The sequence below is a fragment of the Oreochromis niloticus genome, linkage group LG18, assembly GCF_001858045.2.
Source record: "Oreochromis niloticus isolate F11D_XX linkage group LG18, O_niloticus_UMD_NMBU, whole genome shotgun sequence".
Taxonomy (NCBI): domain Eukaryota; kingdom Metazoa; phylum Chordata; class Actinopteri; order Cichliformes; family Cichlidae; genus Oreochromis; species Oreochromis niloticus.
In genome coordinates this window covers 9,836,091-10,089,960 of record NC_031982.2, presented here as the reverse complement: position 1 = coordinate 10,089,960, position 253,870 = coordinate 9,836,091, and the positions used below count along the sequence as shown (strand labels likewise).

Here is a 253,870-nt window from a genome sequence, read left to right as displayed (position 1 = left end):
ATCTATTTTAGACCGTGTTGTGGTTACACGCCTGCTATGCTATGCAGCTCGCCGCAGATGAGGCTGGAAATCAGGGCTACGGGGTGAGAGGTATGAGGCTTTTTTCTCTTTCTTTCCCAGTGGCACAGACAGAGAGAACTTACTTTCCATCTGTCTCGATCATATAGATTTATAGGATTAGGCCAAATGCTGTTTTAGTCCTCGGCAGAGGCTCAAGCCTTTCATGTGAAACATTGGATTAGATAGTCAGGGGAGCCCTTTGTTTCTGTGTGTCGTCTCCAAGCTTCCAATGGCTCCTGTCTCTGGCATCTTATTGTCGTGGCTGGGCCTGCTTCTGTATGCGCGGCACGCCTTCGAACTTTATTACATTTCGATAACTTTATATATGTGTGTGTCTTTATCCTCCCGAGCCATAGCACCTCTGCTCTATTGAGACCTCAGCGGGCAGACCATAGCTCAGCAGGGGGCCTTCACTCCAATTTGCTATCGTTTGTCACCATTTGTTCATCCTGACAAACAAAACGTTGGCCCTCTGTCCCCTCCCGTTTGGCCCTGGCACACATGGGATCAGCTGCTCCCGTCTTCTCATGACTCCATTGTAGCGGCATCCCTTTTGTATCCCGCCGAGTAATTCCCGCTCGGCGACGCTAGCTAGCTGGGCGCGCACATGCGCTGGAAATAGTTCCCCGCGTCTAATTACCTCATTTCGTCTGGCATTAATATTGTAGCATGTTGCCGCTGCATTATTGATGGTGTGTTTGTCTCGGTGTATGAGACGTTAATTAAAAGATAAACTGGAAGCCGTGCCTGTGTGACAGTTTCTTTATCCCAGAGGCAGCAGAATTTCACCCCGTCTATTCTTCTTCTTCTTTTTTTTGATCCGTTCAGCTTCTGTCTCGCAGCCTTAACTTCATTGTATACTTACATGTCTCTATTACAGGCCATTAGACTTCAAGGTAGCGGTATAATGCACTTTAAGGCCAGTCTAATGATGAATTCCTGCTGGAAACGTGAATGCAGTTGAGATGTTCGAGGCAGATATGGGCTTCGGGCCTATCAGGCTCGGCTAATGCTGATTTCCGAGCGTCGTATCACTTTCTAGCATCTCCGCTGAGGTGAAGCAGACTAACTAAAACATGTTAAATTGCTCCCCGGCTCCATAAAAACACAGGAAGGTCAGGCAGTTAAAGAGCTTTCTGTGGCTTCCTGGGAGAGTTAAGCCTCTCTTTGGATTGCTGGCAAATGGACAAGCAATAAACTTTAGGTGACTTCACGGTGTTAACAGCGAGGACCGACTCCAGTCTCGGGGATTTGGTTTCACTTTCCCCTCCCTTTCTCAATCCCTCCCTCCCTCCTCCTCCTTTCTGCTCTCTGATGTTCTGTGCCACCAGGTTTTAGCTGCGAGCTGTGAGATGAACCGACAGATGACCGTACCATTAGGCTGGAGTGGCTGGCTGGTTCTTCGGGCAATGAGGCCACAGCGACAAATAAGTTGGCAGAGATTTAGACAAGAGGCTCCTTGGCACAGAAGCCCAGGCTGCTTCCTTTCTGGCCCCCAAACGAGGGACGAAGAACAGATGTCGGCTTTAAAGCCACCGAGTTTCTCTCGAGCTGCAAATTTTGTCTTGTTTGAAGTGAACCCCGAGGCACGTCTCATTTTCAGCCGTCGCACCAAATCATATGCATACCTTTATTCACATCTTGAAGACCCTCATTACGTGAAATGAAGAGTGTCAGATATGGAAGAAGCTATTAAGGAAGAGCAGCGAGCCCAGTGGTCTGTTGTAATTGGAGACACTCGCGCTGAGATGAGCTTTATATTACCAACGGCAGAGTAAACACACTGACCTTGCTGTTTTCATGTTTGTGGGCCCTGAGAACGTTTTTTTCTTCTTCTTCTTTTTTTTTTAGCTCTGCTTATGATTCATAGAAAAGGAATGGTGAGGCATAAATTCAGTCTCAGAAAAGAGTGCAGATATGTTGGCCTTTGCCCACAAACCCGATCAGTAAAAGGATGCATGTGCAGAAACCTCAGGAAGCTCTGAGATTATTAAAAATATGTTCTAATTGTCATTAAATCCCCTCCAAAATAGGAAAACCAACGGAGAATTGTGCCTCCTTGCAAGTACTGTATGCGTAGCAGTAGCCTGATATTACTTATTCCTCTGTGTCATAACTTAATTGTTGTTCAAAAACTATTAAAACACACCAGTGAGCCACGCTGTTGCACTGGGACGCGTTTTCCTTCATTATAACCGCCACGAACCCTTTGTTTATTTTAAGTTGGTCCCACATATGCGGCTGTAAATACTCACTAGGGCATTAAATCTAAAGGAAGGAATCTCTGAATGTGTGTGTGTGTGAGATCTGATTTACTTCAGCCTTGGCAGGTATATTGCTGGAGGCCACACTAAGTGCAGTGTCAAGTTTTAAGTCATTTGGGTGGGCTGTTCTCAAATTTAGGCTAAAAGTTGGGTTTTGAGTATACCCAAAGTATCTTTACATGATCTGGCTTCACTTTCCCTGACATCCGCCATCAGATGAAGCCGTCGCACGAAGGTGGTTATCAACTCAACAAGCTAATCCAGGGTTTATCAGTCTAGCTGCAGCACGTTCACATGAAAAGGGTTGGCACTGGCAGCATGTGACCAATCGCAAACATGGATAAGTGTGCTGGCAGCAGAGCGGCTGATTTTACTAAAGGAGATAATATGAGGAAAATATGAAGAGCTTAAACACATGATACATACTGACAAAGTGACAGGGAAAGCACTGTGCAGTGCTAGTGTTCAAAGAGCTATATGCATGTGTTTGTGCTTTGGTCAGTAACACTGGACCAGACCTACTACACTAATAAAGTTTTTTTGAAACCAGGAAGGAAAGCCAGCAAAAACGAGGACTGTGCATGTAAGTATCTGAGGATCAATGCTCTTTCATCACAACATTTGAAATGTGCATTTGACAGAGCTTTCTTGTCATTTCTTTAAGTCGTCTTCAGGAATAGTTCTCCAGGCTTCTTGAAGGACATTCGAAGCTCTTCTTTGGATGTTTCTGCCTTTTGTTCTGTTCTCTGTCAACATGATCCCACACTGCTTCAGTAAGGTTGAGCTCCGGTTCTGTGGAGGACAAGGCATGATTGATACGCACTGGCAGTGTGTTTGGGGTCATCTTCATGCTGAAAAATGAAGCCACTGTGGATCATATGCTTTCCACATGGTTCTGTATATTAGATCAGATTCAGACTGTATGTTTCTGTGTTTGTAATTAGATCAATAACAAATCCAACATCTAACACCACCATAAAAATGAGTAAAAAAGCAGCCAATTTGCAAAGAAAAACTCTGAAAGAACAATTTTTGCAAAATTAGAAGAAAGTCTGGGTCTTTGGAAATATTATATAAAGAATAGAGGAACAGCTCAAGATTTTTGCACAGTACAATATATTAAAGCTTAGAAAAAAAAACTGCAGTGAAATTATTTGTGTCAAAGAATTGATATTTCTTCTTGATAAATTGGAAATAGAAAACTCTAGATCCTGTTGCTATCCGTGCACAGACACAGGAATCTTCCAGGACTGGTGATGTTATTTTCTGGACAGCTGATTGATCTCTAATCTGGAACACAACCTGCTGCCAAGAAGGTTAAACCTGGAGCTTAAGTTACCATGGCGATGTACCCTGGTAACAGGTGAACACTGAAAACCCAGGGTTAACCCCAAAGGTACCCAGATAAGTCGTGGTTTTTTAAATAAATCTTTAAAAAAAACAATGTAACTCTTTTCTCTCTTCAGTCTCAAAGGAGGTCGACTGCTGTGGTGACGAGAGGCTGAGGTGAACGACTTCAGTCCCTCATTCCTGTCGCCTCTGCTTCTCGTGGGAGCTGCAAACCTGCAATTAGTTGTTCCACAGAGCCACTGCACTAATATAAGTTAATCCACAGGTGAAAAGTTACTCATTAAAAGCGGCCTCTTCAAGTAAAACCCTGTAAAGTTCAGCACTCAGCCGCTTTAGCAAATTTCTGACCGTCCCTTAGCTTGTATTGTAGCACAGTGGCAGCTACGTGTCTGCAGGCGCGCTAGGGGCACTGTTAGGTTGTAATTAGACGGTGCTTTGAGCTAAATGCTAAAAACAGTAAGAAGAACGCTAACATGCTGCAGGTATTATGTTTTCCAGATTCACCAGCTTAGTTTAGTGTGCTACCGTGTTAGCATTTGTTAATTAATGCTAAGCACAAACCGCTGAGGGTGAACGCTATTACATTTGCAGGTCATTAACTAAAGGACATGTTGGACTAAAGTAATGAGTATCAGCTGCCTCGTCCTTGAATCATTTCAACACAACGGTGTTAGGGCACAATACAACATTCATCAGGGGATATGTTCTAGTAATATAACTATTTGTTAAACTTAAGATCCTTTCAAGCATCTAGGCCCTCGAGATGATTATTTATCACTGCAAAATCAATTATTTCATTTAAATCTTCCACTTTGATCACTAGATTATTAGTTTAAGTGACTGCAGTGAAATCTCCCCGCAAAATTTATTTTAATTGGAAGCAACACACTGATAGTTTTGTGCCCTCTCAGCTGATTTATGCTGAGGATAATTTTATTGGTGTTCATACTCTCCCAAGGGTATTTCCCCCTCCTTCACAGGGAGGTCATGGGTCACGCTCAGTATTTTGACTCAACTTGTAAAAAGAAAAATGTTCCGTGTCTTTTCTGATCACCTTTCCTTGACTTGAGGTCAGTAAAAAATCTGAATGTTTAAGAACTTCGAGGAAGACAGCCAAGGCACTCAGAGGATCCAACTGCACTTTAACGAGGATTAATTATGCAGCAGCAGATGTAGTTAAGAGCGGTTTTCTAAAGCGCTTCACACAAGGCTTTATAACAAGCACATTTTAGTGTGTGAAAAATGGAAGCGTGGAAAAAGCAATTGAAATTTACATTAGCTGCATCCCTTGTGGGTCATGCTGATCATTTCCACTCACAGGTCACTTCACTCCTCACAGATTTCGGTCCACATTGATAGCATCACACAGTTGCTGCAGATTTGTCGGCTGGAGAAACATGAAGTGAATCTCCTGTTTCGTCACATCCCAAAGCTGCTCCATTGGACTGATATCTGGTGACTGTGAAGACCATCTGACTACAGTGAACCCATTGTCATGTTCAAGAAAGCAGTTTGAGATGATTAAAGCTGTTTGACATGCTGGAAGTACTCAGTGTACCCATAAGTGTGCCCATAAGTGGGTACACTGTGGTCACAAACACAAACTGCGGACAGCAACAATGCTCAGGTATGTCAAGAAGATATCCTTCACACTATTACACCACCAGCAGCTTGAACTGTTGATCCCATGCTTTCATGTTGTTTAGACCAAAGTTTGAACCTGCCATCCAAATCTGAAAGTGTAAGAAATCAAGTCGCATCAAACCAGGCAACATTTTTCCAATCTTTAATGACCAGTTGTGAATTATAGCCTCAGATTCCTGTTCTTAGCTAACAAGAGTAGCATCTGGTGTGGTCTTCTGCTGCTGTAGCCCATCTGCTTCAAGGTTTGTTGTGGTGGACATAGAGAGATGCTCTTCTGCATAGCTTAGTTGCAGCGACTAGTTATTTGAGTTACTGGTGCCGTCCTGTTAGCTCAAAAAAGTCTTTCCATTCTGCTCCGACATTAACATTACATTCACGGGTATCTGATCCTTTTCTGGACTATTCTCTCTAAACCCTGGAGATAGTTGTGTGTTCAAAATCAGTTAAATCCCTTTTCTTCCTCTAAAGATTTGATTTCAAGATTGAGATTTGTGAAATTTGAACTTCAGCAGGTCATCTTGACCATGTCTACATGCCTAAATGTATTGAGGTGCTGCCGTGATTAAGGATTTGTGGACTGTCAAAAGTGACTTTAACGCCAACTGTTCTGACAGTCCTGTTTATTGCATTCCCTGGTCAGGTTAGCCAATCTCTGCACATTAGAATGAACATAATCAACATGGTCAACATTTTTATTGGGTGTTATTTCCAAATATTATAGATTCGAACCCCCGATCCCTGTGGGGTTTGCTAAATTATATTTATCTAGAACTCCTCTCTGTCTCTAAATTTTGGAGAATTTTGTGTAGGATTAAAAGTGTCTAATGTGGACCGTCTATTTCAACTTTCTGGACTGCTGTTTTGCCTATGACTGGCAGTCCCAAGTGGACATCTGCCCAAGTACCTGGTCAGGTACTTGGGCAGGACATTTAACAGTTTCCAGAAACTCTGCCCTTGGTGTCAAAATTTTAGAAATTTGACCATAAGTGACATTTATGGTGTTGTCACCCCCATCGAGGGTTACCTTTCCCGCTTTTGGTGATATTCCTCCCTCGAACATTTGCAATTACCCTCCTTTGGCGTGAAAACTGGTGGTGTGGTCAAGTGGGTGCTATAAGAAACAAAAGCTCAGGACAGAACAGTTATCAGGTCTCTTTTTAATGGACCACTCTGCTGCGATAATACCCAAATGTTATTTTCCTCGTGAAATGGCACAAATTATATCAGAAACAATTCCTGGAAATCTGGCTTGGTGCTCATGTTGTTAAAACCAACATTTGCTATGTGTGGGTTTTTTTAGGTAACTTGCGAGTAATGTGAATAATAAGAGAAAATTTGTCTGTGTCTGTGTTAAAGGGTCCTTTTTTTAAGATGAGTGCAATCAGCGACTGTCAAATAAAACACTTCAAAGCTGAATTAACTGAGGTGTTTCGGCCTCCGTTTCATAACCATCCAGCATTTTCTAATCAAATCGCTTTCATCAAGAGCTCATCTAGTTGTTGCAAACTATGTTAATGTGTTAAAACGAGCAAAAGGATCCACCGATGTGGTTGCAATCAGCACAGACTTTCATTACTGTATGTTGGAGAATAATGGGAAGGCGCAGCAGAGGAAAAACAAGCCAGCAACAGAAGAAAAAAAAATCTCCCTTCTAATTAAATCAAGCGTACTCTTCACTTCACTAAACTTCTAGATCTTGTTTTGATCCCGTGGTGGCCGCTGGTAACCTGCACAGGATGTCTGAAAAATAAAGTCCCCGAATTAGATTAAACTCTGCTTCTCGCAGTTTTCATCAGCGTCCTTAAATGGAAATCACTCGAGCGAAAGCTTCAGTTTCATGCAGACAGAAGGTCCACTACTTTGAGCACTCAGACTGGCAACTGCGGCAATGAGATGCAGACTTCAAAAAAAAAAAAAACTTAGCCAGCAAATCTCATAAAGGCTGAAAAAGAAGTTAATTAATAGTGTTTTCACCTTTTTGTGCAAGGAAGGAAATGCTAGACTGATCCTCATTCTCTTCTAGAAAATATAGAGCGTCACATTATGAAAAGTCATTAAAAGGAGAACATTAAAATGTTATTTAGAGCATTTAATCAAAGTTCTGTCCTCTAATAAGCAGCACATCTGCCTATGAGGAGTGTTGCTATAATTAAGCATCTAAAGCCTGGTTTTATTTAAAACACTAACTAATTATTTATCCATCTGTTACAGGCAATTAGTGAGAAGAAGTTTCCAGGTTGTAGAAAACATCCGTCTGTGGCAGGTGTTCATCATGTATCTCTGATAACAGTCAGAAATGCTGCTAATTCTTTAACATGTGTTTCTCATGCGTTTCTATCTTCGTGTTCAGTCTGAGGATATAGAAGTCAGTCATTCATCAAGTCTCCAATCATCTAAGCTGTCAAACAGTTCTAGCGCTCAAAGTGACGAACCCGGCGTTCAAGGCTGGATTATACGTGGGAAATGTAGTTCACGTTATTTTACACCCAGACAAACGATCACAGGGAGTAAATGAACACAAATGAGATTCTGATTTACTTTATTTTGTCAAACCTTTTTATTTTTAATGTTTAGCTGTACGTCATTTGACTACCAGACTGTCTATTCTTTACACTTTTGTGTCAGTACTTCAGTCGTCTTCTTCCACATCCTGTTGTGTTTCTTTGCTGCTCTGCAGGTTGTGCTCATGTGTCTCATATTTACAGAAAAAATACCTGCATTTCAGCGTAACTCCTACAGACTGCTAATACCTTTATTAAATTAAAATGTTTTGTTCCTACTGACCTTCATCAGGCATAACGGGAATATCTGTGTATTCCCACACATCCACCGGAAAACCTTCAATCATCCAATTAGAGGATACTGCCTAATAAACCCAATAAACATCATGTGTGGATGTGATGTGATTAGTCGGGTGATGATATTAGCAGAAACATCAATGTGAGTAATTGTGAGTGACATTTATACAAGTTTAAAAATCTTCTTCATAACTACAAAAACCATCATCGCAAAAATCAACACCTGACAATGGATCAGGTCATCACATGTAGGCATGAGGCAGAAATAAAAATGTTAGTTATAACATCTTATAGATAGTATGAAATGATCAATAGAACGAACATGATGCCAGGTATTATTCACAAATTAGTACAACTGCTACGGTACAGTCGATTACATCAACTACTCAAGAATTAGTGCCGAATATCGAGACCAGTGCAAACATTTGTAGGAACAAAGTCAGGTGATACGTTGGGACAGGGCTGGACTGGTGATCTGGCATTTGCCTGTTGGACCGATGCACTTTTAGGACCATTGATCAATTGAAGGGCCACTATGTGCTGGCCTTATATGCACTGATAGTAGTGCATTTGTTCATTATCATTACTGACACTGGATTGGCCAATCAAATCTCTTAACGAGCTGGCCCCTCCCCCTTTAATGGAACAGAGTGGAAGAAGTGGTTGATAAATATAAACAAACAAAAGCAAAAAAGGTGGAGCTGAAAAGCAAAGAGAGAAAAAGAAACTAAAAATAGATGCAGCAAAATGTTTCAAATGAACCTACATGATAGCTGTTGGGGCTGCAGCTGCTGCGCCGTCAACAGTACTACCAGAAACAGGCCCTCGCAGTCACAGGAGGCTGCTGTTGTTACAGTTAGCTGCAAGGAAGAGATGGGGGTAAGATAATAGATGGAGTGATATCATAAGGAAGAGAGGGGATTTAGGTAAAATGGATGGCTACTTTGACCATGAGCCACTGCTAATAGCTAAAATGTAGCTTTAATGCTGCAGTGCAACTGTCCAGTGTCCATGGGAACATAATTTTGGCACATATTTAACCTCATACATTTGTAAACGAATAAGGAGAAGTGCAATCCTGAGTCATCTTAAACACTACAGTATGTTTTACTCTAAAATTGATGATTTAGAAAGACAGATGTAGCCACTATGATGTTACCTATTGGTTTTAAACTTCACATTTTGACCACCAACGTGATGCTTTTTAGAGCTAGAAGTTTTTAGTCATGACTCATCAGCCAACGCTCTCCTGCATGGTTAGCGATATACGTCCATGAACTGCATGGGTGCAATGCACAGACACACACATCGGCTAATTAGTGCTAAGACTGATAAAATATTAGAATTTTACTCCCCAAAACTGAAGCACAACCCAACGAGCTACAACATTAGTCACACAGTGAGGAGATCTATTTTAATGGATGTGGTGGAGCACACTAGTCGATTCCCGCTGCCTGTGTTCTGTCGGTCAATGCAGCCACGCCCACTAAATCAATAATCCAGGTGGAGGAAGAAAGAAAATCACCACACTCATAGTTGTTATAAAGGGGAAACTATCCATGGAGATCAACGCTGTAAAGATGCTTTTAATGGTTAAAAGTTGGACATTTTAACATGGGAGTCTATTGGGAGTGACTCTTTTTTAGGAACCAGCCTCAAGCATTGGGTTTATTTTTCAGCTCTTGTCTCTTGGTCTGGATAAAAGCATCAGCCCACTGAATCTAATATGAAAAGCTTAATGTCCAACCAGATGATGTAGATACAAGTGGCAGATTACAGCGTACTGTTACTTGCAGTGACCTCCAAGTCTCGAGATAACATTGTGATCAGTGGCTCCAGCTTGTTCTGTGATTAGTAAATTGACATCGTTCCCCCCACTGACCCTGTTGCAAAGACTACAAAGCTTTGTGTTGTTACTGAGAGAAATATTGCTGACTGAAAGCTGCTTCTGAGCCCTCACAGGTCCTTGAGCTCTCTGTATAGAGCGAAAGCCTGTCTGAAGTTCACTCTTGTTTTACCTTCAGTTTCTCTCACCTTTTTTGGCACGCCAACAATGGATTTCTGTTTTTTTTTTCCAGGCAGTGTTTCCACAGGTACCCCAGTTGTTATGCCGTCCACCGTTTCAGCTACCTGGGGAAAGATAAATGGCTGCTGGGCAAAACAGAAGCGCTTTCCTCTTCCTGTTCGGGTTGCGCAATAAAGCCTTCATTTTCTCAGGAGACTTCAGTGCCCGTTAGAAAGACAAGTGAATAGTTAAAAGGAGGCTTATAGATGGTGTTATTAATTTATAGCCACTACACCATCGATTGACATTTACTGCATAAAGTTGAAGTTAAAATAGAAATCTTGCCTATTTCCTACTCAGCATTTACCATTTATCAAGATGAATATAACGACGCATTTTAAAAAGAAATTTACTCACCGTGTGACTACAGAGCTCGAAATGTTGACAATTTCTCAAAGTCTTCACATATGAAAAGCATCTTTACCTCCTCCAACACATGTCTGCATCCACAGGCTGTCTGGCTTGTGTTGTCTCAGTTACTGTTTCTCCTTGTGATTGTTTATACCAAAACCAGCAGGAAAGTCTCCTCTTCTCCTGGCCTCCTAAAATCTGATTACAGAGTCTGTATTCCTGCCAATACTTTGATGACAAGAAGACAAGAAAACTCACAAGAAAACATGGTTTTATAGACTCTTATGGGAGGGAAAAATAGACAGCGTCTGCTTTTGCAGCATTGTTGAGAGAAACTTGTAAGCTATCAACAGTTAGCATCAAGATGTCCTCCAGACTGGCCATCGCTGATATATTTCATTCAGTAAACTGAAAGAATAAACAGCAGGCGCTGCTACCGGGCTGAATATCTGCCAGTGTAAAAATCAATACCATAAATATTTCATTTTAAAGATGTGAATTAGTTTAATTGGGTTCACTGAGACAGATTTAACAGGTTTCTGGGATATTACTAATTGGACTTTCCTTTTATAACAAAAAATACATCATTAACTGTGAGCATGTCTTGCATTATGCTTTTGAACTTGTTATGCCATTCCAGAGGACTGATTAGATTAGTTAGTTGACCTATACATGCACACAGCTGCACGATGATTTTTAAAGAGATGGCTCTTTTAAGAGTATGCCGTCTGTGCAAAAGTCTCGAGCCACTCCTCATTCCTCTATGTTTTGCTAAAAGAATGTGAAAGAGGTGCAATATATCTGTGCAAACATACATTAGATAAAGAAAAACAGAGTTTGTGCCATTCCAGCAAGCTTGAGAGTCAATATTTGGTATCATTACCTTTATACTTCAACACAGCCTGAACTCTCTCAGGCAGCTTTCTTGTCATTTCTTAAAGTAGTCTTCAGGAATAGTCCTCCAGGCTTCTTCAAGGACATTCAAAGCTCTTCTTTGGATGTTGGCTGCTTTTTGTTCTGTTCTCTCTCAGGATGATCTCACACTGCTTCAGTAATGTTGAGATTCGGGCTCTGGGGAAGCCAATCTATGACTATGTCTTGATGCATGCTCACTCATCCAGATGAACAGAATCAACCTTTTGGAATCTATGACTATGGTTTTCTCTCCAGGTATGCCTTTACTGCATTGGCAGTGTGTTTGAATGACGAGATGGTGGATCAAAATCTGATGGTACTTTTCTGTGTTCACAATTCCATCAGTTTCTCCAACAGCACTGGCTGAAATGCAGACCAAACCAGAAGCTCCTCAGTGTTTTACACATGGCTGTAGACCAAGGATGGGGGAACTCCAGGCCTGAAGGGCCGGTGTCCTGCAGGTTTTAGATGTGTCCTTGATCTAACACAAATCATTTAAATGGGTAAATTTTGTCCTCAACAGGTCTTGAAGTTCTCCAGAGGCCTGGTAATGAACTATTCATTTCATTCAGGTGTGCTGACCCACGATGATATCTAAAACCTGCAGGACAACGGCCCTTGAGGCCTGGAGTTCCCCTCCCCTGCTTTAGACGCTGTTGTACCTCTTTCTTGACCTTCATCATACATATTGACAATGCAGTCCACTGTTTCTGTAATTTGGCACACCTCAGCGTTTTTTCTTTGCTTTCCTTCTTAAAGAACATCTTCTTAACAGCCACTATGACTTTCAGAGACTTTTCATGAGCTCTAGATGTTTTTATTAGGACACACTGCACACCATGCAGAGGTGTATGAGTTTTCATCTCTTTAGGAATCACCTTGTTGGTGCGAAAATGCCATTTTATACCCGTCAAACTGTGTTGTCTTTGGCATTTCTCATAGATTCAACGAAACAAAAGGGAACAAATGATGTCTTTTTACAACAGGCTGCTACGAAAGCACCTAAAGATACCATTTAAAACTGGTTCTTTGCCAAGTGTGTACATAAAACTGGTTCAAACTTTTAGTTAGGTGCCTTTTTATGCTTGGATGAGTGATAGGTCAGCGTTAAATGGGTTAAAAAATATTAAAACATTCTTCTTAACATGGGCAGGTAGAAGGAGTGCACTGAAAATGAGTGAAAAAGCAGCCAATGTCCAAATAATAACATTGAAAGACCTTCAGGCATCCTGGAGAACTACTGCTCAAGACAAGAAAGTCTGGCTCCTTGGCAGGAAAATATAGAGAAATGAATGGTGGCTCAAAACGTCTTGAACAGGTCGTATTGTTGGTATTTTGTTCCTGGTCCAAAGTGTATGCTGTAATAATATATTTGCTTCTTGGTTTGTGCCTCTAAAGGGACACATAAGGCTATGTAGTGCATGATCACAACAAACAGAAGACTGAAAAATACCAAGCAGCTGTGACACAAATGCAAAGATCATCATGATTAGTCTGTGTGAACATGACGACCTCTGCCAGCCTAAAACGTATAGCCCACTGTCAAGTGAAAACAAACATGCACTACATGCTACAGCGAAGCAGGAGCTGATTTAAATAATTTCCAGGGATTTGTGTAAAAACATGAATCCTCCCCCTGTGGATTCCAAAAAAAAAGAAGGACAAATTTATTGTATTTTACTCTTTCCACTTTGCCTTCTGGCTGTATAGTTTATTTTTTTAAGGGGGGGAAATTTACATTTTCATTAGCATAGTGAAAAGCTCATTTACATGTTTTAGTGAAGTCGGCTTTTGAGTTTGTTGTGCTCGTTCATTTATCCGCAGCGCCCGAGTCAGTCTGGCTGAGATTCGGGAATCGCATTTACAGTCGGACACTCCTTCACGGAGGAAAAAAAATTGTGCAAATGATGCAGCAAAACAATCTCTGCGCGTGTTATGAAATGCTCAATGCAATACCGCGCTTTATTGCAATATAAAGGGCTAAACATTTGGGATTAAATCATCCACTAGAGTGGTAGTAAAAAATGAAGTCTTTCTTTCTTTCTTTTTTTTTTTAGTGCTTCGTCAAGACTCGCAGGACAAGGTGTTGTTTAGCAAAGAACAAATCCTGAAGTCCCTCTTCTTCATGCTTTTCTCTCGACTTTTCATTATCCTTACAAATCTCCCAGTGTGCTAACAAGCCGCTACGCTCAGTGAGTGAACAGACGGAGCTCAGGGGGGGAGAAGAGGATCAGAGAGACTTGGAGCTCTTGGGTTGGTGTGTGCTTAGAGATTCACATCTTTTTTTTTTTCCTTCCCCCCCCCTCACACATACAGCTGGGGCTCAATTAGTGTCCATTTTTGCTAATTAAGTACACTCCGTCTGAATCAGTGGTGCAAAAACGTTGTTTGTCAAATCATAGGCTGTATCCGGCTTGCTGCCCCTGAGGCAGGCTGGAGGCCCTTATACTGTACATTGCTCTTTCTCTTCTTCTTGTTTTTTCTTTTTTATCTGTCTTCATGTGTTCAGAGAAGAAGAGAGGAAATGAAGAATTCCCCGCGGTTTTCCAGAGCTGGTACATGCACACATATATATGTACCAGCCTTGTTGACACAAACTCAAACTTAGCAAAGAGTGTAAACTTAAAAGGAAAAAAAAATAGGTGAAAGGAAAAAGCGTTGATATTTAATTTGTCTCTTTACCTGATCCCGTTTAAACTAGAAGCCGAACATCCGTTTCCGCGTGACGTTCGTTACCGTGGCAGCGTGCTAAAGCCCAGCTAAAGGCATGGCAGCGGAGTTATGTGCATATTTTCCTAACAATGAGAGGCAGAGTAAGCTCTGCACAGCAGATAAATCCTAAAGGACTTGAAGAAGAGACCCACAGTCACAGGCATTTACAGTGTGAAAATACCCTCACTAGTGTCTGAAGTTAACACTTTGTAGTATGATATGTGTTAAATTGCTCTCACAGAGAGAACTGGGTCCAAGACTGTCAATCTCTACACACCATCTGCGTATGGTATTAATTTCCCAGACAAGACGACGGTCCTTCCGCGGAAGGGTCAGACTCCTCCAAAATGATCTGTCAACCCCTTCATCCCCTGTCGCACTCTTATCAATGCTGCACACTTTCCCTCTCCACTGTTGCCATGGCTACGGTTTTGGCAGGGATGAGTGGTATCAAAAGCGCGCCGGAGTTTAGTGAAGACTCCTCTCCGCACTTACCTCTGTTATGCAGCTCTAATCCCATCCTTTTGATCTCCTTTTGATGGAGACATTAAACCTGGAGGAATTCAGGATATACCTAACAAAACCTCACGCTACTGTTGTGACCGGACGAGAAGCCAATTCTCTGCGGACAGATGCTCCGGTCCGGCTGGTCTGCTCTCTTCAAGCTAACAGATACCAACCACCTCATTATCTGCAGTCCACAGATAGGGAACCTCTAGCAGTCAGAAGCCCGGCTTTCTTCTGCTCCGCTCTTTGAAGCTAGAGCAAAAAAAAAGGAAAAAACCCAAAACAATGAACTCCACAATTTCAGCCTGACGAACCCCGTGAAAAGGAAGCTCTCTTTTGTGTCAAATAATTTCTTTAAAATACTTTGCAGGCTATGAAAAGGAAAAAAATATATCCAGATGGAAAAAGGGCTTAAGAGTTTGAAGCCACGCTAGCAGCTTGACGAGGCTGTGGGGCTCTTTGAGTTAAAGGCTCGCTTGCTAATTGCTGCGCACTAACACTAAAGTTTAGTTGAGATTGACTGGAAAGTCATTTTTGCAGGTACTTTATCATCAGCCAGAGTATGATAACATTTAAAGCTTGTCTATATATTCACTGACTGAACAATGAATATCTATTAGCTACATAATACTAAGAGTCTGCACATAAAGGAACAATTACATGGACGCAGTCACAAAGGCCTGCAAAGGATTTTGTCAGGGTCCAGGCAGGCTGTGGTGGGCTGTGGGTTTTTTTCTAGTTTCTATGCTGCAGATGGATCCAACTCCACTCATCCACCCAGCCAGCCACCTCACTCTGGTAAGCACCTCTCTCTGGATTATAACCTGCCTGCTCATTCCAAGGTACCACCGGATAACAGCCTGCCCTCTGACCACCCCTCTCTCGAGTACCTTTCCCTGGACTGCAAGTAAGAGATCCACTCAATCCACACCTATCTCCCATCTCCACAGACCCTCCCCGACCACCATCCTAGATTTAATTCCTGCTCTGTTCCCTCTACCTTGATTTCTAAAGTTTCTGCTTTTGTAAATTAAACCTCCAACCTTGCTCACCACTGTCATTGTCTGCTTCTCGGGTCAATTGGCGACATCCACGCACGAGAAAGAAGAGCCGCTTTGTTTCTTGTATTTGGCCCACACAAACAAACAACAACAACAAAAAAAGCTGAAGTGAGGAAAGTGAGAAAGTGGTGTGTTCGCCCACTCCTGGTTCCCACCTGAAGATGTGACCTCGCGGAGGAGTCTGCACAGCCGCAAAAAACTGGAAGCCAAGCAACTGTCCACGCAGATCTTTGCACTCGCCATCTGATGATGAACTGCGAATATGTGTGGCTGCAGCTCAGGAGGCAAAGCGGGAAGGTTGGTAGTTCGATCCCTGGTTGCTCCAGTCTGCATGCCAAATATCCTCGGGCAAGATACTAACCACAAGTTGCTCTCTGGTGCATCCATCAGAGTATAAAGGTGTGTGAAGATGGATAAAAAGTGCTTATATATCTGGGTGAATGAGGGAAGTTGTACTATAGTAGTCGAGTAGAAAAGCGCTATAAGAATCAGTCAGTTTACTATTTAATGCTATTATTAGCATCCATGCTAACATGTGCAAAATGATTGTGTTTACATTTTGGACTCAGAGCAGGGTGGGAAATTAATTTTACCAAGGACGCCACATGAGAAACTAGAACTAGTTTGAACCAGAACTGCACCAATAAGCTGAACTCAATTCTCCTCAATATTAATTTAATCTCTTTATAAACTGCTACCGGTAACAGAAGATAGCACAGCCAGGCACTAATTGTGCCCCGTTTGGAAAATTAATGACCCATCCTTGATTTAGATGATGTGTTAATGTGCTAGTTAACTCTACAACAGAGAGCTGAGAGATAACTTCATCATGTATTTGTTCAAACACTGTTGCCTCATATTAAATAGATTAAATAGGTTTTCTGCGCAGAGCACATTCTCCCCAAGTCTGAGTCTCAAGCCAGTGACGTCTGCTTTCAGACAGCTAAGAGTAGTCATTATGCCCATCTTTTATATACAGTGTATGCTCTCATGACAATGGAGGCAGAAATGGCACGGCAAAGAAGCAGCAACTTTGAGTTCAGTGTCATTCTCCTCCATTTCAGTATGTGAAAGAGGCCGGGGATTGAACCGGGAATTAATCATAGCTCACCTTTAGGGCATTTTCACACCTATAGTCCATTTCCTCTGGTCCAAGCATCTCCACAAATGAACTGCACCAGGGGGGAAAACAAACCAGAGTTTGATTTAAACAGATTAAATGGGACTGGTGTGAAAACACCCTTAGAGGAACATGAATATCTGCATCAAACAGAGCTGAAACTCATCCATTTTCCCACTATAAGATCATTTGTTTCTCGCCCCCCCTAAAACATAGATGGACAGTTAAAGCTATTAGCAAAGAAAGCCTATTTCATAAGCACAAAAACACAAAACTTGTGCACAATAGCAGCATGTGAAGATGAGTTATTTTGAGATGAGACCAAATCCCACCTAGACTGATCTGTAGGCAGAAAGTTTCTGTGAAGCGAGAACTCCAACCAGCCTGCACTAAGGGTACAGTGGCGGATGAAGGTGGGAACAACAAAGTCTGGTGCTGTTTTTCTTACAGCGGTTTAGGTGAACTTGTATTTATAGATGGAAGCATAAACTCTGAAGTGTTTAAGGATAGCAGCCACATGCTGAAAGAATATTTTCCCCTCCGAGAGAAATTCAAGCCTTAGCTGTGGGATTTAGGCCAGAAACGAGATCTGAACCACAAGGAGCACCTATGTGCCGCCATGGATGTTTGTGGATGCTGCAGTGTGGGTGAGCTGAGGCTTTGTTGACTGAAACGGCTTGATCCCCCGTCCACATGTTTAGTGTTTATATATTTCAGTCCGAACCAAAGTGGCTGACCAAAGGCGGGCATTGCATATTTCTTAAAACCGCGCCACTTGCAATGCTAACGAGGAGTGGAATTTAACACGCGACACCTATGACGAGGGGTGGGCGGATCGATCCAAGTATCGATAGTATCGATGCATCGTTAGTATTAGTATCGGGTTCAGTACGCTGTTCCTGTTCATCAGAAAGGAGACACGTCTGCACCAACTCCTCTACTCTTATGCTAGAGGGCTGATCGATACCAACACTGGTACTAATATCGGATTGTTACTAGGGCGATAGGATCGATACTTTGTTTCTATCCTCCAAATTTCAGCATACAGCCCACTGAACCCTTAAATAAATTATTTTTTGGAAATGAAACAATATATTTCAAGCATGCATAATGAAAAATGTCTGAACCCTTTTGTGTTGACTGTCACGTCTATTTTAATTTATAGCCTACAGCACTTTCAAATCACAGAAGTTGACCCAAAATTCTTTACAGACAGGCACGTTTTTGCCCTCCAGGTCTCTAATAAGCCCCATGTTTCAAAATACATGAAAAGCTGAAAGGTGTGTTTTGTCGTATTAAGTAATTATTGTGGAAATTGCAAAGTCATCTCATAAATCATGACACACCGCTCTCCCCTACATAAGCTGCCTTTTAGTTGAAAGTATCTGCAAAACTGGACGCATATTTACTTGGTATCAGATCAATTCACCGCTGACTAAAACTGAGCGCGGTCCAGCGTCGACATAAACCCTCCAGGTCTCTACATCTGTCCCCAGGAGTGACGAGAAGATGTGTATGACTACATCCCACAAATATTTCCTCACGCTCGCTCCTTTCCTTCATCCCGCACCCCTTAGCCCTTTGTGAGAAACATCAATATCTCTGACAGATGGTAGAAGCACAGCAAGAGTGAGGGAGGGAAAAAATAACATCTTCATACAGTCTGACTATTTGTGCCGTGCGCGCATCCTCATCTTGTTTAATTTAAAGCCAAAGAATTTCCATTTCTGTTTGTATAAATGCTAAATGAAGGCCTGCTTCCTCGGTATCCCCCGCTGACTGATGTGAACCGTGGCGGCACATGAGAGCCAGCTCCATCTTAACAAATTCACTTTCCCCCTGTCACGTTAGCTCTAACGACTGACAATTAATGCTGAGGGAAGAGCATGATGCAAGGCGACACGCGTGCGCGGCAGATCGTTAGATTTTGAACGCGTCATCATGCGCTGACATGTTTTGTGTGGCTACTTGTCAGCGGCTGGTATAAAAAGTTGACTCTGACTTGTTGTTGTGAATATGCTGGAGTTTATATGGGCTGCATGATGAATAGCTGGTGTCAGGTGTTACCATGGGGATGATTACTTGAAAGCAGCCAAGGCAGTATAAGCATTTGGGATTTCTAGCCAACCCATCAACTGCTTGGCAGGCCATTTATTTCGAATATACAGGTAGTTTCAGGCGATAAGAATCAGCCTCTCTGTGTGCATGTGTGTGTGTGTTTGTGTCTCTTTGTGATATAGGCAAAAAAAAAAAAGAAGAAGAAAGAAATGGCACTGAATTTCAAACAGCCTCTTGCCATTTAATTACAAACCCGCAGTGACACCCATCACTGTCAGCATCGGCACCGCTGACCCCGGTAACGGGACGAGACAGTGTGACGTACTGGCTCGTCGCCGCTCTCTGCGCGGATTGCGAGGAAGTGTTTTTGCTCCTTGTCTCTCCTCATCTTTGTAGCGAACTGTAAAGCCGTCCACATGTAGGGGGAAGAGTCCCCGGAGCCAGTCGGCCTCTCGGCCTTCTCACTCTCGGCCTTGTTGCTAACACGCCCCACAGGCCACAACAAAAGGGGCTCTGAAAACAAGCTCTCAAAACTTTGACTGGCAGCCTGGTGATGCGATCCGCCCTGATGCTCCGCGCAGACACTTTGCAGATTCACTGAGATAGGAGTTAAGCTCGGGAACCACCGATCCCTTTTGGTCTTATTTTCTTTTCTTTGCCAATTTGGGACATCTGCTCTGAGACCACAGCACTGCACACCCCCTCTACGTTTACTCAAAAGCCTAAAGTCGGTCTCTTCCTGCTCTTCTCTATCCATAGCCCCTCTCCTCCCCTGGTGGGGGATTTGTGATTCAAACTGGGTTGAGGGACCTAAACCCCTCTATCTCATCGGCAAACATACAAATGCATAATCTGCTCTTTCTTTCCATCCATTCACATGCATGCTAATGATCTCTGCTGGCCTCTCTTTTCACACAGAGCTCACTGCTTCAGGGCTTTGAAACACACACGCCCTGGCAGTCAGATGTGGTCTTTCACATGCTGCATCAGGCTTGGTTTTGTTTGTGTTTTTGTTTTCTTTATGCTGGACAATGGAGATTTGTTACAGTGTTCCCTGTGATGTTTCATCTCATGGCAACGTGACAGCGCAGCCACGGCCTCTCAGTCAAACACACAACTGAGCTGTTAAATGTTAGATCCTTATCCATCACAGATAGCAGCTAACAATTTAGGATATACAGTTATTTGTTTTTGTGCTTAGATGGAGAAGCTTGACATCGTATGTAAGCCTGTGAGGGAGCTGGTATTCAGTTAGCCTAGCGCTGCATAAAAACCAAGCAGCAACGCCTGGAGCTAAAAAATTAAGTCCCAGAATTTTGCTGCACTTCCTCGAGTTCTTCTAAAAGTGAGTCCAATTTACAAGTTAGCAGCATTAAAAAACATGTTTACAACCCAGTACAAAAAACGGAGGGTTAAAATTGTCAACATGCTGCGTTCCTTTTGAAGTGGGAAGTCGGAAATCTTGAGTTCCAGGTCAGATTTTCTTTTAGCTAGAATGCTCTCTCAGGCTGGGACTTGGGAAGCCACACGACTTTGCTGTTCAGTTCAATTCATTTCATATAGCGCCAATTCACAACAGTCAGACAGGCTTTATATTGTAAGGTAAAGACCCTACAGTTATACAGAGAAAACCCCAGATACTACCCCTTATCAGAAAGCACTTGGCAACAGTGGGAAGGAAAAACTCCCTTTAAACAGGAAGGAACCAATCCAAGAGAGCTGCAATAATACTGGCCAGGGAGTGTTGTTAAGCGAACACAACAGTTATTGTGTTGCATTGTCAGTGGATGAATCACTTTAGCCTGCTAGTTTGTGGACTCTAAAACCAAGTGGGTTATATTACAGTGGCAATGTCCATGTTTTATATAAAGTATATCAAAAAGTCATAAAACATCTACTGATTATATTTTTATTCATGTAATGTAACAGGAACCTTTAGTTTTACGGTTAAACGCAGTTAAAGTTGGGTTATTTTTAGGTTTTAGAAACCATATGTCACCTGTAATTTAACATTTATTTTGAAAGCCTTTAAAAAATGAGAAAGCACGGTTCTGTCTTTTGCTCTCCAATTTCTAGTATGCCCGGCAGCTTCAACATCCTTTGCCCAGTATGTCCACTATCCCTCCTCTGCACGTGCACACATAATGGTAACCTTCCGGGCTTATGAAGAAATAAGTAACATAATAGGAACCTTATTTCTTTATCTTGCCAGATGGAAAAGATACTTGACTTCAACATGTATCTGCACTTAAAACAGCATGCACTCATTTTTTACTGTGCATGCAGAATATTGTGTGGCAATTGAAGTATCTAGTTTTCCTGCCAAGCTAGGGTGAATAAAGCATCACACGTAACAGACACAATCAACTTTCTGCTGGAGAGTGAATAAGCGTGAGTCTGAAAATGTTTAATACAGCGCAGCTTTAAACTGCAGCGATTTATCCCCAATCCCTCCTCATCCTTTACATTTCCTCCCCTCCTAAGTCTTCCCTCGCTCCCTTCCTCCTCCTGACCTCGTTCGCCAGCTCTGATTCCCTTCAAACTGTGGCGGCTGTGGCCCAGAGATCAGCAGCCCTGGCAGCAACAGTAGTGGAACAGGGGTGGTGATTGTGGAGGTGGCGAGAGAATGGGAGGGGGGGTTAGCAGCTCGCAGGCACTTTTCTAATGCACATGCATCCCGTCCTTCAAACCCAACAGGGTACTGACACCCGTTAATCAATGGCTGGGGCTTCAGAGGCCATTTAATGGCTCACACTGCAGAGACAGAGCCAGAGACTGGCTCAGGTGGGGAAGCCTTTCTGTGCACAAAATGCACTGTCATGCTAATCACCCGTCCCTGCAACACTGAGGGCTTTTATAGGGAAAGTGCTGGGAGGTAAAGGCGAAATTGGAAAGCATTATTTACTATCCCAGATGTGCATATGTGTGTACGTGTGAGAGTTTCTGTGTAGCTCTTTTTTAATTAAATGTGAACAAATCATTTGAGGGGAAAATTGAATATTTCTGTAATGAGATATTCTGCAGCTCCCCATATATTTTTCATTAGGTGCGAGGCTGCAGCTCAGATTACAGTTGCATTTAGCGCCAGCTGCTTTGCAGAAATGTTCAGATATAATGGGCTACTTGAAGACCAGGGTGAGGGATTATCTTTAACAAGATTACAATAATCTGGTTACAAGAAATGTTAAACGTAATCCATTAATTTGGATTAAAAGAAGACGAATGTCACATAACTTTATAGCTTTATAATGAGTTTCAGATTTCAGTGTTAAATTGTGGGCAGATTGGGAAATTCTGTTCGTTTTCTAAAGGTTCTTAATGATGAATTAGTGTCTATCAGTACGAAAAAATTTCATGCCTAGTAATACTGTTGAAATACGGAATGTGTTGCCGAGGCATTTCTTCATTTTAATCATAAAATATAACTGCAGCTATCAAACAGACCTATAAGGATTTTTCTTATTTTCTGTCATACACAGTCAAGTGAAAAAGAAAGTTCTTCACAAGACTCTATGAAGTGAAAAACTAACTACACCCCGACTGCTTTCATAGGAATTAAGATGGTAAGTAGCAGCCAGGTGCTACTGTGAACACCTCAATAAAAGCAAAAGTTGTGTGGTCTGGAGCATTCAGGTTTGTTAGCATAAGGCCACGATCTTTGCCGGAGCAGACATCCCAGCAAATTCCCAGCAAAACTCGGCGGAAATGGAAAAAACTCAGAGCTACATCTCAGACTTTACAGGCCTCAGTTAGCATGTTAAATGTTAAAGTTCGTGACAGTACAATTAGAAAAACGCTGAATTTGTACAGCTTGTTTGAAAAGGCTGCCAGGAAAAAGCCTCTTGTTTCTAAAAGAACATGGCAGCAGAGCTTAAGTTTGCAAAGTCACATCTGAACCCCCCCCCACAAGACTTCTGAAAGAATGTCTTTCAGACAGAGAAGACCAAAGTGGAGGTCTTTGTCCTGAACGTATAGCACCGTATTTAGAGAAAGCCAAACACATCATATCAGCACAATGGTCTCATACCAACTGTCATGCACAGTGGGGGAGGAGTGATGGAGTTTGTCTTGCAGCCACAGGACATGAGCACCTTGCAGCAATTGCATGCACTCCTCTGTGCTGTTGTTTTGCAGACACATGGCTGCTAACCACATGAGACTAACTCCTGTCACACAGGCCTTGTGACCAGTCCATGACTATCTGGCAAACACATGTTGCTGGGAAAAAAATATGTATTCTCCAGCTGGGTGGTAAAATCTGTCCTAGGTTTAGTTGCTAGCATACTGCTGTGGTCATAGTTTGAATGGTAGTGGCAGTCTTATCTACAAACATCCGGCTGCTCTTCGAGGTGCAGTGAAGCTGTGGAGACCATTTGCCTTCAACACATTTTTAAAACACATTAAAGGCAAACCTCCTCAATTTCTGGTCTGTGTTGGGGGTTTTTCAAGCTTTGCTACTGCTCGCCTTGTAGTTAGCAAGCATTTGCAGACAATCATGACAAATTACAGGGATATTACAGGCAGCCATGGCAAACTGCTAGCAACCAAGTCAACCAGGAGGTTTTTAGTGCAGCACCTTTTTTGCAACCAATTTCACCCACCGACAGTCAGAAACCTCAAGACATCACCGCCAGGAAGTCGGGAAATACATATTTTTCCCTAGCAACCAGTCCTTGTCCACGTCTAGTATGGGTGACGACTCTTGAGCAACGAGCGCATGACGTAACGTGAGAAACTTCAATACCAAAGTATGTGAGGCCATCTGCTCGACAGATAAAGCTTGACTGCAAGTGGGTCATGCATCAGGACAATAGTCCCAAGCACAGCAGCAAATCTGCGACAGCCCAGTCAAACTCCAGACTTTAACCTGTCTGAAATGCTGTGGTGGGAGAGAACAGTGCATGAATAAATGCAAATTCCAAAGATGTCTGACACTAAGAAAGTAATACAAAAAAAACTTCTTTTATTTGCTTGTTCTTAGGTTTTCACAGGACTGCTTAGAAAACTGCTGCTGTGAAAACTTTCCTTTACACATGGCTGCTATAATCTTAGAATAGTGGATGCTCATATTAAAAATGTCCAAATCTTGACATAATGATCTTAGCATGTGTACAAGTAATCCCTGTGAATGAAAGCTCTAATTGCACCATCCCAGACATTTTTTTCTACTTTTGGATCTGTATGATGTCAGTAAGAGCACATATCCCTTATATGGTCATATCAGAAGCCCCGCCCACCTCCAGTTCTGTTTTGTTTACTAGGAGCAGTCAATCAGAGGCAAGTCTGAAAGTCACCAATGCTCAGTGTGAGATAAGAGATATGAGATTTTGCTCTGTAAATCATGTAAAGCTCTTCATAATAGACCCCCTTGAATTTTTTATTGCAGATGGTTGCACATTAATAATATGGACATGGATTAGTCAAATCTACCACTGTGCGATATATATATATGTACATACAAACAGGATATAGCTAATCCGTTTAACTATATAATTTGAAAAAATCAAATCAAAGCCAGTTTTAGTATAATATATATATATATATATATATGTAACTTTTGGGGAGATGAAAAGTTCTTTTTTTTCTTGACTGTCATATATAATTAATGCAGCACATCCCGTGCTTCGTGTCAGTCTTACGGCAACTATCTTATCCTCTTGCACCCATTCCTTCATTTCGCTCCCTTCACACCCTTGACACTCTGCTGTACAGTATCAATTAAAATAGAGCCGTTTTACATCCAAATGGCTGCTGAAAAGACTTTGATTTCCGTTTGTGCTTGCGGTGCAGAGATGCAGAAATTCCTCCGTGCAGAGAGTGTGAAGAAACAGCCAGCAACAACTCGTTAAAAAGCCCGAGATTTGGTCTTCTTTTTTTGTCCTTTGTGTGTGTGTGTGTCTCTCCTCACAGTTTTGGCTTAGTGCTGCATGCGCTTCACCATAAAGAGGGTAGTTTTCCATTGATGAGCCGGCGCAGGCGGCTTCACCACCACCAGCAGCAGCAGCAGCAGCAGCAGCAGCAAGCAACGGCAAATCACTGCTCTGTTAAAAGGCCCTGATGCGTAGCAAACTCTCCTGCCAAGCCGCCTCGCTCCAAATCTGCCTGCTTGCAGACCCCCTGTAATTGGAGGCATTAAACTTGCTTTGGACAGGATGGCAAATGAGTGCTTTGAGCTTGGAAGAGAACTGACTGCTGCATTCAGAAGGGCTACAGCAGTAGATGCAGCTAAATCTGACAAATCGCTGCCAATCCAGCAGATCTGAGCGTGAGCGACGCGGGTGTGTTTATAGTGAGCCTGTGTGTTTGTGTGTGTGTTTTTTTTTTCATGTCTTCTGTGGGTCCTGTCTTGGCTGGTGTTCCTGTGTGATTATATACATCCAGTATAACGGCCGGGCTGGTGTTAATCTTTCAGTAATCGTTGGGATCGCTGCGTCGCCGCAGCGATTTGATGTTGAACCGCAGACGGTCGGGGTTAGTGATGAGCAGCGAGCAGCCTGCGAAATAAAAACCTGCCTGTCATCCTGCCACCGCTTCCTCGGCTCCCCCCTCCCCTCCACGGAGCACGCTCATTAAAATCTCTGTGAGGAAGCGTTTCAGCTGATGGTACAACAAATCCAGATATTTTCCTTTAGGTTTGCTGCCGTCCTGCGTCGTCTATCAGGGCCCCGCAGCAGCTCTGCTGTGATTGGAAGGGATGTGAAGGCTGGTTTATAGTGAGCAGCAGGCTGAAGCGGCCTGCAAAACTGGAAACGCTTCAAAGGTTTTAATGACAAACAGGATGCAAATTCTCACTTTTGACACCGTGTCAGATCTCAGATGTAGCGGTGAAAACCAAGACAGCGTGATTAAAAGCTAGGCCCCCTCAAATGCAGCTTCCCCCCCGACAGACTTCCTCCTCTGCAGGCCCGTGTGCAGAACACTGCTCCCCAAGGTCGGGCGTTTCTATTTCTTTGTTTTCCTTTTTTGATGTATCTATAACCCCCCCCCCCCCCCCCCACAAAGCATCTATCTACCTTATCTACCTGAGAATCTGACACACTTGATAAATGCCACGGGGCTGTGTGTTGACTGCTGTGTGCACATCCTGTGGGAGCTGCAGAGATGATTAGAGAACATGTGGAGAACACGGCAGCAGTCTTCCCTTTGGTGGCTGATCATACAGCAGCAGCCCGAGCTGTGAGTCAGAGATGGTTAAGTATGAACCCCCCGACAGTCGAGCTTCCTCTCAGTCAATAAAAACAGTAGGTGACAGCTTCACTCAACCGCGGCAGTACGCAGGGACCCGGTTTGTGTCCTGGCAGACAGATTAAAGCCAAATAACGCTGACATTTGGTGTGAAGCCAGATTAACTTTGCCTCCTTGAAGCCTCTCCAGCAGCAACAGAGACTGCAAAATCCCCAGAATAGTCCTGTGGTCTCGCTAATTGGCGAGCTGTGCGGACGGGGCTTTGATTAATCTTAAATCTTAATGAGTCCATCCAAAGCCGCTGTGATATTCCGACCGAGGAGGTAAAACACGCTCGCTTCTCGCCTAGTTTCATCCCACGGCTGGATGAGAGGAGGCCGGGAACTTCGGCCTAGTGAACCCACGGAGAAATCAAAGAGAATACCAGAGATCCATTTAATAATTTATTTGCATATGATTATCGTAAAAATACTGAAAGAGAAATGCTTATTTTTGTTCTAGTTTTTCTGGCAAATTTTTTTCTTCTTTACAATCTAATACACCTTTACTTGCACAGGAAAAAAAAAAAAAGAGTCTGCCCTAACAGACACATTTTCTTTCAGCGTGACATATAGTTTCAGATATTTAATGACCATTTAACTGTAATTTTCCTCTATTTGTCTGCTCCTCAACATTAAACAAACAAGCATATAAACGAGGGTCATAGAGAGGCCAAAGTCAGGTCAGATAGTTGTAAATGCCGAGCAGGTTGGTCTAATACAAATATAATGTTATATACAGGCAGTCGTTTTAATAGGAAACTGCGCTGAGAGTCGGCGTGCTGGAGAAAACACGTGAGGAGAGATGAACCAGCGAGCGGTCGATTTTACATCCGTGTTTGTAGGTCTGGTCGCTATTAAGGTCACCAAGCTATCATCTGGATAACGACCTTTTAGATTCACACTGACCTGCAACACCGGACCAGATTTTAATGTACAACACAGCATTACCACAGGCGCTTTTAATTTGAGGAAAAAAAACCAAAACCCAACAACAACCCAAAAAAATTAAAAGACCGTTGAACATGTCTGCTCAGAGGGTTTAAAGGTAATGTACTCTGTGTGAGCAGAACTACTGATTCCTAATTCACCCATTCATGTCTGTCTGCTTTGTTTATGTCGGAAAACAAGTGATTAAAAAAAAAAAAAAAAAAAAAAAAAAAAAAGGTAAGTCCAGGTAGGAATCACCTCTTCGCCAGATAATAAGTTAGCATTCAAAACAATGCGTCCGTGAGTCAAACAAGATTAAGAAAAAACGTGGACGTTAAAGCCCATCCAGCAAGATGCCGACAAAGCAACAGTTAAGGAGGACCGTTATTCATCCTTTTCTCGTGAAGACGTTCCCACTTTGGCATGCACATGACGTGTCCCGCACAGTGTCAGCTACGTCTCCCCTCGGACTGAGAGAGAGACGCTGTGAAGACTCGGATGCTTTGTACAGGTTTTGTAACGTCTCCCGTTACACACGGAAGACGGTTTTTAAGAGGAAGCGGATGAAAAGTGTGTCGTTTTTTTTTTTTTTCTTGTTTCCAGAAAAAAATAAGAATAATAAAATTTGCAAAATGAAAGAACATATTTGGTTGGGTTGTTTTCTTTTAAAAAGAAAAGGAATCACTGATTGGAGAGATGGTCCACAGCTGTCTTTGAGTTAGTTTTAAGCAAACGATTGCTTTATCTTGGCACTGTTGCATCATCTGCGTGAAATTGCCCGCCCTGTCCTCAGTCGGAGGGTGAAGAGAAGGAAAAGACTGATTCCCCAACCAGCAGAAAACACATGCAGACATGCAAACACAACCTGAGAGGGAGCAATAAGAAGTCTGGCTTTAGGTCAATAGTCACAAATCCACAAGTGTCAAGTAATGAACACACACACTGGAATGGAGAGTTCTCTTTAAACAGACACTGAGTCTCCAGTGGGAAAGAAATCTCCAGAATGGTCCTCTTACGCTGTGTCGCCGGAGCTTCCATCCGTTTCATACTTCTTCTTCTTTCTTTCTTTTTTTTAAATTTATTTTACATCAGCTCTTCGTCTCAAGAGTTTTTAGGTAGTTTTTAGCTAGTCCTTCCGGCTCACACCCTGATCGGGAGAGTTTGGCTCATCTGTTGCCGAATGATTTCCTGACTGTTGTCCGGACTCTTCCTGTTGTGTCCCGGCAGCGTTCCTCCCAGCCGCAGCAGGTCCCTGCCAACACAAAGCCACACAGGTCAGCGCCAAGTTCACGGCCACTTTAAACAAAAGGTGCAACTCATTATCGCGCCGCTAAGTGCTCTCGCTGAAGGTGGATAAAGGCCTAATCCATCTTGGTGTCAAGCGTAGCTAAATTCTGCAGAGTCTATACACTTAAATCTCCTGGTTATGGACAATGAAAAAATACAGCGCCAGGAGAATGAGCTCAAAATTGCTGATCCGGAGATTCATCTGCTATAAACAACATCCAACTCAAATGCCAAGCCTGAATCTATTCATCGCATTTCCAGTTTTAATAAAAGTTCAACACATTTCTCGGCTATCTTGGAAAAAGCCCCGCGAGCCTCCGAGTGTCCTTTGTTCCTCGGCCAGTGTCCTTGTTTTTAAGGCCCTCGTGGCACAAGATACTCCACAGATAGCGCCGCATCTCATATCCTCTCTCTCCCTCCGTTATCTGCCCCGACATCACTGAGCAGCCAATGGCAGGTGAGCAGCAGCGAGCGTTCCGACGCCTAGCGCGCGCACGCGCAAACACGGGAGACGCTCTCTAAATCATGCTCTGACAACATGATCCGTTCTCTCCCCTCCTCTTCCTCTTCCTCCTGCTCCTTCTCCATCTATCTCTAGCTGCTGCATACAGATGAGGCCATAAATTAATCATTGGCATGTCATCGGCACACAACAACAGCACAACATGCATACACACACACACACACACCCATTGCCTTCCTATTTGCTCATCACAGCATTGGGTGCACCCTCCCCTGATGCATTAAAAAGCTCATTAGCAACCTAATTAAACACATTCCTCTCTTTTAGCTTCTCCTCAATCTCCCTTATTACTCACACTTCATCACCTCCTGCTTTTCCACATCAGCAGCTCTGGCTGCTGTCTGTCCTATCACCTACATTCCAGCATCCAGCCAAGTATAGGGGGAATTAAACTGAGGTCAGCCATTACATTTCCACACACAATTAGCTTCGCCGAGTCCAAATCCTGGCATAAGAATCGCCCTTGGGGCTCAGTGTTAGAGTGAAACTGTGAGCCAAGGAGCTGGCATCAGACCCGGATCCTCTGCGTACAATTTCTGCCTCATGTGACTCTGAAACAGGGTGCCATCGCCGACGTCAGAGGCAGGGTCTCGAGGACGTGTGCTCGTCTCGTGACGCATCGGTTAAGATGTAGGGATCTGGTATGTCTTAAAAGAAGTACTAATCATTAAAATTCAACGGTGAAAACAAGCTCGAAATCGAGGACGGGCGCCTACGAATAAGCGAATTTTTACACGTCCACGGGAAATGTCAGGGAAAAGGAGCAGTCCGCTGTCTGCTCGCAAAGGCCTTCAGCTCAAAGAGGCATCCTCCCAAGTCCTCCAAAAGCATAAAACAAAACCGAAGCCAACAAGCATGAACCCTGTTGTGCCTTTCCTTAGGCCAGCCATAATTTTCTTTACTGTGACATCTCATTCCCACAACCCAGAGGCGAGGCGCTGCTCGTCCCTGCACCAGTCTTCATCCTGCACTTCACAGCCGTCATATGCAATACAGAGGACAATTTCGCAAAAGGTGAAAGAGAAGGAATTGCATCACTGCTTCCTTGTGTTTGCACTATTTCTGCTCTTATTGTAGAAAAACCTCAAAAGCATTTTATGCCTCGGTTATACATCAGGTGCCAAGTCTGCCACAACACAGCTGGTATTATTTCTAATTAGACTCCATGCTTCTGCATTTACTGTAAACTCTGGCTGCTGCTGCTGTGACCCGGGAATCCTCAAAACGGACACGAGCTGAATTACAAATTTGCAGACCCAAACACTCGTTTAGAACTTCCTGTGCATGGAAACCCACTGATATTTTATTTATTTTTTCTGCAGCAGCTATCAAGAAAAGTAAATTCAGCGAGTTTCTCTGAAGAGTTGCTAAATCTCGCGGCAAACTTGCCAAGGTGGTGACAGTGAAGCGCTTTGCTCTTTCCATAAAGGACTGAGACGCAACACTTTTCTAAAAGCAACACTCTCCATCCACTTTGCAACTTCTCTTCATCTACTTTAACATTAACTTCAACTTCAACATTGATCTTTAGCTAGAAAAAGAGAAAACTCCGTCTCAAAGTGCTTGCTGGGTGGTGGGAAAGTGTCTGAAACCCACAGCTTTCCAGCAAGGTAATCAAAGTCTGTGATTATAACAGATCTATGAATCTCTGGTTGGAAGAGAAAATTTAACCGAACTTACTTGTCTTCCTCTAACTGACAGAAACACCATACTGAAATCAGCCCGACTCTGACACGTCACACGGACATCTACTTTAAATTTATCCTGCATGTACAGTTAGATTTGAAGAGCAAACTTTCAGATTTAATTCAAGGGTTTTTACTAAATATTTGAATGAACGGTTCAGGAATTGCAGCCATTTTTATACATAGCCCCACATTTTTAATTGGACGTTTGACTGGCAATCAGTTTTAATAGGCGGGTGAGACCGATTCCCTCCTTGTTATTTCATGGTAAATGAAGAAAACATAATAAACAAAGTTCATTAAGTGTGTGGAGAAGAGGGAAGAGAGGGAAGCCATCAGTTCACTGAAAAACAATCTGGTACTTTCTTAAAAAGAAAAGAAGAGACTGGTCAGCTCAGCAAGACCAAAAGTGAACTAAAGTGGATGATCGCAGAGTTATTTACATGGTTAACAGAAACATCTTCAAAACATCTAAACAAATCAAAAACTAGCTATTTCAATCACTATAGAGGATTTACAAAGTGCAAACCACTGGTTACACTCAAGAAACAAGAAGGCCAGATTACACTTTGTAAGGGAAAAATCTAAAACAACCTGCACAGTTCTGAAAAAAAAAAATCAAACAAAGATGAATCGACTGTTTGCCTTACTATATTCCACTGCAACAAATCACGGACCTAACTGTAGACTCACCCTGAGTAGGTGCTGGTCACCACCTTGAGGCTTGCGGCGTTGCGAAGCAGCTTGTCCAAAGTGCTGACGATTCGGGAGAATTTGGGCCTCAGGTTTCTCTCCTTCATCCAGCACTCCAACATCAGCTGGTGCAGCACCATGGGACAGTCCATGGGTGGGGGCAGCCGGTAGTCCTGCTCTACTGCTGTCATCACCTGAAGGCAAAGGACGTCACTCTTGACAACAAGCTTGTCCACGCAGGGAGTGTTTCACTTGTTGTGCATCACTTTGAAGCTGACTGATGAATGGTAATCCTTATTTATTTACAATATCCAGTATGCTGCACTCTCATTGGTAGTCGCTTCAATCACTCAGCTCTAAGTTGAGAAAAGTTTATACTGGAATTGTGTGTTTCCTGTGTGAACGCACCACGGACTTGAATAATTTTAACCTTGCACATAACTTAATGGTCACTAAGATTTGTATCTGCAATGTAATTTTTTTTGAGTCTCCACTAAATACTGAATGAAGCTAAAAGCAATAATATAGTGTAGTTGATATCAGCACTGACAAGGGTTTTATTACAAGTGTAAGATGGTGTAAAAAACTAAGGTGTAAACATTTTTCACCCTCAGTGCTTGCCAAGCTGTCTCCACAGTAGGAGAAATGTGACCATCAACCAGTTTTCAGCCAGTGGGAGGGTACACCAACATCGCTAAAGCTAGCTAGCTAGTTAGCTAGCTAGCGTTGGTTTGTTTTTGTCAGATATTAATATTATACTTGTGGCATGATTTAATGTTTGTGGATGCTGAAGTATCTTGATGAAGTCTTTGATGTAAAAAGGGCTCGGAGGCTTGACGAGTTGTAAAGTTCTGCAAAATGAAGCAGCTAATGTTGATAATGGTCATTAGCTGCAATCGCCATTTTCAACGAGCGCATTACTACTAGCCGTCTTCGGATTTGAAACAACGCTACCCTGTTCACGTACTATGCAAAAAGTACTTTGTACTATGCAGAAGTGTACTACAAGAGATAACTGAAAGAATACACCATAATAATGTTTAAAATGTTTAGGCTGTTAGCATTTTAAGAGGAGAATGTCATTTGTTTTGCAAGTTTTTGATTATTTGCTAAAGAAATCTGAAACTTCAGCTGTTACTCTTCATCCTTTGTATATTTGCAAGAAATTTCATGGAAACCCATCTTAGAGTTTTCAAAAATGATTGCATTAGGGGATAAAGTTGAGGTGTCTCTGAAATCATTAAATTTCAGCCTTTGAAGACAAAGAACACCGATATATTTGGACACATTTTATGGCAAGCTTTCTGATAATTGTAAACCTGTCTCACTCTGAGCAGAGAAGTCCATAATCATTTCTGCTACAAACACATTCAAATGAAGATTACATTTGAAATTTGCTATGCTAAATAAATATCAACCCAGAAGACTGTGCATAAGGATTTAGGCAAATTTCATGTGGCGCCTCTACAGAGTGTTACCATTTGGCTCTGAATCATTCGTATTATGCTCATTCTGTTTGGCCTTTGTTGTTGTGGTGTGAGAATAATCGGCAGTTCCTGTATTATCTTCTGCATTAGACAGTTCCTCAGCTCGTGCTGTCACACATTCCAATCTTTCTTTCAGCGTCTTTACAAAACTATAAAAACAATATTCTCAAATTTGTCACTTCAGAACTGGCGTGATTGATGGGAGAAACAATAAACTGGAGGAAGAACACGTCGGCTCGCGGATGCGAGTTCGCCTAGCAACTGCATTTGCCTCCGTAAGCTGCGTATGGGTTTTAACTCCCTACAACAATAAAAAAATGCCATTTGGGAACAATAAAACATTTCTGCAGCGCTTCTCGTCTCCCGCCGCTTGTCCTTTGATTTTTATGTCGTGCTTCTAGTCTGCGAGTACTTCTGTTTATATCTCGTATTTGTTGACTCTGTTGCTTATTGAGCGATGACTGTGGCACAAAGGCTATTGGGAACAATAGTGGGCTTCTACTTTGATGCTTTCATTACTGCATGTGGGTTCTGTTGTGAAAGTTATACATACATTACTGCCATTTTTCATTTCTGATCCTTTTTTTTCTCCTTCGCTTTATTGGTATCAGCGTTATAAGTCGCTTTTTTGAAGCTCAGTACAGAGCAGATATTCCTCAGAGAGTGAAGTGGAGGTGTACACACTGCTTCAGTACTTTGTTCAGGGAGGAGGAACCAAGAGATTTATTTTTTCTTTCCTGCGAGCTCACTGCTGCAGTTACAATGTCTGTGCAGTGCAGATAGCCTACAGGTACCAACGCACGTAAAGAAGAAGGAGAGAAAAAGCCGATCCTGAGTATGCCTTTGTGAGTGTGAGGAGGGAGGCTTTGCGGTATGGATTTGTAGGGGGGTGGGCAGGCCAGGGCCGTAAATAAGGTGGTAAAAACTAGAACATAGGCACGCAGCTGCAACCAGCATCTGCAGTGAGGAGATAAAGACAGCAGAACAGGCCCGAGTCCAACATGTCACGCTGGAAATCAAAGCCACAGCAGCCCGGAGAAACTCTCAGCCGGCCCTAAACTTAGACATGAAACTCCTTCCATGAGCTTTCAGGCTATAGATATACGTTTACTCGTGAGACTCTTGTGCTGACTTACATCCTGGTTGCTCATGTCCCAGTATGGCCGCTCTCCATAGGAGACCACCTCCCACATGACGATGCCGTAGCTCCATACGTCACTGGCAGAGGTGAACTTCCTGAAGGCAATGGCCTCTGGTGCTGTCCACCGAATGGGAATCTTACCACCCTGCACACACAGACAGAGGGGGATGGTATCAGCACTCTGAAAGATACTCCAATCCTATAAGCAGCAGCACACAAATGAAAAAAAAAAGCAAATGCAAATTTCACAGATGGTCTCGCGCGCCAACGTAAATATTGGCACATGTGAACAGTCGCACATGCATTTATGTGTACATGTGAAACAAGTGAGGGGGATCGAATTAAGACGCCCAATTAAACAAGCACAGTGTACACAGACGCACAGCGGCACACACATTCACGCGTGTTTCACCAACCAGAGAGCTTGTGTAAGTGGGGTCAGCGGAGGTGTCGTCCAGAAAGCGCGACAGGCCAAAGTCGGAGACCTTGCAGACCAAGTTGCTGTTGACCAGGATATTTCGGGCGGCGAGGTCTCGGTGAACATAGTTCATGTCTGACAGGTACTTCATGCCTGCAGCGATGCCGCGCAGCATCCCGACCAGCTGTGTCATTGTGAAGCGCCCGTCGTTCAGCTGCAAGCAAGAAAAAAAAAAACCCACACATACACACAGTCAGAGATAGAGCGGGAGAAGCGGGGAGGGTGCAGCAGAGGAGGCGGTTAATGAACAGGGAGTGGAAAATGAGAAAGAGAAAAGATGTGTTGAAACATATGATAGGGGCGAGTACGGGAGATAAGAAGAGAACCAGAGGCAGGAGATCAGTCACCGAGGCCACGTAAACATGACATCTGTCATAGTGCTTCATGGCTCCTGCTGACAGTCACTGACAGCTGACCTTTTCATGCATCCTGTCCAATTAGCTGATTAATTAGAGTCTTTACTGTCGTACTAAAGCTGGTATGGCTCGCCATTGACTCAACAAAACAATATAATAATGGGAGCCAAAACACTGCAATCAAAACCAGACCACTGCAGGTATTTTCCCCTCATTCACTGACTGACAAACTAGTAGCAGTTAAAGGCTGAACATGGCTTTGTTTTTTCTTCTTCCTGTTGACATGAGAATAAAATCAGCCTGTCAACAAAATCACTATGTCATGTCGCTCAAAGATCATTTGTAAAAATGGCAAAGTCCTCGAGAAGCAGAAATTTGCCCTCTCGTGCAACATCTGAGAAGCATGAAAGTAATCTTAGACGAGGGCTTTCAGGGTTTAATTTACAATTCTCCGCATTTGTGACGCGTGTCACATACTCGAGATCGCAATAAATCAGCGCTCCCGACTCGCGAAGGCGCGTGTACCCTGATGTGTGGGAGCTGAACTAAAACTAATCAATTAAACAGTTAAAAAATGATCTGAAATTTCTGCAAAATTGAACGAAGCTACGGTGGAAGGTTTTCTCTCATGACCTGAATATCTAATCCGAGCGAAGGGAGGCAGAGGGGTGGGGAAAATAAGAAATTTTTTTTCCGACATAATCAATTCCTTCTTTGGCTCCGCGATGAGAAAGCAAAGAACACAGGACGTGCCATCGCAAACCCATAAACATCCTGCCTTGTAGTCTGCACACTCCAATGAAGTCTGACAGGCAAACAAGCCGGGATGGATGGATGTGTAAACAGCCGTGATTCATAGCAGGCCTTCAAAGCCACGGTGGCCATGAGTGCATGCGTGTTATTTCTGTGTTTCTATAAAGCTTTCTACATGTGCATATGTCCACATGTCCGGGGGGAGTCTGAAGCTCTACTGTGGGTGACACGCTTGGACAGTTTGTGCATGTGTGCGTGCACGTGTGTGTGTGTGCATTAACTCAATAGTTTCCTTGTTAGAGCAGGACTCTGAGTTCCTCTGAGTCACAGGCAGTGTGACACTGGCGGGAGAGCGGGGGTGAGGAGAGCACAGAGCAGGCACTTTTTCTGTTATCTGTAGGACAGCTGGCTGAGAGGAGTGGGTGAGAAGGAGGGAAAAAAAAAAAAGCTCCAGCTACACTATCAGATGTGGAGCTGCAAATAATGAGTGTTGGCGTTATCAGTTAATTATTTATAAATTGAAAATTAACTTGAAAATTGTGAAAGTGTCCAAGATGCTTAGAAAGGAGACGGCGAGTTGACTTGATGATTGGCGGACTGATTTTGACAGTTTGTGGACAAACGAATAAAAATGACGAAATACAATAAAGACATACATCCTAAAACCCCCAAATTTTATACAGAAAATCATCTGAAATCGTCCGCAGTAAAGACCTAGATGATTACTTGATAACTAAGATTAGAACCAACAAATGTTATTTTAACTGAGCAACTGAGAGAAAGAAAAGAAATCAGAGCCTTTGATTATGAAAAACAGAACGTAAAGAACAGGTTTAGAAGATATTTGCCACTATTTTCAGGTTCATGTACATAAAAAGTGGTGCTGCACAAAGTAAATGTAAAATATTTTACAGATTTGCCTAAATTATTGACTCATTAATGTGCACATCAGTTTAATGTTGCAGCTGGACAGGATTTTAATCACCGATACCTGCTGAATGCTTTATATATAATAACACAGCATCATATATTAGTAGATTTACAATCTAAAATCAGCATATTAACACGTATTACAGTACACACTGTAATATTTACATGTATAATATAGTGCAGTACAAAGAGGAACCATTGTAATACATAAAAACTTGAAAATGATAAGTACTTGGGTAAATATACTCGATTACATTGCACCACTGGTCCTATCAGTGTCATCAGTCTGATCTATGGTGTTGGGTAATGCAAGCTTAACGGCACTCTAGTCTGATAGCATTCGTGTGGTGTCACAATCATATCCGAGTGTGGTTAGCACCACCTGATGCCCCCCTCCCGATATCGAAATATAAACCAGCTAGCCGCCGCTCGCTAATTTTTGGCACTGCCGAGGTTAGCTGAGCTCAGTAATCCACACTTACAGAACCGTTAAAATGTCACCAAACATATTAAGTTCAGATGAATAAATCGGTCTCTGGTTGGGGAAAAGCGTGGAAATCAACTAGAGCCAACCGTTCACTACCAACACGACGGTAAAGTTGCCCCTCATGTCAGCGGTTTCTGTAAAGCTAATTATTCAGACAACATTTCTAAATATTATTAATTAGTTATAATATATAACACAGCGACTAAACGTAAGACAGGAACAAAAAAAAAGGCAAACAGATTTTGAGTGATTAAATTTCAGAAACTACAACTGATGAATATTTATCATTTATTCCTTCTCGACAAATAATTATCAAAACTGATTAATTCCCCGCTGATCGAGAAAAGGAAGTGAGGGCTCTCGTGTGGAGCTGCAGCTATTATTCTTATTGCTGATAAATCAGCTGGTTTTCAGGTAATTAATGAATCCTTGTAAACTCCGACAGATCTTTCACAGAGTCAGAGAGGACCACGTCAAACTGCTTCTTTTTAAAACAAATATATTAGCACTCTAAAATCCAAAAGGGTTTTAATTGAGAAAGATTAAAAAAAGAGATCAAATTGTGCTTGACAATTAACATCCTGTTGAGTGATGTGATCAAGTTGAGTATTACACCTCAGTTTCTTCTAACGCCAAACTGACAGCTGTCATAAGAGCTAAAACTGAAAAAAGTGACATTTTTGATTATTTTATTTGCTTGATATTCAAAATATTAACATGTACATAAGTATTAAAAGTACTGCATTGATAATTGATAATTGATAAGTATTGAGAAGTTTGAAATTCTTCCTAGATCTGGCCACTTGACCAGTCCGAGCGATTGGGGTAGAAAGACCATTCCTGCAGCACTCCACCAATCAGGCCTGTTTGGTAGAGTGGTGAGACTGAAGGTTACTCGAAGGGCTTTAAGACCATGAAAAACAAAATACTCTGGTCTGATGAATCAAACATCGAACCCCTGGCCTGAATGCCAAGCATCATGTCTGGAGGAAACTAAGCATCACCTGGCCAGTACCATCCCTACAGTGAAGCATGGTGGCGGCAGCGTCATGCTGGAGGGATGTTTTTCAGAAGCAGGAAGTGGCAAACTAGCAGGATCAAGTGTAAGATGAATGCAGTGATGTGCATCCTTAATGATAACCTGCTCCAAAGTGCTCTGGATCTCAGACAAAGAGATCCAGAGCAAAGGCTCATGTTCCAACACGACAACAACCCTGAGCACACAGCCCAGAGTGGCCTCGAGCGGCTTCAACAAAGCTGCTCAAGGCACAGAGCGGCTTTTTTTTCATTTTGTCATTCTGAGGCATTGTGTGACGAATTCTCTTCAAGAGAGGAACAACATTCACGAAAAAAATCACACCGGGCATCAAACCCACCGAAACCAGCTCGACAAGCTGGTCAGTGTCGCCGCTCCTCAATATCATTAACAACATCCCCCGAAAACTGCTATTAATACCAGCATCAGAGCATTTATTCATCACAAGCATTAAGAATCATCATTTAGTCAAAAAGCTGCAGTAAAGTAGTCTTCTTCACAGTACAGCCACGCAAGAAAACACATTTTATTGGATGTAAATGACATGTAATAGTCCCCACGCAGCTGGAAATGTACCTTGTGACACCTCATTTCTCATCCTGCCTTTGTTCAGCGTTTTGTGTAGGTGGTCTGAACCGAAAACTCTGATCACTAATGTATTCTGCGGTGGTACAAAGACTCTCTAATACACTGAAGCAAACCTATCCAAAGGTCTGCGTGTGTGACAGTTTTCCACCAGGAGTTTGTGCACGGGAAAAGCCTGTCAGCATCACTCAGTCACGTCAAGCAGAGACACTATGCTTGTCTCCAGGCGTTATATTGCGCATTTAATCTCTATCACTCAGCAAGTAAAGAGCCTCGGGGTGTTTTACAGAGAGTAAAACATTCTGATAACCCAGAGGTATCGTGAATGACTGTCTGTGTGTGTGTGTGTGTGTGTGTGTGTGTGTGTGTGTGTGTTCCTCTCAGCTTTGATGCAAACAGAAAGCAATCTTTCTTCTGTCAGAGGTGTTGGGCGGCGCACGCCTCCCGCCAAGCTTACCCTGAGGAAGGAATCGAGCGCGCCGTTCTCCATGAATTCGGTGATGATGAGGACGGGGCAGCTTCGCGTCAGGACGCCCTCCAGACGGATCACGTTGGGGTGGTCGAACTGACCCATGATGGAGGCCTCGGCGAGGAAGTCCCGCCTCTGGCGCTCGGTGTAGCCGGCTTTCAGCGTCTTGATCGCCACCACCATCTCCCTGCGCCCGGCCTGCTTGAGACGCCCGCGGCACACCTCGCCAAATTCACCTAGAGCGAGGAGAACGAGGTGGCGAGAGGAGGGGGTGGGGGGTGATGGAGGTGGGCAGGGGTTGAGTGAGCAGAGGAATGAAGGGGGAGGAGGGGTGGCGGGAAAGAGAGCGTCAGGGAGAGTGCGGGGAGAGGAAGCGTTACTGGTCGGACTCGGGGGTGAGTTGAGGGTCGACTTCGACTGCGGGAGAGAATTAGAAAAGAGAAGAGGAAAAGACGGGGGTCGCTAGGGGGGTCAGGGGTCGAAGATGTTGGGGAGAGAGGGAGTGACTGGTATAGATCGAGTGTGCAACCTGGGAGGGGTGCAGGGAGACAGAGGGTGGGCGAGATACTTGAGGGTTTTGCATTTGGTGCCTGAGTACGAATGTTTACAAGGGAAGGAAAGACAGAGAAGACAGGAAGGTTGAACGAGCGGGAGCAGACTGTCATCTGAGGTGAAGTTAGGACACAACATGCTGCTGGAAAGACAAGAAAGAAAGAAATAAAGGAAGGAGGGGGGGAGAGCTACAGAGAAGTCCTTCCCACCCACAGCTCTCATGTGCACTCTGAATCCTAACCTTGCTCTCCCACAGAGGACTCTCTAACAGAGCAGAGCCCGGCCTTGATGGCATACTCTTGCTCAAATAAATGTTTAATAAAGGTAAATTATTCTGTCCACTTGGACGAAAAACAGCAGGGTTCTTCACCTGCGCCGATGACTTCTTCTATTTTTACACAGGAGATGTCTATTTCTTTGGCAAACTCGTGGACTGCGTCATTGGGGTCCTCGTAGGTGAAAGGGTCGATGTACACTTTGACCCCCGGAGAAACTAAAAAATAGAGAAAAATGGAAAAAAATCAGCATCTTTAATGTCTTTCATATGAGTTCATCTATTAAAAGCAAAGCTTTGAATACGGCAACGGTTGAATAATATGAGTGAAATCAATGCTGCAGTATAAATAAGACATGTTCCTAGCTATGCTGTATTTGATCCATGGATAGCAAAGCCAGACGATTAATCCACACTGATTTATCTCAACAACTTTGTGGTGAACTGCTATGAGATTCAGCAGAGACATTTATGTAATGAAAAGGATAAATCTTAATCCTAAAGATCGGTCCGACTTTTCATCTGATGCACGAGTGGACATTTTTTACAGACATTTAATAAGTGAATCAAAATATGGCTACGGTGAAAAGATTTCTAACGTACAAAAACAGAACATAAGATATAAAACACAGAAAAATCCACTTAATTCCTACATGATGTTGGACATCTGTGAGTTAATCCCAGGATCAGGTCAAAATTTAAGGCCTAATTGTGTAATTTCCTTGTCGACACATACAAGGTTTTAATAATCACACCACATCTTATCTTCGAGACCTTATAGTGCCATCCTGAGAGCACTTCTCTCTCAGACTGAAGGTTTGCTTGTGGTTCCTACGGCATTTAAAAGAAGATTGGGAGGCAGAGCCACCACCACCGCATCGGCATTTAATAATTAGCTAATATTCATCTCTGGCTCTCTTCCACAGCGTGTTTTTTATCCTGTTTTCCTTCACTCATCCCCAACTGGTCACGGCAGATGTATGCTGGACGTTTTCTTCCTTTAAAAAGGGAGTTTTTCCTTCCCACAGTTGCCAAGTGCCGGCTCATAGGGCATCATATGATTTGGGGGGTCTTTACTTTCTAATATAAAGCACCTTGAGGGCGACTGCTGTTGTGATTTGGTAAAATTGAATCACTGAGTTTAGTTTATAATAGCTGCAAGTGACACTATTGTGCTCAGACAGAGACTCGCAGCACAGCAGTAGATTCTTAGTCCTGTTCTCCTACTGAGAGCTCTTCGATTAAGATCTGTGTAGTGAGGCTGATGTTTTGCATTAGAATCTATCAAACCTATCAAAACAAAAATATAGTTAACTAACAATTCATTTTGCTTTATTTTTGGCCTTTAATTGACAGCATCCAGTCCACAGGCAGACAGAAAAGTGGAGAGAGCTTGAATCACATTGGGGAGCTTGCAATTCATGCCATGTGTGTCTCAGGGGGAACCAAACAAATGACTTTCCGCAGACTGAAATTTCATCAAGCAAAGACCTCGGAAAAATGTTGCATTAACAAATATTTTACATTTCAGTGTGTGGGCAGCCCCTCCTCGTCCAGTGTGGAATTAATTCCCCGCTGCGCACGTATCTACTTCAACTCAGATGATCCGTGTGCTCGGACCTCCTCTGAGACAACAGGGAAATGTTTTCCTGCCTCAAACAGGTGATTGGATAATTGATTGAATCAGTGGGCTAACTGTGCTGGCATGAGCAAAAGTAGCACAGAGGAGACGGTTTCCAAGCTCAGCACATAAACTTACTGTATTGCTGCAGTTTCTCAGTGTACTCCAGCTCTGACCCGCTGCGCTGCTTCCTGTAAACAAGAAGCACATGAGAAAAGTCACATTGACATAATCAGCCCTGGCCAGCTTTCCAGGTACAGTGAATCAAGCTAACGTCTAACTCCGCTATCAGATAATCACAGGCTGAGGAGGAAACTCCTGGCAGCACATCTGCTTTTTCTTTTCTTTTCTTCCCCTCTTTCGGAGCTGATTTGTGGAGCTAAGGTAGCAGCTAACAGTTTACACCCTCTGAGAGCATGTTAAAATTTAATGAGCGTCTTTGTTCAAAGTCTAACAGACAAAGTGAAAACATGTAGCTCAGCTTGTCGGTAATGAAAATCAAACACTTACTTAAGGCAGACAACAGCGATAACCACCAAGGCAACAATGACCACCAGACCTGCGGACGCCGAGCCGATGATGAGAGGCAGCTGGTCCTGCACGGACTTCTGAGGGTCACCTGGGCCACGGAGACACACAAATGAATGCATAACAGCAGAGAGATTAAAAGGTGGCTCGCGCTGCATGCATAATGGCTACCAATTAAGGCAGCCATAAAAACTATCAAGTCTGAACCCTCATTAAGAGAACCGTTGCAGCAGATCATCAGGAACAGGCGGTAAAGTGGGAGAGAACGAGTCCGTACTGTGGAGGCTGGTGCTGAAGTCCATGGGGTTGCTGTAGCGTCCATACCCAGCAACGGTGCGTGCTCTGACCTGCACCACGTAGGGCGTGGCAGCCCGCAGCCCCTCCACCTTGGCTGAGCTGTGCTGGGAAGTTACGGTGTGTGACATTGCCTGGCCCTGAAGGAAAAATATAAATATTAAATATTAGAGCAGCAGGGTTATGTGTGTCCATCTTTCTATCCTCGCTTAGCTTCACAAACTAATATCATACTTTTAAAAATGGCATATCATAATCTTCTTCTTAAGGATTAAAGGATGAATTCATTATTCATGGATGTGCCAGTCCTTCTTTTTATTTTAACAGACTAACAAGTTTTGCTCTTGCTGCTTTCTTTAGTCTATTACAGGCGTGGCAAACATGTGGCACGGGGGCCAGAATTGGCCCGGCGAAGCCTCCGATCCGGTCCGCTGGGGAATGTGAAGGAGGACATACGAATTGTGGACTTTTGACTCATACATTTCATGGCTTGTAAAATGAGTTTGACATCCCTGGTCTGACCAGCTGGTTTTTTACTGCTAATAAATGAGCCATTGATAGCTGAAGATTGGCAATTTTCTTCTAGCTTTAGTGTCATAGACCCTTTTACAGTTTGTAAACAGTGATGACGTAGGCAGTAAAAGAGTCTGTAGTTCTTTTTAGTATATAACATTATCCTGGAAGTGTCACTTGTGACCACAGTACTTGGTGTTTAACAAAAATTGCTGTTATGTTTTAAATTCAGACGATAAGAGTTCTTTAAAACAAATGCAGCTGAAGATGAACTCATAAAGAAAGAATCAAACCTGTGCTGATATGCAGTGTAGCAGGAGTACGTCTTAAAATTTTAAAATGACTTAGCATTTTTCTCCCCTGGCTCCTTTATCTGGAAGTCAGCAGATTTTATTTTTTTTATTGGGCTTTGTCGGTGAGACGACTGAAATAAGGTCTGCAGTTAATGCAAGCTTTAGTGATAGTCTTGTAGTTTTGTACTACAGTTTTTGTACTACAACATAGAAAAATCCGAGTTAATACCCCTCTTGTGTATTCTGAAAATGTAACCAACCCAAGCCAACACAGAGGAGCCAAAAACTACAGCTTCTTTAATGGCCGTTTGAGGCTTGCTGTAAAAGTGAATCAATCCCCATAGACGCCCATGTTAAAATGTCCAACTTTACAGCATTAAAAACACATGTTTACAGCCTGGCATAAAAAAAAAACAGTTTGGGCCTCTGTGGATAGTTTCCCTCTTCGTTATAACTGTATCCACCTGAATACTGGAGTTGCACTAATACAGTTTATAGATGCAGCTGCTGACCAAGCTTGTTAGTGTTTGCACTGTTAGCACTGTTAGCACTATATCATCTAAATATTGAGGTTTTGGAGACACATGACCTCTAACAACGTAACTTTAACCTGACTGTCATTTGGACAATGCAGGGTCAAGTGAACAAGGCCCAGTCACGCAGGCCTACAGGCTGGTCAATGACAAACACTTGTGTATGACTGGGTGGAAAAAGCCTCCTTGTGATTTCTTTGGTCACTACTATGTTGCTGCAGTCGTAGTTAAAAATTAAAGCGACAGACGTGTACAAACACTGTCCAACTTCTCTCTGAGCTGTAGTGAGACTGTGAAAAGAGCAACACAACACATAACAGCAAATTGCAGGCTGCACTGATGAAGCACAACTTTTACCTAAAAAGTGAAATAAATTTTGTGATTTGCATCGTGCTTTTTCTCGTTTTACTGCTGCTGTTAATGATTAAAGCAATTGCTAGAAGATTTTTTGTGAAGAATCTCCTTTTCAATCAATTTCAACCTCCAGGACAGGGGCGCCACCAAGGGGGTTTCAGGGGGGGCACTGGTCATCCCCCCACAATTCTCCTGTCTGTCCAGAAAGGCTGCTGGCAGATTTTTCCATATATTTTTTTGGTTTTTGTATCACATCCAGGGTTTGGGTGTGACGCATTGGAAAGTAATACTTTAAGCTTGATTTAGACTTCTGTGGGAAATCTTCATCCTATCTTAAAAGACTGGAAGTCCCTCTTAACACTTACACTGCACCTTCCACGTAACTTGTGTCCCACGAAATGTAACTACATGCCAGGTGAAAGCTGCTCAGAAAGACTTGAACGGCGGAGATTTCCGGTCTTATGTTTCAGTAAGAAATCTACGTCAGTTATGGTTCAGAGAAGAGGAAACTATCGATTTACAGCTTTTGAGGAATGAACATATGGACATTACTTTTATTGTTTATTGCATGAAGTGACAACATCGTGATGGTGAAATGCAAACTGTAACCCAGACAGCAACAAACGCTAACATGACATCGACTCCTTGGAAGCGTGTGCATAGAGAGTAAGCTAACACAAAGCTAGCCAAGAACCCATAATGATGTTAAAGCTGAGTGAGTGCTGATCCCAGTCCAGCAGCCAGTCCCTGAACTTCAACAGGTAACAAAGGCGGTGATGAGCAGTCAGGTTTCCAGCACTGTAGCCTTCATTTCTCCTTATAGAGAGTTCTAAAGTAGAACAATTGTGGAGATCCCTTAAAAGTCTCTTAGGGTTAGAGTTCAACTTTGCTTTGTGTTGTTAGTTTTTGTTCATGCATAAAAACTAAAAGAAAATTAATGTCTCTTCATTAGGATGGGGATTTGTGTTGCTGTGTGGAGGTGTAGCCTCAGGTTTTTATGTGGTAATTATGTGATAATGCATTTTAGGTTATTACATGGATTAATGTGGTAGATTTAAGTAGTGTAACAAATTACTTTCTCCAATAAGTAATTAGATAGCACAAAGCATTACTTTTAAGAAATGTAATGAGTCATGAGTAATACACTACTACCCCAACAACGGAATACATGTACCGGGATAAAGTATTTAAAATACAAAATATGAGTAACTGTATTCCGTTACAGTTACCGTTTAAAAAGGTGGTATTCAGGATACAGTTACTTTGTTGAAATTAATGGATTACACTGTGGTCTTTTCTTGTTTCATATATTAGCCTATGCCCTCTCTATTTTTGGTAATTCCACACCGGTGGAAACCCAACAAAACACGCATTAAGAGGCTCTAATGCCTGTGTCTCAACCTTACTGTTACTCATTTTATAAGATTTAAACATTTTGGTATTGGTATCACGAGTAACCTTCAGTAATAGTAATAAATCACACAGGAATAGTACATTCACGTAGTTGTAAAAAGCTTGATAATATATTAAGTACTCCAAAGTATTCAGAATACATTAGTCTCATTGAGAAACGTAACGAAATACGTTACAAAATACATTTTGGGGCATGTATTCTGTAATCTGTAGTGGAATACATTTTAAAAGTAACTTTCCCAACACTGAATACTGGTCACGTTGAATATGGTGGATAATTTTGGACAAAAAGCCAGCATGACAGCAGCTAACACACTTGCTGAAGCTTCAAAATATGGAGCACAAGACAAACAAGTAACATCACGGTGCTGCGCCCATCACATGTCTGAGAGTAAACATCTACCAACAAGTGAGACTCAAGATGTTTTAACACAGGAGATTAGGGGTAGTATGTTTATAACATTAGCTAATTCAATTTTTGCTTCAAAAATAATAAAAGTTGTGTTCATTTACAGAGATGATCTTGCTGAACAAAAAATAACAGGCAGCACACATCTTTAATTCATTGTTTGAAATTTTCCAGTTTAACCAAAAAAACCTGTGGGAAATGGCTACTGTGGCTAATGGTGCTACTATTAGCAAACTAGCTATTGTTAGCAAACGCCACGGATGAAGTTCACAGCTCTAACTGAGCTTCTGTTACAATGCAGTTTAGTATTTACTCTAACTGAAGGGTGAAGGCAGTGTTCAGCATTAGCACAGAAAAAAATAAAAGCTGCACTTTAGAAATGACACTTTTAAATCACCGATTTAGTTTATTGACGCACAGCAGCTGACTAAGTAATATGCTAACTATGGCTAACACTCCTAGCACTTACTGGATCCTTTTTTCAACTAAAGATTTATTCCTATGCATATAAAAGTTCTGAAGCTCAATCATTTCTACATTCAGAGCCGTCCAGAAAAATATTGGACCTGCCTCAACTTTTCCCACAATTGAATGTGAAGTCATCCAGCAAAGCTAATCAAATACATGCAAATTACTTTGTGTACATGAATGGAGTAATTCTAACATTTGCATGACAATTGCAGAGATGGAGGTTTAAACGACAGAGAGATGATGCTGCTGTGAAATATTCATGAAATTCTCCCTGTCAGGCTTAGAAACGCTCCGTGGTGTTTTTGCCTGTAAAGCTTTAAAAATAATGGGCCTGGTACCAAAAGCTGGACTTAGCAGAGCCATTGCAGAGCTTTATTCTTTTAATATAGGGGTGGCTGTATACTCGGATGTTTAGCCATCCGAGTTTATAAAAAGGCCCTAGGGAATTTGATCAATGCAAGCGATGCAGCATCTCCACGACCAGTTGCTGAGTTTGCATAAACGCTTATAATATAAACATCCACCTCCATCGCAGTATTACACCAGTGTCCAAAATATAATCTTGGTCAGAGTAAATAAGACACCCACTATGACCTACATAAGGCAGCAGCTATAAAGGCAGAGCTTACCCTCTCGTGGTATTTAATCTCATAGTCCAGGATGACTCCATTGGGTTTCTCCGGGGGCAGCCACGACAGGCTGAGCGTGTCTGAGGTGGAGCGCATTAGATGGACAGTTGGCACTGCTGAAGGTGCTGTGGGTGGACATCAGAGAGAACAGTATATTATTACACTGGTACTGGAAAGTGTGCTCATATCCAAGTTGGCGGGTCCTCACAGTAAGTTGCCAAGATTTTTCCTCTTCTGAAGTCACAAACCATCCAAGTAAGATAATTATTATTCAAAATTCTTCAACCTGAACGGTTAAAGAACAGAGGGACGCGATTCACCTTCACCGCTCTGCAGTTTATTGATTTGTGAGGCCTGAAGAAGACTCAACTGACAGCCATTGTCCTGGGCCCATAAACTGCAGTAAGGTGGATTAAGTGCAGGTTAACTGGGAAAGTAATTACAGTGTGTGAAAAGCGCTCAGCAGTTTGGTTGATGATGACACTGCAAATATTAAGTGCAGATGCTGAAAGGTGACATTGGCAGTGATGTAACGTAAGACGCCTGGTTGACAGTGGGCTGAATGCTGACGCTGGAGATATAGTGTACATTTTACATTTCATCTGCCTTTTCCTGTAACACCCTCTGAGCTCCTGCTCAGTCTGTCCATCTGTCGCTTTCAATGAGCTTGTTCAGCAATGTTTACTCTTGGTGTTAGCACCGCTCTGTATGCTAAAAGCTCATTAAGACACTCATAGACATTGACTGAACGTGGGATTCACTAACCAGCCTGTTTCATCGTGATGCTAAGTGGTATTGATTGAAGCTACTCTATGAATGAACTTGTGGAAACATCCAGTGTCACTGACAGATGTTCTACTAACCGGCTTGGTTGGTGGTGATGTTGACTATGGAGTATCTGGGTGGGGTGGCGTTTTTCCCGGAAACCCCGTTGACAGCTTGCACCTCGAAGCTGTAGCGGGTGTGAGCCTGCAGGTTCCTCACCACCACCTTCCTCTGCCTCAGCCCCAGCCGGCGTGGAGCAATGTCCACGTTGTCGTCGCAGCGCGTGCACGGGCTCCGGTCTCGGAGGCATTTCTTGCACACGACATTATAGACGAGGTCACTCCGCCCACCCGTGTCCTCGGGCTCCTCCCACTCCAAGGACAGAGAGGTCTCATTCACGCTGGATATGACGTTGCGAGGTGCCGAGGGGATCGCTGCACAAACACAGACGTGCACGTAGGTGTTAAAACAGGTGGGCAGGCAGAGAATAAAAACACACAGTGAGGCTTTAGTCATGCTCCCTATGCAATGCTGGCATTATCCTCCCCAGTGGTGTAAAAATCCTTTAATATCTCAGGAAGAAGTTGTGCTGTTAAGTGTACTGAAACAGACAACATGTAAAGAGAACAGGATGGAGAAAAGGGTGCGATTCATAATTAAATCAACACAAGCAGAAAACCAGCAGCCCTGTAGCACATTCCTATGCATAACCACTCTCGGTGCTTATGGAACTTAGCTAATCTACTCTTGATAGAAATTCATGTTCTCGTGCCAGTATGACCCAAGGCCACCGCAATTCAATAAGCAGTGCTACGTTTTTGATTCAAGAGCCTTTGAAACCTGGATAAAGTATGATAAACGTGGAGGGAGGCAACACAGATTGGTTCAACAGACGTGCTTTTCATCCTGTTACAGGGAGAGAAGAGAAGCGCTCTGCCTCTAAGCTTCCAGCAGGCAGAAAGTCTAACCTGTCTCACAGCAGAAAGAGAGCGAAGAGGGGGGCTCTCTCTCAAGCTATCAGCTCTGAAACCGCCTGTCCATGGACTTCAGCTCCTCAGCCGGCTCGCCCTGAGCTGGGTTTCACTCACCCTGTCCTTTCTAATTAGGCAGGCACAGTTCAGAGTGGAGGCTCTTTTAATTGGACACCCATCTAAAACACACGCTGAGTCCAAGCTGCCGGCCATTGACTGGCTGAGCCTCTCTTGTGCAACTCACACAGCTTCCAACACAAAGCGCAGGCTGCCTGGCACAAGCCCTGACAGACCGCAGGGACAGAACTGTCAGGCCTGTGTGTTTGTGTGTGTTTGCATGTTTAGTCGAAGGCGGTGTTTGTGTCCCTGCCCGCCTGCCTGCACACACTGGTCAGTGTCAGAGTCCACAGTGTTCCTGTGACGAGGATCTGGGGGAGACAGCTGCGGGCCGTGTGTGTCACTTAACGTAGCGAAAGGCCCCTGGGGCCTGACTTTACACGGTCAAGGCAGCGCATGTCGCTCTCCATTAGCACGACCGGGGTTGCGGCTCCTCTCCGAGGCCCTTCCATGCAGAACGGGCACCGACACCGCGGTCAGCACCAGACCGGATTAGTTACCACCAAACTACTGTTAAATTTGAAATGCTGACAGACGCGTGTTTGCCATTTTAAAGTCAAACTGAATTTTGAGCATTGTGTATTCGGCTTCACGGCCTAGAAAGAGAAAATGTGTGACATTTGAGAGCCCTGACGATTTTACTGATGCGTTACCAAATGGAGCTTTTTATCGACCTGTACATTGTTGACACATTCTTTTTTCATAATTTCAGCACATAACATAATGTTGCTTTACTATTCTACTACATTGCTACCAAGCTAGGCCCACCTGCTGCTACTTTCCACTCAGAAAGTGAGTTGGTCCTGGTATTATTTCAATTTTATTGAGGGAGAACTGAATAAAGATCGTCCCCACTAACTTGAATACATATTGCTTGCGTGGTGCATAAAGAAGAGCCCCAAAAGTAACCCAGCTTCCAGCTCTGCTTCCATTTGTGTTTCCCCCAATGGCTCCGCCCTTGTGTTCCCACTCCAACTATGAAGACTTTGTGGTCACATGACTGCTAACCATGTGATGTTAAATCGTCTGCCATTTAAGACATATGAAAAACCCAGTCTAACATTCCTATTAAACCAGCAACCATCTTGGCGAATGGTTGCTGGAAGGCACTGTGAAACTGATAAAGTCTCAGTCACACGGGATTAGAGACCGTTCAATGACCCCCTGAACCACTGATCACTAGGAAAAATGTCTTCCTCAAGCAGCTGGCGAAAACCTCTAGGCGAATGCTTTGGTCACTAGCAGACTGCTGCAGTCACCTGTAGTTTGAATGGAGGACGCCAACTTGTCTCCTATTCCCAAAGCAGCATTTAAAACAGTGACAAATGCAACGTGAAACAGAAGCTGTTTACCTTCAAAGTAAAAGCTGCACCTTTTAAAAGGCCTCGGCTGCAACGCTGAGCACAACTTTTACTTTGATGATGATGATGAACGTTCTCCTGTTTCTGGTTAGCACTGAACTTTTCAATGCCTTTCATGTAAACTACGGATGGCCGCAGCGAGCTGCTGTCGACTGACTTAAGCAAGCATAAGGAGGTTTTTGGTGCAGCGTCAATGTTTGCAACTTGCGATTTTACTCATTGACTGCCAGCAGCATCCAGGAACCACTTCACTATCGGTCAGTAAATATAAGTTTTTCTTTTCCTGACTGGTGGTTGTAACTCCTGCGTCACGAGAAATCTGAACACACTGCAGTTCAGCAACATTAAAAATCCCCTTTCCATGCCAGTGGAAGATTTAAAAAACAAAGAATATGTTTCTCAGATTTTTAAAAATCTTGTCACAAAGCAGGGTGTTGCGCTGTAACCAGGTCTCTTGATGCAATTATGTTTGAAACCCAGCACTGGGATTTGCCTTGAAGGCAGTAGAAGCCCTAGCACTGGGTGATGGAGGCAGTTCGGTTAAGGAAAAATGCAACCCGACAGGTTGCCAAGTGTTTGCTGAAGCCTGCCGGCTGCTGCTAAGTGAAACCAGTGCTGAAGCCAGACGTGGTTTGTATGGGAGACCCCGAGTTGTCTGCAAACAACCTGCAACTTGATCAGGTTTGGCTGCAGGAAACTGGAAACAGAAACCTTCAACTTCAAAATAAAAAATAATTTTGAAATTTGCACTTTTAAGGCAAAACCTTTAACTGGCTTCACCATTTCTCTTTCTGCTGTGGTATTAACCACCAACTAAAACCAAACACAATCACGTGATTTGAGAAAAAAACATGTTAACATAGTCCAGTATTACAATCATGACAAATCGACACTGAAGTGTGCAGACAAGCTGTGCAGTTTCGTGTGCCGTTCTGCTAAAACAGAACCCAAAAATGTAATCATTTCAAGCAGCATCAATCTAAAAAGTGACAAAGTGTGCAGAAGCACACAGCAGCGAAAACGGCAGAATCCTAGCATCTGCCCCCAAGCTGGTTTTAAGCCTATTTACATACATTGCTCCAATGAAGTGACACTTTCATCAGAGTGAAAAATTTACACCCCACAGGGAGCACTAGTGTATTGGGCACAATCACTACTTCTCTTTTCTTTTTGGTATGAACAGATTAAAATGAAGCCCCTACAAACAAGTCAAAACAAACACCAAAGATATGCAGCGCGCATATTCCAAATTCAGACTATTTTTCCAGTCTGTGCAGCGGAGAGTGACTTACTGGTGCAGGCAGAGTCAGGGGGGTCGCTGTCAGCGCGGTAGAAGCCATTCTGGCACGGACAGATACTGGCTCCTCGTGCACTGGTGCGACTGTTGGCTGGGCAGGGAGCGCAAGATCCCTCTCCGAATTTGGATTTGAAGGTCCCGGGGATGCACGCTGGATGAGTGGGCGAGAAAAATGAAAAGGACAATAAGAACAAAAGCAAGTATATATATATATATATATATGTAAATAAATAAATAAAAAAAGGAACAAAAAATTAAAAAAAACATGCTGGGCTGTCACTTATCTACAAGACCAGCGGCTGTCACATCTGTCACAGAACAAAGTACCTGTGAAGCAGCAGCAAAGCTCAATATTTATGGAGGAAGCGCTGATACGTACGTGAGAAATGACGAACACTTAAGCACGAGGGCTTATCTATACATTTGCATCTGCTCTTTCATTTTCACTCTCTCGGCTAGGTGACATTAATCTCCCTAAAAAGAGAGTCGGGATGACAGCAAAGTTTCATGTTGAAGAGGAGGAAAAAGGGAGGATAAAGATGAAGACCGACTGCTGACAGGAGATTGCTGTTGTCAGACAAACAGGGATGGAGAATGCTTCTGAGAAAAGGGATACACCCTAAACCCATCAATCAGTGTCTGCTCAGTCCTCGGTTCTCCGAATCCGCGCCGCTGAATACAAACAAGGCCTCCACGCGCGTGCGGAACGGCTCCGTAATAAGCCAATAAATCAATCCGAATGATCAGAGCAGACGCGAATTAGCCGAGCGGAGTTATTAGGAAAGTATACAAAAAGTACGGTTATCTCAGACGATGTGTCCAAAGCGATTCGTTTGAATTCCAGAGCGTCACGCTGAAGGTTGCGTGATATCAAGTCTTAAGGATAAAACCAGCATAAGCCGAGACTAAAGAAGGATTCAGATAAAGGGGATTAGCAGCAAAAGGTCCGGATATATCAGCCGCCGGAGGCCCCCTTGTTTTACTGTTTGCCACATTCCTAACCGGTGCTGTAAAAGTGGCGGTCTCTGGCAAACATCTGTCGTGTCAGCATGAGGGCTCCGACAGGAGGGAGAGTCTGTGATTAACTAGTTGGGTTAAGTGGTCTCTCGTTTTGAACAAGTTCCACCCTAATTCCCCAACAATGACACTTTTAGGAAAAATCAGCGCAGCTAATGACACCGCAACGGCGCTGTGCAATAAAAAGCCAAAGACGAGACGAAAATGTGTGTTTTTTTTAAACGTTCACAATCCGAAGAGACCTTAAGGCTCTACAGTCTGTGATCTGATTTATTCTTTCTCGTGTTAAGGGCTGCATTGTCATCTTCTTGTATTTGTTTGTTTTCCCCCACTCCTTTTCGAGAGGGTGCTGAATCACCCGGCGCTCTTTTCTCCAATCCATTAACCTCTTTGGAGGGCACCATGATTTTCCAGTTTTTGATACACTTAATGTTTCCCTCTCCCTGCTCTTATTGTGCCTCATCCCCCTCTTCTTTTCTCTTCTTCCCCTCCTCCTCCTCCTCCTCCTCTCCATCTCATCCTGTGTTTGGCTGTGAGCGAGAGGCAAGACTGAGGTAAGAAATGAAATGTCTGAGTGATTAATGTTAGCGTGGCAGTGTTGGCTCACGTTGGTCTGAATGGTGTTAATGAGTGTGGCCGCCTGTAGATTAACTAACAGGAGGCCGCGGAGGAAATTACACTTCCTCATCACAACCGCTGGCTGAAGCCCTGGAGAGCTTTTTATCAGGCGCTGGCGGCAAGCTTTTAACCTTGAGCAGCCAAATGGCAACGAATGAGCTCTCAGCGAATGTTAGACACCATTTCTCACGCCCAGGTGAGAGGAAGCCTTGCTTGTCTGTCTTTGACTTCCCTGCAGCCTCCCTCCCTTTTCATTTTCCGTCCCGTTTTCCTTTTTTTGGGCACATTCAACCCTTTTTACTGTACATCGTGCTATCTCCCTTTTCTCTGTTAATATCTCTCTTCTCCGGATTCCGTCTCTCCGCCTCTATTATGCGCATTTTCCTTGCCTTTCTGTTTCTGTGCCTTCCCGCTATCTTTCTCTCCCTCCTGTCCTGCCCGCACAATATTTGTATGCGGCTCCTCTCTACAACAGCTCATTAATTCATACTCTCCTCCACCCTCCTTCACCCACCCCCTCTTTCAGGAGCCACACAATAAATGCAGGGAAGAGGGCACAGACTGAGGTGACTTGCGCCGAGCATATAAAGGAGCTTTGGTTAAATAAAAGTCGAAATGTCTGTTAAATACACGTACCCTGGCACTGAGTGCTGTCTGCGGAAGGTTCAAAGCCGGCGTTGCAGGTGCACGAGCCCACGGGAACCATCCACTCGCCATCCCCGTTGCAGTACAGCTTCAGCGGGACGGACAGCTCCATGGCGTTGTTCACGCAGGCCCCCGGGGCAATCACCAAGGACGTGGCTTCTGCCCCCGTAGCGGTCTCGGGGAAGACGGCAAAGTTGGCAATGGTGGTGGAGCACTTCTTGAAGAAAACCCTGACTGAGATTAGAGACATGCAGGCTCCCAGGTCCTGGAAGGCCAGGTAGAAGCCTGCCTTGGAGAGGGGGCCAAAGCTGCGCACTTTGGTGTTGATCCTTCCCGCTTCCAGCAGAGAGAAACTCTCATCTGGGGCAATAGTATCCACCTTCACGTAGGGGTTCTCCCTCCACAGAGGGCTGGTGTCTGTGGCCATGTCTCCATCCGACTCATAGTAAAACAGATTAAAGGTCTCTTTGCAGGAGCCTGGGATGTTGGGGATGCTTGCACAATCGCGGACGGAGAACTTGAGCTCCACGTAGACGCGAAGCACGCCCTTGCGGGGTATATAGTCCGTCCTCAGCCAGTTGTTCTGGCTGGGCTGTTTGACATTGCACACCTGGTAGGTTCTGATTGGGCTCATGGAGTCATCGTATCCGCTGACCTCCTCCCACTGTGGAGACAACACGGAGACACTGCGATGATGGGAGGTAATGACTGTAAATACTGTGCAGAAAAGAGCGGAACGGCTTTAAGAATTAAATGAGGAGAGAAAAATCCCCGTGATTATCTAATGCTTTCTCTCAACGCAAAAACAGTTCCATTTCTCGCTCGGCACCAACCGAGCTGCGGCACAAGCTCAATTTTTAATACGCTGATAATTAATATTAAATAGTGTTAAATGCAGTGCATCCTAATGCAAACTGTTCACCCATAGAGAATGTTGGAAACAGCTAAGTGATGTCTGGCATAAACATGATTGCAGGAATATCCAACACACATTCCCACAACGTGCGTGTGCGCGTACATGTGGCCTGTGCAGAATAATTTGCAGCTAAAAAGCTTCTAATTGCATGAATCATTCAGAAAATTCTAATTATTATGGACTTAAAATAGAAAACATTTTCCCATTAAAACAAATTTCACACATTATGGCTGTTTGACGAGTTCTGATACCGATCGCGTGTCGCAGCTCAGATCATCAGCAGCATATGGGGCTCTGTCAAAGCCCAACTTCAGTAGCTATTAAACAAGGTGCAGACACACCTATAGAAGGCAGCGCTCGCATCGATGTCTGGTGCGCTGCAATCGAAACAGCCCCGAAGGAAGACTTGGTTTCTGTAACAAACCCCCCCACCACCACCTCTCCTCCATATATGTATAATGCAAACAGTGAGTTATTTATTAAAATGGCCATCTAAATGCAATGCTTTCAGTGTGATTGCACTATGGCAGCACTCTGGAGCATTTCAGGTTACACGGACTCTTATATATGTTCTCTTATGCCTGCACAAACAACACAGGAGCACATATTTGCATCTGCTTCGGTTTGCGTCCCTGTGAGTCTGATGTCTTGCTGTAGAAACAGTGATTTAGGGGCCCGGTGTGACACGGGCACCATCTATGGCTTTATGTGTTGTTAACAGTTGCGTCTCTATATGGTAACTAACATTAGCAGCTATGATAAATGTATCGGTGGGTCAATAAATTTAGTCCATTAGGAAATAACCTTGTGAGAAGTCAATTGTTTTGATTCCCCCCCACCGCCGCCGCCGCCCCACCCTCTAATTCCACGTCGGACTGAATGCTTCGTTTCCATAACAAATGAGCGTTCCAGAAATTGATTATTTCAACCGGAGGAAAATAATGCATAACTCATCTCACGTCTCTGAGCTCCCCGCGTGCAATTTATCCCCAAACGATGAGCCCAAGAGTCAGCATTAGGCGTCGTAAATCACCGGCAACCCCGCTGATGCACTACCTGACAAATATGATAATTGCCGGGCCTCCTTGAACGTATGGGCTTGTCAGGCGTGAGGAGAGGGGCTGCCTCGCCAGTCGTGACATATGACTTCATGGATGCTGGGACATTTCAGAGCCGGCCCTTGTTTGGTGGGGTGTGGGGGGGTGGAAGAAGAAGAAGGGAGCCGGGGCTGCCGGAGATCGTTTCCATGGAAACCCACCATTTCCATTGACTGACTTTGCGCTCATGTAGCGAAGACAAATTACACTGGCCGAGTGTGGGGGAGGTCTGTCAGGCTGTTAGCCCTGGGGTCAAATTCATGTTGTTTTATTTTCTCACAATTCCTATAGGGGGTATCAGCTGAAAACCTTAATTTCTGTCTGTAATGCGCTCTTGGGCCCACATTATAAAAGACACAGACACATGCTTTCAGTTATCAGGCTACTCTATCCTAGAGAGACATTCAAGGTAAAGTCTAGCTAATAGTCCTTAAACGTGGCGGGGATTTGACTCCTGTTTGTGTGCGCTTGCTCATTAGTATGTTTAAAGTGAAATATGCACAAAAAGCACAAAAAAAGATATTCCTTTGCTGAGCTTTTCACGTGGTCTGAAAACTGAAAATCTTTGATATCCTCCACACAATGTCTCACAGTGTGCTTCTCATTTGCTTTATAGAATCCAAGAAAGCAAACATACACTGCAAAAACAAAGCCATAAAGCAGCAGGAGGTGTGCTGTTCAAGGCAGACTGGGCTCTATTAACAAGCAAATGGAACAAATGCTGTTAAAGAGCGAGGAGAAAAAAACAAAAAAACAACTAAGCTAAACACATGCGCAAACTCACCCCACTCTCTGGGAATGTGGTCCAAGCCAGCTCTGTGGTAGCCCACCGACTGTCCATAAGGGTTTCTGCAAATTAAGAGTAGGAGTAAGGTTCACAAACTGGGAATTCAATGGTGTGAGGAAGGATAAAAAAACAAAAAGTGTTGCAACACTTTAAAGACCACACACACACACAGTTCCCTGTTCTCCAGAAACGGATGCAGGTAAAAAAGACACACACACCCCCCCTCGCTCCATAACCTCCACCCACATGCGTTCAATCTTTTGAAAGCTCTGACAATCGTGGCATATCTGTGCTGCTGCCTAATTAAGGCTTTCTCTGCGTTTGGCACCCGCAAATGCACTTCTTTCAAATATTCACTTGTGGACTAAAAGAACAAAGCCTCTTCAGGGTTTTCTTCAGAGGGGAAATATCCCAGGGGAATTGAAGAGGGGTCACATGAGCAGGAATATATTGTTCTCTGAGGCAAAAACACAAAAAACTGTGACCTCTCTCAGGTGAGCAGATGCTTACGTCACCTGGCTGTTTACAACTTTGCGAAGAGGTGAGAGCCGAGCCGACAATCTTTTGGGGGGGGGGGAGGAGAAGTTGAGAATAAACAGCAGGATCAGTGAGCTCTGTCGTCTGGCTGTCAGTCACACGTTTACCTGAGTGGGGGTGATCTGCTGAGTTCATCTGATACCTCACTCACTTTTACAGCTGTGTGGCCGTGCAGGCTCCCATTGTTCCTCTGCTGCTAATTACTGAAACAATTACACTTTTCTTCGCGGAGACTCAATGACACGACTCCCGCTGTGCACCATTTGCTCACAAGTTGTTGATAACAGCGCCGGAGAAGGGTGTGAGAGGCTAAAACAAATAGCGTGTCCTGTGTGGAGCAACAGTAGCACTTGGTGGCTTTGTTCCGGTGGAGCCCGCTGAAGACAGTGGTTACACCACAGTGTGTCCTTGGCTTTTGAGTGTCACTAACAAAAATAAGTTGCATTTGGGTGACTAAATCGGTCGTCCATCTGTGGCTGCTGATATGAGCCGCTGATATGAGCGATGTGCGTTCTTCAGACAAAACCACAGCGGCCTTTCTTCTTCCTTTTTTTTCAGAGCATGGGAGATAATGGACATAGATCTATACATGCAGCGGGATGGATTACTTTTCAGTGGTGGTCAATAGTGTGCCAGAGGAGATGCAAGATTACACTAGTTTTTATTCTAACTGCAGAATGAAAGACAAACAGTGATTGGTGGATATAGAAAATTTTACCTTCTAAGGTATCTCTTCTAAGAAAACAAAGAGACAATAAATGAGACGCAAAAAGGTTCTCCAAAATAAATACAGAAATAAATAAATACAGAAAACAAACAGAGAAAAATAACTTAAATTACCGTACAGGACTAATAGAAGGCTCCACAGCAGGGGGACACTTGCCCCCCCTTGCCCCCCTGTAGATCTGCCCCTGCACTGATCTGTCTTTCATGTAGTTACGTTCACATCGAGGTTAAAAAGAAGCAAACAGACGTCTCGATGTGGCGTTTCTATGTTGGGTTACGTTGGATGTGTGTGTAAATGATAACAGCCGCTTGATGTGCAGCGATAAACTGAGAGTTAAATCCTGTAAGGCTTCACTAATAAAATGCTTGAGACTGCAAAAAGTCAGTGAAGATGAAGCACGCAAGCTTAACATTAAGCTTGAAACCGGGGTGGGTGTGCTGCGTCTCAGTTTGATCTAAAGCATGATTCATGATGATTCAATGCAACCATGCATCACGATTTCCTGTAGGTCACCCATGTGATCTGATCCAGCCACTAAGAGTTTATGTAATGAGTTTATGCTCCCTGATTGATCAGTCGCCATCTGTGATCCTCGGGACACGTAGCAGGACATTAGACACTTATGGGAGCAGCTTTCCCTTTCTGACTGGGATCCAGCTAATCTAGCCGTGTACATGTAAGACGTAACTGTGCATTAGCCGTCGCTAAACGATGGTTAATTAGGCATTCACTAATCACATAAACTCATAATGACTTGATAATTTTGAAATAATGGAGAGCAAGAGGAGTCGTGCGTCGTGCATTAGCTGAAGAATAACTAAAAGTGTTTTCCTTTACACCTCCTTTTTAATTTTATATTCTGTTACAGTGGTAGATGCTCACATTAAGCACGGCCAAAGTTCAGTGATGTGAGCATATGTGCAGGAAATCCCTCTGAGCTATATGAACCAATCACTTTCAGATAGCTTTTTTTGGTTCTTGGCTCTGTGTGATGTCAGCAAGAAGGAATATCCCTAATATGGTTAGCACTGAAGCCCCACCCCCTTGTTATTAAACCTTCTGTATACCAGAGGCAGCCAATCAGAGGCATGCTGGCTTAAAGGGAAAGGAGCTTAAGCTTTACGTTCAGAGAAAATGAGCTGCACCGAGACCCAGAAAGAGGAAAATGAGGATTGTTTTAGAGCTAGGAGGTACTCCAACCGAGTCCAAGAATAAAGAACACGGTGCGGGAAATTAGCATAATAGGCCACATTTAAGTGTGGGATTTGTGCTTAAGCAGAATTTCTTTAATGTAGAGTACATTCAGAAATGAAAAGTAGGCTGCTAAGTTGGAATAAGCATATGAATGGTGCTGCAATAAAGAAAAAATCATTTAATTTAAGGAGGAATAAGTGGCTGCTTCCATTTTGTGTGTGTGTGTGTTGACAATAGAAATCCCATTTACCTGGGCATGATAATTAATAGGTAACATTTGCGCAGAGGGCAAATGCATTCTCAGTTTTCTGAGCTTTACGTGCGAAAGGGCATGAGCGACAGCGGTTAATAACTTCACTTGTCGAGCCCGAATGCACGTTCATGTACAAGGTTGTTTTACTGATTAGCACGACTCGAGCCAGAGAGAGGAGGGACTAATCAGTGAAATCAGCGCCTGTTGTCTTTGCTTGGCTACACTCGGGCCCTCGGCGGCGCACAGCCAAGTGAGCACTGGACGGCTCGCTGCTGATCCGTGGATCCAGGCCCGTCTCCGGAGTGTCTGATCCACCCCCACACCTCCCCTTCCCTCTATCCCCTGTGCCCAGAGGCAACAGGAGACAGATCCGCTCAGCCTCAGCTAACCACAGGCTCGAGCTCATGCCTGTTTAAAACAGGCTTCACCTCACACGGCGCAACAAGCAGGGGCAGCAGGGTGACCAGCTCATATCTGTAAAAGCCCCCTCTGTGAAGGCAAGGACTGCACCCAGCTGATGTGAGACACAGAGGGGGGGTTAAGAGGGGAGTGGGTGGACCTTTGACCTCCATGTGGAGCAGGAGGAAGACAGCATGTCTACCGAGATCTTAAAGACGTGGACTCCTGTGCAGTCTGGGCTCACGTGCTGCTCGAAAACACTAAAACTGCAGCGTGAACACGGTTTTCGTTCCTCACCAGAGTGTGTCAACGTCCTCCTCCTCCTCATCATCATCAAGCCACTGACTCCCAGAGACCGGCTGAAAAAGATCCCATTTGTTCCACACCTCTTCCCCCTCCTCACCCCCACCCCTTCTCCTGTTAAATTTACAATGCCTCTGAGATCCCCTAACTGCTATAACTCAAATCCAGAAATCTCTTCCCCCCTCCACCGTTACCACCACCTCTCCCATAAAACTACAGCAGCAGTGGAGTCGTTCTGCCCCCAGGGGTAAGAAAAACAATGCTCTGCAGTGGGAACTTTAGAGCATCACCACCCTTTCTTTCTCCCTTTTTTTTTATTTTTTATAATCGCCAAAATGCCACACAGCTCTGCGCTCTGGGAGCTCACACACGCTGATGTTTTATTCACTTTGTATGAGCGGCCGCATCATGAAAGAGACCCCCCCTCCTCCCTCCCTCCCTTGTACTACACAAGACACCCTCTGCCGACAAGCAAACACATGAAATATTAACAGCCCAAAACATCATCATCATCATCGTCCTCGTCAGTCGTGAAGATCTGTAAATGCTGCAGGTGTTAATAATAATAACTTCACTCACAGTGCACGTCTCTCTCTCTCTCTCTCTCTCTCACTCTCTCTCTACAGGCTCACAGCTGAGTGCGACGCTCAGTTTGACGCCTGATGATGAGCACCTTTTTTTGTGCCGCTGACCTAATTCAAACACACGCAGCTGCTTTTACAGGTCAACAAATAACGATTCCTGTTGACATTCGGGTGTGTAGGAAGCAGGGAAGGAAAAACAAATGTGAATGAGGCTCTCTTTTAATATGAAAATCAGCCCCCCCCCGTCCTCGCTTCGAGCGTTTTGCACCGCAGCCTTGCAGGGCTGCGTTTGTAAAACGCTTTCTGAGCGCTCATCCATCTCGTTTACGAGCTTTTTTAAAAAGAGTACAGTAAACGCCGACTGTAAATGAGAGCATTAGAACGTAAAAACGTCACAGCTGGCCGAGGCTTTTACTGCAATCTGCTGGCGCGAACCGGAGATAAGTCATCCTGATCACTTTGGCAATTAAAGCGCACACTTTCAAGTTGCCAAGGTGGATCCAACAACAACAAGAGACCCCACTGTTCAAGGCACATGTAATGCCGCCCACATCATCACCACCACGACTTCTCATTTAAACCCGAGTGATGATCTGCCCTTCATGTTTACCCTCAGAGGACAAACATTAGTTAACCCCCGTGCTTTGAGTAACACTTAGTGGTCGGGCTGAGGGGGGAAAGCGGGGCTGATCACCTCGGCCTCAGAGCCCACTGGGACTCGGGGAGTGCTGCTGCCGCTGCATTGATTTACTTGCTGACACCAGAATTGATGAGGGATCAGGGGCTGGCCACGGTCCAGGAGAGGCAGATTGGACGGGGAGGGGAGAGAGGGAGGCGAGGCAGAACAGAGAAATGTAGCTACAGCTCAGAGAGAGGAGCCCACGGGCGAGGGAGCAAGGGAGGTGGGCGATGGTGGGCTTCTCCCCCCGGGGGATGTGGGGAGAGAGCTGGAGAGGCTCCGGGGTGGGCTCGCAGCGCACTTGTTAAGCCGCTGACCTTTAACTCACACTTGTCATCTTAAAACGTTTCACATGTGCGTCCCAGCGGCGTGGTCCGGGGGCCAGAGATTGATCCACCCCGGGACTTGTTAAAGCACCCCCGCTTAGCAGGACCCAGCCACCATGTCTACACCTCTCGCACGCATCACACGAGGAGCCCTTTCTTTTTCTCCTCCGTGGAGTCCGTCTCTAACCTCTGTGGAGTTGTGGGGGGGAAGAAAGGTGGGGCAGGTGGGCATCCTCACCGGGCTCGTGGGTGTGACAACAAGGACAATAGCAACAGGGCAGTCCTTCAGCCGCAATGGAAACACAGGGGAGTCATCACACACACACACACACACACACACACACACGGACTGGGGCGTTCTGATGCATGTGTGCATGAATTGCAGGCTGACGCTCAGCCCAGCAGCCCGCCTTATATTTACAGCCGTAATTACGGAACACACGAATGCCGTGTTGCATGTAATCTCTCCGGTGTAGACAGCGTGCATCACTGATGTGGTGTTCAAACTAACCTCAGCGTGATTCACACTGTCATGAAAAGGAGGCACAGTGTGTGTAATTGTGTATCCCTCTGCCTGACAATGACATGGTTCGCTGTCAGTTTATAGCGCCTACAAACAGCCCATTGTTCATCCGCGGGGAGCAAAAAAGTAGTGATGAAAAATATCAAACGACCTACCTTCTACAGCCAGGACCACAGGGACAACGAGGCTGCACACCCACAGCAAGTAATCCATTGTCATAAACCAGGCTTTTGCAACATGAATGTGTAGACCTGGAGTCCTCGGGTGGATGGATGGATGGAGACTCAACCACGGAGCACCGCAGCCGAGCTTTTTGTTCCCCTCCACATTCTCATGTCTTCAGTTGTGATGAGGGCTCTCGCCGCCCCATTCAACCCAAATCCTCAAAAAGAACAAGCGGTAGCCGAGCGCGTCTGTATGTTTGCATTCACCCAGCTCCCCAGATCCTCCCCGGAGTGTAGTTGTGGATGCGGTGCTTACAGGAGCGATACGCTGCGCCCTTTTCTCAGTCTCATTCTCTTTATCTTTCTCTGACTTTACCGACACGGAGCCTCGGTCCGGGGCGCATCTCTGTGCTGCTGCCCCCCGCGGGAGAAGAGGGTGGAAGCCCGGAGTGTGAAGCGCTCTCCGCCCGCAGAGGAATCTGTGAAGTCCGCTCTGACCAACTCCGTGCGGCTGTTGCTCCTCTGTGAGGGATGTGCGTCGGAATGGCAACACTGGGGCACACACACACACACACACACACACACACACACACACACACAGAGGGGGGCTGGGAGCTCGAGGCGGCGTCAAGGCAGACGCCGTGAACCCCCAGCTTCCTGTAGGCACTTTCAAAACAAAAGCATGTTATTAAAGACAACTGGATAGATAGAAACAGCGATAGATCGATCAAAAGATCGATAGGGAAAGGGAAAGGGAAATTGCTGTGTTACTGCAGCAGGATAAAGAATAAAAATAGTACACTCTACAATAAACAACAAATAAATAGCACAAAATAAATTATTATTATTATTGTTGTTGTTATTGTTATTATTATTATTTTTATTATCAAAGAAGCAGTAAAAGTGGTGATGTGGTGTGTTATTACCAATAAAAATTCATGAATTTGTAGTTTATTTTATATCATGTAGTTAGTTACCATTTTGAAGTCCACAACCTGTGTTCACAAAACTTTATTTATTTATTTATTTATTTATTTAAGCCACTTTTATTCCTCCATGGTCTAGTACTTATTACAGTTCCCTTATATATCACCGGTCACCAGTTCAATACTAAAAGGAGGAACGAACCCTACCTCAGTGGACACAGTACTCCCAGTAAAGCCTGGGTAAGTGGGAGGGGTTGTATCTAATATAAAATGTATGTTAAATTAAATATGCTGATCCGTTTTCTGTTGACATCCTTTTTGTAAATAAGGGAGCAGCTTTTTTTTTTTGTTAAAGATTATTTTTACTCCTGGTATGAACATTAATAAGTGACATCAGCTAAATTAACCACTGCACAGGCTAGATCAGCGTTAGCTCCTGCTTTACTGACGTTTTACCTATGGGGCCTTTTATTTTGAAGTCAAAACATCCACACTTCCGTTTTTCACCTGGACGTTTTCGTGTGGTTTAACGCAGCTGGCGGGTTGGAAGGAGGCAGGAGGTGGGAGGAGATGGAGGAGGAGGAGGAAGCTGCTTTGCCAGCAGCCACTGGCCCAAAGTGTTTGTCCGCGCTGGCAGCAGGTAATACCGGCCCGGACTCCCCGCTCATTGCCGTTAAGTGGCGATCAATTGTGGCATTAAGTGGACTGTGGTCGTACTGGTTGGAGGACGTCAATATGAGCTTTGATAACAATGGATAGAGAGCGCCTCTCGTGGGTTATTGAGCGGTCTTTGAGGCTGATACACTGCAATAATAACCAGAAGTGATTTGAGCTGCAAGAGACAGTTTTACTTGGTCTCATCAGCCCAGTTCATCTTTACTTAATGCATCAATTGATCAATCTCACAATAAAAGTGGGGCTGTGCAGCAGAGTTACTGAGGCCTCTTGGGAAATACTGCTGGGACGTATAATTGTTTCCCTGTGAGGCTTTCAGAAAGACGATACAGTTTACCGCTCATCAAAGTGTCATCTCCAGAGCAAAGTGGTGTCTTGACAAACTGCCTGCCCTCATTAGTTCATGCCATACTTTGACCTTTTGCAGTCTCTGTCTTGCAGTCTCTCCTTTTAGGTCCTTTCCCACCAGACCCACCCGGCCTTTTGTTTCTTGACGGGCTCCAGCAGGGAGAGTGTGTGTGTGTCTGTGTGCTGGCTCGCAGAAGCTCTCAGCTTAGGGACAAGGCTCCCCTTCACGATGCCAATTCATCCGTCTGTGCGCCTCAGCTCCCTCTGCTTCATCCCTCCGCCTCCACCCACCCACCCCTGCTGTACCCCACACAGGAACACACCCACACACACAAAGCATCCCCCCCCAATAAGTCCCTCTGTGCCACACACTTAAGACTCCCCCATCCCAAATCTTCACCCACCACTTCCAATCCGCCCTCAGCTCCCTTAAACTTTCTTTGTCCCTCAGGCTTTGTGTACTAATTAACTACAGTTCAGTTCCCAGCAGGCTCGGGTCAGCTTCCACTACAGAAACCAGTGACGGACAGCCTTTTTTAACCAGTTATATTCAAACTAAGAAAACGACAATGACGATGACAAAGGACACTGTCGCTGCCGGCAGCATCACTGGAGTCATGATGAGAGGAGGATATAAATAATGAAATGTGGCAGTGCAGAATTTAACTGCTGCTGCTTCTCTTTTTAATTTCTCTTCTTGTTCTTGACATCCTTCATCGGCTGCAGATTGCTTGTTGTTTGTTTGTGGTGTGTATGTGTGTGTGTGTTTTCTAAGAGGCTCCCAAGAGACTGAGAGAGTTTTGGACGAACATTTACAAATCTGCTTTTGAATTCAGCTTTGCTACAGTCCTTGAATTCTCCACGGTATCTTAAAGTACACAGCGCGGGGAGGAATTTCAACCCATTAACGGGCAGGAAAAATCCAATATAATCACGGCGCTCATTCTTCCTCTTATTTTGAAATATCCTGACAAGCCCGCATAAGACTGATGGCGATTGCAGAGTGTGCCAAACCCATTTTGCTTTTAATCTGCAGCGGTTCTAGTTGTATGTCTTTGACTTGCAAAAAAAGAAGGCTCGTGAAGTCATGCCAAGTTCATCCGCGTGATACCTTCAGGTGTTGTTTCAGAGCAACCTCTCGCCCTCCCTCCCCGCTCTGACATGATGAACTGGCAGGCAAAGTCTTTAGAGTCGCTGGCTGGATTTGGATTGTGCGTGCTTCACTTGTTGCCGCGACAGGTGGAGTAAAGAATTGCCGCTCTGGAGAGGATTCCTATCCCCCCGCAGATGAGAAATCAGCTCTCAGACTCAGGGGAGAAAATATATATTTTACAGAGCATGGAGTGAAGACATGAAGAGCCGAGGATGGAGGAGGAGGAGGAGGAGGAGGGGATGGAAACGAGCTCTGTGGGACAGCAGTGTTAAGTTGACAAGAAGGGATGACAGAACATCTCCACAAAGCCAGACTGTCTCCTGTGAACTACTCGTGAATTATGGAGTCTGTCCAGCTCGGCTCACTCTGTGTGTGTGTGTGTATAACAAAACAGGCATGTGCACACAGAGCTTCATGTGCACTCAGGGATTTATGTCAGACACATGTAGCTGTTTGTTTTTTTTACTTTGGCTTCCAAATAAAATTTACATGAATGCGGCAAATTCTTGAGATGTCTTGCACGCTTATCTTCCAGCTTTTTTGTGTGTTTTTTTCTTCTATCATGAGAATAAAAAAATGCAAATGATAAAAACGACTCAGATTTATATTCATACTTACGATGCATAATTAATAGCATCAAACAGTGGGGAGCAAATGGTTTATGTAAGTTAACCTCGGGGATCCTTCCAATACATTCTTTTCGATCCATAACAGAACAGATGCTCAAGGAATGCAAACGCGCGAATGCGAGGGAAAAGAAGAACATTACCCAGCAAGGAGCAATTGTTTTCTTCTTCTGCTGCTTCTGCAGGGATGGCTTCTTTTTGATCCCAAAATGAATCTGAATTTAAAGTCTGACTTCAAGACAACTGCTGGAACTTCACTGGTAACACACACACACACAGGCAGAGAAGCTGCACAGAATAAAAGAAGGAGCTCTGAAAGCTGAGTTATGTGTAAGCCACTTTCTCGAAATTTAGAAGTTTTGATGCCAGCATGCTAATGAATCTTCAGATGATGCCGCCCATCCTTCTTCTTGCCAGTCAGCTTTAAATAAATGAAGATGTGAGCTGGTGCATTAAAAAAAAAAAAATCACCAAAATGCAGGAAATGATGTGTCCGGTGCTTAAATTTGCCCCCTGGATCCAAATGCTCAAACCACAACCTACGCCCACGGTATCGCCATCATTAGGCTGTAGCTGAAGGACGCTTTAATCTAGTCTCATACTCTTGATCTGAAGAGTTTGTAGAGATGTAAAGAACTGTAATCAAACATCATTTTTTCCCTCTAGATTCTTTTTCTAATCACTTGATGGAAACTAATGATGAAGATTGTGTGTAATCTTCGGAAGGCCCAGTAAAGTGACCATGTGCAGAGACTGTTTTACAACTAGGAAAGAATAAACCTCAGCTGAGCATTAAAGTGTAGTTAAGCTTGTAGCAAATCATTAAATCTGGCCTGTGTCATAAGAGCGGGCCCAGTTATCACGAGTGGACATTTTAGCCAGTTTGTCCCTGTTGTGCTAATATTGTCATACAAATATAGCTAACAATAATATGCTCGCACTGCATCGGCAGTGTGTTTGGGATTAGCCTTTGTCAGATGGTATTGTATGGTGGAACAAAATCGGACTTTTCTCTGTTTATAATTTCAACAATTTTGACAAGATCTCCAACACCACTGGCTGAAATGGAGCCCCAACCATGAGTGCGGTTCCACCGTGCTATAGACACTCACTGTTGTACCTCTCTTCTGGCTTCCTCCGTACATACTCAAAATGATTTGAATCATATATTTTAAATTTGGATTTATCACTCCATCAAACCTGTTTCCACTGATTTTCACTCCTGTTCTTGTGTAATTTGGCATACATCAGCCTTTTCCCTCTGCTTCCCTTCCTTAAGAACGGCTTGTTGGCAGCCACCTTTCCACCGAGACAATTTCCAAACAGTAGATGGATCAAGTGGGGGAGCAGATCCATCTCTCAGGTTCTGTAACACATCTTTGCTGGAATTTTCCCTGTTTCTTAAGGACTTTCAGAGACCGTTCACCATAGATACTTTTGTAGGGCTTAAACTTCTTCTTTTGTCTTTGGCCTGTACTGTTTCCTCAAAATTTTAAGAACACTGCACATCATGCTGAGATATGCCAAGTTTTAGACTAATACCTGCCTGGAAATCACCCTGTTGGTGTAAAAATAAACGTTTTATTCCTGTCAAACTGTGTTATCTTTGGCATTTTTTGCAGTTTGCTGTTATGTGTAGGCAAAACACTGATCCATCCCTTGAGGTAGATGCCTTTTTATGCTTGAATGAGTCATAGGTCAGTTTTAAGTGGCTTACCAAGTAAGGTACAAATAAGGTAAAAGGACAAGACTTCACATTTACAAGAAAGTGTGGCCCTTATATATGAAGAAAAGCCCGGTAGCTCAAGACTGTTACATACTGTAACTATATATAACTGTAGCTTTCTGAGAGTAAAACCTAAAAGACAAGCATGGTTTTACAGCTGTTAGCATTAGCTTCATCTTAGCTTAATAGAAAGTCACAGCACCCAGCAATAAATAGACTAAAAATAATAATAATAAAATATATATATATATATTAGCATTTGTCCTAAGCTAACTAAAGGTTGTAGTTTTGCATGGTAAGTAATACTAGAAATTGTTTTTTGTTAGTTTTTTTTTTTTTAAACTTAGCTAAGCTAACAGGCTAATGGCTATAGCATCATATTTACTTTACAGGCATGAGAGTGGTCGCCATTTTTCCTCATCCCATTCTTGACAAGAGAGTCTAATGTTATGTCTTTAAACACAATTTCTATTTCATTTCTCAACTGGGCGTCTGCGCGTCCCAGCGGAAACATTAGCAGAACTGTTGCAAAGACGCTGAGTAAACACACAAATGTCACTTTTTTTTCTTCCCAGGACCGAAAAACCTGTAGATAATCTATTTTCTTCAAGGCTGCTGATGTGAGAAAAAACAGAAAATAATCTGTCAACAAACGTTGGGAGACGACACTGACAGATAATGAGGGGGAAAACAATCAGGAAAAGACGTCGCCCGAAGAGATCGCACATAATTCTGCATATATTTGAATATCTGTCATTGTCTGTCTGAGCTTGTTTGCTAACAAGACCAAAATAAAGAGCTCAGAGGCCTCAAGAGCACCGCTGAAACAAGACATGAAACAGAGCAGGAGGGGCATTTTGCTTCATTGATTGGAGAAGTAATGATACATGATTATGTTCAGACAGAGATCTGGCTGTTAGCTGGCGCTTAAGGGCACGAGCACTGCTGGGCTTTTCACAAACTGCTGTCAGCGTGTGGTTGTGTGCACCGCTGATTGATTATGAATCGGTGTTCTGTTTGGGGAGCTTGACGTGTTTGTCTCACCAAAACAGCTCCTGAATCAACTCTCGGAGCTGTCACTGCTCCGGGTTAGGGCACGGGGCTCTGCCAAACGCCCGCCGCACTCCCTCCGTCTCCCGAACTTCCCGAGATAATGAGTGGAAATCTGTCAGTTATTTTATAGGATGCTCAAAATGACTACAACTTCAGCGGGAGATTTCAGGATCGCAGGTAATCTAAGCCGCCGAAATTGTGAAATAATGAGCGCTCACGCGGCGAGTGAGGCAATACACAGCAAAAACTAATTAAGAACAATTTCATTTTAGTGGGCACAGACAGTTTTTCAGCAGAAGTCTTTTTCCTTCAGAATTATTCACAGGAGGCGTTATTGATGATTCGCCACATTCGGCAATTTTCCCACCATTCTCCTCCTCCATTATTCATCCACCTCTACTTTTTAATCTCCTGTGAGCTGACTCAGAACTCCACTTCCATTTGCAGACTGTTCCTCCTCTATGCTCATGTCTGTAGCATTGATTAAATGGACCCCAGTGGGCTGGGGGATTACATTGGGGTCTATTTGAAATGGCATTTCCACAGTGTTTTTCCATTACTGAGCATACTATTGGAATTTAGATAAACTGGGTCTTGGTAGGCTATGTTGATTTCTGAGTTTATTCGTCTGGTTCACATGGGGTCCATTTGCTGCAATTTAACAATTACTGGCTTTGGCGTGCTTGCTAATTTTCTGTGTTCACATCCCTCAGCAGCCTAGAGCGCAGCCAACCGGGCTCCCACAGGAAGGCAGAGGAGAGGACGGGGGGAATAGCGGAGGCAGAAAATGAATACAGACAATTGTTTTTCATCAGCTGAGATGGAGCAGGGACACGATCAAACAGGACTGAGACAAATTAGATAACAGAGGAAGGAGACTGAAAGACAGCCGTGCCTGCTGTTCCCATCACTGCTCTGTCTTGTGAACGTATTTGTGGTTTTAACCATGAGCTGGCTCCTAATGGTGTTTTTTTTTGTATTTTGCCCCCTCTGCCCTCCCCATAGCTTCAGCTGGAGAAGCAGGTTTCACTATTTGCAGCCACATCTGTTTAGAGTGGCGGTTCCCCGCGTGAGTTCGTGGCCTTTAAATCTCCATTTTTGTGTTTACTCACTAAATGCAAATGCGTTAAGGAGAGCCCTTTCATCGCGGAATTAACTTTCCGGTCATACTACAACCCTGAGTCGACAGAAGTTAAGAAATGTGACATTCTGAGGCTTTTTCTCCATCTATTATTAACACCGGTGTTCTGGATCTAGGAAACCTCGGGGCGTTTGGCCTCTTTGTCATATATGATTTTCCCTGACAAGTGTCCAGGTAAGCGCTGTCTGCCACACTCTCCTGCAAGCTCCTCCGCCCCCATAGGTGGAGTAATTGGTGTCAGACAGTTTTGCTTCTTACACTTCTCATTTGGAGGAAGAAAAAAAAAAGAAAACCTGCCTGATGCGCTGCTGTGTTCCAGCTTGGCTTGGCAGTCATTCCAGCTAAAGGGCCACACTTTAACAGAGCATTTCATCACCCGGCGCGGACTGCAAACTGATTTCAGTCAGGCGGCAGCATCCTCCTCTTCAGGTTCTGCTCAAGCATGAAAATCACCTACGAGCTGAGCAGCTTGCTGCTGCAGGAAACCAGTGCAAAACCTCCAGTGCTCTTTGCTATAAACTCTGGACACCTGACGAACAGGTCGACTCCCAAAATGCTCCAGAAATTTCCAGTATCATCAGTCCCATGGGTTTGTTTTGGTCACTGTGAGAGCACTGATGAATTTGTCCGGTAAAATAAATAAAATATCACAACGACTGATATTCAAAATCCTTGACAGACAATATGAAAGGTGTTGCTCATACCAATTAACGTACGGAGAAGGCTCAACTCAATCATTATTACTGTGCGTTTCTAAATCATCCATTTTTACTGCACCGTTTAGCTGTATTTAGGGAAGCTGCTCATTACCTGCTGGCCGCACATCCAGACATAGATGCTAGCTGGTGAGCAGCGGAGTATTTAGCAGGTAATGAGTCTGATATTTCCCTTAGGAGTTGGGCGAGATCAAGAACACAGCAGAAAGCTAAATATTGCACACAAACAAGATTTCAAATGAACTGGAGAAGCATCTTGTGATGGGACCACAGCACCTGCAGTGCCGGAGATTTCTCAGTCTCCAGTGTTATGTGATTGTGGGCCACATAGTAAAAGATAAATGATACCTCATATTGGAAGTTAAAAAGGAGACTATCCAAATTAAAAAGAATGCAGCAGTGGGCCCCTTAATGGGGTGCTGGGTTGAGTGAGTAACTAAACCCAGCACCCAATGGGCACCCAAGCCCATTTACTGTGGTTTCCTCTTGTTCTGCCTCAATAAAGGCTAAAAAGCTCTTAATAAGAAGTAAATAGCCTCCTTAGCTTGGTTTTTCCTGGCACCCTTACTCAGTACTAATGGATCAAGCCATGCCCATCCTCCAACCTGACCTTCACTTTGATCTTACCTAAGCACCTGCACACTTTTATTATCGGCACAGGTCTACAAACAGCAGGGAGCAGTGAACCTGAAAGTGTAACTGCCTCCTCATCTTCTGTGACTGTGTGTAAACTCACGCTGAAAACCGTCTCCTGATGAACGATCTCACAGTAACACAGCGAGAACCGTTCAACAGCAGGATGTGTTTTGTTTACTTGAGACTTTTTCCAGGACTGTGCTCAGTATTTAAATCACAGGGCAGTCAGCTCAGTCGCCTCCGTGTTACCTGAAGAAACAGCAACCGAAAGCGACTTAACAAGCATTTAGTTACACACACACACTGAAGTGCAGAATATTTCATATATATAAGAACAAAAAGTAAATAAAATAAAAGTACTGATTAGATGTAACACATTAATGAAGCATTGCTGGTTAACCTTGTAGGTGCAGTATTCTGTCTTTCTACATTTGCAAAAACTGTGTCGGTCACATTTATGTTTGAGGAATTTTCTCTTTTTTACGTTAGAACATGGAGACGTCTCACAGAGTCTGCAGCTAACTGAGCATTTTAGGTTCTTTTAGTGACTGGTTTTGGTTTTCTGGCATGTTTTCCTGCATGTTTCAGTGTCCTGATGCAAACTACTGCATGATGACGTTCCAGCTCCAAGACAGACACAGTTGGCAACTAGCTCAGGAAAAAGCCAGCTGACACCAGGAGTCGGTTGCAGAACCAAAACAGAGACAAAAGGTGACTGAATATAGCTTTACATTGCAGGGATGACTGCAGGGATTTACTGTAACTGCAGGAGTGTGAAAAGCAGCTGTTTGCTAACACGTTGCTGCTAAAAGCCTACCACTTAAAAAAATCTATTTTTTCCTGTTTTTGAAAATTAAATTGAAACATATCCCTCTGAGATTGACTAAACAGGAAGCATAGAAGACTATAATTGATGCTCAAGTAGCATTAAATTGTAGAGGATACGTCTTTACAGCACTGTTTTTATTCATTTCCTGATCTAATACCAGATGTTGTTCATGTCTTTCATCATTTCAGACCGTAAAACTAAACTTTTTGTTGACTGAATAGTCTTTTTCCGCCTTTTCCCTTAAACTTCTACATAGTTTGTTCCCACATAATACTCCAACTTCCTCTTCTAACGGTTGAAGCTGTCCATCAGACACTGCTATCCCCTGTAGACCCACATAGCATGACCTCATGAGCCTCAGCTCGGAGCAAAAAAAAGCAAAAAAAAAAGCAGAAAAGTCAATTTTGGGTCGAAGGCTCTGAGAAACCTTTTCATAATGAGGTCAGGGTGATGCTGCGTGCCCTGTGAGTGTGTGAGTGTGTGAGTCAAACCGAGCGCCCGGAGTCAAGTTTAGCTCGTGTTTGAGCCATATAGCTGAGACCCTCGGGGGGCTGCATGCTGCTCCAACTGTCAGGCAGTAACAGTGAAAAAACTCCCCCCACAAAAAACAGCCTTACTTAAAGGTAGTGGTGATGACGATGAGCACTTGTGACCGTCTCCTCCCTTCAACCCCTCCACTCCTTCTCACCCGTGCCTGGTGGTGTCACGGAGCGAGGGGGAGGGAGGAAAACCTCACTGTTACACAGACTGAGGTTTGAATACATGAAAAATATTACATCATGATGCAACCTGCTGTATGCTTCAGTAGGTATCTGCCTTATGCGTTCAGGGTGGGACCATTCACACAGAACGTGAGTGCCTCCTAGTGCCCGAGAGTTGAAGTGCAATTACAGAAAAAAACCCCCCTTTTATTCTGAGCAGGTCTTTCAGAGCTAAGCCTTTTCACAGTGGAAAAATTGCCATGAAATAACAACTTTGGATACTAAGCCCCACTTGATTTTTTTGAGTATTGTCACACTGTGACTTTCCAAGGTTCCAGTTTAGTTTGTTTTTTCATCAGCAATCACAGAGATACGATTTTACACATGCAACGAACATAAACGATCAGCAGCACAGGCCTGCAGCTATTATAAAGGATCCTGAATTTATTGGGTTTTCTGTTCTGCTTTGGAAATGGAGACATTTATACCAACAGAAAGAGGCGTGAGCTTTCTACAAGTGCACAAACACGGCACTGGGCTGGCATTTTACATGATGAAGATATGAATCGCATAAAATAAGCAGAATTTTCCACTAGAATGACGTGAAAGCAGAGGATGTATAGAGTCACGATAAAAAAATAAAAGTTGAACTTAACCTCAAGGGAAACAGTGCAGTGGGGTCGAGGTGCTGACCGGGACCTGCAGGATTGTTGTATTATGTCTTGGCCAGGGATTATAGATGTCACTCTTCACCATGTTTCCCGTCCTTTCTCTACATTTCTGCTGTCCAGCAAAGAAAGCAGTGCTGCCAGAGTACTTACTGACTAACAGCATTTTTTCTAAACATCTCCACAAAATTATTTATACAATGCAATAATGGAATTGGAGGCCACCTGTGCAGATGCTTCGATTTTGCATTTGTTCCACATTTACTGCAAAATCTTTTAATTGCAAAGGACGAGTTTCAGAGAAATGTTGGCGATAGATCAACATGCAGAAAAAGAGGCGACACTTGTATTTGTTTAATGAGGAAGAAAGCATCCTTTGTTTCAAGATCCTTCACAATAATAGCGTGTCAGTTCTGGAAAATACTTCATGAAGATATACAGATTCAGTGACTCTCAGTATTCCTTTGCATGTAATCACAAAACTTTGATATCCAGTGGCTATACGCTTGCCTTTCCCCTGCTTTTTCTTTCTTTCTGATGTTGTAAGATCTAATTAAACACCAGACCAGGTGACACCAGTTGAAAATGATCCATTTGGCTAAATCTGGCACATTTAGACTAATGTAATTATCCCTAAAAATGACACAAATCAAACACTAAATATCAGCTTAATTTGAGTGTCTGGAAAATGTGCATGAATTTATGGAGATATTAGTATTTGTTTGCCTCCTTATTTGCTTTAATGACAGCTCCACTCGAGCTGCAGGGACTCTGCAAGTTTATTCAACCCTCATTACCCACATTATCTCATTGGACAATGTTTCAAAGAGTCTGCTCGTCTCCCTCTTCCTTAAAGTGCCCCCAGAAATGTTCAGTCAGGCTGAGGTCGCGTGACTCTGGAGGAAAATCTCAGGCAGTCTCCACTCCTGGGTCCTCTTTGGTCCTCGAGTAGTTCTTGCAAATATTTACTTTACTCATTATCCTGCTCCAGTATTAATCTCTCTATAAAGACTCAAACCAGAGGGTGGAGGCTGTCTCTGAAAGATGGAGTAGCCAACCCCACCCCAGGAAACACATTTCACTGTGGTTCTGATACATACTCAAAAAGCTCCAGCGTTAAATGAAGCTTTAGAAACCTTCACTCTCGCCATGATTTGACTATGTGAAAGCCCCTCACCCCAATCCCACATATTTGAATTAGTTTGACTGTTTTTCATTGCTGTTTGTTTCTCTCTGTCTGGAAGCGCAGCCATATTTATAAGAAGTCCTAAATGGAATCTGCATGTTCTCCTCCTGCTTGCAAGGATCTTCTCCCACCTGTGGTGACACTCTTGCAAACATATTTCTCAAGAGTTTCACTTTACTTTAATAAATAAAGCTTCAAAAACAAGCCGTAAAGTTATATGATGGCTGGATTTGAAGACTGCTGAACCCTGATCTGAGAAGTTTGCGGAAGAATGACGAGCTTATTCTAAAAACAGGATTTTGACAATATGATGAAGCAAAGTGTAGATTAACCCTGTAGTTACCCGAGCTGTAGCATTTTACCATATTAGCCAGAGTTCTGTCTTATCCAATTTTCTCCTGTTGGCAACGGGAAATGCGTTTGGCCGTTCCCCACACTGTGATTATTTGTAATGATGTCAGCACGTAGTTTATCATGCTGGTGTTTATCCCGAGCTTTTATGATGCTGCTCTAGCACAGATGGGAGCGGGCAGGCCCACACCAGCAAGATAAACGGCCCGGTCGTCTCTCTCTCTCATAAGTGATCCTGGACAGACCTTTGAAGAATTCCTTTACAGTCCTTAGAGTGTTTGACAATGCTGCCAGTGATATCGCTGGCACCATTGCTATGTACTATAAACTGTATATAAACTGCAGTTGAGCCTAAAAAAAGCCTACACCCAAGTTTGGGGAGGCAATAGTGCTGCAGCTGTCCTTCCCATTAAGTCAGCAGCAATGACAGAAAGTCTAACAACCTCTGCAGAAGAGGGGATAAACATAATTATGGATTACACCGTTCTGAGCTGTTGACGCAGACAGATATCTGAACCGCACCACCAGTCTTGCCCCACCGAGTCATTTATCTCCAGCATTTATCCTGAGCGATGCCGGGGTTACGTGAGGTCAGCCTGGAATCGGCCTGTTCACTGTCACGCTGTGTTTTCTTCCTCCGACGCGTTCTTCGCTGGTTTCTCTCAGCTTAATGAGCCAGCAGCGAATTTATTTAACTGTCAGACGAGCAGCCCCATCAGCTTGAAAGCGGACGCATTATTTATAATATGCCTGTTATTGTTGTTGTTGGGCTGACGTGCAGCATTCGCGTTGTTGCTGTTTTTCAGAGCGCCGGACAACACTGTTGTTTTCTGCCTCACGATTGGCGGGCGGCCTTATTTATGAAACACTTACACAACTACAAAGTGCTTCTCGTCATGTAAGCAGATGTGAGCTGTTCTTCGAGAGAAGTGAAAAAGAAAACCAGTAAAACCAGTACCCAGAGATTCTCATGAAGAGGAAAGCTTTCCTTCCTTCCCTGGAACTTCCTTCCTAGTCTTATGTACCAGTCTATAAATAATGCTTTTGGGTCAACCGGGTAATGTTTGCTATGAAACATGTAGCGTTGAGTGATTGTGCAGAATTCCCAATCTGAGTTCATGCAAGATGTTCACTTTACCCCCTCGCAGGGAGTGTTGGCCTGTTAAAAACAGCCGAGCGATATCGTCTGTAGCTCTGGAGAAGCTTTCCAAAGTTTGAAAAAATAGAGCCATAATAATGCGCTCGTGGTGCCGTTTCACTCGAGCGTTTGACATTTTAATAGAAAGCCTGCATTTAATACTGGATGCGTTTGAAACAAGTTCAGGAGGCAAGGGACTCTAATTAAAGATGCTATCAACGTGCATTAGGGGGAAATGTATGATGTTACACCACACTAATTCTGACTAATTCTCTCTCCCGTGAATCCTCCAGCTTTATTGAATCAGCTGTAATAACTCACTGTAGGTGAGGCGCAATGAATTGTGGTTGTTGCTTATGACTCGCTGTTGCACGTTGTTGTTATTGGTTAGAAAAATCCTCTACCGCTGCCCTGAGCCCCCCACGCACTGTACGTCCAACCTCTGACTAACAGGGACTTTAGTGATCTCTGAAATCATAAACTGCTGCACATCATAATTACTCAAACCAATAAACCATTTTTCAGCTTCTTCTGATGATGCATTTACAAACCTTTATGCATCCCTCAGCTCTCAGATATTAACTTGCTTTTAATGGGCTTTTTTTTTAGCTTAACACAACAACACAGATGAGAACACAATTGTTCGGCCTCCTGATGCTTATATTCAGGCTCCAGTACTTTATCACAGTTTTCAACAAGTTTTCACACACGTCTCCTGACTTCATTCTTCTTGGAATATCTCTTCTTTGAGTCTTCTCCAAATATGTTGGACTTTAGCTTGAGCTTTGTGCAAGCCTGTCAGTATTGCTCACTTTGGTCTTGTGGAGGTGGTTCTTCACCAGGAGGGACGTATGTTTCGTGTCATTGTCGTTTTGGAAGACAAAGCAAAGACCCAGACCAAGTTTATCATTTAGTATGGCTTGAGGTTTTCTTTCACACATCTTCCCTTCTTCTTTATTCCCTCCACCTTGACGAAAATCCCACATCCAGACACACTGAAGAATCCCCACGGCATAAAACTCCCACCTCCGTGTTTCACTGTGGGTTGTACGCCTCTCCGTTCTTTACTCAAACGTAAGCAGCATCTCTGTAGCCAAAAAGCTCCGGTCTTATCTCATCTGTTCAAAGCACATGAGTATGCATACTCATTCTCCAGGTTGTGCAACTTTGAGCCAGACTGAAGCATACTTCAATCTGGCTTGAAGGTGCCTCTTCTCCAGAAGTGGGTCCTAGTAATTGTCTTTTCTTGGTTCGTCTTGGCTAAGTCATGCACTTGTGTCTTGGCAGTTGTTCTGGGGTCTTCAGACACATCTCTCACCAGTTTTCTTTACAGAGGCGTTTCAATCTTTCACTTCCTACCTCTGCCAGGCTCGTTCTGTACTGTTTGGCTCTCTGAATTTCTTGATGGTACTTCTCACTCCAGTTCTTGACACTTGGAAACGCAGTGATAACTTTGAATATCCATTTCCTGCTTTATGAACATTGACAATTCTTTTTCTCAACTTTAAACTGATTTCTTTTGCATTTGTCGTGATGTTTTCTCAACTGAAGCTCAAATCCTCACCAAAGGTTTTATCCTGTGTGTAAATTAGAAGATAAACCGCAGTTTTAAATTGACTTTGCAAGCATTACAAAGCAAAAGCACAGCACTGGTTTGTGCTATGGCTCAATAAAAAGGATGGTTTTTCAGGGGGCTAATAATACTGACCCTGGTCATTTTGAAAGTTTAAAAATCTCTTCTTCTGTTAAAAAACTCTTTTTCAAAAATGTAGACAAAAACTCTGAATTTCCTTCTCATCTTTACCTTCAACGTGTAAATGAATTGTTTAATGGTGATCGTGAATTCACATAGCAACAAAGAAAAGCATAAAATCCTAAAACTAAAAAGTAGGAACCAGACCCCTGTGCGTCTTATCGGGTCTTACAAGAAAAAAAAGACATGATTAAGCCCTTTGCTATCAGTACACTGGCATTCACAATCAGTTGTGTATGAACAACCATTTAAATCAGTGCAAAACAGCCCAAAGCCCTGAGAATAGTCACAAACCTGTTTTTTGTGTGCACACTATTCTCCGTGGTCTGCTCAGCAGCTGCGCCTCTGAGGAGCCACTTCTCTCTGTGTGAAACAGGGCACGCTCCAGCCGCCTCTCCAACCGTGTCTCCATCAGTGGACGCTGCGATGAAGGTGTGCTGCTGGGACTGTGCAAACTCACAGCTGGGATTTAAGAGACAGAGAGCATTGCCGCTGTTTTCTTTAATGCATCGGCTCATTGAACAGTCCACACACACGTACTTAAACACGCACACAGTTGCAGATGCACGGCAAAGATGCAATTAGAGAACACCCAGAGTGCTCTTAACTGTCGAATTTGTTTAAAAGGAGCTGCATTTACTGTGCTATATAGCTAAATATGGAAAAGGACATTTTTTAACAAGAAAATGAACCCTTTGACTTGATGTGCGTTTCCAAGGTAGCAATTTCAGTGCAACTGCAGCTCTGTCATAACTGCATTAAAATGAACGTGCACAAGAAGAGCTCACTTAGTTTATTTTTTTGTACAGAGTTCACAGTTGTTATGACTCCAATTCAGGTTAAACCACCATGTCAGTTGCGAGGCTCTACACTGTTTCGCTTTGTTTCTCTTTCCTCTCTCCACTGGCACAGCCTTGGAAAAGCTGCATAAGGTTGAAATAAATGCTCTTGACAAAAATCCTCTTGATATCCATTTAAATTCGGTGCTGCGAACAAAACTGCGGTGACACGGAGGAAATGTCACACTGCGCGCTGCCATCAGCCACCGTGGGCTCCTCCACGACCCTGTCACCTCACATACGAGGGTTTGCCTTGACGTTCCTCGCAGTAGCAACTGCACCGTGTACACCGTTATGTACGACACTTCACGCTGCTGTTGTACAGCAGAGGTACGCAAACGGCGGCAGAATCACAAATCGGGTTTGTTCCAGCACGTTTGCTGTTCTTCAGGTACACGGTGCAGGTTCCTGTCAGCGTGACAGCTGGGGAAACTACATGGCAGAATGTAATGAGAGCAGGAAAACCTACTACAGGCTGTGAGGGTTTTCTGTTGTTCTTGTTTTTTTGAAGCAACACTGCCTGTGATGTCGATTAGAACTTAAGGCTGGACCTGAGATGCAGAAGGTAGAGAGAGAAAATGAGAAAAGTGTCATATATCCAGTTCTCTGCCTCTCCTGAATAAACCCCCACGAGGTAATCCCTTCTGCTCAGCTTTACCAAATATAAGAAGGGTGCAGTGAGACTGAAGATACAGCCTTCTGTGAGTTCAGCTAAGGTATAAACATTGATTTATTTTACATGGCTGCTTCATTAAAATGAATACGTGGCATACACGTACTGCACAAAGGTTCAGTGAGCAGTGGGGACTGATACAAGGACACGATACAATATTATTTCATACAATGATGATGTGATACAATGCAATGGGATCTGATGGTGCTGTGGCAATGCCTCGTGATACAATATTACATTTTACAATGAGTGCGTACTCAGCTACATCATATCAATAAAAAATTGAGTTGAAGATTGCAACTTAACATTGGGCAGCATGATCCAGTATAATCCATGCATTCAGAAGCCTTCAGCTTGGCTGTATTTTTGGTTTGGATGTTTCTCATTTTGCTCTTGCTCCATAGATTCTCTGTGGAGTTCACATCAGGTGAGTTGGCTGACCAATTAAGCACAGTAATAACATGGGTCAGTAAACCATATGGTTGCCATCTTGGCACTGTGGGACCTCTAAAGTCCTGCTGGAAAAGGAAATCTGCATCTCCATGAAGCCTGTGAGCAGATGGAAGTATCAAGTGCTCTAAAATCTGGTCTGTTGCTGTGTCGACTGGACTTTTTTGCCACCAGCCTCAGTCCACTCTTTGTGAAGCTCTCCCGAGTTCTTGTTTCAACTTTTGTTGACAGTCTTCTCAAAACTGCAGTCGTCCCTGTTGCTTGTGCACCTTTCCTACACCGTTTTTCGCTTACAGTCAAATTTCCATTAATGTGCTTCGACACTTCCCATCCTTGTCAAGAGTTTTGATGATCATCATCTGGACAAACTGTCAAGTCATCAGTCTTATGATTGTGATTGCAGGTACTGAACTAGATGAAGAGATAGATTTGTATCGCTTGAAGTGTAATTTACTTAAACTCAAAATTAAATCTCCTAATGATGCATTGTAATGCATTCCTGATTTTAATGAGCTATAATCATCCAAATTAAAACAAAAAAGACTTTTAGCTGCACTAATACACGATCCATACAACAGGGTTATAATGTTTAACAAGTTGATATAAGAAGGTACAAATACATTTTTAAAAACCCTGAAGCATGATTTTAGTTTAGTCTACATTTTCTTGCAGAGGGTAAAAGTTCACACTCATAATAGGGAATATGGGATGGATCAGCCAGGATGTTCTCTGCTCCCCTGAGCCCAGACTGCTGGTATATAATGTAGATCTAAAGGATTGGTATTCCGGCTTCTCTATGACCTTGACGGTGGTCTGGACGTGATGGGCAAGACTAGATTTTAACTGCGCTGAGAGGTTATGATACCAGGCATGTTTCACATACCTGATTAGGCTCTCCCACTCTGACACATGCAAGCATTTCTGTTCAATCACATACACTGTGAGGATCCTCAAGAAAAGTTAGACCTCTACTTTAGCCCGAGGCACATACTGCCAGCATGGGCTTCCAAGGCAAACATGGCATCACTATGGGCACTAACACACTTGCTGCTCTTTTTTTCACATTCACAATGAGGTGGTTATCGTTACAACAGTTTATAATAGAAGGGGGATGTAGAACTGGCCGTGCTATCACATGAGGGATAGTAGTGTCATCAGAGAATTTAAAAATATTTATTCAGGTATCTTCACATGCTAATTTCTATAAACCACTAGAGCTGAAACTGTGATGCGCTAGGACAGTGTATATAAGATCTGCTATCAGAAGAGGTAGAGTTTAAAAATAAAAAAGACTGAAAATGATTGTGTTTAATCAAAAGCAGCAGGTAAGGCTGAACCAAAATCAACAGAAAGCAGGCCCATATAGAGTTTGTGTCTTCCACCAGCTTAAGACTCAGATGGCTAATGTTGTTAACAGCCTCATCAGTGCCTTCCTGTGTCTGCAAGCACATTGGAAATCCTCTAACAATAGAATTATAACAGCTTTAAATACAAAAAACATGTATTTTTCCAAGCATTTTCCTACAACCGTCACTTTCTGGGAACTTGTGTAATTAAATATTATTTATTTATTCGTTTACTTTTCAGAGGCCCCTGCCTGTTGGAAAATATTGTAGCACTGGAGTCAACTCATTAGCAAAGCTGAGTTGATTTGAACTTAGCCAATCTGATCTTAGCTGATGTACCAAAGATTATTCCTTAAATATACTGCTGAGCATTTAACATTGACAATGATAAGATGCACCCATAACACAGCTAGCACATTCACTTTACCCGCAAAAGGTCCAAAAGGGGACAAAAACCCAGCCTGACAGGGTCACAAGCTAACGTACTTCCATGCTAGTCCCAAGACTGGATAAATGGAAGAGTTGTGTTAGGAAAGGCATGTGGTGTAAAAACATGTGACAAAACAAATATGCAGGTCCCTCTGCTGTGGCCACCTCTTGGGAAATAAGGCAGCAGTCAAAAGTAGCTCAGCATTAACACTAAAGAGCACACAGCTAACGCCTGAAGCCTCTTAGCGATGTTAGCGAGACGGTCAATTTGTTTCATCGTCTTGTTTTTTTAACCATCTTCCCACTTCTCACCTTTGGCAGTGTAAACGATGACGTAGCCACCATGATGGCACCCATTGGCTTGTAAGGTTCCTCTGGGTATTTTTACCGTCAGCACCTTGGCAACATAAGAGGTCCACTCTCAGCAGACGGCGTTGGGCTGTTTAGCTACGCTACATTAGCACTCTGCTTCAGGCCGATAGTAAACATAAAGTGAGAGTAGTTAGACAGCTGGTGAATTTATGTGAGAGATGTAAGGGAGTTTATCTCATTTTATTCTACTCTTCCCTGCCTGTCTTTTTAAACTTTGAATCTCCATAATATAATAATAATGATTTTAAAAAACCCAGAAAGCTATAAATGTTTTTAATTTTGTGTTTACCGCAGCTGCGTCTGTCACTGCCTACACTCTGCTTAAATAGTCCTTATAATGCTTTACTTCTGTGTCTCTTCTATGCTTGTGTTTTTCTCTTGTAAGAAAGACAACAATTCACCTTTTGCACCTTTTTGCAGCTGTCTGTGGGCGGTGGTGCCGCAACACGAGCTAATTGAGCGCCGCACGCTTTTCTCAGTGCTGAAACATTTGAACTCGACCTGCTCCCTGTCTAATTTTGAGTTCTTCTTAACATTCATACCTGACAAAATGCTTGGATAAGTAAGTTTCTGTTTATGCATATACGGGATATGAAAGGTAAGCAAACTGTTTCACTTCTGCACCCTAGCAAAAGATTGGAGTGTTTACAGTTTTGTGTTTACACCTCTACTCCACTTAATTTCAAAGGCAAGTCTTGTTGGCAACTTTTTAATCCTTTATTTATATGACTGTACTAGTTTGTTCACAAGATGTATTCAGAGTTTATAGAGCTTAAGATTGCAGGTCATAGAGAATTAAAGCTGAGGTGCTTCATTGATTGATTACACATCATTTCAAAATTCTCTCTCTCTTTTTTTGTATTTATGACTTTTATCCTTAATTCCAGTTTTTGGATGTGCAATTTGGGGATTTGGGTTGCTTGTTAGACAAAGTATCACTGCAATGGTTTCACTTTGTTATCTAAGACCATTTTCTGAATTTTTACAATCCAAGCAATCAGTTAATTGAGAATAGATTAGTCTGTAATGAAAATTATCATTAGCTGCAGCGTGATCTGCAACAGATGGGCTCTATTATCATCAGTAACAAAAACAAAATGCTGGTTTTATTTTAAAGTGTGAGTTAAAAAAATGATATGAGTACTTTTAATTTTTATATTTAGACTTTTAATGTATTTTTAATGTTTTTTCAGTGCATCTTTTGTACTTTTGCCCATGTAAATATCTGAAAACGTTACCTTACAGTTATACATTTTCAAATGGCTTCAAAAAACAGCACTTCAACGTATAGAGGTGCAGTAAAGATCATTTCAGAAGTGTATCCATGCAAACCAATCTGATTATCGATCGATATAACCAACCTGTCCCTATCAGAAGGAACTTTTGATCCAAAGGAGCGTGATCGGGTCCGAATGTCCTGTTTGGCATGTTTACATGAAGCATTTTCAGTCCTGTCTGACTTTTAATCTGGTTACTTGCTCTAAAATGACACTTAGACTGATCAACATTTTCAAAATGGACAAAGTGGAGTCATATAGAATAAATGATGTCTGAGGCAGTAAACTCATTAGAAAGGGGTTGGCTGAAGGCCATTGTCCCATAAGTAATTCCTATTGGAATGAAAGTGTTTGCATCCCTGGGCCTTTAAAAAAAAATGTAAATTTAAGGCACTTCTTAGCTTTACTTTTCAGACCCAAAAGTTACATCTGCCTTTTAAACTGTCTATAGTCCTCATGAGGAACTACCCACATGTAGTCTTGAGATCAAAATAAAAGCACTATTTAGGTATTCACAGAGCAACGGAGGCTAGTAATACTGATCTCTGAATATCAAAAACAAAGAAAAATCACTCCTCCTTGGACTGTCCAGAAAAACAGGGACAAGCTGAAAGACCAAATCTGTATGCACCGACAGGGACTATATAACAGAAAAATAGGATTTTCAGTTTCGGTGGAACCATCCTTTACCACATCAGCTTTCATTATGACTTTCACTCTTGTGGTCACAGTTTAGTCCACTCTCATTTAAAACATTTTGTTGCCGGCCCCCTGTCACAGGATCCAAATTAACACTTTGCTAAAAGGAGGCACCAACAGGGACATATCAGTTCCCTGCTGTGAAAGTGTTGGACTCCAGTATCAGGATTAAAAGCAATGATTGAATTAGTCACCATCGCAGAGGGAGGCAGGGTTACAAGGAGGAGTGGAGGGGGGGGCAAGCCACAGTCATAGGATCGTGTGCAACTGGCAAAATTTTCTGCTCTCTGACAGAAGCGTCGCTGATGATTTATCACTCAGAAATCTCTGTCTCCGTCCTCGCTAGTCTGTAAATGTATTGTGTAGGATGTTTCTCAGTGAGCTGCTGCATTAGCTAGACAATCCTCACGTACGGAATAGTTTCTCTTCTCTGCACAAATGCAAAAATAGTCTTAAATCCTGGATTTCTGGCTAATGAGGCTTTTGGTTTGCAGTAATAAAAGCACTCATCTCAGCCTTTAGAACTGGAGCACTTCACTTCCCGATACACTTGATGACTCACATATCCTCAGCCTAATGCAGGAAGACAAAACACTAAAAAAAACACAAGCCACTTAAAATCAAGGACCCACGTTAAAATACATCTACCCTGTTTTTCATACTAGACTAGCAACGAGTGATGAAATAAGGTGTAACGAGACTGTGCTGATTAAGCAGTGCTCGGACTAAGCTCGAGGTCTGATGTTAAAAACGTGCCGTACTTCATGTTAATAGTACATTACAGACCACTGTACTTATCACTGGTCTAGCAGAAAGAGATGCGGGGTTGGTGATTTTATCCCTCGTTACGACTTGCTAATTGCTTAGTTCAGAGAGGACACGTTCACGCTGAAAGCAGCACGGCAAGAAAAAATTCACAGCTCTCATTTCCTGGAACAGAGCCAGTGAGAGGGGGGTACCACAAAAGTGGGTGGTTGAGGCTGCTGCAATACAATGCAATATCATCCAACAAGTTCTTTGTACTACTACTGTTTATCTTGCGATTAACTGTACATGACGAAAGAAGCGGAGTGGTTCGCCTTTAAAGGTTTTTCTTCTGTAATTGATTATGTAACTGGTTGCTTACAAGACCGCTGTGTTGCTATATAACAACAGTGTTTTTCGTCTGAATCTCTAAGGAGAAAACGTCTCACTGGCAATTTGCTTAGGGTTCCTCATTGTCGTTTCATTCCTGTCTTAATTAGGAGGTCATATATATCAGAGCTTTGTTTTTGTGTATACATTTTAAGGCAAAGCTAACAGCAGAGATAATAGAAGAAACTTCAAGGAAAAATCTCATAACAGTAAAACCTCACTTGTCATCCACGATTTTCTTACCTGCTGACAATCAAGCTTTTACTTCTTGGTTAAGATCATCGTGCACTCAGCGTGTGCATCACTCTTGGTTGGGCTGTTGTGTTGCCTTAGAAACATTCAAAGCTGCATTGGTGCAAATGGTGATAGTGGAGTCGAGCAGTGTTTGCACTTTACCATTGCATTCTTGCCTTTCTGTACAACAATCCAGGAGAAAGTAAGGTGTTATACTACTCGTTACATTACTTTTGCATTTCTCTGTAAACTGACGTGAAACACACGGTCTCATAATTACCATTCACCCTATCCTAATGAGGACACGTATGATCTTTGTCTTAGTATTTAGGTATGAACACAAAGCCGACAACACAAAGCAAAGATGAAAACCAGCACAAAGAGACTATAACGTTGCTGTCACAGTGATTCTACTTTAGAAATATGAACAGGTAGAAACAGAGGATGCAGTCTGACTGCTCATCCATTTGTTACCTGTTGAAATTCAGGTTCTGGCTGTTTGGCTGGGGTCTGCATTCAATCAGCTTTATCATCACTCTGGGCTCTTCGCCTGCTTAGCATTAGCATGCTGTCTGTGCAGATGCTTGCAAAGAGCAAGACGTTGTTGTAGTTGTAGGCGTTTCTGTCATTTCTTTCCTATCTCCTGCTTACTTGGCTGATTGTTATGCAAGCATGAAAAGATTGGATTAATTTCTTCAGTCAGCTGTTGACATTTTTTTTATTAGTAGCTTTGATTTGAAAGCAGTAATGTTTCTCAGGACTGGACAGGAGACTGATTAGAGGGTAGCAAGTTTTAATCTGGTCCTGTGTGTCTTGCTTCTTCACTTTCTATAAAAATCATTGTGTGTCACTGCATGATAAATAGTTACACCCAATATTGCTATTGACACTAGTAGGCCTATTTCAAGCTAAATGCTAACAGCTGCATAGCACTAAAGTGCTAATATTAACCAGATATGTCTTTGATTCACCCTGGCATGTGGTTAATATGTTGGATCGACACCACCACAAACAAGAGTAACCCACAGATGGGTTGTTTGTGACACTGACCCCTGGTGACAGCAAACAGTTGCAACATGTCTGTTTTAGAAGCACAAGAGAAGCATTTCGGAGTCCTAATGGGCTGAACATTGGCAGTGTGTTGGTAGACCGTGGGGTGCTGCAGACTGCTCATCTTCCTGCAGAGAGCGCCTGTTGCCAGATGGAGGCAGTGCCAAAGGTATGTGGTACAACTGGAAGGTGGGCCATTCTTGCTTGTGTTTTAGGTGGTCCACCACCCAGAGTGAAATGATAAATTACAAAAAGCTGAGACAATAAAATGTGTCCAGTGCAGCGCCTGTCTGTGATTTTCTCCTGTTTCTCATGTTCCTGGTGAACTCCACTGTTGATCCATTCCTTGTTCCAGTCCACTCATCAACCAATCATCATTTGACCAATGCACAGTCAAGCTATGTGGGTTTTTGGACGACTGCATGGGAACACATTTGCATAGACAAATACCTATGCAAATGGACACAACTGTGGGAACATGAAACAAGTGTAAGGGAACAGCTAAAAGGAGCATCTTATAGCAAAAACTAACATTCTGGACCAGTTTTAAATCTTAATACACTGATGGGAAAAAAGATTAGAGATTAGCAAAGTAGTTATGATTCATCCTGTGAGGGACATGAACATCAACAGCAAAGCGGTCATGCCAACACGCACGTCACAATTATCGATCACAGAGGTACATCCAAGACATTCACATTTGCCTTCTGCAGACTGTAGGTTCTTTAACATTTGTTTTGGGGTTTTTTTTTCAAATTGCAAAAAGTATTTGAGAAAAATCTGTTGCACAAATCAAAACAAAAGCTTTTTTGTCTTTTCTGATGGAAAAACTCTTATTTCACATTTTTACAGCCTTTTTTTCTTGTTTCCAGATGTGCACCTCGCCAGTTGCTGCCGATTCTACTAATGAAAAAGAGTGTTTGTTTTATCTTTGATTTGAAATGAGTGGAAATGGGAGCACATCCACACACACACATAAATACCACACATACCTGTACTCAGCTCGCAGGCTTTAGGGTCAAAGCAATCTCACCTTTAATTTTCTCACCGGTGCAATATCTGTGAAAGCAATATAATGCAGGATCACAAGGCAGGTAGTGTCTGTGCAGGCTAGGTTCATGAAAGTGTGTATCACGGTGTCGAGAGTAAGATGAGAAGAAAAGATGAAAACAAGTTGAATTGGAGGAGAAAGATAAAGCATGTAGTGATGGAGGACGCGAGAAGATACTCCAGGGATAAAGAGAGATGGAGAGAGAGCGAGCGAGCGAGAAGGAGACAGAGAGAGAGAGAGAGAGAGAGAGCAAGAGGTGGGCTGAACACCAGCCATCAAATACGGGAAGCCGAGCCAGTTGTGACGCACTAAGGCACCAAGGCGGTCAAGATAAAGTGTCAGAAAAAAGTCCAGGATGCAGAGAAACATGACAATCACCCATCTTCCCTCATTTCTTCAGCTCTTGCGAATCCCGTAGATAAGAAGAGTATAAAGACCACAAACTGCAGGTGAGTGTTTGTCCTTTTTGTTTGTACCTCATTTGAAGTTATCTTAACAACTCCGCTGCCTGTTACAATGATATACAAATCCCCCTGGGGGAATCCAAACACAGCCTAAACACATCTAAACAGCCTCCCTGGCGTCTGTATTCTGCTGAACATAAATTTCTAACAGGGCAATATTGTGACAGCGCTGTTAATCGTAAAATCAATTTTTGTCGAGAGGACCAGAGAGGATATTAAACATATTAAAGACAATTAGAAAGCATGTGCTGAACATTCTTATCAGGGATTCAGTGAACTGATTGGGCTGTTGCTAGTTGCTATAGATGAAAGTCAACAACAGTCTTTTCTTTATGTAGAGATACAAAACACATAGGATGCAAACATCCAATCAAAGTTATATTAATATTAAAAAGTCACTGAGCTTACTTCTTTCTTTTGTACTTGAACCTAAGCTTCTTTCTTCTTTTTAAAATCAGAGGCTTAAAATTTTATCATGTCAAGGTTGGACATTGCAGTAGCAAAGGGCAAGAATAAACGTAGGCATACGTTTATTCTCCAGCAACAGCTGCCTGGGCTGAAGCCAACCTGTAATGCCATGAGACTACTTTGGGGGGATTGTTTTTAAATTAGATGTCTTAATAATACTGAGGTCTAAAATTACATGTGATTATGCGTGCGTGAGCGACAGGCAGCTATCATCTAGCTGTCTGCTTGGTGTCACCTCAGTTAATTGAAGTCACTGACAGATAATAGTGTTCACAGTGCAGTTAAGTCTACTGTCGAAGAGATAGTCAAAGAAAGTCTGCACTCCAACTTCAGCGAGGGAATTTCTGCTATTATTCTATTTACATTTGTTACTAATGTGCCACACTACGAATGCAGCTAATATTAGCTGATGACATGTAGTTCTTGGCCAAAACTGCAGCGCACTGACTGATGCATGGTATCATGGGGGCTACGTCTTATATATAAAGCGAATTGCCAAGCTTCAAACAGCAGGATCTTATAGTTCTCAAGATACAAAAGGAGTAGCATCTTCAGTATCATCATCCCTGCCTCATAGATGAATGTATTATTTAACTTCAGCAACCGTTAATTATGAACTGTTTACATTTTTTAATTCAGATTTTTTAAAAATCACAACACTAGTTGATCCCATCAGATGTTAAATATCAAACTTCCTACTTTCTACTTTTACAGATTCCTGACTGGCTCCATAGTGTAGCGGATAATGCACTCACCTAACATATAAAAGATCCTTGGAGAACAGAAGGAGTTACAAATCTCTAGGAGGGTTGTGTCAGGAAGGGCATCTGGTGTAACAATATGTCAAATCAAATATGCAGATCCATCTGCTGTGTCGAACCACGTTGTGAATAAGGGTGCAGCTTAAAGAGCCTTCACCCTTTTCTGACGCATGAGTTGTTCTTTAGTGTTTAAGGAGTCCTTTAAAATTCACACTGTCTCCTTTTTCCTTTTCCATCAGGTTTATATTAGTTGAGGAACCTGCTGTCCAGTCACCACGATGCCGTTACCTAACTGCACCTTCAACTCACTTGCAGCCATTTTAACTGGTGACAGAGAACTTGGTGACTTAGGATGCCCCGATTCTGCTGTGGTGTGTGGAATGAATATCTCCTGGGTGTTGGCGAATGCCACTCAAGAAGATCTGGAAGAAATGCTTTGCTTGACTGAGGACAAGTACCTGTCCAAAATTCTGGGGGAATCAAAATCCCCCATGTTTCTCCCTGTCTGTGTCACTTACCTCACCATCTTCATCGTGGGTGTCCTGGGCAATTCCCTGACCTGTGCGGTCATTTTACGCTACAGAGTGATGCAAACGCCAACCAATTACTACTTGCTGAGCCTGGCTGCGTCCGACCTGCTGGTGCTGCTTCTGGGGATGCCGTTAGAGATCTACGAGATGTGGCAGAACTACCCCTTCCTGCTCGGAGAAGGGGGATGCTATTTCAAAACCTTCCTATTTGAAACTGTCTGCTTTGCTTCCATCCTCAATGTCACTGCGCTCAGCGTGGAGCGCTACGTGGCGGTGGTGCACCCCCTCAAAGTCAAGCATTTGACCACACGTGCTCACGTTAAGAGGGTCATCCTCATGTTGTGGGGGCTGTCGATGCTGTGCGCTCTGCCAAACACCAGTCTGCATGGGATCGAAGTGCTGCCGCCACACTTTGGTCGACAGTTTCCCCGATCTGCTATCTGCCGTACGTACAGAATTTATATTTTAGTTTTACTTAATACAGTCTGCAGATATGCTAGAAGCTCTCTGCGGATAAACAGATGGTAATGTAAGCGTGTTCACCTGCTGATGTAAAGCAGGTATAAGGGTTACTCTTTACCACTCAGTACAGTAAGATGTCAAAAACCAATGGTTTTCATTCATAAACCAAAGTGTTGGGCTTGGTAATGGTGCTAGATAAAAAGCTAACCTTCCTGAGCTGCACATAGATAACTACATGTCATCTGTAACAGTAATTATTTCATTTAATCACTGTTGAAACACTTTACTCAAGTCCTGAACAATATCAGTAAATCTTGTCTGGGATCACTACTGTCTAAAGTTCGTCCCAATACACTGAATACAGTACATGATACTACACTTTGGTAGCAGCAGTATTAACCTGGCTTGCCAGATTATGAGACCACAAATCCCTAGGGGGTTGCGTCAGGAAGGGTATCTGGCATATAACTGCTAAATCAAATATTGAGAGCAACCTGCTGTTATGACCCTTTATGACTAAGAGAGAAGCTGAAAGTAGCTTTAATATTGCAAGAGGAAAAATCATTGGCAATCCACGTTATAGCTCTTGTAATATTTCAGGCTGGAACAAAGTAGTGGTTTTTCTAACAGACCATTACCGGACATTTTCATGGTTATAGTTTGGGTAAAAAGCAACAACAACAAAAAAACAAAACAAAACCCAGAAACCTGACTGCATACTGGAAATAATTTATCTGAATTTAAGGAGCAGGACCACACCTCCATACATCTGACCTCCTGAGCACTACAAGCTGTTCATTCTTGTTTTCATGTCCCATCCTTCCTCCCTTTTTCAATTAATTCACTTCTCATTAAAACATGGGGATCTGCCTGACCCAGGAGCCGCCGTCAGTCCCCTCTAAGGCCCTTCCCAAAACACACCTTCAATTAATGCTTAAGCCATCTGCTATTATCTTCTAGAAACACTGTCAAACCTAAATGAGGATGTGGTCCCAGGTAGTGAATTAACAGTTAAAAGTAATGGTATACCTGGAAATGTGATCTATAAACATTTTCAATAATGAGCTCTAGATAATATTCTGGGAATCAAGCTGAAGCATTGTATGAAGTTGCCGTTTTGAATATACAACAGACAAATAAGAGAGAGTTTGCTTTAAACGTCTTCTTTCTACTTGAAATACTCGGTTTGGCCTAGAGCAAAAAGAAGGAAGGACACCCTATTCAGACATGTCCACAAGCAGACATTACGTTATGCTAATAGAGTTTTACAGACTGCTAATCATATGACATTAACTTGTTGGGCATTTTGGATGTGATAGCCATAGTGACAATTGAGTACTCCCCCCATTAGTTGCTGGAGGTTGCTGGGAAAATGACTGCTAAAACCCATCACTAGGGGAAAATACATCTTCTTCGAACAGTTGACAAAACCCTCCTTACGATTGTTTCAGTCGCTTTCATATTGCTGTGATCACCCATAGTTTCCATGGAAGTGATGCACTGGTCAGCTACTCTCTGAGGTGTAGTTAATCTGCAAAAAAGATGGCACAAACTGAAAATGAAGACCATTTGCCTTCAAAGAAAAATTATGCTTTTCAAAGCACATTGACTGCAGTGCTGAGGCACAACCTTTAATCTAAAGGTGAACCTACTCCATTTCTGGTTTGCGTCTCACTTTTTCAGGTTTTGCTACAGCTTGAGTAGCAGTTAGCAAGCATTTGCAAAGAAACATGGAAAAACTACAGGCAACAGTTACAATCTGCTAAAAATCGAAGCAATCTCTCTGAGGTTTTTGATGCAGCACCGTCTTTGTCTGGATTTCACCCAGCCAGAGCAAGCAACCTCCAGGAAACACTTCCAACTAGTCGGGAAACAAATATTTTTCCCTAGCAACCAGTACTGTGTGCATGATGTCACATGAGAAACCTCAAAGAAAGCTGGCAGGTTAAAGTCTGTGTTAGACATTTTCATTTGCACTGCTCAGATTTATTCTGTTTCTCTTGCTATCCTATCTTATACATCCTCAGATCTGGTCAAACCCATCTGGATGTACAACTTAATCATCCTGATCTCCACGCTGGTCTTCTTCCTGCTCCCCATGCTGATCATTAGCGTTCTCTACCTGCTCATTGGCTTGAGGCTGCGCAGGGAGAGGGTGATGACCACGGTGGATACTAACTGTGGCTTCGGTTCTGAAAGTATCTCCAGCTCCCACAAGCAGAGGCTGAGCAAACGAAATGTGCAAGTAACCAAAATGCTATGTAGGTCTTATTTTACTATATTTTTAATCTACATTAAATTGGCAACAACCCTAACCCTACAAAAATCAAGACCCCATAGTCAAAGTTTCTGAAATGTTTCTGTTTGACTATTTTAAGATTATTTACAATATTTTGTTTAACTAGTCATCTGCCATTAGAGACTTTACTGGTGTCCCAAAACAAAATTTATGCGCCCAATGAATCATATTCATTGTTTCATCTGCTCTAGGTGTGCTGGTGGTTGTCTTTGGCCTGTGTTGGGCTCCCTTTCACATCGATCGCTTGATGTGGAGCTACATCAACATATCATACGAGCAGCACCGCAGGATCTTCGAGCATGTCCACGTCATCTCTGGAGTCCTCTTCTACCTGAGCTCCGCCGTCAACCCCATCCTCTACAACCTCATGTCCACCAGGTTCAGAGAAATGTTTAGCCACATTACCTGCCACTCTAACAGCTGGCGAGGACACTCAAGGAGCTTCCAGATGACCCAACGCAGCACTCTACGTGAAAAAACACCCCAAAGTAGCAAAACGACTTCTGGAGCCTTTTGAGCCTTTAGGAGACAAAGGAAGTAAAGGAAAAACTGAATAAACAAATGGGAAAAAAGAGAGTTCTGCACCAAGCACCTCTAACATTATGGAAAACGATGTTCCTGCATTCATATAGATCTCGAACACAACCAGAATCTGTGTCTTAGCAGCTGATCTGACTCACAATAAACACAATTCACAGGTTATTGCCCACAAAACTACAAATATTACACTAAAATCTGACAAATACTGTAGGGGGAGCAGCAGGTCTTGTGAACTGTGGATGGACAGAAACAGACGGTCCTTCAGCCGAATGAGCTAAAAAATGGTTCCTGAGGCTCCTCACCTTAAGAGAAAACAAGCGTATTTCCATCCTGCATGCATTTACTGTGTAATCATTTTTATCAAGTCCCAGAGTGTAAAAACAACAATAACTCAAATTACATTCAGAGTGAAGACCAACAAGGCCACACACTGAGGTTACTGCACTGCCACATAGATGATGCAGCAGCATTTTTACGCACGGGCAACGCATCACATCAACTGCATCAAAAGTAAACGTTTTCTATTGGAAATGGAGGTGAATGTATTTATTACATACATACTGTGTAATGCAATGAATAATATTTCCAGGCTTGCCTATTTGCTGCTCTACAGCCTATTAACACATTCCTAGCAGCAGTAACACTGAATACATTTGTCTGTGAATGAAAGCCAACGAAGTGTACATGAAACGGTTTGATATTTATAATCATGACACACATGCCTCACAAGTCTTTAAATTACATTCTGAAAATACTAAAGAATCATTGATATTATATAGCAGTTGCCACAGAGGTTCCACACATATTGATACGTATATTATGGACTTGTATACAATGTACATTACTAGTAACTCTACATATTGCTTAAGTCTCCACTGCAGCATTTGACGTATGGTTATTGCTCAGTTTAAAATATCCCATTCATTTTCTGCTTTGCTGGTATAAGCGGTGCTATTGTTTATGTATTGCTTTAATTACTTTTTGATGCACAATGTGTACATATGACATGTTTATAATATCTTTTTATTTTTTCTTAGTGTGCACCATTAAAACAGACCTGATTTTGAATATCAGTGCTGCTTGTAAGATGTGTCAGCGGGCCCACTCAGAAAGAAAAGATCACACCGAGTCTTGTCTTCTTTGGATTCCTGCAGTGCAGCCAGCCCCGGAAGGCAAAGGTCTTCTGTGTATACATCGCAGTAAAAGTGTCGGGGCAAACAATTCAAGTAACAAGGCGTGTTGAGAGCCACGAGAACCTTCCGCCAGGATGTCTCATCTCAACTTTAGGTGACGCACAGCGCGGGGGAAAAAACTCATTTGTATACATGGAGAAGATGATTATGAGGGGTAGAAGCTAGGAGGAAAGATGATGTCACCGGGTCAATAATATGGAACAAAGAATTAATGAATGATTAGATGAAGCAGGATGTGAAAGCAGACAAAGATGAGCCATCTGTTCAATACTGACAAATCACTTTGGAATGAAACAGCGTTATCAGTGTGCCACACCAGCACAGATGAAGGGCCCTCTACCCACAGCTTCCATCAACATAACAAAATGCACTGTTTACGCACTGCCTATGCAAATTGGCCCATTAAAAAAAGGGTGCATCACAGCGTCGCCCGAATAATGACAGACACTCAAGACCGGGGTTATGATTGACTCCTGTGGGACTTTAATGTGACACTTCGAGGCAGGCAACATCATTTACCTTTGAAAGATTTTTTTAAATTAAGACATTAAAGGACAGATCAGAGAAATTAGAAATTTAATGTGTTTCATTTTCACTCACAGAAATATGGAATCGTCCTCATGATGAAAGTCACGAAGCCCAAGAATTGGAAACAATAGAAAGTTCATGCGATGCTCAGTGGGAGTTCTGGGAAGGAAGACTGGTGAGGGACACTAATCATCCGATCAAACTCAACAGACATGGAACTTTGAAAAGGTAATTTATATCCATCATCCTGACATGACAAGAGCTGACTCCCAAAATAACAAACGGTAGTGAGTTACGAGTTTGAGTTTAGAAATCTAATTGGCTCTGCAACAACAGTAAACTTAAAGGCCACTTCTATTAAAGTAGAAGATGAGGAGAGATGGAAACTTAAAAGCTACAGTGCTACTCGGTGCTCTTTTAATAGCAAAGTGATAATTGGAAATGTACTAGGACAGGAGATAATGTCAAGGCGCAGAGCAGTATCAGAGACAAGAAGGATATGGAAGTGGAGATATGATTTCCTGCCAAGAGGATGATGTGAAGTGCTTCATAATGAGATGAGGTTAAGTATATTGTGAGAATGGGGACTGACACAGATGGGCTGTCTCAAACTCAAAGGTCTCTCTTACATTAATAACAGTTGAGAAAAAGACGTTACTCCAAGTGTCATTGACCTGATGTGTTGAGGAGAGGCCAGAGCACAATGAAGCGACACCTTAGTACGCCAGCGCCTGGGTCAGCTCAAGGAGGATTTTGATTTACTAAGCAGTAGAATGAAGCAAGATAGCTGTCAGGTTTAAGGTACTTAATCCACTTGCAAAGACTTTCCAGCAGGCTTCTGTCAGTCGAACAACCGTGACTGACTGAGCCATTTGCAAACACTGCATCTGTCCAACTGACCAACAGTATTCACCCATCACTGTGTATTAATACTTGTAATCATGCTAGGATCTCTTGGGATAGCAGAATCCATGCTGAGGTGTCCATGTGGGCTGTCTGTTAATCTTGTTATCAGGCTAAAAGGGCTTTTCAGCATACCCGTTCGCCTTTTTTTGAGGCGATCATGTGAAAACGCTACTGAAGGACACTAGAGCAGCACTAGCACAAAAAATGTGTGTGGTTAAAATTTTTGATTTATGATTCTGTGATAGTCAGCAGCATATTTATATATCAAATATCAGCAGTGATAATCCTGCCAGAAGTTTAGACAAGGTCAGTCAGTCAGGAGATAATTAGATACCAATGAAATTGTTTAGATCAATCAAGCCATTTACTCTAGGAAAATAACTCCTGTCTCTACAGCTGTTAATGTGACTCACAGCCCTACTCGCTGTAATATAACCATCTTACCAAGAACTCATTTACTCTTAATAAGCACACTATCACCAGCCACTTCATTAGGTACACTTTGCTAGTATCTGATTGGACACCCTTTTACCTTCGGAACTTCCATAATTGTTTGCGCCATGGATTCAATAAGATACGGGAAACATTCCTCGAGATTTTGCTTCATGTCCACATGACAGCATCACACATTTGCTGCAGATTTGTCAGCTGTATATCCATGATGGAAACCTCCTGTTTCACCACATCCCCGGTTAAAACTGCTGACGCCAACAACTGTACCTCTTTTAAATCACCATTCTTTTCCAATCTGATGTTCAGCAGGTCATCTTAACCATGTCTACATACCTAAATGTGTTGAGTTACTGCCATGTGATTGGCTGATTAGATGTTTGCGCTACAAGCAAGCAGCAGAATAGGCATGCCTTATAAGGTTTAGCAGTGAGAGTATATCATTTATGACTTTAACTTCTAAGCGCTTAGAGAAAGAAACAATTAAATGAGTAGAAAAAAAAGTCTACTTCTCTGAGCTCATTTTAATTAAATGAGGAAAAAAAGGTGAAGTATCTCTCTCCCCTGAAATGAACCGAGCACAACAAAAGAGGCCATCGCAAGGACGAGCTTTCATATGCCAATTTGCGTCTTGGTGTTAAGCACGTCATTACCTATACGGGTGTTTTTATCCACTACTGAGGAGTGCAGTTAATTAGGCTGGATAGAATGGGTTTTGGTTCTGTTTAATTACATCTGAGCTCAATAAAAGCACATTTAGGGCCGTGATGAAACCCAGTGGCTGCAAACATGAGAATATTAATACTGTACACACTTTTCATTCAGATTCACTTTGGATCATGTGAGGTTCTCTAGTCTAGAGTATTATTTTTCCATCTGTTTGCTGACAGTTTATGCTAGATGTGTTTACAAAAAAAAAAAAAACACATATGCGCCGGTTTGATTAGATTATGGGGAAAGCCTCTCATCAAACATAGCTGTAGGCAGCAATACTTAAAACCTTGGCTAAATGGTGAAAGAGTTGAATTCAAATTAAATTATGTCTCAGTCACTGTGGGTGGGAGTATGCTTTTGAGTAAAGAGTAGTTCAGTCTGTTAAAGAAACACGCTTTATTTCAAGTTTAAAGAAATGACAGTGAGAGAGTTGGAAATGATACAAGTGGACAGGAAATGACTTCAAACTTGTAATAAAAACCGAACGACAGTAGTAATGTGATTGTTTTTATGGTGCTTCTATATTAGCAAAGCCCAAAGTGCTTTCTCTAAAAGCTCACTTTAAAATGCCACAAACAGCCTACAGTTTTATTATGCATGAACACGTCTGAATATTTAGTAAAAGTGTTGACGCCAGCAAGAATAGAGCGAATGTTTTGAACAAAACAAGCTGTGAAGAACAGAAGAAAAAAAAGAAAGGTTGTAACAAAAAAATTAATGTCCCTGAGGCCAAGTTGTAGGAGATGCACGCTGTGGAGCGCTTTTAACACATCCTTCCAAACACATCGTGCTTCAAAGGCTTTTAGGACAGTACTTTCTCTCAAACTGAGCCACGTTAAACTTCCGAAGGCAGCCTTTGTAGTTCATGTAGCGGATCTTCCCGAATACGGCTCTCTCCGCCCAGCCCTGATCGTGGATGCCGCAAATAGACCACATACAACCTACGAGACCAAAACGCAGCAGTGTGTGTGAGAGTGTGGGAGAAAACAAATGCGTATTTGATCAAATAAGTCAAAATAAATCTGTTCTTACCGACAAAGCCGTTAGGGTCTTGACCATCCAGCTCGTAGCGATCGTTTAGGTACAGAGCGATGGAGAGCGCCTCCTCTGGGGAAGAAGTCCACTCCAGGATCTTTTTGGCCCAGTACATCCTCAAGAAACCATGCATCTTCCCCTCTGTAACCATCTGGTACTAATGGGAGTGATGCAGGATAAGAAAAAGCACAACATGACCGAATGTGTTCAAACATTTCATTTTAGACTGAATGTTGTACCTGAGCTGCGTTCCACAGCTTGTCATGAGTCTTTGCTTTCTCCAGCTGCTCACGCGTGTAGAGATACGGCCTCTCGTCTTTGGCATGATCTTTTAAGGTCTTCTGAGCCCATTCATACGCACCTATGAGACGCAGACACAAATATATATAAACAAAACAACTTATGAAGCTGAATAACTTCCATTCAATCCACTAAATTAGCTTGCAATTCATCCGACTAACGTCACAGCAGTCGACAGGATGCGATTTTAATGAGATCTCCACTGACCCTCCACGCTGTCGTATTTCTTGTTGTAGAAACAGAAGTTGTCAGTCAGCTCTCGACGCACCACCAGCTCTTCGATGAAGGCCGGTATGGACTGACTTGCATTCTTCCCGTTGCGCTGGACCTGCCAAGCCACACGCTGGGCCGAAATCTGGCCTAAAAGGACCAGGAAGACAAAAAGGCAGATATGGAGAGGAGAGGCAATTAAAATGTCTTTCCTGGTTCAGAGAATGTGCGGGAATCTTTCAGAGCTAAACTGTTCTGTGATGTGGTGCCACGGTTGCTCTCTTTGAACTTGTAAAGATGTTCAGTGTCTGCGGAGCCGTAAAGGAAAGGCATTAATATTCAAAACACAGGCGTGCTAATGCCTTCTGGATGTCCGAGATAACCGGACCAATAAAAGTTGTGAGTATAACTGCTGTCTTAAGCAATGAACTCAAGGGGGAGGTCACATGGGAAGTGTGTAGGACACTTTTATCATTTAGGGACATAATTTAGGGGAATTTAAACCATCTATAAAAGCAACACTCTGAACTCACCCACATTATCAAAAGTCTCAAGGAGATCTACAAAGAAGGCAGTCAAGGTTTTCTTGAAGAGGATTACAGCGCGATGAACACAATGAACAGAACACCAAGATGCTATTAAGAATTCTTCTCCAGATGTACTGTACAAAAGTCTTAAGCCACCTCTCATGTATTCATATTTTGATTCCAAGTAGCCAGATTTTCTTGTTATTTTTAAGGTGGTCCTGTGCAAAAGTTCTCTAAGTTTCCTGAAGTTCTTTCAAAGTTTTTCTTTTCCTTTTCTTTTACTCATTTTTAGTCCTGAGTAGGGCTGGGTATCGTCACTGATTTCTAGAATCGATTGGATTCCGATTCACAAGGTCCCGAATCGATTCGATTCGATTTGTTTCGAATCGGGGAAATTTTGCCTCAGACAGTCAGAAATATTATAATTCTGATCACGCATCAGTACATTTCCATATTTTTTTTGTCTATAAAAAGAAAGCTGACAGTTGCGAGACTTTATCAAAGGTGTAAGCATCACAGCAGATGCCTTTGTGTCAAAGTGACTGAGGATAAAACACAGAAAAACATGAAGGAGATTTTCCTGGCCTGGGATTTTATAGCAGATGACCTTAAAAAGATTCTGCAGTAGATCAAAATCGAAAGAAAACCATTAATCAGCACATGAACATTAGCTGATGCTGCTGAAGTGATGCAGAGCAAAGTTACAGAGGTTTTATTAGAGACGCAGCCAAGCGTTGTGCAATTTTGCATAATTTTAAAAAGTTTACATTTGTCCAGTAGCCTATCGAACGGCAGAAATGAGGCTTTCTTGTCGGAAGTAAGTAAAAGGAAAAATACAGCGGCCGACAGCGCTGTAAACAATGGTAGACTTGTGCGTAATAAGCAAGCAAATAATGCAGAAAACAGAGATTTTTAGACGCGAAACTGTTCTTGAAGTGCACTGAGAAAGACAACGAGCTCTGCAGGAAGTGTGATTTTATCGTGGTGGAAGCAAAACAGGAAAACTAAGAGGAATTCATGACGATGTTTATGTGAAGCGAAATGCGGAGTGTAGTTCGGATCTTCTTTTGCTGCTGGTTCAGTCAATATTGTTTGGAGAGAGATAAAACCTGCAGCTTCAGAATCTAGCGCAAAACAGACGGAAACACAAAGCGCGGACCCGCCGACACATCAGAATCAGAGAGCTGTCGGCTTTCAGCCCCGACCGTGTCCGTGCCGTCGGGTGAGAAAGGCGACAGCTCACTGATTCTGATCCGTCGGCGGGTCCGCGCTTTGTGTTTACATCTTAGTGCAGAATCCGTGTACCTGCTCTCATTTACTGTTTTAGCTGTTTGGTGGTTGTTGAAATTTTGTGAGGTTTAACCTGAGATTCTGGCGTTTCGGGCAAAATAAATTTATATTTAAAAATTGATTCAGGATTTTAATGAACTGATATCACGTTATGCAGGCTAGAATCGATTTTAATTGATAAATCGATAATCAAAACCCACCCCTAGTCCTGCTTTGTTATGCCACTTAACACTGACTGTGACTCACCCAAGCATAAAAAAGCCTCCTAACTCAAGGGATGAACCAGTGTTTTGTCTGCACATAACAGACAACTTAGTAAGGAACCAACTTTAAATTGTATCTTTAGGCACTTTGCTACTAGCAGCCTGTCAGAAAACACATTTGTTCCCATTTATTTTGTTAAATCTACAAAAAAATGCCAATACTGACATTGTTTGACAGGCATAAAAAAAATAGTATCTTTGCACCAGCAACATGATTCCTAAAGAGCTTTTAGTTTCAAACTAGTCATATCTTGTGCAGTGTGTCCTTAAGACATTTTGAGGAAACTGGACAAGTGCAGGACAAAAGCAGAATTAGCAGGACTAATAAACTATCTAGAGCATATGAATAATATTAGAGAGTCATGTCCTTAAGAAAGCTTCTCACAGAATACTGACCAAAGCGGAGCCAGGGGGAAAGCTGGCTCAGGGCGGGAGCGTTCGGGTCGTTGCGTTGGCTACCAAACAGTTTAAGTCGTACATCAATGAAGGACTCCAGCATGTCCATCCCTGGTTTGGTGCCCGGCTTGGCCCATTCTGGCTCTTTTACAGTTCTGTCAACATCCAGGGAGGCGAGGGTTTTGTCCCAGTCTACTCCCTGTGAGGTAAAGAAGCAAGAAAGGAGAAAGGCTCAGTAGAGGTCACAGCTGAGAGTGATGAGTTAAAATATACACTGTGGTGCTACAGAGATCTGACAACTTCAAAAGCAAAGGAGAAAGTTTTTTTTTTTTTTTTTTTTAAATCCAGCTCAAAATATCAAGTGTGGGGGGGTCAAACCGTGTGTAGCATATCAATCTCAACCCTGGAGCAAAAGCACCCCTGCAGCTTTAATAACCAGTACAAGGGGAAAAGAGAGTTTTAACTTTTGGACAGTTAAAAAAAAAAAAATCCAGTTTATACTGAGTCATCAATAAATAATGTGTGGAAGTGAGGATAGAGTTGAAGGGTAAAAGTATGTGCTTTCTGGCAGCAGCTCGACTTCCAGGCTCCCCGTCGATGAGCCTCCCTGACAGCTTACTTGCCTCGCAATTGATTTTAGAACAACAACCCAAAAGCAATGAATAATTTCATGACCTCCAGAAGATAAATTGTAATTGTTTCTCAACTGATCCAAGAGTCTTTGAACTCACTATAAATTATAAATACGCCTCTTTTATTCTCAGTACATTCAACATTTATTCACTTCACTGTTTCTCGAGCACTTACTTTGGCGGTTCTCGTAGCAGTGTGGGGGTGTGCGTCTACCAGGGGAAAATCAGTGAGGAACTCTGATAACAGATTGGTAATTTTTCCTCTGATCGTCCGAGCGGAGTACTCGAGTTTAGGTGAAGCTACCCAGCAGGGAACAATATTGTGGGCATCAACCTATAAAAGGAGAATAGAGTGTTCAAGAAATAATGATAGGAAAAACAAAGTCAATACGCATGAAATGAGAATGAGGTCTGCGGCATCAGTTTTCATACCTATTACTTTGGAATCAGGGGAACAAATAAAGAGAGAAAACAGCCTGGGGACAGGCAATAACCAGAATACAGAGCATCCTATCAGCACACACCTCCTGCAAATTGGATCTCAGAAAGTGAGGGGTTTTTTCATACCTGTATGAAGGGAATGTCTTTGGGAAGTTTCTTTTTGACGTCCTCCAACCACTGCAGCGGCTCTCTGATAGGAGAGAAGTCAGTCACCACGGCCCCAAAGCTGCGGTTGGACACAAAGCCGGGGAGAACTTTCCCCGGAGCGCCGTGCAGCAAGTGGAACTGGATGTTTAACTGTTCACATTCCTGTTATATGGACAGAAGAGCAAGAGTGAGGCTGGGCTGTTAGTTCAGGTTCACTGATGATGTCCCACCACGTAATACCTGCAACTACAGCTAGACTCAAACAAGAGTGATTCCTCTGGTCGGGTGTAGTACTGCACAACTAATGTATGAAATATTTCTCATAGTTTCAATCACAACGTCCCTTTTATTAAGCTCTGTTTATAATGCAATGCATTTTAAATTAAACATGTAAAACAAAAAGCACTCAGAGAGCTCACCCTCTGTGCAGTATTTACTTTAAAGGAATAGTATTATATTTACTATATGTTCATTTTGAAGTTTGTACCTTTGCAACTTCTTCCAGCCCCTTCAGCATGAAGCTGTAATGTCTCAGAGTAGACAGCTCTGATTTGGGCACTACCAAACAGAAACAGACATGCAGAGGGAGGTTCTCCTTCACGGCAAGCCGCTGGGCATGGATCAGTGCCCAGTTATCTAAACACACAAAAGGAATGTGCACATACGTCATGAGAAGAGACAGTGAGAAAATGCAAACCAAACAGAGGCTGCGCCATTGCTGCACTGATGGCTCTGCTTTGATGGGTTACCTTGTACTCTCTGATCTCTTAACATCCAGTAGAGGACACCCTCTGAGCCCTGCTTTATCTTTTCATTATCAGACAGAAAACGCAGGCGCTTTTTGTTGAACTTCATGTCTTTCTTCTCTGATCTCTGCTGCTGCACAAGACTCTGCAGCCAGCCCCCAACTTTCTCCTTCTTCTCCTCCTTGACGGGAGCCAGCTTCTGCTGCTTGGCACGGTGCTCCTCGCCAGCAGCTGCAGAAGATGCCTTGCGTTTCGTGCCTGACATGGTGAGCTGGCAGCTGAAGAAACAGGTCAGGAAGAAGAGTGCGGGGCTGCTGGGCCTCTGGTGGTGGTGAGGGAGAAGCTTTAAGAAGCGCCCTGGTGCAGAGAAAGGTGATGTGCTGCAGGAAATCGTATAGAAACAGCGAAACTCAAAATTCAGAGTTTTTGCAGGCGTGAGCAAAACAGTTACAGACTGGAAAACTTCATATGAACAAAGCGACAATGCAAACAACAAGAACTGAGTCAACGGGGAAGCTCAATTAAACGTGTTTATAGCGATTCCTACTACTGACACATACCTCCTCCAAACACAGTGCAGCATACAGGGTGGGAAGCTTCAAATGATGCAGGCTCCGCTCGAGTGGACAACAAAACGTGAAATTAAACGAATAAACAACAGACTGAGTAGCCGTCGTGACAGCAGCAGCCAGGCGTCTGAAACCCGTGGCGTTTTCCCTTACACAACCACTTACATGAGCGCGCTGGTTCGGGTTTTGTAACGCTGTGTTTTCATTGAATTGAAATACACTTCCCACAGTGCATGTCTGTGACCTCTTCACGGGGCATGCGCGGCAGAGGCGGTTCGTGTCTGTTCTAGCGTATACAGGAAAGGAGCGGATAGCTAGCTCGGCTGCTAACTATATTTCTGTGTCCACTTGGGTTGTTCACTGTGGTTTGAAGTATGAACATGGGGGATTTCAAAGCAGACCGAGGGAAAAGGACACCTATTCCGGATAAAGTCGACATGTCCTTGGGTAAGGCCCTCACACAGCTATGAGCAACGTTACTAAAATAGACTACAAGCTAATAATATTAGCACCTAACTACTGGGAGGTCGCCAGTAGCTAGCTAGGCTAGATAGGCAGCACTTGTCAGAGGGCTCGCTGTTGTTGATCACTGCTCGTGTGATGATTTTAACAGATGACATTATTCGGCTGAACAAAAAAGAGCAACAATTAAGAAGGAGACAGGCCAATGTGAGCCGCCGACCAGTGAAGAAGAAAGGCCGCTTAATCCAAGGAAAGGGAGTTTCACAGAGGACTGCAGGACCAGCCCAGAGAGGTGTGTTCGCTTACGTTTTCTCAGTTATTATTAGCTTCATAGGTATGCTTCTCTTTTTCACCCCAGTTGAAACAAGTGTGTTTATCTAATGTCGCTATTCCAATACTTACCAGGAGGTGGCATTCCCCGAGGAGGAGGTCCCAAATTGAGAAACAGAAAGGTCCCACCGATAGTGGCTCGGAGACGGGGTCAGGGGGTCATCACAGGACTGGCAGCCAGGAGACCAGCGGCTCTGCTGAAGCGAGCCGGCACACTCAACAGATCAGCATTCAACCAGGTACTGGAGGACTGCACTGAAGGAGACATGAACTATAGTCCATAATACTGCCCTGCCATCTTAACTGGCAAGCACAGACCGTGTTGTGGTTTTATTAAAGTGTGGGAATCACTCCAGCTTTTGAAGCCTTATTAGGGGGCAAAACACTGAGAAACCAGACCTTAAACACAGACAGCTTTAATGGAGCCATGTTGGAAAATGACGCTACACCTTCATAAAGCAATGTTGGAATACTTCATCAACTTAGGTTCTGCTAGAATTAGTTGTAAATCATATTCAAAGTACTTCTAAACTGGACAAAAATATATAAATCTCTTAAAATTTGGTTCCATTTATTATGTTTTCCTAAAGTCAGTCTAGCTTGCTGAATGTACCAGTAGGTCCACTTTAGAGAAGTGATGTGCCTCACTTTCATCACAACCAGAGGTAGCTATTTTTCCTCATCTTGTCGCCTGGCAACAGACATCAGCATCTCTGGCGTGTTGTCCAGGAACTGCAAACTTTCTTCGTTAGCTGCGTCCCCTGTGGTTGTTTGACCTGTTTAGATGCTGTTCCAGTGTTTCTCAAGGGGGATATCGTGCTCAGGAGGTAGCACACTTTGAAAGTTCGGGAATGTTTTAGTTCATTTTAGTTATTTCACATAATCGCTGCAGCGATTGGTAGAAATCATTTTGCCTGTTTTAAGGTATACAAAAGTCAGGGAAGTTCCTGCGTTAGCATCGCTTTACAATATGCACACATGCTTGCAAGTCATCCTAAGTAGCTTTAAAGTTCTGCTAAGAACTACTACTTTCTGCCACAACATCCATGAAATCAGGATGCTGTGTGGTCCCCAGTGTGGGGCAAAAACCTAAATTTGAAGGAAACTACCTACTTTTCACAAAGTGTCCCCATGTGTGAGACCAGACACTTTGCGTTGGAGCTCTGGGAGTGCAGACATGGATCAAGGATATAATTTGGTTCCCGATAATGAAAGTATGGAAGGTTTAGGTTAACAATCTTTCTGTCAAACAGAAAGTTTACAGAGTGTGTATAGTAAGATCAAATGGACAAAGAAATTTTCTTTTTGAGTCACAATTAATCACCAAAATGCTGGTGTATTTAAAAATAAAAAATAAAAATCCAAATCTGATCTCTTTCATAGTGAAATTCAACAAATATACACCTCATTTGACATACACAGACTAAGTATTTGCACCCTTCCTGATTTCTTTTTTTGTCCCATGTTTGTTACACTTAAATTAGATAATCAAACAGATTTTAATATTAGACAGAGATAACCTGAGTGAATAGAAAATGCAGCTTGGAAATGATGATTATTTGTTATTTGTTAAAAAAAAAAAAAACTGGCTCGTTTGTGGAAAAAGTAATTGGCCCTTAAACCTAATAACTGGTTGTGCCACCACTGGGAGGAAAATCTATAATCAAATGTTTGTGATCACTAGTAATGAGTCTTTCACATCGCTGTAGATCTTTGCAGGTTTTTAAGTTTTTTTTCAATTCAACCACGTTGGAGGGTCTTTGAGCTGGAACAGCCCATTTAAGGTCGTGCCAAAACTTCTCAGTCTGATTTCAGTCCAGATTTGAGGATGCCAGTACACTGAGAACGATTTTTCGAGCCATTCAGAGGTGGAATGTTCTGGTATCTTTATGATCACTGTCCTGCTGCAGAACCTAAGTCAGGGGTAGGAAACTCCAGGCCTCGAGGGCCAGTGTCCTGCAGGTTTTAGATATGGCCTTGATCTAACACAGCTGATTTAAATGGCTAAATTACCTCCTCAACATGTCTTGAAGTTGTCCAGAGGCCTGGTAATGAACTAATCATTTGATTCGGGTATGTTGACCCAGGGTGAGATCTAAAACCTGCAGGATACCGGCATTTGAGGCCTGGAGTTGCCCACCCCTGACCTAATTGAAAGCAGAATTCATGGTTCCATCAGTTACATTAAGCCATCCATGCACTAAAGTAGCAAAGCAGTCGAGACCGTCACACTACCACCACCATGTTTGACTGTTAGTATGATGTTCTTAATGAAACAATGTGTTAGTTTTTTAGACTAAAACCTTCCACATGATATTTTGATCCCTACAAGTCCATTACTTTTTCACACAAGGGCAGGAAGGTTTGGATAGCTTTTTCCCTTAATAAAAACCTATTTTCAGGATAGTATCGTCTTCTGAAGTGAAAAAGCAGTCCCATATTTTAGCGAACTTTTTTCACCTGATGGTACACAGAATCGCTAACTAACAACTAGTGTCTTGCTGTAAATAATTCCTCCTTTGAGTAAGTCTGCTGTACTATAAAGTTCATGCCGTTCACGTCTCTTTCCAGAAAACAAGACAGAAAACAAGGCCCTTCTTTCAGCGCACTGAAGCCCAGTACAGGAAGCCAGAGGTACAGAGGCGGCTGTACAGGCAGCCAGATCAACAGAGAGGCCCAAACGCCCCATCAGTCAGGAGGCCTTTTCAACTGCGGCGAAGGTGAGAATGTTTGCTTTTTATCACTCATTATGTTAAGTTTGATTTCAGCTCTAGAGGAGGAGAGACCAACGTGATTCAGCTTTGATTCACCTACATAGTTTACACAGCTAGATTTTAAAATTTTATTTGTGCTCTGTTAATGCAGACCACTGCCGCCTGTCCAGCAGACTCAGAGGGAAGCACGACAGGCCACGTTTCTTTTTCGCAGGGGACTCAAGGTACCTGAGAGGTTACATAGTGTGTTTGTTGTCTAAATCAAACCAGCAGTGAAGCTGGTCTTCGTGGCCATGTGGACTCTTCTCATTGTGCTTGTGCTTCATGTGTTTTAACAGGTACAAGCCCAAGTGCAGAAGCCAAATCCCCGCACACCTCCAGTCAGAACACGCCAGTGAGTATACTTCTAACGACTTGCGTTGTATGTTCATATGTGAGGAAGAGGAACTCGCACTGAGGATGTGAATCATTTGGAAGGGAAAGGGCACCATTGTTGTACGTTTTTGGGGTCTGTGTCTGTTTGTGTAACATGAGGCACCTTTTCCATTTGTCCAACAGGTGGCGCACATCGACAGCCAGCAGTGGAATCCTGACTGTTTCAATAGACAACCCCACAGCCAGGACACAGCCTGAGTAAGTACTCGGCAGGATCTCTGCAGTACACACTGATTTTAGACCTCGCTGTGAATGAAATGAGGGTTTTCGCTTGCTGTGGAAGAACTTCAGACGATCCAAAACGCTGCAGCAAGAGTACTAATGGGGAATAGCTTCGCTCTAATGGCTCCCGGTTTAATCCATGGCTGAGTTTAAAATCCTTCCCTTCAGGCTTGAATAGAGAATAGGAGGCAGAGCCTTCAGCTATCACCTCTGCTCTGGAACCAGATCCCAATTTGGATTTTGGTTAGGCTTGCCTTTATGGTAAAGCCTTTAGGGCTGGATCAGGTGCCTCTGGGTGACTTTCCATGATGCACTGAGCATTTCTCCTCCGCTCCACCTCTTTTCACTTCCTACATGTGTCAATGCCATTATTAAAAGTCATTAAATGTCACCCACTCTCCTGTAGTATCTAGTTTACCCTATTTGTTTGTGTCTTTCCCCTTGCTGAAGATGTCTTCCTGTCGACAGAAAGTAGTTCTTCCTTTTGTCTGACTGTCTTTGTGTCTTGTACTTAGGCCCCCAACAGCTTGGACCCTCCATCCCCCTGCTGCCAGTGTTGCCCCCGTGAAGATGGAGACGGTGGAGAAGAAGATACCAAAAGGAGTGCCTCTGCAGTTTGACATCAACAGTGTTGGGAAACCGGTGAGAGTGTGCTTGAGTGTCATTTAATCCACAGATGTAGGACAGTTTTCATTCCAGCTGTAGAGTGTTGTAACATCGGACCTTTCTCCTGACAGCAAACGTCAATGACTCTGAACGAGCGATTCCGCATCCTAAAAGACCGACGCGCTGCCACAGCTCAGAGCAGTAAAGGCAGCAGATTCGTCACCGTTGGTTAGCTGACCAGAAGGAAGACACGGGTGATACTCGGGCACTCCTCTGTCCTGCTCAGACTCACACGGCGAACCCCGCCTCTCTGATGGAGGGGACAGTGCAGACCCCAATGCCTCACTCTGCTAATTGGAGGGAAGGCAATAAACCACAGGACAAACCAGTATGATGTGCACAACTGTGAGGACTTGAGTGTGCAAGCGTTTATGAAAGAGTTTGTTTTAAAATAAGCCCCCAATCATTGTTCATATCATTGTCCTCAGCTGTTTGTATTGTGGACGTCCTGTACTGGAAATGATTGAGGGGCCCCCCCCCACCCCACCCACCCCACCCATTTGGTCTTGGGACTGTTGACACTAATCAAAGTTGGCTTCAGAGTATTTCTTTTCAGAATGGACCTCTATGCATTTGCTAGAATGGCACGTATGTTCTCTTCACCTTTTTTGACATTTTTGAGAGTTGTTTTGTAATGTTTCTTTAAATAAATGGGTTTCTCTTTAAAGACTATTACAGCTTCTGATTGGTGGGTAGCACACGGCGCAGCACTCAATCACTCTCCTCCTTTGTCAAGTAGCCCTTACACAGCCTGGAGGTGTGTTTGGGGTCATTGTCCTGTTGAAAAATAAATGATGGTCCAACTAAATGCAAACTGGATGAGATGGCATGTCACTGCAGGAAGCTGTGGTAGGTCCTTGTGTGAGCCAGTTTCATCGTAGCGCTTGATGGTTTTTGCGACTGCACTTGGGGACACATTTAAAAGATTAGTATTTCCGTCTTTGTATGAATAAACAAACTTTGAACAAAAAGGTGAGACACGTTTGGAATCTGAATATTGCTTTTATTTAAATACATTAAAATTTTGCAATGTAACAAAACTATTGGCATATGAAATTCAAACACCATTTAAACGAACAAAACATGGCTCACTTCATTTTTCTGTGACTAGTGTCGGTAACACTAGGTTATTTTACTCCGCTCGCTGTTGCGCATCATTACCCTCCCCCCTCCCATCCCACCCTCTCCCACGTCCCCATTTACACTGTTCACAGACTATCTTACAATAAGAGTGCTGAATAAAAATGAGGTAAGAAAGTGGTTTGAAGATTACAGATCATGCAGAACATGCTGAACAGCAACAAAAATATTCTGTGAAGGAGGAAGTAACAAATGAGAACCAAAAAAAAAAAAAAAAAGGTGTGTGTGCATTTCAAAATAAATTTACACAGCTTTGCATCTTTGGTTACAAAGTACGCGATTTCACTACTGCCCCCCTGCCAACGTGCCCGTGCCCCACCCACCTACCCCACTTCAGGAAAACCAATGGAGAACTGAAATGTGAGTGAGTGAGTGAGGGGACGTGGCAATACTCATTCACCTTTGCCTATCAAATTTTCACCGGAGGCCTAAAGATTCGATATCGGTGGGTAAAAGTCCATCAGGCTATACAAAAATATACACTTAAACTGGATCTGGACTCGAGCTACGAATTGGCAGTTGCAGCCTTAAAAATCTGGGTTAGTGTTAAACATTTGTCAGAATTTCTCTGTTTGCCGGCATTTAACAAATATATAAAGCTGTTGTCTGGGACGTGTGGCCAATCTGTTCAAACACTGGGGAAAAAAGGAAAAAAAAAAGCAAGAGAGGAAACAAGTCGTTGGGCTCCTGTTAAATAGGTTTTGTTGTTTAAATTGTTCATTTATGAAAAATAGCAGCCCTGTAATAAATAAAAATACTTAACAGTAGAACTCAAAAGAGTGACGCAAGAGTTAGACTTAGTAACGGCAGCGGCGTGGCGCTCCGAGGAAGGAGGAGGAGGAGGAAAAAAAAGACAACCAAAAAAAACAAACCACTCTCCCAGTTTTTACTTTACAACATGAAACGGCAAGGCTAAAAATACCCCTCCCCTTCAATTATCTCATTTAAAAAAATAATCGCTCTCTTTTTGACAATCACTCCCCGTCTGTCCGGCAAACCCCTCGCTTTCCACAACAACAACAACTACTGGTTTCGGGTCAGGTCACAGGTTGGTTTGGCTCGGGCCCGGTCCAAGAAAAGACATCCTCTCTACAAGCCCAGCTGTTAACCAATCTGGGAATACAGCCAAAATGGGAAAAAATGAACATTAAAAAAAACCCTAAACAAAACAAAAAACCCTCAACCTTCCCCGACTCTACTCTGAACACTTTGTCTCAGTCCGTCTGTTGCGCTCTTGATGATTGCATTAACACTGGAAAGGCCCACAGTACAGATGCATACACGCACACATTCTAACACCAATTCACAGTCTTGCTTCCTCGCTCTGACACACACACACACTCACACTCGCACAGAAGCACTGTACTCTTTGTGGTCAAGCTGGTGGCTAAGAAGTTCTTTTTTTATTTCACATACACTAATTGTAATAAGTTGTAGAGAAGATGCTGTTCTGTTTTTCTTTTGTTGGTTTTTGATGCGCTTTCAAGCAGAGGTGACGTTGGGTTGCAGTTGTTGGCTGGGATCGAGCTGCGGCTGAGTCTGGAACTGCTGGGGTTGGGGGTGGTGCTGAAGCTGGGGGTGCGACTGCGACTGAGGCTGAACTTGAAGCGGCGGCTGGGCTTGCTGCTGAGGCTGGCTGAGTCCTGGCTGGGAAGCCGCGGCGCCCGAGCTGCTGGTCGACTGGGTGGACAGCTGAGACAGCTGCTCGCTGTTGGCCAGAGATTTCAGCACGGCGTTCTCCCTCTCCAACACAGAGTTCCTCTCGTACAGCTCCTTGATCTGCTCCTTTAAGACCTCCACCTCTTCGCGCACTGCATACATCAGATGGCTTTTCACCAGGTCCTGAAGGAGAGCAGAGGGAAACATGAAGTGGGAACTAACCACTGTCTTATTAAATGTATACACTCTCTACATTTAACTCATTCCTATGTTTTTAATTAAAAAAAAGAAGCATATATGATTAGTGGTAAAATGAATACTCACCATAGCCTGTTCAATTTTATTATCAATGGCAACAACATTGGTTCCAGAGGCACTGCAAAAAAAGAAAAAAGTACAGTTACGCAAACAATCGCATCATGATTACCTTCTATATTTGACTTATTCCTGCTTTCATTTGTGTTCCCAAACAGATCGGAAACACGGAAAATACTGAATTCTATTGAAATGGACAAAAATCCTAATCCAAGTTGCAACTTGAAATAAATCAGAACCCCAAATAAAAAGCGAAACCAGATGACAAATTGGTGCTCGATCAGTCAAACAAGGCGCCTCAGGTATCTAGGTCAGATCACACAAAAGCACCAGTCACCACTCTCACATCTACACCTGGCCACCAACAGGAGAAATGAGACGAGACCGGGCCCCGGCAACGCAACAGGCTCAAGTTTGTTCGAATGATGCATCTGTTTGTTTAACAGCCATGATGACTGGACCGTGCGGATCAATCTCCAAAGGCAGCTGTCAGCTAACCCCACCGCTGGAAACAAACATTCATGCACTCACATTCACTGATGTCATATCAATGTATGGCTATGATTAAGCGCTCTTTGGGCTGACTCTTGTAAATCCATCACAATACACACGGGGAGGAGCAGCGGCGCTCTTACGTGCGGCGTGTGCGGTAGGAGGGCATCGGATCGCAGCTCGCGAGCCGGGTCGGGTCCCCAGCGCAGCCCGGTGGTTTGTAGGAAAACGTGCACGGCATGGCGCTGCTGGAGCTCCACCGGTAGCGTCGCACAGAAGGTCATCGGTGCCTACCGGAGGCGGTTTAGTTGGGCAACTGTGACCGCATTTAGAATAACGAAACACGAGCCGATGGGAGGAGAAGTGCGAGGAGCTGAAGGAGGTGGGGACACATGTCTGAAATTATTTCTGGCTCTGATGGCTTCATAGCGACTGATAAGCGCAGCGACTTTACTCGGCAGGGCTACGGGGTGCAAGTCAAAGGGCCGAGGAGGAACGTGCTTCAAAATATAACTTTGATCCACTGCAAGCTACACTTGCTGATCAAACCAATTATCCCCCACTGCTACATCCAAATGTTACAGAGGCCGCTATAAGCAGGCATATGCTGTGTCTGCAGAATATGTGCAACAGCTGCACAATAACCCAGTTTTCCTCTGGGATCACCTCCCCCCATCCACGTTTGTTCCATTAACTTTTTTTAATATCTTCCATCTAGCTCATGGGAGTAAACATATATACTGGTTTAATGAGAACATTCGAAATATCGCTGAAATATTTAACTGTGGATTGATTTACAGACATTACTATCACTGAAGCTATCCCGGTGATCAGTGATAAGAATAAGTAACCAAATAAGGAATTTAAAATGTGTTGTAAAGGATGCTTTAAACATCATTAACAGAATATAAAAGAAATAAAGTTTCTAATAATGAAGAAAGCTTTGTGTCATGTCAGAGGCATAAACAGGTCTGGCTGGGAGCACAGAAACCTTTGTTTGTGGGAGGGAACCAATCAAAGTTGGCCTCATCCTTAAGAGGAGCTGAAATTGGTGAAGCTAAAAAATGCAAACCTGCTCTAGTAGAGTCAAACAATATAAATACAGAAACTGGAAATTAGCACTTTAAGAAATCAGTAAGATGGTATTACATACTTTCTCCACCAGGGGGACATAATAAGCTGCACAACTAACTCTGTACATACTTTGGTGAAAAATCTTATTATAGCAGTACTTTAATTTTTAATTATCACTTAGTCTTAATAATATTCCTGATCTCATAAAAAACAAAAGGATCAGTTCAGCTGTAATAAGACGCAGATTTACACCTGCAACAAAAAGATATGGAAAATCATTGCAACCATGCGGTACCAAGGTGCCTTCAAATACATGTAGACTCCTACTGTTGTTCTGTTCCTCTACATGTAACTAGTGTGGGTGTGAGAGGCCGGCAGAAAGACTCGGATGATCTTTATCAGCAGGCTGTACTGGGGAAGGAATGTTCCCCATACTTCTGCTGCTGGGAAACACCGTCACTCACACCTCTGTCCTCCACTCCTACCTCTGGTCACTGCCAGATATGATAATGTCAAACACGACTTCCAAGCCAGCATGTCACACAATGATGGAAAAAAAAAAAAAAAAATGCAGTTGTTATGAACAAGATGCACATGGTGCCATCATGGCTAGAGAGGCAGTCAGCACTCGCCCATTAACGTCTCTTTATGTCGTTCCCTCAGACATTATGTGACCCCCACCACGAGTGCTTATACAACCAAAACACTTTAAAAAAGGAAAAGAACATCAGCTTCACCCAGTACCAAACATGTCTTTAATTTAGACTGGGTGTCGCGCTCAGGACCTCCTATAGCTTTCCTCCCTAACAGGAGTTTTCAATAGGCCTGTGCCTAGAGGAATCTCTCAGTCTATAAAATACTGAGCCTTAATGGACTCGCTGGGTTACACCCTTGTTGCTTCACCAGTGGTTTTCAGATAGTACAGCAAACAAAAACATGCTCTGCTAATAACAGGATCACACTCTGCAGCAGCACATGTATAAATACAGGCTTGTTTGAATCTGTTCGAGCCCAAAGTTTGCTTATACCCACGCATGAAGACGCATGAAGTTCTACTTTTGAGAAAGACAAACGGCAGGATTTGAATTGGACCAGCCAAAGACAATAAAATAAGAAAAGCCGATATAATCTCTTAAAAGAAAAGCAAGGCAAGTTGATAAAACTGAGGCCTTATCATAAGGTTTCATCAAGATGTTAAAAACTGTAAATGTGACGGGGATGAGACAGGAAAACGATGACAGATGTTCACAGCTAAGGCCAGATGCTTTGTGGATTATAGAGGATACAGTAAATTTCCATATTTTCTGGATAAATCTACAGTTAAGGTGGAAAACCTGGGTCCAACCCTCATGTGACAACTCACATGGCAGAACAATTTTTAATGGAGGGAGCCATATTGTGCAAATTCTATCAAAACTGCTGCAGATTAACTTCCAGCCTGGTTTCAGCTCTACTGTCATCCAAGGTTAAATGTGATACTCCTCTGAAGTGCCTTTAAATGACCTCATTGGAATTAAAGCAGGGGGGTATGAAGCATTTTCTCCTGGGGTTTCCTCCAGCTGGTTTCAGAGAGCTGGGTTGAGACTATTGTAATCAAATCAGAGAATGAAACAGGCTGGGAAAACTAAAAAACCCCATGTGCACTGTCAGGGAAAACATGTGACAAGCCAGCAAACTGTAACTATGGAGACTGGAAAACATCAATAATACAATCAACCTTTATTAAGAGTCTGTCAGAACAAGCGGGTAAATATGATTCTATTAAGTCATGACGGTTTGGGCAGCTCCTCTCGACTATGACTGGAAATATAGACTGAAACAGGCGTGTAAAAAAAACAAAACAAAAAAAAAAAAACAAGTCAAAACCATATTAGGAGACCATCTGGTATTCCAAGTAAAACTTCCAAGAACAACTGGCACTGAGGGAGGGCGGGGAGGGGATTTTTGGTTTTTGGGAACCGCACCATCAGGAGTGTTTTGGAGCACTGGTTCGAGCTCTGCCCTGACACACATGATCTTGTCTCTAGTGCTCCTGTGAAAGCCAAGAACTAGATTGAGCGCCTGACTTTGAACCAAATCACGTTAAATGCTCGGCGGAGCCGCCTCCTCCGTTTCGACAGCGTTACAAAGCGAGCACTGTATGACCGCTGATGTATGTGGGGTGAAATCCCGGAGGCCTAAAGGCTGGGCTCAGATGTAACGGCTTGCTAACGAGGGTCTGAACCTATTCTGCTGCTGATTATACAACCGATCGCTCCTGTAAACTTCACCTTCTACACCAACAAGACTGAAGTTTATAAGCTCCAGGCAGAAGTTTGCCGTTTCCCTTACAGTGCTAGCTGTAAAATAGGAATGCCAATAAAAAGTCCATTAGAGCTAGAGAGGTTTACACTAGCACCAGGGCAAGTGGAGCGGCGGGCATGCATAAGTCATCTGCACATCAAATAGTTGTCATTCCTTCTCTCTGGAAGAACTGCTGCCATATTTAAGACTAGTAAGTTTCCTCCAGCAACACTAGCAAGAAAAAAAATAAGTTTAGAGCTTAGGAGGTGAAGGCGAGGCTGATCGTGTGCCCAAGGACAACAGGTGCACAAGCCAATCCCGTGTCACTCGTACTGCATAGATGCCCCCAATTTAAAGGGAAATCTGTGTTTTCTCTCTAAGCAGCTTGGTACTGCAACCACACAAATATTTACCAACAAGGATATACAGAGCATATCCTTCTCACACACACAGAAGTGCATATATACTACTTTCATTTTTAATCACAGACCTGTGAGCTTCCACAGTTACATTAGACAGCTGTGTCTGTAGGAAGGCAGTCCGCCACAGAGAACAAAATGAGGAAGTGCTATAATTATAACCAAACAGCAACCCTCAAAACTCAAGCATGGCTTTGGTGTAATTATGAAGCAGCAGTATATATTTATTACCCAAGAAAGCTGATGGGCTTTATTTGGGTTGGTGGTTAACAACATTTTTAAATGTGTGAATTGATATGGGCAGCATGCAAAAATAAATAAATACATACATATTGGGTCATGAATGGATAATGATACCAGGAAGTATAAATATTCTGAACCAGTTCTGATATTTAAAAAAAATTGACAGCTGACGAGATGTTTTCCTTTTCTAAATATCAGGTTTTTGTTGTTACACATTCCTCTCTTTATCTGTAAATGTCGTTCTATTTGCTGATATCTCAACTCAACAAGGCTGATATTGTCAAATGTATCAATCAGTGTGTTTACCCTAATATCTGTACAATACACCACAGGTCTGACAGGAATCAATACTTGCCGTGCCTTTATGCTCTTCCAAAACAGATTCTTCTGGAAATATAAAAATATATTAAAGAAAAAAGTAAACAAAATGAAAAACCTGGCAGCAGACAGAGGGAGGCAACCCTACATGGATTCTTCTGTCGGGAACATGTGCCAGGTGACCCGTGGAGAAGATCAAATGGGTGAATTTCCTATACATCTGATGTAGATCTACTTTGGGGCGGTTTTTCAGGTTAAACTGGCATCAACACAGGAAGCATTTTCACCATCGCCCTTACGACTGGTCAATAGCGGACATAAAAGGCTCTGGTTGGCTGGGCAACCCTCTACCACCCCCTCATATGTCAATCGCGGTCATTGGTAGTCACGTCAATCACTTGCCAAGAAGTTAAGAAGTTTACTCTGAACCCTCCTAATTCATGTTGCTGACTGTCTTTAGCCTGAGTGTTTCATATGTAAATGGCCCTTTAAAATACAAAGCAGAGTTATGGTAGGGTTACATATGTTAGGGAAGCATAGATGAGGCACAGCTCTCTGTAAACAAACATGAAACAACTGGTTTCACTTCTATACAAAAAGAAATGCAGGAATGATGCTATGATATAGCAGATATTGCAGACCATGTGGTCTTATTCCAATGGATGGGTGTCATCCGGAACATCATTTCCAACACACTGATGAAAAAAAAGACCTTCAGGATATTCATTTTTCACTCTCTCTGACTTCATCTGGTCGCCTCACACATCATCTTAAACCAACCCGTATAAAAGAGACGGATCATGTGTCAAACTGCAAAGGCCATCGCCCAAATATACCAAACAAAACTTTGGTTATCTTTGCATCCAAGGAAACAAAAGCAGTCCTTGATGGGACAATGTATCCACAACAACGGCGCTCCAAAAGACAAAAAAAAAAAGAAAAAAAAAGAATGCATGGGGCTAAACATTTGTGCCATCTTACACTGCTGCTGCCTTCAGCCAAGGGTAGAAATCACGTGCACGCCACACAGCATTAGAATCCGGATAACACCACCACAACGTTGATCTCTCTTTTCAAATTTAAATCAAAGCAGCTAAGGCGCCAAAAGGGCTGACATTACTGTATATGCACGTGCATGAAAGTGTGTGTGCGTGCGTGTGAGAGTGAACGAGTAGTTCCTCAGCGGCTGGTTGTGTGTCAGCTTTATATTTCTCTAAAACAGTTTCATTTCCTGTCACTGAGATATGGTTTCATGTGCTTCTCTTTTCATTTTTGTAAATGGCATCAGAAAAATGTTCGCCCCTCTCATTGTCTCGCTACGCCATCTACTTACCTCGCTGTCATTTAGGAAATGAATCATTTCATGATGAATTTAAAATGCAACCGTGAATAAAAACCATTTGGCAGGAAAGAGTGCAGAAAGAGCGCACTAGAAACCCGCCTTTACTCAGGTTCATATTTAAATCCAGTGTTGCAGAGAGCATGCACACACTCTTCAGCCCTGTTTTAGCCACTTTAAAGCCGAAACAACAAGTTTAAAGTATTTTTCCTGGATTGTTTTAATATTTTGAGGCACTTTCCAAGAAATAAAAAATTACCTTCGCTGAACAGGGAGTTATATGTGAGCCACCAGACCAGTTTACTGCTTTACACGGAACTGTATGCATATTTAAACCATCAACAAATCCCCAGCTTAAAAGTCCTATTGGTCTGCAGAACTGCTCTGATCGAGTGGTTTCATGTTCTTTGTTGTCACGTCACAACAATTTAAACTGAATGACATTTAGAAGTGTCAAGCGCTGTTAGAGTTATTTGATGTTTGAGAGCACAATATTGCTCTTTAGCATTACAGAAGAAGGCTACAGTGTGGACATCTCCATTCCTGTGATCAACAAGTGTTTACACCACCAGACTATCCTGGAGTTTACACTACGAAACAGTCAGCTGTTGGACTAATAGTGGCCGACTGGAAAATTTCAACGTTCCCCATGAACGTTATTGGTCAATACATTTATAATCAAACAATTCATCGGTGTAGCACTGAAAACACTGGTCAGATAGTTAAACAATTAAAAAAAAAAAAATCAAATAGTTCTTGTTTATAATCTGATTAACTGATCGCTTGCCTGCCCTCTTGGACTCTGTTCCATCATTAGTGGTGGCCAAACCTACGAAAATAACACCCAGGCAGTAAACAAAACCAAATTTTTAAGTGACACACACACAATATATGACATGTTAAAAAGAGACTGCGTTGATTTGCTAGTGAGAAGCAGTGGGGAAAAATAAATAACAGAGAGCGAAGAGATGCCGGTTGAGAAATCTACTGGCTAATCCTGCGCTTGCTGCCAGGCTTTGTTTCCAAACTCAATCCATGCACGTGGAAAAAGCAAAGCTCGCTGCTACTGAACACTGCACACACAATGTTACACTCTTGCAGGCCTGCCCGGACCAATCCAGTACTGTACCTATCAATGTGCGCCTTTGAGTCTCTTAATCTGCTGCCAGACTGGAAGGCCTGGTAGAAAGCCTTGGAGGGATTCCTGTGTCAACCGCATTCAGGGAAGAGAGAAGAGACAGAGTGAAGAGCTGCGACAGTGAAAACAGACTCAAGTTTGACTCCTACAAATGCTTTCTCACACATCTTCAAAACTCTTTAACAGTAAACATGACTAGAGTTAAAGCTCTTAGTCTTAATGTGCAGAAGATTCAAAGAGAGTAAAGCAAAGGTCTGAGGTCTTCAATTAAACACAGGAAGTTATGTTCAAAGGTGGGGACAGCTTCAAAAACATTAAGGACCTCCCTCGAGCTTTAACCCTCAATATGCTGATCACTCAGTCGTACCCTCTGGTTTCACCCTCTGGCTTGGATATTTGAACGTCACTGCAGAACTGTGCATGTGCAGACGAGGGATGATAAGAATATTTCATATATTTTAAACTCAAATGACTCGTGCAACTACTTCTGGTTCAAAAATATATATGCTTTTCCTTGATGATATATAACAAATTTTTGGAATAATTAGGAAAATTTGCATTTTTAAATAGCCTTTTTTAAATCGGGGCTTCATTTACACAAGCAGAACATCCATCCATCCATCCGCTTCCGCTTATCCTTTTCAGGGTCGCGGGGGGTGCTGGAGCCAATGCCAGCTGTCATAGGGCGAGAGGCGGGGTACACCCAGGACAGGTCGCCAGTCTGTCACAGGGCTGCAAGCAGAACAGACATCTCTATTTCTCAAAAAAACCCTAAATTAACAAAATAAAACCGATTTTTGAGTAACAAGATAACAGACCACATTAAGCAGACTATTCTTGCTTACATAATCATGTCCTGGAGACGATTCTGAGCCAATAAAAACCTGACAATGCAGTTTCTATTGCCAGAATGCACTCAAATGTTTTCTGCCAACCAACACTGACAAACAAAAACAGAAGAAACACATGACTACTTACTACGCTGCAGATCAGAAATTAAGGAAGTGCAAAATGCTAAAACGTTAATTTAAATAAATATCAGTTAGTTGCTTTTCTCACATTATCTTTGAACATTTATCCAGTGCAAAATTAACGTGACACAATCTGCAGCTGACACTGATAAATGTCCTTGCAGTTGCTAACAGGCCATTATCTTTCCAAATGGAGGATATTGACAGACACCAAACATTTGGCCAATTTATCTGTAGCAATGCAGCCATATGAGAGTAGTTGTGACGGGAATGGTGAGCATCTTCCAAGGAAGACCTTTAAAAATGTTTTTAAGAACCTTTAAAAAAATTTTTTTATAGACACAAACACACAAGCACAACTGCTTTACTGGCGGGCTGATGTTACTGGTATCTGCATTTACAATGGCCAATAAATGAACATTTAAAAAGCAAAAAAGAGATGCGAGAAACACCCTTCAAGCATGTCAGGCGTATTGATACTGCACAGACAGCCCACCAGGGGGCACTCTACAAACTTCCTCATGGCGAGACATGTTTGAAATGCCACAAAAACAACAATAACTGAGCAGAGGTAGGCAAAGTGTCAGACAACCTGTGAACGGTTCATGTGTCTTTAAATAAATAAATAAATAAATAATCGGCCCATATGACAGAATATTGATTTTTTTTTTTTTTTTTTTTTTTTTTAAAACATGATCAAATATTGGTATTGCTCTTTTTCCTAATCATTTCCTGGTTAATTTGAGTCAAATACAATCACATTACTCAATTTCACTTTACCCCCCATATTCCTGGTGACTAGCTACAAGTACACCGTGTTCTAACAACACATGCATGAGGGGAAGGCAAAGGAAATCCCCCCCAATCCCAACACACAGACACACAGATATACTTCATTTACTCTCAGTCTGTGCATTTTAAGACTGCTTCTTTCCCACATTCACACAAACACAAATGCGCACTGACATGCACGTGCACACACACACGCACAGTAAAGTGTAGATTTACAGCATGTGTGTGGATATTATAGCAGCCAAGGCTCTTTCCTAGAAATTTCTGGCACAAACTGCCTTTGTCACATTACCTCATGACTTAACACTCTCACTAGCTCTGGCTCTGCTTAATATTACTTTGTGGCCTGCAAATCTCTGTACACACACACAGAGACACACACACACACCCACACGTGTGCCAGGCACGCCTCCACAGAAAAACCTCAGTTTTTCAGGGCTAAAGCTCTGTACAAGTCCTGTATCGACTGAAATCAACAAGGTCAGATGACTTGGAATTGGGTTGCCTCTTCGTGAATGAGGTAAGAACCAGAAGAGTCATCATTCTCTGTTTTCAAGTAGCAAACACTCGACTCTCAAAGGCTGTCTTTGTAAGCCTAAAATGCAACATGTCAATATCCCTTTATGAAAGCTGCTCTTTGTAAACCAGACAGTCACCGTGTTCAGCAGTTGAGAACATGCGGCCTCCTCCACAAACCCCAAAATCTAGAGTGTGAGGGGGGGGGCAGAAGGAGGGAACACATAACCCAACAGATGTGGACACACAATGAAAATCCCCCCCTTTTTTTAAACCACTCTCTGAGATCCAATAAGCTTACCTGATGGGAAAAAAAAGAAGGTTGCACATGCTCAGGCTTTGCTCGAGACGACCCTAAAGCTAATGTATGACCAGGCAGCAGAAAATAATCTGAAAATAACTCCTGGATGCATTTTTGCTGGTTGATGTCACACATTAAGCTGGGGCATGACACGTGGATTTTTTTATGCTCCCCCCTTGTTTCTGCAAACCAGTGGTTTGCAGGTTTAGGTCACGGTGTTGAACCTCTTAATAACCTTGCAAAGTAACTGAGCATGTGAAAAACCCACAACAGCCTTAAGTGATGAAGCAAAGGGGGAGCGGGGTAGGAAGCTTGAGTTGGAGAGCGAGAGCAAGCTGAAGTGCAGGAGGAGAAAATATCAAAGAGCAAAAGTGTGAGAGGGAAACACGTAGACTACGAAAGGTGTCAAAGTAGATATTTTCCTCTCCAGTCAAGGTGTTGCAGAGGCAGCATGGTTCACTCAAGGTCCCTGTCCCCCTCACAGCAGAAGCACCGAAACTTCAGACCGGGGCCAAATGAGCTACAGATTTTTACAAAGGTGGGGAGAAGTTTGTTCTTCTGTTTGCAGTGCGAATCATCCCCTTTCTACTCTCCATCACAACATGGCTGATTGGATGGATTTAGAGTGTTTGAGTTTATAAAAAGGGGGCGGAGGATCACTACCAAACTGGTAGTGTTGGTAGTAAGTAGACAGGTAGAGTAATCTGGTGGCAAGTTGTGCACAAAGAAGAGGGAGAGGCTATAAGGGGCTGTTGAAAGCTCTCATTGTTGGTGCACATGAGGAATCAGGTTTTCAGCAAAATCCATATATCTGCCACACAGCACAAGTAGGTCAAAACTATTTAGATTTCAGTGGCCTCGTGGGAGTTTCTTTCAGCAGGTTTTAGGTTGTAGTCGAGGGAGATGGAGAGCAAGAAGGACCCAGAGCAACTGCACGATTACAGCAGAGCCACCAGAGGAGACTGGAAACCTGGATTTTAGCGTTCAAACAAATTTTTAACCTCATGTTTAGCATAGTAAAACTAGGTAGTTGCATTTTTTTGATCTTGGCCTATAGTTCCCCAAAATGTTGCTCCTTTTAGGGCACTCCCCAAAAGTAATTGAACACTTTTAAATCTGCTTTTATCAAGCTACTTTTAGAGATGCGAGGAAATGGAACAGTAAATAATAAAACAACTTTTAGTTCCAGAGTCTAGTTCCTAGTATTGCATGGAGCCTTCCGAGCATCTAAACATATCCCACATGAGTAGATCTTAAAGTGGTTTGTACAGTTCATGTATCCAGTTTCTGAAACACTCATTCAGCTTGGGTTTGAGAGGCGGGGTACACCCTGGACAGGTTGCCAATCGCAGAGAGAGACAAGCTTACACTCACTTTAGAATCACCAATTAACCCAACAAGTATGTCTCTGGACTGTGGAAGGAAACCAGAGCACCCAGAGGAAGCCTGTGCAGGCACAGGAAAACATGAAAACTATATAGTTATGTAGTGGAAAATAACTGACAGCAGCAGTAAATAGATATTGTGTGTAGATTAAAAGACTTGGGCTAAAGAAGCTGGTATTTAATTGACCAAAGAACAAAACTGCTTAAAGACTTTTTTATTTATTCTGTGACTTGTTAATGTTTTGCTTTCCAGAAGCAAGATAAAAAGAACACTGCTAAGCTTATCTATAACACAGTACAGCACATCCCCAGTTAAACACTGGACCAGCTTGGTGAAGCTGTTCTGCTTGTCATAACAGTGAAGAGCCTCAATTGGGATGAAAATTAAAAACTGATTCCAAAACATACAACCCCTCCAGTCTTATCAGTTCTTTTTAATCAGTGCATGCGTGCTTTTCTAATGGCTGCACACATAAAAGTGACATTTTGCATGCCTGAGTCACATGCTAGCCTTCTTTCTACACTGATGAGACTAACATAAGAAGACAGTTGCATTGTTTCAGATAACGCCACTGGTCTCAAAGAAAAAAAAAAAAAAAAACACAAAACAAAACCTGACAACATGGATTCTGAGCCTCTACACCTGGGGTGGAGGGGTGGATGACTGCAGCAAAGCCTACAGACATACTGACTAGTAGTGCCGGTCAAACTAGAACAATACACCCTTCTTTTTTAAAAATAACTCAAAGGCTGAGATTAGGCTGGGGTCATAGAGGGAGAACAACTTGACTAGTGCACACAGAAACACATACCTAAAGTTGAGGCAAGTATTACATTGCTGTTAAATGCAAGTACAGACAGTTGTAGATCTACTGCTTGCTGCTGTACAGCTCTAACAGTATTAAAGCCAAAAGGCAGATTAAAAACTTTCATTCCAATCAAAGCTAAAGATGTCTGATTTTTGTTTTGTTTTTTTAAGTGTTGACTTGTACCTCAGTGAGGCACTGTGGATAAAATGTACCCACCAAATGTCATATGATATGACCAGGGAGCCCCAGTGCGGAAGCAGGGAGTCAGCTAAGGAATATTAAATGAATAGAAGGTGGAGAGCAGTGTGAGCGACTGTGACTAAAAACAGGATACAGCAGTTAGAGGAGAGGTCAGCGAAGGGAGGGAAAGACCCTGTGGTACATGCCGTCTGTGTCACACTCACTCTCACACACAGAGCTACCACTTCCACTATGACTAAAAATGAATAAGCAGTTCTTATCCACGTCCTCCACCCCCAGCATGGATACTTGTGCACACATACGCAAGCGCTCATGGAGTCCAGCCATCCCCTTAAAGACACACCTCTTATCCACCCACACGAGCACAGTCTCTCAATTCACTGTGGCAGTAACTATATCGCAGACCTGGACTCCCCTCCTCTCTCCTACCTCCTAAAGAGTCTGATCTTACATAAGCTCCCGTTATGTGAGGACAATAAACCATACCTCCCCAGCATGAGGCTCAATTACATACAGACTTCAGTTGCAATACATTTATGATGAGTTTGCAAAATAGCAGCCATCCCCCCCTCTGTGAGTACGGCAAAGACATTATGGCAATCCAGAAATGTTGTTTTATGCCTTCGGTTGTTGAAGCCATCTGGGAAACATTAAGCTGAGAAAACCATATTCTAAAAATGAGAACAGCATCTTCAGTCTCTAGTATATATAGCCATTGTTTTATTTTAATTACTTGTGAGCAAAACTAAATGGGGGAAGGAAGCTATGGACAAATGTAAGAGTCTTTCCAGTTTATGCTCTAAAAAGTCTATAACCCTTTAAAAGATGCAATAAATACTATGTAATGCATGTTTTATTGGGAGGTGTTATTTAGACTTGATATTAACACTCAGCAAAAGAAAGAAAACTGCCATTACTAATAAAACCATTAAATGAACTGCATGCATAAAAATCATACATACAAAAGACCCTGAACTTTTGTATACATGTTACACGTATCTAGTACAAACAAATATATTAAGATAGCTTAGGCCCCAATCAAACCTAGCAACGATCAGTGGCAACTATTGGTCAGGAAAAATGTGTAGTCCCTGATTATAGTCACAGTGAAACTGACAGCTAAGCTTCAGTCATGCTGACCTAGAGGTCAATCAGTGCCCCCTGGTAACCACCTGTACCTAAACAAATGTGTGTATTCCATGACCAGTTGGTGAATAGTTGCTGTCAATCGCCAGTGAGACATTAGTCATAAAGAAGTATACATTACTATATCTGTGAAGGTTCTCAGTCATCCAGGTCATCGTAGTCTAAGGAGCTTGGAAAGAAAAGTGTCTGGACTTCTTTGAGTTGCTTGAAGACGTTTCACCTCTCATCCGAGAAGCTTCTTCAGTTCTAAGGGTCAATGGTGGAGAGTCCCAGATTTAAACCCAGTGACCTGGCCAGGTTTCACAACAAGCTCACCCGAAACCCTGGCTGATTGGGACCCACACCCACTTTCACACCTTGGCTCATGTGATTAGGTAGAGGATCATCAGAGGGTCCTTTGTCCCTCTTTGGGGGGGAAACTCCCACTGGGTTTAAATCTGGGACTCTCCACCATTGACCCTTAGAACTGAAGAAGCTTCTCGGATGAGAGGTGAAACGTCTTCAAGCAACTCAAAGAAGTCCAGACGCTTTTCTTTCCAAGCTCCTTAGACTATACACTACTATACTGAAAACCACCTTGTGATTGTCCTCGTCTTGGTTTACTCTGCTCTCCTCTTTCCCCTAGCCCTCAACTGGTCGGGCTGGATGGCTTCCCCTGCCTGAGCCTGGTTTCGGTGGAGGTTTCTTCCTGTTAAAAGGGAAATTTTCCTTCCCACTGTCGCCAAGTGTTAACAGGGGGTCGTCTGATTGTTGGGTTTTTGTAATATTGTAGGATCTTACAAAATAAAGCGCACTGCGGCAGCGGTTGTTGTGAGCTGGCACTGTAAAGGGACAGTTACAGCCTGCCTCTGGTTGAAATTAATGACTTATTCCATAGTGGACTTATCATTTCTGAGCTACCATTAGCTAGCGCTGCTCACTGTTAATGCTGGGAGAGGAAGAGAAAGCACTGAGGCTAGGCACTAGGGAGTGAGTTTTGTGCAAAAATCTGTCCAAAAAACCTCATACAGCAGGCACTCCACAGGGTGAGTCAACCAAGAGAGTCGGGAAAGGTCTCACTTTTTTCAAACTTATGCTGCAGTCTGTTTATTTGGCAATAAAAAGCCTAATTTGTGTCTACAGAAAACAAGAGAAAGTTTAATGAGCATGCATTTTCTCGTTGTGTGACACATGAGTACAGAGAGAAACAAACAGTGCAGCAGAAATGTAGAAATTAAGAATGGAAACTTTTTTTTTTAAGCTAGGGGAGGGAGGTGTGTCAGGCATAGCTAAAATGCCTACTAAAGAGAGGCGCAGCAGGTTTCAGTAGGCAGCTTCTTCTTCCTCCTCTTCTGTGCTTAACTCAGTTGCTGCAGTAAAGGAATGTCATTCAACACTTCATCTGTACGTGAGCAACTGTCATGCCTCTTCTGTCAGTCAATCAGAGGGGCAGACAGCATGCTGACCACACCGACAGAGAGCAGTACACTAGCCGGTGTTTTGAATGACTTACAGACGGAGTGTGAACGCTTACTACGGGACGAAATGTATGTTTGCTCCTGTCCAAAGGCTCTAAACAGAACAGAGTAATTTAGCCTAAACTTGCATTGCAAAAGAAAGGGGTCATTGGATGACAACGCACACTTGGTTGATACGCCCCTTCGTGAGGTCTCTTATCGGCAAAACAGGGGCACAGTGGAAAGACTACTGCTCAGTGTCTGATAATGCTTGGCTGTCGTAAGAGACCCCCGCTCTTATCACCCTGGGAGCTCCGTCTTCTCACAAGCAAACTATAGGTGCTCCAAAAATCCAGTGCCTGAAGAGAGTGACATTATCACAAACATTAATAATCTTTGAAATGTCACCTGATATTAAAAAAGTGTACTCAAAATAACTGGCCTGTGGTCATTACAACTAAACAGATCAAGTGAAGAGCTGAATATAAACCTGCGAAGCTCATCTCCGTCTCAGGGTGCGAAAGACTTTCAGGATGGACACATACTGCAGAGATACTGCGTGAGATTGATAAAACAAAGCTTAAGTTGTATGATTTGGCTTGTTGATTGGACGTGTTCATATGAGTCAAAAGCTGTCATGTATGTCTCATAGTGGCAGCTAAAGTGTGTGGAAGCCTTTTTGAGTCCAATTGCAATAATCTGCATTAAGAAAAAAGTTATTCTCGATGTCATGAGTGATATCTGTGCAAATGTATTTAGGTTATTGTGTGACATAGACTCATCAGTATCTAGTAAGATAATCTCCAATGTCCATTTAGAAATAACATCCATAAATCATTTTATGAGTTATGAGTGCCAGTGCCAAAATGTAAACAAATAAAGGATTTTTTTTAAAAATAAACAAATAAAAGCCAGTCACAGAAATGACAGAAGTCATCACAGCACTTTAAACTTCCTTGAAGTGCACATTACAAACTGACACTTCAACATACAGCTCGAGAGGAAGAAAGAAAGTAGTGCCAGTGCTCTGCAGGCTGTGTATCCTGTCTGGTCTACATTCTGGTACATCTCTAAGACTGTAAATGGAAACCACTGAGAGATTTCAGGCTTTGAATCATTTCCGCTCATGTGTGCCATCTACTACTGAGAAAAAGATCATTTCTGGAAGGGATGCAAACTTCACGTACTCCAATTTTTTAGTTCACAAATTAAATCATGCGCAATTGCGATATCTTTTGTAGATGTCATTTGCTTACAAAGAGACTCCTTATGTGACACCATATGAGTAGAACACAGTACATCACATATTTAACAGTGTAAATGCCCAAAACTTCTCTAAACATTTTTAGTGAGCAGTACCTGGCAGGGCTAATTGTAGCAATGCCCTCCCCCAAAAAATACATTTCATTATGTTTGTATCAGAACGTATTTTCTAAAACAGGACCTCACTTAATAAAATATGCTGCACATGTGCAGTGCAGCCACAGTTAGCCTGAGGCTAACCGAACACTGAGCTAACCTTACACATAGTAGCAACCAGCAAAACATCTTTGAGGTTTGCAGCCAAGGCCATCACCTCACACACTGTCCTAGAGGGTGATAGCTGGAGTAAAAGCTGGAGACCCACACGTACGTACACACACACACACACACACACACACACACACACAAGGAGTCACAGAGTCACTGTGATACAGGAGCCATGTGTATTTAACAAGTTTGACAAGTTGTTGCTTGTGCTGGGGAAGTGTGCTACACTCCACTGACTGCTTTAGGCCCCAATATTAAAACAACAAACATTATATTTCCTTCCTGTGCGCCACTACTCTCTTCCTCGTCACACTCCCCTTCCTCAATACCTCCCTGAAACTATGGGGAAAACCCTGTCCGTATTAATAAGCACACAGTGCTGCTGTTTGTTACGGCTTCTCATCTTTCTACAAATGGCTAAACGTGTGACAAACTTCTCCCCTGCTGTGGACTAAATTAAGCATGTTTAGACCTTGCATGGTCATTGTGATTTTTTGAGCTGTGTGCATTATGGGTAGTTTTGCAGAGGATCAGCAGTGATGATGTGAAGCTTAACAGAGATAGGGATATTAATATAAAGACTTGGAAATATATTACCTGTCCTCCTCCCCGTCGACAGGTATGTGGATTGCAAATATGCTGTTGACAGTCGGAGTGGTGAGCTGCAGGCTCTCAGGCATGAAGGGCTTCGCTGGTTCCTTCACAGAGACAATTGGAGACTGTATGTTGATGATTCCGTCTGACTTCCTCCCACCACCAACTTCCACCTGACCAAATGCAGTAACTGGGAGGCCCTGTGGCCCCAAAGCCCCTGCAATGTTGCTGTGGGCTATCTGACCTGGAGGCAAACTCGGGGTGGTCACATTTGGCTTTGCTGCACTGGAGGCACTGGGCACAGCAGTGGGCACAGTGGAGGGCACACTGGAACTCACTGCAATGGCAGGCACGTTTTGTACACCAGAGGATGGAGGGTGGCCGTGGGGTTGAGGCTGTCCAGCGGTGGCATAAAGATTCACAGTCTGCTGCTTCAGAGTGGATCCACCAACCAATACGGGGCCTCCAGCAGCTCCCATCCCTACAGTCTGCTGCTGCAAGACAGTTGGAGCTGGCTGTCCAGCAGGTAGAAGTACTCCTCCTCCTGCTGCTCCAGTAACATCTCCAACCTGACTTGGCACAGATGCCCCACCAGAGGCTGTAGGCATCACCGAAGTGGGTCCTTGTCCCTGGCTGGACACTGGGTGGGGCTGGCCTGAGGCAAGCCCAGGTGGCAGGGGTACAGAGTGGTGCTGCTGATAGTACTCTGCCTGGTTCTGCATCAGTCCAGGTGATTGGCCGGCCAGGTGCTGGCCCACAGGAAGCTGTTGTTGCTGCTGCTGCTGAGGAGGGTAAGGACTTGGTTGGGCAGAGGGAGGCATGATGGGGGACTTCTGTATGAGGACACCGGATTGAGGTGGGCCATTTTGCTCGACAGGCAGCAGGTTCTGGGGAACAAGAGGCTGCAGACCTGCCACTGCTGGAGCCGGAACAGCCGTAGGCCTGGAGAAAGAACTGTGCGTGACCGACCCACTCACACCTTGTTGGCGGGCGCTGTAGTTTTGATGGTGGATTTGCTGCTGCGGTGGCTGCGCCTCCACCGAGTGTACACGACTAGAAGAGAGAGAAGAGTCCGCTATGGAGCCCAAGCCATGACTCGAGTGCGTTGCTGAGGTTGCGGCAGATCCTCCTGTAAGCCCGAGCCCACTGTCTCTGTCTGCAGCAGGGTCCAGTGTTGTGTTGGTATGTCTCATGCTATCCACAGTCCGACCAACAACAGAGCTCTCAGAGTCCTTTTCATAAAACTCTGTGCACGTCCACCGGCCTCGCCGAAACGGTTCTCCAGTACCATGATCAAGTTTAATGACCCTGAACCGCGAGGAGCAACTCACCGTGGAGGTGGCAGGAGGTGGAGCTGAACTGGGCACTGCAGCAGGTTGGGATGTGTTCACTGACGCACTCGCTGGCCCAGCGGTGGCTGCAGAAGCAGGCTGCTGCTGCACTGGCCCAGCCTGAGTGATAAGGGGTAAACCAGCCCCAGCGCCAATCCCCGGTGCTTGCTGACCACCTTGACTCGAGCCAGACACTCCCACTTTTCTGAACTCCCCAGAGGGATTGCTTGACAGCGCTGACAGCTGACTGGCATGAGGTACGCTTGATGGTGGCATCACTCCGACCGCCTCTGGCTCCACAACATTATTCAGAGCTTCTTCGGATGAACTTATGTCACACGCAGGCTCATAATCAGCCCGTGGCATGTCGTAGATTTCCGACGACACGTCCTCAGTCCGTGACTCGTCTGGATCGTCCAGACTCTCCGTGTCGTCGGCGGCACCTACAGCCGCCACCTGGGCCTGAGTCACACTTGTGATCTGAAAGCAGCTCTTTTTCTTGGCCGGCATTTTCGACATATTGACAGCCTGAATCCAAGTCCCGTATGGCTATGTTTATCCTCAGTCAAAAAGGGGTCGCTGGCTGCAGCTTTTAAAAGCTTAGAGCATAATAAGCAGCAGACCTGGAGCTATTTTTTTTAGCCTACCTAACTGTAATCAAGATGTATCTGCGCCATCCTCTTCCTCTCTCGGACTCCTGTTGCGTTTCAAGAGCTCATAACGCAATGCCACACTTCGTGTCGTCTTGTCCAGCAGCAGGGCTTCAGACACGGTTACCAGCAGTCCGTGCGGTGACCGATCCGCGGCTTTCGGCCCGCTAATGTCCCGGTTGTCAAGTTGTCGAACGGCCGTTGTCGCAGAGTGGGCTGCCCAGCTGCAGGGGCTACTTTAAGCTGAGGAGGGCCCGTAGCCCTCCACTCACTGAGCTAGCTAACAATTCAAGCCAACTGGCTGCTGCACACTCCCCCTACGTCGGAACAAGTATGTGAGACATCCTCCCGAAAGCGGCGCTGCGTAGCCTCTCGTTTCACCAGCTCAAAGTCATTCGTTGTCGACACTCGCTTCGCCGCTGACTACGGTCGAGGGAGAAAGGGGCTCTTAAATATGACGCGTTAATAAAAAAACAAATGATATTCTAAACAGCGTCTACAGTTGCCTCCCTCACTCAGTCACTCTTGACAAGATGGCTATGTTGTGTGCGACCGCGCTGCATCGTGGGTAGGTAGTGAGCGCAAAAGACGTTTACGTACCAGGCTTTTGAGAATTCATCCTAATGGTGCCTTCACGGGCCTTCGACAAAAACAAATACGTTCACAACTGCACGCACAGAAAGAGTAAAAAGAAATGTTTTTAGACAGTTGTTTTTAGACTACTCATTAGAGTAGCACTACCCCGAAATTGTTGTCGGGTCTAATGACTATTTAACTTTTTACATTCTATTTGTCACTATTCAGACAACCAATCTATTACTTTGGACTGTGTAAAGCTGTGAAACGTAATTCAGCTCATATTTTCCTCATTATCAGTCTAGCTGATTATGCGATTAGTCAGATTTATATAAATCACAATAGATGGATGTCTTGAAAAAACATTCCCAAACACTCTTTCTTGTTTGCTACCGCCTGCCCCTCAGAGCAAAATACTCTTTTCTTATCACTGTAAAATTTTGGGGGTTTTTTTGTTACATCTTGCCTTAATTAGCTGTTACTGGGCTATTATATCAGTCAGCATGAGGTATAATATGCCTTATTTGATGATCAGCTGCAATAAAAAAATAAATCCACCCAGTATTCTGTTTAATTGTGTTATGGAGTAATACGACAAAATATGCATACTTGTAACATATATGAGCAAATTAAAAAAATATTGAAACTATCTAATTAAGAATTAACCAGAATGCTTCCTGTTTCAATTTTACAGGAACTTTACAGGATATCTCTCAATATCAGTATCAGCACCGAAAGGAAAAAGAAGTGCTCTGAAACCAGCAAAACATGTTTTTTCTCACTGACCACGAGGCTTCCCAAATCATAGAGAACACTGCCCCCGGTGGCCAAGAATGACTTTTGAATTCAAAGAGGTCCTTACCTTTCCTTTTTTGGTGATTTTGGGCGAACCTTGAACCCTTCACCGTTTCATTTAGCTTACATCAAGTAATTGGTTGTTTTACGTCCGCTATAATAATAGCAGTGGTGTAATAAAAACTGCAGTTTCAAACAGTGTACCTGTCTGTGATTAAAACTGCTTAACTGGGTCCTAAATAGAAAAGCATAAGATTAATAGGTTTATGGAACGCCAGGACTGCCATAATGAATTAATTAAATACACCATTAAATAATTAATTAAATGTGGCAATAATTAATTAAAATCGGAAATAATTATTACATAAATATTTACAACACGTGTAATTAATTAATTATTGACACATTTAATTAATTATTGACATATTTAATTAATGAATGACACATTTAATTAATTATTTATTTATTTCACATTTTAATTAATTATTGCCACATTTAATTAATTATTTAATGGTGTATTTAATTAATTCATTATGGCAGTCCTGGCGTTCCATATAGGTTTAGCTTGCACTGTAAGTTATATACCAAGTGGAACGATCACTTTTACAATGCGCTCTAGAATAATCACATTTATTTGTTCTGTTGATCTTGTTTAAAAACATACTTATTTAGACGCAGTGAAAAGGATGTAAGGTTAAATACTTTTTAGTTTGACATTCATGCTGCTGGTGGGATGACAGAGGATACATTTTGTGATCCCCTGTATTTGCATCAAGTGCCATCATCCCGTAAATGTGTTATTTAGCTAATCATGAAATAGCTGGGTCACTGTATAGAGAACATTAGACAGGAAAGATCAGATTTAAAATGGTTATTAGCATCGAGACTAAGTCAAAGGCAGTATGAGCATCATCTAATGTTTAAGTAGTCAGGAATGATGACTTTTGTTTTTAAAGAAAAAGCATATTTTAAATGCAGCAGAAATTGCCTTTTTTAGTCTGAGACAAACAAAGCTATGCTTCTAATAGTGTAAGTAAAAACAGTACTAATCTCATAATCCTGAACCTTTTTAAAGCGAGTGCAATGATTTGTCCAACTGAGACAGCATATCTGATCAAATAGATGTGGTAATGTATATATGTGAGCAAATGGCGTTCCACTGTAACTCCCAAACATAATTCTAATTTTCCATATATTTGTGTTAGCTAGAGTCTGAGCACATTTTTTTTTAATATTAATTACATAAAAGAATCTAAAATCATGTCATGAAAAGTTCCAAGCTGATAAGATAAGCAGTCTTGGGCTTCTGAGTTTGTCTCCAGGACCTCAAGCAGAACACAGATAATAAATATACGGGTTGCTTATCTCAGATAATCAGATTTCTTAGGGGAGACTGGTTTATATCTCTTAGTAGTCATCACTTGCTAGTATCAGGTTGGACTTCCTTTTTGCCTCCAGATCTGCCTTAATTCTTCATCCCTTGGATTCAATGGGGTGTTTAAAACATTCCTGAGAGATTTTGGCCCATATTGACATGATAACATCACACAGTTACTGCAGATTTGTTGGCTGCACGTTCATGAGCACATCCCAAAGGTGCTTGATTTGACTAAGATCTGGTGATGTGGAGGGTATTTGAGTACAGTGAACTTAGTATGTTCAAGAAAGCAATTTGAGATGATCTTTCTTGGAAGCAACCATCAGAAGATGAATGCACTGTAGTCAAAAAACACATTCAACAACAATCCCGAGGTAGGCTGTGGTGTTTAAACGATGCACAGTTGGTACTAAGGGACCCAAAGTGTGCCTAGAAAACATCCCCCTCACATTACACCACCACTACTAGTCTGAATGATTGATATGATGCAGGATGAAGCCATGCTTTCTTGTTTTGTTTTGTTTTTTTTAACCCTACATCAGACTGTTGGAGCAGAAACTGAGACTCATCAGACCAGGAAACATTTTCCAGTATCTTGTTGTCCAGTTTTGGGGAACCTGTGTGAACTGGAGCCTCAGTTTCCTGTTCTTAGCTGACAGAAGTGGCACCCTTTGGCTGCTGCTGTAGCCCATCTGCTTCAAGGTCAAAGTGTTGTGTGTTCAGAATATAATGAATTATGAATAATGAACATAATGAATGGCTTTTTTGGGTTATTATTCCCTTCCTATCACCTCAAATCAATCTAGCCATTATCCTCCGACCTTTGACATCATCAAGGCATTTTCACCCACAGGGCTCCCTAACCCTAACCTTTTTTTTTCTGAAATACATTGACAAACAACCATGCCAAGTCACTTAAATCACCTTTCTTCATCGTTCTGATGCTCGGTTTGAACTTCAGCATGTCGTCTGGACCATATTTACAATGCATTGAGTTGCTGCTATGTGTTTGGCTGATTAGATACTTGCAATAACTTGCAGATGAACAGGTGTACCTAACAAAGTGGCCGGTGAATGCAGATTTTAAGTAACAATATTATGAAGGATCGTTAGATGAGAAAATAATTGCGAAATCCATCAGACACGTGCATCTCAGTGCGTGTTGTTTTTGTGTGTGCACTGCGGGTAAAAGCCCACATGGTGTCTGGTCTGACGCTCTTTGTCATGTCATCCCTACAACATGAAAACACTTGAAGTTAATGAAAGAATGAGTAAATCTCCATCCCGGCATTCCCTCAGATTTGACTGTTGGCTGAGCTGATAAGTCCCTCTTTATTCCGCCGCCTGCTGCCATAAAAGCGCCAGGGAGCTCATTGTGCGGAGTGATCTGATACGGACTACACCCAGCCGCTGCCTCACTGCCCTGGCTTTCTTTGCTGCCCCAGCCTTCGCGTTGCTCAACGTCGAAGTGTGGGTTCGATTGGAGACTCTAAATTAGTCTGCGGGCTTTTTTTCATTCTGTCTTGCCTCTTATTTGGCGACAACACTAAAAAATAGGTTTAGTTTTTTAAATTAAATATATTTATATCATCAGTTTCTTGAAAATGTCTTGGCAAAGCTACGTGGAAAACCTGATGGCCGATGGCAGCTGTCAGGATAGCGCCATTGTTGGTTATATGGACGCCAAATATGTTTGGGCAGCACATGCCGGTGGTACATTCAACAATATCACGGTAAGATGTCAAAATGAGCTCGTTTGGGGGTGTGAGAGTGTGGTTTCGTTTGGCAGTAATGTTATCTGTCACGCAGACGCTCACCAGCCTGAGGAGCGCAGAAACCGTTACCTCGCAGGATCTAAGCGACTAACGAGCTAACGGTGCCGAGCTAGCTTATGGGCTAGCTAGCTAGCTCATCAGTGGCCTGTGTCGGCTTTTTCTAGCTAAGGAAACGTTGGGATTAGACCTCATGTGGCTCAGAGAAGGCTTCTCGTATAACGGCTTTCACACACAAATAGATAATTATGGCGTGCTCTCTTGTAATAATCAAAATAAAGGGGTGAGGGAACCCGGGTAAAACAACACTTAGCTAATTTCAGACCAGTGAGTAGACGGTGTCTGATTGAAGGGAGCGTGCATGCTTTTGTGTGCACGCTTGCTTTGATTAGCTAACTTTAAGCTGCTGCTTTACCAGCTCCCTGTGCTTTTAAAAGCTAATGTGTGGTGTTTGGTTCAGCCTGCGGTAAACCCGCAGTGTTATCAGTGCGAGCAAGAAACGAGTGCAATTATAAATGCTCGTCTTTTAATAGGGAATGAGCGTTTTCAATTCATTCATTGGGATTGCTTGAGCAGTAGACCGGTGCATAGACGCCGCTTTACTTCCGCTAGTCCCTGCAGGCAGAGGATCCCGATCATATTATCGCCTGGTTTGGGGACAGGGCGTGTTAGGCTCCAGAGAACGGGTTTTAACGCGGTCCTTTCCCTTGATGCTAGTCTGTAATTCCTAATGCTGCTGTTTTATCACTCGTGACCGGTGCCAGGATGCTACTATGAATAATCTACCTTTTGTTTTTCTCTGTACCTTTCTAAAATATTAGATAAGTTAGGCCTCTATCATTTTGTCTGACACCCAGAACAGAATTGGAAGATGTCTTTACAAATAAAATCACCGAATTCTCATTTAAAAAAACATTATAAAGCAGTGTTTACAAGGATGGAAATGAATTCCCAAAAGTCAAGACATGTGCAATTCATAAAAAAAAAAAGCCCTCAATTATTATTGTGCAGAATTCATGTGTGCATATAAGTCATGTATTAAAGTTGATCTACCTAATAATACTGCGTTATTTGGAATGGGATTATGCTTGCCATGTTACTGGAACCACATTTGTACATCTTGGGGACTAATTGTGACTAATATCGCCTCAATCCTGTTTGTGTGTCTCTTTCTTTCTTTGTTGTTTGCCTCTCTCTCCTCAGTCTCAGGAAATAGACGTCCTTATCGGTAAAGACAGGGAGACCTTTTATACCAGCGGTCTCACTCTGGGCTCAAAGAAGTGTTCAGTCCTCAGAGACAGCCTCCAGGATGAGGGCGACTGGACAATGGACATCAGGACAAAGAGCCAAGGAGGAGAACCTACATACAATATCTCTGTGGGAAGAGCCGGCAAAGGTAAAGGCGTATTATGGGTTAGTTTTCTGCAGCTATCAGAAAGCATACTTAGGCTAAGACACTACTGTTTCCCATAAACACATAGGTATGAGCAATGTCTTAAATTAGATTTGTCAGGCTCATTTTCTTGTGGTATGACATCACTTCCTTATCTCATAGTTATGGTTGTAATCCACACCTGAGCCAGAATAAGATCTACAGGATGCACAAAGTTATATTTTTCCCAATATTTCATTAATAGTTTATATTCTTAATTAGTCATTTGTTCTATAAAGGTCAGGACTACTGAAAAAGTTTAACATTAGTGAAGAAACAAGTTGTGGGTTGGCAGAAAATTGTGTTATTCATTAAAATGATCATTAAAATCTTTTGTAGGCCTCAAACACATCATGGTTTTAGAATCTTTGACTCAAGTTACAGTTACTCTAGTGTTTGCATTTATTACAACATTAATACAGCTATATAAGCCACAATAGCCCCGCTTCTTTCTGTTTGCCTTTCTGTTTGCCTTTGTGGTCCTTGGTTTTTGGTATTGTTCAGTGTTTCTCACCAAAGTTGTTGTCATCTGACGCCTTTGATTTTTTTTTTTTTTGTGTGTGTGTGTGTGTGTGTGTGTGTGTGTGTGTGTGTGTGTGTGTGAGAGATCTAATTGCACACATCCAAACAATTTAAATATTTTTTTAAATCAGTTCTCACTTGAAAACGATTTCATTAAAAATGACTATAACCTGCTGCTAAGGTGAGAAACACTGATTGCAATATAAACCAGATTCTGTTTTCATTTACTTTTTAGTCCTCAGCTATAAAAGGGTTTTTTCTTTTTTTTCTCCTTTCCCTAAGCACGAGCTATTTCCACCTGTTATTCTACTGCTCTGCATGTTGTTCCTCACTCGAGGAGTCAAAGAAATAATGCACACATTTGATTCAATAGCACATGCATGGAGGGACTACAGTCTTAACTGTATGGAAGGTACAGTGCACTTTGATTAGTGTCTTTCTTTTCTGGTAGTATCTTTCTTTAGCAGAAAGAGCCAGGACCCTCAAAAAAGGAACGATTCTGTCCTAAATCTCCCGGGCGATTACTGATGAGTTACATCTGGTTTGTTGGTAAAAGCAGAGGTCAGCAGAAGCTGAGAAAATGGGTCTAATCAAGTGCACTGGTCTTCCTGCAGTTTGTCAGTGCAAAACACACACCAATATTCAAAAGTGCACTGAAGACGAGGGCTGTGCAGGAAACTGCTCACGCATCCGTTAACTGGTTTGTCTTTAACAGAACTAGAACTATGGGTTAATGAATTTGGCAGATTTGAATCAATGGTTCAGTGACACAGGACATGTGTAGAGGCTGTATTGTGTCAAGTGGCAACATGAATGATGCTAATAATAAAACTTGGCGCTGTGAGCTTCACAGTTGAATATCCTTAGATGTCACATTTCTATCAGTGTTTCCCACAGACTTGTGTTCCACTTGTGGCGGGAGATAAGTGTGTGTGTAAAAGTGGGAGGAGCTGTCTTAAATAATAAATTACAAGCCTTGGGTCTGCACTTTGACCCAAGGGTGTTTTTTTTTTTTTTTTTTAAGTCTTTATTGACCCAAGTCAGCTGTATCTTTAGTTCAACTGCAGTATGAGAGACTATGACTCCATAGTTTTTAGACTGTAGCTGGTAGCCCTTATTATTCCCTGCAGCCTCAGTGAGCTCGGTGTAGCGCCGCATAAACCAGTTCTCCACCTGCTGCAGGTTCTGGCAGGTGTGAACCTCCAGCTCACAGTGGATCTTCAAAAGCACATCCACTGAGCAGCAGGTGAAAGCTGCAGTAGAGAAAACGTGTGAAGGGAAATGGTCAGTGCTTGCTGGTTATCAGCGACTGACCTTTCAAAATAAGAATGGAGAAATCTTTCTAGTATTAACTTGATCAGAGATGATGTCAGACTCAACGAAGAAAATAAAATTGAACAAAAACATTTATCAGGTACATTTAGATAGCTGTTAATATACCTGAGCGGCCCGCCCAAGTAGAACCTGTGTGTGGGAAAACACTCTTGCTGCTTTTCTCTTACCTCTTTTTCTTAACTGTCTCTTTTCTATCTCTTCTCTTTTCCAGTTTTGGTTCTTGTAATGGGCAAAGAAGGGGTCCATGGAGGCGGATTGAATAAGAAGGCTTACTCAATGGCAAAATACTTGAGGGATTCAGGGTTTTAATGATTTCAAGCTCACTTAGCTAAAATTTGAGGGACAAAAAGAAGAGAAAAGAAATATTGCTGTTAAGATTTCTCCTGAAAGCAGTCAAATGTCTTGGAAACTTTTAATAGCAATGAAGAGTGGTAAGATGCTGTGTCACCTTTGTTCCCCCCTCCCCCATCCATCCTGTAGGGGGAGGGAGACTCTTCAATTCTGTTCATTTCTCTTTTTTTCCTTGTGTGCTCCAGTATTGGTTATAGTCATGGGAAAGGAGGCGGTCCATGGTGGAAATCTTAACAAGAAAGCACATGCAATGGCTGAGTACCTGAGGAAGTCTGGATATTAAGCAACCTCTCCACCCGTTCGTCACCTTAGCAGCTCACTACCACTCACCGTATTGTGTTGACACTACTTCCAGGATTAGGTGGCATACAGTGTTACTTCCTATCCAGTCTACTTTTCTACACAACCTTTTGTTTGCTTAACCCTCCCAACACCACACTCTTTATTTTATTTTATTTTATTTTTTAATGATCCCCACTTTAACATTGTACTTCTGATGTTTCTGACACTACAGTAATGGCATGTTCATTGAAATGTTAACCACAAGTGTGCATCAAATATGATCGCAAAGTGTAATAAAAGTGTTCAACAAATTTGGACTCGCCTTGTATAACATTCACTGCATCAAGTGGCTAGTATTTGAACAGGAAGTACACATGTGATGGTGGCGAAGGTGCATAATTTTTTTTTTTTTTTTTTCCCCTTCTTTTGAGCATTACTAAAAGATGCTGGGTTATTATTTTTTTTTTTTTTTTTTTTTTTTAAATCAGCATGTTGGCATTTTAAAGTTGCATGCATACTCTCTAACACTCTGATCCCAGCCCTGCTCCCTCCTCTGTCCTAGCGCAGTATTCCAGCCAAAACCATCTTCTCATCTGCCTCCATTAAAGAAATGACAAACTTCCTCAAAAGTCCTATATGTGTGTACCGATTCGCCGCACAACTTCTTCAACCCTCCATCACATGCTTTTCTTTGCTGTTGTACCTGAATGTGGTCTTAAAAGTTAACGATGTGGTGTTGGGCTGTTGTGTAAGGTCAGCCATTACTGAGGTCGTCGTCTCACTTCACTATATTTCGGGAGTCTCGGCAGACATTCCACCTCTGTGACAGCTGAGACGTCTGTCTGTCATCTCCTGCTATCTGTAAATTTTGCTGTAAAATCACTACATGCATACACACCCCTCTCCCCCACAAGTCCCCCTCCCTTTGGACCAATTGTCAATATAAAAGGGTTATCAGAATTCCTTCAGCTTGTTCTGATGGATGATTGTTGGCATCACCTGTTGACTGTAAATCATTAAGACGACTACTTGAGATGACTGTAAAACATGTAACTGCTTCTTTAGACTTCAACACTACTTAAACTTCTCATCACTAATTGATTTGTCGCTAACTTCTTGTTCATTAACCGATGAAACTGAAATGTCATTGTACTACAGTATGAATGCATTTTGACTGTAAACTGAGGCTGCTGGGCTCCAGCGCCTTGGGATTATTTGCCTTGTGCTTTAGTCATCAAAGGTGTATTCACAAATTGTCATAGTACGGTACGTAGAAGTATATTTAAAAGAAAAAAAAAAGATGCTGTGTACACTAAACATATTGAAAATGGTGTTGGTTGGAATAAGAACATTTGTAAGTTGTCTTGTGAAATTTTTTTTTTTTCTGAGAATAACTGTGTATTCTGTGCCATAAAAAAAAAAAAAAAAAATCAATATCTGATGATCTGTTGCTACTACAAGTTGGATTTTTAAACTGCTGCCCCAGCAAGAAGTAACTTTTAATGGCACTTTTCCTAAGGGATATTTTGGCATCGGTAATCTCCAGACTTTGTGGAATATGTACAGAATTAAACGACAGGAAAAAAAAAAAGTTTGGAATATTTTGTCCCTTTTTCTTTGAGTGGGAAGTTTCCTTCTGCCACAAAATCTGCTGTTTCAAATGCCATGCATCGATGAGACGTCTTGTTTACAGACAGATCAAATAAACATTATTCCAACCAGAGGGAAAGCCAGTATGTCCAGTCTGTTGCCTCATCACTTTATTTTTTTTTTGTAATGGAGTAAATCAGGAGTTTTAGTGATTATAGCTGTAAGTGGGTCAGTTTGAATTTATTGTGCTAATGATACACTGAATTAGCAACAGTACATACTTGGATTGGGGAAACACTGACCTAGATCTTGTGATCAAACAGGAGAACTCTACTGCTACACTTAATGTGTGAATTATCACATTCCACTCTTTACTAGGAGAATGCACTCAAGTCTTGCCAAATCCCAGAAATAAACTTACTGAAGTGTTTAATGACAGAAAACTGAAGGAATTGCAACTGCATATTTAATAAACTGCAGGCTGCCATGAAAGGGAAATCGCTTTGATCTGCTCGGTCTGCTTTGGTATTTTCAGTAGTTAAAGACAAACTTTTAAGGTTAAAACAATAAAATAAAGAGAAAGAGTTGATCTAAATGGGATTCGGGTGATAATAATCTGTCTTACTTTCAGATCAGTTCTTAATCACACCAAAGGAAAAAAAACATGTTAGGAAGGATAAACTGGCCTACACAGCTCCATTAAATACTCTGAGACAAATTCAGTCATGTCTTTACTCATTTTCTCACTTGGAAAAAAAATTGTCTCACAGCGTCATGTTTGGTATGTTTGTTCTCAATCATCAGAACTAGCTGCATGTTCTTATGGCTACACTAGAGAAACACAATCGATTTTATATGTGCACCATATTGGGGGTACAGTACCTCAGAGTGGGACTCAAATTTGGAAACTTAGGACGAGCACTAGATTTCAGTAAAATTTGTGGTTCTGAACAGTGTTTGACTGCTTAGCATTGAGTTTAGAACAGCTGCTGCTTGCTAATGCCCACCAAACCAATACAGCGCCCAGAAGACGTTGTCCACACCATGTGCATTTAGCACTCTGACTAGAATAAAGTAGACATGGACAGTAACATAATCTGTATGTGATTTATTATTGCAGTGGAGTTTTTCTTCAAATGTTAGAGAATACAGGCTCAGACAAAGCTTCAAACATGTTTTAAATAAAATGAAGCAACTAAAAGTCTGAAAACTGACTGTTAAACAAGCTGTAGAAGAATGATATTACCATAAAATATAATGACACTTAAAAACCATCACTAAAGACTACTTTTCAGTCTTTTAGTATTCTGTAGTGCACAGTGGCAAAGCCAGATAATTTTAATAAGGGTGGCCAGGCTGATACCATGACTTACAGTGGGATGGTATAAAACATGCCTTTTTTTAAAGCGAATAACTCGTCTAGTACCGCTGTGAGGTTTAAGTACTCCACTGATTTTAAAAATGAAGTAAAGTTATTCTACTTATTGATAAACTTTATTTGGAAGTCAAAATCTGTATGGGATCATTCAGCCAAAGGAAAACTGACCAGCACACAGTTTCTGTTAGAAAAATGGCAGTAGGATAACTGGTTGTAAATCTTGTTTTTTTTCTGTGCTCTTGTCACAGCTGCAGACTGACCTCCCGGTCTTAACGGCACCATTGGCACCAGCTGCTGTGGTTAGGTGTTTGATTAGTCAAAATTAAGCCCAGGTTTAGCACTACATGGTAAGAGGACTGATCAGTTTTTGTGGTACAGTCCTGGGGCAGTGCTTTTCCCTCTGTTCCAATGGGGTGTAGAGAGAGCAGGGGCGTTAATGGTTCACTCTATTTTGGGCTCTTTTTGTTTTCTGCTTCACTTTGTCACTGTGCAACACTGACGAGGCTTAAGGCCCTGGATGAACTAGGTGGAAACTCAACGGTCAGTCAAAGTCGGGGTAAAGAAGGTCGTCAGGATCATGGAGCACTTTTATTTGTTCAAAAGCTGCTGCGAGGTCCTAAATCCAAAAGTACCAAGACCACAAACAACACCAGGGACATTGAAACAGATTACCAGGCAGATGTGGGTACGTAAAATTGAACCATGGCTTTTAAAAGTAATAAACTTCAACATTTGGTCTCTTATGCTTGTGAAGGATTTTGTGTTCGTAGTGTTTTAGGGCCTCTAGTAAACGACTGCATACCTTTTAAAACTTCAAACCCTATTTTTGAAAGCCTGGGGGGAAGCTAAACAACCAGATGGACAATATGGTGGTCTCGACCTGGAAGCAATGGAACGACTCCTTAAGATGGAACCAAAGGTTGAATGTACGCTGGACTCCATGACGCTTCAGGTTCATGATGCTGCTTCTACCCCTGGATCTCTGCTTTTTGTGGACAGGGGTAAGTAGTTATGTTAAGGTCTGCGTGGTAGTTCCATCTAACTATTTTTACACCCTCCTCCTGCTGAACGTCTCCCCCAGGAAGCCACTTGTCCCCTTTGCCCCTGTCCAAGTTACCTTCGAGCTGCGGTTACACCATCAGCTCAACACAACGAGATCTGGTCTTAGTCGCTCCCTATGATGGTTGCTTCGTCACTCTCCAGGTGAGTCATTTTGATCTGAAGGCACTGCACATTTTAACCATGTGCTCACGAATAATAGTTTCCTTGTTGCTTTCAGGAGGATAATTATGTTCTCCCACTGCTTTGGTGGGGCATACCAGTGAGAATGTCGTGCCCTTTCATGAGCTCGCTGTCACTGAATCCGCCGATGGTCACCTGCAATACTGCGGGCATGCTTGTAAAAATGGAGTGGACCCTGCCCGTCTCCAATATTAAAGTTAAGTGTGAGTTTTGGTCTCCATCATGTCTCTGTTTATGTTTTTAAACCAGCACTAAAGACATGACATGTTGGCTACACTGGGCTACAAGTACCTTTTCCGGACCCTGTATCACTATGACAACCACTTTGTGTTGTCATGTAATTTAGATTTCCTTAAAGTTAACTGATGGTCCAAACTCCAGTGTTTTTTGTCCAAACTTTTTTTTATAAATGTTGCAATAATTATCTGGTAGCATCAGTGCAAAGCTCAGCGTTTTGTATGGCTGTATTCAGTGTAGCAAGCTATAATATCAGCTGCTTTAAGGAGTAGAGTTGTGCAATGATGGCTTAGTTTGGCATCTAATCTTTAATTGGAGGGGACAAAAGATGACTTTCAAAGTAGGAAACCTAAGGTGAGTTTCTGCCTGCAATTTATTTTGCAGTGAACGATAACTGGGAGCCACTAACGGTGGCCTCAAACAGATGTGGCTTCAGCACAGTCGAACATCCTGAAGGTGTGGTCATCTCTGCTCATTATGCACCCTGCCTAGAGAAAAAGGTATGTTGTGCACGTTTGTTTTGATTTTTCTCCCTTTCTTAGGAAGAAAGACAACTTATATTTCTGTTCAGGATGGATTGTACACTCTGGAAGTAGCTGGAGATGGAGAGGCAACAATTTCCTGTCCATCACAGTTACCAGCTCAGTCTGAATTCACAGAAAACCTAGAAAAGGACCCTGAATGGCAAAATGAAACACCGAGCATAGGTGTGTATACACCCGCTTTTCCTCATGATCCCGATCAAGCGGTTCTTCCTCAGAACTCAAATATGCTGAATCAGCGGCCAGAGGATACGGATCGTCCTTTCCACCCGACCTTCTTTTACTCTGCAAGTCCAGTCAATACACCTGCTGCACCCACAGTGAATCCTAGACATGCTTCATCTCCAGTTGTCCAGACTGATGCAGGAAGAAGATGGCAACATTTCTCCCCTTTTTATTCTCAGCCACCTGCACCGTCACTAATAACTAAACCACCAGCAGGTTATTTTGACAAACATTTGCTTCCCAGCCCAATTAACCCACAGCCTAGTCTCCTTCAGGAACCTTATGCAAGCCAGCCTGAGAGCCAAGACAAGAAACCCCCATATTCATTTTCTTTTTACTCACAGCCTTCAGCATCTGAAGGTCATCCACCATATCACAAATTACCTGAACAACCAGAGGAAGCAGAACCTGAAACACAGAACCAACTTTCCCACCTCTATCACTTCTACCCCCAACCAAAGCCCGACGTACAGCCTGCTACAAACCCCTCCACTGTTCCTCAGCCACCACAGCCTGAAGCCCCTCAGCGCCAGGTACACCAACAAATGTTCTTTTGCCCTGAAAATCAGCTGGCCAGAAATCCAAATGCTGCTTTGGCATCAGCAGCTGAAAGACTTTTGGGACAAGTGCACAAACTTTGTCAGCCATCTGAGACACCAGCTGGAACAAACGATGAAAATCCAGTCCAAAGCACACCACCTCTTCTCAGACATCCACAGGGCCAGATGCATCACCTACTTAACCAGTTCTACTACCCACAGCAGCTCCAGCTGCTACAGCCTGTAACATTACCCTCTGCTACCTATATGCAGCAACAGGTTGCTGCTAAACCCAGTGACCAAACATATCCTGAATCTGCAATTTCACTAACTATCAATAGTGATACAGCCCCGCAAGACCCTCAGCTCAGCTCTGAATATATGGAGCCTGTGTACTTTCCTGTGTGCTCCTCCGGCTTGTCTAACTGCTGTCCACAAATTACTTTTTATCAGCATCTCCATATTACTCCAGCTAGAGTTGGCAGTAATGATGTGCCTCACTTGTTTCCAGATCTTTCATTTCCACCTACAACTGCATATTTTGAGTTTGGCGTGGGTTCTGCAAGACTTTCTCAAAAGTCGACTGAAGCAGCAGCAGCAGCAACAACACAGTCCGCCTCATCTTACACCTCTGTGCCCCTCTCACTGCACCCCTTTCCAGCTCAAAATGTGGAGCAATTATATTTACAGCCACCAGATGGCAACCCTACTACACCGCGAGGAAATCATCCAAGTTGGACTGCAAATCATGAACCACTGAACCTCCTGAACCCCACATCGACTTCACTGGATGCCCACTGGCCGTATCTACATAGCCAACCCTCAGATCACTACAATGATCCCTATAAACCTCTGCCTTCAGGTTATGACCCAGCAGGGCGATATCAGCTGAATAACATTAAGTCCCCAGTGCAGGTAAACAGTCAACTATTGACTGGGAACTTGAACCGTCCAACGTTGCCTAATTTTATGTCTAACAACCAAAATTCACAGCAGCAACACAATAAATCACCTGGAGAGGAATTTGATCATTTTATGGTTCCTTTTGATAGGCTTCAGCATGCTCCTGTATCCACTTATAACAACGCTGTGGTCCCAAACAACTCAAAACCATTCATAAGTGACTCAAACTCCAAACGTGAGCAGACTCTAAATTTCTATTCTGGGAATTATGTGCTGCTACAGCGTGAACCACCAGGCAGGGAGCCCAACAGTTTCATGGATTCCTCCGAGCTTTACAGAGATCCGACTGTTGATTTAAATTTTAGGACCCAAAGTCTTGCAAAAGAGCAGAATGGTAAACATCAGACTCCTCTGAATTTAAAGCCCCTGCAGGGAAATGAACAACTCTCCAAGTGGCTTGAGGAAGGTATTCCCACTCCCTCGCCTGGTAATGCTAACCATGATGATGGTGATGATTATGATAATGAAAATGAGGATGATGACGACGTTAACAATTCCGGTTTGCCATTCCTGTCTCCTACTACGGATGGCCCTCCGCTTATATTTCCCCTCTACAAACCGCCTTTAGGTGCAGCACAGTTAAAGCTAAAATCCCACGAATCCTTTAAAGACTTCTCGACTCCTTTAGGCTCCAACAACAGGTTTCCACCCCATAATGCTCGAAAGACGTTTCAAGGACGGGGCTGAGAAGCTGATCACTAAGCCGGTGGTACTGTGTAGCTGAGGCAGGTGTTGAACTCCTTAGCCTTGTTGTTTGGACTCGTACGAATGTCTCTTGAACTCCTTCAGATGAAGCATTGAAATTGGGAGTGTGAAAGCAGCAATTTCTAGCAATGTGAATAAATAGTGCAACTACCCAAAACGTGTGCTTTGAACTTTTTTCTGGAGTGTGTGTGTGTGGGGCAGAAGGGCATAGAATTCATATCTGCTGTGACGCGAGTTGTGAAGGACGACCTCTGTTTGGCTGCTTTTGTTATCAGTTTACCCAGTGGGGCCATAATATCCGCTTCTTGCACTTGGAAGGTACACAGCCTTTTATGAACTTGTTTGTCCAGCTTGTTTGTGCTTTAGCATGATATGCATTGATCCGTTCTTGTAAATGCAATAAATGGAATTTGCCCATTCATAAACAGTAGCTCAGGGGCGGGCGGACGAGTGCTTGCATGGTGAACTTAAAAATCAAGTGTTCCACTGCTTTCATTCATTTTAGCACAAAGTGTTTACACAATATATTTTACTGACAATGTCATATTGCCTGTGTGATGAAATCTTTAAAAAGCCTGTGTGTGTGGTTTGTTTGTTTTTGTTTTTTTCTTCTTCCATGACTGTATGAGAAGTGTCAGTGGGTTCACAGCAGGATTGTATGAAGCAGCAATGTAAGCGTCTGCTATTGTTCAGAAAGACTTTGCAGGAATGACTGAATGCATCATGGTACATATAAGTGTGCTCACTAGGCCTGTAAATATACTGACATAGTCGATTGTTTTGATTAATAAACAGATTTACTGAAGATTTAATGATCAGCATTACATTCAGTTTTACACAGATGCTTGTCTGATTTGACAGTTTCAAAGAAATTATTCCTACTGCTACTATACTGGACATGGCTGATGTGTCAAAGGTGCTCTGCTACAATTGAAACCAAGCATAGAGTCTGTGGGACTTGAACACTTAGAAGAATCTGACTCTTCCTGGGCACACTGGCACGAGAGAAACTGGTCCTGTTTGAGCAGCAGGAGCATCAACCATGATGGCAGCAGATACATCTCTCTTCCTGAAGAAAAGAGGTGGCTCCTTACTCTGTAAAGATTCTCCAGCTGTATCATAATCTGCAGCAAGAGCTGGATCTGCAGCTGGAAAAGCAGCAGCAGGGACGACAGGTACAACTTCAGCTGACTCTGCAGATAACAGGATGTTTTGATGGGGGTTGTGGAGAGCCGTCAGTTTGTGGTGGCTGTGGCCGTGCTTGTGTGACAGGCCGTGTGTGTGCACATGAACCGCTGGTGGTAGGAGGGGGTCTGCAGCTGCAGTGCTGTTGGCATCTACAATGGGAATCTAAAAAAATTACATAGAAAACATTAAGAACTGTTTTTTTTTTTAATGTAAATGTTACATGTTGAATGTTGTTTTGTTTTTATGTATCAGAATGTGTTAAAAGTTAAATGCAGTATTTTACCAGAGTGGAGAACATCTTGCAGTCCACGCTGTGTTGGGCGATTGTACCTTTGGCTGTACAAATCCCACGAGTCTGGAGAGAGAGGCACAGCTCTCAGTTTTGTTCATTTTCAACATCTGGTGACCTGACTGAACATTTCTCCATCTCAGATCAGCTCAACAGGCCTGAAAACAAACTGAGTGCTTTTACTACTGTGTACTCACAGCCATGGCATCGTTCAGGGGCACGCAGGGATCCTCGGTGCAGTTTCCCTCAACAACCACATATTCTGTTATGAAGATGGGCCCACCAGACACAATCTGAAAGTATTAAACAGCACTGATGAACTGACAGCTGCAGGTTAAAGCATGCAGCTGTGTTACATCTAGTAAAAAGTATTCTGACTGTCTCACCTGTGATGACAACCTTCCAACCTCGAGAAGAACGTGTGTTGTGTCCACTGTCATGTTGTTGAAGGATGTCAGAGAGGCTTGGACAAAGTCCAGCGCATCGGTGTGATTGAGGGGAAGGAGGGTGGGACAGCCCAAACACAAATCCTCTGTGGATACTACAAGTCGAGCAGGAAAGTCACATGCAGGTTATTGACACATGCAGTATGTATGCACACTGCTGTTGTGCGTTCTTTGTAATCATTTAGGTGAGAGCGCCATCTCTGATCTTTACCCTCTGATTTGCACTTGAATGCAATGACCTTCAGAACACCGCTGACATTCTTCAGCACCACATCGCAGTCTCCTTCTACCGCCTGGATGAGGACGAAGAATCAAAGTAGGTTGATCAGAACTAATATCGACTGAATTACAGGCGTCGAAGCATGAGAGCTTCTGTGTCTCACCGTCTGTACTTTGGGCCTGACTGTGCAGTTGGCAAGAGGCGTCGGGTCCAACACGTGACAGTCTGTCTCCAGCAGGTCAACTTCCATGTCGTATTCATCTCCGTCTGGCTGAAAAAGCAAAAATATATACAAATAAATGCACAATTGTTAGGTTACTTTTTAAAAATGTTGTGCATAAGATGGTGATTGACTAAATTCTGCTGTATATATTATTCCAGATGCAGGTGAACATATAATAACTTCTACTAGCAAAAATAGAGCACATGGCTGCTTTTGGTCTCCACCTGCTGACTTACCTTCGTGTAGACCTTGATGTCATTGATCTGGTTCAGTACATACTTGTAGCCATGATGGTGCTGGCCGTTGAGGTAATCCTGCGCCACCAGAGCAGCCTCCTCCGCCTCGGGGGAGTCACACAGAGGCCTTCGCACGATGGGTTGAGCCCATGTCCCCACCAGCAGTCCCAGCACCACAGTGAAGCTCAGGAGATTCATTTCTGTGTTTCTGCGTGAAATGTAAAAGTAGCACAGTTGAGTAGATACTGGCAAAGACGAGAGGCAGACCACTGCTTATATATCCTGTACTTTAAACATAAAAACAGAGCCAAGGTAAACACCATGCTCATCCTTCCTGACTCTTGCGTCACACGGCGCTTCTGTTTTTTTAAATCATGGCCTTTAATGATCTGAATGCTACTGAAGTCTTCAGTGGTCACGTGTAAGATTGAGGACGAACTCATAAAAGCAAAGTGGACCTCCCGTCTCCAAAATTAAAGTCAAATTTAATTTCCCTCGTCTCCCCATTTAAAAAAAAAGAAAAAAAGTCCTGTTTCATGTTTAAAACCAGCACTTAAAACATAAACATTACCTGGACTCTGCTGCAACTCCTTGTTCAAACTCTGTATGACTGTCACAAAGACTGAGTTATGTTAGGCTCTTATGTTGTGCATGTTAGCTTACATCTTACTCCCATTAAAGGACTCGTGTCCCTCCTTTTTTTATGTCACAACATGTACAGTAAAAGTCTTAAGGCCAGCCTCAGCGGTGTCGCAGGAAGACATCTGCAGGACAGAAGCAAACCTTCTGTTCATTTTCTGTTACAGGATTCATGAGGGAAGTTTTTCTCATGATCGGACACACGTTTGTTTCAGTTTTGTGTCACTTGTCTGTCTACTCCGTCCCTATTCATCATTTAAAGCTAATTAATTTACTCGTTTAATTCATGTAGACTTAAACAATGGCCTGAGCCACAATTTGTTACTAACATTTAAATGTTGCAGTGATTAAAATGAGTTGTTCTCTGTTAACAGTAGTGCTCAGTATAAACAATAAAGAAAAAGTGAATATATTCAGTTATTACAATATAATAAGAAAATACGCACTAAGGATATATTAATTACATGACACAGTCTAACGAGCTGTTATATCATTAGCTGTGGAAACTGAGGAGCAGCGCATGTGTTTTCAGTATGAAAGCTTACTTTGGCATCTAAATGATTTTTGATTAGGAAAAGGGTGACTCTAAGAATCTATTAAATCCTATTAAGTGGAAAGTTACTGTTTAATAGGTTGAAGTTTACAGTGAGCGGTAGCTGGGAGACATGAACTCTGGCCTCAAACAGATGTGTTTTCAGCACAGTCGGACATCCTGAAGGTGTGGTCATCTCTGCTCATTATTCAACCTGTCTATAAAAAAAAAATAAGGTGTGCATATCTGTTTGATTCTCTGCCTTTAAGAGGAAAAACACATATTTCTGTTCAGGATGGGTTGTACACTCTGGAAATAGAGGGCAAAGAGTAACACTGAGCAAAGGTGAGTATAAACCCACTTTTTCACTCGATCCTCATCAAGCTTCCAAACCTTTCAAGGTGGCTGCCTCACAACATCCAGGTTTTCCATATAAATTAAAGGAAACTAAATGAGGGTCCAGAGGATACTGACCAACATCACAACCTTACTGTTTGGACTCTTGTGAATGCCTCATTAAGGGCTCAGTAACCAAAGCTGTGCTTTGAATTTTTTTAAGCTGAGAATTTGAGTTCTGTGTGGGATGTTTATGGGTTCAAAACAACTGTCTAAAACATCTGGAAAGTGGGTGTAAGAGCAGCTGGGTATAAAAATCATCTTATCTCTTCCCGTGTGGGTAACCAAGGACAACTTTTTTTATTTGGCTGCTTCTCTTATCAGTTTAGCCCGTGGGGGCATCATATCCACTTTTTAGACTCAGAGGGTTCACAGCGTTTTTGAGGCTGTCTACCTAATTTGTCCTTTACCATGAACCGCAGCTTCCTGAACATTGATCCATTCTTGTAAATACACTAATAGACTTTGCCCATATTCACCAGCATTGACCTGTATGTTTGTGTGTGTGTGGGTGTGTGTGTGGGCAACTTGAAGAACTCAGGTCGATGGGATAAAATATCTTATCAACATTTTCATATTGAAATCTTTAAATAGCCTCTAATGATTCTGAAGTGTGAACTCTTTCATACTTGGATGTATGAGAATCCTGGTGTTTTCATTCATTTCTGAAATGTCGAGTTGTGTTGAGCATGGATGTGCAGAGGAAAAGCTGCTGTTGTTCATGGCTGTATCAGAAATGTCAGCCGGTTCACAGGAGGGTCGTTGGCATGAGTCAACACAACAGGCAAACAGCACTGTGGACTTTTGAAACCGTTCTAGAGGACTTTGCAAGAATGACGGCAACGACTACAGTACAAATGATCAGTGTGTCCTCATTAACCCTGTAAATTCACTTAAGATTTATTCAACATCTTTACATACAATTTGACAGAGAAGCTTGTCCGATTTGACAGTTTAAAACAATGAATTATTTCTCATTGGTTGGTGTATTGTTACATCTACTGGATATGGCTAATGTATCAAAGGTGCTCTGCTACAAGTGAAAGCAAGTATAGAGTCTGTGAGACTTGGACACTTAGAAGAATCTGACTCTTCCTGGGCACACTGGCACGAGAGAAACTGGTCCTGTTTGAGCAGCAGGAGCATTAACCATGATGGCAGCAGATACATCTCTCTTCCTGAAGTTAGGAGGTAGCTCCTTACTCTGTAAAGATTCTCCAGCTGAATCATAATCTGCAGCGAGCGCAGGATCTATAGCGAGAGCAGGATCTGCAGCGAGAGCAGGATCTGCAGCGAGAGCAGGATCTGCAGCTGGAGCAGGATCTGCAGCTGGAGCAGCAGCAGCAGGGACGACAGGTACAACTTCATCTGACTCTGCTGACTCTGCAGATAACAGGACGTTTTGATGGGGGTTGTGGAGCGCTGTCAGTTTGTGGTGGCTGTGGCCGTGCTTGTGTGACAGGCCGTGTGTGTGCACATGAACCGCTGGTGGTAGGAGGGGGTCTGCAGCTGCAGTGCTGTTGGCATCTACAATGGGAATCTAAAAAAATGACATCAGTGAGAGAAAAACAGTTCTTAATGTTTTCTATGTGAACGTTAGATCGTGAATGTTGTTTTATTTTTATGAATCAGAATATAGTAGAAGTTAAATGCAGTATTTTACCAGAGTGGAGAACATCTTGCAGTCCACGCTGTGTTGGGCGATTGTACCTTTGGCTGTACAAATCCCACGAGTCTGGAGAGAGAGGCACAGCTCTCAGTTTTGTTCATTTTCAACATCTGGTGACCTGACTGAACATTTCTCCATCTCAGATCAGCTCAACAGGCCTGAAAACAAACAGTGCTTTTACTACTGTGTACTCACAGCCATGGCATCGTTCAGGGGCACGCAGGGATCCTCGGTGCAGTTTCCCTCAACAACCACATATTCTGTTATGAAGATGGGCCCACCAGACACAATCTGAAAGTATTAAACAGCACTGATGAACTGACAGCTGCAGGTTAAAGCATGCAGCTGTGTTACATCTGTTGAAAAGTATCCTGACTGTCTCACCTGTGATGACAACCTTCCAACCTCAAGAAGAACGTGTGTTGTGTCCACTGTCATGTTGTTGAAGGATGTCAGAGAGGCTTGGACAAAGTCCAGCGCATCGGTGTGATTGAGGGGAAGGAGGGTGGGACAGCCCAAACACAAATCCTCTGTGGATACTACAAGTCGAGCAGGAAAGTCGCATGCAGGTTATTGACACATGCAGTATGTATGCACACTGCTGTGGTTTGTTCTTTGTAATCATTTATGTGAGAGCACCATCTCTGATCTTTACCCTCTGATTTGCACTTGAATGCAATGACCTTCAGAACACCGCTGACATTCTTCAGCACCACATCGCAGTCTCCTTCTACCGCCTGGATGAGGACGAAGAATCAAAGTAGGTTGATCAGAACTAATATCGACTGAATTACAGGCGTCGAAGCATGAGAGCTTCTGTGTCTCACCGTCTGTACTTTGGGCCTGACTGTGCAGTTGGCAAGAGGCGTCGGGTCCAACACGTGACAGTCTGTCTCCAGCAGGTCAACTTCCATGTCGTATTCATCTCCGTCTGGCTGAAAAAGCAAAAATATATACAAATCAATGCACAATTATTAGGTTACTTTTTAAAAATGTTGTGCATAAGATGGTGATTGACTAAAGTCTGCTGTATATATTATTCCAGATGCAGGTGAACATATAATAACTTCTACTAGCAAAAATAGAGCACATGGCTGCTTTTGATTGAGTCTGAAAATGTCCTAAAAAGTTAGAAAGAAAGGGGCACCATAAACAAAACTGTCTCTAACATGATGCAGTATTGACTGCTACACTTTATCCTTCTTCTCTTCCCAGTAAACATTACTCTTGTCTACTGTGTTCATAAATTTCTGTATGTAACTAAACAACATCTCTGCCTGCTGACTTACCTTCGTGTAGACCTTGATGTCGTCGATCTGGTTCAGTACATACTTGTAGCCATGATGGTGCTGACCGTTGAGGTAATCCTGCGCCACCAGAGCAGCCTCCTCCGCCTCGGGGGAGTCGCACAGAGGCCTTCGCACGATGGGTTGAGCCCATGTCCCCACCAGCAGTCCCAGCACCACAGTAAAGCTCAGGAGATTCATTTCTGTGTGAAATGCAACAAAAATAAGGTACCACAGATGAGCAGACACTGGTAAAGATGAGAGGCAGAGCTGGTGCAGGTCGCTGCTTATATATCCTGTACTTTAAACATGAAAGCAGAGCCAAGTTAAACACCATGTTCATCCCTCCTGACTCTTGCGTCACATGGTGCTGCTTTTTTTTTTTTTTTAAAGGATAACTGCCAAAGCAAATGGAAACTCACAAAGTCTAGCGTGGGACGAGCAGCCTTTAGCTGAAATCAGTTTTAGCGTCACACTCCTGCAACACATACTGATACCTGTCTCTATGTCTGCAGTGAATATATATCAAATATTACATGTAAGAAGTTCCTCGGGTTCACTCGTATTGTATAACCAGCTGTCTCCCTCAACAGAGGTCACGCTGGTCAACTACAGAGCTGGGCCCCACTGTCAGCAGGGATCCGGGGACTTGCTCAATGATACTTAAAAAAACCAGAAAAAAAACAGGATGTTTGCCAGATTGGGGAGGGGGGGTCACAGGGACCATCTGCTCAGTGCAGCAGTGTCACTCGAGGTCAGCAGCAGGCCACAAACAGAGATACTGATGAGAGGATTTCAAATGTTTTCTCAAATGAGCAATAAAGTGCAGACTGAGGACCGCCGCAGTGTTTTTCCATTGACCCTAGAATACTTCACAAAGCTTTGAGGTTTAATAACTTTAGTAAAAACACACGGTCACTTCCATTCAACATTAAATCACAGATACACATACACACAGATTCCATACACCACTACACACTCACTACAATTACAGGACTCTGCACACTGTCACTTCAACAAATACTACTTAAATGCTCATTGCACAACGTTTGTACAACCTGTAAATACTCTTGCACAAACTTGTAAATACTCACTTGTCTTAAATGTAAATACCAACTCGTCTTAAATTCTCTAATATTTAATACTTTTTTCTCTCCTTTTCTCCTTTTCATTGTTATTATTATTATTATTATTACCACTGCTAATTTCTGTTATTTTCTTCTCAATATGACTGCACACTCTCTATATGCTCATGTAAAGCTGAGGAGCACAAGCCAAAGAATTTCATTATGTATAAATGTGGCTACAATGTTTTTCTGTACATGGCAATAAAACTTGAAACTTGAACTTGAGATATGTTACAGTACTGTGCAAAAGTCTTGAGCCACTGCCATTTCTTTAGATTTAGCTTTGTATTTTAGGCACTTTGTTAGTAGCAACCACAAGAACAACCTCCCAAGTTTGTTTGGCTTCTCCTGAAAGTAGTTTAGATTTTTCCCAACTACTTTTGAAATTGAAATCTTGTGGCATAGATTTCATTTTTAAAAGACTAATGTTTTTGTTTGGCTTATCATTTTCATGTTTATTTTTGTGGATTCTGGAATTGTTTAATAGTCGATGACTCCAGAAGGTTGGAAGGCAAACAAGACATTTTTTATTCTGATGTTTCCGTAACTTTGTATTTATTAATGAGACATGATTTCTTTGATTAGCGCTAAGGTCAGCGTTTTAATGATATTGCAAGATCAACTTTAAAGACAAAAGGAAACAGAAATGGATGATGGATGAAAAAAAAGAGGTAAGAGTGTTGAGAGTAATGGAAACTAGAAAGAAGAACTTGTTGTAGTCTTATTTTGCAAAGTAAAGGGGTGTATAAGTTGAAGTTAAAGATACGGTATATTTAACCAGGTTATCAAGATTTGTTGTAACACTTGTTTCTATAAAATAAAATCCCTGACTCACAGAGAGGGCCTGCAGGGGGCGCTAATACACCTTAACGTAATTAAATTGACGTCGTGTTTTGATTGGTCAGGATGAGAGTGACACATGACTACATGTGACTGTTAACGGTCAACGGATTGGATAAAGCCGAAGTCTAACAACCAATCACAGCAAGACGTCGCTCACGTTGCGTCCATCTGCGTGATCCAATCTTGCATCGGCTAACCTGAATGCTAAGTAAGCTAAAGAGTTTTAGCTCTGAACGCCGTGTTCTGAATACAAAACGCTCTGATTTATGTGAACGCACACACAGACAGGATGTGTCCGCTGAGAGCTTTCTCCGCTTCGAGGTTTCATTGAGCCAAACGAGGGGGAAACTGCGAGGCTACGTGAGTGTGTGGCTAGCTGCTCGTTTGTTGCAGCCAATTGTTGGGTGTCTTTAAACATCGCCGGCTTTTTTTTTTTAGCAAGGGTCTGTGATTGGGAACACGTGTCTGGAAGAAAGCAATTCAAGGTGGGCAAAACAGCGAGCTGTACCCGCTCTGACAGCCTGGAGGTAACAAAATAATATTGCTTGTAAAAATAAAAATGTGTGTCTTTCTATGTGGGGACATGTGCTACACACGCGCACACCTGCAGGCAGGTCTGTAACTCACCCTCAGACCTCTGACAACTTCTGAAAAAGGCCTTGTTCTCAGTATAAAGAGCTGATGTAACTGCAAAAGCAACAACTGTGATGGAAGACCTATTCAGATCATTTGCCTTGGTAAAAGCAGCAGTGCGACAAAGTCCTGCATCCAGGCCCTTAGTTTAAGGATATCAACATTATCCATTTAACAGTACATACAGTATAATACATCTGTAAGTAATTAGTCCATAAGCATGATTATACCTGAGAAGTTTCATTTACCAGCGTTTACCCACTGATCGGTTCACCGTAGAATCAAATCTATTTATGAAATCCTTTCTCATCAAAGTGAGGCTCATGTGTAATCAAACTTTTGTTCTGTATTGCAGCAGATGGTCAGTCTGTGAAACCAAAGCCAGGACAGGGACCCCTAAGTAAGCTGTGAGGATCCTGTCAAATTGTGAATTTTTTAGACCTCATGATACTTCACCTTTCCATTTCAAGGTGAAATTGTCTCATCTAGCAGCAGCTGAATCATGGCCCGGAAACCATGTAGCTCCATGTATTGGTTTGTTGCTAAATGCTGCTACATTTGAGCCGTCTCACTCACACTTGGCTCTCCGGAAGGCATTCTTCACTCTCTGCCAAATGCACCGAGCACAGAGCCAGCGGAGCAAAGCGAAATACTTGAAGAGGAGGAAGGGATCCATTTCTTTAATCAATGGGGTCTCTCACATGTCCAGGCGAGCCAAGAGGCGCTTGTACTGTAAACTACAGCTTTGGATGTGGAGGAAGTGGAGAGAGAAGTGCCACTTTGGGATATTTAGAGCTAAAAAACGCTTTGGCTCTGGCTCGGGCCCCGGCCTCAGTTTAAAGACACAAAAAAATAAAAGGAAAGCGTACCACGCGCTAAATGCAACAAAAACATCAGTCCTTGTGTCAGCTCTTGGATGTGATACTGGAGGTTCAGAGGATCCCCTTAAAAGACAGGACCAGGATATGAACACAGATGCTGCTGCAGGTACTGATGGTGAAACCATAACAGGAGAAACTTTGGTACACATTAGTGAAATTAAAGAGCCTTTAAGACACTGTCACAGAATCCAATCTTCATTGAAAGCAGACAGTAACGCATATGAAGACGTCACACAGAGCAGGGTACCAGGAACAACTCCTGCACAAAGACTCGAGGTTGGCAGCCCATCAGGACAGACTGCTGGTACTCTAGGCCAGGACCAGAGTACAGTCACAGATACTGATGAGACAATCAGTTTTAAAAAGACAGTATCCCCTCACACTGATGTCAGCCTGAACGCACTGACGAAGGAAATCCACGGTATGTGCATCATTAACTTTTGGTGTGCCTTTCTTCTCTGGGCCGTTTGTGAAGACAGTGTTTCTGTGTTTCTCCAGAGTTTCTTGATGACTTCTACATGAAATATGGAAGCTTAATCCCATTACGTAAGATCGACGTCTTGAGGCATCTCAAGGGGAAGTTTTACACTGGTTTAAGTGACAGGTAAATCAGAATTCTGTCGTCGTGGAAAAGAATAAGTGGGAGATTTCTGAGCTTTGCCTGTTTGTGTCTGTTCAGGAAAAACACAGTCCTCTCTGAGGTTACCAGATACCGAGCTGCGATCCTCCAGAAGCCCGTCCCGTCTTTTCAGGTGGTCTACAAGAAACACACGTTGACTCTGGACGATTTGTTGACGCTGGCAGATCAGAACTGGCTCAACGACCAGGTTAGCATCATCTATAACACCAAACACGCCATGCTTTACTGGATTCACTGGAGTGTGAATGTTTAAGATCCATGTAACGGGTGTATGTAAGCATTTGTTGTTTCTGTTGAAGGTTATGAACATGTACGGGGAACTGATCATGGAGTCTTCCCATCACAAGGTAATTAAATGAAGCTCTAAAAATGCTGGAATTCTTCTTTTATTGGAACGCTAAGGGAGAAAAGATTTTACCTACCAGAGTTATTCATTAAAGGGACTATAAGGCTGTATGTATTTCTATATTATTTAATGAGGTCAGTTTATTTACTCCAGACTGTTTAAAATGCTTTTTGCCCCTCCGCTGTAAAAGGCTGACAGTACTGTTGTCACCCTGCCGGGCAGGCGAGGAGGAGGAGGAGAGCTGGAGAGGGCATCAAGCCAGTTTCAGGAACAGTTTCTGCTCCTCTGTACAAGGAGGAGCAGGAGCCCCACAAAATGACTTCCAGCTGCTCTCCTTGAGGGTGGCATGAGAACCTAATGTCTTTTAGTTGGAGCTCACAGATGATCTTCGTGCAGCTCGACTGGCATTTGGTGCAACAGATCACCAGAACGGGCAAGTCGACCACTGGTGCCCTTCTCTTTTCACACATGGGAGCAGATTCACTGAACATGTGTAGCAGACCTGAGTCTGAAGATACCATCCAAACGTTATACTCTCTGCAGTCGGTCAGTGATGCTCTGGTGACGAATAGCCTCTGAGCGTCAAACATGGCTCAGCTTGTTAGCCAGTGCTGCGTTGAGTGCTGTTAGATATGGAGATGACATCCACAGACCTACTGTTAGACCTTATGCTGGTGCAGTGGGCCCCAGGTTCCTTCCTAGTAGCCCATGTAGTGCTGGGGACTACCCCTAGGGAGTACTGGTACCCCAATATGAGACAATACTGTAGATATCGTTCCAATATTTATCCTATTACTTGAAAGCGATGTTTGATCCTAGAACTTTTAAATCTACGTATTTTAAATTGTTATAAACTGATGATGGCTATTTGTCTTCACTTTTAGGTCCATTTTCTTAACAGCTTCTTCCACCGGCAGCTGATGACCAAAGGATACGATGGTGTTAAGCGATGGACGAAGCAGGTGAGCTCTTAGATGGAAATCATGTGAGACCCTGTTGTTGTTAGTCATGCAGCTTTCTATTGTCATGTTTCTCCCAGAACCAAAAAGAACTAACATAACTTTTGTTTCTATGCAATGAAAAGTATGAAAAAAGTCTCTCTAAAGAACTAAAGAGTGGGTGGGATGGGTGGCTGTGATCTCGTGTGTCTCGTCCAGGTGGATTTGTTTTCTAAGAGCCTTCTTTTGGTGCCTATCCATCTGGAGGTCCACTGGTGTTTGGTGACTGCCGACATCGTCCAAAAGAAAATCTGCCTTTACGACTCTCAAGGGAACGGGCTCCAGAAAGTTGGAAGGGTAATTACAAACTTTACATACATGCAGTTACTTTGACAAAATACTTTTTTCTTTCTTTCTAAACGGTTTCCTCTCAACAGAACATCCTGAAATACTTGATGACAGAAGCAAAAGAAAAGAAGCAAACTGCTTTTGAAAGTGGTTGGACGGTGGCGTTCGATGAGGTACGTTGTCCTGGTTTAAACTGTTACCTGTTTGAACGCTCGCACTCACTGACACGTTGTGCTGTCTCCCCCTGCTGCTCCTCGCAGAAAGTCCCGCAGCAGACCAACGAGAACGACTGCGGAGTTTTTGTTCTGGAGGTATGTGCGACTTTACTCGCCTGCGTGATCGTTTCAGGTTTGTTTCCGTTGCTTGCTCACTACATGATATCGCTCTTTTACAGTATTCTAGATGCCTTGCTCTGACAAGGCCCCTCCACTTCTCACAAAAAGACATACCAAAGATACGAAAGAGGATCTACAAAGAGCTCTGCGACTGTAAGCTCCATGAACAGGACTGATGAGTCATTAAGTCGTGGGATGGATGTGTTATGGTCATTTTGGTATGAAATAACATAACAAGCAACTTAAAGAAGTCCAGACGCTTTTCTTTCCAAGCTCCTTGGACTACGATGACCTGGATGACTGAGAACCTTCACAGACAACATCGTGTAGGGTGTGATTGTGGTAGCATCTCCACAGCGGCCTTACATTATGTATATAATGTGAAAATACGATCCCTGCTGCGAAATATAATTCACTCGTCAGGTTACATTTTGATCCATTTTTGTAACTACTGCATATGATCAGTATTTAAGCAGGCATGTCTTTGAGAGGAGAAGAAGACTGGACTTACCTGGAGCCTTACGGAGTCGGATGATCTGATATCGTCGTGTTGATGTTGTTCCCAGATCATCATGAAAATGTTGTTCCAGGATCAACATTGCAAGTGACCAATCAGAATGTTGTGACGTTATTCTTTTGTGCGCCAAGCCATTCGTGCATTTATGAAATTCAAATGTTGCAAGGACAATATCAATTCTGCTTACCGTTTATTAAAGGGTTAGGGTTAGGGTCAGGGTCCGTTGATTGGCAGACAGAGGCGGTTTCTCGCAGCTTAAGTACAGTTTTTTGTTTTACAGCGGTTTTTCCCGAAGTCGCAAAACTATGACGTCACAGCATTCTGATTGGTCACTTGCAATGTTGATCCTGGAACAACATTTAGTATGATGATCTGGGAACAACCCCAACACGACGATATCAGATCGTGCTACGGAGTCTGTCCTGTGTATGTTTGGGTGCTACTACGTTTCTGTTTGAATGTCTGTGCATCTTATTGGCACCATTGTTAGCATCAGATTTGAGCTGTTATCACCATATGACTGAAGTGAAGTAGTGTTTTCTTGAATGTCCCTGTTTCAGATGAGCAGTATGTATACAAAGGATTTAAATAAAAACAGTCATTTTCCAAACATTTCACATTTATTTCATATTTGTTTCTCCTAAAAGGGACCTTTAATGCTCATTTCCATCTACATATTTTTATCCTTGGACTCTCAGAGTAGGTTTGCGTGATTCATATTTCAGTATGATCCTTTTTTAATCATATCTTGGGCCTTTTGCAGCCCCTCAGTTCAGTCCCCTGTTAACAGCTTTTGTGCCTGATGGCCATATTAGGTATATCACATCACACGGCGCCAAAAGTAGAAAAAAAATGCATAAGAGTGAGTGTTTAACTCACGTTTGCATTTGCTGACCTCAACAGTTCAGTCTCTATCCATGTTTAACATGAACATCCACAATTGTAGATGCTATGTTTGAGAAATGAAGGAAAAGCATAATGGGTTCCCTTTCAAGATCAGATACTGTATGCACTGCATGCAGGACAACTTCTTTTATATTACGTTACATAAATATTTTTAAATACATCTTAGTTATAAATATTGTAATTTCAGTTTTATCCACTTGATTATAACTATGTGAGGAAGTCCCCGAACAGTTGGAAAACCCCACTGAGAGAAAAGCTGTCGCACAGATTTAAGGCACACAAAGAGCTCTCTAAAGTGTGGTTTTCAGTATGAGAACCAGAGTCATACAGTCAGAAAACATGATGGAGTACGTATTGTTCAATATCACATAACCAAATAAATCTGTTCACAACAGACACATCTCTATTGCTGACCCTGTCAGTGCACTACATGAAGAATACATAACGTATATTAACAGCCACTGTTCCTCATTAGCAGCTCTTTGTAAAGCTGAGATTTAAAAAAACAAACAAATATTGTCTTCATAAAAAATTTAAACATTTAAAAGTCTCATGTTTACGAGTGCACACTGAAACCAACAGCTGTGTATCTGCAACACGGATCACTTAAATACTGCAAGTATTATGTAGATTAATGTATTTACACCTGGTTTATCAACCTAAATCACAAGAGGCCACAAAGGAGAGCAGTTTCCCCTTACCAATGAGACTATGTAAGTAGATATATTTGCTCATAATGTCCGTGGACATGTATGTTCCCACAGGAAGAGATAAAACTGACCCTCCACATCGAGCTAGGTCTGATTATATTCATCATAAAGAGGGTCTAATCGTTGATCTGGAACCCCCACTCAATTTCTGGCTCATCGTCGAGACGAATCACGAGGTAGGACACGAGCTGGAAGAGGTTCTGCCACAGGCCCAGGAAGAGGTACAAGTAGAAGTCGCTGACGTCTATTTGGCAGTGTATCCCCGAGTAATTCATGTCGCACACGCACTCAAAACTGTTCACGTAGTTGACACAGAAACCTCCGTTCATACACGGGTCAGAGGCACATTCATCTACGTCCTTCTCACACCTGAAAGGAAAATAATAATAATAAAAAAGAATAGGAAAGAAATGCTGTGAAACTTAAACCTGCAGTGACTGCTTTTTTTGTTTTTAGCCACTTGGGGGCAGTAGCTGCACTGACATGGACTTTTAAAATCACTGGTGGTTGGTTAGTTGTGTGCAAATGAACTATCATTATGCATGTCATACCATTGTCCCGTGAAGCCAGGCAGGCAGTAACAAGCGTCTTCAGCCTCGGCACAGTTTCCTCCATTAAAGCAGCTGTAGTTCCACCTCGTACCCGTGCATGTAGACACAGGCAACTGGGGAAGTCTGGGCAAACATCAGAAGAGAGAAAGTAAACACTGTTTAATTCAGAAATGGCTGATTTGTTGTTTACTTGGTTAAGTGAAGTGTGTTGAATTTGATGTAAAAGCACTTACGGATTGGTCTCGATGTACCATGGGATTTCAGGGAGTTTCTCGCTGTAATAGAGAAGTTTGCAAATCAGCACAACTGGTGACATTGCTATCTCTGGTGACAATGAAATCAACTCTTGAGGAACTCACTCGCAGTACTGGCCGGTCATATTTTGAGGGCATAGACAGGAATACGTCTGGAAGCCTTTGAGGCACGTGGCGCCGTGGCTGCAATTGCTTTTTTCACACATATCGACTTCTACCTCACATTGCTCGCCACTGTACCCCTGCTCACACACACACTTATAGCCTCCAGGCAGGCTGACACAGTTGCCGTAGAGACAGGGCCCGGAGATGCAAGGGTCTGTCGAGTCTTGACACAGGTGGCCCGTCCACTCGGATGAACACGTGCACTGATGCAGGTCAAACAGGTCCTCACACACACCCTCGTTCCTGCAAGGGTTAGGTGTGCAAACACTGGCTCCCCAGCAGCCATACAGCAGAGGAGCATTGCTGTTTATCCTCAAAAACTGCTCCTCCTGAGGTCTGGGCAGGTTCAGCTCTGTATCGGGGTGGAAAGGGAGAAGAAGCCCCCCAATCTCGACAGGACCCAGACAGCCAGACAGATCCACCCCAGCGTCCAGGCTTAGACCACCCAGGAAGATGTCCACTTCCTTGCTGAGAAACTCCAGGTCACCCACAGCTGTTTTGGACACGCTTATGGCCTCCTTTCCTCCATCCACGATCATGATCCAACTAGAGGTCGAAGCCTGGGTTTCCAAGCTGAGCTTCACAGTGTGCCACTTTCCATCACTGAACTGAGTCTGGCTTTGAATAGACACGTTGTCCTTGTCACCCCCAACCTGGAGATCCATGACCACATGAGAGTTCAGTAGAGAGACCGTCAGGTAGTTTGAGTCCTTGTGTGCATGCAGTAATGTGGCAGCAAGCCGTCTTGAGCGGAAACTGAGGGAGACACTGGTCAGGCTGCGCTTAATCTTTCCATTGCTCCGATACTGTGGAATGCTGCTTCCAAGCCGAAACGTTACATTAGACAAGCCTGTAGCAGAGACACGGAAGAGCAGTTTACTACTCAGGGATCTTGTTGCAGTCTCACAGCATCACACCCATACAGACTCCTGAACATTAAAGACTCTTTTCAGGTCTTGAAGAGTAACCTAACACCACATTGCTTTTAGTCCTCCCTGTGGCTGAAAGTTTGACACAACCCATAAATAAGCTCTACTTTCTGGGGCGTGGGCCATATTATAGAGCAAATTAATCTGTCCTCATTGCGTCCTTTTTTTCCTTTTCTTTCTTTCTTTCTTTCTTTCTTTCTTTTTTTTTTTTTTTTTTTTTTTTTTTACATATGTACATGATAGATGTTGTATTACTCGATTGTCCCTTTTCCTTTTCAGTTATCCAATATAAATGTGAGAAGAACTGTTCTCCCTTACAAATGCCCCAAAAAAAAAAAAAAAAAAAAAAAAAAGTCATCCAAATTTGTGAGCTTTTGATGATGTAATAAAGTCTAATTTAATTTTCTTTCTTTCAAAATCACTGTTCAAACTTCTCTCTAAAGCAGTGTCTCATACCCTGTAAAGTACCTGGAAGTTAATCAAGGCTAATCCACTCCATAATATGCCCTGAAAACTACAGTCTACTTACAGTGTGATTTATCTCCTTTCCTGTAAAATACCCAGAATTGTGGCACTATGTAAAGTTACTTACTAATTACTTAAAAATTACTTACATTACTTATATTATTATTATTATTATTCTAGTATTCCTACCTTTCTGAATGTGTAGGTTAGTATAATTACATTGTAATATCAAATAAAAAAAACTGAAATTCCATTAAATTACAGGGGAATTACATGCTAAGTTGCGCGCTGTATTATAAAGCGTTAATAACTGCATACAGCTCATGTTTAATAAAAAACAGTCTGGTCTGCTTTTACCTTTTGCAAAGTGCACACTGTGAGCTGGAAGTTTGCAGTGTAGTCACAAGGTTAGAGTTTAATTCAGCTAATCTCTTTTTTCAGGACTCTGTAAGTTCAACCACACTTGACTGACAGCAGCCTGGCAGCATAGCAATTACAAACATACCAACTCTGCCTCAGTGGAAACTGATTTGTACTGGTGTACAGAAGGAGATGATTCCACTTTATTCTGACCTAATAACTTCAATGAAAACACAATTCCAAAAACCTCCAGTGTGAAATAACCCAACTACCATTTGTTTTTATTTAAACAGCACATTAGCTCAAAAACTGTTTAAAAAGCTACTGTTGTTTCCTCTCCTCTGTTAACATGTGACTGCTCCAGGAAGACATGTCATCATAAACTGCCACAGCCATGTGGCAGCAGAGTTAATCTGACCAGGGATTACCACGCCTTAGAGGAATCCCATGCAGGATCCCTGCCTCTACTATGTTCCCTGCTGTAATCAACAGTGCTGTAATTAAAACTGTGTGTGCACCATATAGTCCCCTGAAGGGACGTGCAGTGCTGATGATGTCTTCAGTGGATGAAAATGAAGGTCAGTTATATGCTATATGAGGGGCTTGCACATTACTTGTAAAGTCTTCCAAATGCTTGTATGTTGAATTCTTAAAGAGTCTTTATTCCTCCCTGATGATGTAATTTCAGGACAGGCATTATGCATGACTGGAACCTGTTATCAGGATACTTACATTCAAAACCCTGAGAGAGGGGCTGACACGTTGCAGCAGCTGGGCAGGGAGACAGCTCGCACCATTTCACCTCCTCACAGCGCCGCCCTGCAGTGTTGGGGGGGCAGTTGCAAATGAAATCATCCCACATGGAGTAACACACTCCCCCGTTAAGACAGGGGTTCACCTAATGCAGAGAAGACAGTATCAATTAATTAAAAAGCACTCTGTCAGTGTCAGTGCAGACACCAGGGTCGCAATGTATAGCAGGTCATGCACAACAGTGTTATCGACATGGCTGCACTGCCATAACTCACAGCACATGCGTTATCGCTGCTGCATCCTTCTGCAACGCTGATGAGTTGTTCCAGGTTGTACGATTCTACCGGAGTTGATATCTGATAAAACTGCAGTCTTTTGTTGTTAATCCTCAGATCCTGGATGCATCCCTTGAAGTACCCGCCAAAAGAAGCCGAGGCCCTTGAGTCTGGTAGCCCCCCGACATAAACCATATCCCCAGGATGGACCTGGATGAGCCTGATGGGCATGGAACCCTGGCTTTGGGCTGACTGGAACAAGGTGGCTACCACTCCTTCCAGTTTCAGAGTCACCAGGTGGAAATGGCCATCATTGATCACAGCCCGACCGACCAGGGTCTCAAAGTTGTTGACCTGAACTTTGATCATACCCGCTTCCAGCCACAGGCGGAGGTACTGACTTGTGCTGTTAGTCATGATAAGGAGGAGACCACTGGACTGTCTGGTGCGGATGAACATGGATATGATCACAGTATCACCTGGGTCATCATCTAATGAGAACACAGCATAGCTCTCAAGGTCTTTGTTTCCAAACCTGGCTGTGATGTACTCTGTATAAGCACGAGAAAGAGAGAAATTCATAAAAGTTTGACAAAAATAAACCCTGGCAAAATAAATGAATAAATGAATAATGAGTACGTTGTTACACCTTCTCACAGGGAGTGAATGACATTAAAATGAAGATAGCTTTGCTTGAAGGGGAAAAAGCAAATCAAACAGCTGCTTCTCTCTAAAGTTAAAACAAAGCTGTCAATTAATAAATTATTTACTTAACAGGAGCAGTAAAGTCTTACACATACAATCCCAGTAAAAACAGTTTAAGTGCGCAGCATCTCCAGTCTTTATGTAAGTAATAAAAAGATAGATCGTCTTAACTAACATGAAATAGTCTCTAATCTAATTTTTAAGCAAAATAAAGCCATGATTATTGCACAGTTGTCAGTGTTATGGGAACTAAACGAGTTATTGTTTCAGTAAAAGGTTTTTACAATGAAGAAGGCTCACAGGTCATTTAAAGGAGGAGCTCCTCAGTTTGGCAACCAAAGAAGACGCGTCAGTGTGGCACAAGTCCATAAGACTCCCTGATCTGGCAAACTGAAGGCATTCCCGGTCAATTACTGAATACCACGTTTTTTAAATCCTCGATGCAGGTGTATGTTCTAAAAGCATGGGTGTTTGACTTGACAGTCTGCTATATCTACCAGCTCTGTAAGCTCCTTTAACGTCTGCCGACTAATTTTATCCTGCAGGGTGCTTCTCTTCACAGCTCACCATTGACACTTGAGCAGCAAGACGACTCAGCCTGAACTTGAACTTGAACCAGTGCACCTATATTTAAAGGGTATCTCCAATAATTTGTCATCGTCAGCTAAATTAAATGTTATTCATGATTCAGAAATTTTACCTAACAGAGATCAGGTTAGTGCTAATGGATGTGGGTCAATGGAAATCGCACCACATCTATTAAACCAAAAGTTGCACAAGGCCAAAAAAGGCTTTTGCTCACAAAACCTACATATTTTTAAAAGTTATAACCTCAGACTGAAACAGCCATTTGTTAAAGATGACCTCCATTGCTGTGTTTCATTGTGGGAAAGAAAATTTGTTTTTTGAGGTTCTGTACGTAAAGAAATAAAAAGACTATGTAGGGAGGAGGCTGGGATGGAGAGACGGGTCAACAAAACACTGGATGCAGAGCTTTTTAATGCCATGACTTTATGCAGTATTTAATGTTGCAGGTAAGGAAAAAAAAGTTTATTTGAGAATCTAATTTAAAAATTTACACAGCTTGCAATGATGTTAATGTATATGTAAGTCTTACCCTCTGCACAGTTGTTTCCCTCATATGGCCTGTGGCACTCACAAAGGTAGCCCCTCCAGCCTTGGCTAACACAGCGGCCTCGGTTCTGACACGGGCTGTCGTCACACTTGTCTTTGTCGCTGCACCCCACAGTGATGTTCGCCTGGATGCGTGAACCTTCTGGCGCTATAACCGGCAATAACAGCCGTGAGTCCACAAACACATCTCTGAAGCAGCCCAGAAAAGCAGGAGGGTAGTCTGCTTCATCCACTGCCCTGCCCAGCGTCCAGTTCCCACTGGTTGCTCCAATGAAGAGGCTGTGACGAACTGCTCCTGGCTCAGGGAGAGAGGAGGCCTGTTCAAGCAGCTGGACTTCAGCATTGGACTCTCTGGTGCAGCTTCCTTCAGTGCATAGCAACCTGATGAGACTGACCACGCCACCCAGGGATGCTTCCACTGTGTGCCACTTGCTGTCGGACAAATACCCTGGCAGCTCTTGAACCAACGTGCTGGAGCCTTGGCCTCTCAGGCTGAGGAGGCAGAGATGCCCATGCATCAGCTCGATGCTGAAGAGCAGATCGTCCACCCTGCGTTGTAAGAGGGTGCCAACCGGTTGATCCGTCCTGAAGCTGAAGGTGACGTTAAGAGGAGCTTCTTGGTCTAGCAGCAGCGTCTCTATGTACATATAGCCTCTGGACTCAAATGAGAAAACAGTGGGAGTCTGGCATTTAGGGCCCGTGAAGCCAGCAGGGCAGATGCATGTGTAACTGTGGTGATCGTTCACAAATAAGGGAGAACACACTCCTCCATTCTCACACTGGTTCTCATTACAGCCTGTAAGTGCAACTGTGCAATTCTGTCCACCATACAGCTGCCCGCTTTGGCTCTGAGAGGAGCAAAGGCATCTGAATCCTCCATTGTGGCTCTCACATACACCACCGTTTTGGCATGGCTGCTGTTCACATCCACTGTTAACCTCACTGGAGACGGTGTCTAGAGAGCAGATTACAGTTCATTATAAGTTTTTATACATGTATTTGTGTAAACAGAGAGGCACGTAAGGCATCTACACGAATGAATTAATTTTAAACATACAAAACAAATCAGCGGTACAAAATTATCTGTTTTACAGTACACTTCACTTCAGCCAGTATTTCCAAATATGCCAATGATGAGGTGAGAATGAGAGCAGAAAAACACACTATTGACTCTTCTACAGATAATATTGACCTGTGACAACAACACACAAGTTATATTTACCTGCACAAAGCAACCACAGCATCCACAAATACACGCTGAATCTCAACATTGTTCCTTACAATCCTACAAACTGTTCAATATATGGCAGGTTTGTTATTTTGGATCAAACACAGGTGAAAATACTGGCATGTGCACCTCCATCTTCACTGCCTGTCCTCACTGTTTGTGTGCATTCACTGAAATGCATGGATTGCTGCACGCCAGATAGGAGGGATTAAGCTAATGCACTTAGCTTATCTTACACGTTAAACGTGTTGGGGAAGGGAGGGGTGCATCCAAGAGGCTAATCTGAACAACTTCAAGCATGTTCCCTGGACAGAACTCTGATGTCCTCTTATGTAAGGGATGGCGATGCCAGAGGTGCCAGAGTTTTGGCACAACTGAAATTCAGTTGAGAATTAAGTTTATGTAGAGGTAAACACTCCTTCCATTCACTTATACGCACATTTACTGAAACATGGACACAAACGCAAATGGATGTGTGCACGTGCACACACATATGCACTGCAGGTTGAGTGCAGTTTGGCTGCAGTGGGCTGGATCAAGGCTCCAGTCTTTGAACGAGGCAAACTGAGGCCAGTGTTTCTAATCTGGGAAGCATCTTTGTCATTAAAATGCCTCTGACGTAACCACAATTCATTTAACTCTAAGAGCATTCACTTTGGTCTCTGGCACAACTAATGGGCTTGATGCTCTGTGAGTGTTGCTTATTTTACCATTGGTCTGGCTCAGGCTGATAAACCTAGGACTCCACCCTATGATGAGGGTTTTGAACCCTGAAACTCATTCATTCATGCTGACAATGTTACTAATATACACTGTATTGCCATGCATTCACTTTAGTGAATTCAGACATTCAGTGCTAACAATGTACTTCAAATTTAAATATACAGTACAACCAAATTGCCCTGCAGGAGGTGGGTGACTCTGTAAATTCTTCCATCTGGAGGGACCACAGCCTAATTGTGGATTCACATCCAGGGCCTTCTTGTTGTGGGTCAACAGTGCCGACCATCACACCACCATTCCTCCAATATTACTTTATATTATATTATTGTTGCAATTGGCTGGAAATTTTACATTTTTTTTAAAAAACAAAATACTGCATTTATATGTTGTCAACATTTTTTTTAAATAATCTTAAATATTAGCTGTCAGATAAATGTAGTTGGAAGGGGGGGTGGAAAGAACGCCAGTATGCCATTAGCGGTTGGACTACATTACCCATGATGCCGTCGTGTTATGAGCTCACGATGATAATCGACAAAAAACACCCCAGCCTTTGTTTATTTCGTGTTTGACTTTAATGTATTACATAGAAAATGAAGTAACACGGGCATTAGCTGTCGTATTTGTTGAGGTTTATTTCACTGCTGCTTGTGTTTACGCGGATAAAAATGGACCGTTAGAGAACAAAAGCTGAAGCAGCCAATGAGCAAACGGCTTGTTTCGGTGTCTGGTGGGGCGTTACGGATATCCAGGAAATTATTATTCCTTCGTTTATTTCTCACCTTTCTTATTCCAGCTGGGGGCACGCGGTACCTTGTAAACGTGTCCCGCAACTCTGAGGTAAGACGTTTGGTTAAAATACGAGTGGGTATTTAATGTTAGTTTGCAGGGTAACATCAGAGGTCGTTTGTCAACACTCTCCTCGGAGGGGGGCCCGCCCGTCACTCCGATAACACAATGTTAGGGGTCCTTGAGGTGGGGAGCGAATATGTAAATGCCCCTGCCCTGGCAGTTAACAATTTAGATTAGCAACAGAGTTACTAAGTTAGCTGAATTTCACATTTAAGACCACTGAGGCCTATATTGTGTTGAATGCATTGTTTATAACCAATGGCAGTTTTGTGTTTCGCATTAGCAGGAGAAATCCCTTAGCATCTTTTTATGTATAGTTATGCATAGGTATGATAAATGTTGACTACAGTCTCCTTTTACAGTCAGCTTTGCTGCACTGTGTTGCACTTACATACCAAACCATTTGTGCAACCTCTTGACTAACATGCTCCTGTGAAATCTGAATAAAAACCCAGTAGTCAGCAGCTATACATGTTCAGTCCCAGCTCCGATGACATTCCTCTTCTCTCCAGGAGGGATTCCTCGTAGACCTGCAGACACATTAATGACGAAAAAGCCTAGCACTATGCTCCGTCCCAGACGTGGCAGGCAGGTCAGTGCCAGTGGTGACGGTGTACCTCCATCCATCACCCCAGCAAACTCTGAAACCTTACAGGAGTCAGCCCCACAAATGAGACACCTGATCATGTCACAGCACAGTAACAACCTCCTCAATTTCTTGAATGAGGACCGGAGCCGGCAGAAGTTCTGCGATGTGTTTGTGTCTGTAGGTGGGAAGACCTACAGTGCCCACAAGGTGGTTTTGGCCCATGGGAGCAGCTATTTCCATGCTGAACTGTCCAAGAATCCTTCAGCTAAAACTCATGTGACTCTGGAGCATGTGGAGGACTCTGTTTTCCAGCACCTGCTCAGCTTTTTGTACACCGCTGAGTGTGTTGTTGCAGAGACGGCGCTCCCAGCTCTAACTGAAGCGGCCCGATTTCTGGACATGATGGATATATTAAAGCTGTTATGTAAAGACGGTGAAGTACAGCCTGTAAGTGTAATACAGAGCCAGGGTGAGACAAGAGCTTCTCGTAAAGTGGAAACTACCTCCAACAACTCATCAGGAGCTGATACAGAGATCCACAGTCCAGCTGATGTTCAAGGAAACCTGTTCAGTCATGATAACTCCAATCAGGGTCACTTGGCTGAGAGTGTACACACTGATGTACATCAGGAGGCCTCAAATGAGGAAGAAAAGACGACAGGTCAGGGAAATGCTACCACACGGAGATCAGCTCGTAGGAGGAGAACACCTACTAAGTATAAAAGAGATGATGGTGAGTACTGTAGCAGTGCTCCCAAGGAAAAACAAAGCACTGCATCATCAAGGCAGCACAACAAAAACAGACTGGAAGGAAAAGGGGAAGTGAATGTGACAGCCAAGCTGGATGTGAATAAGGCATCTAAACCAGTTCAGGGTGACGATGTAATGGATGTGGACGAGGAGGAGGAAGAGAGAGGAGATGCAAATGCCGACATTATTGCTGAGAAGGCAGCTGATGAGGTTTGTGAGGCAGAGAGGAGTGCAGATCTGCATAATTCAGATCTACAGAGGACAGAGCAGCAGGCTGCTGAAGGGGTGGAGATGCGTGTTGGAGCAGCAGCAGGAAGCTCTAACCAGAGTCCAGTGTATCCTGAAGGTCTGGCTCCAGTCATCATCCAGAACTCCAGCAAGAAGATCCTCAAGTGCCCCAAATGTGACAAGACGTTTGACCGTGCAGGTGGGAACCACGGAATAAGATCTAGATCATTCGTATTATTCTTATCTTACAGGGTTAAGAGATAATTATTTTTTGTGATGTCATTCAGTGTTTGGTCTGCACACACATAAAATAGCTATAAATGCTCATCATAAATTACCACAGCCTAAGATATTGAGGGTCATTCCATATAAGATCAATCAAAATTGATTTCGTAAAAATTTTAGTTTATTTGTCAGTGCTATGCAACCCTAAAAGTTAATAGAGTTGGGTTGTAGTTTGCACTTTTTAAATTTTATTGCAACATTTCACACCTCATAATTTCATGGGTAAAAAAATATATACACCAATAACAAAGTTAACCTGTTAGATAGTAAAACAAGTTATGTCAGGTCTTCTTTTTATCTACATTTTGATACGAGTCTCATCTCCTGGCCATGGTTCCTTCTGTTTCAAAATATTTATAATACAGTAAGTTTGTAATGTTCAGCAAATGTTTAATATGAGATTCTGTTTAACCAACGAAAGCAGGATTTGTGATAAAACAACTAGTGTGGAAGACTATTCAACTGATTTAACCCCTTACTGATTTCCTATTTTTTTTGTATGTTTGTCACACTTAAATGTTTCAGATCATTAAACAAATGTAAATATTAGACAAAGATAACACAAGTAAACACAAGAGTTTCTAAATGAAGGTGCTTATTATTAAGGGAAAAAAATCCAAACTTACATGGCTATCGTTTGCAAATGGAGTTTTTGTGGCCTCTAAACTGTCTTTAGAGAGTGCCTCTAAAAGGCATTGCTGTGTTTGTGTTGTAAGTGTAAAGGTTTTTTTTTCTTATAGAGGTATGTCTGTAGTGTGTGTTTATCTTATGACCCAGATGTGTTCCTAATACAGTATAGTATTTTATACACGTATTCTGCAATTTCCAGGGAAATATGAGAGCCACACTCGAGTGCACACAGGCGAGAAACCTTTCCAGTGTGACATCTGTCTGCAGCGTTACTCCACCAAGTCTAACCTGACCGTACACAAGAAGAAGCACGCCAGCGACGTCCCCTTCCAGAAAAAGGAGCACAAATGTCCCTTCTGCAACAAACTCCATGCCAGCAAGAAAACCCTGGCCAAGCACGTCAGGAGGTGAGAGATGGCCATTTTACTTTGGTATTGTAATAAATTCACATAATGTTCATGGGATGATTGATGCCAGAGTAAATGTGCAAGTATAGTATGTTTGGACCACTCCCAGTCACTCTGGTTGCAAATCATCACCAGCTCAAGATGTCAGCATATATGCGTGTGAGGTATTTGGGCTTCGCTTTGTACAAAAAAGAGAAGCTATAACACTGCATCCATGTACATACAGTGTATATGGTGTGCACTGCAGTGAATGATAATTCATATACAGCAATAGTTAAAAATAAAACCAGGAAGATCAGCCGCGTGGTGAAGAGTCTGTGACTAGCAGTCTATCATTTTACATGTTTAATTTCCGTGTTATTGGATTTAATATACAATTAAAATGATTGATGCAGTGTCACCAACACTGTAGTGCTGATATTTGTAAAACTCTGGCTCTACTTAAATTCTAGTTAAGATATTATAGTTAAGTCATGTGCAGCACTAACATCACACAACACCAACATCAGCTGAGCTGCTGCTGTGCTGTTGCTCTGTGTAATGAAGTATCTTCTCTTTCCTGTCAGGTTTCATCCAGACCACATCCAAGAGTTTCTTACCAAAAGGAAGAGGAAGAGTGAAGGCTGGAAATGTGCTGTGAGGACTGGTTTCAGTTTTGAAGAAATATTTATGTTATTGACAGTGATGTTAGCAAATGTATTTCTCCTGATGAGCCCACATCCATTTTTTATAATATATTTCCAAGACTCAATCAATCAATTATTATCAAATTAAATACTTTTTAAAAACTTTATCTTTTTATCTGATAGTCTGTGGAATCAACAATAATATCAATTCAATTCAATTCAATTCAATCCAATTTGTTTGATACAGCACCCAATCACAACAACAGTTGCCTCAAGGTGCTTTATATTGTATGGTAGACCTACAATAATACATACAGAAAAAAAAACAACAACAACCATATGACCCCCCTATGAGCAAGCACTTTGGCGGAGCAGAGAGGTCTGTTAACACATAGTGAGTGAGAAAGGTGGCTGTAGAAGAAATACTCAGTGCATCATGGGAATCCCCCAGCATCCTACGCCTCTTGCAGCATAACTAAGGGGAGGATTCAGGGTTACCTGGTCCAGCCCTAACTATATGCTTTAGCAAAAAGGAATGTTTTAAGCCTAATCTTGAAAGTAGAGATAGTGTCTGTCTCCTAAATCCAAATTGGAAGCTGGTTCCACAGAAGAGGGGCCTGAAAACTGAAGGCTCTCCCTCCCATTATCAAATGAGTTAATTTTTCATGCTGCAGTCTGCAGCTGATGTGGTAAGATACTGATCAGACCAGAACGCACTACCACTGTGGTCCCACTTGCAAACTCTTTGAACATGTTTTCCTTTCTCGTCTCTGTCATGCATTCATGCATGCAAATGTCAATAAAGTTACAGTACTTATTTTCAGGCCTTCTGCTAGGCCTACAGAGGAGGAGCGAGGATCAACAAAGATGATTTTTAAAAAAAATTCATACATTTCTTTTATGTGGCAGGTCATTTCAAATGCAGCTTTTCAGACAGCTCAACAGGTGTCACCAAACACAAATGTCTGTGCTGTTTGCCACACAGTCTCTCTTGTTTGCTGCTCCAACAGTTGTTGTGTTTGAAGAGAAAAAAGTTAGTGTGTGATCATTTTACTCTGAGAAATAGAGAAAGATGTAAGAAAGAGAGGACAGGGAGGTGACAGATTATTTTCAAAGACAACGACTGTTCAGCAAGTAACATTTGTTAAAATGGAAATTTACATGTTACACAACTTATTGTGAAACGTCTTTTACAACAGATTGAATGATAATAATTATTGCTCAGAGTTTTTACAGGATGGCAGCTGTAGGCTAAACTGGATAGTTTGCGGTCCTGTGTAAAGTTATAGTAATGGATTAAGCTTACGATGATCTGCAGCATTGTTTTCCTGTGTCAATATTTAAAGAAACTCTTTATACTAGTATATCTGTGGAATAACCAGTGTTTACACAATGACTTTTATATGGGCTGTAATGATGAATTAATCCTACCTGTAACCTTTGAACTTTCTGTGTCAGATCTGTTTCAAGACCTTCACTCGCAAACCTCATCTGGAGGAGCACATGATCCTGCACAGCCAAGACCGGCCTTTTAAATGCTCCTTCTGTGATGAATACTTCAAATCCAGGTTTGCCAGGCTGAAACACCAAGAGAAGTTCCACTTAGGTGAGAAATATTTTTTTTCACTTATATATTTAGACGTATTTTTGAATCTCAGGTAAGTATTTAAATAGAGAATATTCAGGAGATAAAGTCTAGTTTTTGTTTTTCATGTTTTCAGACTATATTAAATCCAAACCTTTAACGTTTTTCTCCAGGTGCTTCAGCTTCGTCTCATAGTCCAAAGACATGCAGACGGGTTAGTTTAGGTTAAGTTAGTGATTCTAAATTGACTGTATTTGTTCATGTGAGTGTGAATGGTTATCCGAATGTGCCAGGGTGTCCTTTTGTAACCGTATTGAAGTAGCAATTGATGTAATCGATTTCATCCTGCCTCGTTTTCAGGTCCTTTTCCCTGTGAGATCTGTGGTCGTCAGTTTAATGACACCGGCAACAGGAAGAGGCACATCGAGTGCACACATGGAGGCAAAAGAAAGTGGACCTGCTTGGTTTGTGGGAAATCAGTAAGAGAAAGGTACACCTGTCGGTGCCCTGTTACATTTCCCACATGGCCCATTTTTATGTGGGAGTGCACTATGTTAGACAGCAATGATTATTTATTTAAAAAAATAGTCATAGATGATCATATTTGAGTTTTCACATCACAGGACAACCCTAAAGGAGCACTTGAGGATCCACAGTGGAGAGAAACCTCACCTCTGTAGTATTTGTGGCCAAAGTTTCCGTCATGGCAGCTCCTACAGGTGGGTCCCGTGAGATTTGGAGACGCCGTTTGCTGTTGATGATCACAAAATTTTCAAACTTTCTACTATGAACATAAGTTCGTAGTAGACTTGTCTTTAATGAGAAAACTGTTTATTGGACAGGCTTCACCTCCGAGTCCACCATGATGACAAGCGGTATGAGTGTGATGTTTGTGGGAAAACCTTCATACGCCACGATCACCTGACCAAACATCAGAAAATACACTCTGGTGAGCATGGAAGGGACAGCAGTGCTATTCTCTAGTTTTACTTGTTACATGGTACAGTGTAAAACACTTAAAAACAGTATCTTAACTGTCCCCATTTCTATTACAGGTGAGAAAGCACACCAGTGTGAGGAGTGTGGCAAGTGCTTCAGACGCCATGATCACCTGACAGTCCACTACAGAAGTGTTCATCTGGGAGAGAAAGTCTGGCAGAAGTATGTTATACAAACCACGAGCTTGTTCTCTAGTGCAGTGGTGTTGTTGTTGTCACCTGCTTCTCTCTGCATCTCCTTTCCAGATTAGCCTGGAGGTTTGGTAAATGTTCCCTTTGTGTGTGTGTTAATGATGGATTTCTTTCCTCTCAGGTATAAAACTGCTGTGCATCAGTGTGAGGTCTGCAAGAAAGAATTTAAAGGAAAGTCAAGTCTAGAAATGCACTTCAGGACTCACTCAGGTAAGGAAGCAAATGAATTAGTGGAAAGTCTACATTTGCTTGAGAATACTTCCTGTATGAGAACAGAAAAGAAGTGAATCTTTAATGAGTGTTTTTAGGCTTGTTTTATTCTTTTTATAAACTCTGAATCCTTTAAACACGAGCAGCTTCAACTGGAGATTATATTCTGTTTTGGATGCAGACAGATATCTGGATGAGTAGTCATTCTTGTTATACTTCTTTGAATCTCATTTTAAGCCCTGTGGATGTGTCTGTAGGCTCCACGCTCACCGTCTCATGATGAAACTTAAGTCACTTTGACACAAACAGATCTGAGCAGACTCCTGGATGCAGAAACTATAACAAGACCACTAACTGTTGCTGACAGCTGTACAATTATTAAGTTTCATTTTATGAGCTGTGTCGAGTAGACAACATTTAGAAGAACCATGAAATAAAGACTTTGGGTTTGGAGAAGTGATAACAAAAGACACCTCTACAAACAGTCTGGGGGTCTTGAAAGCCTGACAGTCAGTGTTCTGATGCAGGGTTCATCAGGACAGAAGATGAGTTTTATTAAAATTAAAGGTGCCGTAGACGTGAATGTCTGTCTTTCTGTGTTATGCGTAACAGGTGAGAAGCCGCACAGATGTCCCGAGTGCCATCAGACATTTCGGATCAAGAAGACTTTGACGAAGCACATGGTGATTCACTCAGACGTCCGCCCTTTTAACTGTCCCCACTGCAGCGCCACTTTTAAAAGAAAAGACAAGCTCAAGTACCACGTCGACCACGTGCACAGCACGCGCTTTGCCGAGCAGCCCCTCAGCGCGATCGGTGAAGAAAAAATAGTGTCGGTTACTTTTGAGGAAAGCTCAAAGACGTACCATGCCGAGCCCAAGTCGAGCCACCAAACCAGCCCCGCTCCTACAAATGTGTGCGTTCCCGTCACTTTAGTTCCCGTCCAGATGGCCGGAGGAGCGCAGGGTGACTTGACCGTTCACAGGCCTCCACCTCACTCCTCACAGACTCACACAGTCATTAGCTTGCAGACTCAAGGACAGCAGCAAAACTCTGGCTACCAGGCTACAGATATGGCCTTCTTAGAGAAGTACACCCTCACACCTCAACCGGGCAACATCGTCCACCCCGTGAGGTCGGATCAGATGCTGGACCACCGAGAGCAGTCCTATCTGGGAACGCTGCTCGGACTCGATCCATCTTCCTCAGTGCAGAACTTGCCCACCTCTGATCACGCCCACTGACGCTCCTTGGCAAAAAAATGGAACTTAAAGGCACAGCGCAACAAACTTGGCACAGAAATCATGTAGGGAGAACCAAAGATGTAGTCACCTCTGCAGTGTGTTTGCGTTTCAACATGGAAGTGACTCGCAGACTCACGTACCATCTAAACTTAGGACAAAAAAAATAAATCCAGATTTAGATGGATTTGTGTGACATGTTTAAGAAAAAAACCTGTAAATTTAATTTAAACTTAAAAAAGACATTGTGGTAATAATGAAACATTTTTAAACATTACTTTAGCAATTCCGAGTCTAGGCAGGAATTTTTGCTGTTACTGAAGTGTTTACCGTTTCATATCAGAGTTTTATTAGCACGGTCACTGTCATTTTTAACGGACGAATAAAAATGAATGATGAGATTTTTGATAGACAAATCATGTAATTATTTTTAGTACAAACAGTTTGCTGGTTCTAACTTGTAAGAATTAACGCTGGTTTACCAAATACATAATAAACCTCTAATAAAAATAATGATTGCTGGTGGTTGGAGGAATTCTAAACTGTGACTGCAGTGTACATGTGTGCAATTTGTCAAAAACAAGCACAATGATTTTTTTTTAACTTGATGTAGTTTTATGATTTAGAGTACTGTAGGGGAAAGGGAGAGCTTTCAGCCACTTGTGAGCTTGAACAGCTGTAGGTGTGAATAACCTTTGTTGTTTAGCTTTAGTTGCACATCTGGTTTCAAGATGAGATGTTTCATGAACAAATTACGAGCTTGTCAAATAAAATAAAACAATTGTACAATAAATAACATATATTGACTCTTTATTTGAGAGCAATAATTAGGCATACACTGCATTTCTTTTACAGATGAAGCTTCACCAACAGACAAGTCTTTTTAAAGAGAAGTTTTCAGTTAACATCTCTTTGGAAATCACCTGGTTGGTGCAAATATACCCCTCCCCTGACCTCCTTCAGTTCCTCAGATGTCTGTAAACATCTGGGACCTGAGGAGACCAGCAGCTGGAACCTCTGGGAGATTTGTCTGATATAGGATTCTAGCTGTGTTGGGTCTTTGTCCTGTTTTTTGTTTTGTCTCAAATATTTCCAGTCAGTTAAACTGCAGGCAAATTCAGCACCCAGACTCCTGCACTACAAAGTCATGCTGTAAAGATGGTGCAGTAGATGGAAAGCATGATGTTGCAGTTTAGTGTTGTCCTGTTGAAATATGCAAGGCCTTCCCAGAAAAAGACTTAATCTGGGCGGGAGCATAAACCGCACTAAAAACTTGTACATATGCATGTTTTTGTGTTTTCAGTGCTGTACAGTCATGTGAAAAAAGACTCTTCACAGCACTATGTGGTTCTGTGAGAAACCAAGTACATCTATCAAAGCAGAGGTTTTGGCTATTTGCAGGTCTAAAGCATTCAGGTGTGTGTTAACATGAAGGCAACAGCGTGGTTTTTATAACATTACCGTAGGTGAATGTTGAAAAAGATTCACTATATGAGTGTAATGAAATGTGCAAAAATCTTAATAAAACACTTGTTTTGATATTTGGGAAATAATTGTGTTTTTAAACAGTAAAGAAATGAAAAGAAAAAAAGGATTACTTCTTTTAATTTCTTTACACTTTAAAAACAGGATTATTTTAATGTTGTAATGTGTTGTTTCCTATAACTTTGGTCACAATTTGAGAACTGATTGATTTTAAATCGGTGCTCTTCAGATACAAACACTAAAAACAAGAACAATAAAGAGCAGCAGGAGTTTTGATGGTAAAATCTGAGACTTTATTCAGTTCAGCTGTTTTTGTTTCATATATGAGCACACAAACCATTTTCTCTCACACTCTCAAAGATGAAAATGATGATGAGATCACATGTCAGGTGTCTCCTTTAAAAGCTCCAAGGTGGTGAGCAAATCCACAGCTACAGCTGTGCTTTGCACCTCTGGTTAGAAGAAAATATGTTTTATGAATAAATTACAAGTGTAAAAAAATCAAGTTGTGATTCTTCATTTGAAACATTGTTAAATGACAGATCAGATCTTTTTTCTTTTTTTCTTTTTTTTTTTTTTTTACTAAATACTCCCCTGTGTTTACACGAGGCACAAAGTAAACAACATATATATCAGCCTCATTAAAGGTGATCACACATTAAACTCTCTTTAAAGCCTTTCTGCATATGTTAAAACCTTAAAGATGAATTATAGATTTGATCAACTGGTCTCTAAATGCAATTCACACTCTCCTCTCAATGAGAAACCTGGGCTCGGGTGAGCCCGAGTGTCCTGGAGGGACGTTCCCAGCCGGATACATGATGGACGGGTGGAGGAACTGGAGGGTCGTGTGCCTCGCGGGACTGTCGATCGAGGACATTGAAGACATCTACCTTTTCGGAACCATGATAATGGGGTTCTTGCTGATCGGAGCTGGCTTGGCCATGGCTTATCGGAAATTGAAGAAGGCGGAAACGGCTGATCAAAACCCCACAAGGCTGCCCGCTGTGATTGAAACCGTGGCACAAGTTGTGACTTCTCAGAATGTGCTCATCAAACGCAGCACGGATAAGATCTTGGAGAAGCTCAAGGCTGTCGTGAGCACTTAGAGTATGCTCTTTGAGCACAAAATTGATAACATCTTGGAGAAGCTCACGGCTCTCCAACTTGAGATTGAGAGACCAGTGACAGACATTTAGATCGACTTTAAAATTGACATGCAGTTGTTCGCACTAAAGGAAACCACCATCATTTCATGCGTCTACCATATCGATGCCAGCTGTGGCCTCGCAGCTGGAGCTGAACATCAAAAAATACTCTCCCTGATAACAGACTCTGTTTAGACTCTTCGTCCCCATCCCACGTCCTTCATCCTGGATTCCAAAGGCCTTCAAACGCTTATCTCCAAGGCCGAGGTCAGACGGGCCCAGCGCATGCTGCAGGACCGGATGCGCTGTCTACACTGGCTTACTCTCACTCGTTACCCACCCCTGTTGCTTGTCATGTGCTTTTGTGCTGAGGTGTTTTTTTCTGTTCTCAAACTGTTCTCCCCTCAGGAGCTCAGTGTGGGTGGAGCTTTTTCCTCCTCCTCTTACCTCATGTTGAGTATTTTCGTTATTTTTCTTATCAGCCTATCTGTCTGACTTGTCTCCCCAATGGGATGTTGTGTAAGTATGTTTGGTCGGAGGGTTCCTTTGTGAGTGTGCATGCGCCAACCAGCACGCTGCCTGCTGTAACCCCTAATTTCCTTCGGGATTAATAAAGTATTTCTGATTCTGATTCTGATTAAAGAAATACATATTAATAGGGTCTATAAGATCTATTGTGATTCCACTAGAAATTGCCAAGTGGAAATGCCAAGGATAACTTCAGGTTTAAAAGCCGATGGGGAAAAATGTGTTAGTCATTTTAATAATTTCCACATCACAGGCATTAGTGCAGGGAAAGGGAAGCTGTCAGGGCTGCAGCGTATACTACAAGGTGTGACAGGTGCCTGTGCAGTACTTCTGGTGTCAACTAATGAAGGTAGAAATAACGAATCAGTATGCGTCTGATGTTTGTGGGAAAACCTTCATATGCCACGATCACCTGATCAGACATCAGAAAATGCACTCTGGTGAGCATGGAAGGGACAGCAGTGCTATTCTCTAGTTTAACTTGTTACTTTTGTGGCTTTGCCTCCACACAGAGTCACATGATACAGTGTAAAACTTAAAATCAGTATTTATTTTCCTATTACAGGTGAGAAAGCACACCAGTGTGAGGAGTGCTTTGACAGTCCACTACAGAAGTGATCATCTGGGAGAGAAAGTCTGGCAGAAGTATGTTATACAAACCACGGGCTTGTTCTCTAGTGCAGTGGTGTTGTTGTTGTCACCAGCTTCTCTCTGCATCTCTTTCCAGATCAGCTTGTAACTTTGGCAAGTGTTGTTTTCTTTTGTTGTCTGCATTAATAAAGACTGCAGAAAGTTGCTGTGCGTCAGTGTGAGGTCTGCATGAAAGAATTTAAAGTCAAGTCAAGTCTAGAAATGCACTTCAGGACTCACTCAGGTAAGGAAGCAAAGGAAATAGTGTAAAGTGTCAAACTGTCAGATATGTGTGGGCTCGTCTGGTTGTGCACGATGGGGAAGTAAACACATGGCATCGTTATGAAGCTTATGAATAAGCTGAATAAGGAAAATGTATTAATGAGTGATCTATCTGCTTCTGTGGGTGTTAGGCTGCTTTTTTGAAATTTGTTGGTTGCACATATCTGGAAAGTATTCATAGTATTTCACATGATGGCCGTAGTGATAGATGTAGCGATACCGAAAAACAGCAGCATCAGGAAGAAGGAACATGAGAAGCTGGAGAAGTACCAAGGGCTCAGAGAAGAGCTTGAGAAGATGTGGAGGGTGAAGGTAACAGTTGTCCCAGTGGTAATCGGAGCACTAGGTGTGGTGGCTCCAGCAGACCCCAGGAACAACATCCGAGATCTTTGTCAAGAAGAGCGCAGTCCTAGGAACAGTTTAGATACTGCGCAGGGCCCTTAAGCTCCCAGGTGTCTGGTAGAAGACCCGAGCTTGAAGGATAGACCGCCCGCAGGGCGAGAGGTGAATTTTTTTATTTATATGCATGTATATATATATATATGTATATATATATATATGTGTGTGTGTGTGTGTGTACAATAAAATGTGTACACTCAAAAAAATGAAATTGGGTGGTTGTTACATGTACAAGATTCAAACTCGTACTTTGAACTAAATAATTTCATGTTTCTATGGTGAATGTAATTAAATCATGTAGCATCTGCTTGAAATTCAGCAACTTAATTTGTTCTTGTTGAGATGACATGATGCAATCTAGTAAGAGTGGTTAGTTGCCTGGACTCATGAAATTCACAAGATCACATTAGATGTCAAACTGCAGCAAAATTGCTGAAGTTTTAAGAGGCAGACAACTAACCCACACCACGTGTATGCTCTCGCTATTTATTGTGGTTTAACCTGTCAAGGACAAAAACGTATAGAGAATTCTACATAAGGCCTTGTAATCATAGCTTTCCTAGTTTTGTTAAGCCTGGATTGACAGCAGTTAGTGCTGTTGCCTCACAGCAAGAAGGGCCTGCGTTCAAATCCACAATCTGGCTGGTTTGCAGTGTGTAATTAGAGTTAGGTTAATCGGTGATTCTAATTTACCCATGAATGTAAGTGCAAATGGTTGTTTGTCTCTATGAAATCATCAACCCCCATATTGGTTCATTAAGCAAGAATAGCAGTAATTGCCTTGATTAACAAAGTAGTTGTTCAAACAACAAGATTTCATTGTGTTTTCCTAAAGTTTTTAACTTGTGTAGAATGAATTAAAACAAATTTCACTTTACATACTTAAATAAATCACTTCAAGTCCTTGCAAGTATACTACGTTGATCCAACGTAATCTGATTACATTAAACCACCAAAGCCAAATGTGTTGGTTTGACATGGTCAAAAATGGGTTATTGTACTTGGTTAAATCATGCGGAAAAAGGTGCCATGATTAAATTGTGTTCATCCAACAAAAGATTTTTTTGAGTGTAAGAACCTTATTAAAGCATTCAGAAAGTGTTTTGGTAATTGGGAAATTATTCAGTTTTTAAACAGTAAAGAAATAAAAACAAAGTTATTATTTTCACGAGGCTTTTCCCATAACTTTGGTTGGAACTGTTTGACAATTCGATATTTTAAATAATGTTCACATTTGGAAAAAGTGATAAAGTTTTTCTCAAACTTTTTGCCATGATCAATAAATCAAAACTGCAAAGACAAACAAACAAACAAACAAACAAACAAACAAACAAACAAACAAACAAACAAACAAACAAAAAGAAATGTGTGAGTTTGTAGGTGTGTGACTGTCTGGAGGCTCCAGAAAAGAAACCACATGTGAGAACTTTCAGCAACTTGTCACCCTGAACAGGACAGCTAGGTTTAAATCAGTGCTCTTCAGATACTAAACAATGAAACACACAAAGCAGGAGCAGTTTTGATGGTAAAATCTGAGACTTTATTCAGTTTGGTGGTGTTTGTGTCTCAAATAAGAGCACACAAACCATTTTCTCTTAAATGTTTGAAGATGAAAATGAGAAGCTAACACAGGATGTGACGATGCGATCAAATATCAGGTGTCTCCTTTAAAAGCTCCAAAGTGGTGAGCAAATCCTCAGCTACAGGTTTAGTCACAGTCGAATAGACTTGCCTGGTTAGAAGAACAGATGCTTTATGAATAAATTACAAATATAATACATTTTTTAAAATGTAAAAACCAGAGGAAAAAAATAAAGTGTGAAAACTAAGTATAAAAATCAAGTTGTGATTCTTCATTTGAAACACCTTCAAATGACAGATGAGAGCAATAAGGATACACAGCATTTCTTTTAAAGAGGAACACTCACCACTGCATGCTCCACCCTGTTACAACCTGTAAACAGTGATGCAGAAGCTCAGTGTGAAAACTTCACTTACTTAACATTTGCAGATGAGACGTGTTCAGCTTCCTACATGTCCACAAGCTGCTGCCAGTTTTTATCAGGTTTAATATTTTGTTGAATCGACTTTACTGGGATACTGTTTAAATCACTGCATGAGTCAGAAGTTTCTATAGAAGTGGATGTTTGTTTACTGAATAATCACCTGTGTTTACACGAGTCACAAAGTAAACAACATATATATCCGCCTCATTGAAAGTGATCACACAGTAAACTCTGTTTAAAGCGTTCTGCATGTTTTAAAGAAATACATATTCATCGGGTCTATAAGATCTATTGTGATTCCACTAGAAATTGCCAAGTGGAAATGCCAAGAATAACTTCAGGTTTAAATCATCACAGGCATTAGTGCAGGGAAAGGGAAGCTGTCAGGGCTGCAGCAAACACTACAAGGTGTGACAGGTGCCTGTGCAGTACTTCTGGTGACAACTAATGAAGGTAGAAACAACGAATCAGTGAATCAGCAGAGTTGTTTTTTCTGTGTGTGTCTAAAGGAGTTTAAAGTTGTAAAAGCCTGGTTGGATTTAACGACACTGAGAGACATTAAGTGCTCAGATCTTTTAAATGTAGTTGTTATTAAAATGATTCATGTTCAGTTGTTTTATTTATTAAAACGTTTTCTTTCTTATAAGTAATATAAATGTGTTAACATGTAGGCAACACAGTGCTGAAAACCCTTTTCTGACTGACACGTTCAAACATAAAGAGTTTACAGTAATACTTACATTCAGTTGCCTCCATTCTTCCATTGATGCACCGAATGTTAGAATAATGTTTCAATGACCAGCTGTGTGGTTTCACACACTCCACTCTCTTTTCCTCACCATTTTCTATGTACACAGTTCCCACAGATATGTATTCAGGATGGTCATCGGTGTTGACAGCACAGACATTAGCTGGACAAAAGAAACAACCATAAAATTAAACATTCTCATTCATTCATGCACTGATACAAGCGTCATGTGATAATTTCTTTTTAAACTTACTGTTGATTATTGCCAATTCATGAAAGTAAATACATAAATGCAGATCTTAGTAAACTGTCAGCTTACTACATGTTGGCCCTGCTGTCCAGTTTCCTTGTATACAAACAGATTTTTTGTTGTGTGCTCCCTCTGCAGTGTATCCGTCTTCACACTCATACTGCACTTCTGAACCTGCAGCAAACACCTCCTGGTATCCATGAATGATGACTGCATGGGGGATTTTAGGAGGTGCACTGCATGCACTCATACTTCCTGTAAAAATAAAAAGTCATGAATAGAAGCAGAAAAAAAAGTGTTGAACAGCTAACTGGAGTCAAACATGTAGCAGACTTACTCTCACAGACTGGTGCAGAGGACCATTTTCCATTTCCACAGGTAGTGGTGGTGATCTGGTTTTGGTGCTCAAATCCTCCATCACATGTTATCCTTAGTCTACTTCCATCCTCATACCAGCCGTTTGAGTTTTCAGGGTACTTTCCATTGGGAATAGTTGGTGGAAGGCAGCTGCTTTCATCTGAGGAAGAACAGACCAGAGTCACCATCAGCACTTTGAGATTTTACAGAGTAACTTTTACATTCATAATTAAAACTTTCTGATTGCCAACAGCAACATGCCGCATTAAACGTTGTGAATAGTTATTTCAAGGAATTACTGGAAGAGAGTTTTTTTAATTTACTTGGGTGAGACTGAAATTCCTGATTTGTAGTTCTTTAAAACTACTATAAATAAATTTTTTTACACTTGGCACAAAAACATTAAATTAAACGTCACGATTCTGCAATTATATTTTATTGCTTTTTATATTTATTTACTGAAATAATCAGATTCCATTGTTCTTTTTCTCAGATGAGTCTATTTATTAGCGAATCTAAACTAATTACATCATTTTTTAAAAACATAATTTATACTGACGCTTTTAAAGCTAATTCACCATTCCCAGTACTGACCTACATTAAATTCCACATTATATGTTGTGAATAGTTTATTCAAGGAATTACTGGAAGAGAGTTTTTTCATTTTTCTTTTAAATCGGAGGAAAACCAGACCAAAGTCACCATCAATAGTTTAACAATATTAACTGTTAGGGTTCAGGGTTAGGGTAAGTGTTCATAAAAGTCACGATCAATGATGAATTTCCATCTTAACCATGAAGAGAAGCAACACGTATTTTCTTGGAAGAAATGTAATTTTCTTTTATTTATGGCAGAAAGATTCTTGATAAGCTAAGACCTCTGTGGTATTTAACTTTAAAACTCCATAAACAGCAATGTGTCCCTGCATGAACAGTTAATTCAAGTCCCAAACTCTGATTTGTATGTCCTGTACCTCATAATATTGTGTTTTATTTAGTTTATAACTTTTTTAGAGTTAAAATTAAAGCTTCACCATCCTGACATAAGATTGAACATTGTCTTTATTTGCTGATCAGTCTATTTTTTAGCTCATTTCTTATTTTTTGAGACAACTGATTACATAATTTTTTAATTATATATATATGTATATATATATATATATAGATAGATAGATAGATAGATAGATAGATAGATAGATATATTTAAGCTATTAAGCATATTCACCATTCCCAGTATAGACATATATATGTAACACTTACCTATACATTGTGGTTCATGAGACCATTTCCCACGTTCACAGGTACTGGTTGCCCACCAATCCTCCACTACAGGTTTATATCCATTATCACAGGAATAAGTGATCGTGGTTCTGTCAAAGTAAGTCTCTTGTTCGGGGATAAAATAACCATGAACCAGTCTGGGAGCATCACAGCGCTGTGCTGAAATACAATAAAAACAAACAAACAAACAAACCCCATAAAAATGCACATTAGATAAATAACCAACAACTTCAAATAAATACATAAATAAATGTCCTCACCGAGAAGCACTCCAGGAAAGAAAACCAGGACAAATCCAAGAGACCTGAGACACATTTTGCAGGAACAAATTCACAAAGCAGAGCAGAGTAGAACCTTGTTCTTCTGAACCAGTTAATAATTAGTCATCAAAGCTGAAAAGTTGGGAAACAGTAAACATTACACTGAGTAATTCTGGCTGTTGTTAAACACAATTCACAAATAGACACTGCGTGCACATTTTATAAATGTAAATAGTGGAAATTAGAGTCCTTAAATGTGCACACACACACATTTTGTACAGCTGTTGTTTCATTTACTGTGAACTTTAAATTTCTCTCACTTTGAAACATAGTGAACGTCAAGAAAACACCGCTCAGTTGCAACTGCTTGTATTTATTTCTTTCCTCCTGCATTTGTCAGATAATGTTTTGTACAAAAATCTATGAGGTTATTTACAGTCCAGGTTTCCAACTGACTTCCCGGACAGCCGTAATCAGAGTTCAACATTGTGAAACCTCAAACAGCAGTCACGTCAAAGCACAGACGTTCAGCAAAGACTGAATCCTAAAGCCAGAAACAAAACAAGCAAAAAGGATGTTGACTGTGTTGACTGTGTTCAATAATATTGTTATCATGATATTTGTTTTGCTGTGAAAGATTCAGTTCTTATTGAGCCTTGCATGCTCTCTATATTTTCTTTTGAGGAACATGTGTTGGGTAGATTGAGGTAAAATTAAGTGAAAGGACAGATGTTTAAAAAACAAAAATAGCAATGGATGAATTACATATGAGTTTTAGTTTCCTACTATTCTCACTCTATTAACAGCTGGCTGAGAGCTGGGAGCTTTCTCTGGATAAATCTGACATCTCAGGGGAATCACAGGACAGCAGTTTATATAAACTGTTAGATCCTGACACATCGCTATGCTGATGAATACAGGCTTTGTTACTGTACAGTGTCTTAAAACTTGTGCATCGCTTTTACTATTTGCTTGTTCTCGGCATGCTGTGCAAGGCTGCAGGTGTTTATTAAATTCAGTATTACATATTAAAAGAATCCAACATTAATCTTACACATGTGAAGTGTGTTTGAGTCTAATCCAGGGATGTCAGACTCATTTTACATTGTGTGGCACTATAGCCTAAAGTGGGCTTGACCAGTGAAACTGTCCATCAGTGAAAAGAAGTTTAGTTAAAAATCAAATCACTGAGACATCGTAAGAAAGATAAAGACAGACTATTGGAACAGTACAACTTTTTTTCCACACAATAAAAAAATGCTGCTATAATAAAAGAAATAAGTATTTCAGTGATACTCTTTGAGCACAAATTGGAATAAATAAATGTGTAAAATGACCAAAGAAAATTGGCTGATTAAATTAGCTCATTGCCCAGATTGTGCAGTAATTATAAAACAAGAATGTTTCTGTTATTCAAAGAAAATTTTCTATTTTCTTATTTTTCCTTTTTTTATTTATCACTTAATTACTTTGAGGGACTATGAATAGCCACAGATCTTTATCAGCTGGTAATGTCAGCAACCTGCTCTCCTCTGCCGCTTACAGGTCTGCTTACTTAAGATACCTGCAGCATAATCTGGAATAAACTGGAGCGAATGACCATAGTTTAAGAAGTAGTTTTTATTTAATGAAATAAATGCCTCAAGTGGAAATAGAACAACATTTTTAGACTATTGCTTCTACGTTTATGATGTTATAATCTTTAAACGTTAATTGTCTGTTTTTCTTTTTTTAATACCTTGAGCTGCAAGAAGATGGGGAGAACAGCAGGTTCCACAGAAAGCCGTACCTACCGCACACTCCAACTCACAATGAACGATGCCATGAAACACCCAACTGCTGATTCAGTCATAACTAAAGCAAGAAAACTGATACATGCTGTAAGAAAATCATCAGTGGCAAATGAAGAGATGATCAAAAGGTGTTGCAAAACTCTGTTCCGGGATTGTACCACTCATTGGAACAGTACTTTTGACATGTTGTGACGACTGCTAGAAACCAGAGCTGAACTAAACCAACTGCTTGAGCAGCTGGTGATGGACACACACACAAGTGATTGGGCCCTCGAAGGAGACTTCTGGAGAAACGTCTTTTTAACAGATGAGACCAAAGTGGAGGTTTGGCCATAATGCACAGCAGTACCTTCAGCAAAAATCAAACACAGCACAAACACCTCAAGCCAACTGTCAAGCAAGCTGGTTCAAGGGTGGTGATTTGGGCTTGTTCTGCAGCCACAAGAGAGAGGCACCTTGCAGTCGACGAACTCCTCTGTATGCCAAAGTTTTCTAGAGTCAAATGTGAGGCCGTCTGTCTGACAGCTAAAGCTTCTCCTAAGTTAGACCATGCAACAGGATAATGACCCCAAGCACAGCAGCAAATATACAGCATGGAAGTCCAGACCTCAACCTGACTGAAATGCTGTGTCTCAAGGATTGCTTTCAAATGTCAATGAATTGAAGCAGCTGAAGTTATTGCTGCTAACTGCTGGTTCTGTAAACTACTCAATCATTGAATGACTGCGACACTGAACTAAAACAAATGCCTGGATCCTAAATTGTGGATATCCTATTGTGGTGATCTAAAATGTAACACTAAATGTGATTCAGAGTTTTTTTCTTTTGTATATGTTATTTTACATCCAGTGGTTAATATATGCTAAAGATGCAAAACTAAATCAAAATGTGGGCTATTGATTCTAAAAACAGAAATCGCAACAAAGTTCAGCATTTACTACAACCACAATTAAATCACCTGAGGAGCTTTACTGATGAAATTATAACAGTTGAATCTATGTGCAGTGAGATTTACTGATCAATGATCACAGGGGAGATTCATGCCATAAAGAAGACTGTCATGAAACGTAGGTGGCATCTGATCTACAGTAACCGCTTAAGCTAAGCTGTCTATACAGCACGGCTCTCTGATTTTTCTTTATATTTTTGTTTTGTTTGTCTTCTTGTTTTATTTAATTGCTTCTGGGATTTGGATCTAACAAGTAAAGTATGCATATTATGCACACATACAAACACACATGCAGCAATCACCCATTTCTTGTATTTATACTTAAGACAATTTATTCTTGAATGAAGACATCGATCAGTCACATGTAAAATATAGCCAATTGTGTTTATTGTTCCACCCCATCTCTCTAACCTGTCTGTTCAAAAGTGAACACAGGTTAGGGAGATGATGGAGGAAATGGTGGGGGGTGTAAAGAAAAAGGTAAAAGAAAGGTAGAAGAGGAAAAAAGAGGTAAAAAAAAGTGATAGAAAGGAGGAAATAGAGAAGAGAAAACCCCAACAATCCCCTCTGAGCAAGCACTGGGCGACAGTGGATAGGAAAAACTCCCTTTAAAAGGAAGAAACCTATGACAGAACCAGGCTCTAGAGGGAGCAGTCAACTGTCGGGACTGGTTGGGGGGTGAGGGTGAAAAAAGAGAGAGAGAGGGAGATAGGGGAGGGAGATGGGGAAGGTGTCAGGAGTTAAAGGGACGGAGATGGGAGAGAACAGAGGAGAGGTGAAAATTAAGATGGAACAGAGGTGGAGGAAGACGTGGTTTTTCCTTCAGCTCCATTCATTTACATATTTGTCCTAAAATTGATGCCAGTGGGCTTATAAGCGGTTGGTGTTAAAAAAGCCCCAAATATAAGTATATAAATATGAATTTTAGGACACAATGTTGAGACCAAATTAGGTGAAAAGCCGAAGCAGCCAGTTCCGCTTCTTCTTCTTCTTCTTAATTTGCGGTATCTCTGGCAGGGTCTTAACTTCGGTTTCGAGTTCAGCCACCTTGGCAGTAAACATTTTCTGTTTGTCTCGTAGCCTTTGCAAAGATTCCTGGACGCACAATGCAGTCGAGTCCTCTTTTTCTATCTTTTCTTGTTGTTCGGTGTCTTCTTCTTTCAGAGGCTCCTGCAGAGACATTGCAGTCGATGGCAGCAAGTCCTTTTTCTCTGTCTTCTCCTGTCCTCCAGTGTCATTTTCTTTCAGAGGCTCAGATCTTTGCATTTCATTTGCATCGGCAGAATTTTGTTCATTTTGCTCCTTTGTGACTTTGAGGTAGGAAGCTCTGGCTTCTTTCAGCTCTTGGTCAAGAGACTCTACCTTCAAATCATGAAGGGCCTTGTTGGAGAGCAGCTGGGATTTCAGGTCACTGATTTCTGTCTTGAGTGACTCCTTCTCCTGGCTATGTTTAATGGCCTGCTCTTTCAGTTGATTTTGAGCTGCCATGAGCTGTTTCTGGAGCATCTCTATCTGCTCTCGTTGATTCCTACATTGGACCTCAAATTCAGCCTCCTTAGAGGACTTCAGGCCTACAGAGTCGGTGTGTGAAGCCTCTGCGGTTGGAGTGGCAGACTCCACACACTGCTCTGTGGTAGGGTGGCTGATTTGTTCCTGCAGGGATAGCATCACCTCATCCAGTCTGACAATTGCTTGATTGTCATTTGTGAGAGCCTCTCTTTCACTCTTGTTATCGGGCTTATTTCTAGAAGCCTCCTCCAGCTGCTCTATGAGGTCTTTAACTGTTTCCTCATGATTTCTTTTGTTGTTGTACATTTGTGCATAAAGTTTGGTCAGCTGAAACTGGTGATAAGAGGCCCTCTTGTTAGCAGCAACCATGTGCCAATAAAGGTCGTTCTGATGGTTTTGGGAGGCTTGAAGTTGCTGTCTGAGAGCAGCAATCTCGTGCCATGGATTAAACTGGACTGCGCCCTGATGGGGTCTAAATCTGGGATTGGACTGATGTTGCCAAGTCCCTCCATTAGGCCCAGGGTTTTGTCCACTGGGGTTATGCACATTTCCCTGTGTCTCCATAGTCATGTCCTCCTTTACTTCTGAGATAGTGAGGGATTCAGGATTTTCCCTTTCAGAAGTTGCCCGAGTGTTTTCTTGCATTTCTGCAATTCTCGGGTTTGTTCCATCAGCTGCGTTGTTTTGAGCTTCTAGAAGAGCCCGAGCATATGCCCGAGTAATCGGTCTTCTTGGCTCTTCAGCCACTCTTTGCTGTTGTTGCTTTTTTGTTTTCTTTGTTTTCATGACCGTTTCTGTTTGAGCTTGTGCCACGGGAGATTTTTCAGTATTTGGTCCTCCGGGTTTTTCAAGCTCATTTTTTGGTCTTTGCAGGATTGTTATTTTTGGAGTGATGACCGTTTCTGTTTGAGCTTGTGCCACGGGAGATTTTTCAGTATTTGGTCTTCCGGGTTTTTCAAGCTCATTTTTTGGTCTTTGCAGGATTGTTATTTTCGGTGCAATGACCATTTCTGTTTGAGCTTGTGCCACGGGAGATTTTTCAGTATTTGGTCTTCCAGGTTTTTCAAGCTCATTTTTTGGTCTTTGCAGGATTGTTATTTTCGGTGCAATGACCGTTTCTGTTTGAGCTTGTGCCACGGGAGATTTTTCAGTATTTGGTCTTCCGGGTTTTTCAAGCTCATTTTTTGGTCTTTGCAGGATTGTTATTTTTGGAGTGATGACTGTTTCTGTTTGAGCTTGTGCCACGGGAGATTTTTCAGTATTTGGTCCTCCGGGTTTTTCAAGCTCATTTTTTGGTCTTTGCAGGATTGTTATTTTTGGAGTGATGACCGTTTCTGTTTGAGCTTGTGCCACGGGAGATTTTCAGTATTTGGTCTTCCGGGTTTTTCAAGCTCATTTTTTGGTCTTTGCAGGATTGTTATTTTCGGTGCAATGACCATTTCTGTTTGAGCTTGTGCCACGGGAGATTTTTCAGTATTTGGTCTTCCAGGTTTTTCAAGCTCATTTTTTGGTCTTTGCAGGATTGTTATTTTCGGTGCAATGACCGTTTCTGTTTGAGCTTGTGCCACGGGAGATTTTTCAGTATTTGGTCTTCCGGGTTTTTCAAGCTCATTTTTGGTCTTTGCAGGATTGTTATTTTTGGAGTGATGACTGTTTCTGTTTGAGCTTGTGCCACGGGAGATTTTTCAGTATTTGGTCTTCCGGGTTTTTCAAGCTCATTTTTTGGTCTTTGCAGGATTGTTATTTTTGGAGTAATGACCGTTTCTGTTTGAGCTTGTGCCACGGGAGATTTTTCAGTATTTGGTCTTCCAGGTTTTTCAAGCCCATTTTTTGGTCTTTGCAGGATTGTTATTTTCGGTGCAATGACCGTTTCTGTTTGAGCTTGTGCCACGGGAGATTTTTCAGTATTTGGTCTTCCGGGTTTTTCAAGCTCATTTTTTGGTCTTTGCAAGATTGTTATTTTTGGAGTGATGACCATTTTCGTTTGTGCTTCTGCCATTGTCGATGGTTGAGCGTTTGCGTCTGCGTTTCTGTGCGTCTGCCTTATCTTTGTTTTAACAACCAGGTTGTTGTGTGTTTCTGCCATCCGAGATCCACTACAGTTGGTTGAATGTCTCCCCTATTTAAGGGTTTTGCCAGTAGAATGTTCTCTGACATCACAGGCTGTTCCTTTGAAGTGCTGCTCCTTTGAAGTACCATGATTGGAGCAATTCAAAATAAAATGCCTACAAACCTACTGTAAAGGAAAGGCTTTTATTTTGTAGCATATACTGATTTAACACTATAAAAGCTACTCTACAGAAATTGCAGTAAAAAATAAAACAAAAGCAAAATATAAGTTCAATAAATGGTTGTTAAAAACCCTAACCAAAGTAGAAGACGACTGTTCAGTGGAAAAGTACTCAACATTCTAGAGATTCTCATGCATAATAATTTCTTTTATAATTTAAACTAGGGCAAGTAGAAAACTTTGATATTTAGGGAAAGATGTTTATGAACGCTATCCAATGAGAGTTACTGAATGACTGTAGGCAGTGAGATCTTGGTGGTTGCCAAGGTGACAGAATGTCATCTATGTTTTGTTTTAAATTCAGTTTCAATGCTGAATCTAAGAAACAACAGGCTGTAGAGGGAGACTTTAATAGAGGTTTACTAACTTTTACTATCATATCTATTGTGGAAAAACCTGTATATATTTAGCATAATATATTCTAAGTATACAAACTAAAATTCACAGGAGAGCTTATGAGACCACAAACACTGTTGAGATCCAGTTCAGAGACACAGGTTTTGCGGAGGTGAAGCCTAGAGGACAGCTGGCAGCTACAGATTTGCTCATCTGCTTTTTTCCTCACAATTTCAACATTATGACTAAACTAATGCAGGTATGAGAATCAGGCATAGGCTGTGTTCTGAAAGGTGTCTTTGAAAAACTGTAATACATGTATATGTATTACATTTTTAAAATTAGAATAAAAAATTTATTGGCATAAACCTGAGTTGTCATATACATCTGTGAGTTTATGTGCACAACAGTATGCACATGTGGTCTGTGCATGTACACACATGAAGAATCTGACATTGCAGCATCTATGAAAGTGTTCATTGTGTAGAGCTCACAACCCAAACCTCTACTAGAAAACTGTTAAAAAAAATACTAGTTTCAATATTTAAACAGTCATTTGTAGATGTTCTAAGTATGTACAAAGAAAAAACAGATCCACTCTTTTAGCAGACAAAGCAATACAAAGACGTCTCTGATGATGAAACATTGAATTCAGACCTCAGCCAGCCATCGACACTTTATGGATTCAGTGTACACATCATGTATTGACTGCATTCAAAGTTCAAAACATTTATGGACAGTTTGGTGTTTAAAGAACAATCAGCACTAAAACTGTGCAAAGAAAAGAAACATGTTTTGTTGTTGCTCTGCAGGTTCTGGTTGAAGAGTTTCAGAAAGGTCGTGCTGTCAGTTGGGTTCTCTGAATACTCTGCACACTTCCTGATTAAAATACAAATAAAAAAAATAATTTTCAAACTGCTGTGTAAATGTTATCCACAATTTAATATACTTCTTTGAAATGTATATATTTGAAAAGTAAATCAAAGAATTACACTTACATAAAAAATGTCAGCTGTGGGACAACCTAAACATAATCAGACAAAAGCAACAAAGGGGGCATATCAGTTAGAAGCTCAGATCCAGTAAACTCTATTAGTGAGGACGGATTTACTGCATTCAAAGATAAACCTACAGAGGAAAATCCTCTCTGTTCTTAAAGAGCCAGACTGCTTTTATTCTTCATGTTTTACTTTTATTCCATATTAACATTTGCTGGCAAAACTGCTTGCAATCATAGACAATGGCTCCCACTCCCTCCATAACACACTGGACAATCTGAAGAACAGTTTCAGGAATAGATTTCTTCAACTTCACTGTCTGAGGGGAACGTTACAGGAGGTCGTTCCTTCCTGCTGCTATCAGACTCTGTAATTCATCCACTTGGGTCAGATCCACACATGCAGAACAGGATTAAACACACCTAACTGCACTCTGTTACTTTGGTACACCACGGCATATATTTGCACACATATTTTATATTTATATATATATATATTTATGGTTGTATTTATACCTATATCTCAATATTTATCTCAATATTTATCTGTTAATGTCTCTGACATGACATGAGTTTGGCTGTTGGAAGTTGGAACGAGTCTATAGGCAAACATCAGCTGCAGCCTTTAACAAACAGCAATGTTAGGTTTCTATTTCAATATGTTCCTGTGTGGGAAATGTTTATTTATTTGTTTTCTTTCACTATTCTTCTTGAAATGATGTGTTAATTAGATCCTGGAGAATGAAGTTTCATGTATGTTAGCTGTTACAGGAAAAAAGAAACTGAAAGAGAAACAAGTTAAAATATAAAGAGATCGTTTATATACTTACATGTACTCAGAAATATTCTTCTATTAGTGCACCGAACATTGATATAATAGTCTTTTGTTGTACAAGGAAAAGGCTTCGTCTCTCCTTCCCGCATGTATTCAGATGATGATTTCACAAGAACATGACGAGCATATCTAGCAGGATCCACCACACAGAACGCTTCTTTAATAAACTTTTGGAGAGAAAATAATTTTTTGATACCTTCACAGGTGGGTAGTTTGGATCAGTGAGCATCACTGTAACACCTCACAGCCTCTGGACCAGCTAGTTTGTAATACCGATTGCTCTGGTATTTCAAATACATTGGACCTTCTTCCACAATTACAGCATTTTTAATGTATGGGCGGGCTCCACACGACTGAACTAAAATAAGAGAAAGTGACTGTAACAAAATGATGATTGTGTACTCAGCTGTTTAGTTTTCCAAATCTTTGAATTCCTGTACAGCTTACCCAACCAGTCAACATCAATGATTTTTGCAGTGATCAACAACTCATTCATTCATTCATTCATTAACGCTGGCTTCTAATTCCAATCCAGCTGCCTGTTGTCATTCAAAAAACTAAATTAAATATATATAAACTGAATTTGATGTATATGCTGATTAAGTGGAAAAGGTTGTGAGCAACTTACTATTCATCAGCATGGGTCTACTGTCTCTGTTATTTGAGTCAGAGGTGCTAGAAGATGCTGCAGGATACAGAGCAGATAACGTACATATACAGACAACACATCAGTCAGCTTCACTTTATAAACTTCTTTGACTTATAAATCAGTCCTGCTGCCAGCTGTACCTCCCTGATATGTCATCGCAGCGAATCATCCTGCCCCCAGTATCCTCTTCTGTCACAACAACCCTCTGCAGCTCCTCTTGCACCACATCCATGAGCTGAGGTCTTTCTCTTTTCTTCCTGCTTGGCAGCTCCATCTTCAACATCCTCTGTCCAATATCTTCACTATCCCTCCTCTGCACATGTCCAAACCATCTCAGCCTTGCATCTTTGACTTTATGTCCTAACTGAACAACCTGAGCTGATGGACTCATTTCTAATCTTCTTCCTGGTCACTCCTGATGAAAATCCACTCTGATGCCACTTCCACTTCCTGTCTTTTTATCAGTGCCACCATCTTTAAACCATACATCAGAGCTGGTTTCACAGTTCACCTCAGACAGTCATCTCCACTCACTCCACCATGCATGCACTCTTCTTCTTGTCTTGTGCACCGTCTGTTACTTTGGTTGACCCAAGGTATCTCTACTACTACTTCTACTGCTTGCATCTTCACTTTTCCACCTGCGCTATCAGTTCCTTTCTTGGCACTGTATCGTCTGCTTTCTCTGGATCCACAAAGACACAGTGTAACTCCTTCTGACCTTTTCTATACTTTTCTATCAACACTTTCAAAGTAAACAATCTTTCTTGGCATGAAGCCGTGCTGCTGTTCACTGACAGCCACCTCTCTTTTTAACCTAGCTTCACTCTTTCCCACAGCTTCGTGGTTTGGCTCATCAGCTTTATACCTCTATACTTTCTGCACATCACCCTTGTCACTGAAAATTAGTACCAATACACTGTTTCTGATTTTACAGAGTCTCATTTCTTCCCTGAACTCTGCACATCATTCTTCATTCTGAAGCTTCCCCCATTCAGTTCTTGCGTCTTTCTTCACTCTCTTGCTCTTCTTGATTTCCAGAGTTATTTTAGATTTTCAGACTGCACCTGCAAATTCCACCTGTGTGCACCTTCATCCACTTTTATGTCACCCTGTGTTCCTCCGTCTTCCTCAAATGTGTTCACCACAGCCATTTCCATCTTTGTCTCAAAATCTACTACCATCTGTCCTTCAGTATTGTTCTCTTTAACAACATAGCTATCAGCACCTCCTCATCCCACCTTTGTTTCCTATACTCCTCCTTCCAAAGGACACTTTCTACCACTTCATTCCTCTGACATCAAATTTGTGAAAATATGCACCGATGACCCTGTCTGACACTCTCTTCACCTCCACAACACTATACACATGCGCTTGCTTTAAGGTTATCCCTATTCTGTTTCTCTCCCAGGCTACTGCATGGTTTGAGTCCACCCCCAATTTTCATTTGTATTTCTTTTGTGGCTCACTAAATGATGTTGTTCTATAACCAACGATTTGCAAGTCTTGTTTGTCAGTCAAAATAAAGAAAGATGTGTGAATGAGTGTTTTCAAAACATTGCTATAAGGTATATCTATATTTTATAAAGAGAATAAATACATGGTTTTGCTGAACGTCTGTGCTTTGACGTGACTGCTGTTTGAGGTTTCACAATGTTGAACTCTGATTACGGCTGTCCGGGAAGTCAGTTGGAAACCTGGACTGTAAATAACCTCATAGATTTTTGTACAAAACATTATCTGACAAATGCAGGAGGAAAGAAATAATTACAAGCAGTTGCAACTGAGCGGTGTTTTCTTGACGTTCACTATGTTTCAAAGTGAGAGAAATTTAAAGTTCACAGTAAATGAAACAACAGCTGTACATGTCAAGAGATTTATTCTAAAGACACTTCTTCAGCTAAGAGTCTAAGAGGAGAAACACACACAGACGCTGCAGCATTTACATGTATACAAGGGCGATCACAGAACGCTCACACCAGAGTGGGGGCCCTGCGATGCACGCTCTGCTCTTGCACTTGTCTTTATTTATACACAAGAAAAATGAATACATTTGACGTGAGCATGTGCGTATGTGATTGTGTGTGTGTGAGTGTGTGTGTGTGTGTGTGTGTGTGTGTGTGTGTGTGTTCGAGGTCAGAACTGCTTGTTTGTCTTCTTACTATCGCTGTGAGAAGACTCAGATACAAATATCAGAACATGTTTTATAAAGAACAATAAGTCCTGAACAATGAAAAGAACAACCAGCTCTAAGCAAGGAAATGATCATCATGCAGCATTCTATCACAAGCAAACTTATATCATTAAAAGCTTATACTGACTAAAAAATACAATACCCTAAAAAAATACAATTTTCTATTGACAGTACAAAATGTGTGTGTGTGCACATTTAAGGACTCTAATTTCCACTATTTACATTTATAAAATGTGCACGCAGTGTCTATTTGTGAATTGTGTTTAACAACAGCCAGAATCACTCAGTGTAAGGTTTACTGTTTCTCAACTTTTCAGCTTTGATGACTAATTATTAACTGGTTCAGAAGAACAAGGTTCTACTCGGTGAGGAGATTTATTTATGTATTTATTTGAAGTTGTTGGTTACATATCTAATGTGCATTTTTATGGGGTTTGGTTGTTTCTTTGTTTTTATTGTATTTCGGAACAGCGGTGTGATGCTCCCAGACTGGTTCATGGTTATTTTGTCCCCAAACAAGAGATTTACTTTGACAGAACCACGATCACTTATTCCTGTGATAACGGATATAAACCTGTAGTAGAGGGTTGGTGGGCAACCAGTACCTGTGAACGTGGGAAATGTTCGCAGGTACTTGAAGATGTCGCATGAACCACAATGCATAGGTAAGTGTTACATATATATGTATACAGTGGGAATGGGGAATGTGCTTAAAAGCTTAAATATATATGTGTGTGTATATATATATACATATATACACACACACACACACACACACACACACACACACACACACACACACACACAGGGAGTGCAGAATTATTAGGCAAGTTGTATTTTTGAGGAATAATTTTATTATTGAACAACAACCATGTTCTCAATGAACCCAAAAAACTCATTAATATCAAAGCTGAATGTTTTTGGAAGTAGTTTTTAGTTTGTTTTTAGTTTGAGCTATTTTAGGGGGATATCTGTGTGTGCAGGTGACTATTACTGTGCATAATTATTAGGCAACTTAACAAAAAAACAAATATATACCCATTTCAATTATTTATTTTTACCAGTGAAACCAATATAACATCTCCACATTCACAAATATACATTTCTGACATTCAAAAACAAAACAAAAACAAATCAGCGACCAATATAGCCACCTTTCTTTGCAAGGACACTCAAAAGCCTGCCATCCATGGATTCTGTCAGTGTTTTGATCTGTTCACCATCAACATTGCGTGCAGCAGCAACCACAGCCTCCCAGACACTGTTCAGAGAGGTGTACTGTTTTCCCTCCTTGTAAATCTCACATTTGATGATGGACCACAGGTTCTCAATGGGGTTCAGATCAGGTGAACAAGGAGGCCGTGTCATTAGTTTTTCTTCTTTTATACCCTTTCTTGCCAGCCACGCTGTGGAGTACTTGGACGCGTGTGATGGAGCATTGTCCTGCATGAAAATCATGTTTTTCTTGAAGGATGCAGACTTCTTCCTGTACCACTGCTTGAAGAAGGTGTCTTCCAGAAACTGGCAGTAGGACTGGGAGTTGAGCTTGACTTCATCCTCAACCCGAAAAGGCCCCACAAGCTCATCTTTGATGATACCAGCCCAAACCAGTACTCCACCTCCACCTTGCTGGCGTCTGAGTCGGACTGGAGCTCTCTGCCCTTTACCAATCCAGCCACGGGCCCATCCATCTGGCCCATCAAGACTCACTCTCATTTCATCAGTCCATAAAACCTTAGAAAAATCAGTCTTGAGATATTTCTTGGCCCAGTCTTGACGTTTCAGCTTGTGTGTCTTGTTCAGTGGTGGTCGTCTTTCAGCCTTTCTTACCTTGGCCATGTCTCTGAGTATTGCACACCTTGTGCTTTTGGGCACTCCAGTGATGTTGCAGCTCTGAAATATGGCCAAACTGGTGGCAAGTGGCATCTTGGCAGCTGCACGCTTGACTTTTCTCAGTTCATGGGCAGTTATTTTGCGCCTTGGTTTTTCCACACGCTTCTTGCGACCCTGTTGACTATTTTGAATGAAACGCTTGATTGTTCGATGATCACGCTTCAGAAGCTTTGCAATTTTAAGACTGCTGCATCCCTCTGCAAGATATCTCACTATTTTTGACTTTTCTGAGCCTGTCAAGTCCTTCTTTTGACCCATTTTGCCAAAGGAAAGGAAGTTGCCTAATAATTATGCACACCTGATATAGGGTGTTGCTGTCATTAGACCACACCCCTTCTCATTACAGAGATGCACATCACCTAATATGCTTAATTGGTAGTAGGCTTTCGAGCCTATACAGCTTGGAGTAAGACAACATGCATGAAGAGGATGATGTGGACAAAATACTCATTTGCCTAATAATTCTGCACTCCCTGTAGTTTGTTTTTTTTTAAAGTTCACAGGAGAGAACCTGTGCTAAAAGATTGAAGAAAACTATACAAATTCTCTTTGAATTTAAGCGTACGTTCTTTGTGTTTATTTATACTTTACTTCATTATACTGCATACATTTTAGTTTATTTAGTTTATTTATCATTTTAGTTACAAGATTAAATATAAAGTTGAAGAAAATGTAATTGTGGCCAGGCTATTGATCAAGTAATTGCGATTAATCGTGATTAATTACAGAAAATTGTGGGATTAATTAAGTTTTTTTTAATCTATTGACAGCAATAGTTTATTTATACAACATATGTCTAAGAAATATGGACCAGAGCCAGAGTTACTCAGCGCAATGTTTACTGTGTCCTGACTTCTTAGTTCTTTGGGGGAAATGCCCAACAATTATTAACTCGTCCAGCAGAACACGGCTCTTTACTCTGCCTTCAGATCGTGCTTTCATTCCTGCAAAATGTGTCTCAGGACTCTTGGATTTGTCCTCGTTTTGTTTCCTGGATTGTTTCAAGGTAAGAAGATTCAATTCTGTTACACATAGAAACAATTTTAGTTTGTAAATGTGAGACTAATGTGGGATTTAAAATTTTTTTTTATTGTGTTTCAGCACAGGGTTGTGATCGTCCCAGACTGGTTCATGGTAACTTTCTCCCCAGACAAGAGACTTACTCTGACAGAACCAAGATCACTTATTCCTGTGATAACGGATATAAACCTGTAGTGGAGGGTTGGTGGGCAACCAGTACCTGTGAACATGGGAAATGGTCGCATGAACCACAATGTATAGGTAGGTCAGTACTGGGAATGGTGAATGAGCTTTAAAAGCTTCAGTATAAATTATGTTTTTAAAAAATGATGTAATTAGTTTAGATTCGCTAATAAATAGACTCATCTGAGAAAAAGAACAATGGAATCTAATTATTTCCGTAAATAAATATAAAAAGCAATAAAATCTAATTGCAGAATCGTGAAGTTTAATTTAACGTTTTTGTGCCAAGTGTAAAAAAAATTGAAATAACTATTCACAACGTTTAATGCGGCATGTTGCTGTTCACAATCAGAAAGTTTTAATTATGAATGTAAAAGTTACTCTGTAAAATCTCAAAGTGCTGATGGTGACTCTGGTCTGTTCTTCCTCAGATGAAAGCAGCTGCCTTCCACCAACTATTCCCAATGGAAAGTACCCTGAAAACTCAAACGGCTGGTATGAGGATGGAAGTAGACTAAGGATAACATGTGATGGAGGATTTGAGCACCAAAACCAGATCACCACCACTACCTGTGGAAATGGAAAATGGTCCTCTGCACCAGTCTGTGAGAGTAAGTCTGCTACATGTTTGACTCCAGTTAGCTGTTCAACACTTTGTTCCTGCTTCTATTCATGACTTTTTATTTTTACAGGAAGTATGAGTGCATGCAGTGCACCTCCTAAAATCCCCCATGCAGTCATCATTCATGGATACCAGGAAGTGTTTGCTGCAGGTTCAGAAGTGCAGTATGAGTGTGAAGACGGATACACTGCACACACCGAGAAATCTGTTTGTATACAGGGAAACTGGACACCAGTGCCAACATGCAGTAAGCTGACTGTTTAATGAGATCTGCATTTATGTATTTACTTTTTATTAATTGGCAATAATCCACAGTAAGTTTAAAAACAACTGATCACATGACACTTGAAGGAATATAGAACATAATCCAGGAAGTAAATGCAGCAGTGCATGAATATGATTGGTGGGAATCATCAAGTGTTCAGAAAAATAATAAACATTTGAACTCTGTAGTCTGCAGATGCAGAATGTGTCATGTTTACATCCTGTTCTGCTGCTAGTAATCAAAGTTTTAAAAAGTAAATATATAAATATAAACCTAAAACATTAAAAAAACAATAATTTCATTGAAAACTATCATAATTTTTTGAAAGACTGAAAGAGAAAACGTTGACATATTCTGAGTTTTTTTAAAAACTTCTCACAGCCATGACCTGGTTAGGGGCTCTGGTGGCTCTTAGATGGTGTCTTCCTTGTGGCTGCGTAAAGCGGAGATGGGGGAGGGTCTGTGCTGGCTGGTTACTGGCCTGGTAGCCTGGCTGCCCCTGGGTGGGTCCGGGACCTGCGTGGAGGCTTGGGGGTCTGGAGGTGCTCCACCCCCGGGGCTGGGGCTCTGGCTGGGCCTTGGGGGCTTGGATCCTGGTTGTTGTGTCGCCAGGGTTGTGGGTGGGTGGGTGCATGGGGGCTCAGCCTCGGTGCAGGGGACCTCTGGTGCATCAGCCCAACTGGAGGGCTCTCTAACTGGTGGAGAGGCTGTTACATCTTTGTAGGAGGTCTCCTCTCTACAGGAGCTCACTCTGCAGGTGGGGGAGAGATATAGGAGAGGTGGAGAATGAACTCAACCTGGGTGTCTATTGTCTTGTGTAGTCTGGGAGATGACTGGATGATGGGGTGGGTGCAGTTTTCTCTGCGGTGGGGTCGGGTGGGCTGCCCCGGAGTCTGTGGGGCGGTGCTGCTGTTGTGGGCCCCGGTCCGGATGGGCCTGGGCCCCCTTTCCCTGGTGGGTTCCAGAGTGTGGGGGTACCTACTGGGGTCAGCGGGGGAGCTTGCCCCAGGGAGGGCCGCTTGCCCCTCCCTTTCTTCCCTCCCCATCCTCAGCTAGACATCCACATTACTCATGCTCTCATAACACATACATATAGGGCCTTGGGGGTGGGCACGTTATAATAATAATAATAATAATAATAATAAATTTTATTTAAAAATAGCGCCTTTCAGAGCACCCAAGGACACTGTACAACAAATACACAATATACACAATAATAAGAGTAACAGATAAAAGTTAAAAGGATGCAGAGGTTTAGACATAAGCAATTTTAAACAGGTGAGTTTTGAGGGTGGACTTAAAAAGAGGGAATGAAGTAATGTTTCTGAGGTCAGGGGGTAAGGAATTCCAAAGTCGAGGGGCAGAGCAACTAAAAGCCCTGCCCCCCATTGTAATCAGACGAGCGGAAGGAACAGAGAGAGAAAGAGAAGATGAAGATCTGAGGCACCGGGATGGAAAGTTCATCTGTACTAAATCAGAAAGGTATGGTGGAGAGAGAGAATGAATAGCCTTAAATGTATTATTTTAAAATGAATGCAAAATTTAACCGGGAGCCGGTGAAGCTGCTTCAGGATTGGGGAGATGTGGTGGGTAGAGGAAGTCCTAGTAATAATACGGGCAGCAGAGTTCTGGACACGTTGGAGCTTGTTAATGGATTTTTGTGTCAGGCCAAATAATAGTGAATTACAGTAATCAATTCGATAACAAGATTATGGACGAGAACGGCAGTGGCATGAGGAGTGAGGAAAAGGCGGAGGCGATTGATGTTACGGAGTTGAAAATATGCTGCACATGTGACATTATTGATATGTGAATTAAAGGATAATGTGCTGTCGAGAATGACACCCAAGCTTTTCACAGAGGGAGAGATAGGAACCAACGAATTATTGATAGTGAGAGAAAAATCGTTAATTCTGGATAGCGATAGTTTAGTGCCGACCAGGAGAAGTTCTGATTTATTGCTGTTGAGTTTAATTTGATGGTTGTTTCTTGTGTCCAGCTTACTTCTGTGCTGTCAACACCGATGACAATCCTGAATACATATCTGTGGGAACTGTGTACATAGAAAATGGTGAGGAAAAGAGAGTGGACTGTGTGAAACCGAGCAGATTCTCGTTGGAACATTATTCTAAGGTTCGGTGCATCAATGGAAGAGTGGAGGCAACTAAATGTAAGTATTACTGTAAACTCTTTATGTTTGAACGTGTCAGTCAGAAAAGAGTTTTCAGCACTATGTTGCCTACATGTTAACACGTTTATATTACTTATAAGAAAGAAAACATTTTAATAAATAAAACAACTGAACATGAATCATTTTAATAACAACTACATTTAAAAGATCTGAGCACTTAGTGTCTCTCAGTGTCATCAAATCCAACCAACCTTTTACAACTTTAAACTCCTTTAGACACACACAGAAAAAACTACAGCAACTCTGCTGATTCACTGATTCGTTGTTTCTACCTTCATTAGTTGTCACCAGAAGTACTGCACAGGCACCTGTCACACCTTGTAGTGTATGCTGCAGCCCTGACAGCTTCCCTTTCCCTGCACTAATGCCTGTGATGATTTAAACCTGAAGTTATTCTTAGCATTTCCACTTGGCAATTTCAATAGATCTTATAGACCCGATGAATATGTATTTCTTTAAAACATGCAGAACGCTTTAAACAGAGTTTACTGTGTGATCACCTTTAATGAGGCTGAGAAATATGTTGTTTACTTTGTGCCTCGTGTAAACACAGTGGACGATTTAGTAAACAAACATATCCACTTCTATAGAAACTTCTGACTCATGCAGTGATTTAAACAGTATCCCAGTAAAGTCGATTCAACAAAATATTAAACCATCATCAGGTGGGAAACAAGACACCCAGATGGACATTCGTGTCTTTACCCCTTTTTCCTGCTGTGCTCAGAGCTGTAAGAGTGAACACAGTCCCGAAAAACATTTTCATAAGCTCTGACACTGAAAGATGGACCAGATTCTAAATTCACTGAGATCCAAAAATATTCCAAAAGTAAAAAAAAATAAAAATATTAAACCTGATAAAAACTGGCAGCAGCTTGTGGACATGTAGAAAACTGAACACGTCTCATCTGCAAATGTTAAGTGACTGAAGTGTTCACACTGAGCTTCTGCATCACTGTTTACAGGTTGTAGCAGGGTGGAGCATGCAGCGGTGAGTGTTCCTCTTTAAAAGAAATGCTGTGTATCCTTATTGCTCTCATCTGTCATTTGAAGGTGTTTCAAATGAAGAATCACAACTTGATTTTTATACTTAGTTTTCACACTTTATTTTTTTCCTTTGGTTTTTACATTTTTAAAAAATGTATTATATTTGTAATTTATTCATAAAGCATCTGTTCTTCTAACCAGGCAAGTCTATTGTGTGACTAAACCTGTAGCTGAGGATTTGCTCACCACTTTGGAGCTTTTAAAGGAGACACCTGATATTTGATCACATCGTCACATCCTGTGTTAGCTTCTCATTTTCATCTTCAAACATTTAAGAGAAAATGGTTTGTGTGCTCTTATTTGAGACACAAACACCACCAAACTGAATAAAGTCTCAGATTTTACCATCAAAACTGCTCCTGCTTTGTGTGTTTCATTGTTTAGTATCTGAAGAGCACTGATTTAAAGCTAGCTGTCCTGTTCAGGGTGACAAGTTGCTGAAAGTTCTCACATGTGGTTTCTTTTCTGGAGCCTCCAGACAGTCACACACCTACAAACTCACACATTTCTTTTTGTTTGTTTGTTTGTTTGTTTGCTTTTGCAGTTTTGATTTATTGATCATGGCAAAAAGTTTGAGAAAAACTTTATCACTTTTTCCAAATGTGAACATTATTTAAAATATCGAATTGTCAAACAGTTCCAACCAAAGTTAAATAATTTAATATAAATTTAAAAAATTCACCTCTCGCCCTGCGGGCGGTCTATCCTTCAAGCTCGGGTCTTCTACCAGAGGCCTGGGAGCTTAAGGGTCCTGCGCAGTACCTAAACTGTTCCTAGGACTGCGCTCTTCTGGACAAAGATCTCGGATGTTGTTCCTGGGATCTGCTGGAGCCATCACACCTAGTGCTCCGATTACCACTGGGACCACCTTCACCTTCCACATCTTCTCAAGCTCTTCTCTGAGCCCTTGGTATTTCTCCAGCTTCTCATGTTCCTTCTTCCTGAAGTTGCTGTCACACTATCACTAAGGCCATCATGTGAAATACTATGAATACTTTCCAGATATGTGCGACCAACAAATTTCATAAAAGCAGCCTAACACCCACAGAAGCAGATAGATCACTCATTAATACATTTTCCTTATTCAGCTTATTCATAAGCTTCATAACGATGCCATGTGTTTACTTCCCCATCGTGCACAACCAGACGAGCCCACACATATCTGACAGTTTGACACTTTACACTATTTCCTTTGCTTCCTTACCTGAGTGAGTCCTGAAGTGCATTTCTAGACTTGACTTGACTTTAAATTCTTTCATGCAGACCTCACACTGACGCACAGCAACTTTCTGCAGTCTTTATTAATGCAGACAAAAAAAGAAAACAACACTTGCCAACACAGGCTAATCTGGAAAGAGATGCAGAGAGAAGCAGGTGACAACAACAACACCACTGCACTAGAGAACAAGCCCGTGGTTTGTATAACATACTTCTGCCAGACTTTCTCTCCCAGATGAACACTTCTGTAGTGGACTGTCAGGTGATCATGGCGTCTGAAGCACTCCTCACACTGGTGTAACTTTCTCACCTGTAATAGGAAAATAAATACTGATTTTAAGTTTTACACTGTATCATGTGACTCTGTGTGGAGGCAAAGCCACAAAAGTAACAAGTTAAACTAGAGAATAGCACTGCTGTCCCTTCCATGCTCACCAGAGTGCATTTTCTGATGTTTGGTCAGGTGATCGTGGCGTATGAAGGTTTTCCCACAAACATCACACTCATCATGGTGGACTCTGAGGTGAAGCCTGTTCAAGGAACAGTTTAGCCAATATAGAGAACTATAACTATAACAAAGGCATGTTAATAATTGAGAGTTTGAAACTTTTGTCATCATCAAGCCTCTGCAAAAGTCACTGGACCCACCTGTAGCAGCTGTCACTATGGAAACTTTGGCCACAGATACCACAGAGGTCAGGTTTCTCTCCAGTGTGAATCATCAAGTGCTCCTTTTAAGTTGCCCTGTGATGAAAACATTTCCAGCCATGTTCCAGTTAAATGGCGTGTATTTGTATAGTGCTTTACTAGTCCCTAAGGACCCCAAAGCGCTTTACACATCCAGTCATCCACAGCCACCCTGGGGCGCACTGACAGAGGCAAGGCTGCCGGACACTGGCGCCACCGGGCCCTCTGACCACCACCAGTAGGCAACAGGTGAAGTGTTTTGCCCAAGGACACAACGACCGAGACTGTCCGAGCCGGGGCTCGAACCGGCAACCTTCCGATTACAAGGCAAACTCCCAACTCTTGAGCCACGATCGCCCAGTTACTCTGGTATAATGATTTTATAAATGTTCAGTTTGGCACACCTTAAAGTCTTCTTTCTAAAAGATGGGAAAAACACAGATTTTGCCAAATCCTTCTGCCTCACATGAATTTGGTAAAAACAAATGTTCTTACTATACAGCTGGAAACATTTTTTGTTGCTAGGCAGCCACGCCAAACCTGTTGGGATGCTGTGAACTCAAGTAAAGGAGAATCTAACTGTGCGTTCTTATATTTTCCCTCATTTTCCCTAATATCTGTTCCTTAACAAACGCAGAGCTTGTAGAGATCCAGCTGACAATCAGAGAAACTCTGAGTTTATATCAAACACATATTAAACTGAAAACCTGTGCTTCTACATGTTTGATGTTTCATAATGGTGACCTCTGATTACAGCAATCCGGGAAGTCTCTTTGAAATCTGGGATCTGTAAACAAACTCATAGAATTTATCCAAAACACTTGCTGAGAAATTCAGGATCAAATGAATAAACGTGGACTTTTCCTGTCATATAAAAGTGAAATACTGAAGTGTTTTCTAGACGATGACTGCGTTTCAAGGTGAGAAGGATTAAATATTCATAGTAAATGAGACAACAGGAGTAAAAAAATATGAGTCTTTGTGCTTTCATTTGTGTTTATTTTAGTCCTGTCAAAATTAACGCGTTAACGCAAATTAATCTGCGATCACGGTCAACACAATTTTTAATGCATCTGGAGTGCAGAATGACTCAAAATTCCTGAAATGTTTCTCTCAATGCCTTTCGGGCAGTTTGTCCAAGCAGAGTTACCTTCGCACATGCACAAATGGGCAGTTGATCTGGTAGTGACGGGCAGTAGTGAGGTGCGATACCACTGATTTCCTTTCTCATCCAATATGAAGTCAAATTCAGGGTGGTATCTACGATACTGATCTTATACCGATACTGTGTACAAGAACTTAATGTTTCATTGTATTTCATAATACAATATATAATTCTGTTACGTAATTTCAATAATAATATAATAACAGAACTTCATAATGATTACAGGACATCAGACTACTTGTTCTTATTGCTAAATGATGCAGAATTATCATATAGAAATAAAAGACCTGATGTTGTGCGCTATTTGAACATGTTGCCTGCCTGCAGCACTAAAGGACTCTGCGAGAGACGTCTGTCTCGTCCTATCAGCACCTGAATCTGATTAAACATTTGTTTGACAGCACTAATACATATTATATATTAGTGTATACTTACCTATTAATATATAGTTCTTTTTTTAAGTTGTATTTCACAGGAGAGAACCTGTACTAAAAGATTGAAGAAAACTATACAAATTCTCTTTGAATTTAAGCGTACGTTCTTTGCATTTATTCTCCATTTACTTCATTAAAGATTTAATATAAAGTTGAAGAAAATGTAATTGTGGCCAGGCTATTGATCAAGTAATTGTGATTAATTACAGAAAATTGTGGGATTAATTAGATTGTTTTTTTTTTATCTATTGACAGCAATAGTTTATTTATACAACATATGTCTAAGAAATATGGACCAGAGCCAGAGTTACTCAGCGCAATGTTTACTGTGTCCTGACTTCTTAGTTCTTTGGGGGAAATGCCCAACAATTATTAACTCGTCCAGCAGAACACGGCTCTTTACTCTGCCTTCAGATCGTGCTTTCATTTCTGCAAAGTGTGTCTCAGGACTCTTGGACTTGTCCTCGTTTTGTTTCCTGGATTGTTTCAAGGTAAGAAGATTCAATTCTGCTGCACATAGAAACTATTTTAGTTTGTAAATGTGAGACTTACGTGAGATTTAAAAAAAAAAAATTATTGTGTTTCAGCACAGGGTTGTGATCCTCCCAGACTTGTTCATGGTAACTTTCTCCCCAGACAAGAGACTTACTCTGACAGAACGACGATCACTTATTCCTGTGATAACGGATATAAACCTGTAGTGGAGGGTTGGTGGGCAACCAGTACCTGTGAACGTGGGAAATGGTCGCATGAACCACAATGTATAGGTAGGTCAGTACTGGGAATGGTGAATGTGCTTTAAAAGCTTCAATATAAATTATGTTTTTAAAAAATGATGTAATTAGTTTAGATGTTGTTAGGGTTCAATGTTGAGAGAGGAATCCATAAATAACCACAGATCCAGCCGGGTGGTGCAGTTAGACGGCATTTTAATGAACACATGTGTGAGTTCAACAACCCAATCAGTATTGAACTGTCTTACAAAAAGTCAAAACAAAGACTTTATAGAGGTGAGAATTGTACCGCCCACTTTTCTGTTGCTAGGCAGATTTAATACAGCATACGTCAACTCAAAACCACAAATGTTCTGTCAACAACCTTTAACATAGTTTTAAAGAACATTGTCTTCGGGTCGGTGCTTCCCCTCAGCTCGTCTTCGCTGTCGCTTCCCTGTGGGAGATCTGGTGCACTTCCTCTAAGTACTTCGGCACAATTCTGCAATTGCAGCAAAAACCCATCTTCACTTCTTACTTACCAAAATAGATCTATTATGGTGTGTATGTGTGTGTCTGGAGTATATGCTATGTATGTGTCATGACCTCTCCTGCACTCCGGCTCACCTCACAACCCTCGTCCTAGCCAGACATAAGGCCTGTGCTCGTGCACAGCTGAACTATGTGTGACTTCTAAATGTCACACTCAAATGATGATACTCAAACCATGAAGGAAACTTACTCAAACTGAACATAAATGAAACTTAAGACTTACTCAAAAGGATATAAGTGCTGAATGATACAAACTTAACTCTTAGCTCTAAAGGATATGAGGATATAAGGATATAACTCCAGGCATATGTCATGTAAGCAGGTGTGTTGCAATTCCTTTCAGAGCTCCTGTTCTCCTCACCGTGTATTGGCTGATCATAACGCCCGCCAAGAGTTTCTGACCTTCACTTGACCAAGAGCCACAGCTCTTTAATAAGCTCAAATGCAATCATGTATAACAGATTAAAATCATTTTCATAACACAGGTTTTCCTTCTCAGATCTGCCAATATGTTTGCTCCTCCTAATATAGTCTAAAAGCAACCCCAAGCAAAACAATTTGAACTTTCCCCTATCAGTGATCCCTCTAACTAAGTGTGTGTGTATATCTCGTCTGTCTGTGGGTGCACAGAGTGTGCATCTGCTCTCTGAACAGTTTCACTTCTGCAAAAGCATGGCTTGCAGACGCATTTCCTGTCAGCCTGCAGTCAGCTTCTCACCCACTGAAGACTTCAGTATAAGAATACAAAAACACCCAAAAGCCCCCAAACTATAGACCCAACTCAACAATCTGAAGTGAAAATAAAATAATAAATCAAAATGACAAAACATAATACTTCCTCCTCCACAATGTCCTAAAAAAATAGACTCATCTGAGAAAAAGAACAATGGAATCTGATTATTTCAGTAAATAAATATAAAAAGCAATAAAATATAATTGCAGGATGGTGAAGTTTAATTTAATGTTTTTGTGCCAAGTGTAAAAAAATTATATTATTGTATTTTTAAAGAATTACAAATCGGGAATTTCAGTCTCCTACAAGGAAAAAAACAAAACAAAAAAACCTCTCTTACAGTAACTCCTTGAAATAACTATTCACAACGTTTAATGCGGCATGTTGCTGTTCGCAATCGGAAAGTTTTAATTATGAATGTAAAAGTTACTCTGTAAAATCTCAAAGTGCTGATGGTGACTCTGGTCTGTTCTTCCTCAGATGAAAGCAGCTGCCTTCCACCAACTATTCCCAATGGAAAGTACCCTGAAAACTCAAACGGCTGGTATGAGGATGGAAGTAGACTAAGGATAACATGTGATGGAGGATTTGAGCACCAAAACCAGATGAACACCACTATCTGTGGAAATGGAAAATGGTCCTCTGCACCAGTCTGTGAGAGTAAGTCTGCTACATGTTTGACTCCAGTTAGCTGTTCAACACTTTCTGCTTCTATTCAAGACTTTTTACTTTTACAGGAAGTATGAGTGCATGCAGTGCACCTCCTAAAATCCCCCATGCAGTCATCATTCATGGATACCAGGAAGTGTTTGCTGCAGGTTCAGAAGTGCAGTATGAGTGTGAAGACGGATACACTGCAGAGGGAGCACACAACAAAAAATCTGTTTGTACACAAGGAAGCTGGACACAAGGCCCGACCTGCAGTAAGTGGACATGAATTAAAATTCTTGACACACTATAACATAATGTTATAATAATACAATAGCCATGTAGTACAGATCAATGGTGTGACTTGATCTTCACACAAGAGCATTTAAGCACCACTATTGACAAGTTTGTAACAATAACTCCTCTCAACCTGCAGGCAGAGGAAGGATTAAACCATGTATTTATTCTCTTTATAAAATATAGATATATATACCTTATAGCAATGTTTTGAAAACACTCATTCACACATCTTTCTTTATTTTGACTGACAAACAAGACTTGCAAATCGTTGGTTATAGAACAACATCATTTAGTGAGCCACAAAAGAAATACAAATGAAAATTGGGGGTGGACTCAAACCATGCAGTAGCCTGGGAGAGAAACAGAATAGGAATAACCTTAAAGCAAGCGCATGTGTATAGTGTTGTGGAGGTGAAGAGAGTGTCAGACAGGGTCATCGGTGCATATTTTCACAAATTTGATGTCAGAGGAATGAAGTGGTAGAAAGTGTCCTTTGGAAGGAGGAGTATAGGAAACAAAGGTGGGATGAGGAGGTGCTGATAGCTATGTTGTTAAAGAGAACAATACTGAAGGACAGATGGTAGTAGATTTTGAGACAAAGATGGAAATGGCTGTGGTGAACACATTTGAGGAAGACGGAGGAACACAGGGTGACATAAAAGTGGATGAAGGTGCACACAGGTGGAATTTGCAGGTGCAGTCTGAAAATCTAAAATAACTCTGGAAATCAAGAAGAGCAAGAGAGTGAAGAAAGAAGCAAGAACTGAATGGGGGAAGCTTCGGAATAAAGAATGATGTGCAGAGTTCAGGGAAGGAATGAGACTCTGTAAAATCTGAAACAGTGTATTGGTACTAATTTTCAGTGACAAGGGTGATGTGCAGAAAGTATAGAGGTATAAAGCTGATGAGCCAAACCACGAAGCTGTGGGAAAGAGTGAAGCTAGGTTAAAAAGAGAGGTGGCTATCAGTGAACAGCAGCACGGCTTCATGCCAAGAAAGATTGTTTACTTTGAAAGTGCTGATAGAAAAGTATAGAAAAGGTCAGAAGGAGTTACACTGAGTCTTTGTGGATCCAGAGTAAGCAGACGATACAGTGCCAAGAAAGGAACTGATAGCGCAGGTGGAAAAGTGAAGATGCAAGCAGTAGAAGTAGTAGTAGAGATACCTTGGGTCAACCAAAGTAACAGACGGTGCACAAGACAAGAAGAAGAGTGCATGCATGGTGGAGTGAGTGGAGATGACTGTCTGAGGTGAACTGTGAAACCAGCTCTGATGTATGGTTTAAAGATGGTGGCACTGATAAAAAGACAGGAAGTGGAAGTGGCATCAGAGTGGATTTTCATCAGGAGTGACCAGGAAGAAGATTAGAAATGAGTCCATCAGCTCAGGTTGTTCAGTTAGGACATAAAGTCAAAGATGCAAGGCTGAGATGGTTTGGACATGTGCAGAGGAGGGATAGTGAAGATATTGGACAGAGGATGTTGAAGATGGAGCTGCCAAGCAGGAAGAGAAGAGAAAAAGAAGGAGGAGGAGATGCAGAGGGTTGTTGTGACAGAAGAGGATGCAGGGGACAGGATAATTCATTGTGATGACATATCAGGGAGGTACAGCTGGCAGCAGGACTGATTTATAAGTCAAAGAAGTTTATAAAGTGAAGCTGACTGATGTGTTGTCTGTATATGTACGTTATCTGCTCTGTCTCCTGCAGCATCTTCTAGCACCTCTGACTCAAATAACAGAGACAGTAGACCCATGCTGATGAATGGTAAGTTGCTCACAACCTTTTCCACTTAATCAGCATATACATCAAATTCAGTTTATATATTTAATTTGGTTTTTGAATGACAACAGGCAGATGGATTGGAATTAGAAGCCAGCGTTAATGAATGAATGAATTGTTGATCACTGCAAAAATGATTAATTTTGATTGGTTGGGTAAGTTGTACAGGAATTCAAAGATTTGGAAAACTAAACAGCTGAGTACACAATGATCATTTTGTTACAGTCACTTTCTTTTATTTTAGTTCCATGGTGTGGAGCCCGCCCATACATTGAAAATGCTGTAATTGTGGAAGAAGGTCCAATGTATTTGAAATACCAGTGTAATGGCTTTTACAATCTAGCTGGTCCAGAGGCTGTGAATTGTTACAGTGATCGTAGCTGGTCTGAACTACCCACCTGTGAAGGTATAAAAAAATATTTTTCACTCAAAAGTTTGTTAAAAATGTTCCTAAAAATTCTTCTTATGTTTGTTTTTACTTGTTGTTGTTTTTGCAGAAGCGTTCTGTGTGGTGGATCCTGCTAGATATGCTGGTTATGGTCTTGCAGTAACTCAATCTGAATACATGCGGGAAGGAGAACAAAAAGATTTTCCTTGTACTGCAAGAGACAAATATATCTATGTTCAGTGTACTAACAGAAGAATAGCTCTGAGCCAATGTAACTATTTATCTCTTTACATTTGAACTCTTCAATTTTCTTTATTCCTTTTGCAGCTAACATGTATGAAAATGTCTTCTCTGGGATCTGATTCACAAACAAGAGGAATAGTGAAAGAAAAATAAATACAATTTCCCACACAGGAACATATTGAAATAGAAAACCTAATATTGCTGATTTGTTAAAAGCTGCAGCTGATGTTTGTCTATAGGAATGACACATTCACTTCATGTTGTAGTATGTAGAGTTAAAAGCTTCTGTTGCACACTTGGATTAAAATGAATTGAAACCAGTGTGGCTTTGTGAGTTCGCCTTTACTGTATCTGCAAACATCTGCAAACATATATGTAGACATAGCACAACGTTACACACTTTTGCACTCTCACACAACTCTTATAGGCGCACTGCCTTATGGTTAGTCCTTAAACTCAAATCTCTAATATTTCTTACAGTACAACAATGAAATAAACATAAACAAAAGATAGTGTGATCCACCAGGCTATATCTGCTGTGATTACAGCTCGGTGCAGGTATAAATCCACAAAAGCGCCACGAGGTTTCCGTACAAACTAATGAATTATCTCTAGCTGCTAATCGTTAGCGCCACGGCTAATTCACATCGCTACCAATAACTTATATACTAATGACACATAATGGGGATTAACGGCCAACTTTCCCACATTCTCTGCAACCCAGTGGACTCATCTGTAGATACATTTTAAGTTATTTACCATCTTGTATCTGCTTACCTGCAAACATATATGTAGACATAGCACAACGTTACACACTTTTGCACTCTCACACAACTCTTATAGGCGCACTGCCTTATGGTTAGTGGCTGGGCTTATTTACTCCCGCTAGAGCTGCTTGTTTTAGGGGATACTCCCTCTTGTGGTGTAACGGAGGAATAACTACCCTTCCTGCACTATGTCATTTTTGGAGACTGGGGCACACATTATTTTACAACAATCAAAGAAAATACATATTTGAACAATCAGACCATTTAACTAACTATAATATTGTGACTAAATTATAGGGGGGTGTCCTGTTTTGTCCACGATGTCTTTCTTGTCCTTACACTCTCCCCTCAAAAAGTTAATGGCGTCCCGACATTCTACCAATATCAGTCCTTATGTGGCAACTATACATTGCTTGTAGAAGGCTACATCTCTTTAGGAGTCAGAGTTCAGCATCACTGCTAGCCACAGTGAAACACATGACATGTATCTCCCCTTCCTGTCATATGTCGCAGCAGGTGTTATTGTGCACGATAACAGTCCACTGCTTTTTCCATCCATATCACGGGTATCTGCATCTTTACTGAGTAAGGTGCCCTCACCTGGACATAACCTCGCTACATAACATAGGGTGCCATTCTTATAACAGGTCATTACACTAACTCTTCTATATGGCTAACAAAACAGAATTAACATTTCTATTCTTCTCATAAAGCAGTAATGAAAACCTGAAAATGTAACTGTTATAACTACTTTACTGCAGTATGTAACATATGACTGTGCCTGAGGTACTTATTCAAGCGCTAATGTCGGCTGTCCTAACTTGTGATAAGTAAACATTAGCTTTTGTTTTCTCATTCTGAAAGGATACTTTTTCACACTGACAGGTGACTGGTCAGTGTCCTCTTGGTCACTGCACTCCATCTCAAGCTGGTGCGTCTGCTCTGTGTCTTTATTGTTCTCTTGTGCCTCTGTATCCTCATCATACTGGTTGTTTTGGTGTTCTATATTGTCCAAGCCCAGATTCTCTTCTCCGCAGTCCTCCTGGTGTTCCATGTCATTGTCATCACAGAGATCCTCCCTCCTGACGGCTCCACTCTCTGCATTGTACTCTGATGCTTCTGTCCACCAGGGCTGTCTACCACATTCCCCTTGTTCTGTCGACAGTCCTCTGATTGCTCTCCATTCATCTTCATCCTCCGAACTGTGCTCGTGCTCATGCCGCTCATGTCTGTCCTTGTTGTTGTTTTTCTGTGTTTGCTTTCTCAGCTCTGCATGTGAGTTGACTTTTTCGACTGGCAAGAAGTCACACGGCAGCAGAAGGTTCCTGTGGACGACTCTGACACGTCCCTTGCCATTTTCTGGCTTAATCTCATATACTGGGCTATCCTTGTGTTTCCTTTGTGTCACCTGAAACACTTGGTCCTCCCAGAAGGATCTCAGTTTCCCTGGTCCTCCCTTCTCACCAAAATTCCGGACCAGTACTCTGCACCCTGGGTACAGCTCTGCACCGTGTATTTTTCTGTCATAGAGCACTTTCCCTCGTCGACTCTCCTTACAGGCTGTAGCTGAGGCCAGTTTGTAAGCGTCTTTCATGCGAATCTTCCACTTCTCGGCATAGTCTTGATGAGAAGGGCTTTGATCATTAGCTGTGAGACCAAAAATCATATCAATAGGGAGTCTGGGATTCCTCCCAAACAAGAGGAAATAAGGGGCATATCCAGTGGCCTCGCTGCGCGTACAGTTGTATGCATGGACCACTTTTGCCAGGGATGCCTTCCAATCTGCTTTTGCTCCCTCTGGGAGGTTCCGAAGCATGGCCAGCAGTGTCCTATTGAACCTTTCTACCTGGCCGTTTCCCTGGGGGTGGTATGGTGTGGTTCTGGATCCCTTGACTCCACTGTATTCTTCCAGCTTGGCGAAGAGTTTGTTTTCGAATTCTCTTCCCTGGTCATGATGGAGCCGTGTGGGAAAACCAAACTTCAAGACGAAGTCTCCAAATATTTTCTCTGCCGCTGTTTTGGCACTTTTATCTCTGCAGGGATAAGCCTGAGCAAATCGTGTAAAGTGGTCCATGGCCACGAGGATATACTCATACCCTCCCTTACATTTCTCCAAATGCAAAAAATCAATGGAGACCAGCTCAAACGGGTACGTTGTAGTGATATTGATCAGGGGAGCTCTGGTTGGCTTGTTGGGACGCTTGTTTTTTAGACAGCTACACACCTGTGTTATGTAGTGCTCCACGTCCTTCTGCATGTGAGGCCAGTAAAAGCGATCCCGAATGAGGGCCAAAACTCTCTCCACCCCCAAGTGACCCATGTCTTCATGTAGTTCTTTATAAACGAGCGAATGGAACTTCTTAGGCAGGAGTAGCTGTGTTCGGCTGAGTGTTTTCCTGTACAGTAAACCATCCTCATCAAGGTGGAGTTTCTGTTTTTCCCTTGCCAGGGCAGCGATCTCCTTGTTGCATGCCTGTTTTCTGCCCTTTGGCCACCGACTAGAGATGACATACTTAAGGACTTCCCCGATTACAGGATCCTCTTTTTGTGCATCTCTCAGGTTTGCCTTAGGGATTTCCAGACCTGACATCCCTACCTCCTCACTTTGCTCTGCTACCACAGTTGAGATGTTTAACGGGCAGAGCCAGGGTTCACTTCCCTGCAGCTGAACAGCCAGAGCCTGAGTCACGCTGTTTAGGATCTCAGGTGTCACTGCTTCTGTACAAGTTTGCATGTAGTGTTCCATATCTAAGGGCATTCGTGAGAGACCATCTGCATCTCTGTTAGCTCTGCCAGGTCGATACTTGATGGAGAACTGGAAGTCAGCGAGTTCAGCTACCCATCTGTGTGTGGTTGCATTCAGTTTTGCCGTTGTCAGCACATATGTGAGGGGGTTATTGTCAGTGTAGACAATGAAGGGTGGTGAATAGTAGAGATAATCTCTAAACCTCTCACATATGGCCCACTTCAGGGCAAGAAACTCCAACTTCCCTGAATGGAGGTGGTAGTTCTTCTCTGGGGCAGTAAGGGTCCTAGACCCATATGCAATAACCACTAGCTTCCCATTTTGTCTTTGGTAAAGCACCGCTCCAAGTCCCTCCTGCGATGCGTCACAATGTAAGATGAATGGTTGCTCGAAGTCGGGATAACCTAAAATTGGGGGCTGAATGAGGAAATTGACTAGCTGACAGACCACCTGATGATGCTCAGCTGACCATGCCACTGGGTGAGAGGATGGTAGCTGACCCCCTTGATTCTTTGTCTTTTTGTTGTGTTTTGACTTCCTGTCTCTCCCTTCCCCTGGCTTTTCTGAGGAGAGCAGGTCATAGAGTGGCTTTGCAATGCGTGAAAAGTTAGGAATATAGTTGCGATAGTATGAGATGAATCCCAACAGCTTCCTCACTTCCCCAATGGTGGTGGGTTCCTTTGTTTTAAGGCCTGGACAGGAGCAATGTCGGCGGGGTCCATGGTGTGACCATCTTGAGTTACCAACCTCCCCAGGAATCTCACCTGATTTTTGAACAGTTCACATTTCCTGGGTGTTAATTTCACTCCATGGCTCTGATAACGCTGCAGGACCTGCTTTAGATCATTTAAGTGGTCCTCAAATGTTTTTGAATGAACAAGGTTGTCATCCAAGTAAGGCAGACATATGTCATCCCGCAGCCCTGCAAGGCATTCTTCCATCGACCTCTGAAACTCTGCCGGTGCAGATGACAACCCAAAAGGGATTCTTACCCATTCATACAATCCCCATGGTGTGATGAATGCAGTAAGAGGGCGACTTGACTCTTCCAGGAAGCCCTGGTGATAAGCCTTCCCTTGGTCTAAGACCGAGAACCAGGAGCTTCCTTTCAATGTGTTGAGCATATCTTGTATGCGTGGTATGGGATGGCGGTCAGGGATTGACTTCATATTTAGCTCCCTATAGTCACAGCACAAGCGGAGGCTGCCATCTTTTTTCCGCACACACACGATGGGGCTGGAGTAGGAGGATTTTGATTTCTTTATCCACCCTCTATTCAGCAAGTCTTCCAGATATTCTTTCACTTCTTTATGAAGTGGCTTAGGCACTGATGTATACGTTCGGCGAACAGGTGTGGGGTCACTGAGGCGGATCTTAAGCTGCAGTGAGGGAATATTGCCAACATCCTGTTCATCACGAGCAAAGGCATTACTCTCCTCCCTTAATAGCTGTCTGATCTTCAGCTGCTGTGCCGGAGAGAGGTGGTCAAGGGGAACTGGGGGGTCCCATACACCTTCACTGTTGCTTGTTGTTCTGTTTTCCTGTTCCCCCATTTGGCTAGCTGGAGGTGCAGCTGTTGTTTCTACCGTAGGTCTTGTTGTTTCCAACTGTTCTATTTCCACTGCCACTGTGTTAGCTGGGTAAATAGTTCGGACCCTCTGAGTTTGTCCCAAAACAGTTCTCGGAGGCAGTATGATCTCATAAGCTTTGGTATTAGTGACTGGGAGGCTAATACGGGACCAGCTGCCCTGCTGTAAATGGACAACGCTCTCTTGCACCTCCAACCCTTCTGGCATCTGTGGATAGGGACTAGGCTCGAACAGGACATCCTGACCTGCTGGGAGTGGACCTGCTCTCACACTACACTTGACAACTCTTGTCTGACCAGGTGGGATGCTCATCAATTCTCTCCCAGTCTTCACTCTGCCCTCACCTAGCCCATCGTCTCCACTCTTCATCACCTTTATAAAGACCTCAGCTTTCTTACAGTCAATGGAGAATGCTGTGCTAACAGCTTCTGTTACAGCACGAGGTGGCTCTATTCCCCTCTCTAGCATGTGTTCAATCACGTTGAAGCCAATTATTGGCTCCTCCGCCACCCCATCTTCCTGAGCTACTAATACTGGCACGAGAAGCTCTAACTGCGCAGCCTCTTCTGTGGGCAACCCGAATTTGATTTCAACCCACCCAGAAAATGGGATTGGTGTCTGATTTACTGCCCTCCCATCTAATATACCAGGCCCAATGATTTCAGTTAAACTCCTAACTTTGAGGTGTGGGATGTTCTGTTGTCTCCATTTTTCATTTATGAGACAAACCTGTGATCCTGTGTCCCACAATGCTGTGGTTTTTACTCCCTCAAGCAGGCAGGTGATCATGTGCTTCCTCCCAATAAGATTGAGGAGCTGGGCTCTTCGCCTTGGGGAGAGGAGGTTGACGGAAACGGCTTCATTCCTCTTATCTTGTGTGGCGGCTGCTAATTTTGTCTCCAAATGTTTTATACTGTCTGTCAAGAGTTTGTGAACATCTTGTTGTTGCTCACCTTGGTTTAGTGGCTGAAAAGAGGGTGATGGGAGTGGGTTCACCGTGCTAGCTGACATACCAATCTGCTCTGCCCTGTCTGAAAGTTTTCTCTGGGTGCGGCATCCCCTTGACAAATGTCCACTTTGTCCACATTTGAAGCAGTGGTCGCAGTTTTCTCCTCTATTGCTGTCCTGACAATCCCTGCAGCCACGTTTGAGGCTTGGGCGGTGTGAGGGAGAAGGTCGGTGCGACTCACGAATAGCTCCTTTTATTTCAGCTATTTCCCCTTTTAGTTGATTGATGATTTCAAACAGCTCAGTTTCCTTGCAAGTCACTGTTGCTGGTGCTTTAGCGGCTTTACCTTTTGTCGAGGTGGAGAATGGCTGGTCTTGCCCACCCACTGCACCAACTGCTGTCTCCTGCACTGACTGTGCCTCTGCTTTTATCTCTCTTACTTTCATTTCTCGGGTGGTCTTCCTGAATTTTTGTTGCCTCTCCCACTCAAGGCTGGCCGCTTCATTTGTCTTTGCAATCAGCACATCGTCAGTGACTGCTGGATCATCCAGGAAGGGTTTGATCTGGTATTTCACATTGTCGCTGATCAGACCTGTGCCAACGGCTCGCAGAAACTTTTTCTGAATCAGTTCAACACTGTATTGTTCATCTGTCCCTGGCTCCCTTGATGATGCTAGGAGTCTTTCCTTCAGCTCTATTGCCCTGAATAGAAAGTTCTGTGGGGACTCATTACTCCCTTGAGTGATATTTATCAGTCGATGATAGAGGTCAGTAGAGCTATCCTCCTTGTAGTGTCCCCTCAGTATGGTACGAAGCTGCATGAGGGTGAGGTCTGTTTTAATCTCCAACATATCACGGAGACTTAGGCCTGGGCTTATGGCCCTAACAACAGCTTCAATAATTTCAGCTTCGCTGTGATTCTTTTTAAGTCCCATTTCGATTTGATGAATCAGGTTGGAGTATGACAGTTTGTCTTTCTGACCCCGTTCCCCAATTTGGCCACTGATTCTAAATTCCCTGCGTATCGTCACTTCAGGGGGCTGTGTTGCTGGTGAAGCAGGTAACGGTGATGGAAGAGTAGGTAACTGAGTAGCCAGACCCTGACTAGTTTCTTGGGAGGCCATTCTGTCTGTCAGTCTTGCCATTTCTTCCTCTAACCTTTTTGTCGAGGTTTGAAAACTTAGTTGCAATGCTGCATATTGTTCTTGTAGACTGGCCAATGCAACCAAATCCCTACTGATACTATCTTCACGTTCCTGTGCAGGGTCATCTCTTCCCTTTAGTTCTTTAACAGTTTTAATTAATCTGTCCAGGAATGTGTGCGCTACTTCCTCTTCCTCCACTTCAATAATTGTTTCAACTGCTTCACTTATTGTTCTGATCAGCGTGTGCTTCTTTGTCTGTTTCCCGATTGAGATTTTAGCTTGTAAACACACTTCTTGTAGTTGGTCCGACCTTAACTGCAGCAAGCTCTCACTTAGCTGGTCTTGCAGTTGCTCCAACTCCATACTGTGTGTCATGACTCTGTAATCTCACACTGCTTCTTAGTAGCACCGCTGATCCCACCGCTGCCACCAAATTTTGTTGCACACTTGGATTAAAATGAATTGAAACCAGTGTGGCTTTGTGAGTTCGCCTTTACTGTATCTGCAAACATCTGCAAACATATATGTAGACATAGCACAACGTTACACACTTTTGCACTCTCACACAACTCTTATAGGCGCACTGCCTTATGGTTAGTCCTTAAACTCAAATCTCTAATATTTCTTACAGTACAACAATGAAATAAACATAAACAAAAGATAGTGTGATCCACCAGGCTATATCTGCTGTGATTACAGCTCGGTGCAGGTATAAATCCACAAAAGCGCCACGAGGTTTCCGTACAAACTAATGAATTATCTCTAGCTGCTAATCGTTAGCGCCACGGCTAATTCACATCGCTACCAATAACTTATATACTAATGACACATAATGGGGATTAACGGCCAACTTTCCCACATTCTCTGCAACCCAGTGGACTCATCTGTAGATACATTTTAAGTTATTTACCATCTTGTATCTGCTTACCTGCAAACATATATGTAGACATAGCACAACGTTACACACTTTTGCACTCTCACACAACTCTTATAGGCGCACTGCCTTATGGTTAGTGGCTGGGCTTATTTACTCCCGCTAGAGCTGCTTGTTTTAGGGGATACTCCCTCTTGTGGTGTAACGGAGGAATAACTACCCTTCCTGCACTATGTCATTTTTGGAGACTGGGGCACACATTATTTTACAACAATCAAAGAAAATACATATTTGAACAATCAGACCATTTAACTAACTATAATATTGTGACTAAATTATAGGGGGGTGTCCTGTTTTGTCCACGATGTCTTTCTTGTCCTTACACTTCCAACAGCCAAACTCATCTGCCTGCCTTTGTCCCAGCACATCACACAAAGCAGGAGATTCACTCTTTATCACAGGAACAAAGTGATTTACTGTGCAGCATCTTCTTTCCACACTTGTTCCAGTTGCCCCCAAATCACCACAAAACAGTTTGTTATTGTTACAAAACACCAAAAATATCAATGAAGTAACTTCAACAAATGTTAATATGGAATAAAAAGAAAACATGAGGAATAAAAGCAGTCTGGCTCTTTAAGAACAGAGAGGATTTTCCTCTGTAGGTTTATCTTTCAATGCAGTGAATCCGTCCTCACTAATGAAGTTTACTGGATCTGAGCTTCTAACTGACAAACTCACTGCTTCTTGTTTAGGTTGCGATGACCATGGACGTCAATATTATGTAAGTGTTATTCTTTGGTTTAATTTCAAACAAATATAGTTTTTTTGAAATAGATATGCTTGATGTTTTTCACTCTGCTGTTGTTTGTTTGTTTGTGTTTTAATCAGGATGATTGCAGAAGATTCAGAGAACCCAACTGACAACACGACCTTTCTGAAACTCTTCAACCAGAACCTGCAGAGCAACAATGAAACATGTTTCTTTTCTTTGTACAGTTTTGGGGCTGATTGTTCTTTAAACACCAAACTGTCCATAAATGATTTGAACTTTTCATGCACTCAGTACATGATGTGTACACTGAATCCATAAAGTGTCGATGGCTGGCTGAGGTCTGAATTCAATGTTTCATCATCAGAGACGTCTTTGTATTGCTTTGTCTGCTAACTGTGTAGAACAGTTCTTTTACTATGTACATCAAAATATTATTTAATAAATAACAATAATGGAAACACTATAGTGAGCACACAAGCACAAGTTTATTGATTTGTTTAATGCTTCATGATGGTGTTGGCTTTGGGTAGTGACCAAAAGAATAAGATTGTGGATACAAGCTGCAGAAAACAGCTTCGTCCGAAGGTTGGCTGAACTCATTTTTACAGATGAGGTGATGATAAGTTGATGCACCACAGTATCACAGAGAAACATGTCATAGACACACTGGTCCACCAATAGATTTCACAGTTAGGTTGACATTTTCAAACCGTCTGTGACGGCACAAAAACCCTCATTTGGTGTCCTGGTCCAAGAAACACACAAGAAACAGGAGCAGAAGATTTAAAGAACTGATCAACAGACACTGAAAGTCCTTATTTCCAACCCAGCATTTGAGCCAAGCCCAAAGATTCTTGTGATTCACAATATCAAAAGCAGAAAGCAGCTAATGTCCAAAAGAATGAGGGCTGTGATATCTGCTGAATCTAATGTGGGTCACAAATAATTGATCACCTTCAACGAAGCTTTTTCAGGAACATGAAAAGCTCTGAAGTCTGACTGAAATAGTTGCTGTATCTCATTTGAGAAGAAGTAACAACAAAACCACTTTTCCCAACACTTTTGACATGAATTTACAATTTGTAATTTTTGTTAACAGGACAATGATTTCTTGGACTCAGCATAAAGGTTGAATTTTTATGAGTAAACCCTGAAATACAGTGTTGTTAAAACATGCAGGAACAGTACTGTGAAAAAGTATTTTCATATTTTAATATTCAACAAAGATAGCCTGAGTAAATACAAAATCCAGTTTGTAAACGATGATTTCATTTATTAAGGGATATAAAGCTATTCAAACCCACCTGCCCCTGTGTGAAAAAGTAAAAGCAATTAGATCAGATTAGATGATTGGACTGGAGCAATGATGTCAGCACTGACTAGGACACTGTGAAAAAGTGGACGTGATGTGATGAACAGACTAGCAGCCAAACAGCCAAGAAAGCAGACAGATGAAAACTTACAGATCGTCCTTACTGAACTTTAACATAATAACGTAGGTGTCAGTATACAAATGTAAAATGATTCTTGAGGAAACTGTTGTTGTGAATTGAATTAAATTGAACTGAATTAATACGCCACAACTGCAGACAGACTGATGACCTGTCCAGGGTGTATCCTCCTGCAGCGGCGGTCCTAGCCTGTTTGGCGCCCTGGGCGAACACTCCCTCTGGCGCCCCCCCCCCACACAAAACATGTTAAGGATTGTACATTAACATAAAACTGTTGTCCACACACACATATGAAGAGAGAGAGAGAGTATGCATAGTATGGCTACCAAACAGCCATCATAATTCATCATACAATGAGAACAGGACAAATCAACAACTGACAATGACTAATTAATATTAAAATCTGTAACATAATGTATTGTTTGGAGTTTAGTCTGTTACTGTTACTATTTTTACCATTTCTTCTTGGGGCAACTGTAACCCACATTATTTCCTTAGGGATTAATAAAGTATTCTGATTCTGATTGTTTCAGGATGACCTGCCATTATCCAATGACACATCTGCTTACCTGTATCTTTTGCTCGTTTCTCCTCTTCTTTTCTCTTTTTTCTAAACTGAGCACCTGATGGCTTTGAACTTTTCTTGTCCATCTTCCATTGGTTTTAATTTTGCACTCCAGTATGAACACCCATCCCCCAACCTGAGGATCACCACAACATAACCTAATAGACCTACACCTTAGTTCACAGATTAACTTTGTCTTGGTGTATTTCTGGGATTTCACACAACCCAGGATTCAGATCATGAATACATAATGGGCTTAGATTTACAACACTATGAATGAAATGTGCTCTATTTGGAAGCAGCAGGTCTCCCTCCCCTTTCGACGGGTTATGTGTGAGACTTTAAATCATCAAACTGTAAATTATAAATTTTAAATTGTTATTGATCCCTTTACCCCGAGTCCTAAAGTGTATATTTATTTTCTTACTCTACTATATTTATTGTTCGTTTATTTGCACTGCTGTAACTGGAGCCTCGTTGTTTCGTCTTTCTATATACTGGACTGTATGTAGCGGAGATGACAATAAAGTTTACTTTGACTTCAGCAGCGAGCAGGCGCACCGAGGGCTCTCGCGCTCAGTTTTCGTGTATAGAATTTCGAAAAAACATCGGTGCAAATTATAAGTCTGTATCATAATGTCTGGTGTTTTCGTGTTTGTTGTTTTGTTTTTATTTTGTTTTATTTTGCGAGTTGGTTATTAGATGCTGCTCCAGCCAGCCAGAGAATCCCCTGCCGCCCCGCCCTCTCCTCCCTGTGCCGCAAGCAGCAGGCGCACCTCGCAAACGGAGGGCGCCCTTACTCCCAGCAAATGGGCGATAGAAAACCGATCGGTGCCTATGACTTTCCCACTATGCGCTGGCTGATGTCGGGGCAGCATGAGTACGAGCATGTTTTTTTTTTTTTTTTTTTTTGCCGATGCCCGTGATGCCGCCCCCCATCACGATGCCGCCCCGGGCAACCGCCCGTGTCGCCCGTATCTAAAACCGCTACTGTCCTTCTCTCACCCTTGGATCGGGCCCAGCACCTCCTTTCTAATCATAACATGGCATCTTCATTCATTATTCTATGTTCTCGTTGTGCTGCTACCTTCGTAAATTGGCTTCAGTTTGGTTTTCATTTCATTTTTTCATATCATGGCAGCCTCTGAGTCCTGCATTTGGGCCCTAATGAATAAGCTCACAGTGACTAAGATGGAGAAATTTTTCACATTTTAGTTTTGCATGTACTAAATGCCAGGACTGACAAGGATGCCTCCTGGGTGAGGTGTAGCGGGCATGTCCCAACGGATGGAGGCCCTGGGGCAGACCCAGGACACGCTGGAGAGATTATATCTCTCAGTCTGGCCTGGGAACAGCTTGTTGTTCCCCCAGACAAGCTGGAGGAGGTGGCTGGGGCGAGGAAGGTCTGGGCTTCTCTGCTGAGGCTGCTGCCTGCACTTCACTGAAATTATTACAGCGCATCTTAAAGGGCAGCAGAAGAAATAAGAAACAAGTGTATATTTGTTTTTAAGTTTGTTTGTTTTTTGTGTACTGCATTTGTCCACAATGCAGTGAAAAATAGATTTGTGACATTAAAGTTTTAAACGTATGGCTGTTAAACTGTGGCCTGTTAAAGTGTCGCAGTGACTGAGTCCCTACTTGAACTTTTTCTAAAATAAACTCGGCCACAGGTGTATAAAATCCAGCACCCAGACGTCTACAAACATTTGTGGAAGAATGAGAAACTCTCAGGAGCTCAGTGATATGATAGGATGTACCACCTGTGCAACACGTCCAGTTGTGAAATTTCTTCACTATTAAATATTTTACACTCAGCTGTTATTGGTATTATAACAAAGTGGAAGTGATTGGGAACAACAGCAACTCAGCCACAAAGTGGTAGACCACGTAAAAACACAGAAGGGGACAGCAAATGCTGAAGCACATAGTCAGCAGAGGTCACCAACTTTCTGTAGAGTTTATTGTTACAGACCTCCAAACTTCATGTCAGCTTTAGATCAGCTCAAGAAAAGCATGTAGAGGTTTCAAGGAACAGGCTTCTTATTCAAACAGGACTGTGCACCAGTGCAGAAAACAAGGTCCATAAAGACATAGATGAGCAACTTTGACCTCCACAGTCATGACCTCAACCTGACAGAACACCTTTGGGATGTATTAGAGCAGAGAATATGAGTCCGGTCTTACACCTCCATTCACCACAATGTTAGCCTAGCAATTTAATGCTGCTCGCTTAAAATAAAATGGTGGAGTAATGTGACTTTACTTACCTCACCAAGGGGGCAACTGCATCACTTTGACTTCTTGCATTAATCCTCACATTAGAGTCATGTACACAGTGAATATATCACCCACATTATCATTGCTTCTTACTACACAGATATATGTTTCTTACAGTCATTTCAAGTAGTGTGTAAACTTTGATGGAAACCATCAATGCAGCAATGTTAGATATACTTTTAGAAGCAGTTACTTACCAAGCAGCTGAATAAATTGCACAATCAGGTCAAACATACGACCTCTGATCCATCCAGTCCGGGAAGTGAAATTTGGACAGTAAATAGTTTCATTGATTTGATGTTTCAAAGTAAATGATTCTCGTTGGCTTCATGGAAAATCCTCAGAACTGCTCCAAACATACGAACAAATGTGTAATGAATAAAATCAATGAAAAATAGATGTTGCTGAGATTTTTCCGATATGTCTTGTCTTCATGTTTAAAAAGAACCTCAATAAAAAAAATTGTGACCACATATTTGAATAAAACTTTGTGGAAAAACAGTTGGGTTTTTTCCCTGTGCTTTCTCAAAAGTTGTTTTGAATGTGTACAAACTTTTTTCCATCCCACAAAATGGGAAGGGCCGAGATGATTGCACAAACCTTTGGGTGACAGTTGTGATCAGCAGCTGGTTCTCATGTGGATTACCTTTAACTGCTGGTGCTGCTTTGTTGTTGGACGATTTAAAAATGTGCATCAAATATTTTGCATTTGCTCTTCTTTGGTTTCCTGGAGTGCTGCACGGTGAGAACAACAAGTAACTTCACAGACAAACATTTACGCTGGTTGATAATGTTTTGCACTTACTTCAATGTTGTGTTTCAGCACAGAGCACCACACAGGGCTGTGATGCTCCCACACTGGACGGTGGCTTCTTTGCCCCAAAGCAAGAGACTTACTCTCACGGCACCAAGCTGAGCTACACCTGCAACGAAGGACGTCAGCTAGCAATGAAGGGTTGGTGGGCAACCAGCACATGTCACAATGGAAGATGGTCTCATCAGCCACAGTGTATAGGTAAGTCCTGCAAATAGCTCTTCTTTCTTTTCTTGTTTGTCTTAGTTGAAACATTTTCACACAGATTTCATCAGACAGTGAGGTTGAGGTAGAATGAACTCCTTTTTACTTTATGTGACTTTTAATTTAATGCCAACATCAGTTTAAAATTCTAATTTATCACATTTTTTTTCTTTTTTGTATTATGTGTTTCACCCACTTAAAGAAATCTGGTCGCCTTCTTTCCAAGATCCTTAAACTGCTAATCTTAAAAGTAGAGAGGTCTGTCTCCTCAATCCAAACTGGGAGCTGGTTCCACAAAAGAAGGGCCTGATAGATGAAAGTGCTGCCTCCCATTCTACTTTTAGAAACTTTAACTCTTTATTTAAGACCTTTTATGTCAGAGGAGGAGTTTCAAATGTAATTCTGCATTTTAAAGGAGCCAATAAAGGGAAGATGATACCGAAGAAGTATGATGATAGTACTCTTGCTATAGCAATTTGGATTAACTGCGAAGTATCTGTAAGTATCTGGTTAGACACCACAGTATGCACACTATGATGAAAATTATTGGTCAACAAAATTAATACCGGACAACACAGAACAAATTTGAGACGAAGGCTGTTAATAAGGGCATTTTATGTAATTATTTTTCAGGTCCTCACTGTTTTTTGATCCATGACTCAACTCACAGGAGCTTTTATGATTAGTGTTTAAGGATTGTAGGTTTTGTGGGTTTGATCCTGTGGATAAGCTACAAACAAACTGCCCTGCTCTGGGATTAATGACGTTTTTGAGTCTAAATCTCATTTTACAGAAAGCATGAATGCGTGCAGCGTGCCTCCTAAAATCCCCCATGCAGTCATCGTTCATCAGGACTATCAGGAAGTGTTTGCTGCAGGTTCAGAAGTGCAGTATGAGTGTGAAGACGGATACACTGCAGAGGGAGCACACAACAAAAAATCTGTGTGTACACAAGGAAGCTGGACACAAGGCCCGACCTGCAGTAAGTGGACATGAATTAGAATTCTTGACACACTATAACATAATATTATAATAATACAATAGCCATGTAGTATAGATCAATGATGTGACTTGATCTTCACAGAAAAGCATTTAAGCACCATTATTGACAAGTTTGTAACAATAACTCCTCCCAACCTGCAGGCAGAGGAAGCATTAAACCATTTATTTATTCTCTTCAGAAAATATAGATACAGTACAGCAATGATTTGAAAAGAAACATTCACATCCCAGAAAGGTTGATTCTGTTCAGCTGGACGTTTTCAGTGGGAGAAACGTTTCGTCACTCATCCAAGTGACTTTTCAGTCTCATCTGTCTGCAGGTTTCCAACATCATAAACAGAACATTTGCTTAATAACTGAAACTAGCAACACTGAATAAACAATGGACAATGGGGTCATTTTCTTTATCATTAATATGCAAATTGTCATGATCATTGATCATCAACTACTGATCAAAAATCATTGATCAATGGCTATGAGTAGCATTCACAGAGAGTTGGGGAATGGCTGCAATCACAGCACTGAAAGATGCTGAAAGATGTACCCTTAGGCTCCCTCCTCGAATCAGAGATGGTCTTTCCCTTTTCACGGAAATGGCCTCCTTCACTCCCCACTCAAACCAGCGTTCCTCCTGGAACACCAGGAAGTGAACCCCCTCATGTCCACTAGCATGTAGGTGTTAATAGACTGCAGAGTCCTGGCCTGACACTTTCACTCTTTGATGTACCAAGAGTGCCGACAAAGGAACTGTGATAATGCAGGTGGAAAAGTGAAGATGCAAGTAGAAGGAGAAGTAGTAGTGGAGATACCTTGGGTCAACCAAGATAACAGACGGTGCAAAAGAGAAGTGAAGAAGATTGCATGCAGGGTGGAGTGGGTGGAGATGACTGTCTCGTAGTGAACTCTGACACAATGAAAGCAACAAGAGAGAAAAGAAAGGTTTACCACACAGTAGTGATACCAGCTCTGATGTATGATTTAAAGATGGTGGCACTGATAAAAAGACAGGAGCTGGAGGCATCAGAGTTGATTTTCACCAGGACCAGGAACAAGATTTGAAATGGGTGCATCATAGGGACAGATACTGAAGATGGAGCTGCCAAGCAGGAAGAAAAGAGAAAGACCTCAGCTCATGAATGTGTTGCAAGAAGAGATGCAGAGGGTTGTTGTGACAGAAGAGGATGCTGGGGACAGGATGATTCGCTGTGATGACATATCAGGGAGGTACAGCTGGCAGCAGGACTGATTTATAAGTCAAAGAAGTTTATAAAGTGAAGCTGACTGATGTGTTGTCTGTATATGTACGTTATCTGCTCTGTCTCCTGCAGCATCTTCTAGCACCTCTGACTCAAATAACAGAGACAGTAGACCCATGCTGATGAATGGTAAGTTGCTCACAACCTTTTCCACTTAATCAGCATATACATCAAATTCAGTTCATATATATTTAATTTAGTTTTTTGAATGACAACAAGCAGCTGGATTGGAATTAGAAGCCAGCGTTAATGAATGAATGAATGAATGAATTGTTGATCACCGCAAAAATAATTGATGTTGATTGGTTGGGTAAGTTGTACAGAAATTCAAAGATTTGGAAAACTAAACAGCTGAGTACACAATGATCATTTTGTTACAGTCACTTTCTTTTATTTTAGTTCGGTCGTGTGGAGCCCGCCCAAACATCGAAAATGCTGTAATTGTGGAAGAAGGTCCAATGTATTTGAAATACCAGTGTAAAAGTTATTACAGACTAGTTGGTCCAGACACTGTGAGTTGTTACAGTGATGGTAGCTGGTCTGAACTACCCACGTGTGAAGGTATGTAAAAATCAGTTATCATCCATAAGTTTATTAAAAGTGTTCTTTAAAATTCTTCTTATGTTTGTTTTTCCTGTTGTCGTTTTTGCAGAAGCGTACTGTGTAATGGATCCTGCTAGAAGTGCTGGTTATGGTCTTGTAGTAACTCAATCTGAATACATAAAGGAAGGAGAGGCAAAGGGTTTTCATTGTACTACAAGAGGCTATTATGCCTTTGTTCGGTGCACTAACAGAAAAATAGTTTTGACCAGATGTAAGTATATAAATGATATCTTTATATTTTAACTTGGTTCCCTTTGAGTTTTGTTTTTTACTTTAGCAGCTAACACATATGAAAATGTCTTCTCTGGGATCTGATTCACAGACAAGAGGAATAGTGAATACCAATGAAGTAACTTCAACAAATGTTAATATGGAATAAAAGTAAAACATGAAGAATAAAAGCAGTCTGGCTCTTTAAGAACAGAGAGGATTTTCCTCTGTAGGTTTATCTTTCAATGCAGTGAATCTGTCCTCACTAATAAAGTTTATGGATCTGAGCTTCTAACTGACAAACTCACTGCTTCTTCTTTAGGTTGTAGTGACCATGGACATCGATATTATGTAAGTGTTATTCTTTGATTTAATTTTAAACAAATACAGCTCTTTTGAAATAAACGTGCTTATTTTTTTCACTCACCTGTTGTTTGTTTGTTTGTATTTTAATCAGGATGATTGCAGAGTACGTTATCAATCCAACTGACAACACGACCTTTCTGAAACTCTTCAACCAGAACCTGCAGAGCAACAATGAAACATGTTTCTTTTCTTTGTACAGTTTTAGTGCTGATTGTTCTTTAAATACCAAACTGTCCATAAATGATCTGAACTTTTCATGCACTCAGTACATGATGTGTACACTGAAACCATAAAGTGTCGATGGCTGGCTGAGGTCTGAATTAAATGTTTCATCATCAGAGACGTCTTTGTATTGCTTTGTCTGCTAACTGTGTAGAACAGTTCTTTTACTTTGTACATCAAAATATTATTTAATAAATAACAATAATGGAAACACTATAGTGAGCACACAAGCACAAGTTCATTGATTTGTTTAACACTTCATGATGGTGTTGGCTTTGGGTAGTGACTGAAAGAATGAGATTGTGGATACAAGCTGCAGAAAACAGCTTCCTTTCACACAAAGTGTGAAATGTACAAGCATGAAGATGCAGTAAGAGCATAGGGAGATATTTTATTTGAAGCCAACATGAAAATAATCTCAGGAAATAATTAAAACAGATATTATTAACACATTTATATCTAAATACTGATATTTAGTAGATATTTGTCCAACTGATATTTAGGTTTAAAATGTCAAAAGTCTGTGACGGCACAAAACCCTCATTTGGTGTCCTGGTCCAAGAAACACACAAGAAACAGGAGCATAAGATTTGATGAACTGATCAACAGACACAGAAAGTTCTTATTTCCAACCCAGCATTTGAGGCAAGCCCAAAGATTCTTGTGATTCACAATATCAAAAGCAGAAAGCAGCTAATGTCCAAAAGAATGAGGGCTGTGATATCTGCTGAATCTAATGTGTCACAAATAATTGATCACCTTCAATGAAGCTTTTTCAGGAACATGAAAAGCTCTGAAGTCTGACTGAAATAGTTGCTGTATCTCATTTGAGAAGAAGTAATAACAAAACCACTTTTCCCAACACTTTTGATCTGAATTTACAATTTGTAATTTATGTTAACAGGACAATGATTTCTTGGACTCAGCATAAAGGTTGAATTTTTATGTGTAAACCCTGAAATACAGATAAGATAAGATAAGACTTTATTGATCCCACGACGGGGAAATTTTTGCGTCACCTCAGCTCAGGTACAGATATCAGAAGGAAATACAAAAAAAATACAAATAAGTACAATCAATGAAAAAAGTAAGATAATACACTATATACAATGGTAGCACACACAGTATAATACACTATATACAATGGTAGCACACACAGTATAATACACTATTGTGGTCGCAAATTTTTGAAGCCATCCTGATAACCTTCTCCCACCAACGATGTGGAGATCCAAATCCAATTAAAACCAAGACAGTCAAAAAGATGCTCTGTAAAAGAGTAGAATTCTTAGAACAGAGTTTAATACACTGAATCATATGAACAGCAGGAAAAATACATACAGACATTTAGCAAGAGAATTACATAGCAGAAAGCAAGCAAAGCAAAACCCCGGGGTGTACAGCCTTAAGCACAGACAGCAAAGCAACACAGAGACGGACAGGTAGCAGCAGCAGGAGGAAAAAGAGCTCTGGGGGCGTCCTCTGGTCCCCTAATATAGGGACCAGTATCGCCGCCCCCTGCTGCTGGGTAACTTTCCCACACGCCCAGCACAGCTGCTGGGGTCAGGTAGCAGCCAAGGTCTTGGCCAAAGGCCAGTCAGGACTCTGAGTACCTCTTGCTCTGGCTTATCACAATAGGTCATGACACGGTCAAAGGTCACACATTAATCCTAATTATCAAATCTTATACAGCAAGTGGCACAATCTTATAACATATAATACACAGGTTACATGCTTAAAAACACTTCAGTGTGGGTTCAAAGTGTGTGTGTGTGTGTGTGTGTGTGTGTGTGTGTGTTTATTTTGTATGGTATTTTATCGTGATGTGTTCAGGATCTCTGTTACAATGTTACTGTTTTGGTTGTGCTGCGTTAAAAAGACGTTGAGTGTGTATTAGGGAAGGTTATTTACTGGAGAGCAAATTATTCAGAGAACTCTCCCTTACATTAACTGCCCTGTTACTGTACCAACTTAATAAACCTCGGTGAAGCAAAAAATGTCTTGTGCTTAAGACTCCACATGAAAGTTACAGTGAAAATTAGAGTATATATGTTCAGTGCAGATAGATATATAGTGTATATAGTTACATAGTTATACATATCAAACAAAAATCCACCACACTATATACAATGGTAGCATACACAGTATGTGATTATGGATATGGTTGGAAATATGGAAGACATAAACTATATCGCTTGATATAGCTATTGTACCACTACTATTCCTATTTATAGACATGTACACACACACATGTAAACACTAAATATACATATGTATACATATACATACATATATACCTGCACATGTCCATACACATGGAAGGTCCATTATGCATGAAGTGGTGACCGTGGATGTTCACAGTGTCCAGTGACTTATGACATTGTGATTGAGGAGTTATAGAGTCTAACTGCTGTTGGGATGAATGATCTGCGAAAGGGCTCCTTCCTGCACCGAGGGTGTTTCAGTCTCTGACTAAAGGAGCTGCTCAGCCCACTCACATACTCATGCACTGGGTGATGTGGGTTGTTCATGATGGATGTCAGCTTTACTAACATCCTCCTCTCGCCAACCACCCCCACAGACTCCAGGGGACATCCCAGCACGGAGCTAGACCTCCGCACCAGTTTGTCAATCCTGCTCCTGTCCCTGTCCGTGCATCCACTCCCCCAGCAGGCCACTGCATAGAAAAGGGCAGATGCTACCACAGTGTCATAGAATGTCCTTAACAGAGTCCTGCAGACTCCGAAGGACCTCAGTCTCCTCAGCAGGTGGAGTCGACTCTGGCCCTTCTTATACAGGATGTCTGTATTTGTAGTCCAGTCCAGTTTATTGTTGAGGTGAACACCCAGGTACTTATAAGAGTCCACTATCTCAATGTCTTTCCCTTGGATGCTCACCGGTGTTGTAGGGGTGATACATTGTTGTTAAAATGCAGGAACAGGACTGTGAAAAAGTATTTTCATATTTTAATATTCAACAAAGATAGCCTGAGTAAATACAAAATCCAGTTTGTAAACGATGATTTCATTTATTAAGGGATATAAAGCTATTCAAACCCACCTGCCCCTGTGTGAAAAAGTAAAAGCAATTAGATAAGATTAGATGATTTGACTGGAGCAATGATGTCAGCACTGACTAGGACACTGTGAAAAAGTGGACGTGATGTGATGAACAGACTAGCAGCCAAACAGCCAAGAAAGCAGACAGATGAAAACTTACAGATCGTCCTTACTGAACTTTAACATAAGCTTCATAATAACGTAGGTGTCAGTATACAAATGTAAAATGATTCTTGAGGAAACTGTTGTTGTGAATTGAATTAAATTGAACTGAATTAATACGCCACAACTGCAGACAGACTGATGACCTGTCCCGGGTGTATCCTTCTGTCACCCTTGGATCGGGCTCAGCACCTCCTTTCTAATCATAACATGGCATCTTCATTCATTATTCTATGTTCTTGATGTGCTGCTACCTTCGCAAATTGGCCTCAGTTTGGAATTCATTTCATTTTTTTTATTTCATTGCAACCTCTGAGTCCTGCATTTGGGCCCTAATGGCATCTCAATACGACATGAATAGGCTGACAGTGAATAAGATGGAGAAATGTTTCACATTTTAGTTTTGCATGTACTAAATACATGATACAGCCACTAATTTTACAGATATTTACTTTTGATCCAAGTAATACACCACAAAGAAAGACACAGTGGAAGCAATTGGGAACAACAGCAACTCAGCCACAAAGTGGTAGACCACATAAAAACACAGAAGGGGACAGCAAATGCTGAGGCACATAGTCAGCAGAGGTCACCAACTTTCTGTAGAGTCAGTTGTTACAGACCTCCAAACTTCATGACAGCTTTAGATCAGCTCAAGAAAAGCACGTAGAGGCTTCAAGGAACAGGCTTCTTATTCGAACAGGACTGTGCACCAGTGCAGAAAGCAAGGTCCATAAAGACATAGATGAGCAACTTTGACCTCCACAGTCATGACCTCAACCTGACAGAACACCTTTGGGATGTATTAGAGCAGAGAATATGAGTCCGGTCTTACACCTCCATTCACCACAATGTTAGCCTAGCAATTTAATGCTGCTCGCTTAAAATAAAATGGTGGAGTAATGTGACTTTATTTACCTCACCAAGGGGGCAACTGCATCACTTTGACTTCTTGCATTAATCCTCACATTAGAGTCATGTACACAGTGAATATATCACCCACATTATCATTGCTTCTTACTACACAGATATATGTTTCTTACAGTCATTTCAAATAGTGTGTAAACTTTGATGGAAACCATAAAAAATGTTAGCAATGTAAGATATACTTTTAGAAGCAGCTGAATAAATTACACAAACTGTCAGGCGCCACAGCGCGCGTGCACAAAAAGGATCCAGGCGCAGACCCAGCGGTAACAGAAAAGACACTTTATTATACTAACGAAAGGCGACCCGGGGGAAACTTAGAGAGCAAAACGAGGAACTAATAACCCGGGGAAACAATGACACAAGGAAGCCGGAATCGGGACCGCGGGAGGCTGCAACAGAAAGGGGAGAGGATTACTAGGAAGCCGGGAAGCGGAAAACACATTAAGACTGCGTTAGAGTAGTGGGCTTACGATAGAGCGAGACCGTGGGAGCTCGGAAGGGAGGTGCGGCAGTCCGTGAGCAGGGAGTCCGTGGAGATGGTGAAAGGGCCAGATGATGCACTGGGTGAGCCAGTTGAGCAGGAGGACAGGCAGGTGGCAGACGCCGAACGCCGGATTGAAACCTAGACACAGGCAGGCGGGTTAAATACAGCTCCAACTAGATGTTGATGTAACGCTTTCGCGGAAGTCTAGTTACCACTGTGAGGTGATTACGGACTGGCGTGGAGCATCCGTCAGCGCCGGGTAAAGAAGCTCTGCAGGTAATCACCGCGATGGAGAGCAGGTGTGTCGGTGATGGCCCAGTCCGGGGTGTGGCTACCCAAGCAGCACGCATTCCACAGACCCAGGACCACGGACTATGACACAATCAGGTCAAACATACGACCTCGGATCCACCGAGTCCGGGAAGTGACTTTGAAATTTGGACAGTAAATAGTTTCATTGATTTGATGTTTCAAAGTAAATGATTCTGGTTGGCTTCAGGGAAAATCCTCAGAACTGCTCCAAACATACGAACCAATGTGTAATTAATAAAATCAATGCAAAATAAATGTTCCTGAGATTTTTCCCATATTTCTTTTCTTCATGTTTAAAAAGAACCTCAATAAAAAATTTGAGGTTCTTTTTAAACATGAAGTTTGAATAAAACATGAAGTTTTGAATAAAACTTTGTGGAAAAAAAAATGGTTTTTTTCCCCGTTCTTTCTCAAAAGTTGTTTTGAATGTGTACAAACTTTTTTCCATCCCACAAAATGGGAAGGGCCGAGATGATTGCACAAACCTTTGGGTGACAGTTGTGATCAGCAGCTGGTTCTCATGTGGATTACCTTTAACTGCTGGTGCTGCTTTGTTGTTGGACGATTTAAAATTGTGCATCAAATATTTTGCATTTGCTCTTCTTTGGTTTCCTGGAGTGCTGCACGGTGAGAACAACAAGTAACTTCACAGACAAACATTTACGCTGGTTGATAATGTTTTGCACTTACTTCAATGTTGTGTTTCAGCACAGAGCACCACACAGGGCTGTGATGCTCCCACACTGGACGGTGGCTTCTTTGCCCCAAAGCAAGAGACTTACCCTCACGGCACCAAGCTGAGCTACACCTGCAACAAAGGACGTCAGCTAGCAATGAAGGGTTGGTGGGCAACCAGCACATGTCACAATGGAAGATGGTCTCATCAGCCACAGTGTATAGGTAAGTCCTGCAAATAGCTCTTCTTTCTTTTCTTGTTTGTCTTAGTTGAAACATTTTCACACAGATTTCATCAGACAGTGAGGTAGAATGAACGCCTTTTTACTTTATGTGACTTTTAATTTAATGCCAGCATCAGTTTAAATTCTAATTTATCACTTTTTTTTTTTTTTTTGTATCATGTGTTTCACCCACTTAAAGAAATCTGGTCGCCTTCTTTCCAAGATCCTTAAACTGCTAATCTTAAAAGTAGAGAGGTCTGTCTCCTCAATCCAAACTGGGAGCTGGTTCCACAAAAGAAGGGCCTGATAGATGAAAGTGCTGCCTCCCATTCTACTTTTAGAAACTTTAACTCTTTATTTAAGACCTTTATGTCAGAGGAGGAGTTTCAAATGTAATTCTGCATTTTAAAGGAGCCAATAAAGGGAAGATGATACCGAAGAAGTATGATGATAGTACTCTTGCTATAGCAATTTGGATTAACTGCGAAGTATCTGTAAGTATCTGGTTAGACACCACAGTATGCACACTATGATGAAAATTATTGGTCAACAAAATTAATACCGGACAACACAGAACAAATTTGAGACGAAGGCTGTTAATAAGGGCATTTTATGTAATTATTTTTCAGGTCCTCACTGTTTTTTGATCCATGACTCAACTCACAGGAGCTTTTATGATTAGTGTTTAAGGATTGTAGGTTTTGTGGGTTTGATCCTGTGGATAAGCTACAAACAAACTGCCCTGCTCTGGGATTAATGACGTTTTTGAGTCTTAAACTAATTTTACAGAAAGCATGAATGCGTGCAGCGTGCCTCCTAAAATCCCCCATGCAGTCATCGTTCATCAGGACTATCAGGAAGTGTTTGCAGCAGGTTCAGAAGTGCAGTATGAGTGTGAAGACGGATACACTGCAGAGGGAGCACACAACAAAAAATCTGTGTGTACACAAGGAAGCTGGGCACAAGGCCCGACCTGCAGTAAGTGGACATGAATTAGAATTCTTGACACACTATAACATAACATTATAATAATATAGTATCCATGTAGTATAGATGTTACTTGATTATTGACAAGTTTGTAACAATAACTCCTCCCAACCTGCAGGCAGAGGAAGCATTAAACCATGTATTTATTCTCTTCAGAAAATATAGATACAGTACAGCAATGATTTGAAAAGAAACATTCACATCCCAGAAAGGTTGATTCTGTTCAGCTGGACGTTTTCAGTGGGAGAAACGTTTCGTCACTCATCCAAGTGACTTTTCAGTCTCATCTGTCTGCAGGTTTCCAACATCATAAACAGAACATTTGCATAATAACTGAAACTAGCAACACTGAATAAACAATGGGCAATGGGGTCATTTTCTTTATCATTAATATGCAAATTGTCATGATCATTGATCAACAACTACTGATCAAAAATCATTGATCAATGGCTATGAGTAGCATTCACAGAGAGTTGGGGAATGGCTGCAATCACAGCACTGGAAGATGCTGAAAGATGTACCCTGAGGCTCCCTCCTCGAATCAGAGATGGTCTTTCCCTTTTCACGGAAATGGCCTCCTTCACTCCCCACTCAAACCAGCGTTCCTCCTGGAACGCCAGGAAGTGAACCCCCTCATGTCCACTAGCATGTAGGTGTTAATAGACTGCAGAGTCCTGGCCTGACACTTTCACTCTTTGATGTACCAAGAGTGCCGACAAAGGAACTGTGATAATGCAGGTGGAAAAGTGAAGATGCAAGTAGAAGGAGAAGTAGTAGTGGAGATACCTTGGGTCAACCAAGATAACAGACGGTGCAAAAGAGAAGTGAAGAAGATTGCATGCAGGGTGGAGTGGGTGGAGATGACTGTCTCGTAGTGAACTCTGACACAATGATAGCAACAAGAGAGAAAAGAAAGGTTTACCACACAGTAGTGATACCAGCTCTGATGTATGATTTAAAGATGGTGGCACTGATAAAAAGACAGGAGCTGGAGGCATCAGAGTTGATTTTCACCAGGACCAGGAACAAGATTTGAAATGGGTGCATCATAGGGACAGATACTGAAGATGGAGCTGCCAAGCAGGAAGAAAAGAGAAAGACCTCAGCTCATGGATGTGTTGCAAGAAGAGATGCAGAGGGTTGTTGTGACAGAAGAGGATGCTGGGGACAGGATGATTCGCTGTGATGACATATCAGGGAGGTACAGCTGGCAGCAGGACTGATTTATAAGTCAAAGAAGTTTATAAAGTGAAGCTGACTGATGTGTTGTCTGTATATGTACGTTATCTGCTCTGTCTCCTGCAGCATCTTCTAGCACCTCTGACTCAAATAACAGAGACAGTAGACCCATGCTGATGAATGGTAAGTTGCTCACAACCTTTTCCACTTAATCAGCATATACATCAAATTCAGTTCATATATATTTAATTTAGTTTTTTGAATGACAACAAGCAGCTGGATTGGAATTAGAAGCCAGCGTTAATGAATGAATGAATGAATGAATTGTTGATCACCGCAAAAATAATTGATGTTGATTGGTTGGGTAAGTTGTACAGAAATTCAAAGATTTGGAAAACTAAACAGCTGAGTACACAATGATCATTTTGTTACAGTCACTTTCTTTTATTTTAGTTCGGTCGTGTGGAGCCCGCCCAAACATCGAAAATGCTGTAATTGTGGAAGAAGGTCCAATGTATTTGAAATACCAGTGTAAAAGTTATTACAGACTAGTTGGTCCAGACACTGTGAGTTGTTACAGTGATGGTAGCTGGTCTGAACTACCCACGTGTGAAGGTATGTAAAAATCAGTTATCATCCATAAGTTTATTAAAAGTGTTCTTTAAAATTCTTCTTATGTTTGTTTTTCCTGTTGTCGTTTTTGCAGAAGCGTACTGTGTAATGGATCCTGCTAGAAGTGCTGGTTATGGTCTTGTAGTAACTCAATCTGAATACATAAAGGAAGGAGAGGCAAAGGGTTTTCATTGTACTACAAGAGGCTATTATGCCTTTGTTCGGTGCACTAACAGAAAAATAGTTTTGACCAGATGTAAGTATATAAATGATATCTTTATATTTTAACTTGGTTCCCTTTGAGTTTTGTTTTTTACTTTAGCAGCTAACACATATGAAAATGTCTTCTCTGGGATCTGATTCACAGACAAGAGGAATAGTGAATACCAATGAAGTAACTTCAACAAATGTTAATATGGAATAAAAGTAAAACATGAAGAATAAAAGCAGTCTGGCTCTTTAAGAACAGAGAGGATTTTCCTCTGTAGGTTTATCTTTCAATGCAGTGAATCTGTCCTCACTAATAAAGTTTATGGATCTGAGCTTCTAACTGACAAACTCACTGCTTCTTCTTTAGGTTGTAGTGACCATGGACATCGATATTATGTAAGTGTTATTCTTTGATTTAATTTTAAACAAATACAGCTCTTTTGAAATAAACGTGCTTATTTTTTTCACTCACCTGTTGTTTGTTTGTTTGTATTTTAATCAGGATGATTGCAGAGTACGTTATCAATCCAACTGACAACACGACCTTTCTGAAACTCTTCAACCAGAACCTGCAGAGCAACAATGAAACATGTTTCTTTTCTTTGTACAGTTTTAGTGCTGATTGTTCTTTAAATACCAAACTGTCCATAAATGATCTGAACTTTTCATGCACTCAGTACATGATGTGTACACTGAAACCATAAAGTGTCGATGGCTGGCTGAGGTCTGAATTAAATGTTTCATCATCAGAGACGTCTTTGTATTGCTTTGTCTGCTAACTGTGTAGAACAGTTCTTTTACTTTGTACATCAAAATATTATTTAATAAATAACAATAATGGAAACACTATAGTGAGCACACAAGCACAAGTTCATTGATTTGTTTAACACTTCATGATGGTGTTGGCTTTGGGTAGTGACTGAAAGAATGAGATTGTGGATACAAGCTGCAGAAAACAGCTTCCTTTCACACAAAGTGTGAAATGTACAAGCATGAAGATGCAGTAAGAGCATAGGGAGATATTTTATTTGAAGCCAACATGAAAATAATCTCAGGAAATAATTAAAACAGATATTATTAACACATTTATATCTAAATACTGATATTTAGTAGATATTTGTCCAACTGATATTTAGGTTTAAAATGTCAAAAGTCTGTGACGGCACAAAACCCTCATTTGGTGTCCTGGTCCAAGAAACACACAAGAAACAGGAGCATAAGATTTGATGAACTGATCAACAGACACAGAAAGTTCTTATTTCCAACCCAGCATTTGAGGCAAGCCCAAAGATTCTTGTGATTCACAATATCAAAAGCAGAAAGCAGCTAATGTCCAAAAGAATGAGGGCTGTGATATCTGCTGAATCTAATGTGTCACAAATAATTGATCACCTTCAATGAAGCTTTTTCAGGAACATGAAAAGCTCTGAAGTCTGACTGAAATAGTTGCTGTATCTCATTTGAGAAGAAGTAATAACAAAACCACTTTTCCCAACACTTTTGATCTGAATTTACAATTTGTAATTTATGTTAACAGGACAATGATTTCTTGGACTCAGCATAAAGGTTGAATTTTATGTGTAAACCCTGAAATACAGATAAGATAAGATAAGACTTTATTGATCCCACGACGGGGAAATTTTTGCGTCACCTCAGCTCAGGTACAGATATCAGAAGGAAATACAAAAAAATACAAATAAGTACAATCAATGAAAAAGTAAGATAATACACTATATACAATGGTAGCACACACAGTATAATACACTATATACAATGGTAGCACACACAGTATAATACACTATTGTGGTCGCAAATTTTTGAAGCCATCCTGATAACCTTCTCCCACCAACGATGTGGAGATCCAAATCCAATTAAAACCAAGACAGTCAAAAAGATGCTCTGTAAAAGAGTAGAATTCTTAGAACAGAGTTTAATACACTGAATCATATGAACAGCAGGAAAAATACATACAGACATTTAGCAAGAGAATTACATAGCAGAAAGCAAGCAAAGCAAAACCCCGGGGTGTACAGCCTTAAGCACAGACAGCAAAGCAACACAGAGACGGACAGGTAGCAGCAGCAGGAGGAAAAAGAGCTCTGGGGGCGTCCTCTGGTCCCCTAATATAGGGACCAGTATCGCCGCCCCCTGCTGCTGGGTAACTTTCCCACACGCCCAGCACAGCTGCTGGGGTCAGGTAGCAGCCAAGGTCTTGGCCAAAGGCCAGTCAGGACTCTGAGTACCTCTTGCTCTGGCTTATCACAATAGGTCATGACACGGTCAAAGGTCACACATTAATCCTAATTATCAAATCTTATACAGCAAGTGGCACAATCTTATAACATATAATACACAGGTTACATGCTTAAAAACACTTCAGTGTGGGTTCAAAGTGTGTGTGTGTGTGTGTGTGTGTGTGTGTGTGTGTGTTTATTTTGTATGGTATTTTATCGTGATGTGTTCAGGATCTCTGTTACAATGTTACTGTTTTGGTTGTGCTGCGTTAAAAAGACGTTGAGTGTGTATTAGGGAAGGTTATTTACTGGAGAGCAAATTATTCAGAGAACTCTCCCCTTACATTAACTGCCCTGTTACTGTACCAACTTAATAAACCTCGGTGAAGCAAAAAATGTCTTGTGCTTAAGACTCCACATGAAAGTTACAGTGAAAATTAGAGTATATATGTTCAGTGCAGATAGATATATAGTGTATATAGTTACATAGTTATACATATCAAACAAAAATCCACCACACTATATACAATGGTAGCATACACAGTATGTGATTATGGATATGGTTGGAAATATGGAAGACATAAACTATATCGCTTGATATAGCTATTGTACCACTACTATTCCTATTTATAGACATGTACACACACACATGTAAACACTAAATATACATATGTATACATATACATACATATATACCTGCACATGTCCATACACATGGAAGGTCCATTATGCATGAAGTGGTGACCGTGGATGTTCACAGTGTCCAGTGACTTATGACATTGTGATTGAGGAGTTATAGAGTCTAACTGCTGTTGGGATGAATGATCTGCGAAAGGGCTCCTTCCTGCACCGAGGGTGTTTCAGTCTCTGACTAAAGGAGCTGCTCAGCCCACTCACATACTCATGCACTGGGTGATGTGGGTTGTTCATGATGGATGTCAGCTTTACTAACATCCTCCTCTCGCCAACCACCCCCACAGACTCCAGGGGACATCCCAGCACGGAGCTAGACCTCCGCACCAGTTTGTCAATCCTGCTCCTGTCCCTGTCCGTGCATCCACTCCCCAGCAGGCCACTGCATAGAAAAGGGCAGATGCTACCACAGTGTCATAGAATGTCCTTAACAGAGTCCTGCAGACTCCGAAGGACCTCAGTCTCCTCAGCAGGTGGAGTCGACTCTGGCCCTTCTTATACAGGATGTCTGTATTTGTAGTCCAGTCCAGTTTATTGTTGAGGTGAACACCCAGGTACTTATAAGAGTCCACTATCTCAATGTCTTTCCCTTGGATGCTCACCGGTGTTGTAGGGGGTGATACATTGTTGTTAAAAATGCAGGAACAGGACTGTGAAAAAGTATTTTCATATTTTAATATTCAACAAAGATAGCCTGAGTAAATACAAAATCCAGTTTGTAAACGATGATTTCATTTATTAAGGGATATAAAGCTATTCAAACCCACCTGCCCCTGTGTGAAAAAGTAAAAGCAATTAGATAAGATTAGATGATTTGACTGGAGCAATGATGTCAGCACTGACTAGGACACTGTGAAAAAGTGGACGTGATGTGATGAACAGACTAGCAGCCAAACAGCCAAGAAAGCAGACAGATGAAAACTTACAGATCGTCCTTACTGAACTTTAACATAAGCTTCATAATAACGTAGGTGTCAGTATACAAATGTAAAATGATTCTTGAGGAAACTGTTGTTGTGAATTGAATTAAATTGAACTGAATTAATACGCCACAACTGCAGACAGACTGATGACCTGTCCCGGGTGTATCCTTCTGTCACCCTTGGATCGGGCTCAGCACCTCCTTTCTAATCATAACATGGCATCTTCATTCATTATTCTATGTTCTTGATGTGCTGCTACCTTCGCAAATTGGCCTCAGTTTGGAATTCATTTCATTTTTTTTATTTCATTGCAACCTCTGAGTCCTGCATTTGGGCCCTAATGGCATCTCAATACGACATGAATAGGCTGACAGTGAATAAGATGGAGAAATGTTTCACATTTTAGTTTTGCATGTACTAAATACATGATACAGCCACTAATTTTACAGATATTTACTTTTGATCCAAGTAATACACCACAAAGAAAGACACAGTGGAAGCAATTGGGAACAACAGCAACTCAGCCACAAAGTGGTAGACCACATAAAAACACAGAAGGGGACAGCAAATGCTGAGGCACATAGTCAGCAGAGGTCACCAACTTTCTGTAGAGTCAGTTGTTACAGACCTCCAAACTTCATGACAGCTTTAGATCAGCTCAAGAAAAGCACGTAGAGGCTTCAAGGAACAGGCTTCTTATTCGAACAGGACTGTGCACCAGTGCAGAAAGCAAGGTCCATAAAGACATAGATGAGCAACTTTGACCTCCACAGTCATGACCTCAACCTGACAGAACACCTTTGGGATGTATTAGAGCAGAGAATATGAGTCCGGTCTTACACCTCCATTCACCACAATGTTAGCCTAGCAATTTAATGCTGCTCGCTTAAAATAAAATGGTGGAGTAATGTGACTTTATTTACCTCACCAAGGGGGCAACTGCATCACTTTGACTTCTTGCATTAATCCTCACATTAGAGTCATGTACACAGTGAATATATCACCCACATTATCATTGCTTCTTACTACACAGATATATGTTTCTTACAGTCATTTCAAATAGTGTGTAAACTTTGATGGAAACCATAAAAAATGTTAGCAATGTAAGATATACTTTTAGAAGCAGCTGAATAAATTACACAAACTGTCAGGCGCCACAGCGCGCGTGCACAAAAAGGATCCAGGCGCAGACCCAGCGGTAACAGAAAAGACACTTTATTATACTAACGAAAGGCGACCCGGGGGAAACTTAGAGAGCAAAACGAGGAACTAATAACCCGGGGAAACAATGACACAAGGAAGCCGGAATCGGGACCGCGGGAGGCTGCAACAGAAAGGGGAGAGGATTACTAGGAAGCCGGCAAGCGGAAAACACATTAAGACTGCGTTAGAGTAGTGGGCTTACGATAGAGCGAGACCGTGGGAGCTCGGAAGGGAGGTGCGGCAGTCCGTGAGCAGGGAGTCCGTGGAGATGGTGAAAGGGCCAGATGATGCACTGGGTGAGCCAGTTGAGCAGGAGGACAGGCAGGTGGCAGACGCCGAACGCCGGATTGAAACCTAGACACAGGCAGGCGGGTTAAATACAGCTCCAACTAGATGTTGATGTAACGCTTTCGCGGAAGTCTAGTTACCACTGTGAGGTGATTACGGACTGGCGTGGAGCATCCGTCAGCGCCGGGTAAAGAAGCTCTGCAGGTAATCACCGCGATGGAGAGCAGGTGTGTCGGTGATGGCCCAGTCCGGGGGTGTGGCTACCCAAGCAGCACGCATTCCACAGACCCAGGACCACGGACTATGACACAATCAGGTCAAACATACGACCTCGGATCCACCGAGTCCGGGAAGTGACTTTGAAATTTGGACAGTAAATAGTTTCATTGATTTGATGTTTCAAAGTAAATGATTCTCGTTGGCTTCAGGGAAAATCCTCAGAACTGCTCCAAACATACGAACCAATGTGTAATTAATAAAATCAATGCAAAATAAATGTTCCTGAGATTTTTCCCATATTTCTTTTCTTCATGTTTAAAAAGAACCTCAATAAAAAATTTGAGGTTCTTTTTAAACATGAAGTTTGAATAAAACATGAAGTTTTGAATAAAACTTTGTGGAAAAAAAAATGGTTTTTTTCCCCGTTCTTTCTCAAAAGTTGTTTTGAATGTGTACAAACTTTTTTCCATCCCACAAAATGGGAAGGGCCGAGATGATTGCACAAACCTTTGGGTGACAGTTGTGATCAGCAGCTGGTTCTCATGTGGATTACCTTTAACTGCTGGTGCTGCTTTGTTGTTGGACGATTTAAAATTGTGCATCAAATATTTTGCATTTGCTCTTCTTTGGTTTCCTGGAGTGCTGCACGGTGAGAACAACAAGTAACTTCACAGACAAACATTTACGCTGGTTGATAATGTTTTGCACTTACTTCAATGTTGTGTTTCAGCACAGAGCACCACACAGGGCTGTGATGCTCCCACACTGGACGGTGGCTTCTTTGCCCCAAAGCAAGAGACTTACCCTCACGGCACCAAGCTGAGCTACACCTGCAACAAAGGACGTCAGCTAGCAATGAAGGGTTGGTGGGCAACCAGCACATGTCACAATGGAAGATGGTCTCATCAGCCACAGTGTATAGGTAAGTCCTGCAAATAGCTCTTCTTTCTTTTCTTGTTTGTCTTAGTTGAAACATTTTCACACAGATTTCATCAGACAGTGAGGTAGAATGAACGCCTTTTTACTTTATGTGACTTTTAATTTAATGCCAGCATCAGTTTAAAATTCTAATTTATCACTTTTTTTTTTTTTTTTGTATCATGTGTTTCACCCACTTAAAGAAATCTGGTCGCCTTCTTTCCAAGATCCTTAAACTGCTAATCTTAAAAGTAGAGAGGTCTGTCTCCTCAATCCAAACTGGGAGCTGGTTCCACAAAAGAAGGGCCTGATAGATGAAAGTGCTGCCTCCCATTCTACTTTTAGAAACTTTAACTCTTTATTTAAGACCTTTTATGTCAGAGGAGGAGTTTCAAATGTAATTCTGCATTTTAAAGGAGCCAATAAAGGGAAGATGATACCGAAGAAGTATGATGATAGTACTCTTGCTATAGCAATTTGGATTAACTGCGAAGTATCTGTAAGTATCTGGTTAGACACCACAGTATGCACACTATGATGAAAATTATTGGTCAACAAAATTAATACCGGACAACACAGAACAAATTTGAGACGAAGGCTGTTAATAAGGGCATTTTATGTAATTATTTTTCAGGTCCTCACTGTTTTTTGATCCATGACTCAACTCACAGGAGCTTTTATGATTAGTGTTTAAGGATTGTAGGTTTTGTGGGTTTGATCCTGTGGATAAGCTACAAACAAACTGCCCTGCTCTGGGATTAATGACGTTTTTGAGTCTTAAACTAATTTTACAGAAAGCATGAATGCGTGCAGCGTGCCTCCTAAAATCCCCCATGCAGTCATCGTTCATCAGGACTATCAGGAAGTGTTTGCAGCAGGTTCAGAAGTGCAGTATGAGTGTGAAGACGGATACACTGCAGAGGGAGCACACAACAAAAAATCTGTGTGTACACAAGGAAGCTGGGCACAAGGCCCGACCTGCAGTAAGTGGACATGAATTAGAATTCTTGACACACTATAACATAACATTATAATAATATAGTATCCATGTAGTATAGATGTTACTTGATTATTGACAAGTTTGTAACAATAACTCCTCCCAACCTGCAGGCAGAGGAAGCATTAAACCATGTATTTATTCTCTTCAGAAAATATAGATACAGTACAGCAATGATTTGAAAAGAAACATTCACATCCCAGAAAGGTTGATTCTGTTCAGCTGGACGTTTTCAGTGGGAGAAACGTTTCGTCACTCATCCAAGTGACTTTTCAGTCTCATCTGTCTGCAGGTTTCCAACATCATAAACAGAACATTTGCATAATAACTGAAACTAGCAACACTGAATAAACAATGGGCAATGGGGTCATTTTCTTTATCATTAATATGCAAATTGTCATGATCATTGATCAACAACTACTGATCAAAAATCATTGATCAATGGCTATGAGTAGCATTCACAGAGAGTTGGGGAATGGCTGCAATCACAGCACTGGAAGATGCTGAAAGATGTACCCTGAGGCTCCCTCCTCGAATCAGAGATGGTCTTTCCCTTTTCACGGAAATGGCCTCCTTCACTCCCCACTCAAACCAGCGTTCCTCCTGGAACGCCAGGAAGTGAACCCCCTCATGTCCACTAGCATGTAGGTGTTAATAGACTGCAGAGTCCTGGCCTGACACTTTCACTCTTTGATGTACCAAGAGTGCCGACAAAGGAACTGTGATAATGCAGGTGGAAAAGTGAAGATGCAAGTAGAAGGAGAAGTAGTAGTGGAGATACCTTGGGTCAACCAAGATAACAGACGGTGCAAAAGAGAAGTGAAGAAGATTGCATGCAGGGTGGAGTGGGTGGAGATGACTGTCTCGTAGTGAACTCTGACACAATGATAGCAACAAGAGAGAAAAGAAAGGTTTACCACACAGTAGTGATACCAGCTCTGATGTATGATTTAAAGATGGTGGCACTGATAAAAAGACAGGAGCTGGAGGCATCAGAGTTGATTTTCACCAGGACCAGGAACAAGATTTGAAATGGGTGCATCATAGGGACAGATACTGAAGATGGAGCTGCCAAGCAGGAAGAAAAGAGAAAGACCTCAGCTCATGGATGTGTTGCAAGAAGAGATGCAGAGGGTTGTTGTGACAGAAGAGGATGCTGGGGACAGGATGATTCGCTGTGATGACATATCAGGGAGGTACAGCTGGCAGCAGGACTGATTTATAAGTCAAAGAAGTTTATAAAGTGAAGCTGACTGATGTGTTGTCTGTATATGTACGTTATCTGCTCTGTCTCCTGCAGCATCTTCTAGCACCTCTGACTCAAATAACAGAGACAGTAGACCCATGCTGATGAATGGTAAGTTGCTCACAACCTTTTCCACTTAATCAGCATATACATCAAATTCAGTTCATATATATTTAATTTAGTTTTTTGAATGACAACAAGCAGCTGGATTGGAATTAGAAGCCAGCGTTAATGAATGAATGAATTGTTGATCACTGCAAAAATGATTAATTTGATTGGTTGGGTAAGTTGTACAGGAATTCAAAGATTTGGAAAAATTAAACAGCTGAGTACACAATGATCATTTATTTACACTCACTCACTTCTATTCCAGTTCAGTCGTGTGGAGCCCGCCCATACATTGAAAATGCTGTAATTGTGGAAGAAGGTCCAATGTATTTGAAATACCAGTGCAATCGTTATTACAAACTAGCTGGTCCAGAGGCTGTGAGTTGTTACAGTGATGCTCACTGGTCCAAACTACCCACCTGTGAAGGTATCAAAAAGTTATTTTCTCTCCAAAAGTTTATTAAAAATGTTCTTAAAATTCTTCTTATGTCTGTTTTTACTTGTTGTTGTTTTTGCAGAAGCGTTCTGTGTGGTGGATCCTGCTAGATATGCTGGTTATGGTCTTGTAAAAACGTCATCTGAATACATGCGGGAAGGAGAGACGAAGCCTTTTCCTTGTACAACAAAAGACTATTATATCAATGTTCGGTGCACTAATAGAAGAATATTTCTGAGTACATGTAAGTATATAAATGATCTCTTTATATTGTAACTTGTTTTTCTTTCAGTTTCTTTTTTCCTGTAACAGCTAACATACATGAAACTTCATTCTCCAGGATCTAATTAACACATCATTTCAAGAAGAATAGTGAAAGAAAACAAATAAATAAACATTTCCCACACAGGAACATATTGAAATAGAAACCTAACATTGCTGTTTGTGAAAGGCTGCAGCTGATGTTTGCCTATAGACTCGTCTCCAACTTCCAACAGCCAAACTCATGTCATATCAGAGACATTAACAGATAAATATTGAGATATAGGTATAAATACAAATATAAATATATATATAAATATAAAATATGTGTGCAAATATATGCCGTGGTGTACCAAAGTAACAGAGTGCAGTTAGATGTGTTTAATCCTGTTCTGCATGTGTGGATCTGACCCAAGTGGATGAATTACAGAGTCTGATAGCAGCAGGAAGGAACGACCTCCTGTAACGTTCCCCTCAGACAGTGAAGTTGAAGAAATCTGTTCCTGAAACTGTTCTTCAGATTGTCCAGTGTGTGATGGAGGGAGTGGGAGCCATTGTCTATGATTGCAAGCAGTTTTGGCAGCAAATGTTAATATGGAATAAAAGTAAAACATGAAGAATAAAAGCAGTCTGGCTCTTTAAGAACAGAGAGGATTTTCCTGTGTAGGTTTATCTTTGAATGCAGTAAATCCGTCCTCACTAATAAAGTTTACTGGATCTGAGCTTCTAACTGATGTTAAGGGTTCAGAATTGAGGAGGAATCCAAAAATAATAACCACAGATCCGGCCGGGTGGAATTAGACGACATTTTAATGCATACACATGCGGAGTCCAACACTGTGCAGATTCAGCGTTGAACTAACTTACAATAGTCAGAACAAAGACTTTAAAGGGTTGGGGGTGATACTGCTCCCCCCCCTTCTGTTGCCAAGCAGTCTCAATACAGCATACGTCAATCCAAAACCACAAACGTTCAGTTAACTTTGAACACAGTTTAAAAAAGAACATTGTCTTCGGCTCGAACCCAGGTGCTTCCTGTCACCATCCTGCCCAGGCTTCTTCTGGAACATCAGGCCCACGTTCTGCACAAACTGCCACTCATGCAGGCACAACTTTGCAGTTGCAAGCAAAACATAATTAAACTCTTACCTATATAAATGAATCTAATACCGTGTGTGTGTGGGTGTGTGTGTATGTCTGTCTGTGCGTGCACAGAGTATATTTCCTGTCCCTGCAGTCCACACAGAAACATTTAAGATTATAGGAGCATTGAAAAGCATTTAAAATTATAGATTCAACTCAACAGTTTAAAGTGGTTCTTACTGGACTTGTAATAAAAGCTTAATTGGGTGCCAATATGTTTAAACATCTAAATGCACTATCAATCTTAATAATTAATGGAATAGTAATAATGATCATAAAAAATAGCAGCAAATAATAGCAGCATAACACGTTACTCCCACCTGACACTGATATGCCCCCTTTGTTGCTTTTGTCTGATTATGTTTAGGTTGTCCCACAGCTGACATTTTTTATGTAAGTGTAATTCTTTGATTTACTTTTCAAATATATACATTTCAAAGAAGTATATTAAATTGTGGATAACATTTACACAGCAGTTTGAAAATTATTTTTTTATTTGTATTTTAATCAGGAAGTGTGCAGAGTATTCAGAGAACCCAACTGACAACACGACCTTTCTGAAACTCTTCAACCAGAACCTGCAGAGCAACAACAAAACATGTTTCTTTTCTTTGTACAGTTTTAGTGCTGATTGTTCTTTAAACACCAAACTGTCCATAAATGTTTTGAACTTTGAATGCACTCAATACATGATGTGTACACTGAATCCATAAAGTGTCGATGGCCGGCTGAGGTCTGAATTCAATGTTTCATCATCAGAGACATCTTTGTCTGCTAAAAGAGTGGAGCTGTTTTTTCTTTGTACATACTTAGAACATCTACAAATGACTGTTTAAATATTGAAACTAGTATTTTTTTTAACAGTTTTCTAGTAGAGGTTTGGGTTGTGAGCTCTACACAATGAACACTTTCATAGATGCTGCAATGTCAGATTCTTCATGTGTGTACATGCACAGACCACATGTGCATACTGTTGTGCACATAAACTCACAGATGTATATGACAACTCAGGTTTATGGCAATAAATTTTTTATTCTAATTTTAAAAATGTAATACATATACATGTATTACAGTTTTTCATAGACACCTTTCAGAACACAGCCTATGCCTGATTCTCATACCTGCATTAGTTTAGTCATAATGTTGAAATTGTGAGGAAAAAAGCAGATGAGCAAATCTGTAGCTGCCAGCTGTCCTCTAGGCTTCACCTCCGCAAAACCTGTGTCTCTGAACTGGATCTCAGCAGTGTTTGTGGTCTCATAAGCTCTCCTGTGAATTTTAGTTTGTATACTTAGAATATATTATGCTAAATATATACAGGTTTTTCCACAATAGATATGATAGTAAAAGTTAGTAAACCTCTATTAAAGTCTCCCTCTACAGCCTGTTGTTTCTTAGATTCAGCATTGAAACTGAATTTAAAACAAAACATAGATGACATTCTGTCACCTCGGCAACCACCATGATCTCACTGCCTACAGTCATTCAGTAACTCTCATTGGATAGCGTTCATAAACATCTTTCCCTAAATATCAAAGTTTTCTACTTGCCCTAGTTTAAATTATAAAAGAAGCTATTATGCATGAGAATCTCTAGAATGTTGAATACTTTTCCACTGAACAGTCATCTTCTACTTTGGTTAGGGTTTTTAACAAACATTTATTAAACTTATATTTTGCTTTTGTTTTATTTTTTACTGCAATTTCTGTAGAGTAGCTTTTATAGTGTTAAATCAGTATATGCTACAAAATAAAAGCCTTTCCTTTACAGTAGGTTTGTAGGCATCTTATTTTGAATTGCTCCAATCATGGTACTTCAAAGGAGCAGCACTTCAAAGGAACAGCCTGTGATGTCAGAGAACATTCTACTGGCAAAACCCTTAAATAGGGGAGACATTCAACCAACTGTAGTGGATCTCGGATGGCAGAAACACACAACAACCTGGTTGTTAAAACAAAGATAAGGCAGACGCACAGAAGCGCAGACGCAAACGCTCAACCATCGACAATGGCAGAAGCACAAACGAAAATGGTCATCACTCCAAAAATAACAATCTTGCAAAGACCAAAAAATGAGCTTGAAAAACCCCGAAGACCAAATACTG

At 42.0% G+C, this 253,870-nt stretch overlaps 15 protein-coding genes and 4 long non-coding RNA genes across 35 annotated transcripts; 9 read left to right on the top strand and 10 right to left on the bottom strand.

Moving 5' to 3' along the window:
- Positions 1 to 26,520: 26,520 nt before the first annotated feature.
- ephb3a (eph receptor B3a) lies at positions 26,521 to 62,737 on the bottom strand. The gene is made up of 15 exons (XM_003437807.4): positions 62,124 to 62,737; positions 56,441 to 56,505; positions 53,635 to 54,307; positions 51,359 to 51,514; positions 47,716 to 48,051; positions 46,853 to 46,977; positions 42,221 to 42,377; positions 41,926 to 42,034; positions 41,554 to 41,606; positions 39,891 to 40,013; positions 38,957 to 39,204; positions 34,291 to 34,506; positions 33,870 to 34,019; positions 31,247 to 31,440; positions 26,521 to 28,310 (listed from the first exon to the last, which is right to left on the bottom strand). Exons 1-15 carry the CDS (start codon positions 62,185 to 62,187, stop codon positions 28,199 to 28,201), a joined length of 2,781 nt encoding a protein of 926 aa, XP_003437855.1. The 5' UTR covers positions 62,188 to 62,737; the 3' UTR covers positions 26,521 to 28,198.
- LOC112842920 (uncharacterized) lies at positions 42,216 to 43,843 on the top strand. Its single transcript, XR_003214976.1, has 2 exons — positions 42,216 to 42,357; positions 42,598 to 43,843. It is a non-coding gene; the product is annotated as an uncharacterized LOC112842920 (long non-coding RNA).
- A 12,634-nt stretch (positions 62,738 to 75,371) lies between the features above and the next one.
- LOC102081335 (uncharacterized) lies at positions 75,372 to 85,794 on the bottom strand. Its single transcript, XR_270007.3, has 4 exons — positions 85,686 to 85,794; positions 81,808 to 85,391; positions 78,053 to 78,220; positions 75,372 to 77,582 (listed from the first exon to the last, which is right to left on the bottom strand). It is a non-coding gene; the product is annotated as an uncharacterized LOC102081335 (long non-coding RNA).
- LOC102081250 (neuromedin-U receptor 1) lies at positions 82,329 to 94,524 on the top strand. Of its 3 annotated transcripts, none has more exons than XM_025900016.1 (6): positions 82,329 to 82,465; positions 86,349 to 86,430; positions 87,134 to 87,761; positions 89,245 to 89,980; positions 92,025 to 92,258; positions 92,488 to 93,904. In XM_025900016.1, exons 4-6 carry the CDS (start codon positions 89,284 to 89,286, stop codon positions 92,811 to 92,813), a joined length of 1,257 nt encoding a protein of 418 aa, XP_025755801.1. In that variant the 5' UTR covers positions 82,329 to 82,465; positions 86,349 to 86,430; positions 87,134 to 87,761; positions 89,245 to 89,283; the 3' UTR covers positions 92,814 to 93,904. The 3 variants fall into 3 exon arrangements, 2 of the variants coding, with proteins under 2 accessions (XP_025755801.1, XP_019203549.1); XR_003214735.1 differs by lacking the exon at positions 82,329 to 82,465 and having other exon boundaries at positions 86,317 to 86,430; positions 92,488 to 93,372; positions 93,874 to 94,524; XM_019348004.2 differs by lacking the exon at positions 86,349 to 86,430 and having other exon boundaries at positions 82,351 to 82,429.
- Positions 94,525 to 97,004: 2,480 nt separating this feature from the next.
- Positions 97,005 to 103,384, bottom strand: cpdp (CPD photolyase). Of its 2 annotated transcripts, none has more exons than XM_005475976.4 (10): positions 103,175 to 103,383; positions 102,618 to 102,994; positions 102,356 to 102,504; positions 101,848 to 102,030; positions 101,456 to 101,614; positions 100,649 to 100,847; positions 98,170 to 98,322; positions 97,902 to 98,023; positions 97,660 to 97,819; positions 97,005 to 97,568 (listed from the first exon to the last, which is right to left on the bottom strand). In XM_005475976.4, the coding sequence occupies exons 1-10, from the start codon at positions 103,195 to 103,197 to the stop codon at positions 97,420 to 97,422; spliced, it is 1,674 nt and encodes a 557-aa protein (XP_005476033.1). In that variant the 5' UTR covers positions 103,198 to 103,383; the 3' UTR covers positions 97,005 to 97,419. The 2 variants fall into 2 exon arrangements, with proteins under 2 accessions (XP_005476033.1, XP_003438096.1); XM_003438048.5 differs by having other exon boundaries at positions 97,420 to 97,568; positions 102,618 to 102,971; positions 103,175 to 103,384.
- A 39-nt stretch (positions 103,385 to 103,423) lies between these two features.
- Positions 103,424 to 108,684, top strand: LOC100705982 (UAP56-interacting factor). Its single transcript, XM_003438049.5, has 9 exons — positions 103,424 to 103,630; positions 103,797 to 103,937; positions 104,051 to 104,214; positions 106,547 to 106,695; positions 106,841 to 106,913; positions 107,028 to 107,083; positions 107,248 to 107,322; positions 107,862 to 107,988; positions 108,084 to 108,684. Exons 1-9 carry the CDS (start codon positions 103,558 to 103,560, stop codon positions 108,183 to 108,185), a joined length of 960 nt encoding a protein of 319 aa, XP_003438097.2. The 5' UTR covers positions 103,424 to 103,557; the 3' UTR covers positions 108,186 to 108,684.
- Positions 108,685 to 108,994: 310 nt separating this feature from the next.
- Positions 108,995 to 130,688, bottom strand: LOC100706248 (TSC22 domain family protein 2). 5 transcript variants are annotated; one of them, XM_005475977.4, is made up of 4 exons: positions 128,117 to 130,687; positions 118,424 to 118,498; positions 111,136 to 111,187; positions 108,995 to 110,994 (listed from the first exon to the last, which is right to left on the bottom strand). In XM_005475977.4, the coding sequence occupies exons 1-4, from the start codon at positions 129,961 to 129,963 to the stop codon at positions 110,635 to 110,637; spliced, it is 2,334 nt and encodes a 777-aa protein (XP_005476034.1). In that variant the 5' UTR covers positions 129,964 to 130,687; the 3' UTR covers positions 108,995 to 110,634. The 5 variants fall into 5 exon arrangements, with proteins under 5 accessions (XP_005476034.1, XP_003438098.1, XP_005476035.1 ...); XM_003438050.5 differs by lacking the exon at positions 118,424 to 118,498; XM_005475978.4 differs by lacking the exons at positions 108,995 to 110,994; positions 111,136 to 111,187; positions 118,424 to 118,498 and adding exons at positions 125,144 to 126,348; positions 126,432 to 126,544 and having other exon boundaries at positions 128,117 to 130,688.
- Positions 130,689 to 134,210: 3,522 nt separating this feature from the next.
- LOC100707144 (profilin-2) lies at positions 134,211 to 140,260 on the top strand. 2 transcript variants are annotated; one of them, XM_003437808.5, is made up of 3 exons: positions 134,211 to 134,576; positions 135,819 to 136,011; positions 138,116 to 138,293. In XM_003437808.5, the coding sequence occupies exons 1-3, from the start codon at positions 134,448 to 134,450 to the stop codon at positions 138,211 to 138,213; spliced, it is 420 nt and encodes a 139-aa protein (XP_003437856.1). In that variant the 5' UTR covers positions 134,211 to 134,447; the 3' UTR covers positions 138,214 to 138,293. The 2 variants fall into 2 exon arrangements, with proteins under 2 accessions (XP_003437856.1, XP_003437857.1); XM_003437809.5 differs by lacking the exon at positions 138,116 to 138,293 and adding an exon at positions 138,441 to 140,260 and having other exon boundaries at positions 134,215 to 134,576.
- Positions 140,261 to 141,785: 1,525 nt separating this feature from the next.
- Positions 141,786 to 146,110, top strand: LOC102080467 (uncharacterized). 3 transcript variants are annotated; one of them, XM_013268643.3, is made up of 6 exons: positions 141,787 to 142,190; positions 142,339 to 142,506; positions 142,587 to 142,708; positions 142,785 to 142,950; positions 143,369 to 143,484; positions 143,556 to 146,110. In XM_013268643.3, exons 1-6 carry the CDS (start codon positions 141,914 to 141,916, stop codon positions 145,938 to 145,940), a joined length of 3,234 nt encoding a protein of 1,077 aa, XP_013124097.1. In that variant the 5' UTR covers positions 141,787 to 141,913; the 3' UTR covers positions 145,941 to 146,110. The 3 variants fall into 3 exon arrangements, with proteins under 3 accessions (XP_019203682.1, XP_013124097.1, XP_005476596.2); XM_005476539.4 differs by having other exon boundaries at positions 142,049 to 142,190; positions 142,339 to 142,457; XM_019348137.2 differs by lacking the exon at positions 143,556 to 146,110 and having other exon boundaries at positions 141,786 to 142,190; positions 142,785 to 142,943.
- Positions 146,111 to 146,906: 796 nt separating this feature from the next.
- On the bottom strand, positions 146,907 to 153,800 carry LOC109194403 (alpha-2-HS-glycoprotein). The gene is made up of 8 exons (XM_019348139.2): positions 153,284 to 153,800; positions 148,561 to 148,758; positions 148,265 to 148,372; positions 148,093 to 148,174; positions 147,822 to 147,976; positions 147,633 to 147,728; positions 147,430 to 147,501; positions 146,907 to 147,308 (listed from the first exon to the last, which is right to left on the bottom strand). Exons 2-8 carry the CDS (start codon positions 148,756 to 148,758, stop codon positions 146,925 to 146,927), a joined length of 1,095 nt encoding a protein of 364 aa, XP_019203684.1. The 5' UTR covers positions 153,284 to 153,800; the 3' UTR covers positions 146,907 to 146,924.
- LOC102080374 (alpha-2-HS-glycoprotein) lies at positions 151,003 to 153,321 on the bottom strand. Its single transcript, XM_019348138.2, has 7 exons — positions 153,086 to 153,321; positions 152,624 to 152,731; positions 152,452 to 152,533; positions 152,181 to 152,335; positions 151,992 to 152,087; positions 151,791 to 151,862; positions 151,003 to 151,667 (listed from the first exon to the last, which is right to left on the bottom strand). The coding sequence occupies exons 1-7, from the start codon at positions 153,281 to 153,283 to the stop codon at positions 151,203 to 151,205; spliced, it is 1,176 nt and encodes a 391-aa protein (XP_019203683.1). The 5' UTR covers positions 153,284 to 153,321; the 3' UTR covers positions 151,003 to 151,202.
- A 1,370-nt stretch (positions 153,801 to 155,170) lies between the features above and the next one.
- On the top strand, positions 155,171 to 159,672 carry LOC100706513 (sentrin-specific protease 5). 3 transcript variants are annotated; one of them, XM_005475973.4, is made up of 12 exons: positions 155,171 to 155,412; positions 155,491 to 155,579; positions 156,041 to 156,987; positions 157,065 to 157,170; positions 157,246 to 157,393; positions 157,506 to 157,553; positions 158,437 to 158,514; positions 158,710 to 158,847; positions 158,928 to 159,011; positions 159,099 to 159,149; positions 159,233 to 159,391; positions 159,477 to 159,672. In XM_005475973.4, the coding sequence occupies exons 3-11, from the start codon at positions 156,300 to 156,302 to the stop codon at positions 159,347 to 159,349; spliced, it is 1,458 nt and encodes a 485-aa protein (XP_005476030.1). In that variant the 5' UTR covers positions 155,171 to 155,412; positions 155,491 to 155,579; positions 156,041 to 156,299; the 3' UTR covers positions 159,350 to 159,391; positions 159,477 to 159,672. The 3 variants fall into 3 exon arrangements, with proteins under 3 accessions (XP_005476030.1, XP_005476031.1, XP_013124148.1); XM_005475974.3 differs by having other exon boundaries at positions 155,491 to 155,537; positions 159,233 to 159,672; XM_013268694.3 differs by having other exon boundaries at positions 159,233 to 159,672.
- A 619-nt stretch (positions 159,673 to 160,291) lies between these two features.
- Positions 160,292 to 168,288, bottom strand: LOC100706787 (protein crumbs homolog 1). Its single transcript, XM_005475972.3, has 8 exons — positions 168,120 to 168,288; positions 166,881 to 167,852; positions 165,059 to 165,609; positions 164,763 to 164,928; positions 162,217 to 163,126; positions 162,091 to 162,132; positions 161,858 to 161,980; positions 160,292 to 161,675 (listed from the first exon to the last, which is right to left on the bottom strand). The coding sequence occupies exons 1-8, from the start codon at positions 168,166 to 168,168 to the stop codon at positions 161,423 to 161,425; spliced, it is 3,066 nt and encodes a 1,021-aa protein (XP_005476029.1). The 5' UTR covers positions 168,169 to 168,288; the 3' UTR covers positions 160,292 to 161,422.
- Positions 168,289 to 169,360: 1,072 nt separating this feature from the next.
- zbtb41 (zinc finger and BTB domain containing 41) lies at positions 169,361 to 178,234 on the top strand. Its single transcript, XM_003438053.5, has 11 exons — positions 169,361 to 169,688; positions 170,213 to 171,466; positions 172,382 to 172,589; positions 173,156 to 173,225; positions 174,674 to 174,821; positions 175,161 to 175,290; positions 175,424 to 175,519; positions 175,643 to 175,749; positions 175,856 to 175,961; positions 176,112 to 176,200; positions 176,813 to 178,234. The coding sequence occupies exons 2-11, from the start codon at positions 170,245 to 170,247 to the stop codon at positions 177,442 to 177,444; spliced, it is 2,808 nt and encodes a 935-aa protein (XP_003438101.2). The 5' UTR covers positions 169,361 to 169,688; positions 170,213 to 170,244; the 3' UTR covers positions 177,445 to 178,234.
- Positions 178,235 to 183,427: 5,193 nt separating this feature from the next.
- On the bottom strand, positions 183,428 to 186,965 carry LOC100707322 (complement factor H-related protein 1). The gene is made up of 7 exons (XM_005475971.3): positions 186,815 to 186,965; positions 186,534 to 186,713; positions 185,255 to 185,434; positions 184,987 to 185,172; positions 184,660 to 184,830; positions 183,842 to 183,867; positions 183,428 to 183,645 (listed from the first exon to the last, which is right to left on the bottom strand). The coding sequence occupies exons 1-7, from the start codon at positions 186,867 to 186,869 to the stop codon at positions 183,622 to 183,624; spliced, it is 822 nt and encodes a 273-aa protein (XP_005476028.1). The 5' UTR covers positions 186,870 to 186,965; the 3' UTR covers positions 183,428 to 183,621.
- Positions 186,966 to 194,321: 7,356 nt separating this feature from the next.
- Positions 194,322 to 195,510, bottom strand: LOC112842892 (uncharacterized). The gene is made up of 2 exons (XR_003214938.1): positions 194,690 to 195,510; positions 194,322 to 194,570 (listed from the first exon to the last, which is right to left on the bottom strand). It is a non-coding gene; the product is annotated as an uncharacterized LOC112842892 (long non-coding RNA).
- A 3,329-nt stretch (positions 195,511 to 198,839) lies between these two features.
- On the top strand, positions 198,840 to 223,658 carry LOC106097900 (complement factor H-related protein 1). Of its 4 annotated transcripts, XM_019348203.2 has the most exons (10): positions 198,840 to 199,031; positions 201,120 to 201,265; positions 209,679 to 209,858; positions 211,570 to 211,749; positions 211,827 to 212,012; positions 213,746 to 213,802; positions 214,062 to 214,223; positions 214,315 to 214,476; positions 223,274 to 223,302; positions 223,410 to 223,658. In XM_019348203.2, the coding sequence occupies exons 2-10, from the start codon at positions 201,211 to 201,213 to the stop codon at positions 223,440 to 223,442; spliced, it is 1,044 nt and encodes a 347-aa protein (XP_019203748.1). In that variant the 5' UTR covers positions 198,840 to 199,031; positions 201,120 to 201,210; the 3' UTR covers positions 223,443 to 223,658. The 4 variants fall into 4 exon arrangements, with proteins under 4 accessions (XP_019203748.1, XP_025756200.1, XP_019203750.1 ...); XM_025900415.1 differs by lacking the exon at positions 214,062 to 214,223 and having other exon boundaries at positions 198,843 to 199,031; XM_019348204.2 differs by lacking the exons at positions 198,840 to 199,031; positions 209,679 to 209,858; positions 211,570 to 211,749; ... (4 more) ...; positions 223,274 to 223,302; positions 223,410 to 223,658 and adding exons at positions 201,361 to 201,540; positions 201,894 to 202,073; positions 202,155 to 202,331; ... (1 more) ...; positions 205,506 to 205,531; positions 205,729 to 205,943.
- Positions 214,772 to 216,352, bottom strand: LOC112842893 (uncharacterized). The gene is made up of 2 exons (XR_003214939.1): positions 216,085 to 216,352; positions 214,772 to 215,785 (listed from the first exon to the last, which is right to left on the bottom strand). It is a non-coding gene; the product is annotated as an uncharacterized LOC112842893 (long non-coding RNA).
- Positions 223,659 to 228,169: 4,511 nt separating the features above from the next.
- LOC109195678 (complement factor H-like) lies at positions 228,170 to 252,511 on the top strand. 2 transcript variants are annotated; one of them, XM_025900416.1, is made up of 8 exons: positions 228,170 to 228,328; positions 228,410 to 228,601; positions 229,398 to 229,586; positions 230,935 to 230,991; positions 250,192 to 250,353; positions 250,445 to 250,606; positions 252,134 to 252,159; positions 252,278 to 252,511. In XM_025900416.1, exons 1-8 carry the CDS (start codon positions 228,274 to 228,276, stop codon positions 252,308 to 252,310), a joined length of 876 nt encoding a protein of 291 aa, XP_025756201.1. In that variant the 5' UTR covers positions 228,170 to 228,273; the 3' UTR covers positions 252,311 to 252,511. The 2 variants fall into 2 exon arrangements, with proteins under 2 accessions (XP_025756201.1, XP_019203751.1); XM_019348206.2 differs by lacking the exons at positions 250,192 to 250,353; positions 250,445 to 250,606; positions 252,134 to 252,159; positions 252,278 to 252,511 and adding exons at positions 231,262 to 231,423; positions 231,515 to 231,676; positions 231,998 to 232,026; positions 232,133 to 232,477 and having other exon boundaries at positions 228,171 to 228,328.
- The last annotated feature ends 1,359 nt before the right edge of the window (positions 252,512 to 253,870 follow it).

What these genes read in the sequence shown, in the direction of transcription:
- ephb3a (XM_003437807.4), bottom strand. Translation starts at nt 62,187, where the DNA reads ATGACAATGGATTACTTGCTGTGGGTGTGCAGCCTCGTTGTCCCTGTG. An exon ending in TGAGAAACTGCAGCAATACA is followed by an intron (nt 40,014 to 41,553) that starts GTAAGTTTATGT and finishes TCTATTTTTTAG; the next exon opens with TTTCTCCGGGGGTCAAAGTG. An exon ending in GGGACATGAGCAACCAGGAT is followed by an intron (nt 31,441 to 33,869) that starts GTAAGTCAGCAC and finishes CTTTGCCTTCAG; the next exon opens with GTGATGACAGCAGTAGAGCA.
- LOC102081250 (XM_025900016.1), top strand. Translation starts at nt 89,284, where the DNA reads ATGCCGTTACCTAACTGCACCTTCAACTCACTTGCAGCCATTTTAACT. An exon ending in TCCCCGATCTGCTATCTGCC is followed by an intron (nt 89,981 to 92,024) that starts GTACGTACAGAA and finishes ATACATCCTCAG; the next exon opens with ATCTGGTCAAACCCATCTGG. An exon ending in GCAAGTAACCAAAATGCTAT is followed by an intron (nt 92,259 to 92,487) that starts GTAGGTCTTATT and finishes CATCTGCTCTAG; the next exon opens with GTGTGCTGGTGGTTGTCTTT.
- cpdp (XM_005475976.4), bottom strand. Translation starts at nt 103,197, where the DNA reads ATGCTGCACTGTGTTTGGAGGAG. An exon ending in AAGAGATCAGAGAGTACAAG is followed by an intron (nt 102,505 to 102,617) that starts GTAACCCATCAA and finishes TTGTGTGTTTAG; the next exon opens with ATAACTGGGCACTGATCCAT. An exon ending in GGCTGGAAGAAGTTGCAAAG is followed by an intron (nt 102,031 to 102,355) that starts GTACAAACTTCA and finishes TCCATATAACAG; the next exon opens with GAATGTGAACAGTTAAACAT.
- LOC100705982 (XM_003438049.5), top strand. Translation starts at nt 103,558, where the DNA reads ATGAACATGGGGGATTTCAAAGCAGACCGAGGGAAAAGGACACCTATT. An exon ending in TTTTTCGCAGGGGACTCAAG is followed by an intron (nt 106,914 to 107,027) that starts GTACCTGAGAGG and finishes GTGTTTTAACAG; the next exon opens with GTACAAGCCCAAGTGCAGAA. An exon ending in CCTCCAGTCAGAACACGCCA is followed by an intron (nt 107,084 to 107,247) that starts GTGAGTATACTT and finishes TTTGTCCAACAG; the next exon opens with GTGGCGCACATCGACAGCCA.
- LOC100706248 (XM_005475977.4), bottom strand. Translation starts at nt 129,963, where the DNA reads ATGTCGAAAATGCCGGCCAAGAAAAAGAGCTGCTTTCAGATCACAAGT. An exon ending in GTCGACGGGGAGGAGGACAG is followed by an intron (nt 118,499 to 128,116) that starts GTAATATATTTC and finishes CGGTTGACACAG; the next exon opens with GAATCCCTCCAAGGCTTTCT. An exon ending in TCAAAGGCGCACATTGATAG is followed by an intron (nt 111,188 to 118,423) that starts GTACAGTACTGG and finishes CTTTTTTTGCAG; the next exon opens with TGCCTCTGGAACCAATGTTG.
- LOC100707144 (XM_003437809.5), top strand. Translation starts at nt 134,448, where the DNA reads ATGTCTTGGCAAAGCTACGTGGAAAACCTGATGGCCGATGGCAGCTGT. An exon ending in GTACATTCAACAATATCACG is followed by an intron (nt 134,577 to 135,818) that starts GTAAGATGTCAA and finishes CTCTCTCCTCAG; the next exon opens with TCTCAGGAAATAGACGTCCT. An exon ending in TGTGGGAAGAGCCGGCAAAG is followed by an intron (nt 136,012 to 138,440) that starts GTAAAGGCGTAT and finishes TGTGTGCTCCAG; the next exon opens with TATTGGTTATAGTCATGGGA.
- LOC102080467 (XM_013268643.3), top strand. Translation starts at nt 141,914, where the DNA reads ATGGGGTGTAGAGAGAGCAGGGGCGTTAATGGTTCACTCTATTTTGGG. An exon ending in TCTGCTTTTTGTGGACAGGG is followed by an intron (nt 142,507 to 142,586) that starts GTAAGTAGTTAT and finishes CGTCTCCCCCAG; the next exon opens with GAAGCCACTTGTCCCCTTTG. An exon ending in GTTGCTTCGTCACTCTCCAG is followed by an intron (nt 142,709 to 142,784) that starts GTGAGTCATTTT and finishes TGTTGCTTTCAG; the next exon opens with GAGGATAATTATGTTCTCCC.
- LOC109194403 (XM_019348139.2), bottom strand. Translation starts at nt 148,758, where the DNA reads ATGAATCTCCTGAGCTTCACTGTGGTGCTGGGACTGCTGGTGGGGACA. An exon ending in TTGGAAGGTTGTCATCACAG is followed by an intron (nt 147,729 to 147,821) that starts GTGAGACAGTCA and finishes TAATACTTTCAG; the next exon opens with ATTGTGTCTGGTGGGCCCAT. An exon ending in CCCTGAACGATGCCATGGCT is followed by an intron (nt 147,502 to 147,632) that starts GTGAGTACACAG and finishes CTCTCTCTCCAG; the next exon opens with ACTCGTGGGATTTGTACAGC.
- LOC102080374 (XM_019348138.2), bottom strand. Translation starts at nt 153,283, where the DNA reads ATGAATCTCCTGAGCTTTACTGTGGTGCTGGGACTGCTGGTGGGGACA. An exon ending in CCCTGAACGATGCCATGGCT is followed by an intron (nt 151,863 to 151,991) that starts GTGAGTACACAG and finishes CTCTCTCTCCAG; the next exon opens with ACTCGTGGGATTTGTACAGC. An exon ending in GCAAGATGTTCTCCACTCTG is followed by an intron (nt 151,668 to 151,790) that starts GTAAAATACTGC and finishes TCATTTTTTTAG; the next exon opens with ATTCCCATTGTAGATGCCAA.
- LOC100706513 (XM_005475974.3), top strand. Translation starts at nt 156,300, where the DNA reads ATGCACCGAGCACAGAGCCAGCGGAGCAAAGCGAAATACTTGAAGAGG. An exon ending in GGCTCCAGAAAGTTGGAAGG is followed by an intron (nt 158,848 to 158,927) that starts GTAATTACAAAC and finishes TCCTCTCAACAG; the next exon opens with AACATCCTGAAATACTTGAT. An exon ending in GCGGAGTTTTTGTTCTGGAG is followed by an intron (nt 159,150 to 159,232) that starts GTATGTGCGACT and finishes GCTCTTTTACAG; the next exon opens with TATTCTAGATGCCTTGCTCT.
- LOC100706787 (XM_005475972.3), bottom strand. Translation starts at nt 168,168, where the DNA reads ATGTTGAGATTCAGCGTGTATTTGTGGATGCTGTGGTTGCTTTGTGCA. An exon ending in GCAGCGATAACGCATGTGCT is followed by an intron (nt 164,929 to 165,058) that starts GTGAGTTATGGC and finishes TCTCTGCATTAG; the next exon opens with GTGAACCCCTGTCTTAACGG. An exon ending in TGGTACATCGAGACCAATCC is followed by an intron (nt 161,981 to 162,090) that starts GTAAGTGCTTTT and finishes ATGTTTGCCCAG; the next exon opens with ACTTCCCCAGTTGCCTGTGT.
- zbtb41 (XM_003438053.5), top strand. Translation starts at nt 170,245, where the DNA reads ATGACGAAAAAGCCTAGCACTATGCTCCGTCCCAGACGTGGCAGGCAG. An exon ending in GGGAAATCAGTAAGAGAAAG is followed by an intron (nt 175,291 to 175,423) that starts GTACACCTGTCG and finishes TTCACATCACAG; the next exon opens with GACAACCCTAAAGGAGCACT. An exon ending in ACATCAGAAAATACACTCTG is followed by an intron (nt 175,750 to 175,855) that starts GTGAGCATGGAA and finishes TTTCTATTACAG; the next exon opens with GTGAGAAAGCACACCAGTGT.
- LOC100707322 (XM_005475971.3), bottom strand. Translation starts at nt 186,869, where the DNA reads ATGTGTCTCAGGTCTCTTGGATTTGTCCTGGTTTTCTTTCCTGGAGTG. An exon ending in CTCTGCACCAGTCTGTGAGA is followed by an intron (nt 185,173 to 185,254) that starts GTAAGTCTGCTA and finishes TTATTTTTACAG; the next exon opens with GAAGTATGAGTGCATGCAGT. An exon ending in AAGAATGGAGGCAACTGAAT is followed by an intron (nt 183,868 to 184,659) that starts GTAAGTATTACT and finishes CACTGTTTACAG; the next exon opens with GTTGTAACAGGGTGGAGCAT.
- LOC106097900 (XM_019348203.2), top strand. Translation starts at nt 201,211, where the DNA reads ATGTGTCTCAGGACTCTTGGATTTGTCCTCGTTTTGTTTCCTGGATTG. An exon ending in GACACAAGGCCCGACCTGCA is followed by an intron (nt 212,013 to 213,745) that starts GTAAGTGGACAT and finishes TGTCTCCTGCAG; the next exon opens with CATCTTCTAGCACCTCTGAC. An exon ending in ACCATGGACGTCAATATTAT is followed by an intron (nt 223,303 to 223,409) that starts GTAAGTGTTATT and finishes TGTTTTAATCAG; the next exon opens with GATGATTGCAGAAGATTCAG.
- LOC109195678 (XM_019348206.2), top strand. Translation starts at nt 228,274, where the DNA reads ATGTGCATCAAATATTTTGCATTTGCTCTTCTTTGGTTTCCTGGAGTG. An exon ending in TGAACTACCCACGTGTGAAG is followed by an intron (nt 231,424 to 231,514) that starts GTATGTAAAAAT and finishes TCGTTTTTGCAG; the next exon opens with AAGCGTACTGTGTAATGGAT. An exon ending in ACCATGGACATCGATATTAT is followed by an intron (nt 232,027 to 232,132) that starts GTAAGTGTTATT and finishes TATTTTAATCAG; the next exon opens with GATGATTGCAGAGTACGTTA.